The sequence below is a fragment of the Mustela putorius genome, unplaced genomic scaffold (assembly GCF_011764305.1).
Source record: "Mustela putorius furo isolate JIRA1106 unplaced genomic scaffold, ASM1176430v1.1 tig00003858_pilon_pilon_pilon, whole genome shotgun sequence".
Taxonomy (NCBI): Eukaryota; Metazoa; Chordata; class Mammalia; order Carnivora; family Mustelidae; genus Mustela; species Mustela putorius.
Window position 1 is genome coordinate 17,279,271 of NW_025422010.1, and position 288,358 is coordinate 17,567,628.

At 35.9% G+C, this 288,358-nt stretch overlaps 3 protein-coding genes across 7 annotated transcripts in view; 1 reads left to right on the forward strand and 2 right to left on the reverse strand.

Annotated features, from left to right (window-relative positions):
- Positions 1–8,023: 8,023 nt before the first annotated feature.
- THOC1 (THO complex 1) lies at positions 8,024–60,993 on the forward strand. The gene is made up of 21 exons (XM_004742813.3): positions 8,024–8,167; positions 10,332–10,405; positions 10,500–10,560; positions 11,807–11,873; positions 15,229–15,347; positions 15,783–15,831; positions 16,736–16,831; positions 22,434–22,516; positions 25,145–25,218; positions 30,320–30,428; positions 32,276–32,407; positions 48,191–48,291; positions 49,911–49,977; positions 50,176–50,226; positions 50,317–50,387; positions 50,802–50,897; positions 51,460–51,525; positions 56,059–56,142; positions 59,102–59,249; positions 59,999–60,074; positions 60,587–60,993. The coding sequence occupies exons 1-21, from the start codon at positions 8,114–8,116 to the stop codon at positions 60,880–60,882; spliced, it is 1,974 nt and encodes a 657-aa protein (XP_004742870.1). The 5' UTR covers positions 8,024–8,113; the 3' UTR covers positions 60,883–60,993.
- Positions 60,994–62,817: 1,824 nt separating this feature from the next.
- On the reverse strand, positions 62,818–106,991 carry USP14 (ubiquitin specific peptidase 14). Of its 3 annotated transcripts, XM_013051441.2 has the most exons (16): positions 106,855–106,991; positions 103,360–103,505; positions 100,878–100,910; positions 92,035–92,139; positions 91,121–91,224; positions 83,973–84,031; positions 80,304–80,434; positions 79,266–79,346; positions 78,805–78,890; positions 76,536–76,650; positions 74,006–74,071; positions 73,763–73,855; positions 72,089–72,217; positions 65,100–65,160; positions 64,634–64,741; positions 62,818–63,953 (listed from the first exon to the last, which is right to left on the reverse strand). In XM_013051441.2, exons 2-16 carry the CDS (start codon positions 103,441–103,443, stop codon positions 63,802–63,804), a joined length of 1,407 nt encoding a protein of 468 aa, XP_012906895.1. In that variant the 5' UTR covers positions 103,444–103,505; positions 106,855–106,991; the 3' UTR covers positions 62,818–63,801. The 3 variants fall into 3 exon arrangements, with proteins under 3 accessions (XP_012906895.1, XP_004742866.1, XP_004742867.1); XM_004742809.3 differs by lacking the exon at positions 106,855–106,991 and having other exon boundaries at positions 103,360–103,521; XM_004742810.3 differs by lacking the exons at positions 92,035–92,139; positions 106,855–106,991 and having other exon boundaries at positions 103,360–103,521.
- Positions 106,992–139,992: 33,001 nt separating this feature from the next.
- The window catches only part of ROCK1 (Rho associated coiled-coil containing protein kinase 1), a 148,923-nt gene continuing 557 nt past the window's right edge, over positions 139,993–288,358 (reverse strand). Inside the window, exons 2-33 of one of the 3 annotated variants that reach the window (XM_045065422.1) lie at positions 251,492–251,573; positions 229,494–229,594; positions 228,656–228,793; positions 225,665–225,840; positions 224,733–224,817; positions 223,329–223,473; positions 222,866–223,004; positions 220,795–220,886; positions 208,459–208,618; positions 204,871–204,931; positions 201,097–201,182; positions 198,832–198,880; positions 193,491–193,626; positions 191,870–191,961; positions 191,521–191,767; positions 181,701–181,807; positions 180,039–180,189; positions 174,801–174,961; positions 173,563–173,747; positions 171,768–171,837; positions 169,577–169,671; positions 162,517–162,682; positions 161,251–161,344; positions 160,715–160,803; positions 156,568–156,756; positions 155,285–155,444; positions 148,941–149,011; positions 148,646–148,734; positions 144,524–144,602; positions 144,114–144,375; positions 143,225–143,432; positions 139,993–141,558 (exon numbers count right to left, since the gene is read on the reverse strand). In XM_045065422.1, coding sequence (XP_044921357.1) covers positions 141,552–141,558; positions 143,225–143,432; positions 144,114–144,375; positions 144,524–144,602; positions 148,646–148,734; positions 148,941–149,011; positions 155,285–155,444; positions 156,568–156,756; positions 160,715–160,803; positions 161,251–161,344; positions 162,517–162,682; positions 169,577–169,671; positions 171,768–171,837; positions 173,563–173,747; positions 174,801–174,961; positions 180,039–180,189; positions 181,701–181,807; positions 191,521–191,767; positions 191,870–191,961; positions 193,491–193,626; positions 198,832–198,880; positions 201,097–201,182; positions 204,871–204,931; positions 208,459–208,618; positions 220,795–220,886; positions 222,866–223,004; positions 223,329–223,473; positions 224,733–224,817; positions 225,665–225,840; positions 228,656–228,793; positions 229,494–229,594; positions 251,492–251,573 — 3,972 coding nt within the window. In that variant the 3' untranslated portion in view covers positions 139,993–141,551. Of the gene's footprint in view, positions 141,559–143,224; positions 143,433–144,113; positions 144,376–144,523; positions 144,603–148,645; positions 148,735–148,940; positions 149,012–155,284; positions 155,445–156,567; positions 156,757–160,714; positions 160,804–161,250; positions 161,345–162,516; positions 162,683–169,576; positions 169,672–171,767; positions 171,838–173,562; positions 173,748–174,800; positions 174,962–180,038; positions 180,190–181,700; positions 181,808–191,520; positions 191,768–191,869; positions 191,962–193,490; positions 193,627–198,831; positions 198,881–201,096; positions 201,186–204,870; positions 204,932–208,458; positions 208,619–220,794; positions 220,887–222,865; positions 223,005–223,328; positions 223,474–224,732; positions 224,818–225,664; positions 225,841–228,655; positions 228,794–229,493; positions 229,595–251,491; positions 251,574–288,358 lie in introns of all 3 variants that reach the window. The other 2 variants (XM_045065423.1, XM_045065421.1) reach the window with 2 other exon arrangements.

A 288,358-nucleotide genomic window follows, 5' to 3' on the forward strand; every position in this document is an offset into this window, starting at 1 on the left:
CTCAAAAGATTCCAGCACCATGGACCTCCATTCGCCTACAGCAATGACTGATAATACTATAAGGTAGCTTTGTGATGGCCTTTTCCTCCTCTGAGTCTCCCTACTTCAACTGCTTCCGTGGATCATATTTCAAATAATTTATATGGACAGGAGTTGGCTTACTTTGGGGGTTAAGCCAAACCAAAACACTCTTTTTCTATCCCTCTCCCAAACTTCCCAAGCTCTGTTAAAATAAACTGAGGTCTTAGCATCACCAATACCACAGAAAAGGAATCCTATTTATGAGAACACTTACTGCTCACATAATGATAGGCTCCTATTCACGTCTACAGACATTCAGGTCATGCCTTACCTAAGAAGGGGCATGCCTACTACTTGCCTGGGCAACCAGAAAAAAGATCTACTACCGCTCTGAGGTAAAAATCCAAATACAGACTTCACCTGTACCTCATGGGAGGCAAGTAAGGCACACACGTGCTAGACCATAATCTCCAGTGCACTGGATCCTTTAAGAGTCAATCCACCCTATTCACAACATCCGAGGGGTGGCCCTGCCTCCTCTTTGTGGGATTGAGAAATAAAAAGAAAACTAAAAAATAACTGTTGTAGATGAGACCTACCTCAGTTCCTGCATTAATCCAGTCTCTCTGACAGCAAATAAAAGAACTATAACTCCAAACAGCCTTAAACTATTATAAAAGGAAATTATTTGTGTGAAGACGCTACTGAAGCAGTCACCTGACATGAAAAAGAGCAGTGCTCTGACTCTTCTGCAATTGATCTTTTCCCAACACTTTCCCATCCTCTCTTCTCACGGCATCTCTCCTTCCCAACTAACATCTTTTTCCTCCTCTTTCCATTTCCTATAGCCCAGCTTTCAGCACTGTTTCTGTGTGTTGGCCTCATTTGCTCTTTTGGCAGATGGGCTCAGTCCAAGTGATAAGGATGATGGCAACAGTAGCTCAAAATTCACCACAGCCCCTGAGGTGACAGAAATTGTACTGGACAGCCAGAAGGGCCAATGGATATCATCCCACTGGCTGTCTGGCATCCAAAGACCCTTTCTAATTGAAGGGAAATCCCAATTGGGGTTTACTACTGAAGCTGAAAGCAAGGAGGGCCAGGTATCACTTTTCCTCTTCTCTGGAAGCTAGAACTTGAACAGAAGAGCCACTCAGATACTCCCAGCCATGATCTCAGACCTAGAGGAAGAGGTGCAAAGTTTGAGGACTAGAGGTGATGCAGGACAGCTGCAGCACCATGATGTGGTGGTGAGTGCTCTGTGATGTGATGGCAAGTGTCTACCGACCACAGAAACCAGGAACAGAGCCAAACCACTGAAGGTGGCATTAGTAGGGGCATCTTAAGACTGATGGTATATATATTTTTTAAGATTTTATTTCTTTGAGAGAGAGAGAGCAAGCAGTAGCAGAAAGGAAGGGCAGAGGGAGAGGGAGAAGCAGTGCCTCCACCCCGCCCCAGCCAGGGAGCCCAACTTGGGATAGGGCTTAATCCCCGGACCCAAGATCAAAACCAAAGCTGAAGGCAGATGCTTAACCAACTCAGACACCCAGGTGCCTAAGACTGATGGTATGTCTTGCTTCCATTGAGGCCTGCCCAAGCTTCATCTCTAGTCTTTGTTGTATTAACTTCTGGATACCCTTCCAAAAAATTACTTTATGAAGCACTAACCAGAGTATGTTTCCCTGCTGTTTATAAAACTCTTAATGACAGACATATTTTCCAGACACAGAAGAAAAATTGTAAAGAGTTGCTACTAGCTAAGCCATCATACGCCCACCACTGTTTTGTCTGTTAAAAGAATGGGGTGAAGGGGGGGTGGGAATGGCAAGTCAAATGGGAAACGTAGGGGCTGAACAGCCCCTGCAATAGTTCTTAGAACTGAGCCATCTTGACCTTCATTTATAAACATGAATCCATAATGAAAAATCACCAGTAACATGAAGGAAATCAGATGCTCCACAGAGTGAAAGCATTGTGGTCAACGAAAGCAAAGGACTCTTTGAGACAATTAATGCAAATAATAGAGAACTTTCAAAACAAACTTTTGTGTGTTCAGTGAGATTCCAGAAGGCTAGAGTATACCATAGAGGAGAATGAAACTCCAGTGAAATACAAGGTCCTGAACAATCTGGCCCTGACCATGTCTCCAACCTCGTTGTCCACTGCTTTCCATCCTGCTCCCACGATGCTGCTTTTCGATTCTCAAATATGCTAACCTCCTTCCTAACACGAGGCCATTGTGCACACTGCTCCTTCTACCTGGGATGATCTTTCTTACCTTCCCCTTCCAAGTCCCACTCTCAAAAATACAACTAATGCCTTTCCATCCTTTAAGTTTTGGCTTTCATATGACTCCCTCAGAGAAGCCTTTTTTGACAACTCTATTTATATCCTGCTCAAGCACGATCTGCCTGAGTCTCACACTCCTTTGATTCTGAGTGACCATGGGCTAAGTTACTTCAGCGCCGTTCAAGCTCTTCACCTATAGACTGGGAATAATAAAGAGTAAACCTCCTAAGTTTGCTGGGAAAATTACGAGAGTTCACGATGCAAAGCACTTAGAACTGGAGCACACAACCACACTCAGTAGATGCTATAATTCCCTGCATGGCATTTATCACACAATGAAATTGTTACATTTTTATTTACTTTTTAAAAAAATCTGCTCTTCTGCAGCATCACAGCTCCATGAGGGCAATAACTCTGTTTTGTTCACAGTGCCTTGTTCATATTTACTTGTTGAGAATAAACAAATGAAAATATTTTCCAAAAATGAATGAATAAAACATGATTATATGAGTACCCTAGGATACGGTTGTGGCCCTGGAAATGTTCCACTCAGATCTTTTTGCTGTAGGGAGCACACATGACTGACAGCCCTCACTGCTAATATCTGGATCCACCACACTGGCATGGAGGCCAGACTTTCTGAGGGCTGCTTCTAGTCAATGACTGAGCATGGCAGAGGTCCTAGTGCAGGCTCATTCCAGAAAACTGCAACACTCTTCTGACAAGAAGTTTGACGTGAGGACTCCTCATCGGCAAAGTCAGACCTTTCTTGGAGCTGCACTTCACTCAGAAACTTCCTACCTATGCCTCCCTCCTTCCCTCTTTCCTTCCACAGGTATCAGTCCCACATTGTGGTCCAGAGGCTTTTCTTCCTGCCCCTGCTCCCTTCATAACAAATGCTTGCACGTTAATCCTGTGCTGGTGTCTGCTTCTTGGTAGACCCAAACTACCACAGTCAGAACCTTCCGAAGCGCACCCTGAGGTGAGAATTTGTGAGCAAATCATTTAACTGTTGTTGGGAGAAGCCAGTAAGGGAGGGAGAGAAAGAATCAGGACAAGAAAGGGGAACAAGTCAAACAATGGTACTATTTCATGCAAAATCTCTGCCTAACCCTGGAGGGAAGGTAGGCTTACCAGGGCAAGGAAGACATCCAATTCATCCATTTCTGTGAACTCAAATTATGCTCATCTGTGTGTTTCAACCAAGCTTACCACACAGGATTTTATAGTGTACACTAGATAATGACATTTACAGTACTTAAAATGTAATAAAATACTACATATATAATCAATAATATTGTATTTGTGCCTGGTGGATAGTAGGCACACAATAAATATGTATTGAATGACTAGTACAATACAAAATGCTTGAAAACTGCCAACAACCTATTAAAAAATAGAGTAGCCACATATAGTTTCCATATAATTCCTTTTTCCACAAAAATTAAGTCCCAAATATGTACAAAGTTCTATCCCTCTTCCATTTTTATACTTTACAGTTCTACTCCTCTCCAAATGCAGGAATCTCTTTTTGCTCAACTTTTCCTCTCAAACATCAGTTCTGTTTCAATCCACTCAAGTTACAAATAGAAAAGGAAAGATGGCTAGTGTCCAGAACATGAACCAGCAAAAGTGGCAATCCAACATCCACATGTAGCTGGTGAGCATTTCCTTAGGCCCAGACTAGAGGATAAAGAGAACAAAAGACTAAGCTATCTCCTCGGTCCTTTTCTGTCATCATCCCAACAGTAAATTGAATCCCAGTGAAAGTACACCAAAGAAAAGAAGGGGAATCATGATGTGAATGCTTCGAATTTATCTAAGCCACCAAGCCTACAATTCTCATTGGAGGGTATTTGCTAAGGGAGGCAGTCCCTGTTCCACCTTACCTCGCTAAGAGAAACAGGTGCTCATTAACTATAAGTGAGGTTGCTATGTGTCACTGGATGTCTGCCCTTTGAGTGTTATTACATACTTTTGAAAACTCATAATGTTTTGTTATGACTATATGATCCACATCCTTAGTGGACTATAAGGAAATAATTTATGGGACAATAATTAGGCCTGTGGCTTGGTAATGATCCAAGAGTTAAGACTTGAGAAGAATACAGGCTGTGGAAATAAAGCTAGGCCCAATTCCCAAATTAATTTTCTCTAGCCATGTGAGCTACAACAGAGGAACCTCTTTCCTATATATAATTACATGGAATATGGTTATAAAGAGTAGAAATACCACAAGAAATTGTCATAAAACTTGAGCATTATCTGTGATAATATAATATAGTGTAATGAGCATGAAACTTGAAATCAAAACTCCTGGGTAGTCTTATTTTGCTGACTGACTATCAAGAACCCTTAAGTTTGCTTCCTCATGGATGAATTAATTGTAGGATAATTGTATTACCCACCTCAAAATATCATATAGAGGATCAAATGTGGTAATACAGTCAAGTGCATTTGGAATTATAAAACATTTATTTACATGATCTAAATGCTACAATATTTTTACTATAGTGTTTTTTTTATCATAATGGAACTAATGGATTATTTATTTTTAAATTTTTTATTTTTTATAAACATATATTTTTATTCCCAGGGGTACAGGTCTGAATCACCAGGTTTACACACTTCACAGCATACTATAGTGGTTTTTGATGCATACCTTTCAAAAATGCATTCTCTATTTCTTGGCCTTATTGAATATAATCTTATTCTGAATTTTCAAGATCATACCAATGTTTTTGATGTTTCTGCCTTTTTTTAAAGCTATCTAGTGCTATAATGGTACATTTTTATTTATTTTTTTAAAGATCTTATTTATCTATTTGACAGAGATCATAAGCAGGCAGAGAGACAGGCAGAGAGAGGAGGAAGCAGGCTCCCTGCTGAGCAGAGAGCCCGATGTGGGGCTCGATCCCAGGACCCTCAGATCATGACCTGAGCTGAAGGCAGAGGCTTTAACCACTGAGCCACCCAGGTGCCCCAGTGGTACATTTTTGTTTTTTATTTTTATTTTTTTTAAAGATTTTATTTATTTATTTGACAGAGATCACAAGTAGGCAGAGAGGCAGGCAGAGAGAGAGGAGGAAGCAGGCTCCCTGCTGAGCAGAGAGCCCGACGTGGGGCTCGATCCCAGGACCCTCAGATCATGACCTGAGCTGAAGGCAGAGGCTTTAACCCACTGAGCCACCCAGGCGCCCCCAAATGGTACATTTTTAAAAACAGGTTTTCTTTTTAAATTTTCACTATTGTACAATATACATAAAATTTAGTATTTTAATCATTTTTAAGTGTACAATTCAGTGGCATTAAGTAATTCAGATTGTTGTGTAATCATTATGACTATCCATCTTTAGAACTTTGTCATCATCCCAAGCTAAAATCTGCACCCATTAAACAGTAAGTCCCCATTGTCACCTGATTACTTTTTTCCCATACTCTTTCATCTGCTGTTGCTTCACTCATTAGCAGAAAAACATGTTCATTTCTCTCCACTCCAAAATTTACTGCCAGTAATAACTTGCTATAAAAGCTGTTTTTAAAAAAGATTTTTACTTATTTGACAGAGCACAAGCATGGGGAGCAGTAGGGAGAGGGAGAAGTAGGCTCTTTGCAGAATAGGAAGCCCAATGCGGGCTCAATTCCAGGACCCTGGAATCATGACCTGAGCCAAAGGCAGACACTTAACCAAGTGAGCCATCCAGGCACACCCTATAAAAGCCAATTTTTTTAAAAAGATTTTATTTATTAATTTGACAGAGAGATCACAAGTAGGCAGAGAGGCAGGCAGAGAGAGCAGGGGTGGGGTGGTAAGAAGCAGGCTCTCCGTTGAGCAGAGAGCGTGATGTGGGGCTCGGTCCCGGGACCCCCCAGACCATGACCTGAGCTGAAGGCAGAGGCCTTAACCCACTGAGCCACCCAGGTGCCCCATAGAAGCCATTTTCAACCCCATAACATTCTTTGGCCTCAAACATTAATACAATTGAGTTTCAGCTGGACTCTTCAGCCCTCTTTCCGTGCAGAACCCAATATTACAGTCAAAATGAATGGCTGTCTTTCACTGCACCTTCTCTCTTCCACACTTCTACTCATACCATTCCTTCCACTGGGAAGCTTTCTCCTATTTATTCTTTGCTACTCCCACCTACGTCTATTGGAATCCTTCAAGGTCCAATTCATCCAATCTATCTTCTCTGCAAAGCCTCCTTGACCACTACATATGGTATTGATTCTCTCTTTTGATCACTTATAGGAGCTATTATCTAAATTAGTCATGATAATAACCTTAGTTATTTCTTTTGGGTCAACTGGAGTTCCTCAAAAAAGAATTAAGCTATAGTACTCTGTTCATTCCATTATTTGTTCAAATATTTGTTATTCATTCAACAAATAGTATCCACTGTGTACAAAGTGCCTAACAGATGTTTGCTGAATAAGCAAATAGAATTCTAAGTCACTGGGCTTTGATGAATGATTCAAGAAATTCCAGCTCTTCTTCTGTTTGAATTCTTGTTAAAAAAAAAAAAAAAAGAAAGAAAAAGAAAAAGACAAACTTATTTACCTTTCAGGTCTTAGTTGTGATCCAGATAGTTAATAGTCATCTGTAATATAATAATAATCCTATTTCATCATCTACCTATTAAATCAATTAATACCAGGTTTTTCAGCCAATTTGGAATTTAAGTCATACAAACTTGAATGATTCTGTTGATTCTAAAGAAGACTGTAATGCTTCAGGTAGCCACCATCGTTCACAATTCCCACTTAAGGGCAAGACTATGCAAAGTTATCTTTTGGTTAAGCTTCCTGTATTCTTGTTCGACGTCAGCGAAGGGAGAAGGTACACACGGAAGGGAATAAGAGCGTTTAGGTCAGTGTTGCTTTTCCCACAGCATAATTCCCACGGAGAAAATTAACTGCCGCTTGGCTTTTCATCGGTCAAGCCTTTCCAGCGCGGAGACAAGGGAGGAAGTTGCCGAGGAGAAAGGATTTTGGAACCGGTGCCTCTACCCTGGACGCAGTGCCACCCCATTTTTAAAAAAAACACCGAGCACTGCATTCCTCTTCGGTCTTTCGCTTTCAGCCGAGTCCTCTATGTGCAGCAAAGTTACTGCTGGTACCAAGATACTGATACTAATACTCCTATTCTCACTGAAGCCACGTTTGTTCTCAGTGTTTCCTGTGCGCTTTCCGACAGTCCCGAGAAACGGGCATTCGTTCTGTTTCACAGAGGAGGGAACTGCTCCTCAGCTACAGAGCCCAGTGAGCTACACGGTCCATTAACTAACTGCTCGGCAAGGCAGCAGCTAAGACCACTCCGTCGGGGAGAACGACTGCAGTCCGGAGATCACGGGCACTGCCCTCACCTCCCCAGCCTGACGCACTCCCTGATAAACCACCTGCCCCGGATTCCCAGGCGGCGGTTACCTTCCCGAGGGACTCCGTAAGCCTTACTAGCCGTCATTCACCCAGCTTCCCCAATCAGGAAAATCACTGCAGGTGCGCGTCCCGGCCTAGTCCCCCCGGCCTAGTCCCCGCCAGGCAGCACTGAGCTTACAGGGCGAAGACGCCCATATGCCGTCACCCCAAAGGTTCTCCACGAATCCCGACTGACCACATAGTGCTTGACTCAGTCTTCCAACGGCGGCTGAACTCTCCCCATAGTAGCTCCCAGCCCCCACCGACCCACCCCTTGGCTCAAAGGCCGCTCTAGCCGCTCACGGAGACACAATCTCGTTGCTCCCGCTTGACGTCATCCGCGGGCGCCGCAGCGCGGTGGCGGGCACGCGCAGCCGAGAAGATGTCTCCGACGCCGCCGCTTTTTAGTTTGCCCGAAGCGCGGACGCGGTTTACGGTGAGCGCACGGGGGGCGGGTGGGGCTCTAACCCGGCTCTATCTTTTTCCTCCTCTCCCAGAAAAATACCCGAATTTTGCCCTGGGGTAAAACGGGAACTGAGGTGTGTACGGCGCGGTGTAGGCTCCTGGCCCCGTCGGGGGCTGGGAGGTGGGAAAGACGCATTACTTGCCTCTTCCGTGCGTCCTGTGCTGTCTGCCGCCGTCCTTCTGCTCGCAGGTCTCTGAACCCGGCGTTCTGAGCGCCTTTGTGACCCGCGTGGAGGACTCATCCGCAGACTGCCTCCGGTGCGGTCGAGCTCTTCTGCAGTGCTCGCTTAGCCGGACAGGTGTCTCTAGAATTACCTGAGGGTCAGGACGCCAGTGGTTTTAGTCCAGAGAATTGGCTCCTGCTCCGCCTCTTAATCTGCCAGGCGGTGGTCCCGGCCCCTTACTCACCACCCTTTAAACCTCCATAGCTCACTCCCTAAGAGATTAACAAGGAGCTCCTGAGTAGGAAGAGGCAAACAAATCAGCTTGGGAATTGTTGCCGGCTGTCATTTTATTCTTACACAATGAGGAAGAGTAGTTTGAGCGTTTGGGGAAACGCCTTTGCACAGCGTTTTCATGTTAGCTTATTTAACTCAGAATAGCACAGTGAAGTAGGTGAAGTTCTGTTAACCCTGGTGGTTGAGATAGAACTTGAGACCACAGACACACACACCCCAAGAAGTAAGGTGATGAACTTCGCTGGTGTCTCTGACTTCAGGCCCAGTATTCTTGTGTTGCCCATCAGAGCATGAAGAACCCTGTTCTGAGTGGGTTGCCTGTATTTCTTTTCAGAATTTGCGCCAATATTTCGAGTCATGATTCAACTACTCAAATATTTAATTGTGCTTACCTAGTTCTAGTAACACCAGAATAAAAAGTTTTCTTGTGTGCAGGTTATTTTTAAATTCCATACAATGAGGGTTTGTTTGTTTGTTAACCAGGTTATATTTTGTTTATGCCTTCAGAGTCTTTTTTTTTTTTTTTCTGTGTATTTTGCTGTAATCCCTGGTGCTCTGAAATTCTGCTAAGTAACTACTAGAAATATCCAGTATTATATTAGTCCCTGAGGGGATTTGAGATTAGCTGGTGCAGTGGCTCTTAAGGTTCAGTGTGCAATGGAATCACTTGGAGATTCTGGTTCAGTAGGTCTGGAATGGAGCCTGAACCCTGCATTTCTCCTAAGTTTCCAGGTAATGCCACTGCTGCTGTTAGTAATAAGCATCTACCATAGCCCCCTTATTTAAGAGGAAACTGAAGCACAAGGAAGTAAGGAGATATGCCCAAGATGACACAGTCTGCTCTTGGCAGAGTCAGGAATGGACATTTCCAGTGTAAATCAAACTCATGGGAGTAATGAGATGGCTTTCCAAGTGTATGTGAATTTTTGCAGAATGAATTACTTTGCAATATTTTTGTCTTTCATATTTCTTTTTTAAGGTTTTATTTTTAAATAATCCCTATACCTGAAGGGGGGTTTGAACTTAAAACCCCCGTGTCAAGAGTAACATGCTCTACCTAGGAACCAAAACCTCCTTTTTATTGTTTTGGCTTAAGGTTATGACTAAGACAATTAGCAAGTATACCTTGTTGACTATGTGTCAGGGACTGGGTTGTTCAAACTAGAGAAGGAAGGGCTTGCAGTGGGTCTTGAAGAATGGATAGAATTTTCACGAGCATGGGAAGAACAATGAGTGAATACTTGATAATGAAAAAAGTAGGTAGACCTTATTGGAGACTGTGTTAGGTGGTAGTGGGAAATAAGGGTGGATAGACTGAGGGATATAACGTCAAGGACCTTGAGAGGGAGCTATGACATTTTAAAACCAAAGCTTATAAATAAGAGCACTGGGGTGGGGGGGAGGGGGGGAGGTAGAATACGCTCATGAATGTGATATTTAAAGAATTGGTAGGAGGGAAAGCCTGAAATGAGAAAGGCTCGTTGGCAAGCTCTCATCAAGTTTAAAGTGATGAGAGTCTGTATAATTAAGTGGCATTTGAATAAGAACCAATAGAATGATAGGTAGTTTTTTCCCAAGTATAAGTGTTTCCAGTTAGACATACTGTTGATTAGTGATGTTTTTCAGTAAATAATGAGCAAAAATCTTTCCACTGACATGCTATTTTTATTTTTCTAGAAGTCTACCAGAGAGGCTCTAAACAACAAAAATATCAAGCCATTGTTGAGTACCTTCAGCCAATTACCTGGCAGGTAAGGCATTGATATCCATAAAATACACTTGCCGAGATCGTTATACGTTACCTTAAGCTGTTTGAAAAATGCAGGTGTCTTTTGTTTTTAATAGTGAAAATGAAAAAAAATGTACCCTTGACCAAGCTTTCAGAGGTGTTCTAGAAGAAGAAATTGTAAGTATGTTTTTCTTTACTGTTAAAATTTTGTTGCCAAATTAATCAGTGTTATTTTTTAAGTTGCTTTTATCCTCAGAGTGGATATTTATACAAGATTATTTTTTCTACAGTGAGCTTGCTACTTTGTGAAAGCTGATTTGCTCATAGCATAAGAATTATGTAATAGTTAAGATTTTGACAGCACAAGTATAATTTAAGGGTTTGGTTTAATGAATGAGCTCTCTCCAAGTGAATATAAGAAAAGTTGTTATGAGATTTCCTGAGCAAGAACTGTATTTGAAGGTGGGCACTCTCACATTGCTGTATGAACAGTGACACATTTTTTTGGTAGCATCAAAGGTCTAGTCCAAGGATGTTCATCAAGGGAGCTGGGATTCTATGTCCTCATTTTCCTATGGTAGCCTCATCAGTTAGCATACAAAAAAACCAGAGTCTATCCAACTTGAGTAGAAAAATTTAACCTAAACATGAAAATTCTGAATTTATTTACCATTTGAGGGGCACCCAAAGGAAGGGAAAACTTTCAGCAGTTTATTCTTGGTTAAGTGAAAGTTGTGTCCCAAGAAGTTAGATCCTTTTTTAATGGCCAAATACAACGTTCCTTTCTTTTGAACAGTTCTGTATCAAAACTTATTTTTGTCATCCTCTTCAGACCTAGGCACTTACATGTTGTAAGGCCTTAATGTGGGCAAGTTACTTTGCTTTTCTGAGCCTCAGTCTCCTATGTAAGAGGGAATATAACATTCTTTCAAGGTTGTATAAAACAACACATAATGAACACTCAAAAAAATGCTAGTTTCTATAATGTTATAGAATCTAAGTACTACCTCCCGTCTATTAAAATCTTTACTTAGACATATTGATGCACCAGTACAATTAATTCCCCTGCCCCTGCCTTTGCCCTGTGCCATTGATTGATATGGCCTCAGCACTTCTGTACTTGATTAGCTTGTAGCCATCATCATGCTAATGTAACCGTCTTCCTAAGACCAGTGGATTTTAAGTGAATCACCTTTTATTTATAATCACTCTTATTATTTACTGGATCTATTTTAACAATTAATGATTCTATTACTATTAGTCATTTTTTATATTTTCATCTTAGAAAGTAATTTTGTTTTCTATAAGAAATATGTTTATCTTCTATTTCTTATGCTTTAATGTCAGAGGATGTGTTTGTATTGTTACCGAACTAGTCTTGACTCTGGCCCCTAAATCAAATTGTTTTTTCCTCTGTTGGTAGATAAATCACTCATCATGTGAAAACGTTTTAGCTATTATTTCTCTTGCTATTGGGGGAGTAACTGAAGGTAAGTTCAGTGTTGTTTTTCTAAAGTAATCATGGACGTGACATGCTTTATTCAGAACTTACTCTCCCTATACCTCTCCATCTATTTGATTTTGTTCATTTTTCAAGTTCTGCCTACCACCTTTGCCAGGAAGTTGTCCCAATGAAATTAGCTCACACTTCCTCATCTCTAGTATACTGCACACATTTTGGCACTTTATTTGTTCTCCAGTTGTTTCATTCATTCAGTAAATATTTATTGAGCATCTACTATGTGCCTGGTACTGAGGTAGGACTAAAAGATTCAATGGTAAAGAAAACACATCCCTGCCTATAAGGAGCTCAGTGGCTAATGGAGGAAATGGATGTGTAAATTTTTTACTGAGGTATGATTACTGTGAAGTGTGGTTGAAGTTTCTAAACTCTAAAGGAATCAGGAAAGCTGTAACAGGAGCTGGGATGTGAAGATTGATGGGTTTGTCAGGCAGAAAGGGAAGGAAATACATAGCTATGTAAAGGTGAGTTCAGCCTGGCTGAAGAGTGGGATGGAGCAGAAGGGTGAGAGGATGATGACTGTGGTGAGGAAGGAAACAGGGGAGGTAGCTTAGGGTCATTTGCGAAGAGCTTTGTATACCATGCAAATGGCTGGGGTGCACCCAGGTTGTGAAAATGCTGGGGGAATCACACTATGGTCCAGTTCATCCCATGCACACAGGGAGCTGTGGAGGAAGAGTTAGATTGGGAGAGACTGCTGGCAGAAATACTAGTTAGGGGAATGGTTAAAATGGTTGCAGTGGCAGTGGAGGATAATTTCAAGAATAAAAAAAGGCATATAGGAAGTACACAGTGCCTAACACATGGTAGGAGCTCATTAAATATTTGCAGAAAGAAGCAGTGACGTGTAAAGCATTGCTTATGTATTTATTATTTTGATACCTATTCCTACAAAAACTAGACCATTCAAGGTAAAAATGGTTTGCTGGTGTAGCAGCAAGCCATTCTGTGAACTTAAGCATAATTCATAAATTCTAACTTCACACATTAAACTTTTATACAAGATGTTCATTCATTCAGCATACTTGAATGGGTGCTGCAGTGGATGGTTCCTTGCCCAGTTTCTGTCAAACAGCAGTCTGCTTAGTTCATTGATTACTTTGATGTGTTACTCTTGTAGACTTGTAATATTTTTAACTCTTGAATTTGTACAGTCTATTTTTAGAACGTTTACGTTAGTTGAGAAAGATAAGGATTTCTGATTAAAGCTTAGATGCTTTTTTCTTTTAATTGGATGGGAAAAAGTCCTTCTGGAGAGAGATTATTATTGTATTCTTTATGTGACATGTTTTCAAATTATCCATAAATATGTTTTGTTGAATTCAACCCAGCAGATATTTATTGAGCTTCTGTTTAGTGTCAGACACTCTCCTGGTTAAAAAGTATAAAAATGCCTGCCCTCAGAAAGCTCGTTGTCTACCTAAAAATAAACAAGATATGATAAATGCTATAATTTATTTATACTGTGCTTTTCAGAAGTGTAGATGGGCTGGCCTGTTGAAAAGTATCAGGAGTTATTTTTAGATATACTGATACTTACTGTGTGCTTTGAAAGATGGAGCAGGAATTTGCCATGTGATAGGAAGAAGACTGAATAGACAGAAAAAAGCATTGTATACAAAACCATAGAAGTATCAACATAACAGGATACTTAGGAACTGAAGAGAGTATCTGTGGACAAGGTTAAGATGACGCAAAGAGGGCATGCAGAGGCTGGGGTGCATGCAGGTTGTGAAAATGCTGGGGAAATCACACTATAGTCCAGTTCATCAGAGTCATCCGTGAATCTCTGTTTTAAATGAGATTGCAAAGCCTGAGCTTAGTTTTACTGAATCAGAATCTTGGCAGTGGAATCTAGCTAATTTTCTTAATTTATATAATTAAACATGAGTTAATTTATGTCAAACTGTGCTGCAACTACAGGCAGGAGTATACCTCTCAAAGCAGGCATTAGGTCAAACAGGGCATATAGTATCTCAACCTTCAGTGGTGAGGGAGTTCAGCAGATGTCTGCTCTCATCTCTGGTTTTCCTTCTCCCCTCTGTAATGTCCGTGGCAGGTGGTCATCTAGCATCTATGCCAATTGATGGGGCGTACTGTTTTGATTTCTATTAGATAGTCTTGTCAGGTTTCCCTTAAACTAAGTTGCAATCTGCTTCTTTATGCCACCCACTGGTTCTTGGCAATTCCCTCACATCACATTCCAGATGTGATCATACCAGTGCAGAGTGGAGCTGGATATATTACTTCCCTTTTTTGAACATACTATATTAACTGCAGTGTTTGGGGCTTACAGTGCTCCCCAGATATTTTCTTTGCATACCACGCTTAAAAGGCTACTTTTCTTAAACACTAAATGAAGTGTTAGTGTTACCTTTAAATAGAATAAGCAGGGAGATGAAAATATGTTTAGCTAGTCCAGATGACCTTTTCTTTAAAAAAATGTTTAATTTATTGCTTTAATGACTTTGGAAATACAACTTTTTACTATACCATTCTTTCCCCCGAAACAGTGCTTTTATTTTAAAATGTTTATTAGTTGAAATCAGTATCAGACTTTTTTATTATCTTTTTTGAAGGTAAATCACAAAAATATTTAGCAACATTAGGGAACATTTGGAAATGAGCAAAGGAAAAATATGATTCATAATTCCTCTACTTTAAAAAACTACCATTCATTTTGGTATATGTTTTTAGTTTCTCTAGTCTTTTTAAAAATTACTTTTATTATTGTTGTGACCATAATATACGTACAGTTTTGAATCCTGCCTTTTTCACTTAACATTATATCATAAGCATTTTCCAAGTTATTATAGTCATCATAACCATCGTTTTTAATTGGCTGCATTATATTCTTTTGAATAGCTTAGTGGTGAAGAAAACAGACTGTGGAGCCAGACTGCCTGGGTTCGTATCCCAGCTCTACCACTTACTGGCTCTATGGCCTTGGGCAAGTTATTTAACTTCTCTGTGTCTCAGTTTTCCCATTCTGTAAACTAGAGGTGATATTATCTGCCTCATAAGGTTATAAGGATTAAATATGTTAGTATAAGTAAAGCACTTAGTGTGCCTGACATATAGTAAATGCTCTAGAAGTGTTAATCAAGAATTATCATCATCATTATTATTGAGTGCACATACCAAAATTTACCTAAGTATGTCCCATTTGGGGACTTTTAGGTTGCTTCCATTTCTTGTCTCTTAAAAATTTGTTAGGAGTGACTAAGTAAGTGTAGATATTTTTCAGAATTATTTTGCATGGGCTATTTTACTGTACAGTTTTTTTTTTTTAACTGTTAAATTGGCTTGTGCTCCACTTGAAGGTATTTGTACCGCCTCTACACCTTTTGTATTGTTGGGAGATGTTTTGGATTGTCTTCCTTTGGATCAGTGTGACACTATATTCACTTTTGTGGAAAAAAATGTTGCTACTTGGAAATCAGTAAGTGCCTTCGTTTCTTTTTCTGCTAACACCTTTCTGTAGATCCAGAGTTCAGAAGATAGATTTTCTTTTTTTTTTTTTTTGCTTATATTTTAGTATTGCTCACTGCCAAAAATTTGTCCTTCTGAGGGAATTCTATTGCTGTCTTGAGGGGCCAAGTGAAAAGTCATGGTGTAGAAAAAGTTGAAGTGTAAAATTTGAGTAGAACAATTAATTTGAAAATGCACACTTTCATGTGTTTAAAACAGTTATTTAGTATCATGTTTTGTTATATACATGCAAATGTATTTAATAGAAAATGCTATTTGTGGGGAAAATAGTGAAAGTGGGATAGTAGACTCAGTGTATGTCAGTAATTAATATCGTACTTGCTGTGACTTATTGAAGAGTTCAGAACTTCCTGAATGATAATAGTAATCTCTGTCTTAATTTCAGAACACATTCTATTCTGCTGGGAAAAACTATTTACTACGTATGTGCAATGGTAAGTAATTCAGTTGTAAATGATTGTTTTTTAAAACATGTTTTTTTTTTAATTTAATTTTATTTTTGTGTGTGTGTTCCAAAATTCATTGTTTATGTGTTTAAAAAAAAAAAAACAGGTGGTTGAATTAAACACAAGTGATAAAATTTTAAAAACAGATTAGTGTCTTCATTTTTAAATAACGGACTGATTTATTACAACTCATCATTCCCTTTAAGTTGAACTGTTCCTGGGGTGCCTGGGTGGCTCAGTGGGTTGAGCCTCTGCCTTCAGCTCAGTTATGGTTGGGTCAGGTCATGGTCTTAGGGTCCTTGGATCGAGCCCCACGTCGGGCTCTCTGCTCAGCAGGGAGCCTGCTTCCCCCTCTCTGCCTGCTTGTGATCTCTCTCTCTCTGTGTCAAATAAATAAATAAAATCTTTAAAAAAAATTAAACTGTTCCTGTTGTGGGTGTAAACTTAAAACCAAAATAAAATTTAGTAAAGTTTATCTTGCCCATGCTAAATTCATTTTATTCCTGATTTTTTTTTTTTTTTAAGATTTTATTTATTTATTTGTCAGAGAGAGAGGGAAAACATAAGCAGGCAGAGCGGCAGGCAGAGGCAGAGAGAGAAGCAGGCTCCCACTGAGCAAGGAGCCCAATGCGGGACTCGATCCCAGGACCCTGGGATCATGACCTGAGCTGAAGGCAGCGGCTTATTAACCAACTGAGCCACCCAGGCGTCCCCCTGATTTTTTTTTTTTTTTAATTCCTGATTTTTTTTAAAGCTTTTTTGGAACAATAGTTTGTACTACCAATTTTGATGACTGCTTTAAAAGGAAAATACTCTTGACAGACTAACAAATCTGGGTATAGTTATAATCAACAGAATGATTTCCTATAACCTCATTTCCATATATTGTTAGACCTCCTGAGAAGATTATCAAAATCCCAGAATACAGTCTTCTGTGGACGAATTCAGCTCTTTTTGGCCAGGCTTTTCCCTTTATCTGAGAAATCAGGTAAGCTTTTATACATTAACTAATGCTTTGAAGGAAAATCTATTTCAGTTTTTAATGGATTAGAAGCTGCTCTGATGATATAGTGATGTGTGATTATATGTGATGATACAATACAGGTAACCTTTAAAGTCTCTGATTTTTTTTTTTTTTTTGAAGTATAGTTGACATGTATTAGTTTCAAATGTACAACATAGTAATTTAACAGTTGATTCTTTTCAGGTTCCAAGCTTATTAATAATAAAAATGTGTAGTTGAATAACACATATGTAGATATGAACTGTCAGGTCTCTATTTATATTATAATGTATGCTGATTTTTCTGCTTCCATTTTCTCCCTCACAGTCACTATTTAGGCACACTTATTTCATTTCTTTTACCATTTTTTATTGTGAAATACAGCATTCATATAGAAAAATGCATAAAATAAATGTATACTGTAATTATTCTGAATTAGATCCTTCTGTAACCACTGTCAAACTCCAGAAATGGAATATAACCAGTTCTCCAGAGCTCTCCACATTCTGTTCACATATGCCAGATTTAATACCTCTTTCCTTTAGTCTTCCTTTCCTTAATGTCCGGCTAATATACCACCTACTTCATATGTTGTTGTGAGGACTAAATGAATTAAAGTACATGAAAAGCTTACAACAGTGCGTGCATGTAGTGATACCCACAGTATATGCTGGCAGTGGTTTCTGAATGTTTCCTTTTTTGTCACACTAGATCTGTGTTCTTTTTTTCCTTTCCTACTTATTTAATGTGATCAAGATTAATTTAGATTACTAAAATACTTACTGCTTGTATTTCTGATCTTCTAGTTGTGAAAAATCTCCCCCTTGGACTTTTCTTTAGTGAAGGTCTATGTTTTGTCTGAAAATCTTTATTCTTGAAGAGTGATTTCAATACATAGAGTGATTTCAATACAAAAGATTGTAGGTTGGCACTAGATAGAGGATTTCATGGTGTGTGAGATAATCCTGTCTTCTGACTTCTCTTGTTGTAGACAACACAAATATCAGTGTAACCTCTTGGAAGATAATCTAGATTTTTTTTTTCTCTCTTTGATCTTAAGATTTTTTTTCTTGGCTTTGGGTTCTTTGGGGTTTTTTTTCCAGTTGTACTATGAGGTATCTTACTGTGGATTTCTTTATCATGTTTGAGATTTGTGGGAATCTTAAATTGTGGATTAGTGTCTCATCCAGTTTGTAAAATTTTAGCCATTATTTTGTCAAATATTGTGTATGCCTTTTTCTTTTCTTTCTGGAATTCTAGTAAACATTATTACACCTTGTCCATATCCTCTGTCTCTTATTTTTTCTATATTTTCATCTATTTATCTCTAGTTGTCACTTCTGAATAGTTTCTTCAGAATGGTTTTCCAGTTCACTCTTTCTTAAGCTATGGGTGATCAGCTGCTAAATGAATTTTTAATTTTAGTTTTTGTTGTTTTCATTGTATTTTATTTTTATTTTTCACTTGTTGAAGGTCTTTTTAAAGTGTGCTGTGTCAGTTTCTAGTTTCTTATTCCCCACTCGTATTTTCAAACTTATTCTTTAGTTTTTTAACCAGGATAAGCATTGTTATGTATCTGATCATTCTAGTACCTTCAGGCTTTGTGGGTTTGTTTCTGCTGTTCCTCAGGATGTCTTATCTGTTTGAGTATCTGGTGAGTGTTGGATGTTACATTTGAGATAATATTGAGGGATTAGTTTTAAGGTCTCGGATAGATACTTTTCTCCAGATAGAGTTCTCATTGCTTCTGCCAGGCACCTTTAGAAGGAGGCTATCACCAGTCTTTCAAACATTGAGAATACTTGGCACTGAACTATAGTTTGGTTTATTTTAACCCGATACTTAAAACCCTACAGGTTCCTAGCATTGAAGATGGCTGGTGGGATTTATTAGATTCCCTACCTTTTTTGGGCCCAGATTTGTTTTTAAAATTCTAGCTTCGTGAAAGCTACAAAAAGGGTAGCTCAGTTTTACAACTGATTCTTCTCTGCTTGGTAGATGTACTTAAGATAGAAGTGGCTTTAAGTATTGATGATGCATTGCTTATCTTACTTGCCTTCTGGATGTTTGCCACATATTCCTTTCTTGTCAGCTCTTTACTGTTTAAAACAAAACAAAACAGCATTTTTTACTTCATTGCCTTGAATAGGATGTGAACGTGGTTTATACCCTGTGAATTTTCATGGAATTAATGTAATTTATCCAAGTTTTTAGTTGGTTTTGTAGTGTTGATCTGAATTAATTAGCTAATTTGGCCTTTTGTTTCTGGAAACTCACCTTTTTCATTTTTTTAAAAGCTTTCAACATGTGAGTCCACATATCATACAAATCACCATTTAAAGTGTACAATTCATTGTTTTTTTAGCATGTTGACAGGGTTATACAACAATGACTACAGTCTAATTTTTAAACATTTTTCCTACCCTGTACCTAGTAACTGTCACTCCCCCCACTCATCATCATTCTTATCCTCTCCTCAGGCCCTAAAGAACCATGAATTTGCTTGTTCTCTATAGATTCTGGACATTTAAAAAATGGAATAATGAAATATGTGGTCTTTTATTGACTGGGTTTTTTCTTTTAAGATTTTATTTATTTATTTGTCAGAGATCTCAAGTAGGTGGAGAGGCAGGCAGGGAGAGGGAGAAGCAGGCTCCCTGCTGAGCATATAGCCCGATGCAGGGCTCAATCCCAGGACCCTGGGATCATGACCTGAGCCACAGGCAGAGGCTTTAACCCACTGATCCACCCAGGGGCCCCTTGACTGGCTTTTTTAACTTGGCATAACGTTTTCAAGATTTATCTGTTATAGCATGTATCAGGATTTCATTTTTTTCAATATTCTCAATATGGATATGTCACATTTTGTTTTTCCATTCAGTTGATGGACATTTGGGTGGTTTCTGCCCTTTTTGCCTATTATGAGTAATGCTGCTGTGAACTTTTGTTTATAAGATTTTATTTGGACATATATTTTCATTTCTCTTTCGCATATACCTAGAGTGAAATTAGTAAGTCATGTGGTAACTCTGTATTTAAATTTTTGATGAACTACCAAACTGTTTTGCAAAGAAGCTGCACCATTTTACAATCCTGTCATCAATGCATATGGGTTCCAATTTTTCCACATCCTTGTTAACACTTACTGTTATCTTAATTTTTTTTATTATAGCCATCTTAGTTGATATGAAGTGGTATCTTGTGGTTTTGATTGGCATTTTCCTAATGACTAGAGATGTTAAGCATCTTTTCATGTGCTTACTGGTCATTTGTATGTCTTCCTTGAAGAAATGGCTAATTTCCATTTTTAAAACTGGATTGTCTTTTTCTTAATCAGATGTATGAGTTCTCTTTCTATTGTAGGTAGTACACTCTTATCAGATATGTAATTTGCAGATATTTTCTCCCATTCTGTGTATTTCCTTTCACTTTTTGATAGTTATTGTTTGCAGCAGAGAAGTTTTATATTTTGATGAAGTTTGATATATCTATCTCTTCCTTTGTTGCCTGTGCTCTTAGTGTCATGTCTAAGAAATCATTGTCTAACCTAAGGTCTAAAATATTTATTCTTGTGTTTTCTTATAAGAGATTTAGCTCTGTGCTCCATTTTGAGTTAATTTTTGTTTATGGTCTGAGGTGGGAGTCCCGTTTCATTCTTCTGTGTGTTAACACCCAGTTGTCCCAGCATCATTTGTTGCAAAAACCATTCTTTCCCTATTGAATTGGCATCTCACCTTCTTTAGGCCTTCAAAATCCCAGGGTCAGTAGAACCTTAGGGTGTTGACTCTAACTCTTCCCTCTGTAAACCTTTTTGTTCTTTAGTGTCACACTACTGACTTTTTTTTTTTAAGATTTTATTTATTTATTTGACAGAGAGATCACAAGTAGGCAGAGAGAGGAGGAAGCAGGCTTCCTGCTGAGCAGAGAGCCCAATATGGGGCTCAGTCCCAGGACCCTGGGATCGCGACCAGAGCCAAAGGCAGAGGCTCTAACCCACTGAGCCACCCAGGCGCCCCCATTGATGGTCTCAATTTTACTTGCGCAGGAAGCCTCTCTTTCAGCATCTAATCTAAACCTGCCACTGCAGTCACCCATTATCACCACCTGATTTCAGATCTCTTCCATCTGGCATTTTCAGTGTATTTGTGTTTTTTACTTCTGTGATCTCTATGTCTAGAACAGTGCTGGATACCTAGTTGCCATTTAAATCTGTGATAAATGAAGGCTGTGTTTTGTGAAACTAAATGTGCCCCTTCCTAAGTACTAATTTGTAGTTTCTTTTCTGGAAGTTACAGAAGATAGAAGAATAAGAACAAGATTTCAATTCTCAGCTTTTTTTTTTTTTTTTTTAATGCATAATCTAAATTTGGTTGTGTTATGGCCTCATAAAATGTAGCTGGATTTAGAATGTTAATTTTTTTTAGGGATATGTGAATTTAGTTCAGGAAGGAGAGTGGCCTGTAAATTTCCTTTCCTATAATGATCTTGTTAGATTTTTTGTAGCGGATTAAACTACTTTTATAAAATGAATTGAAAGTTTTCACATTTTCTTCTTTTCTGGATGAGTTGGAGTAATTGTGTATTATTTCTTTCGTGAATGTTTGGTAGAATTTATGAGTAGAAAAGCCACAATAAAGTTTTGTGGCTATGGATTTGATTTATGTAACAGATTTGGAACTATTCAGACTTTTCATTTTTTCTTGAGACAATTTTGGTAACTTTCCCTCTGGGAATTTGTGAATATTATCTAAAATTTCAAATGTATATTATTTGTAGCTTTGTTTTTCTTTTCTATTTTTTTAATTGAAGTATAATTAACATACAGTGTTCCGTTAGTTTCAAATGTATGATATAATGATTCAGGAATTCTATTACTCAGTGCTCATCAAGATAAGTGTGCTCTTAATCCCCTTTATTTGTAGACCTCATCATTTTTTAAAAAAACATTTTAAAGATTTTTTTTTTTTAATTTATTTGACAGAGAGAGCTCACAAGTAGCAGAGAGGCAGGCAGAGAGAGAGGAGGAAGCAGGCTCCCTGCTGAGCAGAGAGCCCGGTGCGGGGCTCAATCCCAGGACCCTGAGATCATGACCTGAGCTGAAGGCAGTGGCTTAACCCACTGAGCCACCCAGGCACCCCTTAAAGAACATTTTAGACTTCTCTTTCAATGTACAGCATTACTAATTTGGCAAGACAGAGAGAAACCATTTTTTCTTTCTCTTATTGACTCTTTGAAAAACTAATAATATATTGCTAAGGGTAGCTTTAAACAATATATATCCTTTAATAAATGTTTTTAAATTTAATTTCTAAATTATAAAAATAACAAAACCTATTTCAGGAAATTTGGAAGATGAAGGAAAAAAAGTTGTTTATAATTAATCCTACCACCCTAACACAAGCTAGGTTGGCATTTTGAGATATTTTCTTAGGATTTGGAAATCAAGTATGGTGTTATTTCTGACTTGATCTTTTGTTTCATTATGGATTTATCGTTTTATATGTTTTGGTTATATGACAACAGAGTTACAGTCTTAAGTCTAGTTGTTTGGTGAATTGCTTTGAAAATCTTTTCTTCTCTTTAATAGGTCTTAACTTGCAGAGTCAGTTTAATCTGGAAAATGTTACTGTTTTCAATACCAATGAGCAGGAAAGCACCCTGGGTCAGAAGGTGAGGCTGATAAGAAATCTTACCTTATAAATCAAAACTTATAAAATCTAATCATATTTTAAGTATGTCCTAAGATAACTCCTGTGAATGGGTATTCAAAGTCACCAAAAATTTTGAAACCTTTTTTTCTAATTTATAGAAATAATTTGTATTCTGTGTAGAGAATGCAGACAAAACAGAAATATTTAAAAAAGAAAGTACAACTATCCCATAATCCAAGGCCCCAAAGATAACCACTCTTAGCATGTCTTAGTCTTTATAGGACTTACTGTGTGTATAGTTTTATTCTAAAACTGAGGTCATACAATACATATTATTCTGAAATTCATTTTCTTCTTTTAACAATAAAGTTTTTTTTGTTTTGTTTTTTTAGATTTTATTTATTTATTTGACAGAGATCACAAGTAGGCAGAGAGGCAGGCAGAGAGACAGGAAAGGAAGCAGGCTCCCTGCTGAGCAGAAGGCCAATGTGGGGCTCGATCCCAGGACCCTGGGATCATGACCTGAGCTGAAGGCAGAGGCTTTAACCCACTGAGCCACCCAGGCACCCCTTCTTTTAACATTATAAAATGGATGCATTTCTGTATCAGTACATTTAGATCTTAGTGTTTTAATGGTTCATATTAAGTCTTCTAAGTATATTTATCATAATCCTTTCTATGGGCATTTAGTGAAAAATGGTTAACAGTATTACAGTGAATAATACTGTATATAGCATTGCTAAATTATCAGGTGTTGCCTTAGGATAAAATCCAGTAAATGAAATTGTTGTGTCGAATGTATGCATATATCAGATTTTGATAGCTGTTGACCAGTTACTTCTCAAAAAGTTTATACCTCTTATATCATCACCAGTGGCACTTGGAGAATATCTGTCCATTTTCCCACAGCCTCATCCTGGGAATTACCAATTTTTAAAAATCATTGCTTAATTGATATACACTTGAAAAGTAAATGTTTGTTTTAAACTACGTTTCCTTTGTTATTAGTGAAATTGAGGGACCTACTATATATATATTGGAATTTATTTTTCTTCTGTGCCAATTAGAAACAGTGAGAAAGAGGATAACTTATTCATGCCATGTGCCCATTTTACTTTTGAAATGTCTTTTTCTTACTGATGTATAGAAGCTCATATTGAATATTATTAATTCATTGCCTACCATTTTGTTGATTTTTTTTCTCAGTTTATAGTTTTTCTTATAACTTTATTTATGGTGCCTTTACTGTATAGAACTTTTAAGTTTGGATATAATATTAATGCTTGTTTGTCTTCTGTTTAGTTGTTTCTAGTCTTGTGTCATGCTAAAGGCTTCCACTCCAGAAGAATAAGTTATTGTTTCTTTCTTTTGATGCTTTTGTGATTTATTTTTTAAATAAATCTTTAATCCAGCATGAATGTTGGTATATGAAATAGGTTGTGTTATGATTTTATTTTTTCCAAACAGTGAGCCAGTTAACTCAGAACCATTTGTTAAATAAATAATCCGTATTTGTCCACTGATTTTTAAAAGCTATAATCAACTTTATTTTTAAAGATTATTTATGATATATCCAAAAGACAGTCCATAGTTGGCAAATTTCTGGACATTTAGCACTTGTTCTGCACTTAGGAACAAGTTATGAAGTTTGAAAAATTATTAATTAGATATAGCTAATATCTCATAGTAAATTAGATTTCCTAAGGAACATAATTTGTTCCTTAAAATGTAATGATTATGAATTTGGAAATGATGTTGACTTAAGATTTCTTTAAATTTTAGAGGCAGGGTGGGGGTCTTAGTGGCCAGGGGGGGATGAAAATGAAACAAGGTGGAGAATCAGGAGGGAGACATACCATAAGGGACTCTTAATCTTGGGAAATGAACTGAGGTTTGCTGGGAGGTGGAGGGGTTGGGATAGGGTGGCTGGGTTATGGACATTGTGGGGGTATGTGCTATGGTGAGTGCTGTGAAGTGTGTAAGACTGATGATTCAAAGATCTGTACCCCTGATGGAAATAATACATTATATGTTAATTAAAAAAATTTTTTTTAATTTTGTCTTTCACTTTTATGTATCTTTTGGTGCTTCTTGGACAATTTCATATAAACTTGTTATTTTGAATTTCTCACTGTAGAGCTAGACACTCAGCATATCCTTAAGTGTTCCCCAATAATAAGAGTTCTCTGTGGGGTTGGGGAGAATTTTTATAGTCCAATGAAAATTGGGGACAAAACTACTTAGGTATACTTCAAGTTATTTACTGCAGTTCTTCAGAGTTCTTAATATACTATATGTAAGTATATAATACACTTCTGTCTAAAAGATCATCATATATATTTCTAAAATGTATTTTGCCATAGACCCTTTATTCCCATAGAGAATCTACAGACCATGTTTGAAGAAATACTGATTTAAAACTTTCTGCATATCTTCATGGCTATCTTATATCATCGTTGTACTGCTCTTGAGTTCTCAGATCCTTGTCACATAGAATTGCCATTGCCTTAAAGATTAACTGTCTAGACAGAAGTGCAACTAGATTCTCTTAACAGTGTTTGTCTAGCGATGTGTGAATGATGTTATTCCAGCATGTCTTCTGGCTGACAACTGCTTTGTGACAGACTGTACATTTTTTAAAATTTAGCACACTGAGGATAGAGAAGAAGGAATGGATGTAGAAGAAGGTGAGATGGGAGATGATGAAGCTCCAACAACTTGGTGAGTTTTAGAAGTTCAGATTTTGTGATTTACAAAACTAAAACTTAAAAACTTATCAAGTACTAGTGTCCGGATATACACAAGGAGGAAGAAATCACGCTTCAGATTTATTTGTATTTTTTATGTGTATTACTTAAAATTATAAATCCTAAATCATTAATATGCTCTTTAGTTGGTTTCTAAATTACATGCGGACAGTTCATTGTTTACATGGTCTATTGTTTGCATATTCCTAATATTTGGAAAGCCAACCATAGGCAACCTAGATACTTTTTCCCTTTTTCCTTCCATTTAACTTGATGGACTTCGTGCCTGTGGATAATGAGCTGACTTCTTAATGAAGTGGAAGGAATTAGTAACCTCCTTTCCGTCTTCTCCCCTTCCCACTCTCGTCTCTTGTTTCCTATCTCATCTGCTAACTCTGTGCTTTCTTTCCAAATAATTTTTTTCCTAATGCTGATGAGAAGGAATGAGGAAGAGAAAAAGGGAGACATGAAGGAAAGTTTTTACTTCCAGGTGTCTGAGGTAGCAAAAGTTATCATCAGTTGCAATTGAATTTCTGGAGGATCAAGAAGAGTTTCCAATATCTGCACAGGGAGATGTATTCCTGGCATCCCGGGTTTCAGATTCAAACACATATCTCCAAGAAACTTTGAGAGTAGTGTGCCTCCAGGCTGAATTCCAGTCCTAGTTCGTGTAACCTTAAGCAAATTACCTAACTTCCCTGAAACTCAGTTTCAGGGTCTTTAAAATGTAGTAATGCCACCTACCTGCTTGTTGAGATTATTAGATGAGATGCTGCTTGGACATGGTCTGTTAAGGTACAACATAGTTATCCTTATTATTACCATAGTTGTTGATGTTATATATAATGATATATGGAAAGCACTTAGTGTTTATTCAGTTGCCATTATTACTAGCTGTAGTTCTGTGTTTTGGGTTTGGTGTTTTTTGGGTTTTTTTTTTTGGAAGACCTGTTTGTTCATGTACATTATGGATAGAGTATACTTTTGGGGTCTAACCTGAGCAACATAAAGGACTAAGGTAGTAAGCTCCAACATAACAGGTCACCTGAAATGTTAAAAAGAGCCACCAAAGACAAACTGTCCAATGGGGTTTTGTCTAGTTGGACTCTGCTGAAGCCTTTATAGATATGTCAGCCCCATTGATTGTTTATTAGCTGGTCCCAGTGGCAGAAAAATCACTTAAACAGGATTCAACATTCAGCTGCCTCTCAGTCTGTCACAATCATTATATTTTCTTTTTTTTTTTTTTCCTTTTTTTATTGAAATGAAGTCGACATACAATATTACATTGGTTTCAGGTATACAACACAGTGATTCAACGTTTATACACATTAGAAAGTGATCACCAGGATAAGTCTAGCTACCATCTGTCAACCATACAATTACAATATTGTTGTATTGTTGACTGTATTCCCTATGCTATACTTTACATTCGAGTGAGTTACTTATTTCAAAACTGCAAGTTTTACCTTTAATCTCCTTCACTATTTTTTGAATGGAGGAAGAGATTGGGAAATTACTTTTTGACAAAGCAGTGTGACCAACTGTATCACCAGAGTATTTTAGACACTGTAATTTACAAAGAACATATTACCCATATATCTATGATATGAAGCCCATTTCAGATTTGGCTCAAATATACCAGCAAAAAATTTTGTATTAAAAAAATTCTAATATAATCTAAAATCACTAATTGAACATCTAAAAAAACATGTCAAGTTGCAGAACATCTTGGTTAAAATAGTTATAAAACATTTTATTTTTACATTAACTTTCACCTTAATTTGTTATGGCTTGCATATACAATAAGTAGTCACATTTGCTTTGTGCGGATAAATGCAGAATCCAAATGTATCTGTGGAATGGTGAAGTTAGAAGGCACATTGCAGTAAGTCCAAACATTAAAGGAGGGTAAAGAAGTGTTGACATTGAGTGTAGACAACTCTTTCAAGATGTTTAGATATGAAGGAATAGCCATGGAGGCACAGCATGGATTGGAACTTTCAGAGGAAAAAATGTTAGTGTCTCAACTATAAAAGTTTCCTGGTAGTCATATATATATATATATATATTTTTTTTTTTTTTTTAAGATTTTATTTATTTGTTAGAGAGACAGAGAGAGATACAGAGCGCAAGCACAGGCAGACAGAGTGGCAGGCTAGAGGCAGAGGGAGAAGCAGGCTCCCTGCCGAGTAAGGAGCCCGATGCGGGACTCGATCCCAGGACGTTGAGATCATGACCTGAGCCGAAGGCAGCCGCTCAACCAACTGAGCCATCCAGGTGTCCCCCTGGTAGTCATATATTAATACTACTTTCAAATTTCTTCTATGAGGCATCTCAAATAAATACTAGGCCAACTAAAAATAAAAGGAGAGATAGCAGAAGCTTTTACAAGTAGGAGATGATAATTAACACCTTAGATTATTGTTAGTATCAAACATTAAATTAAAATGTGAGTTTTCTGGCAACCAAAACAGTAGTGGACCATACAATGGTTACATAATTCTCATTCTCTGATTAGAGGTAGTGTCCCATTTCTTAACAGGCCAACTTTCCTTATACTACAATTCAAGAGGTATTTATTATATTCTTATATGTGGTAACTGATTAACATTTTATGTGTGTGCATATAACTATATGTATAAAACTATATAAAATCTTCAAAAGCAGTTTTGTTTCATCCTTTATTAAGTGTATGGAACTACACAAATAATAGTCATAGTACTATTTTATGGGTGTAAATCATTTTTATATGTGGCTTTTTCTTTTTTCCAATTCACTTACACATTTTGGAAAATGTTCCTTTTGTGGCTTTGGTTTTCTGGTGTGTGTGGCTTTTTTTTTTTTAACTTGATCTGTAGAAAACCCAAACTTACAACCTTATTGTTATAAATGAATAAAATCACTTCAGTTATAGAAAATAGTTTATGTCAGTTGATGTTCAGATAATTATTTTCCTGTTTTCAGAGTTGTTACTAGGAAAGAGTGTAGAAAGAGTGAAAGTTAACATACCCATTAGATTCTTTCAAATACTGTTGGTTCTTGATAAAAGTTCTGGCAGGAGCTGGATTTTGGTCAATTAAAAGTTGTCAGTACTCTTCATTATTGATTTGAAGGAAGATCCACATGTTTCAAATACTAGTAATTGGTCTAGCAAAGTTAGTGTTCTTTTATCAAAATTAGCTAGCTTGCTTAATTATTTACCTTTATACATAATTCAGAGCGATCGTAATCTGGGTAAGTACCTAAGCATAACTTCAAGCCTCTTGTGTAAAATAAAATGCATGCAATCTACACTGCTATTTCCTTGCAGACCAAGGACTTTTTCAATTATTGCCAAGTTCACAGCTTAGTTCCAGACAGTTAACAGTTGTCAGAAGTGTGAATGTAAGATAAGTGATCTGTTACTGTGTGTGTAGATGTGTGAGGGTTTTTTAATTGATATGCCAATTAATATAAATTTAATAAAATTCTTTAAGCAGGCATTTTATGATACCAACTAGTAGTTGTAATCTTAACCGTATGTGAATTAGAGTCATGGTGAGAATCTTTGTCAGATGTGCTTCCATATGTTATACTAAACTACTTTTCCCTTTGTCATTCTTAACAAATGCCTTTTAAGACATTTTTGTAGAAAACTGATTTTTTACGTTAGCAAATTATTTTTTACTTTTCTACTCTAACCTTCCTTTACATGTATATATAAAGTAAGGCATTTTTCAGTCTTTTAAACTTTACACTCCCATCCAAGAAAGCTTAAAAAGTACATGACAAAAATTATACTTGTTTAATTTACTATAATCCTTTAAAATGCATTATGATATGGCCCATGATACTCCATAGTCATTAAAGTAATTTTAAATATACCCATCTCAAAGGTGAAGAGTGGAAGATTACTTATTTCCTATTACTGACCAGAAGTTAAGACCCTTAATATTGTAGTACTGTGTGGATCACTAAACCCCCTTCCTGTTTCCCACATAAAATTACAGTCTTCCTTAGAACACTTGTATGGCTGTGATGCTTAGAAAAAATGCTAACTGTAATCCATAGATTCAATTTATTAAGTTTATTTAGAAAGAATAGAAGGTAGTACACAATTGTGTTTACAAGTAAAATTAATTTTACAAAGGTGATGTTGAAAATTTTTGTGGATATTTGAGGATATGAGATAGTCAATACCTAAAGCATTTTTGATAATGGCTTTTTGGAGTGATATAGATTTTATCAAAAACAAAAATCTCTTGGGTAAAAAAGTCTAAAATGTTTTAACTTTTAAAATTAAAACATAGTATAACGATTTTGGTAAATTTAAAAATTAAAAGAATGTATTGATACTGCAGATTTGTAGCAGTGAAATTGCAAATTGAATTAGTAATGCTGTAATAAAGACACTAAACAGGAGGCAATTTATTTATATATGTATATATAAATATAAGTTTATATATATATACAGTTGATATGTATTTTACATATTTGTCTCATGCCATGGCTTTTAGCTTAGGTTCAAGGTGATATTAGCTTAAACAATGTGGAAGTTGATATCTTTCTTATGGAAAAGTCTGGAGACAGGCATTTCAGAGCTGGGAGATCGCCTAGGGACCTATGTTCCTCCTAACTTCTTGTCCCACCTTTTCTTGGTGTGTGTTCTTTTTGTCTGTAGTCCATGTGACTCATCATCATATCTGCATTCTGGCCAGCAGAAAGGGGAAAAGGAAAATGATAAAACATGGCCCAAAATTTGCACATATGACTTTTACTCCCAACTAGCCAGAACTTAACCACAGGGCCATACCTAGTTGCAAGAGAGGTTGAGAAAGATAGTCTTTAGCTCTGAATAAACATGTACTGGGGCACAGTTCAAGGGTTCTACCACTATAGATAAACTGGGTCTGTTAGGGTCTATGAATCCCCTGAAATTGTTTATAAAAGTCTGTTTAAGTGCACTTCTCTGGGGAAAGGAGCTGTAGCTTTCGTCAGCTTCTTCGAGGGGTATATGACCTAAAGTTAGGAGCACTTAGATTATTTCTAAAAGAACTTAAGTGATTTATTTAACATAACATTTATTTTATTAGCTCCATTCCAATTGATTACAACCTGTATCGAAAATTCTGGTCACTTCAGGATTACTTCAGGAACCCTGTGCAATGCTATGAGAAGATTTCATGGAAAACTTTTCTTAAGGTGAGTTCAGTCATAGACTACCCAAAACCCTATATTCTACAGTTAATGGCAGAAGCAAAACTTGTCTCATATCCAGCATACTTTTTATTATATAATTTTATCTCTTACATTTTTATGCCTATTTCATATTGTTAAATCACTGATTTTGTGGAGTAGTTTGTAAATGACTTAGGGATTTAAAAGCTCCTAATTACAGACTTGGGTTTTTTTGTTTGTTTCTACATAGTATTATCAACATGAACTGATGAATTTTTGTCAAATATAGTGTCTTTACTTTGCACAAAATTATTTCAAGTATCCTGTTAGAACAGGGGTTGCAAACTAATGGCTATACTAATGGCTATAGGCCAAATCCAGGCTCCTGCCTGTTTTCCTAGACAGAGATACTGGCACACAGCCATGCTAATATTTACAGCTGTTTGTGTGCTGTAATGGCAGACTTGAGTAGTGTGACTGGGACCATATCAGCCATATAGCCTGTGAAAATTAATAGAAGGAAACCTCATTTAAAATGGAATCAGGTAGCCAGTAGAGGAACTCTCGTATTCTGCACTAGTTGTCATTTGCAGAGCCAACTGTAAGAGATGGACCTTGCCAGTCAAAGTACTTTACTATCCCAACAGAAGGAAGGAAGATTTCTTCCTCTCCCAGCAACAGTCCAGACAATGAGAGGCAGTCACAGCTCAGCCAATGAGAAGCCACTATACTTGGAACTCCCAGTTTAGTCCAATGGACTTGTAGTTTATAATAGCCCCTACTGATTCCTCCTTTCTGCTATAAAAGAGCATTCCTCTTTGTTCTCTCAGACCTGGAGCTTGCTTGTCCCAGATTACAGTTCTTAGCTGTTCCCAAATAAACCCCCCCCCTTTTTTTTTGCTGGTGAAATAATAGTTTAATTTTATTTTGAGGAATTATTTATTTTAGAGAATATGAGCAGGAGAGGCTAAGGGAGAGTGAGAAAGAACCTCAGGCAGACTCCACCCTGAGCACAGAGCCTGATGTGGGGCCTGATATAAGGACCCTGAGATCATGACCTGAACTAAAACAAAGAGCCAGACACTTAACCAGCTGTGGCACCCAGGCCACCTTTGGTGGTTTCATTTTGAAGGTTAACAAGCCTATGGGTTACCTTGCAGTCTCAGTCAGTAGAACATGCTACTCTTGATTTCAGGGTTGTAAATTCAGGTCACACTTGGGGTGTAGAGATTCCTTAAAAATAAAATCTTAAAAAAAAAAAAAAAGGTTAACAAGCCTAACATACTTATTATCAGAAAAAAATGGGTGATTCTTGTTTTGTAGTAATTCTCTTTATTTCTTTTATTTAGCTACTTAAATATCAGTTGTCATTTTTGGTTGTAGTCAAAATCCAAGGTAAATAGGTAGCTCCCTAAAAGTAGCATGGTATGTATTCAGATTAAGTGGTGAGTGAGAAATCATGTGGGATTATTCCCCAGCTGGATAGGATTTGACATCATTGTTTTATGGTCACAGCGTTTAGCCCAAGAAATGCTTGAGCATTTTCCACAACCGGTTAAACATCTAATTTCACTTTTAAATTTCTGTATACTTTCAAAGCATTATTTTCTGTGTTTGCCCCTTAAACAAACTGCATAAGAAATTACGTTTCTTTAGTAGAGAGTTTATTCTTGTTTTGACAATACATGAACTCTTCATACCAAGTAGTTTTAATCCCATTTGCCATCACAGTTTTTCTTATTTAATGTGCTTTACAGTGTGCATACTTGATTAACTATGAGTAAATTTTAAGTATTTTGATATAGAAAAGCACTAAAAAAATTATTGGGCAATAATGCCAAATCAAACTAATTGGTATTTTTACTTTGCAGTATTCTGAAGAAGTTCTAGCTGTCTTTAAGAGTTATAAATTAGATGATACTCAGGCCTCCAGGAAAAAGATGGAAGAATTAAAAACAGGAGGAGAACATGTATATTTTGCAAAATTTTTAACAAGTGAAAAGGTATAAATTTTTCTTTTTTGCTAAGCATAAGTAATGGTCTTTTTTTTTTTCTATTTAGCTGATACTCTTTTTAAGTTAAGTTTCATAGAAATCTGGTAATTATTAGTTTGAGAATTCAAAACTTGTGAATTCCTTGCACAAGTAAGAGTAATTTGATTTCAGAGGTGAAAGAAGTTGTTCTGCATTGTCTGTTTTGTAGGCTTATTTTACAGTTTAATTTTCAGGTGTATATATTTTGAACCTCAAGTTAGGATTTAATTTGCATTTATGAGAACAATATTTTATAATTAGTTTATCATTTAAGAACAAATAAGGGGTGTAAACATTCCCTGCAGTAAATTTTGTTCAGATACAGTGCTAAGGGATTATGTAAATTTTCTAGTCAAGATGACACATTAAGAGTGTGTTTTGACTTAACTTCCTTAGCTCCAAACACATAGAAATGATAGGTAAAATATGAAAGGAGAAAAAAGACAAAGCTGGCCTTCCAGAAACAAGAAAAGTATCTTAATGGACTAGAAACACCAAGTAGTAAGTGAAACTGAAGTCTCAGGCCTGCTGGCCTCATCCCAAGCAGGAGGTGACACCCAGGAGTTTGTCTACAAGTGATAGACACCCGGTGTCTTTCATGTGGGTCCAGCGACCAGAGCCAGATTCACTGCTTGAAGCCAAGATCTTGGGGGGAACTTCACTTACCTTTGAAAAGAAGCTAAGAAAAAATGTTACCAATCTTCTTTCTGCCCAGGGCTGTGGATTCATAGGAAGCTCTGGGTCCAGCTTTGTGTTGGTTTGCTCTGTACGGGATGTATGATATCTGCAATATACTAATGAAATAGTTGGCTCCAGAAATTCATCATAAGGCCTTTCCCAAACTTGACTCCAGAGGTCCTGGTGGAAGCAAATGCAAAACTACTGACAAGAAAGGATGTACACAGGGAGAAAGAAGGAGAAGTGAACAAAACAAAAGCCTCTCATTCAAAACTCTGATACATTGCCATTTCAAAATTCATAAAGAAATTCAATACTAGGAAAGATCACTAACCAAATCAATTATTGGGATATACATGTATTTATTTCAGATACACGGCTTGGCCATGACTTTTAAAAAACTTTAAAATCATATAGCATCCACTGAGAATGAGTAAAAAATTGTGAAACTGAAATAGGCAGAAATGAAATAGAATGACTGACTATGAAAACTAATTGAGAGACTTAGAAATGAAAAATGTGATTATCTAAACCAAAGCAGAACATACAGAATTAAACTATAGATTGGACATAGAGGAAAAGAGAACTAGTGACTGGAAGATGATAATAATAAGTTCACCCAGAACATCCAGATATGGGGTGTGGGGTGGGGAGAGATGGGAGGTGTTTGTTAACTTGGAAGGAGCAGTTAAGAGCAAGGCATGGTCAATTGAGAAATTGCGGCAAATATCCAATAGGATTTTTAAAGAACAAAATAGAGGGAATGGTAGGGAAACTATATTGAAAAGAATTAAAGGTAATAACCAAGTTCTCAGATTAAAAGTATGCTACAGCATACAAGTTGTATGCTACAACTTTATCCAGCAGGATAAAGAAAGTTAAATCCATACTTCAGTACATCATGCTATAATTTCAGGGATAAAGAGAAAAACTTAAAAACCAAAGGAAAACAACTTGTGGTTCCTAAACAGCAAAAAGCTAAAGGGTGCACAGGAAGGAATATAGACAATTTTGTAAACCCAACTCATGGCAGGAAGGGAGAAAAAAATACAAAAAAGTAGGTAGAAGTAAATCCAACTATATCAATAATAGGAAGTATAAACAGATTTAAGACAAATGATTTATCAGAATGGATTTTTTTTTTTTAAACTCTGGCCATATTTGTTAACAGAAATATATAAAAACTCTTTGGTTGAATAAAGAATTCAAAATTTTTACTTTACCTTATTTAGAAGAGGGGAAGAAAATCCCAAAGCTCTTCTAGCTTTAACAAAGGACCTTTCTAAAGACACACTTCAGAAAGCCTAGATGTCTATTTAAATAATAACTAGGGCAAAATACTTCCAAAATAAAACCAGTAAAATTTCTGTATCCTTTTAGGAGTTACAAGTTACATTTTTCAGGACATGACAACTGTTTGAAAACTCTGGATGTTGTTAAAAGTTCTTTGAATAAATAACATTTCTAAGGACATTTTAACAATAGAAAACAATGAGAATATACACCTTTCAGAGAAATGTCTATGGTGGATATTAATTCTATATCTTTGTACTGGTTTCTATGTACCACTTTCTTTGTACTGGTTTCTATGTACCACTTTCTCAGAACTGGCTCTCTCTGTAGTTTCTTTATTGATTCTTTGTGAGCTTTCTTTCACCAGCAGTTAGGAGAGCGTGAGCTTTCCAGGGTTAAGCTCTGGAATTCTATTACTTAATACCATGAGGGGTAAAAACAGCTTTGAGAAGCTTCATACTTTATAATATGGAAAAGAGAAAAGGCACAGAGAATTGTAACAAAGAGAATGTGAAGCATGTAATGTTTTGTATCTTCAGTTTTCTTAAACTTAGATCTGTATAAGAACCCTTCTTATACATTCTTCCTATTTTTACAGTATATTTGTGGTGTTTACTATTCAGTATCAAAATGAAAATATGTGTAGTGCATTACCTATAGCATTAAAAGTATGCACCATATTGTAAGTTTTACTGTTCTCTGAAAGAAGCCTTCCACATCTCTGCAATACTTTACACAATGTTTTAAACCCATTTGATACACTTGCACATCTAATGGGAATGTTATTACCCAGAAACATTGTGTTTTGCTTACATGAATGTGATCATACTTTTCCTTAGGGAAGGAGAATCAATATCAGTGCGCAGAAAGGATGATACAACCTTTATAGTTATAAACAGGCATTTATATGGTAACCACAGGTAGGCGCGGGTTCTACAAATAAAATTAGGTGTTTTTGTAACTTATCATACCTTCTTTCTCAAAATGGGATATTTCTTCTAGAAACAGAGTGGTATTGTAATTTTCAAGGGCCCCTTTTTTATGCTGCTTTGGGTATGATTGTGAACACTAAGTTCTAACTACAGTTTTGTTATTAGCATAGTAAAATAATTCAGTAGCAGTCACTGAATGTAGTGCTGAGGAATTTGGGGCTTTTTGTTTCTTTTTGGGTTTTTTGGTGGAGAAGTACCTGTTCCTTCAGGTTAGTCCAGAGTCATACTCAGAAATTTTTAAGGGAGAATTTCACCTCTAATTATCTAATTTATCAAACCTACGTGAAAGTCACTGGTATTGTAGAGATCCCTCCTTCGGCACTATGTCGCATGTAAATGCAGAACCAACATTTTAAAGTATTTAAGTACCATGATATTAACACGATAGTTAACATAATATTAAAAGGAATGTATTCTGGAATTGAGTTCTCAAAGCAAAGAGTACTACTAATAACTAGGTGTAGACATCAGGATTGCCCAGTTCTTCACAGTACTAACTCTTGTTTCCTGGGGAGTTGAGACTCTGTCCAAATGGAAAAGATGAGGTAGAATACTTGGCAGCCAGCAGTTACCAGAGTAGCCACCAGTCCCACAATATTGATCTTAGTGTGGGCATTAAGGCCTTTCTTGTTCGAGGCGGGGGGGGGGGGGGGGGGGGGGGGGGGGGGGGGGATGGGGGGGGGATAGCAGCCTGCCCAGACTCTGCATTGTGTGCAGAACTCTCAAGTAAAGACTTTTTAGTCATTTAAAAAAAGAGAATTCCTGGTAGAAAGTTGTTCTGCCTTAAATGTTTTATACTTTCTGTATCCATTTGAGAAGTATCTGAGGTTGAAATCTTCGCAGTGAAGGCGAAGATAGGTCCATTCCTTTATGACACATATTACAGCTTAGTTAGGAACAGACAGGCTAATCCGTATCCTATAATTTTGTCTCATTAGTTGTTTCCTGGGAGCCTCCCTTTAAACTGGTCTGGGAGGTTTTTTGGACAGCTCTAGAACATGGTTTGAGTTTTCTTTGTCTGCAGGCCAGAGATAGAGCCAGCCCTCCAGCAAATTCCAGGACTTTATTGTGAGATTCTTGTAGGTCATTATCAAGGTCTGAAATTTAAATAGAAACTAGATTGTTGGTCCCTGTGCCTTGAGACAAAACAGTTAATAGCAAAAGCTGTTAAATAGGCAGGGGCTAACATTTTCTTTTGGTTCCAAGATGGAAGAAGTTCTTATTTTAAGAATCATATAAGGACTCAGCAACTCCTAGCAGAACTGGAGTGATATTTTTTACTAATTGATATTTTCTTCTTTTTTTTTTTTTTTTTTAGATTTTATTTATTTATTTGTCAGAGAGCGAGCAAGCGCGAGCGAGCACAGGCAGACAGAGTGGAAGGCAGAGTCAGAGGGAGTAGCAGGCTCCCTGCGGAGCAAGGAGCCCGATGCGGGACTCGATCCCAGGACGCTGGGATCATGACCTGAGCCGAAGGCAGCTGCTTAACCAACTGAGCCACCCAGGCGTCCCCTAATTGATATTTTCTACCAGTGAACCTTAACGTAAATCAGTCATTGAGCTTTACGTCTTGACACTGCCCATCTGAGTCAGCTGATAGGACTTCTCACAGCTGTGACTGAAATGGTTTGACAGACTTGATTTGGGCTTTGATATAATTGAACGTAAGGCCCATTAATATTGGGCCTTGTGTGGCCACTGAGAAATGCAAAGTAAATGGAAACTTTTTTGGCCTACCATTAATATTTCTTGAGAGAGAGCAGGTTATCGATCTCACTGTTGTATAAGCTATAGATAATGTGTCTAGACTTGTCACTTGAATTATGTACAGACTTTTGGGTTACTTTATTTTTCAGAGTTTATTTGGTTGTTTGCCTATCTCTGCTATGGGCAGTGAAGGCATTGATGAATCTTCAGAGCTTTACAAACTTTGCAGTTTGAAGTGTTTCACCTACACTTAAGTCAGTTTTAGCATGTGGGTATGTACCCATCCATCTGAAAAGATAAATGCATAAGACTAAGAGTTTTGTTTTGTTTTGTTTTAGAAAGGAACACAATAACATTTTTTTAAAGATTTTATTTATTTATTTGACAGAGATCACAAGTAGGCAGAGAGGCAGGCAGAGAGAGGGGGGGGGGAGCAGGCTCCCCGCTGAGCAGAGATCCCGCTGCAGGGCTCCATCCCAGGAGGCTGGGATCATGACCTGAGCTAAACGCAAAGGCTTTAACCCACTGAGCCACCCAAGTGCCCCAAGACTAAGAGTTTTCAATATGATTAACTTTTTTTATGTGAAAAAATCTGTCTGAAGTGGTCCTCAAAGGCATGAGCTGTGCTCTCAATTGTGACACTTTGTACTTTGTGGGCCTGACAAATAGGGCAGCTCTTTAAATATCATTGAGCATATTGGAAAATTTAGAGCATACTCATCACTCTGTTGTTTTTAGAATCCCCTCTGTTTGTGATTCTAGCCATGGTTATGTTATGCAAGCAAGATTAAAAAAAAGTCTAATCTCTGGTGCTGCCAAGCAGCGATCTAGGAAAGACTGCAGAAATGGTATAAAAAGTACCCATAGGCCATGGATTTGGAGCCTGATTCTGAAGAAGGACAAAGTCTAAAAGAGTTGCCCAGGACACTGGTTAATTGATAAGATAAAGATAAGAGCAAAGATAGAATGAAAAATGGCCTAACCTTTCTGGGTCATTATCCAGAGTCATAGAAACTAATAATCATTTCTGTTAATTATTAATAACATTAAAATCTTTGCTCTCATCTCATTTTATGTGGTCAAGATTTACACAAAAGCATAAAATAGTCAGTATATTCATAAATGTAAACAGTTCTTTAAAGAGAAAATGTGCTTTGATGAGGGCAGTGATTATTACCACCTGACAGAATGTATGGAAGGCAAAGAACATTTTCCTACCCTTGAGAACGGACTGAATCCCAGGAACTTAATTTTGTCTTTCTGAGTTAATCAAGTTCCCTCCTCTTAAATGTTTTTAAACTTTAAATATACGTTAATATTTATGTTTTAATATATCAAATAGTATGTTTAATGACAGTATTCATGTTTTAAAACTAGTCTTTAAAATAATTTTATCGGGCGCCTGAGTGGCTCAGGGGGTTAAGCCGCTGCCTTCGGCTCAGGTCATGATCTCAGGGTCCTGGGATCGAGTCCCGCATCGGGCTCTCTGCTCAGCGGGGAGCCTGCTTCCTCCTCTCTCTCTCTCTGCCTGCCTCTCTGCCTACTTGTGATCTCTCTGTCAAATAAATAAAATCTTTAAAAAAATAAAAAAATAAAAATAAATAAAATAATTTTATCAAGTACTTTAAAAGTACACACTGATTTCATCCTAATTTGAGTGTTCTAAAGGATAAATGTGTTTATATATAGTGAGAGAGACTTAGGTTGAAAACACATAGGAATTGGATGGCTCAGTGAGTTAAGCCTCTTCCTTCGGCTCAGGTCAAGCAGATCTCAGGGTCCTTTGATTGAGCCCCGCATCGGGCTCTCTGCTCAGCAGGGAATCTGCTCCCCCACCCTGCCTGCCTCTCTGCCTACTTGTGATCTCTCTCTCTGTTAAATAAATAAATAAATAAAATCTTCAAAACACACACACACACATACATAGGAATGATATAGTGGTTAGGTACTTCTTATTTCTTTCCATATCTGAATTTTAATGTCTTTAGAAGTTTCTTAAGGAAACTACAGATTATTGAAACTTTACCAAATAGCAAAGGAGTATTCAGTAGAGTCACATAATTTGCAGTATTGTCTGAGGTTTAAATATATATAAAGAGAGACATTGGTTATTTAATCACAACTTGATTTAGTTCACCTGTGTTTGTTTAAGTAATCCTAAATCTTTGTAGGGGTAACCACATAACCTGTATTGGTTAGGAAATTCCAGTTAATTTAGGCTTTTGTAGGCCAAAAAGAAGTCTTGCATTTACTAAAATAAATAATTTGTATTTTACATTAATTTGATGTATTAGGGGAAAGAGATTTAAAATGTAAATTTTTGGTATTTATTTTACTGAGGGATATTAAGTCCTCTAAATCTCCTTAAAAGTATGAGTACAGAAGGTTTTCTTAGAATCTTTTAATTTATAACCATAGCTGTAAGCAGCTTTTTTAACTAAAGCAAAAGAGTTGACAGGTAATATCTCTGCTTTGCTGTGGACATACTTTCTTTGTCCTGTAACTCAGCTGGGACACTGAGATCTTTAAAATTAGATTCTTCATTTTTTTTTAACTTTTTTTTCCTCTGAAGGAAAGTTTTTAAAAAATTATTAATAAATAGGAGTACTATGTAAGTCTGTTAGTTTTTATGTAATAGGTTATATATTCTTTTTCTCCAGAAATCAGATGTCTGATAATTTAGTTGAATAAGATATATGAACCTATTCCAGGTAGGAAACTGCTTTACAGTTTAGTCTGCTAAACCCTAATTCAATATCCAACATTTGTGAAAATTAAAAGTTTAAATGATGGCACTTTTTTAAAGTAATAACTCTGGAACCTGTATTTCTCCCGGTTTGGGGAGAAAATGGTTATATTCAAAGCATTTGGAGTTGTGGCTTATTTCTGTCTTAATTGTCCAAAAAGAGTTTTTCACAGCTCTCCCAGAAACATAAGAACTTAGTGATGCTGGGGCACCTGGGTGACTCAGTTGGTTAAACGTCCCAACTCTTTTTTTTTTTTTTTTTAAGATTTTATTTATTTATTTAACAGACAGAGAATACAAGTAGGCAGAGAAGCAGGCAGAGAGAGAGAGGAAAGCAGACTCCCTGCTGAGCAGAGAGCCCAATGGGGGGCTCAATCCCACAACCCTGAAATCATGACCTGAGCCGAAGGCAGAGGCTTAACCCTCTGAGCCACCCAGGTGCCCAAGCATCCCAACTCTTGATTTTGGCTCAGATCATTATCTCAGGGTCCTGAGATTGAGCCCTGGGTCAGACTCCATGCTCAGCTGGGAGTCTGCTTAAGAGTCTCTCTCTCTCCCTCTGTCCCTCCACACTTACCGCCACAACCACCCCCAACACGTGTGTATGTGCTCTCAAAAAAAAAAAAAAGGAATTTAGTGGTGTCTTTTTTTTTTTTTTTTAAGATTTTATTTATTTATTTGACAGAGAGAAATTACAAGTACACTGAGAGGCAGGCAGAGAGAGAGAGAAGGATAGTGGTGTCTTTAAACAATTTAAGAAGGACTCTAATATACTTGAGAGATTTTATACTTTCTTAGAATCTCTCAAGACACGCAGTTGACTTGAATTTTATGCCTCATACTAATACACTCATTACTTTTGGCGAAATCTGCAACTCCTACAGCCGTACTACTTAGGCATCAGAAAGACTGCTGCCTGATTCCTACTCCCTGACCCATAATTCAATGGGCTTTCACAAAAACAAAAAAAAATGAGCCTAATACTCAGTCAACAGAAGAAATTATTAATATTAAAATTGATAGCTTTTTATCAGAAGTTATTAGGCAAACTAGAGATTATACAGGACACTTATTTACCAAGGAAAGGAAACATTCTCACTGCTCAAAAAAGGCATGTAGAAACCCATTTCACTGAGGGCTCAAGAGTAAAACAGACTCATATCTATACAGATGCTTTCAGCTTCCCATGTACTCAGTTGTCATTGGTTTATTTGTCTTCCAGGGAGCAGAAGTTTCCTTTTAAAGAGTTTTGTGTCTTAGAATTGTCCCCTTCCTAGTTCATGTGCAATACATAACTAAGCTTTGTAATTCCAAAGGGTTGCATTAAGAACGAAGAATAATAGAGGTGCCTGAGGCCTCTGCCTTCAGCTCAGGTAGTGATCTCAGGGTCCTGGGATCGAGCCCCACATAGGGCTCTCTGCTCAGTGGGGAGCCTGCTTCCTCCTATCTTTCAAGCCTGCCTCTCTGCCTACTTGTGATCTCTGTCTGTCAAGTGAATGAATAAAATCTTTAGAGGAAAAAAAAAAAAGAATGAAGAAAAATAGACCTAAGTAGCTTATGTGGAAAAGAACACAGGATGAAAAGAGACATATGAAGCTAGAATTAACAACAACAAAACAGCTACATAAATACCAAATAAAATAGAATTTAAGGCACAAAGCTTAAATAGGATAAAGGATACTACATTAACGAGTCACCAAGATGTCATGAACTCCTATGCATTCAAAATCTATTAAGAAAAAAAGCAGTCTCCCACTGTGGTGCTCAGTGAAGACCTGGCCAAAGTACAGCAAGCTGTGTGCATGCTGAGCAACACCGCAGCCATTGCTGAGGCCTGGGCTCACCTGGACTGTAAGGTTGACCTGAGGTTCTTTGAACAAGCGTGCCTTTGTTCACTGGTATGTGTGGGAGGGCATGGAGGAAGGAGAGTTTTCTGAGGCCCGTGAGGACATGACTGCTCTTGAGAGGGATTCTGAGGAGGTTGGAGAGGATAGTGCTGAGGGAGATGAGGGTGAAGAGTATTAGCCTTTCTCTACGATTTTACACTCTCTTGTCTTAGGACTGTCATATTTCTGTTCTGGAGGCTGTCTTTTGTGGCTCTAACTTGTTAATAAAAGTGATGTTTCTATTTAAAAGCTAAAAGAAAAAACTTGTAAAATTGTGAAAGAAAAAACTTGTAAAATTATGAGAAGTTGGCAGATCATAAATTTTAATCAAGTGCCTTAATCAAAACTGATGGGATGATTAGTAAGTATATGGAAGATTTGAACAACAAAAATAATCTTGATTTACTGATGGATAAAGCAGACCAGTATTAAGAAGTATATGATAGATTTGAACAATAAAAGTAATAAGCTTATTATAGTATATATGGAAACTTGTACACAAGAAATAGAGATAATTATTCTGTTTTAATACATATGGAACATTCACAAAATTTGACTGTGTACTAGGCCATACAGGAAATCTTAGCAAATTTGAAAGGTTCTATATCATGCAGAGCACATTCTCTGGCCACAGTGCAGTTAAATTAGAACTATAAAAAGGATGGCTTAAAGGAGGTAACTTACCAAGTTGAAAAGCTTTCCCTAGGAATTAAAGAGGAAATCAAAAATGGAAACTCTAAATTTGCTGTAAAGATATTGTATAGCAGAACTGTATTATAATGTCAGATGTGTGGGTTACAAATAAGTGAGAAGTAAAGAGAAAATTACACCTTTAACTACATTAATGAAAAATTTAAGAATGACGAATTGAGAATACCATTCGAGAAGCTAGGTACAGATCTTAAGAAAGTAGAAGTAAATAATAATTGTACAAATTGATGAAGTAGAGCAAGGAAAATATAGGACTTCAGTAAAACCAAAATCTGTTTCTTTTTAAAGAAAAATTATATAGAAACAATTTATAAAAATATTATAGAGCAGGCCTGAAAGGAAAAAAGGTGAAAAGGTACCAGTAAACAATAAGATGAATAAATAACAAAAATGGGCATAATTGAAAACATAGAAATAGTGAATATATATAAGAGAATGTATTCTGAACAACTTCTGCTGATATCTTTTTAAATCTAAAGAAATAGTAACTCTGTAGAAAAATCTAATCACCAAATAGACTCAGAAAGAAATAGAAAACTTGAATAAGCAAGTAATTATTAGAGAAATTGTAGTCAGAAAATGATACCTTTTGAATGACATCAGGCTGATTTTTTTACTCACATACTATCAGCTCTTCGAGGAATAGATGTAAGTGAAAATTTTGAGAGGTAAGAAGAAGAAGAAAAGCAACCAGGTCCTTAATATGAGATTGATGTAACTTTTAAATAAAACCCCAGTAAGGATAGAACAGGAAAGAAGTATATATATATCAGTCTCACAAATAGAGATGAAAAAAATTTAACTCAATAAATCAAAAGTAATTATTTTATTTAAGTATAGGCTAAATAGGATTTATCCCAGGAATGTAAGTTCAACATCAGAAAGATTAATACCAAATTAACAGCCTTAAGGTTTAAAGGTTTAAATATTTTAAAACTATATGATATCTCATATGACAAGAAATTCTTACAGTAAAATCTAATGTTCAGTACAAAAACAAATCAGAAGTAGAAGGGGATATTCCTAACTTAAGGGGATTAATAAAAACTCTGTGACAAGTATCATACATAATGATCAAACTTTGAGAGATATTCCTAGTAAACTCAAGAACAAGGCATGGATGTCTACTAACAGTATTTCTGTTCAACATAATAGTGGTGGACCTAGTCATTTCAATATAAGCTACAGAGCACTGAGAGTGAATTCACTGGAGCAGAGGTCGGCAAATCTGGTTTCCCACCTGTTTGGGTTTTTGTGTTTATTGGTTTTTTAAAAGATTTTATTTATTTATTTGACAGAGAGAGATCACAGGCAGGCAGTGCTCGAGAGAGAGAGAAGCAGGCTCCCTGCTGAGCAGGGGGCCCAACACGGGGCTTGATCCCAGGACCCTGAGATCATGACCTGAGCCAAAGGCAAGACTCAACCCACCGAGCCACCCAGGCACCCTTCCCGCCTGTTTTTATAAATGAGTTTTAGTGGAGCCCACAGCGGCTTTCTATTTATCCGCATGTTGTCAGTGGCTGCTTCTGCATAGGCACAGCAGAAGGCAGTGGTTGTGATGGAGACTCTGGACCCACAGAGCCTAAAATAATTTGCTAACTGGCCCTTCGCAGGAATTTGCCAACCCCCGCACTAGGGCTACATGTATTAAGTTGTATAAATTTCAAACATAATGTCATGTGAAAATAGCTTATTGCAGAATAATATGTATCAGATAGAGTTTGAACACATGCAAAATATCTCAGTATATTATTTATGGATACTACTTATGTAGTATTAGTATAAATGTTCATGACAATCATAAACACCAAATGCACGGTAGCATTTACCACAGTAGAGGGAAAGATGGGGAGCAGAAAAGGGAGGTTACCGAGGAGGCTTCACCAGTTTCAGTAATAACTCTTTAACAAACATGGAACAGGTGAAAATGTTAGGATTTGATACATTACTGGATAGGGGGACATGAAAATTACATAACTTACCTGTACTATTTTGAAATTTAAAATTTTTCACAATTTGAAAATTAAATAATTTGATACAGCTAATGTGTTAATGACAAGTCAGTAATATTTTAATGAGAATGTGCTTAGTATTTATTCTAGTACAGATTTTACTTTCTGTAAAGTGATAGGAATGAAAAATTTCATATTTTAATTTTACCAGGAATATTATTTACATATACAGTTTATTGACAGAAAGGCACAGAAAGACTAAGAAGAATAGCATGACCCTTATTTAGGTTTAGAGTAATAATCAGGAATGCTGAGGCCTGAGCTGATATGTGCAGTCAGATGTCCTTAGACAATAAAAGGCCCTTTGTTCAAGAAACAAAGACAACAAAGAAATATTTGACCCATGATGTAACTGGTGTAATTTTTTAAATAGCTAAAGAAAAGTAGAAATTAGAAAATACACATTATGGAAGAAAGAGTACAGTTGAGTGTGCCAGTTTGTCTCAGCTCTGTCTCTAACTAGCTGTGTGATCTTGCAGAGGTCCTGGTTTTCAGAAGCATAATGTGAAGCAGTTAGCTTGAATGAGCACACTTGTCCCCTCCCGCCTCGGATTCAGTGTCTTGTTGACTCCGGTTTTCAGTCCTTTGTTCCGATCAAAAAATACCTTCCAACAGAAACAAATGTGTGGGACTTAAAGCCTGAGATAGATGAAGAGTTCATACACAGCACCTAGCCACTCCAGCGCATTTCTTCAAACCAGGCGGCTTGTCTGTCGTTACTCCGTATTGAACTACTTTAGGTCTTCGAACAGGCCAGTCTCTTACTGGGCTCAGAGTCTTGGTACCTCCTGTTTGTTTCTCCTTGCATACTCCAACTAGAGATTTGCCCCTGTGCTTTATAGTTGTGTTTTTACCCGACGGTTTTCCTAGAGTTGCCTAGGCAAATGGATAGTGGAGCCTCTTACTGAATTAGCCAACAATGGAGAAGAGCAGACTTTGTGGGGAAAATTGCTGTGTTTTCCTTTGAACATGAAATCTGATCCAGTGTCAGTTGAATATTCAAATAGAGATAAACAGCAGCTTCTCTAAGTATACAGATGTGGAGATTAGGAACACAGTCTAGGTTGAGAGTGTAGATTTGTTATACAGTATAGTTACCAGTTTATATATGGTAATTCAAGGAAAAATATAGACTGAAAAGAAAAGAAAACATCATACTGAGTCCTGAAGAAAACCAATTAAATTTAAGGGGTGGGATAGTTAGGGAAGAGGAAGAATGTTGAAGAGTAGCCAGTGAGATTGGAGGAAAACTGGGAAAGTATGTCCTCATGGAAGCCAAGCACATAGAGTAGGATGAGGACTTGTGGAGGGAAAAAAAGCGTTCATGGGGCCAGGGTAGGGGGTCAAGCAAGGGGTGTTCACTGAATCTAACAATAAGTCATTGGTGATCTTGGCAAAAACACTGTCAGTGAATTGGTGAACTAGGAAGCCACAGATATGGCAAGTGGAGGGGTGAGTTGAAACAGTGAATGTAGCCATTGAAGAAGTTTGGCTGTTCAATGAGGGTGGGGAGAGGCTGAGGAGCTCTTTGAGAGTCTCATTGAAACTCAGTTAATTTAGGGAGATTGGGATGTCCAGATGTGCGTGAAGCTAAAGCTTCCAGTTTAATATATTTTTTTCATTGAAGGTGTCCGTAGTTAATGTACTGAGAGTGAGAGGGTGGTGAAGTAATGCTTCTGATAAGTCGAAAGGATTTGTTGTGGAGAAGAGGAGAGAATAATAGCCTTGGAGAGTAAAGAAAGATTGCGGATTAGAGACCAGTTTTAAGGTGGAGGCAAGAGCACAGCTGTGCTACCATCTGCAGAGCTGTGTGGTTTGTATTTTCTTTCAGGCAGCTCACCCGCATCCTGCATGGGAAGTCTTAGTGTGGATAGAGGGTGAGTAACTTAGTCTGATCTGGGGTTACCATTTTGCACCGTAGATGTGACAGAAGTGTGGCACAAAGGTGTTGAGGAAGTTGGCAACAAGGTAGTTGAATAGATAAACCAAAAAGGCAGGACCAGGGCTCAGCCACCTGCAGCCACAGGCTAAATCTGACTGCTTGTTTTGTTTTTTCATTTTAAATGTTTATAAAAGTTCCTGTGTAATATCTTATAATATGCCCTCTTGGCTCACCTAGACTAAAATATGTACCAAGAAAAGTTTGCTGATCCCTTATCTCAACCAAAATAGGGTTACAGTAAAAACAGAATGGGACTGACAGGTGGACATAGAGGGTTCAGGGACTGAAGGTCTCAGTCAGTATCTTGGGATAGCTGAGTAGGAGACTGAGAATAGGAGGCTGTAGTGAGAGGATTGTGAGTTCAAGGTTTCAGAGCTGGGGCAGCTAGCTGTGCTTGAGCTTTTGGCCATGGTAGTAGGACCACAGTAGAAGCCATGGCTATCCATGGAACTGTCAAGGAACTTGAGAGCCTGGGTGGGGATGATGAAGTCACCCAGGAATTGTAGGAAAGGAAGTCTGGGAATTGTGCCATTCAGATTGGGATGAGGTAGTTAATCTGATAAATAACAAAATCAAAGAGTCAATCTCTAAAGGGGAGGCACACCAGACTAGAAGGCCAGTGATGTTTAAAAAGGTGAAAGTCAAGCAGAGAGAGTCTATCGTATGGTTTCACTTAACTTGTGGAGTATAAGGAATAACACAGAGGACATTGGGAAATGGAGAGGAGAAGTGAGTTGCGGGAAATTGGAGGGGGAGACAAACCATGAGAGACTGTGGACTCTGAGAAACAAACTGAGGGTTTTGGAGGGGAGGGGGGTCGGGGGGGGTGAACCTGGTGGTGGGTATTATGGAGGGCATGTATTATAGGGAGCACTGGGTGTGGTGCATAAATAATGAATTTTGGAACACTGAAAAAAATAAATAATGAATGAAATGGGGGGGGGGGGAAGGTGGGAGTGGCTAGTGAATGTTAGGTAATGGAAGCATATAGCCAAAGGAACTTAGGACGTTCAACTGGATTCCATTCCTAGGGCTTTCAGGTGTCTTATGGGTTGGTCATTCATTTAAAATAAGGCACCTTTCCATTGTTGCTCTAGCTCAGGAAGGCCAAAGCAGGGCATCTTTGTGGATAATAGACTTCAGCGTTCCTCAGTGCTCTAGGGACATAATCAGCCTGACTGCCTTCATGCTGGAAGCCGTTCTTATTGATCACCTAGGGGCAAGGTTGTTGAACGACTTTCTCATAAGAGACCTTCAAGTCCTTTCTGTTGCTGAGTCTGTGATAATACAAATATGATACAGTTTTCTCTAAAATAGAAGGAAATAGCCCACTTAATTCACAGATGATTTTTCACTTGTAATTCCTTGTTTATTACTAAGCACCAGCTAGCTCTGTTGCAGGCACTTCGTAGGGCTACAAAAATGAGCATCCCTTGGTGTTATCTATGTATGGACCACTCTCTAGCCATCGTTTCTTTATATATGAGCACGTGGCAGCCATGCTTTGACCTATGTCTGTTTCTGCTCTGCTTCATCTTGACTTCGGAACCACAGATGTAATAGTGCTAGGTACCAACATAAATATCTCATGGCATAAAATGCCTAAAAACTCTGAAGCCTTTGTTCCTCTGTCTCAGGGCTTGTGCGGTAATGCCTCATACTCAGTGAGCCCTCAGCAAATGTTTTTTTAATTAAAATCTTTCATTTTTACAATAGCATAACCTATACCTTTATGCAAAACTTGAATTTAATGTGTTTTGTGTTTGTGTGCCTATTTTTCAACTAGTTGATGGATTTACAACTGAGTGACAGTAACTTTCGTCGACACATCCTGTTGCAATATCTCATTTTATTCCAGTATCTCAAGGGGCAGGTCAAATTCAAAAGGTAAGTTCATATGGGTGGGTAGTAAATGATTTCTGAACAGCCCTCTCTGAAAGAGGACTCACATATATATTTTTCTTATGTATCAGACACATTTAATGCGTGAGGGTCACATCCCTGAAATCTCCTTTTGCAGCAACTCTGGATAGTCAGAGGCTTTTCTTAGAGATTCTGGATGTGAGGATCGTTGTTTCAGAGAAAGGTGTTGACTAGATCTGCTGTCAGTGGCAGTCAGACGTGCTGAGCACTGAGGTTGCTGGGGTCCTCCGCTGTATGGGTGCATCTCTGTGCCCGACTTCCACCATTCACCTCTCACCTCACTCAGGCATCTCCAAACCTGATGGGAAGACTAAGCCTGTAATACTTTCATGAGGTGTGAAACGGTCTAAGACATCAGAACTCAAAAAAAGTGAAGTAAATCTTTGAAGAACAGAGGAGTTCCAGTTTCTTTGGGGTTTTAGAAACCCTAATCAGCTCCTCGGCTTCCTAAGTACCTCCACCTGCAGCACAGACCACTGCCTCTTAACCTACCCATAATTGAAGTCGAGTTAATCATTACTTGATGGCATTTTTAAGTTTGCAAAGCAATGTTGCATTTTTAGTTGTGTGAAAAACGTGCCTTTACTACCTGCTAGCTTTGAGTCCTACTTTCATGACACAGTGGGTACAGTTCAGCTTTCAGACTTGTGATTTTAAGATGACACATAGCAAGTACTCAATATGTTATTTCTTATCCTTCTGTTGTTGAGTTTCAATATAGCAGGGCAGGAGGAGGAGGGACTTTGGAGCCAGACCTAGGTTTGAATTCAAGCTTTATCTGTATGGTCTCTGTTTAATAAGCATACATTCTCATTCTGAGAAGTAAATGAATAACTCATCTAAAGTGCTCATCCTGGCACAGTAGTTTGTCACCGTTTACTGCCTGGCTATAAAGCATTCGGTGCTAGTGAAAGCTGGAGTAATTGTCCCCATTAACACTTTGGGTCTGCCTTCAGCTTTCTCTAAGGTTTTCTATTCCTGTCTTTGTTGTTGTTGTTGTTTTAAGATTTTATTTATCCATTTGACAGAGAGAGATCACAAGTAGGCAGACAGGCAGGCGGGGGTTGGGGGAGGGGGCAGGCTCCCTGCTGAGCAGAGCCCGATGTGGGGCTCGATCCCAGGACCCTGAGATCATGACCTGAGCCGAAGGCAGAGGCTTAACCCACTGAGCCACCCAGGCGCCCCTCTGTTCTTGTCTTTTGATTGCCTTTTGGAGCAGTGTATCTGAATGTACAACATGGAGAATAATATGTTGTTATTCTCTCTGAGGTTTTCATTCCATATTAAATTTCTTATTTTAGGAAACACTCATTGCTCTGTTCATAGTTAATCAGACTGATTGTCATCCTCCTTCATATACCTTTGTGTCTTAAATTCTAACCATCTTAAATGAAATGCAAGAATTTTCTCTTACAATCCTCTCATTTGTGATTGTTCTTATCTTGGTAATTTTTGACACTATTTGACACTTTTGGTTAACTTACCTATTATGTGCCTTGGGTTTTTATAAGACCGTATGTAAGCCTTAAAATTGAATATACATTGCTGTAACTCAAGCCCGTTTTTGTTGCTTTGTTCCCTAGTTCAAACTATGTTTTAACTGATGAGCAATCACTCTGGATTGAAGATACTACAAAATCAGTGTATCAAGTAAGTTCAACATGCAACAAACCCATGATTGAACAAAATGGAAATTTAGAATTTTCTTTGTTTCAGCCCCAAATAGGAAAATAAGGATAAAGTTAAGCTCAGGTACAAGACCACAAACACTTCTTGGTCCTCTGCCTACAAACCACTCCTATGATGCAGAAAGTTGTTGAAAGCTTAGTATATTCTTTCTAATCACAGCTACTATCTGAAAACCCCCCCGATGGAGAAAGATTTTCAAAGATGGTAGAGGTATGTGTTTTATATTTACATAGTCTTCTTAGCACCAAATAGAATTTCAAAGGCCTTCATTACACAAATTAATTTCTGTGTTTTTCCCAGCATATATTAAATACTGAAGAAAACTGGAACTCATGGAAAAATGAAGGCTGCCCAAGTTTTGTGAAAGAAAGGTAAATATATACTCATCTCAAGCACTATGAGAAGAAAGACATTTCAAAATACAGTTTGACGTGATTATTTTACATCATGTACAGATGTATATATGTATTTCATAGTAAAAAGCAAATGTTTAACTCTGTAAGAATACAACCGTTTTTACTTCTAGTTGAATCTTTCACCTCAGATTTCTTGTCATTAAGTTTCCAGAACAGATTAATCTATTATTATTGGGAAAAAATGGTATAAACCCACTCCTTGTAATTTGTCCCTGGATGTGGCATTTTTGTCTTCTGATGAGTGTTCTATAATAATAGAAAACATTTATGTTTTTATGGGAAGAAAACAATAATTGAATTTTCTTTTACATTAAACACTTTTTATGTGTGCTATCCATTTGTAATTCCAGTGTGTTTTATTCACCACAGAACGTCAGACACCAAGCCAACAAGAGTAGCTCGCAAGAGAACAGCACCAGAAGACTTCCTAGGGAAAGGACCCAACAAAAAGATTTTGATGGGAAAGTAGGTTTACCTGTCTCCATATGTAGGATGGTATTTTTTTTTTTTTTTAAGATGTTAGTGTAAGACCCTCCCCAGTTTCTGTGTTTTTCACATTTTTTGTGTGTTTGATACATACATAAATGACTGAAACAAACCACACGCTCTCAATCTCAAGGGCCCTTTACATGGATTCACATAGATAGATAAGCTACCATTTTGTCTCCTGCTTCCCAAATCCATGGCTCTAGACTGTTCTGATTTTTCCATGTCACAGACAGTATAATTGCTATTAGATCGATCCAGCTCACTTCCAGTTGCTGCAAGGTAGCATGCTCCTTCAATTTCTGTTACCTTCCAGTTAATTATTCATTGCTTTATATTCTGCTTGAATATTTTTAGAACAAATGATTGTTATCATTAAAGACAAGCATATGTAGAAAGTTTGCCAAATACCAAAAATTAATGAAGAAAGTTAAAGCTCATTCTGTCACCCCTTAAAAATTCACTGTTTAAGTATTTTTGCAACCTTAAGGTATATGAGGATGATGTCCATTAAAAATGTTTTTATGTGTCTGTTTTGCAGTGAGGAGTTAACAAGGCTTTGGAATCTCTGTCCTGATAATATGGAAGCTTGCAAATCAGAGACAAGGCAAGTTTAACATGTTTCACATGAGGTACTGCTTTACTCAAATGTTAAGTGAATGAAATTAATTTGTTATGGTTGATTTTGGCATAGCAGACTATGGCTTCCCACCATGAAACACCTAGAAGTGTGGATAAAATACTTTTAGAAATCACAGGAAAATACAAATTCACAAAAGAAGAAGGTTAGGGAACCAAAAACCAAAGTATGAGCCAATATGGGTGTTTCTAGCTGGAAAGCTTGCAGATGCATCCCACTTTGGGAAGCCAGGGAGCTTGGGTTTTAAGAGCCATGAAAGACAGAAAGTGGGGCCTTCAGCCTGCAGAGTTGTTACTGAGTCTCCTTTGAATAAAACTGAGGCCCTTGAAGCACTGTACTAAACATAAACAAAGAGCATACTGGGGAGGTGGGACTTGTTCACTGGGCCAGGAAATAAGCTTGTCCATTTCTAGCTGAGGTGTGGGTGAAAAGAAAAACAGTCCACCTGGAGAAACAATAACCACAGGTCTGCTGTCATGCAGCCCTCCAGTTTGAATTTATACCACTGGCCTGTAAAGGAACGCCGTAGCTGAGGGGGTGAATTCAGATGTCTCAGTCTGATGTTACAAAGCTTTCTGGAGGTCATACCTTCAACCTAAGCCATACAAGGATCCTACAGATAGAAGTCTGAAGATACTCAAGCATCTGAACTTAAAACATTCAAGAAAACAATATACCATGAGAAAGAATCAGCAGGTGGAACAAACAAACAACAGAAGTTAGACAACCACTTCAGATAATGAAAACATCCAGTAAATACAGCTTAAAATAAGTATGTTTAAGATAGTTAAAGATATATTGGGACGCCTGGGTGGCTCAGTTGGTTAAGCAGCTGCCTTCGGCTCAGGTCATGATCCCAGGGTCCTGGGATCGAGTCTCACATCGGGCTCCTTGCTCCGCAGGGAGCCTGCTTCTCCCTCTGACTCTGCCTTCCACTCTGTCTGCCTGTGCTCGCTCTCACTCTCTCTCTCTTACAAATAAATAAATAAAATCTTTAAAAAAAAAAAAAAAAAGATAGTTAAAGATATAGAAGAAGGAATTGAAACTTAAAAAGGAACAGGACACTCTCAGGAGCAAATAAATTTGAAAAAAAAAATTCTAGCAATAAAAAAAAAGTCATTGAAATTTTAAGATTTAATAGGCATGTTAAATATTAGACTAGAATGTTACATATGAAGATAGAGATAATGAATAACAACTTCTATTAAGCATGCTTGCTAAGTATGTAAAAGAAACAGAATATATAGCTTTTAGATGAGAACAAAAGGAAGTAAGAAAACAAACAATCAAATAAAAATAGGCAAGGAGAAAGACGTACATAACAAACAAGTGATGGAACTTAGGTATAAAACAAATATAGTTAAAAGAAATTCAGGTACAACAATAAAGGGAAATGGACTTTCTAGTTCAAAGATAGAAGTTGGTATTCTATTTTAAAAGCCCATCTATGGAGCACCTGGGTGGTTCAGTGGGTTAAGCCTCTGCCTTCGGCTCAGGTCATGATCCCAGGGTCTTGGGATCAAGCCCCGCATCGGGCTCTCTGCTCAGCGGGGAGCCTGCTTTCCTCTTTTCTCTCTCTGCCTGCCTCTCTGCCTACTTGTGATCTCTGTCTGTCAAGTAGATAAAGTCTTTAAAAATAAATAAATAAATAAAAGCCCATCTATATGTTATTTGTAAGAAACACCTTAAGGATATGGAAAGGCTGAAACTAAAAAAAAAAAAGAAAAGAAAACTGATATAGGAAGGATAGTTATATTGATATCAGACAGAAGAGTCTTAAAAGTGCAGAAAGATACAAGAAAAAAATGCATCAGAAATAGATATTCTAAGCCTTGTTTCTAAAAAATATAGTTTCAAGAAACTGACAGAATTAGAATGAGAAATTAACCAATCCATCATCCTGACACTTCATTTTGACACATCTGCAAAATGTTTTACTAGAATTTTGACACTCAGTACTTTCAGTATTTAGAAAGTTTGCTCAAAAAAACTTAGGATTTAACAAGATGATTAACAGACTTGTCTTACAGAAAACAGAAATGCATTTTTTTTATGACTTTATTTATTTGACAGCAAGAGAGAGAACACAAGCAGGGGGGAGTGGGAGAGGGAGAAGCAAGCTTCCCACTGAGCAGGGAGCCCAATGCAGGGCTCAGTCCAGGACCCTGGGATCATGACCTGAGCCGAAGGCAGACGCTTAACTGAGCCACCTAGGCACTCCCAGAAATGCATTGAAATTCTACGTGAGTAACAAAATATATTTTAAAAGCTTTCAGATACTTCTAAGTAACGCCAGAATCAAAGAAATCCTATGGGGCCCCTAGATGGCTCAGCCTTTGGCTCTGGTCATAATCCTGGAATCCTTGGATGGAGCCCACATCGGGCTTTCTGCTCGGCGGGGAGCCTGCTTCCCCCTCTCTCTCTGCCTGCTTCTTTGCCTACTTGTGATCTCTCTCTGCCAAATAAATAAATTCTTTAAAAAAAAAAAATCATATGCCAGTGATGCTGGTGGGAGCCTAAATTGGTACTGCCACTTTGGAAAACAATTTGGAAGTAACTAGAAATTAAAGATGTGCATACCATACATACTGACAATTCCACTCCTGGGTTGGTTGATCTTAAAGTAGTTCTTTTAAAACTACAAGTTGAGAATTGCTGATTTGTGAGGTCAGTTCATTAGTTGCTACTGGCATTTTTCTTAGTGGAACAAAATACATTTTTGTGAAACATTAGTTTTACTTACATATTATGATACACATACTTGCATTTGTGTTTTGGGTTGTAATATCAAGTTAATTCCTTACTGTGGGTTGTAGGAGAGGTTTGAAGACCATAGTGTCTAAAGAAACTCATTCACCTGCACAAATGAGACTGGTACCAGGATGTTCATTTAGCAATGTCATAGCAAAAATGGGGAACCACCTAAATATCAAAGGGAGAATGGATAATGTGTGATATTTGTGTAGGGGTCGGGCATCAGAATGAGGTTGAGGACTATTGCATCCGATAGACATGCTTCAGAAAAATCAGGGTTAGAAGTTTGAAAAGCTTCAAAACAGTATACACTCAATTTAAAAAAAAAAACAAAAACCTAAGTGATAAATATCAGATTTGAAGTGCGGCCACCTCTGGGGAAAGAGAACGAGATCAGAAAGGGGAGTTGTATTTGTAGTGTCTGTAAAACACTACATAAATACTGGTAGATTTTTTTATTTGTATGTATTTTTATTTGTATATATTTTAATTGCATATATATATATTTGTAGTTATTTTTATATATTTGTATTTGTAAAACACATACATATATATGGCAGTGCCTGGGAGGTTTGTTCTGTTTTTAGTCTTGATTGCTCGTGGTATAGTTGACCCTCGAACAGGGGTTAGGGTGACAACCCCCACACAGTAAAAAATGCATAAGTAACTTTTGATTCCCTCAAAACTTCAGTAGCCTACTGTTGATTGGAAGCCTTACTCATAACATGTATAGGTGATATATTGATATACAAAACATGAATACATTTTGTATGTTATATGTATTATATACTGTATTCTTAAATACTGTATTCTTAAGGTAAGGGAAGCTGGAGAAAAAAATACTAAAATATTAAGGAAGAAAAAACACATTTAGAGTACTGTATTTATTTTTTTAAAATCCACAAATAAGTGGACCCACACAGTTCAAACTCAGTGATGTTCAAGGATCAATTGTATAAGTAATTTTTAAACTAATAAATGGTTCCAAACACTGATCAATGATAGTCTGGTTGGGATTTTAGTGTCCCCTTGCTTTGTCTAGTGTGATAGATAAAAGAGTGGTGGTCAACTCCAAGGAAACCTTCCAGCCCTCTTAATGTTTACTAGTTAGAGAGTGTGTTATTGTAATGAAAGTTCTAAGATTGGGTGCTTGAGCTTTCCTTACAGAGCCCATTTTTCTAGTTTTTAGTCAAAATGTCTTATAATCAGACCCTTGGGTCTTATTTATTTGCTTGTATCAAAATCTTATTTCTAAAACCAAATTCCGGAAAGAGACAATTAAAAACCAACCACACTTTCATGGGAATGACCTAAAATAAGCTCACAGTTAAATAAATCTCAGTGTGGCCTGGGTATTAGTGTAGGTTTTATGAATTCTGGCTTAAAGAAAAAAAGTCCTTGAATACGGACACTGGATGTGACATTTTCCTCCTTGCTGGGGAAATTCAAATGCTGTGAAAGCCCCAGCTGCCCCTGACCAAGTAATCTTACAGGATAGAGCCCAGTGACTGTTAGTGAGACATTACATGGAGTGTAGTATATGACATGATGCAGGAGCGCACTGACTGTTGTCCTCTTTGAGAAGTTCCATTCTGAGTCATTTACCTCCTTAAAAAATCGGGAGTTCCTAAGTAACATAACTCAAGTGTGGGTAATATTAGGATCTTTCATTGCCACTATTTTAGGAGTACTTATTATTAAGAACAAACATATATGATCCTCACTAGTTGTTTTTTTAACACTCAGGGAATACATGCCAACTTTGGAGGAATTTTTTGAAGAAGCCATTGAACAGGCAGACCCTGAGAACATGGTTGAAAATGAATACAAGTAAGTAGTATTTATTATGAGCTAACATTCTACAATATTTTTTTAGGAATTGTATGTACATTAGAACACTAATCAAGGGAGACCATTGATAGGTGAGTACTTTTCCTCCTAGGTGAATTTATGTACCAGGTTCATGTAGGTACACATTCCTGATTTCAGTGGCCATGCCCACTGACCAGCATGACAGAATCACACTTGTTTTGAAAATTAAGAACAATCGCCTTGGGCCTCCACCTTCCCGCGAATAATCCTCTTTTCCCCTTCAAATCAGTGCCTCCTGAGACATGCTGATAGCTGTTGCCTTCATTTCCTCACCCCCCATTCCCTTGTCAGCTCACTGCCACTGGGTAGTCTCCCTGTCCCTCCACTGAGGTAGCGGTTGTCAAGGTCATAGCATCTTTTTTTCAACCTCCCAGCATTTCCCACTTTTCTCTCCTTCCATAATGTATTCTCTTGACACCCACTCAACTACACTCCTGCCTCGCTGCGTAAGAGCTGGCTCCCCATCCACTCTGCCTAACTCCCAGATTTTGGAGTAAACTTAGGGCTCAGTCTCGGGTTTTTCATCTAATCTAGGCAACACCACATAGCCGTTTTTAAAGTTTTTCTTTTTAAGAGTTTATTTATTTACTTACTTTAGAGAGAGTTTACAAGCAAGGTGAGGGGCAAAGGGAGAGACTCTCAAACAGACTCCATGGTGAGGGTGGAGCCCTGCGTGGGACTTGATCTCACAAACCTGAGATCATGACCTGAACAGAAACTAAGAGCTGGGCCCTCAACTAACTGAGCTACCCATGTACCTAGCCGCATGGCTATTTCTTTTCTTTCTTTTTTAAATTTTTTTAAATTTTAATTTTAAGATTTTATTTGAGAGAATGAGCACAAGCAGAGAGAGAGAAGCAGGCTCCCTGCTGAGCTGGGATCATGACCTTAGCCGAAGGTAGATGCTTAACTGACTGAACCACCCAGGTTCCCCAGCCCCATGGTTTTAAATAGGCATTGTGGTATCATATTTTAAGGGCAAGGGCTTTGTCAGATTGCCTGGGTTCCAATCCAAGACACTTTTGTCACTCATTGGCTAGACTGCTAGGGCAACTGTAACCCCTTTCTGCTTGTTCTCTCATTGCTACGTAGTAATAACACCCATTTCAGGGGGTTATTCTGAGGATTAAATAAGATGATTCACTTTGAACCACATAGGACATGTAGTTAGCATGCAGTAAATAGAGCGCTGTTACTAGTGTGACCTTGTGACTAGTTGTGAGTTAGTTACTATGATCTCTTAATGAAGGATGCTCTGGTCAGTTCTCCAGCATGAGAATTGTGATTTTTAAACTCAAAAAGTCTGGTCTCCTGCTTAAAACTGTTTCAGTGACTGCCTGGAATAAACCCAGACTCCTTACTGGAGCCTAAAAGACCTCAGTTTGGCTGCTGCCAACTTTGAACCACATTTCCTTTGTTCATTTTCTCTCTGCTCTTGCTTCACCAGCCAGGTTTCTGTTCTTCGACTCAAAAAGGTCGTTCCACTTCAGGACCTTGGCATTTGCTATTATGTTTACTTGAAACTTCTGCCCAGGCTATTCCTGTGGTATGGGCTCACTTCATCTCTCCTTGGAGATACTGCCTAAGGGCAGTTTTCCCTGGGCCGAAAGCTCCTCACCTGAAATTTTCATTTATGTTCTCATCCTTACCACTGTGTGAAATTCTTATACCTTGTGTTTATCAATAGCAGTGATACTTGCCAGTACATTTACACATTCACTGTCTGTCAGGGACTCCCTGAGCACTTACCGTATTTACCTCTATGGTAGAAACTGCCCCTATCTCCATTTTACAGTTAAACAAAGTGAGGCAGAGAGTGAATCATGTATTGAAGTTCTCATCTAGTAAATGCCAGAGCCAGGAAATCACTCTGGCCTCAAGGCCCTGCTTCTGACTGCAAGATTATAGTGTCTCAAGTGTTCAGGGTACCCATAAGGTCTGAGTGTTGTTGAGTGAATGCAGGTTAGATAGTTCTCCACGAACCTTGGTTTCAGAACCTGAGTGTTATGGATTCCTGGAGAGTAAGAAAGTTTGTATGTATAACTGGTGGGGAATTTTGAAAATGCTTAAAAAGACTGAAACTGCTTAAATGGAAAGTTGTCAGAGAGATAGGCTGGTTAACTGATCAGGCAAAGCCTTATACTATGACATTAAGTTGGCAAGACCACAGTGTAAGAGTAGTTTTGCAAGTTTAGCACTTGTTAAAATTAGAGGCTCATTTGTAAGAGAGGACTAAATAAACCAGTTGCTATCCTTAAGAACTTAGGGGGATCTTCACAATTTGTGCCCTGGATTCTTCTGCAGCATGGCTGGTTCTGGAACATTATTTTTAGCATTTGTGAGGTTTCCATTCTCCCTGTGCGGCACTGCTGTGCTTCATTAGGGAACAGTTTGTGGACTCTGTCATCACTGCTCACTGGGGTGGCTATTCCAGGTTTCCCCCTTTTGGTTTTGGAACCATTTTTATTCATTGAGTTTGGTATTAAGCAAATTAAAATGAGATGTTTATATAAACGGAAAATGACATACTGAATATGGTCAAAACCTTTAGATGGCATTGCCAGTATATCAACTCACTGAATATAGTAAACCTATTTTTTCCAGAGGTAGATGATTACTGTCCTGCACACAGAACCTCATTACTATCACATACCAGCTTTTTAAAGTAAAATGTATATAAACTTTCCAGATGTGTTTGTTGCATAAGAACCTGCCTCATCAGATTCTGATTTCTAATGTTCATTTGTAAGTGTACTGCACCCTTAGAGGTTCTTTAGGAATAAGATCAGAATAAAGAGAATGGTGCCTTCAGCTACTTAACCTAATTTACTGTGGGACATTCTATATTCTAAACTGGAAGGCATATAGAAATTTTTAAAAAAACCCAAAATTACAAGACTGACATTTCTTTTCCTAGGGCTGTGAACAATTCAAATTATGGTTGGAGAGCCCTGAGACTATTAGCACGGAGAAGCCCTCACTTCTTCCAGCCAACCAACCAGCAATTTAAAAGTTTGCCAGAGTATCTCGAAAACATGGTAATAAAGCTAGCAAAGGAATTACCAGTAAGTAATATCCATCAGCGTTTTCATAGTCTTTAGTTGTTATTTTACTTAAAAGTACTATCGCTAAGAAGCTGAATTTATAGTTCATTGTATGGGAAAAAACCACCTACAAACCTTCATATTTAAGAATAAGGAAAAATGCATTTTGGTGTACATTTATAGGAGTACATAAATTGATAAATCTTTTTGTAAGGCATGTAATTTAATTTTAAAGCTCACAGTATTTTGGTTAAATAGTTATCTCACCTGTAAACTCAGACATGAATTTCTCCTGTCTGCCAGTGTGTTGTCTTTTATCAAACAGGATCTCTTACGGGTAGCAGTAGGCACCTTGACCTTTCTACTCTGTTCTCTTTGCCAATACAATTTTCTCATTGTATTACTACAATATGGTAAAACTATCCTGCAGAATTTCTCAATTTTTAAGGACCTGGTTGCTTCCCTAGTTTTCTCTAGTCCATTGTTACTGTACACTAGATGTTTGCAAATCATCTTTCATCTTCCCATACTCCTTAGTGGCTCCCTTTTTCCCAGGTGTGGGGGAAGAGGAGTCTATCCCATCCACTCCTTCTCCAGGTTAACACCATCCCACATTCGTGATCCTTACCAGACATTCACATGTATCGTGCTCAAGGATAAAGTTCTGGGCCCTGTATGTGGAATCTCAGCCACTCATGTCTAAACCAGTAGTATCCCCCAGTTATTTTACAAGCTGGCATTCTTTTAAACTTTCTTCTTCCTCATTTTAGCCTCCTTCTGAAGAAATAAAAACAGGTGAGGATGAAGATGAGGAAGATAATGATGCTTTACTGAAGGAAAATGAAAGTAAGAATTGAATTTTCTTGGCTATTTTACAAAATTGGAAAAGATTGGGGTTCTTTGTTGAGAGGTACGTTATTTGATCTACTTCTCAACTTCTAACATTTATCTCAGCTGTTTCTTATAGTGAGGAATTTTAAACATTGCTTGACAACTTCTAAAATATTACACTTTATGCAATAAAATTTAGAAGTGATGGGAAGGGAAGTATTTACATTTTGAGGGCGACTCACCTGTTAATGGAGGGGGGCAGTTAGCTGCTTTTCAGGGGAGGCCTTCGTTATTAAAATAAAGGCAACAGCTTTCATTTTAAAAGTACTGCTACCTAGTGATCATGTCTGTTAGAACAGTATTTACCCCATGGAAAATACAGAAAGGAATTATTCTACTTCTAAAATAAAGCTTATGAAAGGTGATTAATAGTTCAGTGGCCCTGTATCTTCCCAGTTCTGTTGTATATTTTGAACTGTACATGTCCTCACACTTTGTACATAATTCACATCTCCTGTGTTTCCTAGGCCCTGATGTCCGACGAGACAAACCTGTAACAGGGGAACAAATAGAGGCGTTTGCCAGTAAACTGGGCGAGCAATGGAAGATTCTGGCTCCCTACTTGGAAATGAAAGACTCGGAAATTAGACAAATTGAGTGTGACAGCGAAGACATGAAGATGAGAGCTAAGCAGCTACTGGTCGCCTGGCAAGATCAGGAGGGAGTACATGCAACACCTGAGAATCTGATGAATGCACTGAATAAGTCCGGATTAAGTGACCTTGCAGAAAGTCTAACTAATGACAATGAGACAAATAGTTAGCTTCTTTCTTTTTTTTTTTTTTTTTATTAAAACTGTGATAAGATTTTGTTACCAAGCAGCATTTGATAAGAGGTCCAATGGTTTTGGTAAACAATAAACATTTTTGTAACAGTTGTTGTACAGTTGCCTGGTGCTCCAAGAATAACAGAATGTGTATCTTGATAACTGATCTCAGGGTTTCAGGAGAAGGGAATAGGCTGGGAAAGTGGACTAAATAAAGTGACTTCAAGGTCACATATTTTTGTTAAAATATAATGAAAGTCACTAAGCAATCTTTAGGGAGCATGGTGTTTCCTAAGATACACCATGCCAACTGCGTTTCCTACATGCCATTAGTAGTTACAAAATTTAACTTGCTCTTCTGGAAATCCCAGAATGACTTTCTGAAATCATATGACTGCTCTAGTCTTATTTTTGCTTTAAAGCAGAGGATCAGCAAACGATAGCCCATTTCCCACTTATTTTTACAAGTAAAATTTGAGCAGCACACAACTCTGCTGACTTAAGTACAGCTCCGTTTACGCTACAACAGCTGAAGTTAGTTATGTCAAAGATATGGTCTGCAAAACTGGAAATATTTACTATCCACCCCACCCACTACAGAAAATGTTTGCCAGCCCCCAACTTTAGAGGAAATAGGATGAAGTCTAAAAAATCCTAAGTCCTTAAAATAGGGCTGCATACTCCCAGGACTGATGTGAAGTTTGAGATGTAGGTAAAAGCAATCTATAAACAGCAAAGCACTATGTAATAATGGCTGGAAACAGTACCATCTACTTTTCTTGTTGCCACTTAAGTGTAATTATAGGGGTCTAACATTAGGGCATTATTGTTTTGTATCCTGAAAGCCTACTAAGTGGATATTCTACCATAAATGTTCTCGCTTGGGCGTAACCTCACTGGCTAGTCAACAGTGATACACCACTGCTCTAATAGCAGAAGGGCCTCAGTGCTCATGGCACAGCATAGAAGGCACACTCAGGAATTGACATTTTCTCAACCACTTTCCCCTTCTCAAAGAACTTATATGCAAGGCTGAACTCTAAAACAGCCTTACTTAAGGGTATAAAATTTAAAACACAGTATAGGTCCAATTTCTTTAAAAAAAAAAAAATCTTTGGAATAATGCTTATTTGGATCAAATAAAATGAAATCAATTTTTATAAGGAATTACAGTTTTAAACTTTTAATTCCATTCAAGGCATATACTTTGTTCTAAACCTACCTCATCTATCTACCAACTACAGCATCCTGCAAATCAGAAACTAGAATTCTAATTGCTAAATTTATGTCCTCAGAATTGTTCAGACCAAGTAAGACTGAATAAGAAAGTCAGAGTCACAAGCATCATAACAATATCTAAGAATCATTACACTTCTCAGGGTCTCCTCATCCCCATTCTAATCTGCACTCTCCACCAAGGCAAAGGGAGTACTGATTACCAGTAACTATCATTTAGCTGAAGAAGCTACATACAAATAAGTTTCCCCGAAATCATTTTATCCCCTAGTGTTCTCAGATATTATCACATTGTTCAAAGTTGAGAGGAAAATGGCCACTATTCTCTAGGAATCTAATAGTTACCAGTGCTATGCTCTGCAGAGCATGAAGACAGCATAAGTATAAGCATAAGATTTCATGATAATCCCCAAACTTCATTTTATACACCTCACTCAAAATCAGAGACAAATAGCTAATTTCCTATCCTCTGTCTAGCAATCAGGGCCCTTGAAACAAAGGTGAGGAATTAATTAATTAGAATGTGTTAAAATATAAGAAACCTACCACAATGAAACATCACTTACTCTTGGCACTTTCACCATCACTTTAAAAATCATTGCTGTTATTCAATTCTGAGATAAGACATTAAGATTTTGGGACTAGACGAGAGTAAAGACATCAACTGAGCCAAAGAAAAGAGACCAATAAACATCGTTGCATTCAGCATCCAAAGAACTCCATTAATTTTACAACTTTATATTTCTTTTAAACAGAACATAATGTGAGAAGGCAGAAGAGAACATTTTTAAATGGATGCTTAACAGCAGAGTAAAACTAACCATGTGCAGCAACTGCTTGCTATTAAATACACCTAAACAAGCCAAGCTCCAACACTCAGACAAAAGACTTGAGGTCAGAAGCTGTTAGTCCCTCTTTTTTTTTTTATTAAATATCCTCATTTTCTAAAAATAAGCAACCAGAGCTTGTCAACGTTTTTTAAGGTTGATTACTACAAAACCATTGCCAAGTTAAATATACAAACCATAGTACATCAGAGAGACACAATAATGAATGTATAATCAAATGTACTATTACTGATCACAATTTATTTTAAAGTCATGAAAAGCCAGCAACAGTCAGGCTGGACAAATACTTGATTGTACCCATGTTTCCATGGGTGTGGGCAGCAGCACTGAGTAACACAATGAGAGCAACACTTACTTCCTTTCCACCTTCCTGGCAAAATTTTTGTTAGATAAGGCAAAGGATGGGCAGCTATGAATCACTGGTGGTTTGAACCATGCAAGAACAACAACAACAAAAAGAGTAGTAGGTGTGCAAAAAACATCTGATTGCTGAATCCTGGGCTGAAAAGGCAGGGGGAAAAAATTTATCACAGAAGGTAATGGCTGAAAGGCATTTCAAATCAGAATTTTTAAAGATTAATGCAAGAAATAAGCTTTTTTAAAATGTCTTCCTGCAACCTTTGTACAGGGCAACACAGTCCCAAAGGCAATTTCCTTTTTTCTGTAATTTTTTTAGGTTGATCCAGAGTGGCCTGCTTTACCCTCTTTTGTTCCACATGAGAGGGGAAACACATAACACCACCTAAATATCTTCCTCTACAGCTCTGGATTATAGAAATGATCAACAAATAACATTTATTTCACACCTAAACATAAATAGCTAAAATGAAGATTACTGTTCACTTTCCTCTTCCATTATTTCAACTCTGCGAGGCCCATAGAGTAAAACATATGCTATGTGCCAGTCTCCACCACCAGAAAGCCGTAAGATATCCTCTGGTGTCACGATGCTGACCTTATCATCATCAAACTTAATCCATTCATCTAAAGAGCAAGAGAAGAAAATGAAATTAATATTTTATTACATGGTTTTCTCAGTTCCATTCCAAAAAAGGTACTGAGTAATTTTATTATGTACAGCAGTATTCCACCTGCCATACTAATGGTTTTCAAAGTGTGATCCAGATGCCACTCAGGTTTTCAAAACCATTTCAGGGGTACCATGAAGGTCACAATTTTTTTTATCACCACTAGAGCATTATTTGCCTTTATCCCCTCATTCTTTCAAGTGTGCTTTGGAATTTTCCAGAAGAAACAGGATGTGTGATAAAGCAAGAGACTAAATGCAGAAACAGGAGGATCCAGCTGTCTCCTAATAAGCCAGACAAAGCAGGCCTACAAAAACAAATCAATACTATTTCTTGCTGTTTTTTTGTTTTTGGAAAATACTGTTATCTTTGTTACTTATGTGGTATGTAATGGGTTTATTACTGCCAGTTTCCAATTAGTTAATTTCTGAATTTTAATTTCTATTATAGTAAATATTAAACAGAATCCTCAAACAAAAGCTCTTTGTGGATCTCAACAATTAAGAATGTAAAGAGGTTCTGACACTAAAAAGTTTGAAAACCGCTGTGCTATAAAATTTGTACTAAACTGCTAAAATAATTAAACAATTGGGGAAACAAACAAAACAAACCAGAAACAAAAAGCAGAATCCTTACCTTGTTTCCTTTTCACCCATGATACATAATGGCCAGAAGAGCTAGACCTTCCCTGATGTGTTAACACTGCTTGTAAGTCATAGTATCCACAATTATTGGAGCCAATGTCTAAAGAAAGATGTAAATCCCACAATATTAGACAATGAAGAGATGTGCTTTCTCCAGCTAGGTAGCAAGCAAGAAGTCTGAAGGTTAGCCTATTATTAGAATTCAGTAAGATTCTACAGTTCAAAGTTAAGGATTTATGGAAGGTATTTTAAGAAGTATGGTATTCACAGAACTATAAATAGACTGATTTTTACTGCATGTCTAATTTAAGGTAACGTATTTTAAGAAATCTTTCTTTTTTAAAAAAAAGCATGATATCAAAAAAAATAGGTAAGTTTGTCAAGACAGTAATTTTACCTTAAACACACAAATACACACACAGAGAGAACTCAATTGAAATGATTTTTTTTCCACTTACCATCAGCAAAAGAAAAAGGCTCATATTTAACTTCTTTCTGGGGACTACTCTTTTTGTCACTCTGAAGGGAAAAAATTTAATTTTAAATCATGACGCTGGAAATAAAATTTGTATTCTCAGTAAGTATTCATTTCCACAAATATTTATTGGCTACAATGCAAAACACTACCTTACAAAATTACTAAAATGATATAACTATAGTTAAAACTATAAACCCAAAGAAGCTACACTTAATATACAGTCTTGTATGCACAGTAACAGACCCTCTGATTCTAAGACAAACTATGAGCTGCTAAACCTACAGCATACCAGTGAATATAGCAGTACAGATAAACAGCTCTCTAGGGTAGGAAAGGAAAACCCAACTCTATATTTTTACCAAAATACTATTATAAACCACAAAGGATTTAAAAAAAAAAGTACCACAACGAAACAAAAGTCAAATTACTGCAAAAAACGTTAAACCTACTAAGACATGGCCGCCTGCTCAAATGAAATGAGTACTGAAAGAGACAGGATTTACTATTTTAGACAAAGATTTTTGGTGGGAATTCCCTGCCTCAATCCAGTTCAGTTTAATATAAAAATAGTAAACTTATCTAGGCATATGGACACAAAGTTATTAAAAACTACAATGGCGATGAACACAATGCAAGTAGATTAAAGATAGCTGGAGTGACAAGTTAAAGGCTCCTACAACAAAAAAATGGCAATTAAGTCAACGAAGAAACCTTCCTTTTTGTCTTAAAATTTCACACCTAGGGCAACCATAGAAAAAGATATACAGAGAAAAATATTTTTTTAAAAAATTGAAGATAAGTCAAATTAGTTTTCTATTATATGTTCAAGTAAACCTACAAGGCAATGGGGAGAAGTGAAAAACAGAAGAGAAAGTAAAATATAACAGATTAAACTAACAAATCAAGTTATATTAAATGTAAATGGTCTAAATATACCAATAAAAGATATAACAGTATGTTAAAAAACATGACCAACTCTATGCTGTATATAAGAAACTCTTCAAATATAGTAATATAGGCAAATTTAAAATAAAATACAGAAAGACATCATGCAAACATTAACAGAAACAAAGCAGCACTGACAATATTAATATCAGAAAAGTAAACTTCAGAATAAAGAAAATTACCAAGGACAGAGAGGGACATTGCATAATATAAAAAGGTCACTCCACCAAGAATACTTAGCAATCTTAAAGATGTATACACCAAATAAAAGAATTACAAAACATGCAAAGCAAAAGCTGACAGAACTGAATGGAGAAACACATAAAAGTCACAATTTCAGCTTCCTCACTCATCTCATAAAAACTAATAGAACAACTAGACAGAAAAACAGCATCATTACAGAACATGCAAGACCACCATCAACCAACTGGATCTAATCAACATCTATAGAAAATTCATTCCATTCAACAACAGTAGAATACAATTTCCCCCCCAAGTACCCATGGAACATATACCAAGATAGAGCACATCCTAAACCATAAAGCAAACTTGAACAAATTTAAAGGAATCTAAATCACACAAGTGCTTTCTCTCACAATGAAATCAAACTAGAAGCAGTAACAGCAAGATAATAGATAAATTTCCAAATATTTGGAAACTAAACCAGACACTTATGAATAATCCAAGGTCGAAGAGAAGTCTCAAGGGAGATTTTTTAAAAATACAAGGAGTAGAGAGGTGCCTGGGTGGTTCAGCTGGGTAAGCAGCTCAGGTCCCGATCAATGCCCCACATAGGGCGCCCTGATTCGGGAAGTCTGCTTCTTCCTCCTCTACGTCAGCCCCACCCCAGTCCCTGCAAATGCTCTCTCTCGTTCTTGTGCCCTCTGTAATAAATCAGTAAAACCCTAAAAAAAAAAAAAAAAAAAAAAAAAAAAAAAAAAAAAAAAGGAACAGAATGAAAATGCAAATACAATGTAACAATTTATAGGACACCCTGAAAGCACTGCTGAGACAAACTTTACAGCACTAAATATATACATTAGGGGAAAGTTTGAAGTAAAAAACCTAAGCTCTCACAATTTAAGAACCTAGAAAAAAGAAAACAAAATAAAACCCAAACAAACAAGCAGAAGAAGAGTAGAGATCATTAATATTACAGAAAAACAGAGATAAATCCATTTAGCCAGTTCTTTGAAAAGACCATAAAACTGACAATCCTCTAACAAAACTGACAAAGGAAAAAGAAAAAAAGACAAATTACTAGTATCAGGAATAAAACAGAGGACAGATATATCATTACAGACCCTGTAGACATCAAAATAAATAAACAGGCCGCCTGGGTGGCTCAGTGGGTTAAAGCCTCTGTCTTCGGCTCAGGTCATGATCCCAGGATCCTGGGATTGAGCCTCACATCCGGCTCTCTGCTCAGCAGGGAGCCTGCTTCCTCCTCTCTCTGCCTGCTTCTCTGCCTACTTGTAATCTCTATCTGTCTAATGAATAAATAAAATCTTTCAATAAATAAATAAATAAATAACTACAATTAACAACTACAACACAATATTGACAAGCTATATAAAATGGATCAATTCCAAGAAAACAAAGTGACCAAAACAAACCTAATACAAAACACATCATTTGAATAGCCCATAACTACAAAGGAAGGTAAATATTTAATTTAAAAATGTCTGGGAGGGGCACCTGGCTCAGTGTGTTAAAGTCTCTGCCTTCGGCTCAGGTCATAATCCCAGGGTCCTGGGATCGAGCCCCACATCGGGATCTCTGCTCCGTGACCCGCCTCCCCCAACTGCCTGCCTCTCTAGCTACCTGTGATCTCTGTCAAATAAGTAAATAAATAAATAAAATCTTTTTAAAAAAAAAGTCTGGGGGGAAAAAATCTCCAGGCTTTTTCATGAATGTTCTACCAAATCTTTAAAAAAAGGAATTAACACTAATTCTACACAATCTCTTTCAAAAAATAAAAGAGGTAAAAAAGAAACAATAAACCAATTCAGCAAAGGAGAGGATACAAGATCAATATACAATAATCAATTACAAATAATCCCAAAATGAAATTAAGCAATGCCACTTACTCAAACATCAAAAAAGAATAAAATACTTAAGAATAATGTTAGCCAAAGTACAAGATTTATAGACTATAAACTATAAGACATGTTGAGAAAAATTAATGAACATGCAAATAAATACAAAGACATATCAAATTCATGGACTGCCAAGACTTAATGCTGTTAAAACAGGAATCCTTCCCAAAATGATCTACAGATTCAATGCAATCCCATAAAAATTCCAACTGTTTTTTTTTTTGAAGTAACAGACACGCTGATCCTAAAATTATAGAAATACAAGAGATTCATAAAGCCAAAACAATCTTGAAAAGAAGAAAAGCTGAAAAGTGTCAGATTTTGCTGCATCCTTACTGCAAAATTATAGTAATCAAGACTGTGGTACTGGCATAAGGAAAGACACAAAGAACTGTGAAATAAAACTGAGATTCCAGCAATATATGTATCTATAGTCAACTGATTCTTTTTACAAGGGCCCCAACACCATTCAGTGGGGAAAGAACAGGCTACTCACACGCAATGGAATGAATGTGGATATGTACCTCACCCCACATACAAAAATTAACCCAGAATGGATCAAAAACCTAAATGGGAAGAACTAAAACTACAAAACTCTTAAAAGAAAAACAGATATAGATCTTTGCCTTTTACTAGGCAATGGTTTCTTAGATATGACACCAAAAGCAAGAACCACCAAAGAAAACAATACACTGGATTACCTAAAATGAAAAACTTTTCCTTTGCAAAAGACCCTTAAGAAGATGAAAAGACAAAGACAAGGAGAAAATATATGAAAGCCATGTATCTGACAAAGGATTAGTATTTATAATATAAAGAACTCTCAAAATTTAAGAGTGAAAAATAGAAAATAATAGAATATAAAGAACTATTTCACCAAAGAGGATACACAGATGGCAAATAAACACATGAAGACACACTGAACATCATTAGCCATTAGGAAAAAGCAAATTAAAAACCACAATGATGTATCACTGCAAACCTAACCAAATGGCTAAAATAAAGAATATTGACACCACCAAATTCTAGCAAGAATGCACAATGTGGATCAGTCATATACTGCTAATGAGCATCTAAAATGGTATAGTCCCTATGGAAAATCTTTGACACTTTCTTCAAAAATAAAATGTAGAGGGGCGCCTGGGTGGCTTAGTGGGTTGAGGCCTCTGCCTTCAGCTCAGGTCATGGTCTCAGGGTCCCGGGATCGAGCCCCGCGTCGGGCTCTCTGCTTAGTGGGAAGCCTGCTTCCTCCTCTCTCTGCCTGCCTCTCTGCCTACTTGTGATCTCTGTCAAATGAATAAAATCTTAAAGAAAAAAAAAAAAATTAAATGTACAACTACCATGCTATCTAGCAATTTTACTACTGGGTATCTATTCCCAGAGAAATGAAAGATTATGTTTACACTAAAACTGGTACATGAGGGATGCCTTAGTGGCTATGTCGATTAACTGCCTTCGGCTCAGGTCATGATCCCAGAGTCCTGCTCTCTGCTCAGCCCGGAGTTTGCTTCTCCCTCTCTGCCCCTACCGCTGCTCAGGCTCTCAAATAAATAAATAATCTTTTTTTAAAATGGTACCTGAATACTTACAGTAGCTTTATGGCAAAATAAATGAAACTAGAAAGAATCCAGCTCTCCTTCAACAGCTGAACGATTAAGCAAGATATGGTATATGCATACCATGGAATACTCCTCAGCAACAAAAAAGGACCTGCTGCTATACAAAATGACCTGGGCTAATTTCGTGAGAATTATGTATGCTGAGAAAAAAATCCCAAAAGGTTACATACTATATGATTTCATTTATATAGTGTTATATATATATAATATATATATATATCCATTTTCTATATATATTATATATATAACACTATATATATATATATATATAAAAAATCCCAAAAGGTTACATACTATATGATTTCATTTATATAGTGTTATATATATATATAATATATATATATCCATTTTCTATATATATTATATATATATATAATGGATATATAGATATAGATATACAGATACCCCATTTCATATCTTAAAATGACGAAACTATAGAAATGGAGAACAGATGAGTAGTTGCTAGGAATTGAGGCGGCGGCAGGGGCCAAAGGAAAGTGGGTGTGGCTACTACGGGGCAGTATGTGGAATCTTTGTAGGGATGGGAATGTACTGTATCTAGACTACATCCAAGTTAATGTCCAAATCATGATACTGTATTACTGTTTTGCAAGATACTACCATAGGATAAACTTGGTAAAAGATACCTGGATCTCTACTTTTTTTTTCTTTTTAAATATTCATTTATTTGACAGAGAGAGAGAACATGGGCACAAGAAGGGGGAGTGGCAGGCAGAGGGAGAAGAAGCAGGGAGCTGAGCAGGGAGCCCAATGCAAGGCTCAAAGACAGGACCCTGGGATCATGACCTGAGTAGAGGGCGGTCACTTAACTAACTGAGCCACCCAGGTCCCCCTCTTCATATTATTTCTTATAAATGCATGTGATTCCACAATTATCTCAAAATAAAATTTAATGTTTTTTAAAAAAGCAATTAACACACACATACAGCAACTGCAGAAGAATATAAATATATACAGTATCACACTGGAAATATTTCTAGTTTCCAGAAAGATCTTTTTTACCGTGGGGGGGGTGGAATCCAACACGGTTCAGCTGTACCCTAAAGTAATACAACTTATTAAAGTTTCTTAAGGTTGTGATTTTAGCAGTTACAGGCAGGCATACAATCAGCACTTATTAAAAGATACAATTTATCACACCTGTCAGAATGGCTAAAATTAACAACACAAAACAACAGTTGTTGGTGAGGATGCAGAGAAAAGGGGAACCGGTCTTGCACTGCTGGTGAGAAGCCACTCTGGAACAGTTATCGAAGTTCCTTAAAAAGTTAAAAATAGAAATACCCTACAATCCAGTAATTGCACAATTAAGTATTTACCAAAAGAATACAAAAAGATAGATTCGATTTGAAGGGGCACATACATCCTGATGTTGACAGCAGCATTATCAACAACAGTCAAACTATGGAAAGAGCCCAAATGTCTACTGGATAAAGATACGTGTACATACACACACGCACGCATGCGCACAGGAATATTACTCAACCATCAAAAAGAAGGACATCCTGCCATTTGCAATGACGTGTATGGAGCTAGAGTGTATTACACTAAGTGAAATGAGTCCATCAGAAAAAGACAAACACCATTATGATCTCACTCATGTGGAATTTAAAAAACAAAATGGATAAATAGAGGGGAAGGGAGGGGAAAAAAAAGAGAGAAACAAACCATAAAAGACTCTTAACCATACAGAACAAAGTGAGGGTTGATGGAGGGAGGCAGGTGGGAGATGGACTAGATGATGATGGAAATTAAGAAGAGCACTTGTTATGATGACCACTGGGTGTTATATACAAGTGATGAATCACTGAGTTCTACCCTGAAACCAATATTGCGCTCTGTTAACTAACCTGAATTTAAATAAAAATTAAAAGATACACTTATTTAACTATAGGCATAGATGAGTCAATATTCTACACCACTAATTCCATCTAAAAATAGAGGTAAATCCATGACTTACAAGGAAAACAGTAAAATACACTGAAAATACTAGGCAAGATTTTATGTGAAATGCTCTGAGGAGATACATATAAAAGGAATACAGGTTACAGACTACAGGAGAAAAAATATTAACCTTACTCTACCATAAGGGGCCTATTTACCATAACTAGAGTCCTTTTTCTTATACCAAAATACACCTAAAACTTTGTGTATATGCTAAGTAAACTACAGGTTCATCCATTTTTACTAAGAGATTAACAAATTACGGACATTAACATGGTAACTGCTGAATATTAATTAAAGACTAAACTATTAAGATGAGAAAATCAGCAAAAAGAACCTACTGTCTTTGGCTGCTGATTCACTTTTTTATCTTCTAGATCCTTGAATTTTGATCGAAAAGAGACCATTTTCTCCTGAAGTTCTGGGGTACACAGTTCATACACATCCAACATAAGAGGAAATTTTACATCCTATATACAAAAAGAAAAAATATGTGTCAACACACTTATAAAAGTAGCTATTTAAAATATCTTCATGCTTTTACAGTAGTACTTTCACAATTCAAATGAAGTTGATAATAAAATTTATTAAAAAATCACTTGGAAATCTATGCAGCTGAAAACATCATAGTGCCTATTTTCAAAATCAGTTACCAATTTTTTTAAAAAATAAGCTCCACGCCTAATGTGGGGCTTGAATTTACAACCCTAAGATCAAGAGTCGCACGCTCTACTGAGTGAGCTAACCAGGCACCTCCTGGTCATAACTTTTTAAGATTAAAAAAATCTGTTTAGCTTTTTTTCCAATTAAACCCATGACTCTGACCACAGAAGAGTTACCAAAACATACATGACAAAAGAAGCATTTCAGAAATACAGCACATCAGCCTCAGTGAAAATGGATACCTACAACTAAAAATGGAATCAATTTACAAATGGGGGTCACTTAATGACTTTCTGTAATGTGAATACACCTTTACACAGAAATAAGTGATACAGTTCAATAACTAATATTAATACAGAAAGTTGGGGTGCCTGGGTGGCCCAGTGGGTTAAAGCCTCTGCTTTCGGCTCAGGTCATGATCCTAGGGTTCTGGGATCGAGCCCCACATCGGGCTCTCTGCTCAGCGGGGAGCCTGCTTCCCCCTCTCTCTGTCTCTGCCTGCCTCTCTGCCTACTTGTGATCTCTGTCAAAAAAATAAATAAAATCTTTAAAAAAAAAATACATAAAGTTAACAGTATTAAATATTCTAAATACATTTAACCTTATTGTATAATAGTAAGTATATCTGATATTGTATTATGAATTTTAGCTCAGGAGGTTAGGATTACATTTACCTCCCCCAGGGACCATGGAGTGTGGATATGTAGCAGAGCTACAGCTCTACAAAACAGTTACATCATAAGGTTGGCTCTTACTCAAGAAACTACAATTATTGCACTAGAGAATGCAGCATGCCTTCTTCCCCACACTCCCATCCTCCAAACCTGCTGGGTCAGTATCTGTGGAGTTGAGGATCTGCTCAAGAGCAGTATTTCTGGGGAGTGGAGGGCATCCATGAGAACTAATTGGGAATCTTTTGAACAATTTTTAGGACCTCAGGCCCTACCTAATCAAACACTAGGGGTGGGCTGGTGGTGAAAGTCAGGCATGTATATGTTTAAAAATAAAAAGGATGGGGCGCCTGGGGGGGGTTAGTCAGTTACTCATCTGTCTTCAGCTCAGGTCATGATCCCAGAGTCCTGGGATCAAGTCCAGCATCAGCTCACTGCTCAGTGGGGAGTCTGCTTCTCTCTCTACCTCCTGCTCTCCCTGCCTGTGTGCGCTCACTCTCTAACAAATAAGTAAAATCTTAAAAAAAGAAAAGAAAAGAACCACTTGTCTATTGTTAATAACTTCCATACTTAGAATATTTCAAAGAAAGTTTCTCCCTAAAGGAAGAAAGAAATCTACTGTGAATTAGGGATTGCTGTCAAAGAATTACAATGTTTATTATACTGAAGTTCATTACTAACCTTAAGAACTTTAGCATTCACAGATTCCTTCTCTTTATAAAAAAATCGAACCATCTGAATAGTCAAGTAAGCAGGTAGTCGGCTGATCTTAGACTGAGGGAAAAAAAATGCAAGAAATCCTGTCACATGCAAATACAATACAAGTTTTTAATGTCTTGGTTTGGCAAAAACAAAGACTGGGTAAAATTTTTTAGAAATTTTTCATCAAAATGGATTTAATTTCAAAAGGAATGCACAACTTACAGATTTTATATATAAAGCATTTCTTTGCAATGTTGGAGACTGTTTAGTGATTTCTTCCTGAAGTCGCTAAAAAAAGAACATAACAGGAGACCAAACATTTTTAGTTTTAAAGAATATTTTTCTGCAATATAGAATCACACTTTTTTCCCTAAAGTAAGCTCTAAACCCAAAGTGGGGCTCGAACTGATGACCTCAAGAATCAAGAGTCAATGCCAGCAAGGTACCCTTAGAAGCACACTTTTAGTTCTTTTAAAAATTAGTATTCCTTAATAGACAACATGCATAGATAGATTCATACCACTGAAAAATAATTTCAATGAAGACTATGTAGGAAAGTTTTTAGATATGAGTCAGTTCTTAAAAGGTATCAATTTATACTGGTGTGAACTCCTCAGAATGTAAATAATGTTTGATGTTTTAAATTGTAACACAAATGCTGCTCAGATTCTGAGTTTACAATGTATTTTATATAACATAAAAAAGCCTTTATGGCTTCTGCCTATATACAGATTATCAGAATACTCATACAGAAGGACAATTATGAGAAGGTAGGAAACCCCTGTTCCTTATTCTTTATGTATAAAAGCCTTCTAGAAGCAATTATTCTCAAATGAGAAAAGTTACACAGAAAACCTGTTAATCTAACAAATGTGGAAAAGACTTTAGCCACTATACATATCTTAACCATTGTGTCTGCCTTTCCGTTTTTTACAGTCTGTGTGACACTCAGCAAGACAGTTATCCCCTCTGGGCATCATATGGAAATGATGATAATACCTATATCATAGTGCTGTTGTTAGAACTACATAAGTTAGGTACATGTAAAAAAAACATGGACAACTATTTGGCATATATTCTATATTCAACAGACATAAGCTAGCTACTATTTCTAATTTTTAAAAAAGCACTACTAATGTGCTCTGCTTTGTAAGAACATTAATACACAAGAAATTAGAGTTAAAAATTTACTGTTACTGTTCACTGTAAGCACGTTACTTGTATAAAAAATTAATTTTTAAAAATTACTAATTTCATTACCAAAGGAATCACTGTGTACCTTTTTAACATTTAATCAAGTCTGTTTGGCAACAAAAAGGTAAAGAAATATGGAGTCAAATCACTCTAGAATAATCAGAACCAATGATGATAATCCATCTAAACAGTGGGAAAGATAACATCTCATAAATACATGCTTCTCAAGAACATGTATCTGGTGTGATGTTACTCATCAGGTAAGCTACACATATTATCGATCCAATCCACTACCCAACCACTACCAATCCACTATCATCTAGAAGTTCCAAGTATATCTAGTTTTCTTCTGGGATTTTATAAAATTATGAAGAAAAGTATCATCCTGGAGAGTCCCTGCCAAAACATTCCATTCTATACTCTCCAATTACAGTTATGCTTCTTGTTTTGATGTCCTGAAACTTGCACATTATAACCTGCTATAGTACTCTTAGTGATTAGCTATTATTAAGCTTTTAAAATGAACTTCTCTTAAAAGTATGCCTCACTACAGTCCCCCTCAGTATCACAGGGCAGAGAATATTACTTTCTATTTGCCTCTTATGTCTGCATTTACCAACAACTCCCCTAATTGATCTTAACCTGAACTGTAGATGGGAACTCCCTAATGACAAATTATCGTTTATCAATGCAATCCCTGCCCCAATTCATTGCCTATCCTTCAAAACATGTACATATTTCCCAAACCATATCAAAGTACTAAATTCACAAGCCAAACTTTTATATTTTGTCAATCTGCTCATTAGAGTGCATTCTATAGTATGAAAATGGGGTAAGAGTGCTAACTGGAGAATCAGAGAATCAAATTCTAGACCCAGCTCTACCACAAAGCAATGAAGTCACTTACATTCCAGGGCCTCAACTGCAATACTGGTAAAAGGCAGAGGGCCCACGTGGCCTGATTTACACAGTACGATCCAAGTTTATACCTTGTCATTACTAATAAACCCTCATTAAATACCCTCAGAGGCCTCCTGCAATGCTCTTGTTTGACCTAACAATACACAACCTTGTGTTATGTGTGTTTCTATTTAATGACAATTCATGGTCTTCATAGCCAACTATACTATAACTCATCCCTAAATGAAGCTTATCCAACATTTTCTCCTTAAGGCTTATCTAAATAAACATTCACACAGAGCCTTCTTGGGCTTAGAACACTAGACAGCACTTCAGCGATATGGCTGAAGGCCTATTTTAAATAGCACATCACCAATAAAAAGCAAAAGATTGAAAAAAAAAATGCAGGTACTAAAATTACTATAAAAGGACACTTGTTAACAGTATGAACTGAAACAAGAAAGCAAAGCATCACCTTTTTGGAGCTCAGGTGAGACTGTCTGGCAACCCAAAATTTTTGCCAGTCAGAGCAGGTCTACAAATGACCATGAAAGCACCCAAGTACTGATGTTAAGAGTTACAAATACATTTTAGCAAGTAAGTGCATCTGCAAATGCAGAATCCATTTATAATGAGGATCAACTGTAACTGATCTTACCAATTTAAGTCCTGTAAAAAGATACTTGACTTCTTGATTGATAAAACAGCTAAGCTGAAGCTGATTTTCCTTTCCTTTAGTGACCTCTTCTTCTTCAGATTCTGTACATTTCATGCTTTGAGAAATAAGATAAGGAATATCCCAACAGGTAATCAATCTGCTATAATATAATAAATTATATGTTGAACATAATAAATTATCCCCTTGCTATTAAAATTAATAGCATCAATATTTGCAAATGATATCTGATACAGGGGGAGTATCCAAAATATATAAAGAACTTATACAACCCGAAAATAATAATTCAATTTAAAAATGGGCAGAAGATATAGAGAATTAGACATTTCTCCAAAGACACAGAGAAGGCCAACACATGAAAAGATGCTCAGTGTCAACTCATCATCAGGGAAATGAAAATCAAAACCACAATGTCACCTCACACTTTTATCAGAATAGCTAAAATCAAAAACATGAAAAACAAATGCTGGGGTCACTGTGTGGCTAGCTGTAAACATCCGACTCTTGATTTCATCTTAGGTGGTATCTTGGAGTTGAGAGATTGACCCCCACGTCAGGCTCTGCACTGGACATGGAGCCTACTTAAGATTCTCCCTCCCCCCACCCCACCTCTCTCTCTCCCTCTGAGGGGGGCCGGAAAAATCAAGTGTTGGCGAGGAAAAGGAACTCTCATACACATCTGTGGGTGGGAATGCAAACTGGTGTAGCCACTATGGAAAACAGTATGGAGTTTCCTCAAATAATTAAAAATAGAACCGCCTTGGGGTGCCTGGGTGGCTCAGTGGGTTAAGGCCTCTGTCTTTGACTCAGGTCATGATCCCGGGGTCCTGGGATGGAGCCCTGCATCAGGCTCACTGCTCAGCAGGGAACCTGCTTCCTCCTCTCTCTCCACCTGCCTCTCTGCCTACTTGTGATATTGTCTGTCAAATAAATAAATAAAATCTTAAAAAAAAAAAAAAAACCCTCAAAAAATTAAAAATAGAACTACCATTTAATCTAGTAATTCCACTACTAGGTATCTGCACAAAGAATACAAAAACCTACTTTGAAAAGACATATGTACCCTTATGTTTATTGCAGTATTATTTACCATAGCCAAATTATGGAAGCAACCCAACTATCTATCAATAGATGAATGGATAAAGAGGATGTGGGAAGTATCTACAATGGAATATTATTCAGCCATAAAAAAGAATGGAATCTTGCTATTTACAACAACATAGATGGATCAAAGGTGTATAATAAAAGTGAAGTAATTCAGTCAGAGTAAGAAATACTATTATTTCACTCTCAACAAGAATAAACGAGGTTGGGTGAGGGTCTGGATGAAACAGTTGATAGGGATTAAGACCTATTGTAATGAGCACTGAGTAATGTAGAGAATTGTTGCATCACTATATCATACATCTGAAACCAATGTAACACTGGATGTTAATTATACTGAAATTTTAAAAATAGCATTATCCACTGGTATTTTAAACATTTTGTTTTCCCACATTTGTTTCAACATACTTTAAAGTGCTTCATGCACTTAATAATATGAGTAATGAATAATAAAAGTAATAAAAGGATAAACTAAACAAATGTAAGTTGGTACTTATACAGTCTTAAAATGGTTTTAACACAAAAATATATAAAAAGAAATCTAAGTTTCCACCCATGACCTAGAAAATAGTCCTTCCCTGAATTCATGAATTCATGCTTTATGAATTAGTTCAATTTTATATATATAATCTGGCTGATATACTGTTTCATACAATAAAAAATTAATTTCCTATGAAGTGAATTAATGAGGCTGACTAAAGATATTCTTAGGAAAAAATAATATCCTTAAAGTGTACATTTATCTAGGGACACCTGGGTGGCTCAGTTGGCTAAGCAGCTGCCTTCGGCTCAGGTCATGATCCCGGCACCCTGGGATCTAGTCCCACATTGGGCTCCTTGCTCGGCAGGGAGGATTGCTTCTCCCTCTGACTCTGCCTGCCACTCTGTCTGCCTGTGCTCTCTCTCTGACAAACAGATTAAAAAAAAAAAAAAAAAAGAAGTGTACATTTCTCTAACTTTAGGATTTCTCTGATGGGGGATTTTTCCAAATTCCTAAGTTTCATTATATCTTTTAGGCATAAAAGCCTCTGAGGAATTTATCTATATACCCCACCCACCACTCCAATGAGTCGACAAGGCTACTGGTACCAATTCACTTCTAGTAAGTTATGAGTACATCTCTACAAATCTTGGCTCATAAGGATACGTAGTTTCAAATTCAACTCCGAAGAACTGATCAATTAAGCTTTTCTTTTTAGAAGGTGTCACTGCTGATGCAGATGAAGACTCTGTCTGCAAAAATTAAAATGAAATAAAAATTCTAATTTTTCTTTATATAGGTACTAATGTATATTTTCCCCACACAATCCAGTTTAGTAAATACATATTTAGGCTTTTAAAAATGTAATCCCTTTCTGGGAAATCCTTCTACTGTTCAAAAAACAATACCAAAAGACTATAGATGTTCAGTAATATCAATTAAGTTTAATAAATAATACAATGCATTCAAGTGTCAAATGCAAGCTTTCAAATTCTAACTACAGGCTGAGCATCCAAAGTATTCAAATACATGTCTATTAGGATAAATTTATTTCAAGCTTTTGGCATGGGGGAGAGTATAATTATCAAGGTATAATGAAAATCTATAATCACAAACATGTCAATTACCTCTTTAACAGAATCATCCTCTATGGCTTCCAATTTCTGTTGCAATACTCGCATCATTTGTATCCAACATTCATTAGCATCCTGTAATTTAAAAAATGACAAAGTAAATAATCCTGGCTGTTGATAATGTTTTATCTACAAAATCCTTCCAAAAGAATTACTGGTTCCTTAGGGAAGGGGAAGAAAGCGGTTTTTTATTTAAAAATATTAAGTCAAACTAGATTATTATACGATCTTCAGAACAATGAGGAATTCCAAAATATTCATTTATTCAAGAGATGTTTACTGAGCTCTTCCTTATGCTAACTACTGTTTTAGACACAGGAATAAACAGCAGTAACCAAAACAGAAAACGTTCTCAATGGGAACATAAACAAAATATAACAAATTCACCTAAAGAAAAGAGTTACGAGTTAAAAAAGCAGTATGAAAAAAATAATAAAAATAACAATAAAAAAAGCAATATGGGAACAGAAAATGATGAAGGGAAAGAAGTATGCTATTTCAATAGGCAAGTCAAGGAAATGTCTGTGATGCCTTGACATTTTAGCCATGAGACCTGAGTGAGGTCAGGAAGCAAGCCATGCACTATCTGAGAGCCAAAGAAATAAGAGCAAAGACCCTGCATAAAGATGGTACTGGAGGGTTTAAAAAGGTAAGTAGGAAGCCAGTGTGTTTGAGAGTCAAAAGAAGTAAGCGAGAGAGAGAGTGGCAGACAAGAGCTCAGACAGGGACACAGGACCTCGATTATTCAGGACTAGAACAGAAAATCACTAGGAGGTAACAAACAAGGGACCAAGATAACCCTATTTACATTTTATAGACTCTGGAGACTGTGTGGAGAAGCACTGCAGGGGGACAAAAAACAGAAGCAAGGTAATAGTTAACAGACCACTACAGCCAAGAAATGAGGATGATGTGAACCACAGAGGACTTGAAAATTGGAGCATGTTTGGAAATACAAATAAACACAGTAAGTGTACAACACCTAAGTTTTACATTTACAAAATGAAAACCACAGAACCTTGCCCTGTTTACCTGTTGAAGATATTGGCCTTGTTCACCCTTCTCTGCAAACTGTGGAAAAGCCATGTGCAAAAACTGCAGTAGAATAATAGGTGGAATACTAGAAGAAGTTTTATCCATGGATTCAAACAAATCTCTAAGGGCTTAAAAACAAAGCAAACACTGCTTTAATATGTAATATTTAATACTTAATATGACATATGTAATACATGTTACTGTATATTAATTCTAGATTAATACAAACAAAAACTGCTGAGTAATATTTTTAAGTATATCTACTACTTCTGTAGTTGTCAAATTCACAATAAGAAAAAGATATGTTTGGGGGCACCTGGGTGGCTCAGTAGCTAAACGTCTGCCTTTGGCTCAGGTCATGATCCCAGAGTCCTGGGATCCAGCACCACATTGGGCTCCCTGCTCAGCAGTAAGCCTGCTTCTCCCTCTCCTACTCCCCCTGCTTGTGTTCCCTCTCTTGCTGTTTCTCGCTCTCTGTCAAAAAAATAAATTAAAAAAAAATTTTTTTTTAATTTGTTTTTAAATCTTGAAGAACTGACCAGACTTTATAATGTAATGACTAACTATAAACAACTTCTGAGTCCTACCCCTCAGTCTCTCTCTCCTTGCCAGGCTTTGTCTTCCCAAACAAAGCAGGGCATATTCATTCACTAGAGCAAACACATAACCTCTGTCTAGAGATCAAACAGGCTAATGTTACTGTTCTGGTACTATGCCATTATCAGGTCATCAGGTCACCACTCTCAACCTACCTCCTTTTAAGCCTGTACTTGGTTCCCATCTACTCAACTCCTAAATTTTAAAATCTGTTAAGCATACTTCATGACTCTATTGATAGCTAAAAACCAAAATTAATTTGCCTTCTTCAAAATCTTTCCTCCATCATCTTCTCTCACCTTCATAATTCTCATCGTCAGTCACAGCCCTGCTCTGGGAGTTGAGAATACTTTTCCTCTGCTGACTTCCTAGCTATCACACCTTGCCTTTACTTCAAGTACAGCAAAATTCTAGTCTAGCCTCTCCTGACTTGTTTTATTAACTAATATGTGAAATGTTATCTACCATTATGATATAAATGGAAGACCCACAAATACTATCTCAGCACAAAGCCAGTGTTTAATAAAATGTTCCCAAATAAGACAACTAAACATGGTGTTTAAAATATTCTGGGGGTACTCCTCGGTGGCTCAGTCAGTTAAGCATCTGCCATGGCTCTCGTCATGATCCCAGTTTTCTGGGATCAAGTTCCACATCAGGGTCCCTGCTTAATGGAGAGTCTGCTTCTCCATCTCCCTCTGCTGCTCCCCCTGCTTGTGTGCATGTGTGCTGACAAATAAATAAAATCTTTAAAAAAACTTTTGGGAGAAGGAATAGCTAAAATCCTATATCACTACCAATCTAATGTTTCTTAAAATAGAAAAGCCCAAATTGTAGTAACACTTTAAGGTACACATTACTCAAAATAAAAAATGACTTAAGATTTAATGTATACCATAAACAGCATCTCAAAGTACTTCATTAGTTTGAAATAAAAAAGTCAAAATGCACTCACTGTACATTAAGAGACTAGGTGGACATGACAACTAAATGCAAATCAATATGTGATCCTAAACTGGATCCCGAAGCAAAATAGAAAAACAACTTTATAACGGGCAATATTGGGTCAACTGACAAAATTTACGTCATTTGTATTTTAGAGTACTTTATCCATGTTAAACTCCTACCTAGACTTTGAAAAATGGGGATTGTCTTGTGGTTATGAATGTCCTTTTTCTTGGGAAATACATACTAAAGTATTCAGGAATAAGACAGGATGTCTGTACCTTACTCTCAAATGGCTCAGAAAAAAAGAACACTGTTACAGAGAATGATGAACCAGCGTGAAAAAAAGTTTGTAATTGGTGAATTCCTGGAATTGTTCTTTGTGCTAATTTTAAATTTAGCACAGAATAAAATTTAAAAATGAAGAACAGTATCTTTCATCCCTTCACTACAAGACTCATAGGTTACTGGAGAAGTTGCTGCCATTCTGAGTTACTCTCAGATACACAAGCAATCAAGTGAACTAGGTATAAGTGATCATATTTTTCTCATTAAAAACTTCATTTCAACAAATAAATCTACTTTCGGGAAAAAAAGGTCAAAGGAAAATCTCTAACTCCAAATGACACAAAGAAACCTACTGTTTATAGTATTACAAATGAACAGCTGACCACAATGAGATACTACTTCACACCCCTAGGCTGGCTATAATCAAAGACAGACAATACCAAGTATTATTAAGAAAAATTGGAACCCTCATTCATGGGAGAAATATAAAATGATGCCAACTGCTTTGGAAAACAGGCTGGCAGTTCCTCAAAAAGTTAAATATAGTTATCATATGGCCCAGCAATTCCACTCCCAGATATGCACCCAAGAGAAATAAAAACATTATGTCCACAGGAAAGTTTGTAAAAATTTTCAGCAATACTTGTAATAGTCAAAAAGTAGAAACCACCCACATGTCTATCAGGGATGGAAGGACAAATGGAATGTGATATATCCCTACAATGGAATCTTACTCAGCAATTAAAAGGAAAAAAAGTACTAATACATACTAAAATGTCAATGAACCTTGAAAACATTCTAAGTGAAAGAAGCCAGACAAAAAAGACCACATACTATATAATTCCATTTATGTCAAAAGTTCAGAATAGGTAAATATACTGAGACTGACAGTAGATTAATGGTTGCACACAGCTGGAAGTGGTGAGGAGAAAACAGATTGAGTGTTAAATGTTATAGTTTCTTTTTCAAGACCACAAAAACATTCTAAAATTGTGGTAATGGCTGCACAGCTCCGCATATACTAAAATAACACTGAATTACACACTTAAGTGGGTGAACTTTATGGGATGTGAATTTTATCTCCATAAAGCTGTTACCCTTGGGGCACCTGGGTGGCTCAGTGGGTTAAGTCTCTGCCTTCGGCTCAGGTCATGATCCCAGGGTCTTGGGATCGAGCCCCACATCAGGCTCTCTGCTCAGTGGGGAGCCTGCTTCCTCCTCTCTCTCTGCCTGCCTCTCTGCCTACTTGTGATCTCTGTCAAATAAATAAATTAAATATTTTTTTAAAAAAAGCTGTTACCCTCTACCCCAAGAAAGGCATGGCTATAAAAATACCCTATACCAACCTAACCTAATGATTTGAGAGTATTCATTTTTAAAACCAGCCCAGAACAAATGGGGACAAAATATATGGTCTCATGTAATGAAGAAATAAGTTATTTCTATCCTTTAAGAATTTGTTTTTCCTTATACTTCATACTATTTCCTTACACTAACACCCACTAAGACGCTCTCTTATAATGACTGTATCTACAATAAAACCTCTCTCTGTATATCCAGAGATATATTTTACTAATAGAACCTAAAGCCAAAATTAATTTTAATCCAAAAAATCCAGACTATTTTTCAGAAAAAACAGACATCATTGGTTTATAATTTGAATAATAAAATGGGCCCTTAAGTTGCTTAACACTAAGTATAAGTACTCCAGTTTTCAATGAGATGTTTTACAAAATATCTTTTGTAAACTGAAAGTTACTAAACGAACTGAGTGAAAAGTAACATTTCTTGTTACTACACTGTCCTATCAGAAAGGCATATATTTAAGATACTGACCTGCAGTAATATACTGTGCTGAAGCCATTTCCCCTGAAGCTCTCAAGGCACCTGCATACCTGGGAACATTAAGGCAGAATTAAATAGGATTCAATTCACTCTAAAACTCAAAAGGAAAGAAATTAATTAAAAGAGTTTATAGTGACACCCTCAACTGCAACTTAATCTGAGTTGTTTCCATCTTTTATCTTCTTTCCTTCTGGTTTTATTCCTATAACCCTTATATGGGCAAAAAAGGAACACTAGGAAAAAAGGGAATTTAGATGAATGAAGCCTACTTGAAATTCTTTATCCTAACTTATTTAAAAAAAAATTTTTTTTCCTGAAAACAATGTGAAACAAAACGTACATTCTTAATGTCCATTATTACAAAGAAAATAAAATACACTTTCAGAAATAAGAAAAAAACCTTAGGTCAAAAACATTAAATCAAAATTAATACACCTACATTCAGCATTCACTTGTTATATAACCTTAAATAAGTCACTTAATTTTCAAGTCCATCAGCTACCTATATACTGCAGTGTTTCTATGAAATGACTTCTAAATTCACTTTCAATTTATAATCCTCATTTAATTTAGAACAGCACAAAGGACTGGCCATCCAAAGGAAATAAACAATAGTATTCACTCATACAATGTCTTATGACACAGGATCAGAAATTATCATTCAGATAATATCAAACACTTGAGAGGTAGGGGAATGACTGCCTATTCACTATGATTAAAACAGCCAGTGGAGGGGCACCTGGGTGGCTCAGTCAGTTAAGCATCTGCCTTTGGCTCAGGTCATGATCCCATGGTCCTGGTATCGAGCCCCTCACTGAGCTCCCTGTAGCAGGAAGCTTGCTTCTCCCTCTCCCCTGGCTTTTGTTCCCTTTCTTGCTGCCTCTCTGTCAAATAAATAAATAGAGCCTTAAAAAACAAAACAAAAGAAAACACCCACTGGAGGGACTAAAATGAGAAAGACTGAAATCAACCAAGAGTGGCAATAACGTGGACCAACCAAACTATCCATACCATCAATAACATGGATAAACTTCAAAGACTATGATGGTGAACTAAGCCAAATCTCTGTACATTTAACTTCCAGAATGCACAAAACTAGTAAGAGGTCAGTAGCTGCTTGTAGAGCTGGGTGGTAGAGGGGATGAGGACTGGGAAAAGATACAAGTACAAAAACATCCTGAGATGAGGGAAATGTTCTACAGTTTGTAAAATGGGTTACAGAGAATTTGCACTTATCAAAACTGATCACACCAAACACAAGATATTTCATATTTACTATATGTAAATATTTCCATTTAAAAACAAAAAACCTCTGTGCTACATAAGTAGAATGAAAGAGGTCACAGAAAATATGCTAAATTATATCCAATTAAGAAGTTCTGTTTTTCTCTTTTGTTTATTTAGATCTTTCAGAAATTGCTGTGACTTTTTTTTAATTTTTAATATACAATTCATGTCTAAATTACATATGTTCTTTTTAAAAAGGGAAAATCATTAATAGTTTCCCACTCAGTTTACAACTACCTAAAAGGCATTTTTGAAGTTGAAGTACCAATAAAGCAAGTGTATCCCAAAACATCGGTGAAGTACGTAATGACACAACTGCTGCTGTTACTGATTTTACTTCTAGTTACAGGGTGACACTGCTAAGTAACTATTCCTACATTTATTGCAAAGGCTACACTAATAATTTTTTCTTAATAACTGAGAATGGAAAATCATGAGTGATTTAATAGCATTCCCCCACAAAAAACTCTCATTACACCAACATTTATTTTCTAAGTAATAAAACCATCCAATAAACCAAATAATATTAACAATTAAACTTTACAAAGAATAACTGTTAGAAAGTAAAAGAACTGACATGAGTACTGAGAGATGTAACAGAAATACATAAAAAAAGGTACCTTTTCTACTCTTTATCAAGTCAACAATATATAAAAATTAAGTAATGACATAGAAAATCTGAATATAATTCATCAACTTAATGTCTACTAATACTTTATCACCTACAAAAAGAGTATGCCTTGACTCCTCTACCACCTGTGAAATATTCACATCAATCATACATCAGCTCAACCCAAACATTCATCAACAGAAAAATGGATAATTATTTGGTAGTATGTGCATACAATGGTATACTATACAGCATATATATGAATGAACTACAAATACACAGTTACCCAAAAATAATGAGCTAGACCCAAATGAACACAATCTATGTTTCTGTTCACAAAGCGTTCCAAACAGGCAAAATTAATCCATGAGGTTAAAAGCCACACTAGTATTAACAATTTTGAACAGAAAGGTGGAGTAGCAATCAGGAAGGGAGAGTCGTGAGGGGATTTTTAGAAGCCCATAGGGTTCTGTTTGTATTGGTTACACAGATGTGTTCACTCTAGGATAGTTCGTTTGTATTCTTTTTTGTATGTTAATGTCTGTTAAATTAGAAAATTGGGGGTCAAAAGGAAGAGCTTTTACAGTCTTTAAAAAAAAACATATCTGAACAGCCTCATCTAATGAATAGGGAATAGAGGCCAACACTCAAAACTAAATACTTTCATTAGTACAAAAGAACAAATAAATGATCTAAGCATACAACTTAAAATAAAACAGCCTAAGGAAAACAAATAAATCAAAACAAACAAAAAAAGGATAGTCAGACAATGAAAAGAACTGACTGAATAAACCTACTAACTGATTTCTGTGAAAAATAAAATATACAAACCTCTGGCAATGGTAAATTTGTATGTATAAATTTCTATATATCTAGCAAATAAGAAGTGAAAATAGGGGAAAATACAGGTCCAAAATAGAGAACTCTTATGCTAAAATATCTTAAAGACATTAAGGACAAATTCATAGGAAAACAAATTTAAAAAACTGACCCTAAAAGACACAGAAAATGTACATTTAAAACGCAAAAAAAAAAAAAAAAAAAAAAGGTTGGGTCCAACCAATTTTATAGTTAAGTTCTATCAAGAACAGATCATTCCTATACAAATCTGAAAATGCAAGTAAAATAACAACCTAGTAATTGCTAATGAAAAAACTATGTGGTACTTCCCAAAAGGTGCCTTGCCAATCTCCAGTAAGATAAAAAAATGTCCACGAGATACTGTTTTTCGTAACTCACAGAATTTAAGGGTAATTTTTATTATATACACTTTTCACTTTAAGTTCTAAATTCAGAACTCCTACATTATCATGAGGTTCCACTATTGGGCAGCATCAACCAAATCAGATTTTACCTGCAGCTCTGGTTCCTGGCCATCATTGCCTCTTCAGCTAACCCAGTCTATTTCCTTTCTAGCCTTTATAACATATATCCTACTCTCCAGAACCTGCCAAATAAAAATCCTTAAGTATTTAAGCATAAGCTTCAGCACCACCAGTTGTAAAACATCTTCCATGGAAATTTTCCTCTCTTCTTCATTCCTATTTTATCAGTTAGTGCCATTTCTCCAAAGACATACAACCCCATCCATGTCCTCTTGTATTAAGTTAGTTAAGTACAATGGTTTCCAACCTCTTGTAAAATCTAAGCATTCAAAAAATACTTCATCTGGTTTCAAGAACACTGAATCAACAGGATGAAATTTCCCCTGCTTATTATACAAAACTCAGAGAAATAACTCCAAAACATGGAAGAGTTCTCTTTCGAATAGAAGCTAGAAGGTATCCCAGGTGAAAAAAGTACAGAGGAAGTCTTGGAAAAAGGGCTAGTCTCTCCCAAGTAGCCACCTTCTAGGGCAGGGAGGGGCCCAACAAGCTGCTCATTAGATCATTTGCAATTGGGACATGGTTGCCTAAGTACACAATCTTCAAACAAATACGAGATCAATCCTTAACATCTCAAGAGAACAGCTGAAATCGAAAGGACCAAATTGGCTGGGTAGGAGGGAGGTAAGAAGAGTACTACAGAGCCTCAGAGAAATAAAAGCAGGAATCATCCAAAATTAAGAACAGGAGATTAAAGAAAAGAAGGTTGTGATAAATAAGAAGCTGTGAAACAAAGCTAATGCACAAATCAGTGAAATGTACAATCGAACTGACACACTCTTCTGGAACACAGCACATAAAAATAAAAAAATAAAAGTGCAAAGGAAAAAAAAGAAATGTGAAAAATAGATCCAGAAATTCTACTATTCAGAATATCAGGGAAGCTATATAAAATAGAGAAGCTTTCTCTCAACAAGAATCAAGAATGTCCAAAATTTAAGACAAGAGTCCTCAGAATGAAAGGGCTTACTCAGGGAACCTAGGTAGCTCAGCCGGTTAAGTGTCAGGGTCAAATCACAATCCCAGGGTCCTGGGACAGAGTCCCACATTGGCCTCCCTGCTCCGTGAAGAGTCTGCTTCTCTCTCTGCCCCCCTTTCCTGCCCATCCATTCGCACTCTCTCTCTCTTTCCCTCTCTAAAATAAATAAATAAAATCTTTTAAAAAAAAAGAAAAAGAAAAAGTGCTCACTCAGCACTAAATAAGATAAAAAAGAAAATCCCACACCTACCCTATTGGAAAACCATGAAAAACAAAAATAAAGGAAAAACCCTAAAAGTTATTAACAGAAAAGAATAAGAAATAAAACTGATACTAGATCTTTTATCAGTAACTAGCCGCATAGGAAAATAGTGGAGAAATAACTACAAACCCCTGAGGAAAAATAACTTTGGCTTTAACATTTCCCTACAAAGTAGTTCTGAAACAGTACCAAACTTGAAGGCCTTTCTCAATTAAGACCGTTAAGTGCCTGGAAGACAGGTCCTGTGTCTTGTACACTAATAAGTACATCAGCTACAATCTAGGCAATTTCCTAAGTACTTGACAACTATCCACTTTAGAGAAATTCAGAAAACCTTCAGTTACTCTCAGGTTTCTATATAATCCTTCTCTCTCCTCTCTACTGCTCAGTTCTATCAAAGCATTTCCCAAGCCACTAAGAAAAAAAAAAAAAAAAAAAAAAAAAAATCAACATTCACAAAGCTGGCTAAGAATCCAAACTGCAGTTTACAACTCTAACTTACACTAAGAAGTGACAGTGCATATATCAAGACAGTTGCAATAAATTTAGTCAGAATTCAGTTCTATATTTTTAAGTTACATATTTAGACTCACCGAGAAGTGATTCTCATTTATAGACTTTCACAGGCTTTCAAAACATGGATAATTGTTTATTCTTTTTACTTTTATATATGGTATAAAACAAAGTTTTACTTCTTTGTAAAATCATTACTCACTAGCATTAGGACAAATCAATACAAATCAATGTATTTATTTCTAAACTAGAACTGAGAGTCCAGAAATAAATCTTATCACATACATCTTATGATGTATAAAAATTATCAAATGATTTTTAAAAGGTGCTAACGCAATTCCACAGGGAAAAGAGTAGTCTTCAACAAGTGGTGCTTGAAAAACTAGATATCAGTTTGCAAAAGAATGGGATGGAATATCAACTACCAACCCCCGACTATACATAAAAATTAACTGAAAATGGATCAGAATAAAAATGGGTCAGAGACCTAAATTTAAGAGCTTAAAACTCTTAACAAAATAGAAGTAAATATTTGTGACCTAGGATTAGTCAATAGTTTCACCCGTAAGATATACACACACAAAACACAAATATTAAATTAATCAAAAATAAAAACTTTTGTGTTACAAAACAGCATCAAGAAAGTGAAGACAAGGGGCGCCTGGGTGGCTCAGTGGGTTAAAGCCTCTGCCTTCGGCTCAGGTCATGATCCCAGGGTCTTGGGATCAAGCCCTGCATCGGGTTCTCTGCTCAGCAGCGAGCCTGCTTCCCTTCCTCTCTCTCTCTACCTGCCTCTCTGCCTACTTGTGATCTCTGTCTGTCAAATAAATAATAAATAAAGTCTTTAAAAAAAAAAAAGTGAAGACAACTCACAAAATGAAAAATTTATAAATTATCTATGTGAAAAAGGACTTATATCCAGAATATATAAAGAACACTTAGAACTGAATAACAAAAAGATGAACCATTTAAAACACAGGCAAAGGATTTAAACAGACATCTCTCCAAAGATATACATGCCAGTAAGCACATGAAAGGATGCTCAACATCACTAGTCATGATGTAAATGCAAAAGACAACTACAAATGAGAGACGATTTTACCCTTAGGATGACTATAATCAAAGACATACAATAACAATATTGGCATGGAGGTGGAGAAATTGGAACTCCCTTACATTGGTGATAAAATGGTGCCTAGCAGGTTTGATAGTTCCTCAAAATGTTGTTTAACATAGTTACTACGTGGTCAAGCAAGCCACTCATAGCCAAAAGAAATGAAAAAAAACTGGTCTGCACAAAAACTTGTCCTTGAATGTTCATGGTAGCATTACTCAAAGGAGCTACAAACTAGAAACAAATCAAATGTTAACAGATGAACTGATCAATAAAATGCAGTATGTTCATTAATAATGGGCTATTAATTCAGACATAAAAAAGAATAAGGTACTGATACATACTACAATATGAATAAACCCAGAAAATATTATGCTAAGTAAAAGAATCCAGTCACAAAAAGTTACCCATTGTATGATTCCATTTATATGAAATGCCCAGAATAGGAAAATCTGTAAGATAGAAAGTAGGGAAATGGTTGCCTAAAGCTGGAGGTAAGAATGGTAAAATGAGTGACTGCCTGTGAATATAAGGTTTCTTTGTGGGTGGGGGGAAGAAAAGATCCTAAAATTAGACTGTTGTGATGGTTGTACAACCTGCTGAATAAAGACCATTGAACTGAATATTTTAAAGGGATGAACTATATTGGGGCGCCTGGGTGGCTCAGTGGTTAAGCCGCTGCCTTCGGCTCAGGTCATGATCTCAGGGTCCTGGGATCAAGTCCCACATCGGGCTCTCTGCTCAGCAGGGAGCCTGCTTCCTCCTCTCTCTCTCTGCCTGCCTCTCTGCCTACTTGTGATTTCTGTCAAATAAATAAATAAAATCTTAAAAAAATAAAATAAAATAAAGGGATGAACTATACAATAAAGGAGTATCTCAGTCAAGTTGCTAAAAAATTATACCCACATTTATACACAAAACACTACTCATCAAAATGTGAGTGTCCCTTACCCCCCACCAAAAGGACTCCCATTTATCTTCTGTCTTACCTTTTAAGGGCATCTTTGAGTTCAGGCACAGAACGAATACATTGAACTGTAGCATTCATGTAGCAAGTGTTACCAAGGTTTGTCAATCCACATGGTAATTCCATCTGAAAAGGACATGGATTAAAACATTTTTATAAAATGACAGAGCATATATAAAATCACTAAAGTTCACACTTCGAAGTGTAATTTGCCAACTCATACCAATTTATATTCCAACTTTACCCATAAGTAAAAGTTTTATACTCCTAACAGAAATGTTCACTTGCATTATGTTGACATGGTTTTAATTCCCTTCTTAAAAATATTGAAAGCCTTTTTTCCCATAAAATAATAGTACTGTTAGCACTGCCCAACACTTATTTATTAAAGACACTAATTGACTTTGCACTGAATTATCCAATTATATCAGGACTCCTCAAGCCAATTTCAAAAATAAAACCTTTTAGTTTTAAAAACATACATCTTGGGGAGCCCCAGGAGCTCCACGTTCATTGTGGAAACTGCTGGAGATTTTCTCTCCCTCTCCCCTGCCCCACACAACTCACCCATGTGCTCTAATAAGATCTTCAAAATAAACAAGAACATATATCTTGATATTACCAATTAAATCTTCAAAACACTTATTTTTTTAAAAGATTTATTTATTTTAGAGAGACAGTGTGGCACTTGAGCAGGGGAAGGGACAAAGGAAGAGGGAGAGAATCTCAAGCAGACTCTTCTTAGAGGTGGAGCCCATCATAGGGCTTGATTCCACAACCCTGATATCATGACCTGAGCTGAAATCAAGAGTCAGACGCTTAACCGACTGAGCTACCCAGGCGTCCCAAACCTTTAAAACGTATAGATGCTACTTTGTGAAAGGCATCTTAGTACCTGTAGCAATCATTTTTATACAAAACGTGGTTATATCTTACCGCAGATGCTAACTGTTCTTCTGTCATGTCTTCTACAAAGACAGTTTTAGCTGAGGGTTCCTCAGGAAGAGCATCTGCTGACCCCATCATTAGTAGAGTCATACCCTGTTTTAAAAAAAATTTCATTTCATAAAAATGCTCAGACATTGATAATGCTTATGTCCAATGAAAGAAGCCAGACACAGAAAAATAAAACATATTGTATGCTTGTATTTGCCAGAAAAGGTAAATCTACAGACACAAGGCAGACTAGCAATTACTAAGGCTAAAGGTGGGAAGAGGGAGTGACTTTAAACAGACACCTATTTCTTTCTGGGGTGATGGAAATGTTCTAAAATTAGATTGTGGTGAAGGCACACAACTCTTGTCAATACTAAAAATCAGCAACAGTTTAAAAAAAAAAAGTACTGAGGTGGCTGCTTCAAGCCAAAGGTCCCCTGCTTATATCCAAAGGGGCACAAGGAAACTTTTCAGAATGATAAAACTTCTCTATCTTGATTGTTGTGGTAGTTACATGACTGTATAGAACTACCCAAATTCAAGAATGAAAGGTTGGTTTACTATTTAAGAGTCGATGTATTTATTTCACCACATTAACAGATTAAAGGGAAAAAAATGATACTTGCAATAGATATGGAAAAAGTATTTGAAAAATTCAACTCCCATTCATGAACAAAAATTCTCAGCGAATTACAAATAGAGAACTTCCTCAAACTAATGATGAACATCTATAAAACAACTCCAACAAAAACTGGAGATTTTTCTCCCAGGATCAGGAAAAAAAACAATGATGTGTACAATGTCAACCACTTCTACTCAACATTGTGCTGAACATCCTAACCGGTGTAAAGCAAGGGGAAAAAAAAAGAAATAAAAGGCATGCAGATTAAAAAGGAAAAAATAAAACCATTCTTATTTCAAGATGATTGTATCCTACCTACATAATCCTAAACACTAATATGTAAAAATCAACAAAATCACAGGATACAAGATCAATATACAATAATTAATTCTATTTGTATATGTTAGCAATAAATAACTGGAAAATGAGATTTGAAAAATGCCATTTATGATAGCATCAAATACCATGAAATACTTTATGACATTTAAAAAAAGTACGATCCTGTACTGAAAATAAAATGGTGCCTGAGTGGCTCAGCTAATTAAGCATCCAACTCTTAGTTTCAGCTCAGGTCATTAGCTCATGGGTTTTGAGATCAAGCCCCTTGTTGGGCTCCATGCTCAGCAAGGAGTCTGCTTGAAGATTTTCTCCCTTTGCCCCTCCCCTGATGCACATGCATGTGTATACATATTCTCTCTCTCAAATAAAAAGATCTTTAAAAAAAGAAAAAAAAAAACAGGGCCCCTGGGTGGTTCAGTACGTGAAATGTCTGCCTTTGGCTCAGGTCATGATCCCAGGGTCCTGGGATCAAGCCCTGCATCGGGCAGGGAGTCTGCTTGGCAGGGAGTCTGCTTCTCTCTCCTCTGCCCCCCACTCAAGCACATACTTCTGTTCTCAATACATAAAATCTTTAAAACAAAAGAAAAAATATATATAAAACATTGTTGTGGGAAATTTTTTTCAGGAGATTCAAGATGTCCTAATTTGGGGGTCCCTAGCTGGCTCTCCGTCAGTTAAGCATCCGACTCTTGATTTGGGCTCAGGTCACTATCTCAGGGTTGTGAGATCAAGCCCGACATGGGGCTCCATGCTGGGCATGAAGCCTGCTTAAGATTCTCTTCCCCTCTCCCAATGCCACTGCTCCTCCCCCGCCACTCATGCATACAAGTTCTCTCTCAAAATAGAAAAATGTTTAAAAAAATTTTTTTAAAGGGGCACCTTGGTGGCTCAGTGGGTTAAAGCCTCTGCCTTCGGCTCAGGTCATGATCCCAGGGTCCTGGGATCGAGCCCCATATTGGGCTCTCTGCTCAGCGGGGAGCCTGCTTCCCTTCCTCTCTCTCTCTGCCTGCCTCTGTGCCTACCTGTGATCTCTGTCAAATAAATAAATTAAAAAAAAAAATTTTTTTAAAGACATCCCAGTTTGATATATAGTATCAATGTAATTCCAATCAAAATCCCAGAAGACTCTTGTAGAAAATGAACTGAATCTCAAATGTCCAAAGGACATGCAAAGACTTTAGAATAGCCAGTAAGTGTTGGAAAAGAACAACAATCTGGACTTCTACTGCTTGATTTCAAGTCTTGAATAATCAAGACGGTGGGGAGTGGGTACTGGTGTAAAGGTACATATACAAATCAACAGAACAAAATCCAGAAACAGACTTAGATGTGCTCATACAACTGAACACTCATATGAAAACAATAAACCTTAACCACTGCTTAACAACAAACACAAGAGTCTGCTCAAAACAGATGATATACCTAAGTATAAAAGATAAAACTTGTAAAAGTTTCAGAAAACCGAAGTCTCTTGTGACCTTGACACAGGCAAAGATTTCTTAGATGGGATACAAACAGTCAAAACCATAAAAGAAAGAAACCTGATAAGTGATACTTGAACAAAATTTAAAATTTCTACTCAAAAAAACATTTTTAAAAAGACAAAAAAATCAAAAACTGAAAGAAAGTATCACAGCAGATATATCTCACAAAAGACTTGATCCCAGTAGGTATTCTTTATATGCAAGTAAGAAAATAACCCATTTAAAAATACATAAAGATCTGAACAGACGTTTCACAAAAAGATATAAAAGGTGCCAATAAGGTTAAAGCATTCAATACCATCAGTCATCATATAAATGTAAACTAAAACCATAAGGAAGTATCACTACACACCCACCAGAATGACTAAAACAAAAATGACTGACAACAGTCAAATGCTGTGATGGCAGAACAACTGGATCTATCATATACCATTCATAAGAATGTAGAATGGTATAACCATCACTTTAGAAAGTATTTGGCAGTTTCTTACAAAGTTAAACACATTCTTAACCATAAGACACAGCAATTTCACTCACAGGTTATTTATTCAAGGAAAAGGAAAATGTGCATCTACAAAAATGAAGGTTCCCAGCAGTTCTGTTCATAACAGTCAAAAAGTAGAAACAAAAATATCCATTAACAGATGAACATGCGTGCACACACACACACATAAAAGGGACCAAAATTTTACAATGACAAAACTACCCAATATATGGAATTGTAGTCTCAAAAAAGAGGAGAGAGAAGGGCACATAGAAAACAACCTTAAATAGATAAAATTTTCCAAATTTAATAAAAACTATAAACTCACAAATCCAAGAAACTCAAACAGAATAAATATAAGCAAACCTCTCCAAGACATGTAATTAAATCATTAAAAAGCAATCTAAAAAGCATCAGGAGGAACAAGACATACTATATGTAAAGGAATTAAGAATGAAAACTATGCAGATCAGAAGACATTTTTCATGTATTCAAAGAAAAAGTGTTAATCTTGAAATCTATACCTATCAAATATGTCTTTCAAAAATAAAGGTGAAATAAAGAGCTTTTCAGAAAAACAAAAGTAGAGAAAATTCATAGACATGCTCTGTAAGAAACGTGTAAGTTCTTGAAGCAGAAGAAAATGGTATCTGATGGAAATCTATATTTGCATCCAAAGGAAGAATGCCAAAAATGGTAAATGAGTTTTAAACATTTTTACTCTCTTTAAATAATAAATGACTATTTAAGGCAAAAATAGGAATGAAGTATAAGATTTCTAACATGTGGAAGTAAACTGTATGACAACAATAGCACCAAGGACCAGGGAAATGGAAACATACTATTTTAAGAATCTTATACTATACCTGAAGTCATTTGTTATTTAAGGCAGAGGATGATTAAAGATATGTAATATAAATCCTAGAGGAGTGGCTCAAAGTCATCATCTTAGTACCCTTATACCAAGAGTCAGCAAACTTTTCCTATTAAGGACCACATAATAAACATTTTAGGCTTTCTGGGCTATATACAGTCCATTAAAAATGAGCAATAAACTCAGATGACCAAAATAACATTGGTATGTTCTGGGACTACACAGAACCAAATGAGAAATATGTAACAGAAATGTATTAGAAAAAGGCCCAAATAATTGGAGATGAAACAACATAATTCTAAATAATGTATAGGTAAAAGAGCAAAAAACTAAATCAAAAAAACACCCACAACATAAGAAAATATTTAACTGCATAATAAAAACAGAGCACATCTAAAGTTGTGGCTACAACTACAAGTGATTAAACAGAAAATAATAATTTTAAGTGTCTACATAAGGAAAGAAGGTATTAAAAAAAATCAATGATTTAAGCACACACTTTAAAAAGAAAATGAAGCAATTTAAACCAAATGTAGAAAAGAAAATAACATAGAGTAAATATCAATAAAGTGGAAAATGGATAATATATGAAGTAAACAAAGTAAACAACTGAAAAGAGTAATTGATAAATCCTTAGCAACACTGACCAAAAACAAAACACCAAAGACTTATCAGGTATGGGAAGGTATGGGAAATAAAGATAACAGATATAAAAGAATAATTAATGAACAGTCTGGATATTATGAACAACTTCATGCCAATAAATTCAATATATTTAAACAAATTTTCTCAAAGAGAAAATTCACCAAAACTGGCATAAAAAACAGAAAATCTAAATACCCTTTATCTATTAAAGAAGTTAAATATCAATCAAATTCTTAAAGAAAATCCAGGTCCAGATAAAATTCACTAGTAAATTATTTCAAGTATTTACAGAAATGCCAATCTTACACAAACTCATTTAGAAAAGAAAGGGCAATACATTCCCAAATAAAAATATTAATACCTCTCATGAACATATATACAAATATCTTTATTTTTTAAATGAGAAAATTAAATCCAGCAATGTATAAAGGAGATAAATAAATCATGACTCAGTGGGTTTGTCCCAGTTCTCAAAGTGTTTGTGAACCCCTACTGGTCTCTGAGATTCTTTTACAGAGCCAGCAAGGTCAAACCTATTTTCATAATACTACGACGTTACTGTCCCTTTTTCAGTGCTGACATCTGCACTACTGGTGGTAAATCACTTGAGGCTAAAAATTTTTAACAGTTTAGCACATATCAAAGTAATGATATAAAATAAATTGGTAAAAATGATTATTGATTTTATTAAATCTTGACCTTTGAATACATTTCTTTGTGATATTCTGTGTTATGAAATGGGAATTTCCCATTCAAAAAAGACTTATTTTCCTGGCAACCAAGATCTCCTTCAGCAGGTGAATAAAACTCTGGTACATCCATAAAATGGACTATATTCAGCACTAAAAAGAACTATACTATATAAGCCATGAAGAGACATGGAGGAAATTTAAATACATATTACTAAGTGAAAGAAAGGTCACATCTTGTAGGATTCCCAATACATGACACTCTGGAAAAAGGCAAAACAATGGAGACAGTAAAAATATCAATCGTTGTCAGGGGGTTGAAGGGATGAAAAGGCAGAGCACACAGAATTTGGGGGACAATAAAACTACTCTGTATGACACTATAATGGTGAATACATGTCATTATACATTTGTCCAAACTCACAGAATGTATAACACCAACAGTAAATCCTCACGTAAAGCCTGGACTTTGGGCAACAATGAGGTGTCAATATAAGTTCATCAATTGTAACAAATGTGGGATGCCTGGGGGGGCTCAGTTGGTTAAGTTGCCTTTAGGTCAGGTCATGAAGCAGGAACCCAGGATCAAGTCCCACATGGGGCTCCTTGCTCAGCAGGGAGCCTGCTTCTCCCTCTGCCTGCTGTGCCCCCTGCTTGTGTGCTCACACACGTGCCTGCACTCTCTCTCTCTCTGACAAATAAAATCTTAAAAAAAAAAAAAAAATTATAACAAATGCGCCATCCTGATAGGAGATGTTGGTAATGGAGGAGGCTTCTGCCTGTGTGGGGAAGAGGATATATGGGAAAGCTCTGTTTTTTCCACTCAGTCTTTGCTGTGAACCTAAAACTGTTCTGCAAAATAAATCTATTAAAAATATATCAGAGGAGGGGCACCTGAGTGGCTTAGTTGGTTAAGCATCTGTCTTCTGCTCAGGTCATGATCCCAGGGTCCTGGGATTGAGCCCCGCATTAGGCTCCCTGCTCAGTCACAGAAACCTGCTTTTCCCTCTCCCTCTGCCTGCTGCTCTGCCTACTTATGCTCTCTCTGTCAAATAAATAAAATCTTAAAAATAAAAGATATATGGGGCACCTGGGTAGCTCTGTTGGTTAAGCATCCAATGTTTGATGTCCAACTCAATTTTGGCTAAGGTCACAATGTCAAAGTTGTGAGATGGAGACCTGTCAGGCTCTTGCTAGGCATAGAGCCTGCTTAAGATTCTCTTTCTCTTTTTCGGCCCCTACCCACTCCTTCTCTAAATAAATTACATACATACACACATATGAAAATAATCAATAGAAATAAGACATCTGATATCAAAAACATGATCATTTTCTTCAGGATAGCTTATGTTAAATGTATGAGTTGCAAATAGACTTGTTACTTTTTCAGTATCATTTTACTTAAAACTACAAATTATGGGTTTTTATACTCAAGTATTTAGCCAATATTTCTCAAATAAATGAAGTGAGCTTGCTGCTTTAGGAAAAATAAATGACTACATAAAGTTGCCAATGACAAAATCAGAGCTTTCGAGTGAAAATTTGAATTTTATATCTATCACTATATACTTGGCACCTTTTGAATTATAGCCAAGTAGATTTCTATGCACAAAAAGTCACTGATGTGGTTTCTACCACAAACTAACCAATAATTAGCTATTACATGTTGAGTCTGGGTATACTATGAAAGATGAATGTTCACTATTTTATCAGAAAAGATACCTCCTTTTTGAAACTATGTGAGGCCAGATTTATTACACATACCTCAACTAAAACAACTTATCTCAGCAGACTGAATGTAAAAGCAATTATGAGAATTCGATTATCTTCTATTAAGACAGATTTTCAAGAGATTTGCGAAAATATAGAGCACTGCCAGTCCTTTCCCAATATTTCTAGGGAAACATTTAAAAATACAAAATTAACATATAATGGGTTTGTAATAAATAAACTTTTTAGGGCGCCTGGGTGGCTCAGTGGGTTAAGCCACTGCCTTCGGCTCCGTTCATGATCTCAGGGTCCTGGGATCGAGTCCCACATCGGGCTCTCTGCTCAGCAGGGAGCCTGCTTCCTCCTCTCTCTCTCTCTCTCTGACTGCCTCTCTGCCTACTTGTGATCTCTCTCTCTGTCAAATAAATAAATTTTTTAAAAAAGTTGTTTAAATAAACTTTTAAAATTTGTTTTAATTTCTAATATGATAAATGCCAATAGATATAAACTAATATATATGAAACTCTTTGGGGTTTAAAAATAATAATTTTTAAGAGGACAATTAGGGCTGCAAAAAAAAAATTTGAGGGTTGCACATCCCAGGAATGCAATATTTAACAATTAAAAATCAATGAGGGGTGCCTGAGTAGCTCAGTCAGTTAAGCGTCTGCCTTCCGCTCAGGCCATGATCTCAGGTCCTGGGATAGAGCCCTACATCTGGCTCCCCGCTAGGTAGGGAGTCTGCTTCTCCCTCTCGTTCATGCACTCTCTCGCTGTCTCTCAAATACATAAATAAATAAACACACTTAAAAAAATTAAAAATGGGGGTACCCAAGTGGCTCAGTGGGTTAAAGTCTCTGCCTTCGGCTGAGGTCATGATCCCAGAGTCCTGGGATGGAGCCCCGCATCCGGCTCTCTGCTCAGCAGAGAGCCTGTTTCCCTTCCTCTCTCTCTGCCTGCCTCTCTGCCTGTTAAATAAATAACTACAATCTTTAAAAAAGAAAAAAAAAGAAGAATAAAAAATCAATGAGATTAACCAGACTATCAGAATAAAGTAGGAAAATCGTATGATCTTTTTTAAAACTTAACAAAATTCGACAGCCATTCGTAATTTTAAAAGTCCTAGTGAACAAGTTAGGATAAGACAAAGATGACCATTCTCACCACTTTCTATTCAACATTGTATTATAAGAAGTCCTAGCCTAGGAAATAAGGCAATAATAAGAAATGAAAGTCATAAAGATTGGAAAGGAAGAAGTAAAAATACCTCTATCTGCAGATAACATGCTCCTGTACATAAAAAAAAAAACCCCAGTGGAATCCAGAAAATAACTAATGAAACTATTAAGTGAATTTAGCAAGGTCACAGGATGAAAATAAACTACATTTTTATAACCTACCCATGAACACTGGAAAACAAAATTTTTTTTTAAATATCATTTAACAGCCACGAAACCTTAAGTCCAAAGAATCTAACAAAAACCATGAAGATCCTACACTAAGAAGCTACAAACTCAGTTTAGGAGAATATAAAGACCTAAACAGAGTACATCATTTTAAGGATTCTATACTAAATACTGTTAAGATGGCCATTTTCCCCAAACTGAACAAAGAACCAATACGATCTTAAAATTCCAAGAGTCCATTTGTAAAAACTGACACTTATTCTAAAATCAAAAGGAAATGCAAAGCTAAAATATTCTTGCAGAAGTTGGAGAACTTATGCTATCTCATTTCAAGACTTATTAAAAGCTTTAATCACTAAGACATATGTGTACTAGCATGAAAGAGGATATATCAATATCAATGAAAGAGGAATCCAAAAGTAAATCTGCCATGGATTCTCCCAAGACAAGTCAATCGGAAAAAGAGTATTTTCAATAAATAGTGCTGGTGTTCCACTGGATACATCTATGGAAAAAAAGCATCTGCAACACATTTGTATATAATAATTAAGAAACTGAATTATAGTAAATGCTCTTAGGATAATACTTACATTTTTTATTTTGAGGTTTCCCCAATCATCATCCTGTTTTAAAAACAAATGAAAAACATTTAACCACCCCTGTATAATCTGAACATATTCTAATAATCAATGAATTTTAAGCTACTCCAAAATAGAATGTTTTTGCAGATTTTTACTTATTTAAAAAATAATTTTATTTAAAAAATTACTTATTAAAAAAAGTAATTTTTACTTAAAATTACTATAATCAAAAGTATTTTGTTTTAAATGCAGTGTTACAGTCAGTAAGTCTTATAATTGCTTTAACTACACTGGGGGCTTGTGGGGGGGGGGAGAAAAAATGAAAATAAAAGGGGACCAAGAGGGAGACAAACCTTAGGAGACTCAATCTCAGGAAACAAACTGAGGGTTGCTGGGGGGTGGCAAAGTGGGGAAGATAGAGTGGCTGGGTTATGAACACTGGGGAGGGTATATGCTATGGTGAGTGCTGTGAATTGTGTTAAGACTGAAGAGTCACAGACCTGTACCCCTGAAACAAATAATACATTATCTGTTAATAATTTCAAAAAAACAATTGCTTAAACTACCAAAGACACAATCTAAACAATAAACCTGACTATACTAAACCTTGATGATAGATACTAATTTTTCTCCATGTTTGTTATATGTATGCACCCAGCAAAACTAGTAATTAGCTTATGTGACAGGAATTAAGAGTAACTTATGAAATAAGGTCTAAATATAATTACAATGATTATATAATTTACTGTCTAAAGCAGGAGATTCTTTTTTTTTCTTTTTTTTTTCAAAGCAGATTCTTAAGAATTAAAGTGCTATTAAAAATTATACCAGGAATACCAGAAGCAAACTACCCTTCATGACATCTGCTGTGTCCACAAATGTTTTTTTCAAGTCCCAAATTTCACATCTATGAAGTAATTAAATATTTTCACTTCAATATACTCAATTAAAACAATTTTTTTAATGCCATGATTTGCCCCCAGACATCTTGGCCTACCGCATACTGCAGCTAAACTCTTTACCTTCACAGAATAACGTCATTTCCACATAACTTCTTTTTCAGACAAAATGCCAGGCACCCAATATACTTCCCTTTAGTAGTGCCAATTTTTTCTTTCATGCTTCAAAGTGCAACAGTAACTTCCTAAATATCCTTCTCAGTTTAAGGTCCATTTCTATTAATCAAAAGGAATGATAACTATATACATGCTCCCTCAGTTCCCTTATCTGAGGTCACACAAAGCTGAAAAAATGAACCGATATTTGCTTGGCTTGTAAATCACATGCTCTTCTGGTAACCTGCTATACGTTACTTAAATCTGTCTGATGCTAAGTTTTCTCATTTATTAAATTATAAAATACATTTATTCTCATTTTTCCAATATACAGAGTTGAGAATTAAAGAAAATAAAAGCCTGGCACAAAATAATTATTCTGTAAGTGATTACTATTAGTAGTCAATTTCATTTAATTACTATTTCTCTGTAATTCTCCATAGCACACCACCAGTATACAGCTCATCACAAATTCAGTTATCGAGCCACTAATGACTAAAAAGCTCATAATGCAACTTGGAGGGGAAACAATGTTTTCTTCACCAACATCAATTTCACTGCCCACCTGACAGGGGCAATCAAGCCACATCTCTAAAGTTAACTATAGCTCTTGGCATTTCACACCTAACTCTTGAGGGTATTGTCTTTTTAAAACTATACTTCCATAGTTTTACAAATAGTAATACTTGCATGTTTTTGTGGCCCATCACCAATGACACCAGGAAGCTTAGATTCCTAACTGTAGTCAATATGACCATCCCAAGGAAACTAAAGGAAAAATTATGTTTGCTCTCTCTTTTAACAGAAATATTTTCTCCTACCTCCAAACAGGTTTTACATAGCAATTACTCCCTAAGTGATAAGAGCCCTTTTTCAATGAGTAGAATATGAAACAGGCCAAAAAAATTAAGTTTTACAGTATTCCAGAAACGAGGCTTTGGTAAAGATGTTGAACTATTCTGAATTTCAACATTTGAATGCATGTACAAAAATACCTTCTGTAGTCTTTTTTTTTTAATCTACCATATTGTCCCATATTTTTAAGAGATAAAATTTTCTCCACCCCATAACAGAAAACTACTAAAGGTGTATACATTTTTATATTAATCTAAACAAAATATTTTTAACACACCCTCACCAGGAAAAAAATCCAAACAACAGAGATAAATGGAAATTCCCAACTCCCCTGACTCCTATGAGTATTCAGTGATACAATGCATTTTAAAATAAAAACTTTAATGATGCTTCTATAATATAGTTCTTTGAAATGGCTACAGTGTTCCTTTCTACACAAACATGAATAAGAAAGTTTTAAATTCACAGACTATACACTCTCAACAAATTAAAAAATATATATACCTCAAATGCTACATTTTCTGGTATTTGTTTCCACTAATTATATATTGTATATAATGAAAATTTGGACTAAATTTTACCTTCAATGTTCCTCCTTTCACCATAACTTTCTGTCTGGCCGGCTGGACACCAGTGAGTGCAAAAAGCTGAGCCTTGAACACCATTGGAGGTTCATCAGTGTTCAATTCTACACCTTCAAATTTCTCCTTTCCCCATTTCACAGTAACTGCAAACAAAACCATAATTTATTTTTTTCATTTATAAAAATAAGGCATATTTTAAAAAATAAAATAAAATAAAGCATATTTAAAACAGGTGTAGGAATGCAGACTCTGAATTTAAAGAAGAAAGGTTCCATGGGAGAATTGAAAGGTATGGTTCCTATGCAAGAGGTGGTCAAATATTAGGGGCACCTGGGTGGCTCAGTGGGTTAAAGCCTCTGCCTTCGGCTCAGGTCATGATCCCAGGGTCCTGGGATGGAGCCCCACATCGGGCTCTCTGCTCAGTGGGGAGCCTGCTTCCTCCTCTCTCTCTCTGCCTGCCTCTCCACCTACTTGAGATCTCTGTCTGTCAAATAAATAAATAAAATCTTTAAAAAAAAAAAAATCCAAAAATCAAAAGATGCAGAAATTTCAAAATTAAAAAAATACAGAAATCTTTCTTCAGTCATTTAGATGGCTATTAAAAAAAAGAAGCCAACAAAGAAGAAAACATCATGTGCTGGTGACAATGTAGAAAAACTAGAACCCTTGAACATTCCTGATGGGAATATAAAACAGTACAGCCACTGCAGAAAAAAGTATGGTCGTTCCTCAAAAAATTAAACTTACCATATGATCCAGGAATTCCATTTCTAAGTATATACTCAAAAGTATGAAGCAGGGACTCAAACTGCTATCTGTATACCCCTGTTCATAGTGCATTATTCCCAAAAGACTCAAAGATGTGAGTGAACCAAGTGTCCATTAACAGATAAACAAAATGTGGTACAGACCTACAATGGATATTATTCAGCCTTAAAAAGTAATGAAATTCTTATACATACTATACATCACATGGATGAACCTTGGAGACATTATGCTAAACAAAGTAAGCCAGATGCCAAAAGTCAAACATTATGATTTCCCTTATGTGAGGTACCTACAGTGGTCAAATTCATAGACAGAAAGTAGGATAGTGGTTGCCAGGAGGCTGGAAGGAAGAGGAAATGGAGAGTTATTGTTCAATGGGTACAGAATTTCAGTGTAGGTACATGAAAAAGCTCTGAAGGTGGATGGTGAGGACAGTTACACAACAATATGAATGTACTTAATGCCAAAAATGTACACTTAAAAATGGTTTAAGCAGTACATTTTTGGTTACATATATTTTACCATATAATAAAAAAAGTCTATTGGCCTCATGAAATACCTAACTTTTGAAATAACATAAAAGTAAGTAAACACAATATACATAGCTTGCCACTGAAAACTTCATACCTACTCAAATAAGAATCTCACAAGAGTTGTCTGTTTTTCCAATAAAACCAAAATATGAAAAACTAATCCTTACTCCAAATCCCAACTCCTTCACTAGTTCAATTAATGTGTTTAACATTCATTCAATAAGCCCCAGAACAAGCTCTAGGAAGATTCTATGAACTTAGAATCTAATAAAAGAGAGAAAAGGGGGAGAAAAGGTAAAAATAATTAATAATATAATATAAATATAAATATAAATATTATAAATGTTAGAGGATCACAAAGGAATGCTTCATGAGTGAAAGACTGCCTGGAGGAAGTTGTAACTTCTCTCTGAGTTGAGTCTCAAAGAAAAAATTAAGTGTTAGCCTAAAGATAAGCATTCCTGGAAAAGATAAGAAAAACATCAAAAGCATAAAACTGCATTTTGTGCTCTGAGATTTAAGTAATTCCCTGAGAGAGGGGGGAGGAAACTGAAACTGGAAGCTGACCAAGGAGAAAGTCACAAAAGATAACATGTCATGCTAAAACATACAGGCTTTGGGTTTTATGTTAGAGAAATGCAGTATCTGTGAAAGGTTTTCATAAACGCCACTTTAGTCTGGTTTGAACATCAGAATGTTCTAGCAGCAGCTGGCAAAAATGGGTTTGAAGAGGACACAACTGTAATTTTGAAATAAACTAGGAACAGAGAACAATGTACAAGCAAAAGATTAAACTAAAACAGTACTAGAAATAATGAGGAGGAACCTATCTGAAATTAATTTAGCTGTGTCACCATGAGCAAGTTACTTAAACTTTTTGTTTATCCATCAAAGAGAATTATACTGGTGTCACAGGTTATGCTGAAGGTTAAAACAAAGCAACATGTATAAAAATACTAGCTTTGTGCCAGGTATACAGGTGTCCATTAATTTTAACAGCACTTATCCTTAACCATATATGAATCTATTTAATTTTCTACTAACACTTATGAAATAGTACTTAAAATATTATTTTAATATAGGGTTTTTTGGCAGAACCTGAAAAATATAAATTCTCAATATGGAGAGGTCAAAGAAGAAACCTTAGAAACCTACTTCAATTCTCTCATTTTGGAAATAAGGGAAGGATATGGTTAAAATGTATAAGACAGAACTTAATGTTAAGATACAGGGTTTGGTGAATACAAGTATTTCTTGAGGGGAACAAAGAGAGGCTGCTGGTGTTGTATGAGTCTACCAGTGTGTTTAAGTATTAGCATACACTGGTATTTATCGCCATCACTTAATTAATAACCCCTCAATTCTACATTGCATAAATAGAATATTTCAAGTACCATTCTGCTGTTAATCTTGGCTTTAGAAAGAGGTTGAGCAATCATTAAAGCGCTCCGTTTAAGATTCTAGAACACCAAGAATCCACATCGAAATTAAACACTGTTCCTTTGATTCATATCATTCTTTGGAAATGCTGAATCTTCAATAAAGAAATTATGATGGAGTTAGGAATGGCCAATGAATCACACATTGACTGCGAACCGAAGTCACCACATACGTTTTAGGTGCCATTTTGAAAAAGACTAAGAACAGCAAGGTCCATTAACTAACTGAAAATGTGATCCCTGGCTAATACCTTGGCCTGCCTCAAGCAAAATTAAAAAAAAAAAAAGCCAAATGCCGCTTAAAAGGAAATGACGCCTGCGGGTATTTGTGTTCATCTAAGTCTCAAAGCTTAACATCATTCTTCAGACGTAGAAACCCAATAGAACGTTTGATGAAAACAGTAAGTTCACAATCTACCTCGGGATAAAACTGAAATTGGTACAAAAGGGGTGTTTGAGCCAAAAGCAGCAAAGGGGAAGCTATCGGAAGCTGTTAAGGGAAACCCGAAGCACCCTGAAAGCTAACCGTCCATCCGAAGTCCCTTTCCCCAGGCTTCCCCCTCCCGACCCTCTCCTTCCGCAGCTACCACTGACGAGTCCAAGCAAATCCCACTACACCTCTAGCCTGGTCCCGGGGGCCTCGGGACACACCCTCCCCTCTCCTGGCTCCCTAGGACATGACAGAAAAACTATTCTGCAGAGTCACCACTCCCAGAAGCTGACTCGCGCTCCCCATCCCCACTCCCACCCACTCGGGCCGGAGGGGACAGCGATCCCTCAGGTTGCAGAGCTCGGCAACAGCAGATGGAGAGGAAGGGGCCACGGTCGTCGCCCGCCGCAGTAGCCCCAGCCAATGCCTGACCGTCCCCTCCCCAGCCCCATGCTCAGCCGGGTGCTGGCCCCGCAGGCCCGGCCTACTCAGAGGCCTAGCGCAGGACGGAAGTGCAGGGCGAGGAAGGAGCTCACCGGAATAAAGCGGCATGGCGGCGGAAGAGGCGGCGGCGGTGCAGGAAGGCTGGGCCTGGCAAGGGCAACGAAGGGAGAGGAACGCGATGTAGCTGTGGCGGCGGCCAAGGCAGAGGCGCGGTAGTGGCGGCAGCACGGGTGCGACGAGAGTCTCATTCAAACCGGCCACTGGCGATGACGCAGCAACACGCAGTTTGCCCGCCGCGGAACCACAGGGCGACTGCAGGAGAAGCCCCGGCGCGTAGAGCCAGCGAGGCGGGGCCTGCAAGGTGGAGAGCTGAGGGAGGTGGGAGCGGAGCCGCGCGCGGCGGCGGGCAGGCGCGGGCACGCGGCCCCGGCGCCAGTACAGGTGCACGCCTGCGCATTGCCCTGTGCTGCCCGCGCCCGCCACAAAGTGGGCTGGCCCTGTCCTCCTGGCCCCCGCTGGATGCCAGCCATGTGCCCCGCAGCTGTCCTTTTAAGAAAGTCTTTCTCCCCTTTTTCGAAAGAGGGCTTCGATTGGAGCTGGGCGTTTCTTTCCCCTTGTTCATATACCCGGTAAAAAAAATACCTCAGGCCTTGCTCCAACCCCCCCACCCCCCCCCACCCCCGTCACCTGGGTCTACTTAATAAAAAATACCCCGCTCTCCCTTTTAGGATTTTGTGACAAAATGCGTGTCAGAAGACTTTGAATGCTGCAGAGATAGGTCTGCCTGGATTGTAATGTGTTACTGTTGTTCCTCAAAACCGGTTTGGACTCCAGGTTGAATCCAGTGAGAAGAAAAAATTAAAATAATTAAAAAGAAAATAATTAAATAAAATGCCCTACGATGGTGAGAGTTGCCCATAGCCTTTCACTTACTTGTCTTGGACCGGTTTCCCCAATCTGGAAAAAGGGAATTCAACTGGATTGTTTCTGAGGCCTCTTCAAACTCAAAATTGTCATGGGAAAGGTAATTTCAAGCATTCTAGTTGAGAAGTAGAGCTTATAAGTTAAAGGAGAAATTTCAAAGAAATTCACGTCAAATTTGGGGTACTTTCTTGCCTCATACAGGCTTTATTACTATTCTAAATGCTGCAAAAGTGTTGAAACTGTCCATAATTTAAGACGTAAATTGTCCACATTTCAAAACGCTACAACCCATTCAGAGACCAATTTTATGAATATACATCAGGAGTCTTATTCACCCTTCACTACATCAAGACATATGAGCATAGGATCCAAAATGTGATGGAAACAACACAACGATGCTATAGAATTTTTTTAAAAGATTTTATTTATTTATTTGACAGACAGAGATCACAAGTAGGCAGAGAGGCAGGCAGAGAGAGAGGAGGAAGCAGGCTCCCTGATGCACACAGAGCCGGATGCAGGGCTCGATCCCGAACCCTGGGATCATGACCTGAGCTGAAGGCAGAGGCTTTAACCCACTGAGCCACCCAGGCACCCCTAGAGTATCTTCTAAAGTGATGTAATATTCAGGGGAAACAGTTTATCAAACTTACTGAGCATTATGATTGCAAGTACCTAAATTTAAAATTAACAGTCATAAAGACTCGCCTGCATCCAGTTATTACTAGCTGTGTGACCTCTCAACTCCAGTTTCCGTCTTTGAAATCAAGAATAATAGCTGTATTATAGGATTCTTCTGAAGATTAAGTAAGATACATATAGAAGATGCTTAGCACAGTGCATTGCACCTAGTATAGCAATTACAGATTACACAATAAAAACTCCAGAGGGATTTTGTAGGGTATGGTTAGAGCACCAGACCATGGGTAGCTTTATTCTCTATTTCCCAAATGTTCAGTCATATACTTCTATAAAATATATCTTTTTATTTAATTTTAATTCCAGTGTAGTTACCATACAGTGCTCTATTAGTTTGGGATATAAAATACAGCGAGTCAACAATTCCATACAACAAACACACAGTGCTTATCACACATGGACTTCTTGACCCCATCACCTGTTTCTCCCACTCCTGACCCTCATCCCCTCTAGTAACCATCCCATTGTTCTCTCTATAATTAAGAGTCTTGTTCTTGGCTTGTTTCTTTTTCCTAAAATATATATTTAAAAATATATTGGAGGGGTGCCTGGGTGGCTTAGTCGGTTGAGCCACTGCCTTCGGCTCAGGTCATGATCCCAGGGTCCTGGGATGGAGCCCTGCATTGGAATCCTTGCTCAGCAGGAAGCCTGCTTCTCCCTCTCCCTCTGACCCTGCTTGTATTCCCTCTCTTGCCATATTTCTGTCAAATAAATAAATAAAATCTTTTTTTAAAATATATATATATAAGAAAGATCCCTTATGGGAAAAATCTTTGTTGCTCTGTATGTTGTTCACATTAAGGGAGGTCCTAAAGATGGAAAGATGACTCTGCAAATCCTCCCTATACTGTGCTCTCATTGTACCCTGTTTTCCCTCCAGTAACTTTCATCAAACCTATGTTTCTTTAATGTCCGTATTCCCCCACCAACCTATGAACAGAAATCATGGCTGTTCTGTAGGCAATCTGGAATTATTTGATGCTATGAGAACTGGATGTGAGAGCAACCAGTTTTAAACTTAACTCATTCTATACACACCCAGAGAGTCTTCCAGAACAAGTCCATTTTCACTCACATTGACCAATGCTTCAGTAAAACTAACTTCTTTCCTGGTTGTAGGATCAAGAACCTGAGTTTAAGACAAATGGAACAGAGTAAAGATGTGGACCAGTGCTAGCAACTAAAAGGAAGTATGAGGGGTGCCTGGGTGGCTCAGTGGGTAAAACCTCTGCCTTCAGCTCAGGTCAAGATCCCAGGACCTGGGATTGAGCCCCACATTGGGCGCTCTGCTCAACAGGGAGCCTGCCTCTCTGCCTCTCTGATCTTGATCTGTCAAATAAATAAATAAGATGTTTCTAAATAAATAAATAAATAAAAGGAAGCATGAAAGGAAATTTGCATAGCTAGCCTTCCCGGATGTCAGCAGGAACAGTAGATGATAGTAAATTTACCCTATATACTGTCTGTTACTAAGCCCTGGTCTCTATATGTCTAATGGATGGAATCTTCTGCTTAAGATTGACCTCTTTAAATAATGAATATATTAGTAATATCTTAACCTGCATGCTTGTAAATAAATAAATAATGTTGGTGAAATATAGACAAGTATCAGTATAGTTTTTCTTAAAATATTTTATTTTTTTATTTGACAGAGAGAGAGTAGGCAGGGGTGGGGGAAGCAGGCTCCCTGCTGAGCAGATAGTCCAGCAGAATAGTTTTTATTGGTGAACTACCTATGGTAGCTTGCATAAAATGCCCCCTCCTTATCCAGCTAATAGAAATCCTACCCAACTTTAAGGTCTCTGTTTAATGGTAATTCTTTCATCTGTACTTAAAGCGTCCTCCTACAATTACCCCTTTCCATCAAGTGGTATTACATTGTAACTGTTTGATCCTCTTATTCAACAAGTACATATTATGTGCAGAACACTCAACACAGAATCTGTAAATACACAGATGAAATCAAACAAAGATCTTGCCCTCATAAGACTGAGAATCTAATAGGTATATTGAAATATGCACAGGTTGGGGGGGCACTTGGCTGGCTCAATCAGTAGAGTATGGGACTCTTGATCTTGGGTCATGAGTTCAAACCCCATGTTGGGTGTAAAGACTACTAAAAAATAAAGCCTTTTAAAATGAAATAAATGTGCACAAATTAACTCCATGGCTCTCTGAATTAGAGCTCTTGGCTGTAAACAGTGGGAGGAATTGATTGGTAGAATATAGGGTAAGCTAACAGAATCAGTAGGAACACCTGTGAACTAATCACAGATAATGAATAGGAACCAAGGAGTAGCAGCGAACACAGGCAAGGTCATGTCACAAAAACACTCTGGCCACTTCTGCCAACACCTCCATGAGTAATTTCTAATTCCTTTTCCACCTCAATCCCTCAAGATTCTGTGTCCTGATTAAGAATATATAATTAGGGTGCCTGAGTGGCTCAGTCGGTTACACATCAGTTTTCGGCTCAGGTCATGATCCCAGGATTCTGGGATTGAGTCCCTCATTGGGCTCCCTGGTTGGTGGGGAGTCTACTTTTCCCTCTGACCCTCCTCACACTCTTTCTCTCAATCTCCCTCTCTCCCTCAAATAAATAAATAAAATCTTAAAAAAAAAACCCAATATATAATTAGCTAATGATGAGGAAAGGATTGTCTGGCTCTGCCTCCCATGTAGACGTATTGGGATACAGGATGTGGGCTGCCCAAAATGCAATAACCGTGTATTTGTCTTCTATTGCTACTGTAACAGATTATCACAAACTAAGTGGCCTGGACAAAACAAATGTATCATCTCACTGCTCCAGCCAACAGAGTTCAACAGTGGTCTCAATCTTTAGGTATTGGTAAGATTGTACTCTTTCCAGCTGTAGGGGAGAATGCAGTTCTTACCTTTTCCAGATACTAGAGGATGCCCACATTCCATGTCTCCCTGTCCCCTTCCAGCAATGCCATCCCTTCGAGCCCTGCTTCCATCCTCATAGCTCTGCCTCTCACTCTGATCCTCTGCCTTCCTCTTTATAAGGATGCTATATTCCATTGGTTCCACCTGGATAACTCAGGGTAATCTTCTCATTTTAAAATCCTTAATTTAATCACACTCTGCAGACTTCCTTTTGACATACAAGGTAACATATTCATGGGTTCAGGAGATTAAGACATTAAGATATCTTTAGGGGAGCATTATTTTGTCCTATGAAAACAAAACTAAACAAACAAAAAACAACACCCAAACTAGCAATATCCAATACACTTTCTGGTAGTTTCTGTAATTTTTATATTCTTATGTCTTTTTTCCTCTACTAAATTATAAACTCGAGGGGAGAAGCCCAGCTTTAAATAATTTGGAAATAAATATACATTATCCAAATGACTTATTTTTCTATGAGAACATATTTATATGCATAAAATCTAAATTATTTACATACCAAATATATATACATATATAATATTGTTTATTTTATATATATTTATACATATAAATCTATCTTGGAACAGTATTTGCCTATAAAATATGTTCATAAGTATTTCCTAATGAATTCCTAAATGAATGCATGCCCTACTTTTAGCTCAACAGATGAAGCAAATTATGTTAGGCTGAATCTTATGCTACTATAACAAAAAGACCCTAAAATTCAATAGCTCAAAGAAGATAACAGGTTGTGGAGGAGTGGTAGGGAAAGCAATGGCTATACTTCACGAGGTTATTCAAAAACCAACATTCCACCATATAGTTCTTCTGCTATCTCCAAAAGCAGCACTTCTCTAAGTTTAATGTGAATGGGAATCACCTGAGAGCTTGTTAAAATGAAGATTCTGATTCAGTAGTTCCTTGTTCCTCGATGAAATTTAAGATACTGGGGCGCCTGGGTGGCTCAGTGGGTTAAGCCGCTGCCTTCTGCTCAGGTCATGATCTCAGGGTCCTGGGATCGAGTCCCGCATCGGGCTCTCTGCTCAGCAGGGAGCCTGCTTCCTCCTCTCTCTCTCTGCCTGCCTCTCTGCCTACTTGTGATCTCTCTCTGTCAAATAAATAAATAAAATCTTTTAAAAAAAAGTGTTGTTTTTTTTTAAAGAAATTTAAGATACTAACACACTATTTTGAGCAGTAAGGCATTGAGGGACTTGTCTTTTCCTAATTGTTTGAGGATGGACTGCAGGTACATCTGAGATTCAGCTCCCAGGAAGAAGAAATGGAAGGGGAAAAAAAAGCGCAGGGTAGCAATCTCTTTTTAAGCGAAAGTAATGGGAGGGATGTGCATAAATCACTTCCAATTCACATTCCATTGGTGCAAACAGTTTTATGGCCTAACTGTATGGAGTTCTGGGAAATGTAGTCTCTGACAGGGCAGGGGTATTACTCAAGCTTACACTCTACCATTATGCAAGAAGGAGAAAATGGACTTAGGTGGAAAAATGTTGAATTCCTTTGTAAGTAATCTTCAAGCTTATGAAGTTTTCTTAAGACATGTGACAAAATTCCTAGGTGTTTAATTTTCTCACCTGTAAAATGAAAATTATATTATTTGTCTCCGGATGCTCATTGTCATAAGATTTATTTTTTAATTTTTTTAATTAAATTATTTATTTTCAGAAAAGCAATATTCATTATTTTTTCACCACACCCAGTGCTCCATGCAATCTGTGCCCTCTCTAATACCCACCACCTTGTACCCCAACCTCCCACTCCCCTGCCACTTCAAACCCCTCAGATTGTTTTTCAGAGTCCATAGTCTCTCATGATTCACCTCCCCTTCCAATTTACCCCAACTCCCTTCTCCTCTCTAACACCCCTTGTCCTCCATGATATTTGTTATGCTCCACAAATAAGTGGAACCATATGATAATTGACTCTCTCAGCTTGACTTATTTCACTCAGCATAATCTCTTCCAGTCCCATCCATGTTGCTACAAAAGTTGGGTATTCATCGTTTCTTTTTTTCTTAATATTTTATTTATTTATTTGACAGAGAGAGATCACAAGTCGGCGGAGAGTCAGGCAGAGAGAGAGAGAGAAGCAGGCTCCCGCCGAGCAAAGAGCCCGATGCGGGGCTCGATCCCAGAACACTGAGATCATGACCTGAGCCGAAGGCAGCGGCCCAATCCACTGAGCCACCCAGGCGCCCCGGGTATTCATCCTTTCTGATGGACGCATAATACTCCATAGTGTATATGGACCACATCTTCTTTTTCCATTCGTCCGTTGAAGGGCATCTTGTTTCTTTCCATAGTTTGGCGACCGTGGCCATTGCTGCTATAAACATTGGGGTACAGATGACCCTTCTTTTCATGTCATTGTCATAAGACTTAAACCATTAGTTGAGTACATATACGTTGGGAATAATGACCAAATAGAGCTGAACAAATACCAGGTGCACTGATATGTTTATACATCTACTTCTAGGCTAAGTTCAGCTCCAGAAGCTTTACTTAGTGAACCTAAAACAGGCGAAGCAAATGATTCGTAATCCTCATCTTCAAAAAGTTTCTTTCAGGGTGCCTGGGCGACTCAGTCGGTTAAGCGTCTACCTTTGACTCAGGTCATGGTCTCAAGGTCCTGGGATCTAGCCCCGTATCAGGCTCCTGCTCAGCAGGGAGTCTGCTTCTCCCTCTCCCTCTACCTCTCCTCTGGTGCTCTCCCTCTCAAATAAATAAATAAAATCTTTTTTAAAAAGGTTTCTTTCAAAAACAAAATTCTGCACAACCAGATGCAAACAGTTCTGGCTCAACATTTCCCTACCCATACATTCTGCCACCATTAAATTCAATCATGCTTTCTTGTCTTCCATTTTTTGTCCCCAAAAGTCAACTAATCATTTAAATTTAATGATTTAAATATTGGAATCAAGTTCTCCCCACTTCCTCTCCACTTACTCACATCTCACCTCCATAATACAAACTGCAAAGTCTCTGAGCAATTGCTTTTTGCATAATTCATTTAACATTTAATAGTTACTGTGTTTTCTATGTATGCATATAACAGATATATTTCATCCTTCCATCTAGGCTGTGAATACTTCTTTGTTCTTCCTTCAGAAATATTTCATAGTTAATTCAGTTAGAGAATTCAGGATCATAGTGTACTCTGAAGTAATTAGATCACTAACTATCTGTGTATTATCTACCCCCCTCTTTTCCATTTCTGTATGCTCAAGGTCTGCCACAGACCTAGGAAGGAGTAGGCATCTTACATATTTGCTCAACAGTGGATTACATGTGTTGGTGATAGGCTTTCCGAGCAGAAAGAAACTGAAGCAAGTGGGAGGCAGTCGGGGACAGAAGGATTCTAGAGAAACAGAAAAAGCAAAACCTCAAAGCAATCAAATTCATTCATTTAATAATTTCTTGTTGATTGTCTACTCATGGGCCTTGCATTGCAGGAGTTCATGGTCTACCAGAAAATGTAGAAAAAATATTAAAGTAGGTAATAACTGTATGTGGAGGGTAGGAAGGAAACCGACTAGAATAGAGCAGAAGACACACACGGGGCTGTGGCAGTAGATAACGTGGGGTGGGTAAAATGGGATGTGATTATAGAGCCTGAGTGCTGGGATAAAACATTTCATCGCAGTTACGTGGGATTTTCTAGCTCCTTAAAGCCACATGCCACCACAAACAAGAAAAGTTATATTGAAATTTCCATATGTTAGATTTTCCCAGATTATCTCTCATTCCAGAGCAATCATTTGACCTGTCAATGATTCTTACATAGGGATCCCTGTTCATCAAAGCAGAAAAGCCACTTCACTGTTTTCTACTTTTACAATTAGTAAAGTAATACACGTACAAGGTTTAACATTCCAACATGACAGGAAAATATTTAAAGATAAATGAAACTCTCTCTCTCCCCATCCCATCCTCAAACCTACTTCTCACAGGCAACTGACTTTAACCTTTTATGATTTTAGAACTTCTTTGTGGTCACCTTCATAATTCTAAATAATGTGTTTAAAACTCTATTTGTTTACTTATCAAGTTTAAGCAATATCAATTAATACCCCTTATAAAATATGAGGATATGGCTTTTTCTGAGCTATCCACCTCCTCTTCCCGTTTGCCCACCTTCTTCCAATTTTTATAGTTATAATTCCTTTATTGGTTACTTTAAAATCGGTCACCTACTTAAACCTCCATTTCCCGTTCTTCGAACCTTAGGAGTTTCTTGACTGCAACTGCATCAGATAAGGATACAGCTTTCCCCACCCCTTTGTATCTCCCCTTCCACATTCCAGTATCTTCCAGCCATTCAACACTCTTACGAACTAAATGATTATCAACAACAGAAACTAAGAATATTATGATATCAACAAGAAATGGACAAAAACCAGAGTAGCTCCAGGGGGCCAGGAAGCAAGAAGGAGGTGATGACAATGACAGTCTGCTTGGGATGATGCTGATTAGATAAGGGAATTCTTCCATCCTACGATTAATATCATCTCACTTAAGAATCCTTTCAGTCTCCACTAAACTATATCACCTAAACCACCCTACATAGGTGATGAGCTCTCTTCCTTAAGTACTGTACAACTTTAATATTTTTTCTAGTGAGTTTCTGAAAATGGTGAATCCTTTTATTCTATATTTAACTGCAAATATCTTTATTTTAATCTTATTCTTGATGCTATCTTAACCAATGGGGATTAGCAAATTGATGTAATTTTCCCTTGGCACTTTGAAGATATTATTTCATTGTCTTTTATCATCTTGCTGATGAGACTTTATTTTTTTTAAAGATTTTTCTTTATTTATTTGACAGACAGAGATCACAAGTAGGCAGAGAGGCAGGCAGAGAGAGAGGGGGAAGCAGGCTCCCCCCTGTGCAGAGAGCCTGATGCGGGACTTGATTCTAGGACTCTGAGATCATGACCTGAGCTGAAGGCAGAGGCTTTAACCCACTGAGCCACCCAGATGCCCTGAAACTTTTTTTTTTTTTAAGATTTTATTTATTTGACAGACAGAGACCACAAGTAGACAGAGAGCTAGGCAGAGAGAGACAGAGAAGCAGGCTCCCCGCTGAGCAGACTCAATCCAGGACCCTGGGATCATGACCTGAGCCAAAGGCAGAGGCTTTAACCCACTGAGCCACCCAGACTCCCAGTGACTTTATTTTTTAGTTTGTTATTTTGTAGGTATTGTCTTTTCTTTCTGGTAACTCTTAGAATATGTCTGGGTGTGTATTTCTTTTAATTTATCCTTCTCAATACAAGGGATAAACTCTTGAACTAAGGACTTACATTTTTTAATATTACTTATTCTCTCTTTGGGAATTATAATAGCAGTTTTGTTGAAAATTTCCTATCCTTCATTTCTCTTTTCTGGTCTTTCATATTTTTAATCTTTTTATCTCCCTGTGGTAAACTCTATCTGAATGCTCAGTACTATCTTCTGTATCATTTATTCTTTCTTTGATTATGCCTAGTCTACAGTTTTTCCCATCTATTCTTTTGTATTTTAACAATGATATTTTACATTTTCAGGATTAATTATTGGCTTTTTAAAATAATTTTTTATCTTGATTTGTGTAATATTTGCCTATATTATATTCATAATTTTTTGGCCTTTTTAAAGAAATTAGAATTTTTTAAAGTTTTATTTTAAAGATTTTATTTATTTACTTATTTTAGAGAAAGAGAACACGAGAAGAGAGGGAGGGGCAGAGGGAGAAGCAGACTCTGCACTGAGCGCAGAGCCCAACACAGGGCTCACTCAATCTCACGACCCTGAGGTCATGACCTGAGCAGAGATCAAGACTCAGACGCTTAACTGACTCAGCTACCCAGGTACCCTAAAAAACAGATTTTTTCCTTCATACTAATTCTTTTGTTGTCATGACTGTTTTAATGACAACTTATTGTTTTGAAATAATTTCAAATTTACAGTAAATTTGCAAGAATAATACAAAGAACTATTTACCCTTCACTCAGATTCATCAGTTGTTAACATTTTGCCATATGGCCTTTTCTACCCATCAATCATCTAAATACACTCTCATGCTTTTTCTGAATCACTTGAGAGTAAGTTGTACATACAATGTCCCTTTAGGCCTAAAGACTTCGGTGTATGTTCCCTAGGAACAGGGACACTCACTTAAATAACCATAGCACAATTACCAAAATCAAGATATTCAACATTAATACAATAACACTATTACCTAATATGTAGGCATTCCTCGAATTGTGCAATTTATTGCAATTCTTTTCTAGTCCCGGATCCACTCCAGGATCATGCATTGATTGCATTTAGTTTTTTGCTCTTTGATCCCAAACAAGTACCCAGCCTAACTGCAAAGTCTTTAAAGGCTTCTTTATAAAATTAAATTAATGTAGAATAAAATCATAATGTAGAATAAAATCATAATGCCAGTTAGTACAATGAACGTCTATATTACCAGTATCCAGACTTAACCAAAATTCAACATTTGCTTAATTGCTTCATCTACCTTTTTCCCTCTTTATTTTCTTAGTTAAGTAAATAAATAAATATTTCCTCAGGTAAGCATCTTTAAAAATATATGGATTTTTCTTATATAGCCACAATGTCACTTAACAAAATAATAATTTCTTGGAAATATCTACAATTGACTTCAAATGTTTGTTTGTTTGGTTGGTTCTTTCTAGAATCAGGATTTAATGAAATCCATGTATTACATTATGTTATTTCTCCCAGTTTTCTTTTAAAATAAAGCAGCTCCCGCTTTTCCCTCCCTCACTTTATTTTTAATTTTTTATTGACTTTTTAAAAAGCCAGGTAAATTGTTCCATACTATAAAATGTCCCACATTCTAGAGTTGTTGGTTTGCTTCTTAGTGGCATCATTTGTTTTCCTTTATACCTAATATTTTTTTAAAAGATTTTATTTATTGGGGTGCCTGGGTGGCTCAGTGGATTAAAGCCTCTGCCTTCAGCTCAGGCCGTGATCCCAGGGTCCTGGGATCGAGACCCACATCGGGCTCTCTGCTCGGCAGGGAGCCTGCCTCTCCTCTCTCTGTTCCTGCCTCTCTGCCTCCTTGTGATCTCTGTCTGTCAAATAAATAAATAAAAATCTTTAAAAAAAAAAGATTTTATTTATTTATTTGACAGACAGAGATCACAAGGAGGCAGAGAGGCAGGCAGAGAGAGAGAGAGGAGGAAGCAGGCTCCCTGCCGAGCAGAGAGCCGGATGTGAGGCTCAATCTCAGGACCCTGGGATCATGACCTGAACAGAAGGCAGAGGCTTTAACCCACTGAGCCACCCAGGTGCCCCCATACCTAATATTTTTTGTAAAAATAAATGAATTCTGGAGTCTGAATGAAGTTCTGGTTGAGCAGTACTCGGAGTGAAATAGTCCATACACATATATGCAATTGTATATTCTTTCTTTCTTTCTCCATCAATAAATTTACATTGATGCTAACTTCTATTCCAGATTGCTTATGCATTTCCAAAACTCCAGCTTAATCTTGTCCCATTTCTCATTGTTTTAAGGTCCATTGCCTAGATTTGTGGGATTCTTTGTGGGGTGGTGTAGGGTGGCATCTAACACATGATCCTTATAGTGAGTCTTTGGCCTTGATCAAAAGAGACAAAAATAACTAAATATAACTTACAGTATAAGTAAAATAATGCCAAAGCTTCACCAACAATTTTTTTCCCCACAAAAGCATGTAAAATTGGTCAAAAGCATGTTGTATTCAAGGATATTGATATTAGACAAGTCTAGCAATACCATTACTTATGAAATGAGTAAAATATCCTTCAATCACTTCTTACTACAACCCCAGCTCCTGTTCCTTCATTACTCATCTTTAATTATGTAAACAATTTTTAAGTATGATATATCTGGTATTATACTCATAAGCAAAACTATTTTTGATAAGGTTTTAATCAAGTATAATTATTTAGGTATCCCTTTAAATTATTTAAAACTGGTGCCCATGCATATTTACTTATTTAACATATTAAAGTTTCAAACTATCTAGTATAGCTTGATTTTTTAAAAAATATTTTATTTATTCATTTGACAGACAGAGATCACAAGTAGGCAGAGAGGCCGGAGGGGGTTGGGGGAAGCAGGCTTACTGCCGAGCAGGGAGCCCAATGCAGGGCTCGATCCCAGGACCCTGAGATCATGACCTGAGCTTAAGGCAGAGGCTTAATCTTCTGACCACCCAGGAACCCCTATAACTTGATTTTTAAATGTGAAAAGGCATCTACAAAATTTCTGAAATGGACCTTTGCTTTCACAGCTCTTACAGTGAGGTGGGGTATGTCTATTCTGGAAAATAAATCAGGTGACTATGAAAGAAATATTTCATTATCCAGTACAGAAATGTCTATCCTCTCTCTAAACTAATTTGAAATCAAAGTCTGAGATTCTTGTAAACTTCTAAGTTGCCAGTATCCTCAATAAACAATTCCCCTCTCTGAGGCACCTGAGTGGCTCAGTTGGTTGAGCATCTGATTCTTGATCTCGACTGAGGTCTTGATCTGAAGATTGTGAATTCAATCCCATCATTGGGCTTCACGCTGGGCATGCCTCCCACTAAGAAAGGAAATAAAAGAAGAAAGAGAGAGAGAGAGAAAGAAAGAAAGGAAGGAAGGAAGGAAGATAGATATAAGGTACTTTTATTTCAGTCACTTTTTTTTCTGTTTTAAATATCAACATACATCTTGAAGTTCATTTTATTGATTGAATAGTGCACTTGAAGGTATAAGTTTTTACTGTATTCTCTCTGACAAATCAACAATAAGGTAAATAATGATTTGACTATCACGTAATTTGGAGGAAAATTTCTGGAACACTGAAGCAGAAAATCAAAATGGAAAACTGGTTGTAATGACAAAAGCAGTAGTTTAAAATTGTTCATTTGCTCTCAAGTGTTTTCTTGGTTATGACAGGATGTACTGTCAAAAAATCACAGTGGTGTTCTTGTTTTCCTGCTAGCGACTCACCTGGGAACCATAGCAACAAAACTAAAATATTTCTTCTCTAAGAAACCTACGCATATGTTAACAAAGATTGGTGGTGGGTGGTGTGGTTGGGAGGGAAACAGGAGAAAAATATGTAGACACTTCCCAAAGAAAAACAGACTCTTTTAATCATGTATTTTCATTCCCAATTTATTTTTCATCCTCACATTCAGAGTTCTTTGATTCCACGGAAGAGTTCATCATGTTTACGCTAAAATTTCTTGTAGTAATCATTCCTGTATGTTATTTTCCACCATACACCTATTTACCAAATCCATTTTATGGTTTTTACTCTTTTTTTAAAAATAAAAATTTTGTGAAATTTCCTGGTCTTCCCCATGGAGAACTAGAGCAACCGGTAGCTCTGAGGAACAGTAATGCTTTTTCCTCTTGCCTTGATGGAAAGATTTTTCTTTCTTGGTTGGAAAGATTTTTTTCTTGATTTTTCCCTTACCCTTTGTCCCCTCTCTGTGCAGGTAGTGGATGTGGATCTGACCTCACGTGAACCTGGCATAACCAATCAGAACTCTGCTTCCCTCTGCCATAGTGATAGGCTCAAGGATGAACATATGACTCAAGCAGTGAGAGGATTTCCCCAGGTCCCTGGATTGATTAGGCTTTTGGCTGAGATACTACACTTCTAGAATGGAAGCCTGGTGCTTTAGTGACTGTGTTAGTAGAAGGTTGACCCAGAGGAGAAAATAGCCAAAGACATAAGGATTCTGATAATATCATTTAAGCCCCTGGATTCATGGTCAAAGTCAACTTTTCCACTAAACGTTTTAATTATGTGAGTCAATATATTTACTCTTCTTTAACCAGTTTGGGTTGGGTTCTCTATTTGCAGCCAAAGGATTCCTTATACAAAAGCATATGTTGTAAAAATGATATCCTAACACAAGTTCCGTCTTTACATTTTTTTTCCCCACACATGGTTAAATGTTTCCTGTAAGGGTGCTTGGGAGGCTCAGTCAGTTAAGCATCTGCCTTCACCTCAGGTCATGATCCCAGGGTCCTGGAATCAGGTCCTGCATTGGGCTCTCTGCTCTGTGGGGAGCCTGCTTCTCCGTCTACCTGTTGTTATCCCCCCTGCTTATGCATGCTCTCTCGCTCTCTCTGGTAAAGGAAATAAAATCTTTAAAAAACAAGTGTTTTCCATAATTTTTTTATATACTGAATGATACCATGTGCTCTAAATTACTAAAAATCACACCATCTTAATAACTCAATTTTGGAAACAAAGCACTATCTGTGGTAGAAGAAGCATTCAATTATGAGCTGGGAGACTTGGGTTCTATCCTACTTTGTATCTAACTGCAGTTTAGGACATGGATATGTTGCAGTGTCTTCCCTGGATATTGATACTGTAAGTAGCTTGAGTTGGACTGTCCTTACGGCACTTCTAACATTAAATTTTTGTCACTCTTAGAAATACAGCCCAGAGCGGGAAAATGGAAGAGACTCTATTAAATAGGAAGTAATAGATAAGCAAAAACATTTTTCTTTCAGTAAAACAATATTAATTTCAGGTGCTCATGTATAAAATCTTTTATATTTTAGGTCAAAGGAAAAAACTGTAGTAAGATCATTATTGTTCTCTGGTATTTCTTGCACTTCCCTATTGGACTATGATGTATCCTCACCCCCTTAATGGCAGGTTTGGCCTTGTGACTTGCTTTGGCTGTGTGATATGAATGGAAGTGACACGTGTGATGTCTGGGCAGAAGAGTTCACTCGTGGGTCACGTGTTCTCTTTTCCTTTGCGGTGATAATCCTCGATGTGCCAGATGGACTGTGCTCCATCACCCAGGGTTCCAGACTGAATAGGATGTGGAACAAAGCTGCTGCTTTGTGTCCATAAGGGACACGCACTGTGAGAGAAAAATAAACCTTTGTGTTTGTAAGCCACTGAGATCTGGGGAATTGTTTGATACCGCAGCATAATCCCGCCTCCCCTGACTGACGTTGCAGTGGTGACTAGGCAAAGCTGCACTAGGATCATCATGCAGGCTAAGACTAAGGCTAGCACTGTATTAACACAGAAAACCTGTACCATCATTTTTTTCTCCAAATTTTTTTCTAAACTTAGTTGATTAGATGTCAATTGTATTACTTAATAGTAAAAACATAGGGCCTGCAATAGTGCCAGAATTATAAAGGAGCCTCATGTATAGAAGTTTAGTAACAGGAAGCTTCTTCAAGCCTGAACTGATTTTATGTGAAAAGAAATTGCAATCGAAATAAGAAATAATGAAAAAAAAAAAAAAAGAAAGAAGAAAGAACGATTTTAAAAGTGAGGCTGAAAAATTTTTTTTAAATGAAAGTGAGACTTATAGGTGGAAGCTGTGAAATCCTGAGACTTAAATCCTAAGTGATTATATAAATTCCCTCAGGAGTTGGAAAAGAGGTTAAAAATGCCATCTAGACAGAAGTACAGCAACACTTGAAGCAATTATAATAAATTGTGTTCTAACTATGTATAAAACTTAATTGTAATCTCCTTTTGGATTCTAAAAGAATATATTGAACACTAATAATTAATATACATGAAGCCTATAGAAATAGAGATTACTAGTTCATGAGGCATTATTAACAGATGAATTACTGATTGTGAACAATTTTATGTGCCATGCTCTGAGGTAGGGAGTAGACTCTACTGAAGAAAAAAAAAAAAAAGGACTCTGAGGGAGCTTGCAAAGAAAAATGCTTTGAATACAATAACAGAAACTATCCCATAATGAAGGAAGTTTTTTTTTTTTTACACCATTTATGAATGGTGATTTTGAAAATATTTTCCTTGAAAAAAATAACATGAACATTGAAATATAATTAATGATTGGCTAGGATTTCTAAATTAGAGCCCTAAAATTAGAAACAATGAGATAAGACTCCTTATCTAACTATGAGGACCTTCAGTGAGTAATATCTGATGCATTACTTCCATATCCTAACTAACTCTGAAATACATTTCTCTTTTGGCCAACTCAAATCTATTATCATAAGGATGTAAAATTATGGAAACCATAGTTCTAGTATAAAACCAAGTTGACACAACACAAAACCACAGGGAATTTTTCAGACTTTTCTTACATCGTACTTACCTTTCCATGTCTGTACATACAAATCTAATTTCAGTTTATATCATGTGCATACAGAATTTTATAATTCAGATGTTCATAAACTCAGATATTTTTACTTTAATTCTTTATTATGACAAAGACAATGATATAAATGGTCACATGACACTCTTATAAGAAATATAGCCTTTGTTTTGCTATATAAAATAACATCTACATGCAGGTATACCTCAGAGACAGAATGCTGCAAAAAAACCTATATTGCCATAGAGTAAGTCAAATGAATTTTTTGGTAACTCATGCATATAAAACTTGTGTTTACACTAGACTATAGTCTATTAAATGCACAACATTATTCTGAAAGAAAAAATAATGTACATACCTTAATTTCAAATGTTGTTGTTGCTAAAAAATACTAAACATCATCTGAGCTTCAGGAAGTCAATCTTTTTGCTGGGGGAGGATTTTGCCTCCATGTTTTGGCTGCTGATCATGGTGGTGGTTGCGCAGGTTTGGGGTGGCTGGGCCAATTTCTTAAAATAAGACAACCATGAAGTTTGCCATATCGATTGACTCTTCCTTTCACAAATGACTTCTCTGTAGCATGAATGCTGTTGGACAGCATTTTACCCATAGAACTTCTTTCCAAACTGGAGTCAATCCTCTCAAAGCCAACCACTGCTTTTGTTTAGGAAAGATTCTAAACCCATTATCGTCATCTCAACAATCTTCACAGCATTTTCACCACGCGTAGATCCCCTCTCAAGAAACCACTCTTTGCTCATCCATTAGAAGCAACTCTTCACCCATTCAAATTTGATCATGAGTTTGCACACCCTCAGGCTCCACTTCTAATGCTGCTTCTCTTGCTGTTTCCACCACATCTGCAGTGACTTCCTCCACTGAAGTCTAGAACCCCTCAAAGTCACCCGTGAGTGTTGGAATCAATTTCTGAAATTCTGGTAATGTTAATATTTTGACTTCTTACCATGAATCATGAATGTTCCTAATGCCATCTAGAATGGTGAATCACTTCTAGAAGTTTCCAATCAACTTTCCTCTGATCCATCAGAACAATTCTCTCTATGGCAGCTGTGGCTTTATGAAACAGTTCTTAAATCACAAGACTTGAAAGACAAAATTACCTTTTCATCCACGAGCTACAGAATGTAGAAGGAATGTTAAGTTAACAGGCATGAAAGCCACATTGATCTCTTTGTACATCTCCATCAGAGCTCTTGGGTGACCAGGTGTATTGGCAATGAGCAGTAATATTTTGAAAGAAATCTTTTTTCTGAGCAGTGGTTTCAGAGTGGGATTAAAATATTCAGTCAATCACTTGTAAACAAACGTGGTGTCATCTAGGCTTTGTTGTTCCATTTCTAGAGCACAGGCAGATTAGATTTAGCATAATTCTTCAGGGCCCTAGGATTTTCAGAATGCTCAACTTCAGAATGGCTTCAACTTAAAGTTACCAGCTGCATTAGTCCCTACGAGGAGAGCTAGGCTGTCCTCTGAAGCTTTGAAGCCAGGCACTGACTTCTCCCCTATAATTGTGAAAGGCCAAGACGGCATCTTCTTCCGATAGAAGAAGGCGATTTCATCCACATTGAAAATCTGTTGTTCAGTGTAGCCACCTTCAGTAATGATCTTAGCTAGATCTTCTGAACCACTTGTGGTTTGTTTCACTTTGCACTTTGATGTTTAAGGAAACCTCTGCCAGGTTCAAACTTTTCTCCTGCAGTTTCCTCACCTCTCTCAGCCCTCAAAGATTTGGAGAGAAAGTTAGGCCTGGCTCTGGATTGAGTTTTGGCTTAAAGGAATGTTGTGGCTCCTTTCGTCTTCTATCCAGACAACTCAAACTTTCTATCAGCACTAAGACTGTTTTGCTTTCTTATCATTCATGTGTTCACTGAAGTAGCACTTTTAATTTCCTTCAAGAACTTTTCCTTTGCATTCACAACCTGGCTTACTGTTTGACACAAAGGCCTAGCTTTCAGTCTATTGTGGCTTGCAACATGCCTTCCTCACTGAACTTAATCATTTCTAGCTTTTAATTTGAAGTGTGAGACATGTGGCTCTTTTCACTTAAACACATAGAGGCCATTGAGGGTTACGAATTGATCTAATTTCAATATTGTTCTGTCTTAGGGATAAGGGAGGTCTGAGAAGAGGGAGGAAGATAAAGGGAAGGCCAGTGAGTGAAGCAGTCAGAGCACACACATTTATTTTATCTATTTATTGCTTTAAACAACTCTACCCCCAGCGTGGCCTTGAACTCACGACCCTGAGATCAAGAGTCACAAGCTCTAATGACTGAGCCAGATGGGTGACCCAACCACAATTATTGATTAAGTTGGCCATACTACAGTGGTGGATCATGGTGACCCCAAACAATTACAATAGTAACATAAAAAAATCACTTTTCACAGATTACCATGACAAATATAATAATAATAATGAAAAAAGTTTGAAGTATCGTGAAAATTACCAAAATGTGACACAGAGAAAGGAAGAGAACAAATGCTGTTGGAAAAATGACACTGATAGAATTGGTTGATGCAGGGTTGCCACAAACCTTCAAATTGTAGAAAATGCAGTGTTTGTAGAAAGTGCAATAACATGACGGAAGCCTGTATATTTTCTCCTGTTTTCCAAAGAAGATAAGACATTTACTATTAATACAGTGACCATTTCTCCCAGATTACACTGGTTGTCTTGGTATAACTAAACCCCTTACTCTTTCAAAACATCCCAGCTTGACAATATATGGAGTCACTCTACTACCAGTCATTCATATTTGGGGTCTTTGCCCTTATCCACTAGATGGCACTGGAACCCAGGATCTTATCTTGATCCAGGAAGATGGGAGGCATCTGGAATTTAATCCACAGAGGTTGCCCCTAATACTGCTAATCCTTCTGTTACCTACTTTAGATGCTACCATTGAAACTGTCCGCAGAGCCTGGGCTCTTCATGATTAGTCTTCCTTGGTACTCACACAGCCAGCCCTGTATAATCCCCATATAAAATCCACCTGGGGTCCGGGACCCTCCATAGGCTCCTTCTCACCCTCCCCACCCACCTTCCTTCCACATCCTGGATTAGTTTGGACCATCTTCCAATGTCCCTTAATTTATAGCACCAACATTCTTTGCTTCTCCTTTAAACCATTCAACTGAATTCTCCTTTAGGGATGCAGACCAATCAAGATAAACCCTGGGTTGGAGTTATGTTCCAGGGGGCCCTGAAGCACAAATGTGATGATGAGGGGACACTAATATCTTGGTAATATACTGCATTAAGTTTAATGTACTGCATTAAATTTCCTTATGTATGCATATCTTGGTGCATATGTGCAAGCATTTCAATGGGACCAATTTATAGATATTTTATCAAAAGGCATATACATATTTTAAGCCACTTTATTGAGGTATGATTGACATGGATAAAGTTCTACATATTTAATGTATACAACTTGATTAATTTGAAGATGAGTACACATACATGAAACCATTACCACAATTATGACATAAACATATCCCTCACTTTCAGAAGTCTTCCCACCCGCTTTATTTACTTATTGTATGTGTCATAAGAACATCGTAAGATCTGCCATCTTAGCAAGTTTTTTTTTTAATTTTATTTATTTATCAGAGAGAGAGAGGGGAAGAGAGAGAGCACAGGCAGACAGAATGGCAGGCAGAGGCAGAGAGAGAAGCAGGCTCCCTGCTGAGCAAAGAGCCCGATGTGGGACTCGATCCCAGGACGCTGGGATCATGACCTGAGCTGAAGGCAGCTGCTTTACCAACTGAGCCACCCAGGTGTCCCTTAGCAAGTTTTTAAGTATACAATTCAGTGTTATTAAACATAAGTACTATGCTTAACAGTAGATATCTAGGACATATTCATCCTGCAAAACTGCAACTTTGTACACTTCAACTAACACCTCTCCATTTCTTCTTCTCAGATTCTCTGCTTCTATGAGTTTAACTATTTTTTAGATTCCTCATATAAATAGGATCATGTAGTATTTGTTCTCTGGTGTCTGGCTTATTTCATCTACCAGACTCATTCTGTTATCACAAGTGGCAGGATTTTCTTCTCTTTCATGGCTGAATAATATTCCATTGTGAGTATATACTATATTTTCTTTATCCATTCATCCACTGATGGACATTTAGGTTGTTTCCATGTCGCCAGTATTATAAACAGTGCTACAGAGACCATGGGAATGCAGATATTTCTTAAAGGTACTAATTTCAATCCCTTTGGATAGCTATCCTGAAGCAGAATTAATAGATCATATGATGTTTCTATTTTTATTTTTCTTAGAAACCTCCATATCATTTTTATAGTGACTTCACTAATTTACACTCTGACCAACAGTGTACAAAGGTTCCCTTTTCTTCATGTCCTCACTACATGAAAATATCATATTTTTAAAAAAGATTTTATTTATTTATTGTATATAGAGAGAGTGAGAGGAGGGGGAGGGGTAAATGAAGAGGGAGAGAGAGAATCTCAAGCGACTTTGCACTGAGCAGTGAGCCCGACATGGGGCTCAATCTCACAGCCTCACTGATATGCACGACATGAGCTGAAATCAAAAGTCTGATACTTAACCAGCTGAGACACCCAGGTACCCCCCACCTTTTTCTTTTTTAATAATAGCATCCTAACAGATGTGAGGTGATATCTCATTGTGGTTTTAATTTGTTTTTCCCTGATAATTAGTAATACTGAATACCTTTTCAAATACCTGTTGGCCATTTATATATCTTCTTCAGCGAAACAGCTGTTCAGGTCCCTTGCCCATTTTTAAAATCAAGTTATTTGGTTGTTTTCACTATTGTTTGAGTTCCTAATATTTCTTGAATATTATCCATTCATCAGATACATGGCTTGCAAATATTTTCTTCTGTTCCATAGGTTGTCTTTCAGTTTGTTAATTTTCTCCTTTCCTGTGCAGAAGTTCAGTTTGATGTAACTACATTTGTCTATTTTGCTTTTGTTGCCTGTTGCAATGCCTACATTGCATATGTACATTGCTTTGGTTTGTATGTACATTTTAATAATAAAAATTCTTCCAATCCATGAACATAGAATGTACTTCCATTTATTTGTATCTTTAAAAAATTTTCTTTTGTCAGTGTTTTATAATTTTCAGTGTACCAATCTTCCACCTCAAGTTTATTCCTAAATATTTTCTTCTTATACTTTTTAAAGATTTTATTTATTTCTCAGAGAGAGAGCACAAGCAGGGGGAGTAGCAGGCAGAAGGGGAAGCAGAGTCCCCACTGAGCAAGGAGCCACATGTGGGACTTGATCCTGGCTCCCTGGAATCATGACCTGAGCTGAGGTCATGTGGGTTAAGGCAGACCTTAACCAACTGAGCCACCCAGGGATCCCCTAAATATTTTATTCTTTTTTATATGTTTGCATATGGGATTGTTTTGATTTAGGTATCTTGTCTTTTTCTTGATTAACTTCTCTGGTTAAAACTTCTAGTACTATGTTGAATAGAAGTATCAAGAGGGAGCATCTTTGTCTTATCTTGATCTTAAAGGAAAAGCTTTCAGTTTTTTACCATTGAGTATGATGTTAATGGTAGGTTTTTTATATATGACCTTTTATATCTTCTATATCCTATTCAGTGACAGTTTTTATCATAAAAGAATATTTAGTTTGGTCAAATACTTTGTCGACATTGATCAAATGTAGATGTTGAGATGATCATGTGATTTTTATCTTTCATTCTTTTAATTAATGGATCACACTGATTGATTTGCATATGTTGAACTATCCTTGCATTTCCAAGGATAAGTTATGTATATCTTTTTAATGTTCAATTGAATTCAATTTTCTAATATTTTGTTAAGAATTTTTGAATCTATATTCATCAGGGATATTGGCTTTTTTCTTCCATTGTGATGTCTTTAACTGGTTTTGGTATCAGGGTGATGCTGGCTTTGTAAGTTTGGAAGCCTTCCCCCTCTTTCAATGTTTAGGAACCAACAGTTTAAGATGGATTAGTATTAATTCTTCCTTAAATATTTGGTAGAATTCAACAGTGAAGCCATCTGGTACTGGGATTTCCTTTTTTGGGAATTTTTTTTTTTTTTTAAATTGAGTCCATCTTCTTTGTTATTGGTCTCTTCCAGCTTACTATTTCTTCTTGATTCAGCCTTGGAACTTTGTTTGTCTCTAAGAACTTATTGATTTCTTCTAGATCATCCAATTTTTTGCAAATAATTGTTCAGAACTGTCCCTGATTATTTTTTAATTTGAGGCATTAGTTGTAATATATCCTCTTTCATTTCTAATTTTATTTATTTGAGTATTCTTTTTTCTTAGTTTAGCTAAGGGTTTATTTGTTTTTAAGATTTAATTTTTAAGTAATCTTTACACCCAACATGCAGCTCAAACTCACAACCCCAAGATCAAGAGTCACATGCTCTACTGACAGATACAGTCAGGTGTCCCATGAAGGGCTTATATTTACGAACCTTTTCAGAAAATCAACCCTTAGTTTTGTAAAATTTTCTATTGTTTTTCTAGTTTCTATTTCATTTATTTCTGCTCATCTTTATTTCTTTTCGTCTGCTAATTAGGCTTAGTTTCTTCCTTTTTTATAAGTTTAATAACTAACTATAAAGTTAGTTATTTCAGATCTTTCTTTCTTTTTAATGTGGGCGTTTGTCACCATAAAACTCCCTTACTACTGCTTTCATTGCATCCCATAATTTTTCATGTGTTGTGTTTTCTCATGATATTTTCTAATTTCCCTTTGATTTCTTCTTTGATCCAATGGTTATTTGAGTGTATTATTTAATTTCCATATATTTATGAATTTTCCCATCTTCTTGCATTATTAATTTCTAGTTTCATTCCACTGTGTTTGGAAAAAATATTTGGGATGATTTCAATCTTGCTAAATTTGTTAAGCTTTGTCTTTCAACATAGGATCTATCCTAGAGAATGTTGGGTGTGTACTTGAGAAGAATGTGTATTGTGCTGCTCTTGGATGAAGTGTTCTGCATATATCTATCAGGCCCATTTGGTTTTTAATGTTATTCAATTCCGCTTATTCATTCACCCTGTCTAGATGTTATACCCTTAAATGAAAATGGGGTATTGAAGTCTCCTTCTATTACTGTATTGCTATCTATTTCTCCCTTCATATCTGTTAATGTTTGCTTTATAAATTTAGAAGCTCTGATGTTGGGTGCCTACATATTCATAACTGTTCTATCTTCCTGTTGAATTGGCCCTTTTATCATTATATAATGTATATCATTATATCATTCTATATGTACATATAATGTATATATATGTATGTATTGTTGTATCATTATATAATTATATCTATAATTGACCCTTTTATCATTATATGTGTATAGAAATATATACACATATATATTCTAAATATATATAGAACACATATATCTTTGTCTCTTTTTAGTTTTTTTTTTTTTTAAAGATTTTATTACCCATTTGACAGAGAAAGATCACAAGTAAGGCAGAGAAACAGGCAGAGAGAGGAAGGGAAGCAGGCTCTCCACTGAGCAGGGAACCTGATATGGGGCTTGATCCCAGAACCCTGGGATCATGACCTGAACCAAAGGCAGAGGCTTTAAACAACCGAGCCACCCAGGTGCCCCAAGTCTCTTGTTAGTTTTTGACTTAAAGTCTATTTGTCTGCTATAAATATAGCCACCTCTGTTCTCTTTTGGTTACTATTTGCATGGAATATAATTTTTCATCCCTTAATTTTTAGCCTATGTATGCCTTTTTAAAAAAGATTTATTTATTTTGAGAGAGAGAGAGCAGGAATGTGGGGAGGGGTAGAGGGAGAGAGAGAATCTCAGGCTGACTCCTTGCTGAGTGTGGAGCCCCACACTGGGTTTGATTCTGGGACTGGGAGATCATGACCTGAGCTGAAATTAAGAGTCAGCCACTCGGGGCGCCTGGGAGGCTCAGTGGGTTAAAGCCTCTGCCTTCGGCACAGGTCATGATCCCAGGATCCTGGGATTGAGCCCCACATCGGGCTCTCTGCTCAGTGAGGAGCCTGCTCCCCCCCCCCCACCCCCGCTCTGCCTGCCTCTTTGCCTACTTGTGATCTCTGTCAATAAATAAATAAAAATCTAAAAAAAAAAAAAAAGTCAGTCACTCAACCAATTGAGTCACCCAGGTGCCCCTAGCCTATGTGTGTCTTATATGTGAATCTAAAGTGAGTTCCTTTTATTTTTTTTAATTTTTAAAAAAGATTTACTTATTTACTTGAGAGGGACAGAGAGATAGAGGGGAGGCAGTAGCAGAGGGAGAGAGAGAATCTCGAGCAGACTTCAAAGTGAGCACAGACCCCAGCTGGGGGCTCAATCCCTGACCCTGAGACCATGACCAGAGCTGGAATCAAGACTCCCACGATCAGCTGACTCAGCCACCCAGACACCCCTAAAATGAGTTCCTTTTAGACAGATGCAGCTCCATCTAATTTTTTTTCTCCATTCAGCCATTCTATGTCTTTTAAATGGGGAGTTTAATTCCTTTGCATCTAAAGTAATGATGGTCAGGTAAGGACACCATACTGCCATTTCATTAATCATTCTCAGTCTGTTTTGTAGTTCATTTTCCCCTTTCTAACTCTCTTGCTATCTTCTGTTGTGATTTGATGAGTTTTCATATTGTTATGTTTTGATTCCTTTTTCTTTTGTACATTTTCTTTAGGTATTTTCTTTGTAACTGCTCTGATGCTTACATAAAACATAACAGTCCATTTTAAAGCTTCAATTGCATAAAAATACTTTTACCTCATACACATACACTTCATTATTGATGTTATTGGCATTATATTATCGATGTCATAATTTGTATCTTTTATATTACATATGTATTAACAGATTTTTTTCAGTTGTAGTTATTCTTAAAACTTTTATCTATTAACTTATTCTAGGGTTAAATTTGCACCACCGTTACAGTATAACATTTATTCTGTGTTTATCTATATATTTACCTTTACCTGTGAGATTTATTTATTTTTTAAGATTTAATTTATTTATTTATTTATTTATTTGAGAGAGAGAGAGAGAACATGAGAAGGGGGGGGGCAGCGGAGATGGAGAAGCAGGCTCCCTGCAAGCAGATCCCAGGACCCTGTGATCAGGACCTGAGCTGAAGGCAGATGCTTAACTGACTGAGACACTGGGATGTCCCTACCAGTGAGATTTATACATTCATATGCTTTTGTGTTGCTGTTTAGCATTCTTTCATTTCAACCTGAGGAACTTTCTTTAGCACTTCTTGTGAGGCATGTCTTGTGGTGACAAACTTCCTTAGTGTTACTTGTCTGGAGTCTAACTCTCCTCCTTTTTTAAATAACAGTTTTGCCAGGTATAGTGTTCTTGGTTGGCAGTTTGCTGTTACTTTTGTTGTTTGTGTACCTTGAATAAATCATCCTACTCTCTTGTGACCTGCTAGGTTTATGCTGAAAAATCTGTTCATAATCTTTTGGGCATTCCTTGTAGGCAATGAGCTCCTTTTCTCTTGCTGCTTTTAAAATTTGTTTTTTGTGTTTCACTTTTGACAATTTAATTATAAGTGTTTCAGTGTAGACCTCTTTAGGTTTGCCAGTCTTGGGGGTTTTGAGCTTCATGCATCTGGATGTCCATTCCCTCCCCATATTTGAAGAGTTTTCAACATTATTTCTTTAAATAAGCTTTCTCTTCCTTTCTCTTTCTCTGATTCTTCTGGGATTCCAATATGCATATATTGCTTTTCTTGATAGTATGCCTTAAGTCCTATAGCCTTTCTTCATTTATTTTTTCATTCTTTCCTCTTTTTGCCCCTCTGACTGGATAATTTAAGTTGATGTCTTTAAAATATAAATCAACCAATCAGTCTTGAGTTCATTGAATCTTTTGCTTGAGTCTGCTTTTAGAGCTCTCTGTTACATTTTTTCATTTCATTTATTGTATTTGTCAGCCCTAGAATTTCAGTTCAGTTCTTATTTTATGGTTTCCCTTGGTGTCTATGTTCTTTTGCTGTTCATTGAGTTTCTCTAAGATTATTATTTTGGGGGGGCCTGGGTGGCTCAGTGGGTTAGGCCACTGCCTTTGGTTCAGGTCCTGATCTCAGGGTCCTAGGATCAAGCCCCGCATCGGGCTCCTTGCTCAGTGGGGAGCCTGCTCTCTGCCTCTGCCTGCCTCTCTGCCTGCTTGTGATCTCTGTCTCTGTCTCTCTCTCTCTCTCTCTGTCAAATAAATAAATAAATAAAATCTTTAAAAATAAAGATTATTATTTTGAATTCTTTGTCAGGCAATTCATAGATCAAGCCCCGCATCGGGCTCCTTGCTCAGTGGGGAGCCTGCTCTCTGCCTCTGCCTGCCTCTCTGCCTGCTTGTGATCTCTGTCTCTCTCTGTCTCTCTCTCTCTGTCAAATAAATAAATAAATAAAATCTTAAAAAAAAAAGATTATTATTTTGAATTCTTTTTTTTTTAAAAAGATTTTATTTATTTATTTGACAGAGAGAAATCACAAGTAGATGGAGAGGCAGGCAGAGAGAGAGAGAGGGAAGCAGGCTCCCTGCTGAGCAGAGAGCCCGATGCGGGACTCGATCCCAGGACCCTGAGATCATGACCTGAGCCGAAGGCAGCAGCTTAACCCACTGAGCCACCCAGGCGCCCCTATTTTGAATTCTTTGTCAGGGAATTCATAGATCTCCATTTCCTTGGGATTGGTTTTTGGAAATTTATTTTCTGCCTTTAGTTGTGTTGTTTCCCTAACCTTCATGTCCCTTATAGCCTTGTATTAATATCTGTGCATTTGAAGAAGTAGTCATCTCTTCTAGGCTTTATTGACTTGCTTTCAGAATAAACGAGAGATTCTGCAGTTTCTCAGAAGGTATGAACACATTTGCTGGTGTGGAAGTTTTAGGATTGTGTGCTTTCTCCCTACACTGCAGTGTTGTGCCACGTGCTTAAGAGTCAACCACTCCTTTTACTAATGGCTGTGCTCTGAGATGCTGTGATGATGACCACAAGCGTCACGCCTCTCCCTCCCTCCTGAAGGAGCAATCTTAAGGTTGTGCACTTCTCCCAGTCTTGCAGAGTCAAGCCAACTTCTGAGATCCTTGATGGCTATGAGATCCATGAGCCATCTGTGAGAGCATGTGGAGCTGCCATCTGCAGGGGCAGTGGGCACCAGGCACGGGGGTCTGTGGGCTGCCAAAGGTCTCATTGACCAAAGTCTTTGAGCCTTCACCCCTTCTTTGTTCTTAGCTGCCCCATGTTATTTAGCTATATCTATTCCCTCAGCATTCTTAGTGAGGTGAAACACCCTCTTGAGGAGTGCCCCAGAAGGCTGGGGAAGCTGGATGCTCACATCATTCTCTGTTTCCCCTGTGAGAGAAATCAGGCACCAAAAGCAGCTCTCTCAGTGCTAAGCTGTGCCAGTTGGAGGAGGGGTGACAACAGTTAAATTGAAAGTGTTCGTACCTGGGCTACCTGGGTGGCTCAGTGGGTTAAGCCTCTGCCTTTGGCTCAGGTCCTCATCTCAGGGTCCTGAGCTTGACATTGGGCTCTCTGCTCAGCGGGGAGTCTGTTGCCCCCCCCCCACCGCCTGCTGCTCTGCCTACTTGTGATCTGTCAAATAAATAAAAAAATTAAAAAAAAAAAAAGAAGAAAGTATTCTTACTCTTTTCAATGCAGCCACTCTTGGATTTTGTGCTCCATTGGGAGGCTGGATATTCTCAACTAGACTCCAGAGGTCTCATAAAGGTGATTTTATCCATGTGTATTTGTTAAATTGGTGTTTGTCAGGGTATGAAGGCTGGGTCCTCCTATTGTGCCATCTTGATGATGACATATACATATATATTTTTAAAGTATTTATAAATACTACCAAAATAAATTTCACCTGATTAACAACTATTTTCCCATTTCTTGAAGACACTAATTAAAATGATTAAAAAACATAAACTTAATGGGCAAAAAATGGGCTATTTGGTTTTAATCTATAGTTTATCAGCCATTTATATATTTAAATAAATTTTTATTCATTACCTTTAGCTTATTTTTCTATAGGATTTTCTCCGCCACCCCACCATACTGTCTGTCCTTCCTTCTTTCCTTCATTTTTTTAAACTGTGGACTGGCAGGATTTTTAGAATTTTAATCTTCTGAGGAGCCTGGGTGCCTCAGTTGGTTAAACGTCTGCCTTTGGTTCAGGTCATGATCTCAGGGTCCTGGGATTTAGCCCCGCATCTGGCTCCCTGCTCACAGGGGAGCCCCTTCTCTTATCCCTCTGCCTGCCACTCCTCCTGCTTGTGCTCTCATTCTGTGTCAAATAAATCTTCACAAAAATTTAATCTATTTTTTCAAATATTTTTGCAGTCATTTATAGTTTAATTTTGCCTCAGGAGTCTTTGATGGCATAGACCTTTACATTTTTACATATGAAGTATGCTAAATGTTACATTTTTGACAGCACTGAAAATTCAGATGGTTTTAAATACTAGACATAATACAACTAGGTGAAATGGCCCAGGTAGGACTGGAGGAACTGGGAAGTATATGCCCTATCAAAAATGGGTCAGGTGGGGCATCTGGGTGGCTCAGAAGATTAAAATGTCTGCCTTCCACCCAGGTCATGATCCTGGTGTCCTGGGATCAAGCCCCATGTTGGGCTCTTGGCTCAGTGAGAAGCCTGCTTCTCCCTCTCCCTTTCCCTCTGCTCATTCTCTCTCTCTCAAAATGAGTAAGTAAAATTTTTAAAAAACAAATGGCTTAGGCAACTGCTTCTGTGCATGATTCAAGTCCAGTGGTACCCAAACTTACTCTTGACAAAGAATTACTGGAAATTGGGTTTTAACTTAAATATTCCAATTTAAAAACTAGCAACTAAACAGTTTAAAAATGCTGTATGAGTCTAACAAAACAATTATGAAGGCTGAATATTACTAAGATCTCTTGTTCTTTTCCAGTTGATTTTTATGAACATTTTTGGTAAACAATCACATAACTAGCAAATAAAGACAGATTTACTTCTTCCTTTCAGTATTTGTAATACTTCTTTCTTTTTCTTATCTGTTATTTGTTAGGATTCTTAGAATTTGGTTCAATAGTAAGAATCCTAGTCTTGTTCTGGAGTTTGATGGTTTCTTGTTAATTGTGTTTTTTCTAAGTTGACGGACCACTTTTATAGTTAAATAGGAATTACTATGTAAATAATTTGTAAAAATTATGTGGTTAAGATAATAATTACTGCTGATATGCTAGTATGTGGTTTTAACTTTTTGAGCATTTGTGGTGCAAGTGTGGATTAACTAATTTAAAAAAATGTGAATCAATGAGAAATATAATTTTAAGTGTATGATTATGAAGATGTTCCAACTTTTCTATTACATCAAATCACTTTCTTGAAAGCCTGGCTGGGATGTTTATGCCACTAAAATAGAAAAGATTTTAATTATAGTTTAACAATGTTATTTTTGCATAAATATTTTTTCTGCTTAGAAAATAAAAAATAGTGAAGCTGACTTAAAACTAATTACCAGGGGTTTCTACATGAAGATTTACATAAATAAAATGTTTAAATTTGGGAGGCAACTGTTACTATACTAAGTTTTTTTTTTTTTTTTAAGATTTTATTTATTTATTTGACAGAGAGAAATCACAAGTAGATGGAGAGGCAGGCAGAGAGAGAGGAGGAAGCAGGCTCTCTGCTGAGCAGAGAGCCCGATGTGGGACTCGATCCCAGGACTCTGAGATCATGACCTGAGCCGAAGGCAGCGGCTTAACCCACTGAGCCACCCAGGCGCCCCTACTATACTAAGTTCTAATGCTTTTATTTCTTATAATGAAATAGATTATAAGCACCATAAATAGCAATAATGAATGAAATAAACAAGTTATAGAATATTACAAATGAAAAATATAGTCATTTATATAAATGTAAAGCCACATACAACTTTATATGCAGATATATACATATTCAGTAAAGGGCTGAGATATGAATAATAATACGTATCAAAAATTTTTTTAAAGATTTTATTTATTTATTTGACAGAGATCACAAGTAGGCAGAGAGAGAGAGAGGAAGCCGGCTTTCTGCTGAGCAGAGAGCCCGATTTGAGGCTCGATCCCAGGACCCTGGGATCATGACCTTAGCCAAAGGCAGAGGTTTTAACCCACTGAGCCACCCAGGCACCCCTAATACAAATCAAATTAATGGCAGTTACTGCTTTGTGGAGGAAGGGAAGAGAATAGGAATGGGGAGGAGGAACTAAAAGATCTTTGATTAAATGTTTTTCTGTTAAGAGCAATTTGAAGCAAATCGCTGATTCTGGATGGTAGATATAAAAATACATTACATATATATATATATATATATATATTAAAGATTTTATTTATTTGAGAGAGTGAGAGAGAGCATGAGAGGGGAGAAGGTTGGAGGGAGAAGCAGACTCTCCATGGAGCCAGGAGCCCGACACGGGACTAGATCCTGGGACTCTGGGATCACGACCCTAGTCGAAGGCAGTCACCCAACCGAGACCCGCCCAGGCGCCCCACATTTTACATTCTTTTGCAGACTTAAAAATACCAATATTGTGAGTATAGTTAGTAAAATAAATGGGCCTTCCCCCCAACCCCCAGTATTTATTTGTCAGATTAACAGAGAGAGGCCACGAGTGGGAATGGAGGACAGAGAGAGAAGTTTCCTAAGGAGGGAGTAAAACATGGGGCTCAATCCAAGGACCCTGGAATCATGACCTGAGCCAAAGGCAGACACTTAACTGTCTGAGTCACCCAGGCGCCCTTGTTATTATAAAATATCTAATGATATGAAAATGAGGACATATTTTACCAAGCAGAATTTGATTGCCATTTTTTTTTTTTTTTTTTTTTTTTAAGTTAGGTTATTTTAAGCTGTAACTTCAAATAATGACAAAGTGACTCACACTTAACAGCCTGTAAATAAGGACAGTGGCTGTTCTCTTTCTAGCCCAGAGCCCCTGGTCTCAGCACAAATTTGCAGGTGTGGTAAATGTGCACACTTGATGCTGAACCTCTTAGTATGTCTTCCTGTAGTAAAGTGGACAGGGAAGTGAGAGTACATTTCCCCAAATTCCTTGCAGCTGGAGTTCTGAATGTGATTGTTTTGGACAAGAAAATGTACCCACAGAAGACAAGTGAGATGATGACAATGATTTTTCCGGCAGTGCTGAGATTCCAGTGTCCAGACACAAGGTTCGTAAGTGGGAAGAATAGTGGAAATCATCTAACTTGGTGTAGATTGCAGCAGGCATAGCAAAAATACTGTCAAGAACTAGAAGTAGAGTGCCTTCCTGATCAAGGCACTCTCCTGGTCCTTGCCATGTTGATATACTTTGGGATTAAGTGGTTTTCTTTCCTATTTTTAAAAATTTTATTTATTTAACAGAGAGAGAATAAAAGATCATAAGCAGGGGAGTGGCAGAGGGAAAGGGAGAAGCAGGTTCCCTACAGAGCAGGGAGCCCAATGTGGGGCTAGATCCCAGGGTCCTGAGGTCATGACCTGAGCCCAAGGCAGACACTTGACTGAGAAACCCAGGCACCCCTAAGTGGTTTTCTGAACTTAGAAGAGAAGCAGCCTTCTTGGCTGACCTGGTTCTACAATGTGGCATTTAGAATCATGCCTCAAATATCTGTTAGTTCTCAAAAGAGTTTCATGCTCAGGTTAATTTTTCTTTTTAATGTCCTCTCCTTAAACTAATTAGAATTAACTGTTCTCTGTACTTTACTGGACCTTGTACAGAACCAAACACTGTATACTAACAATATAGCAAGCAGCATGAGGTTCACACTCCTGTCAGTTCTCCTTGCCCTCCAAGGAGATGCAGATGCACAGTGGCCCAAGGGGTTGCTGAGCATGCAGTGGGTTTGCATTACAGATGAGGAACCTTAAGTTTAGAGTACCTGAATCTTTTATAAGGAACATAAGCAAATCTGCCAGCTTTTGCTCTAGGGGGAGATACTATCTTTTATTATACTGGATAGTAAACAACTTGCCTTTCTTTGAGGCAGACATATTGTCCAAGGCTGTTGATTATACAAATCTCTTTGGTAAAGATAGACCAGAACTAAAGCTGCCAGAGCCACTGCTCACAGGACATGGAAAAATGCAAGAGACCCACAGAGAACTGTTTTCCAACAGACATTACTCAACTCTTCAACTGTAGCCACTAGTTTTAGAGCCAAACCACATTTTCTTTTAAAAATCCACTTTAATCTAATCATGGACTTTAACGAACATTTATTTACAGTCAGGGACTAATTTATAACATGGTTTCTATTCATTTCAGCCACGAGAAAACACCAGTCATATTAAAGGTATCCATCCATAAATTACTTTTATTTCTCATTAAATGAGCAGAGTCATTAGCATATTAATAACAGATATGTTTATTATTACATATCCATCAGTGCGGCTTTCAATACCACTTTAAACATGCATATCATCCTAGAGACGAATCAGTTTTCCAGTGCTTCTTATTTGATACACATTACTGCAAAGCCATTATAAATTACTGAGGAGGTATTTGGTTAAAAAAATAAACAATAAATCATACTGCCCATATGTATGAATCAACTCTTGTTATTGGACAAGAGTTTAACAGTATTTATCTGGTAATTCCTATGTTAACTGGAAAACATCACAGATGTATTGCCATAATTTTCTTTTATATTGACATAAACCTACATATCTTGCAGAATTTTATAAAGTCATTCATTATTGTAGCAGGTAGTTTAATGCAAAGATTGTACTCAATTTGTGAAAGTCCAACAAAACTCTAAATATTTTAAATTAAACCAATTATCAATGAAGAACCCACTGACACAAAATTTCTTGAAAATACGTTCTTTTGAAATTTCTACATTTAGTCATGGCAGTAAAATAATTCTTTCAAATTAAGGCACTAAAAGGGCAATGCAACTCCCATTGAAAGTGTTCTAAGAATAATTTACATTTCAAACAGTGCATACATTTCTTATATGTTTGTTAACTTAATGTCTTTGTCATTTAAAACCACAAAGAAATACATTATACAATTACAGAAATGATGTACCCCACAAAAACGCTTTTAAAACTTGGTTCTTTTGTACAGTTAGTTCCTAACGTCTCTAGTAGTAAAATAACTCAATATGGCTTGGCAAAAATGCATAGATTAAATGTAAATTTTTATTTTTTTGCCTTCTCCCATTTCCCCAATCTACAAACGTGCTGAAACACATACAGTATTTTGTAAAGCATAATGTAAAATAATTATTCTCCATAAGTCTGCCACGGGCAATCAAAAGTGAGGCTTTTAAATTCTACAGTGAGGGCACTGAAGTCAAGTGATGTCACTGCTTTCTTGAAATAGTTTTGTATAGTCTTGCAAGAGCACAAAGACTGAAGTCATTTAAAAGAATTTCAGTTGTCTCATTTTGAGATATTTTCTTTACTCCTTCCATGAGCTGATCTTCATAGTGATGGCCATTCCACTTGAAAGTGAAAGTCCCTTCCTCTCACTCCTATGAGGAAAACTGTGTTCTATCATGATTGACAGGCGTTTTTTTAGAAATTCAAAAAGGCAGCACCTTTTTAAAAAAATATACCTACCTAAGCTTTCCCCCAATTGTACTTGCATTACACAGTAATAATTAATCTAATCTACCTGTAGGCAAACCCGCAATTAAAAACAGAACAAAACAAAACAACAACAACAACAAAAACCCTCAGTGTGCTTTTGTGCCAAAGCAAGAACAGAATAACAGCAATCTTAACCCTGAAGCCTGTGATATTTGTGTCAAAGGAACAGCCTGTCTGCTCTGCATGGTTAAAGAAGCCTGGTTTATCAGGTAGCATTCCACATGATTCCACAAGGCGTTAGGCCACATGGTTAACTGCTGGAGAGGGAAGGGGGGCAGAAAAAGAAAAAAAATGTAATTAAGGAAATATACTCAGTTTAAAAATACAAGAAACAAAATTGTAGGGAGAGGTAAATATAAATTATCTTTATATGTGATTAAGAAATACACAAAATTTGGAAAATAGGAAAAGGAAAAATATAATTAGCATCATTTTCTTCTTACTTATACTCTATTTCAAACACATGGTCCTTTTTTGTTTTGTTTTTTACAAAGCTATAATTCAATTTTAAGTAATTTTGGGTGCAGCTTTATCTTATACAGGAGAGAGGTGATAACAGGATTTTACAGAAGTCAGTCAGGAGTGAGGTGATAATACCCTGGAGTAGTAAAGGTGGCTGAAGAATACAGATGGTGTAATACCTACCACTCATTTCAAAGGATCAGACTCAGTTATTGGTAATAAGGAGTAAAGGAATGGGATGAACTTGACATTAACAGAGAGGCAAATCTATGTCAGGCCTCAGCTTCCTCAAATCAATATTCCTCTTATATAGGGATTAAACTCTAGGTAAGTTGGTATTTGGTAAAGAAGAAAAAATTTAGGCTTTAGAATTGGCTAAAAATAGGTTTCAACCCTGACTATGCCACTAGCTTGATGTGGGATCTTGTCCAAGTGGCTTAATTCCTATGGGCCTCATTTATTTATGTATGAGAACTGAATGAGATATCTATCATAACCTCTCTTGAGGAAGGGACTTAATTATGTCCTATAATTGTTTATTATAACATATAAATATTTTTGAAAAAATTCTATCAAAACCAGTTAAAAAAAAGAGGTGTATACTTAACTGGGAAGTTTATTTGCAACACCATCATCAGTGATACCAAAATAATAATTTTTTTTTTTAAAGATTTTATTTATTTATTTGTCAGAGAGAGAGCGAGCGGGAGCGAGCACAGGCAGACAGAGTGGAAGGCAGAGTCAGAGGGAGAAGCAGGCTCCCTGCGGAGCAAGGAGCCCGATGTGGGACTCGATCCCAGGACGCTGGGATCATGACCTGAGCCGAAGGCAGCTGCTTAACCAACTGAGCCACCCAGGCGTCCCCCAAAATAATAATTTTGATTAAAAAAAAAATCTATGCCAGGGGCTCCTGGTGGCTCAGTGGGTTAAAGCTTCTGCCTTCAGCTCAGGTCATGATCTCAGGGTCCTGGGATCAAGCCTCGCATTGGGCTCTCTGCTCAGCAGGAAGCCTGCTTCCTCCTCTCTCTCTGCCTGCCTCTCTGCCTACTTGTGATCTCTGTCTGTCAAATAAAGAAATAAAAAAAATCTTAAAAAAAAAAAAATCTATGCCAACATAGTTAAACTTAAAGAAGAGAAGAGCAAAGTTTTATATGAATCTATTTACATTTAAAAAGGGTGACAATCCGCAAGTTGTTTAAAAAATTAAGGTCTAAGTATGGGCCATATATACCAACCAATGATAGCAAAATCTGACATAGATGTGGAATTAAATATGACATTTATAAATATTATCAACTTCAAACAGGAATCAAAGTAGTTTGTAAAGTTATTTTAAGTCATATATTATAAATACTTAGCTACAAATGATGCCCTCTATAAGGAAAAGAACAATTAGATTTTAGATTTAATAGATACAAATCACTTTCACACTGTCCCAGAGGTTAACACTACAATCCTTACCTAGTTTTTCCGGATGTATTTTTGACCGCTTTTCGGAAAGACTGATTTGCAGTAGATCTTGTAGAAAGTGTTCGAGGGGATGCACGAACAAAACCAGATGGTGGATTCTTAGGGATTTTCTTTACCAAATGTGTCACCCATTTTTTTTGTTCATCCTGAGAACATGCTAACAGCAGCATATCTCTTGCTGATGTTACATCATAACTTACTATGTTAAAAAAAAAAAAAAGACAAAGTCATACAATACCTAAAATGGCTCTACTGAAGCATAATTTTGTAAGTTCTTAAAATTTTAAGATTTACTATGCTTAATTGAGCTTGGAAAATATCTCTTTTTCCTTAATTAAGGCCTAACATTTAAAAAGAAAACATTGGTCACAAACTATTAAGAAAAATAAAAACAGAAATAAAAAAAATGCAGAAGTGAAACAAATTAATGTATTTTTAGAACATAAGTTTCTTATCTTAAAATAGCTGTTGCCTGTATTCTTTCCGTCAGGCTACCTCTGCTAATCTAGAGGCCATTTTGTCTATGATCCAGCATGTTGGTCTAGGCAGTGAAAACCAGACAAAAAGAAAACAAGTATGAAGAAAAAACTCATGGAGGAATAATACAGTGGAACTCACCTATAGTCCTTCTCTCCAATTTAGAGTAATTTCTTAGAGGTACATTTTTTATAAAGGGGGTAATGCTCTTTAAAAACATGTGTTCAAAGCTAAATCTGTAACTGTGAAGTGACAGCCACATGTTGCTTCACCATGTCAAAATATTACTTCTTACAACCTCTTTTCAAATTGGTGTAGAAAATGCTACACTTGAAGAAACTATTTAAATGGGACTTAATTTTCCAATTTTTTATAAACTGTGAAAATAATTTTTATGCCTTACCTTTACAGGGAGAAATTAAGTCCTCTTTCTTATCTAAGTGATCTCTGTGGCACTTAACATGGCATCTTCGACATTCTAGGGCAGGAGGTGGCTTAAAAACATGCCAGAGAGGTTTGGCACAGGCCTCACAGTTGGCAGGAAAGTGGTAGAGTGTAGGAATGAACTCATGGCCTTTGTGGTTTTGAAAATTAGTCTTTTCAGCTTGCTGTACTGGTTCCATCTCTACATCTTTTCTACATTCACCTTCATTTGCATATAGGATCTACATTCAGGAATGGTAAAACAAAAGATTTTAAAAAGTCTTAATTTGTACATAAAAGTTTCACATGTATAAAAAGCATTGGTAATATTTGCATTTACTTCACAAAATGCACTTAGTACTTAAGTAAAAGATCTATTATGGTTTTTACCTGGAATATTTTAGGAATTTCTTCAGTTTCAGCCCTGTAAACATCTCCTTGGGTTACAGGTCGAACGTGAAACAATTTACTAAAATAAAAATAAGTATGATTTAAGCTATTACAAAAACTCACCTACAGTAAAAGACAGACATTTCATTAAAGAAGACATAGAGATAGCAAATAAGAACATTACAAGATGTTCAACATCATTAGTCATCAGAGAAATGCAAATTAAAATTACAGTATCACTATATACCTGATAAATTTAAAAAGTAAAAATAGTAATAATGCCAAATGCTGATGAAGATGCAGAGAAACTACACTATTCACACAATTATTGCAAAAATGTAAAAGCTGCAGAGCCACTTAGAAAAACAGGATGGCACTTTCTTACAAAACTAAACAAACATATGCTTAACATATGACCCAGCATTTGCACTCCTGGGCCTTCATTCCAGAGGAAAAATAATTTATATTTATAAAAAAACTTGTGCATAAATGTTCACAGCAGCTTGATTTATAATAGCCAATTGCTGAAAATAACCCAAATGAATGGTTAAACAAACTGTGGTACATTCACACCATGGAATATTACTCAACAATAAAGAGAAATAAACAACTTGGATGAATCTCAAGAGCATTATGTTGAGTGAAAAGAGCCAATCTCAAAGTTTACATACTATCTGATTCCATTTATATAACATTCTTGAAATTACAAAACTACAGAGATGGAGAACAGAGAACAGGTAGCCTGGGATTAGAGTGGGAAGGAGAAAGGGCCCTTGTTATGGCTACAAAAGGGTAGCAAGATGGGTCCCTGTAATGGAACTGTTCTGTAACTGGTAGTGTTCATATGAATCCATATATGTGATAAAGGCTTATAGATTAGAAAGAAGCACACGATTATATTTGTAGAAAAGTCCTGTGGAATCCACCAAACACCCCAACAAAACTAGTAAGTAAACAGCAAGATTAAAGAATTCAAGATCAATATATAAAAATGAGTAGTACTGGAACAACTAGATATCTACATGGAAAAACACACACCTACACATTCAAAACTAACCTCAACTGCATCCTCTTATCAAACACAAAAGTAAATTTTGAGATTAATTATAACTTAAATATAAAGCCTAGAACAATAAAATTCCTCAAAGAGAACACAGAATACCATCACAACCTTTGGGTAGGCAAAATTTCTTAGACTACAAAAGGCTGTAATTCTTAAAACTGGTTTCCATTAAAAGATACCATAAAGAAAATGGTATAAATTTCTTTACGGTATCTTTTAAACTTCATATAAATTTACATGAAGTTCTAGAATGGGCAAAACTTGATAATAAAATTCAGATGATCTTTTTCTTCCTCCTGAAAAAAGTGGGCTTTCTAAGGGTTGGAAATTCTCTTTATCTTGTTTTACATGGGTGTTTGTAATTGTCAAAAATCAGTGAACACAATACTTAAGATGTATGCATTTTTATCACACAAAAATTCTGCCTCAATAAAAAAGTAAAATAACCAACTTTCATCAATCTGAAAGTACTTAACTTTTGAAGTTGAAAGACGGTATCTTTAATATTAGTGTTTATGTATTATTCCACCTAAGTTGATCATTTAAATTTTCAAAACTAATGCATCTTTTAGACATTAGGAAAAAAAAAAATATGGTACTGGCACAAGAACAGATACACAGATCAACTGAAAAGCATAGTGAGCCCAGAAATAAACACATGCCTTTTAAGATGAATTAAACTACAACGAAGGAGGCAAGAAAACAAAATGGGAAAAAGTCTCTTCAACAAATGGTGCTGGGAAAACTGGACAGCTACATGCAAAAGAATGAAACCGGACCACTTTCTTTTACCAAACACACAAATAAACTCAGAATGGAGGAAAGACCTAAATATGAGACCTGAAACCATAAAACTCCTAGAAGAAAACATAGGTAGTAATCTCTTTGCCATAAGTCACAGAAACATTTCTCTAGATAGGTCTCCTTTGGCAGGGAAAGTAAAGCAAAATTAAACTCTTTGGACTACATAAAAAAGGCTTTTTACATAGCAAAAAAAATAAAAAAAAATCAATAAAACAAGAAGATAACTTACTGAATGGGAGAAGATACTTGTAAATGATCTATGGATTAAGGGGTTAATATAAAAAATATATACAGAACGTACACAATTCAACACCCCCCCCCAATAACCCAATTAAAAATGGGCAGAGGAGGGGCACCTGGGTGGCTCAGTTGGTTAAGCATCTGCCTTTGGCTCTGTTCATGATCCTGGGGTCTTTGGATCGAGCCCCACCTCAGGCTCCCTCCTCAGCAGGCAGTCTGCTGTTTCTCTCTTTCTTCCTCTGCCCTCCCCCTCCCCCAGCTTATGTTCGCTCCTCTCTTTCACTTGTTCTCTCAAATAAATAAAATCTTAAAAAAACGGGCAGAGGGCATACATTTTTCTAAAGAAGACATACAGATAGCCAAAAAACACATGAGAAAATGCTCAATATCCGTAATCGTCAGGGAAATGCAAATAGAAACAACAATGAGGTATCACCCTATACCTGTCAGAATGACTAGGTTTAAAAATACAAGAAATAACAAGTATTGACAAGGATGTAGAGAAAAAGGAACCCTCATGCACTGCTGGTGGGAATGTAAGCTGGAGCAGACACTGTGGAAGATAGTATGAAGGTGTTTTAAAATATTAAAAATAGAATAACCATATGCTCCAATAATTCCATTACTGCGTTTTTACCCAAAGAATATGAAAATACTAATTCAAAAATAGTAATACAATATATGAACCCCTATGTTTATTGCAGCATTATTTTTAACAGCCAAGATATGGAAGCAACACAAGTGTACAACCATAGGTGAAAAGGTTATTCAGCCATAACAAAATAAAACAAAACAAGAAATCTTGCCATTTGCAGCAATATATGTGGAGTCAAGAAAGTATAAAACTAAATCAAATAAGTCAGAGAAAGACAAATACCATATGACTTCACTTATATGTGGACTTTAAAAAACAAAACAAATGAACAAAGAAAAAAAAACAACTAAAAAACCAGACTTAAATATAGAAAACATTTAAACTGATGGTTACCAGAGGGGAGGTGGGTGGGACAGTGGGGCAAATACTAAATGAAGAGGATTAGGATTATACTTATTGTGGTAAGTAATGAGGAATGCTCAGAATTGTTCACTCACTTTGCTATATGCCTGAAACTAATATAACACTATATATTAATTATACTTGAAAAAGAGAGAAAAATTGAGAAATAAAATTTCAGTACTCTTTGGTAGTTGCTTAATTCTTTTTATATTCTAGCTATAACTGACTTCACAAATGTTCAATTCTAAAGGAATGGCAATACTTCATTTTAAGTTTATATTTTTCATGAATAGCACCCACATTTCACTTTGAATTTATATTTTGTTGTATATTTTATCTTTTCTACTACTTCTTTTACCTACTACTTCTTACTATCTGTAAGCTCCTTAAAAATGGAACCATCTCACTCATCTTTGTACAATCTATAAGACCCATAATGATACAGGCAGCAGTGCTTAAGAAAAGGTTTTAGAATGAATACAAAGGAAAAAGCCTGTTTATTAAAGGCCTCTATTAAAAACAAAAGATATATTTACATTTCCTTAACAATGACTACATAATTATATATAGTACTTGTGGAGATGCTCTTAGAACCTAAAACCAATCAACCCTTGAAATAAAAAATGTGTCTTTAGAATACACGAATCAGCTATGCAAAATTTTCCCTCTCACATTTTGCTAAAGATGTAATGCAAAGTTTTAAAGTTTGTTAACAGAAGTATGCAACATTATTTAACAAAATATAAACTAAATTCTAAGTCTAGGGGTGCCTGGTGGCTCAGCTGGTTAAGCAGCTGACTTCAACTCAGGTCATAACCTTAGGCTTCTGGGATGGAGCCCCATGTTGGGCTCCCTGCTCAGTGGGGAGTCTGCTTCTCCCTTTGCCCCTCCCCCTACTGGAGCTCTCTCTCTCTCAAATAAATAAAATCTGAAAAAAGAAAACCTAAATTATAAGTATAAAAATAATTATCATAAGTTAATATTTAACGGATTTAAAATTCAACCAAAGGCAACTTACTCTATATCCAATACCATGGATGGACTGGATTGTTCCTTATCTTGTTCATCATTATAGAACAAAATTTTTTTGCTGCTCACCACAACATACTGAAATGAGAAAAAAAATGGGAATATATATACAAGCACCATTAACTTGGTTTAAAATAATAAGCACAATACTTGACATTTGTGTCCAAAATGTACTGTACTAATCTGAGATCAATGCTAAAAATAGATCAGTTAATACAAGTTCTATGCTTTAAAAGCAAAATACATAACAGAATATCAATTAGAAAAAGTGAAGAATATAATACCTGCTTCTTCCAGCCATATCGTTTGATATTTCCTCGATTTGGTATTGAAAGCCAACCTTCAATTCTTGACTCTAGGAGAAAAAGAATATATTGTCTTCAGTCTTAAGTTGTAACAAGAGGAAAAGCTATTACATGTTGTCTGACAGCATGCAGCAACAGACATTTGAACACAGCTAAATGAATAAGTGCTATAATTTGCTCTTCCATGCTTCAATAACACAAATCAACTTTAATGGCCATACAAATATTGCAGAAAAAAATCCCAAGCCACTTTTCCCATATAATTAACATTTAGTACTCAATTATAAAAGTATGAGGTAAAACAATACCCTTAAGAGCCAGGCAAGACTGGAATGGATTGCAGCTTAAATGGGATATGATACAGAAGACTTTAAATATCATTTAACACTCATAAAAATACTAAGCAAAAAAAAAAAATGCAGCAAGTGGAACAAATCAGAGCGATGATTTACACAAGAAAGAGCAAGCAAAAGTACAGAGAAGTATCCTATTACTCACAGAAGATAAGAATAGAAGATAAATAAATAAGGAATGCAGGCAGAATCAACTAGATATAAAGAATAAGAGACAAGCATTTTATTTGTTTTCTCAGCACAATATTCTGATAAACTTTTTGTAAAGCACCTATAAAATTTCAATAAAACTTTCCAAATCTGGTTGGGGACTACTTAATTCTAGAGTTAAGTCCAAATGCAATTCTTACCAAACTAAAGAGATATAAACGAAGTCTTTTAAGTATGTTATACCAGAATTTGATCAACAGCAAAAGAACATAGAATTGAGTTGGTTAGCTGCTAATATATTAACCAGTTTGTGCATATTAGAAATTCCTTGACAAATTCAATCAAGGCATTTAAAAATAAACATTATTACTATTTAAATACAATTAATGCTTATTAGAAATATCTGGAGGAAAAGAAGACTGTTAGAAATGATTATTTTATATTAGGTTAGAAATAAGAGCATTTAATTGTTTTCTGTACCTATCTTTAATATTTAAGACACAAAAGAACAGAAAAGTAGTCGATTTTCAAGTATAATGCTCAAATCATGACCCTAATGGGAATATATAATGTCTTTCTCCACATAAACCACTGTAAAACATCTAAGTCTTAGAGTAATTAAAATAGGTAACATTTACTGAACATTTATGGTTTGACATATGCTTTCCAAGTAATATTCTACATTTCAAACCTATTATCCCATGAATATATATTACATTCCTACGAATACAGGATAGGATAGCTTCTACTATCATTCTCCATTTACAAAAGAAGACACTAAGGTTTAGAAAGGAAACAGACTTGCTCAAGAGTATCCTCTATTAGTAACTGTCAAAACAGTAGGTTTACCCTAATTTCTGAGCTTGTGTTCCTAGAATATAATGCTACTCTGTCCTTTAGCTAAAAAGCTTTGCAGTTAATTGAATCAGAAATAATATTCTTCTTGTTCTAACTTCTTCCACGCACCTAATGTCCTTTAGTTTTGTTATTCCCCTTAATCTAAACTGTAGTTGTAAAGGTGGAGAAGATAATGAGAAACCTGAGCTCAAAATGATCCTCCTCTTCTCCCAACATTTTTCTCAGTTGTTGTTAATTTAGTTCAGCAATAATTATTTCGTCTTCTTAGGTAGTTCCTTGATAAGTTTTGTAAGATCAGGGACCATATCATAACACTATTTTTATACACCTCAAGATATCTGAGACACAAGAGTAGATAGGTACTTGACAGATATTTGTTGATTATTTTGCAATTTTTTTTCTGAATTAGCCAGTCACTCTCATAAATAATTGTTATAATTTAAAAACCAAAGGGCAGCTTAATATTAAATAATATGCAGAAGGTTGCTAGTCACTCACAAATATTCTATCTTACAAAAGCAACAAGTTATCGATAGGAAAATTTCCCTGTAGTGTGTCCCAAACTGCAGCTCTTACTCCTCCTAAGTCTATTTAATCAAGTAATTCCTCACAAAAAAGATGTGAAAGTCACTGAAATCTTGACATTTATATAAAACTGTGTATGCCAAAATACCCCATCCTCCAGTTATTTCTCTATGAGAATAAATGCCAAAATTATTTATAACTTTTGGTTGTAGGTTCTTTAGAAACAGAGCTAAGGAACCATCCCAAAATATTTTAATTGTATTCATAAGTGATATAAAAAAGGAAATTAATCAATGCTCAAGACTTCAGATGCATTATCTCCAAACCACTGATTCGATCTGGGCACATCAGAAGCTGTTATATACTCAAATACTTGAAACACACTAAGAAATCCACTATTTACAGGTTTAAATTACATAGACTGAGATAAAGCTAGATGGAGAGAGAATGATGCAGATAATCCATAAGAGACAATGAGTATTAATAGAATGTTGAATATCAAGTGTTTTCTCTAGTGCTTCATCTGCTTTTACATTCTTTTCAGATTATTAGCTCAGTGGTTCCAAAAGAAGAGAAAGAGAAAGAACAAGGGAGGAGAGGCAGTTATCATGTTAATCTTTTTATCATCGAGGCAATGGGAAAATCTTAACCCAAGTGTAACTTTTATATTTATACTGTACTAAGATACAACCTGCTACAGAACCAAAAAGAGGGTGAAGACATAAAGGAATCAGGCGAATAACAGTGATTTTAAGAACTTCACAGGATTGTACGACAGATCATTTTTTCCTAAGTTTTTTTTAGAATTAGGAAACTTAAGAGGAATCATCTAGTTAAGGACAAGATGCCCACTAAGGTTATAGAGGCTTAACCCTAGGTATACATGGTAATTAAATGAGAATCTTTATATTGAATGATGAAATCTATTACTAAGTCATATTATCAGTTCATCCACTCAACATCTTTTTTTTTTGAAGATTTTCTTTATTTGACAGAGAGAGAGCGAGCGAGCAAGTGAGCGAGCAAGCTCAAACAGGGGAGCAGCAGGCTGAGCAGGAAGGAGAAGCAAGCTCCCTGCTAAGCAGAGAGCATGACATGGGGCTAGATTCCAGGACTCTGGGATCATGACCTGAGGCAAAGGTGCCCTGATCCACCCAACTTCTTGGGGGAAAAAAAACCCAAAACAACAACAAAAAACATCTCAGGGTATTTGCATGGCTTAGCTGGTTAAAACATCCAACTCTTGGTTTCAGCTCAGGTCATGATCACAAGGCCCCGGCACTGAGCCCCACCTCAATCTCCTTCTCTCTCTCTGACCTTCTTCCTCCTTTCCACCTGCATGCACAACATGCATGTGTGTTCTCTCTTTCTCTCTCTAAATAATCTTAAAAAAAAATCTTGTGGGGTGCCTGGGTGGCTCAGTCGTTAAGTGTCTGCCTTCAGCTCAGGTCATGATCCCGGGGTCCTGGGATTGAGCCCCACATCGGGCTCCCTGCTCAGTGGGAAGCCTGCTTCTCCCTCTCCCACTCCTCTGCTGTATTCCCTCTCTTGCTGTATCTCTCTGTCAAATAAATAAAATCTTTAAAAGAAAAAAAAAAAATCTTGCTGCGCTAAAAAAATGATCCATATTTCAAAAAGCCTTTGTTTTAACTGTTAAGTAAATGTATGCCCTACAAAGTTCTCCCTTTTCAGCCTGTAGTTCAATTAACTAATTTTCTAAACTAAGTAAAATTAATCATTAGTCATTATCTTCAAAAATTTTAGATACTTGAATCATATGTAACTCTCTTAAATTAAGAGCGACTATCAGAATTCTTTAACAGTTCTTCCTAGATATGACAGCAAAACCTTAACTTTATTTGCCAATGCCCATTTTTAAGTTCTAGTAAATTGGTTTTTTTAATGGTAACTTTTTTTTTTTTTAAAGATTTTATTTATTTATTTGACAGAGAGAGATCACAAGTAAGCAGAGAGGCAGGCAGAGAGAGAGAGAGAGAGGGAAGCAGGCTCCCTGCTGAGCAGAGAGCCCGATGCAGGACTCGATCCCAGGACCCTGAGATCATGACCTGAGCCGAAGGCAGCGGCTTAACCCACTGAGCCACCCAGGCGCCCCTCTTTTTTTTTTTTTTTTAAAGATTTTATTTATTTGACAGAGAGACACACAGCAAGAGAGGGAACACAAGCAGAGGGAATAGGAGAATGAGAAGCAGTTTCCCACTGAGCAGGGAACCTGATGCAGGGCTCGATCCCAGAACCCTAGGATCATGACCTGAGCCGAAGGCAGACACGTAATGGCTGAGCCATCCAAGCACCCCAAGTTCTAGTAAATAGATTTAGAACAGATTTTTAATTTACTAAGCAAAACATCTGATGCAAAAATGGGTTAAAAAAATAAAGATTTTCCATTACTGTCTACGTACAGTGTGAAAGTTAGCACAACAGAGATCTTTGTAAAGTTTCAAGACTAAAAGTGCACTAATAAGAGACAGGGATAACTGACTTTCTCATTTTATAGCAATGAAGAATGCCCACCAGTATTATTTTTTCCTTCACTTGGTTTGAATTTTGAAAACCTTACAACAGAATCTCTGAAAATACACAGCTATTCTAAGTGATATAACTCAGAATGGAGTCAGTAGCAACATTTTACAGTTTCTTTGCCGACTTATTCCTAAATGGATTAGGTCAGGATTCAGAAATTTAAATGGAGCCCTAATTTAAGTCTGCCAATCAAACCATCTGATCATCCTGAGTTTAACTTTCTTGAATAAGCCAGAATGGAAGACAAAAACTCGTCACCTGCCTCCTCTTTAGATGTCTCCCAAACGAATCATTCAATTTAAATTATTCTAAGTAATATTCATCAATAAAGTCTCTGCAATGTTTAACCTAATATAAAGAAAACCAAGGCAAACATAATAAGACATTATAATCAAAGTTAAACGTAAATGGGTGGAATAAAGACAAAAACCTGGTCAGGCTATTTAACTTCCACTAAATTGAGTAAGAATTCCTTTACTGAATAACTCAAGACACAGCTTGGGATTAATGAAGAGGGACTCTGAGCTACAATTTCAAGAATGTAGCAAAACATCCCTAAAAGTCATACTCTGATGATTGAAACTAACTTTTGAAAGATTTTCAAACAACAGCTGAAGCAAGAGGTTCTTATTAAATCCAAACTGATCCTCTGATAAAGGACATGCACCTACAAGATTTTCAAGACGCAGGAGGTTTCAGAGAACTAATAATGGGAAAACAGAAGGAACTCCTTGACCGTTTTAATAAGAAATTTCACTCTCTGTCCTTTCTCAGATATCTAATTTGGGGCTAGCAAAGACACAAAAGGAAGAGGGCAGGGATGACATGGTATACAAGAGTTAAATCTAACACATTATTCAGGAAACACATAAATTAAAATCGATGTTCATATTTATGACCATGTGAACAAAGCTTCTAAAACCTTGACCAAAGGATATGTAGATGTCAAATGTATGTGTGTGTATATTTATACCCTATTTATTCCTAAATTGAACTTATGTGTATTGCCTACCTCTGTTAAAAAAATATAAATGTACGGGGGTGCCTGGGTGGCTCAGTGGGTTAAAGCTCTGCCTTCAGCTCAGGTCACGATCCCGGGTCCCAAGATCGAGGCCCGCAAGGGGTTCTCTGCTCAGCAGAGAGCCTGCTTACCACCCGCGCTCTGCCCTCTGCCTGCTGCTCCTCTGTCTACTTGTGATCTCTCTGTCATATAAATAAATAAAATCTTGAAAAAATATATAAATGTACTATAACTTACACTATAATAAACCCAAGAATGGATGTTTATTTTTAAATTTACTCTTTACTGGGGAAAAAAAAAGACAAAGGAAAAAAGTCTGAAATGCTACATACTCACTTTTGTCTTCAATTGACTACCCCCTCACTGCATCTCTCAATCCTTTTTAATCTATTTCTCTAAATTTGAAACTTAAAGTCTGACCAAAGTTTATCAAAACTACATTAGAAAGGTCTCTCTCTATAGGCTGCTGTGGTTTTGATTATTAAGCCCAGTTCTTAGTTTTTGTACAACAATACAAAAAAACAAAAACATAAACATTAAAGAGCTGTTACTCATGAAAACATAATTTTCTTTAAATAGTGAAAGGTAAAAGCAGCAGCTTCAACTTTCACCATGGAGTTAAGTGTTCATAGGTTCATAAGGTTCTTCAAGATTTTTATTCAGATACAGCCTCTTAGATTCACTTTAATAGCCTAAGATTTCTTTCGACTGCTCTTATTCTATAAAATGCAGACATAATCAGACTTTGGCTATCAGAAACAGAAACATCTTAAGGTCCATGGAAAAAAATGACAAAGGGTAGAAAGTTAAATGAAAGAAACATACATTAATTTCCATGTCTTTAATCAAACCTGAATGAACAGGAATATTCTTACCTGGAAGGTTTCCATCAGTTTCATCAGCACTAGGAAAACTAGCAACACTTGTAGAATCCGAAAGGTCCAAAAGTTTAGCACGCAATTGCTCTATATCACTCTCTTTGCTAGCCAATTGCATCTGAAGCTCATTCTTATGTGCACATTCTTCTACCAATTGCTATTTTGAAAAATACAAAAAATGACTATCAAATTCCCAGCATTAAGAAATTAAGAATTAATGGAACTGTAAATGTTAAAGAATCTAAAGTTACTCTTCCTAAAAAATTAATGTAAGCTTCATGAATGCTAAATACTACAGATTATGATATAATTGTAAAAATGTAAGTTCTCTTCCTCAGTAATACATTGCTTGGGTAACCTCCTTTTCTTCTTGCTTTAAACAAATCTTTTGTTTTAATTTTTAAATACAAAGCAGCTGGGACCTGAGTAGCTCAGCTGGTTAAGCACCCAACTCTTGATTTTGGCTTAGGTCATGATTGAAGGCTTTTGAGACTGAGCCTCACACATCAGGCTCTGTGCTGGGCGGGGAGCCTGCTTAAGATTCTCTCTTGCCCTCTTTGTCTGCTGGGCTCCCCTCCCTCTCTCAAAATAAATAAATACATAAATACATACATACATACATACAAAGCATCAAAAACCAAACACCAAACACCTGTTAAAAACAACAGGAAATGCTTTTACGGCTCCAAATGAAGTAGTTTAAAAGGTACAGAAAGCTGCTCAGGACGGTAAAACCACAAATGATAGCCAGTGCTTGTATCTAAATCAGTCTAGGTCCAGAGACCATGTTCTTAATTTTGTACTATTAACAAACCAGGAAATATAAAAAAATTAAGTTTGAAATTTTGATTTCCGAAAAGTGAGTCCTGATTAGAGAAAACAAAAAATCTATAATACTTCAAATCCTCTATCTCAACTATACTTAGTATTTTCCTAGTCCTATCTTCTATTTCAGTCTAACGTCAAAGAGGCAAACCTTTGGTAGATTCTCTCGAAGCAGCATCTTTAATCAAGCACATGCTAATGGGTAAAAATTACTCAAATTATCATGGTTAATAGATAAGAGTATCTTTCTAGTTTTTCAAGATCACAGTTCATATCAGAGTCATAAAAATCAATCTGTGGACTCTACAATCCTGAATATGCATTTTTATACTAAAAAATCTAGATAAAGATCAACATATGACAGGTATAAATAGCAATGACAAATTAAGCAAATAATCCTGCAAACACACACACACATACACACACACACACACACACACACACACAAACCTTACCGCCTGCATGTCATTCAGTTCCTTCTGATGTTTCACTACCATCTGGTTGAATTTCTCTCTTTCTTGGTTGAGTTCCAGTTGTAGCTTTCGATTTTCCTTCTCCTTCTTTCTCAAATCCTGTGTATTAGCTTTCTTTCTATCAATTTTAAAATCTTTCCGATTCATTATTTCTGCCAACTTGTTAACAGCCTATTAAAATATTAATAAAGGTCTATATCATCTAATTATATACTATAATCTAATTATACCTAATTTAAATCTCCACTAAAATATATTTTTCTTTCCTTCAAAATCAGAAAGCAGGACTCTGTGTGTAAGGATAAGAACCTAATGAAGGCTGGGACATGATAACTGGTAGCATGAGTAACTATTACTGTTTTATCTCACTCAAATGTAAGAACCAAATAGGCTTGCAAAAATCCATTTATCATTCAACAATTATCCAGCACTTGTTATAATGTAGGCACTCTGACTGGTACTAGATATAAAAATATACAAGGGCGCCTGGGTGGCACAGTTGGTTGGGCCTCTGACTCTTGGTTTCTGCTCAGGTTGTGATCTCAGTGTAGTGGATAGAGCCCAGGATCAGGTTCTGCGTTCAGTGCGGAGTCTGCTAGGAATTCTCTCTCTCTCTAATAAATAAATATATCTTAAAAAAAAAAAATAGAATACACAGTTATGCCCCGAGGTTACATCCATCATCCCTAATCTGGTGGAGGAGCCAGACAAGCAAGCATTATAATAGAGAATGGTGAGTAAAAAGAAAAGAGGCAAAAGGATGCTATGAGAGCAGTACCTAACTGAAACTTGGGAGGTCAGGGATGGCTTCCTGGTGTACCTGCTATGTGTCCACATATGTTTCTTAAAAAGACAAACAGGAGTTGAATAAGCAAAATGAAACCATATTAAAGAGGGGAGTCAGGGACAGCCAAGAATGGCATTACTATCAGATGAAAGATAATAATTTTTTTCTTCTGGACAAGGAGAAAAGTAAGCAGACAGGGAAGCAGACTAGGCCATACTGAGGCCCCTTTGCATGTAAGAGGGAATATAAATGTTAGCTGAGGCTAACCCCCTCTGCCAGAGGAAAGAATATATTCAAAATGAGACAGAAGTCTTAAAAACATTAAGCTACATAAACTAAAACGTAAGTCATGGTATTTTCAGCAATGATGTTAAAAAAAAAAAAAAAAAAGATTTTTTCCATTAAAATAGAAAAAAGGGGACGCCTGGGTAGCTCAGTCTGTTAAGCTGTTCAGCTCAGTTCATGATCCCAGGTTTCTGGGATCAAGTCCCACATCAGGCTCCTTGCTTGGCAGGCAGCCTGCTTTTCTCTCCGCCTCTGCCTGCCACTCTGCCTGCTTGTGCATGCGCTTACTCTCCCTCGCTCTCTGACAAATAAATAAATGAATAAAATCTTAAGAAAACATGCCTTTAAAAGAAAAATAGAAAATAACCTGAGCCACTATCATTTCCATGTAGATTTGGTCCTATCTAGGATGGGGAGTCCATAAATTTTTCAATGCAGTAAAAACTTACTTCACTGAACTCATAATGAGTATTTTCTTTTTACAATAGTAAATCTAACATATTACAAGAAAAAATCAAACACAAAAATGTATTATGAAGAAAGTGAAAAGCCCTTGTGGTATGTATCATCCATCAAAGAGCACCTCTGCTTAAGTCTCTTCTTTCAATCTGCTGGGTGTGTATTTAAATTTTCCCTATGCATATATAAACTGATTACAAATCTAATTAAATTTAAAAACAGAATCATGCTGTACATTCTGTGCTGCGACTTGCTTTTTAAACTTGATTTTAGGGGCGCCTGGGTGGCTCAGTGGGTTCAAGCCTCTGCCTTCAGCTCCGGTTGTAATCCCAGGGTCCTGGGATTGAGCCCCGCATCGGGCTCTCTGCTCAGCAGGGAGCCTGCTTCCTTCTCTCTCTGTCTGCCTCTCTGCCTACTTGTGATCTCTGTCTGTCAAATAAATAAATAAAATCTTTTAAAAAATTTTTGATTTTATATCATACATCATAGGAAATATTTTCCTATGTCATTATGTATTATTTAATTTACTTTTTTTAAAAAAAATGTATTTGACAGAGCGAAAGAGAAGCAGGGGGAGATGCAGAGGGAGAGGGAGAAGCAGACTCTCCACTGAACACGGAGCCTGACATGGTACTTGATCCCAGGAATCTGGGATCATGACCCAAGACGAAGGCAGATGCTTAAGCGACTCAGCCACCCAAGTGCCCCTATTTCATTTATTTTTAATGGCTTCTTTGCATTGCATGGATGTATTATGATTTGTCAATACTATGCTGATGGGTGGTTGGGTTAATTTTACTTTTCACCATTAAAAATGTCATTGCATAATTACATCTGTATATACTTCTTTTGAGCATTTGTGGAGTTTTTAATATAGGATAAATTCCTAATGTGCAATTACTAGGTCAAAGAATATGCACATTAAAACGTGTTAGTCTGTGTTAATCATTCTCATAGTTTACTCCCTCAAAAACTATACAAATAAACTTTCCCCATGTTCTTGCCAAATAGGATTGTATCTAATTTAAATGTGCCCATTTGTCAAAAACATACCTCATTATTACTTTAATTTCTATTTCTTGGCTTACTGTTATGGTTGAGCTTCTTAAAATTCTTTACTGTTTCTTTTTCTTTCAAATGCCCTCCTTTTTTCCACATTAAATTGCCTTTTTAAAATTTGGAGATATTCTTTATATTTATCTGTATTTTCTATAAATATTCTACTTAGTTTTTTTTCTTTCAGCTTATGTTGTTTTGGATTCCAGAGACTTGAATTTTTGTGTAATAAACGTCAAATGTCAATCTTTTTTCTTCATGGTCTCTGTATATAAAGGTACACAGAACTTCCACTGAAGGATTATCAACAGATATTAAGTGCATTTTTGAAAGATTAATCTGGTTGCAACATAAAAAACTGCTGAGATGGAGACCAGGTAAGTGGTAAAGGGGTATTACAAATGTTTAATAAAAAAGTAAAAAAATACTGGGACGCCTGGGTGGCTCAGTCTGTTAAGCATCTGCCTTTGGCTCAGGTCATGATACCAGGGTCTTAGGATTGAGTCCTGCATCAGGGTCCTTGCTCAGTGGGAAGCCTGTTTCTCTTTCTCCCTGATGCTCCCCCTGCTTATACATACTCTCTCTCTCTCTGGTGAATAAATAAATAAAATCTTAAAAAAAAAAAAAGGTAAAAACATTTATTTTATCATAAAATCAACTGAGATACACAATATGTTATGAAGAATTTAAACTACTAGATAACTCAATAAAATGTAAGATATCAAGTTAAATCTGATCTAGCTGCTTCACTAAATACACAGTAAAATGATACAGCCACCCCTATAGTTTATTTATTCCTAGTTCTTCTCTTTTGGCTTCAGTCAAGTGTTTTCACTAAGCTTTCCTACCGTCAATTATAGGTCTTCTGTACAATCTAAAATATGTTTTTACTAGTCAAATGATCAGGAAAGCTACTTTCTTTCTCCTTTATTAAAATTCTAGTTAGTTAACATATAGTGTAGTATTAGTTTCTGGACAGAAATTGATGATTCATCACTTATATTAACTAACCCAGTGCTCATCACAAGTGTCCTCCTTAATGCCTGTCACCCATTTAGCCTACCCCCCCACCTCCTCTCTAGCAACCCTAAGATTGTTCTCTATAGTTAAGAGTCTCTCTTATGGTTTGTGTCCCTCTCTTTTTTTTTTTCATTCCCCTATATTCATTTGTTTTCTTAAATTATACTCATCAGTGAAATCATGTGGTATTTTGTCTTTCTCTGACTAATTCTGCTTAGCATAATACAGTACAGTTCTCTCCCTGTGGCTGCAAATGGTAAGATTTCATTCTTTCTTTTTTTAAGACTGACTACTATTCCACCTATCTATCTATCTCACATCTTCTTTCTTAACTCAATTGAAATCCAATTTTCTGAAAAGTCTTCTATATTGAATGAAGAAAGAATATTACATTATTTGTTCCAGTGAAAAGTCTGAACATTATAACCTAAGTTTTAAGAAAAAGTACACAAAAAAATATTAATTTCTGAATATATGATATTCAAATAAAACATTTGGAAAAGGCTAAGAGAGCATGTATACCTGCGTTTTAAGGGTTCTTTCTGTATTGATAATCTTTTCAAAGGCAGCCTTAAGATTACTGATCTCCTCCTCCTTCTTCAATTTATATTCTGTTAATAAATTATATAAAGTGTTATTATATGACATTAAATTGTGTTCCAAATTAACAATGTTCTTTACTTAAATTAGTATATACTACATAACTTTTAGTAACTTCGTAAAGATAATTCTTTTTTGTTCAGCTTTACTGAGCTATAACTGACAGATCTGTAAGATACTTAAGCTGTACAACATGATTTGATACAAGTATACATCATGAAAGGATTCTACCATCAAGTTACTGAACACATCCATCACCTCACATACCATTTTTGGGGCTGAGAACATTTAAGTTCTAAATTATCTTAAGATAATTCTTAAGGCTACAAGAGTTATTTAACATTTGAAAACAAATTTCAAAAACCTAACACACAATATGAATAGCTCAAGATTTACCACTGAACTTGATGAAACATTATGATTAAAAAAGAAAAACAGAAACAAAAAACCTTACGTACCCTCCTCTGCCCTCCTCATTTTATCGGTTATCTCTTCATTTTCTTTTCTTAATACTTCAATATCTTTGGTTAACATGCTGGTTGTTTCTTCAAGCTTAACAAAATACACAAAGGTTTAAGTTACATTCACTTTGCTAGTCTTGTATTTAAAATAATGACCTTAAAAAAACCCAAAAACTGCATTCTCCTTAAATGTGGAGTCAGATACTGCTTTGTTATAAAAATGCCTGGGTTCTGGTTTAACGTAAGTGGATATACTTAAATTCAAATATACTTCATTTAACCTTCATAAGAATCTTGTAGAATAGGTATTATTTCCCTCTTTCTTTCTTTCTTTCTTTTTTTTTTTTAATAAAAGTAGACTCTACACCCAACATGGGACTCAAATTCACAACTCCAAGATCAAGAGTCACATGATATACTGACTGAGGCAGCCAGGCACCCTGGTATTATTTCTATTTTATAGACAAAGAATCTGAGGATTAAGGTAGTAACGTAAATTGCCAAGACCATGTAACTTCTCAGAGGCAGAGCTAAGCTTTGAACCCAGGACTTCTAATACCAGAGCACTTCATGGTAACTTCAAAAGAAAAATCTAACTCCCCTTTCAATCTCCATGATCTATATAGAAAATAGTGTAAATTTCAGGAATAGTAATTGTAGTACTGGTTTTCTGAGATTAATTTGTAGATATCCATAAAGAATTTCTCATCCCAAAACAGTTTCTGAGTTTTATAAAATTGTGGTCACAAAGTCTGTTGCAATGTATTAAGATAATACAACAAATAAATTTAACCCAAGGATTTCTTTACATAAAATATATTAAGATCTATAGCTAGAGGGGCGCCTGGGTGGCTGAGTGGGTTAAAGCCTCTGCTTTTGGCTCAGGTCATAATCCCAGGGTCCTGGGATCGAGCCCCGCACTGGGCTCTCTGCTCAGCAGGATAACTGCTTTCCTTCCTCTCTCTCTCTGACTGCCTCTCTGCCTATTTGTGATCTCTGTCTGTCAAAATAAATTAAAAAAAAAAAAGATCTATAGCTAGAAAGAGAAAAACCACATTACACTGAATAAGAATTTCAGTCATTAAAAAATCATTAACAATGGTTTTGGATTATATAAACTATTTTATACATAAGTATAGATTGACCACTCTGTATAAGTCAAAGTAAATACATATGCACACATATTCACCCTAACACTAAGATGTGACCTATTTTGATTTAGATAAATTTCAGTCATAAAACTTACCTGACAATCACACTTACCCGACTAACAGTATGATCTTTATCTGTAATCTCTTGTCTATTTCTGGAAGCAGCTTTCTTGCTTTCTTGGGTTAATTCAAAATACTGTTCTTCTAGAAGCCCTCGAGCCAACTGCTCAGACTCAGCTTTTGTTTCTGCTAGATCCAGCTGAGTAGCAAGAGTTTCCCTGCAATAGATTTATAAGAGAAATGGTTATAAAAAAATTCAGTTATTTTTCCAACTTAATGATATGCTTAAAGAAGACAACTATATTTAAACAATAAGAATTAAGTATTTTATTGCTTAAAATAAAATTCATTATTGAATCCAATGCAAAAATTCTATAAAAGTAATAAATTTAACTTCTAACATTTTGAAAAACTGTACAAGTAAAGAACTCTTTAATCCTGTACCTGCTGTTGTGCTTAACTAAGAAAAGGTAGTAAAGCAATGGCAAGCAGTCTACTTTTGAAAACGAACTTGTTGTGGATTTAGAATGGAAGGTAGCATAGGAGAGAGGAAAAGTAATAGGCTTGTAAACCAGGTGGCCAGACCTTAACCCTTATCATCCCTGTTCTTCACTAATTGGGTAAGGACACGGGGCAAATTTCTTACATTTCCTGGAGCTCAATTTAATCAAACCTGTAAAATGAGAGGGTTAAATGATTTTTGAGATCCTTTCAGTTCTGAAATGTAATGAGATTATGATGACTTATAAATAGATTTGTAAACCACTATAAACTATTCTAGGAATGCTCCTTGGGAATTATACTTTAAAGCTTTTTGGAACTGACATTCAGACCAGGACCAGATCATTCCAGTTTGCTTGCTCTTCCTAAAGAACTTCTGTTCAATAAACTCTCTGAGTCATGACTGTATCTTCCCTATATACAGTAGATACTCAATAAATGTTTGCTAAGTGAATGAATGACTTCCAACTATTTTTACTAAGGGAATGATAAGAATGAAATTTTCTTTTTTTTTTTTTTTTAAAGATTTTATTTATTTATTTGACAGAGATCACAAGTAGGCAGAGAGGCAGGCAGAGAGAGAGGAAGGGAAGCAGGCTCCCTACTGAGCAGAGAGCCCAATGTGGGGCTTGATCCCAGGACCTGAGCTGAAGGCAGAGGCTTTAACCCACTGAGCCACCCAGGCGCCTCAAATGAAATTTTCTTTCTCAAGGTTAAGGAGGGAGACATATACTAACTACAAAAAAAAAAAAAAAAAAAAAAAAGAAGAAAATTATTCATTTGTCCGCATTTACCTAAATGTTTACTATGTGTCAAACACCCCTGTCTGAATTAAGACATATAGTAGTAACAAAGTCTCTGCCCTGAGAAAGCATATATTAATGGGATGAAAGAAGCAATTTAAAAAAGATGAACAGTACATAGCATGCCACAGAGAACAAAATAAAACAAAAAAGGTGGAAGAGGCTATGAATGTGCATTTTATACAGGGTGATCAAGGAGGCCTCTTTGCTAAGAAGACATGTGAGAAGAGATATGAAGGAAGTAAGGGAGTGAGCTATGCAGGTATCTGAAAATACAGGGCTAATGTGGAAGAAATCTCTAATAACAAATGCCCTAAGTTTGGTCTGAAAGAAGCTTATGTGAGTGAGGTGAGAGATGAAGGAAAGTTGTGAGAAATGAATTGAGAGAAGTGGGGAGAGAGAACAGACCTTGTAAGGCTTTCTATGACAGTATAGGGAACTTTGGCTTTTACTTTGAGTATTTGGTTTTAAAAAGATCATTCTGGCTGCAGTTTTAAGATAAGACTGTTGGGGGACAATGGCAGAAGCAAGGATCTCAGCTAGGAGGCTAATGAAAGTACCAAAACTGGAGACGGTGGCAATATGGATCAGGCTGAAAAATGGTACAAGTGAGAACTGATTAGATTCTGGATATACTTTTTTTTTTTTTTAAAGATTTTATTTATTTATTTGACACACAGAGATCACAAGTAGGCAGAGAGGCAGGCAGAGAGAGAGAGGAAGAAGCAGACCCCCCGTCAAGCAGAGAGCTCGATGCGGGGCTCGATCCCAGGATCCTGGGATCATGACCTGAGCTGAAGGCAGAGGCTTTAACCCACTGGGCCACTCAGGCACCGCTGGATATACTTTTAAATTACAGGTAAATAGGCTTTTTAAATGGACTGCACATAGAGTATAAGAAAAAAAAAAAGAAGTTTAGGATAATTTCAAGTTTTTTTTTATTTAAACAACTGGAAATAATGGAATTGCTAAAATGAAATGGGGGAAAACAGGGAGGAGCAGGTCGGCAAGGTATGGGAATCAGGAGTTTTTTCTGGACATGTTACAAATGAGATGCTTATTAAACATTCAAGTGGAGTCAAACAGACGGCTGGACATACAAGTCTGGAATTTGGGGAGAATGTGCTTGTACACTGATGCTATTTAAAGCCATGAAGCTGGATGAGAACAAGGAAAGAGTGATCCCTTGGGCCCTCCAAACTTTAAAGGTCTCAGAGAGGGGAAGGGACAAAGGAGCAAAGGAGGTTAAAAGTAGCCAGTTCAGTAAGAAAAAATGCCATGTGATGTCACAGAAGCCAACTGAAGAAATTTTGTCAAGAGAGAGTAATCAACTATGTCAACAGCTACTGTTAAATAAGATAAGGACTGAGAATTGACTATTGTCTTTAACTATTAGGAAGTCATCAGTAACCATGGGAAGGGTTATTTTGGTAGCATCTTGAGTGCAGAAGTCTGGAATGAGCTAGAGAGAGAAAGGGAGAAGAGGAACTGAATATAAATGGTATGTCACCTTTCAAAGAAGTCTGCTACAAAAGGAGGCAGAAAAATAGGATGGCAGCTGGAAGTAAAATGCACTTAGAAGATGGCTATTTTTTACAAAGATGTTTAATGTATGTTTACATAACAATGAAAATTACTGTATGAAGGAAAAAAATGAACCCAGGAAAGGTGAGGATTCCTGAAGTCATATTTTTATGTAGGCAGAAAATGGGATCGAGGTGGTTAAAAGCACATTTTGTTTATTTACATCAGTCAAGGAAGGCAGGGTTTATAGCTACAGAGGAAGACAGGTTAGTAGCTATGAGGGTGGGACAGAGCAGAAGTTCTCAACTTCTAGGAAGCAAGGCCGTTTGTTGAGTGTGAGGATGAGGACAGGTTGCTGAAGATCTGAGGAGAAAGCAGAAGATATGAAATAGCTATCTCAAAGTGCAGAGAAGTTAGTATGTTAGGAAAAGATAGGAAGTACTGCCAATGTTAATTAAGTCTATGATCCTAGCGGTAGTTCTGGGCTATTATAACACAAGGTTTGAGATTGACAAATGTACTCCTACCTGGGCTTACTGCTTTGTAGCAAATTCAGGTAAATGTATCTAAGTTATATATAAAATGCCAGAAAACCTATTTATCCCAAATTACAGTTCTATCCCTGGCTATGCATATGTGCAAGAGAAAAAAAAGAAACAATAAGATGGTTCAGGGTAAAACTGTCTGCAGCTATAGCCATTCAACTTCCTTCACAACTCCCCATAAATAAAAGACTTGTCTTTACCAATGCCTAAGGCCAATCTGTCACCTTTATTCTCCTGCCTCCTTAATGAAATCAATTTATTAATGACTCCTTTTTCTTCTAGGTTATAAGATTATAAGCAGGAGCTTTGTTCTTGTTCACTGCAGTACTGAAGTCTCCAGCCCACAGAAAGTGCTCAGAAATTTTGTTTCAGTCAATGAATAGATGTGTAACTTTCCCCACTCTGGTATCTTTCCCATATCTCATTTAAATATGCTCAAATCTCTGCTATCTTTAAAAAGAAATGGCTCTTTTTCAACTTCTCCTCTAGCTATTGTTCTATCTCCTTGCCTCAACAACCATATTTCTTGAATTTTTTAATTTAAGAAATATTTACTGACCATCTACTATGTTCTAGGTACAATTCCAGGTGCTCTATATTTAACAGTGAAACAGAGTTAAGGACAAAACATTTAAAAATTCCTTTCTTTGCTGAGCTTAAGTTATAGCAGAGAGAAAAACAGTAAGTAAAGTAAGTCACCAAATGCTATAATATACTGGGAAGGGAAAAGTGCTACAGAGAAAAACAAAACATGTAAGGAAGTACTAAACTGGGCAGCAAGGTGGGGTGGGGAAGTTTGCACAATTTTAGGAAGGATATTCAGGGAAGGCCCCTCTGAGATGACATTTAGACCTAGGCCTGAAGAGGGTGAAGGAGCATGCCATGTGGATACTCAGAGGAAAAATGTTCTAGGAAGAGGGGAGAGCAAGTCCATAAGCCCTGAGGCAGAAGAGTAACTGATTAGTTTGCTGAACGGTAGGAGGTAAATAGGGCTACTGTCTACGCTTGGTCTCCACTTCTACCCTTACCCTTATATTCATTCTTATTACCATTTAGGAACTGTTCTCAACAAAATAACTAATAACCTTAAATATAATGGACAATTTATTTTTTACCTGACCTTTTTGAGTATTTGGCACTTTAAATCACTTTGTCTTCTTTGAAGTATTCTATTTTCCTAGACTTTGTGATCCTATTCTGTTTTCCCCTTGTATTACTGGTTACTTCTTACATTCCCTTCCTCTGCCCTTTCTTTGGAAGTAAAGGTGCTAGAAGTCTATCATCAGCCTTTACATCTTCTCATCCTACAGTAGGGATTATAGCTTGTTACCTGAGAGGGTAAAATGAGTCCACATAAGTGTTCCTCCAGACATACAATTAAAATAAATTTGGGCCAACATTTTACATAAAATTCAGATTTCTGGCTCCTTTTGAAAAATCAGATCTTGTAATACTGAATCAATGTTACCATGTGGCAGCAAGTGGTTAAAACTGAGATGAATTCCTCAGTTTGTTATAATACAACTTACACATTGAACATACCCAACTAGCTTCAAATTAGGTAAATGGGTGGTACTGTAAGTTCATGAGTTAATAAACTTTGATGTACATAATCACCTTAACAAATCTCATCTATCTCTGTTTCAGTATATGACAATGACTGTCAAATCAGCTTCAAGTCCTTCCTTATCTTTTCTCTGAGCTCTGAAGCAATTTCAGAACCATTTCTCTTGGGACAACCCACAGGCACTGCCTATAACAGGTCTGAAATGGAAAAAATCGTGTCTCCCCTTGTTTCACAAATTTGGCATTCCTTAACTCAGGGGCCAGTGCTACCATCACCCCAACTTCCCTGGTCAAAAACTTGAGAACCCACCTGAAATCTTCCCCAACTTTTGTCCCTACACTCCTAAATCTACAAGTCCTATTGCCTCTACTTCCTATTTTCCCCATGTACTTGCCTCTCCTTTTACTGTCAACTTCCACTATAATTTTACATTTAGATTTTCCAATGGTTACATAATTCAACTTCCTGTATCCGCCAGTTCTGCCTCTAATCCATTCTCCACTTCAAAGAATGAAGCTTTCTAAGACACTACCTTGTCAGTTCCTAGCACTTTGTTATAGACACTTACCTTAATTACATTTGTTTCCTGACTAGATTCTGAAGTACTTGAGGGTAAGAACCATAACTTACTAATGATCATATCACTGGCATGAAGCATAGTACTTACCACACTAGTGGTGATCAGTATATCTCTTTTAAATAGATCAAACAAGGGCAAACTTATCAACCCTATAGAACAATATGGCATGTGGAAGATTGGGTGCTCTCTTTACAGTGAATGCACACAACATGGGACTGCATACTACACTGCAGACACCATACAAATGATAGGCAATAGACTATAACAGGGGTCTATCACTGTCACAGAGACTAACCAGAAAATGTACCTTTGCTCCTACCTTAGATACCACTAAATATATTAAAGATCTAAGCACTAAGTGCCTATGGTTGTTAACAACACAAAGAAACAATCAGACGGTACAATTATGTATGAGGCAGTCTTCACCCCTGTATAAATCAGACCTGAATATGACTAAGACTCCCAGTTAGGGATGTCCAATTAAGTTTTCTATGAGGATAGAAATGTTCTGTACACCTGTGCTGTCAAATATGGTTGACACTAGCTAAATGTGACTGCTGGCCACCTGAAATGGGGCTAGTACACCTGAAAAACTAAATTTTAAACTTCATTTAAATAAATTTAAATTTTTAAAAATAAGTTTAAATTTAAATGGCTACATAAAATACATAAAATTACATATTATACATACATACATAATACATAAAATTAAATAATAAGTTCAATTTAAATGGCTACATAAAACCAGGGGCTATCATATTGGATAGCACAGTTCTAGATTTAACCATAGATTTGCAGGAAACACAGAACAAGAATGTTCAACTGTGGAAATGGAATCAATAAAATCAGTGCAACTGAGGAAAATTACACAGGAAAAATGACCCAGTTCCATCAACAAATAAGTGTTACGATAGTGATTATTTAGTGGTGGGGGAAGAAGAGGCAATACAGTGGGCTTTTAAAGTGGATAGCAAGGTTCTCTTTCATGGGTGGTAATTATAATAACATTTGTCATATAATTCATAGATCTGTGCATGTTACAATATTTAATGTATTTTTGGTTTCAGCAATAAAATGATTAAATTTTTAAAATTTCTACATGAAAAGAGAATATAAAAATGTCAGAAAACTAGTTTTAATATCTGTTCCACCTAGCTATAAGAAGTTGTTATACTTAAATAGCTTTAGGTCTTCTTCTAAGGCCCTAAGCAGATATGCAATGGAACTTAACCTGCCTAATAACTAAAAGGGAGACCCTAAATACCTTTACATAGCATAAAAGAAGGACTTACAAGTACAGCATGAACTATTTAAATACAAATAGATGTTTAAAGATTGAGAGACCCTTGAAAACAATTTAATGTTTAGAGTTTACCAAATCTCTGTACAATTACCATAGCGTTAATGTAGGACTTCTTCACCATAAAGAGAAAAATCAGTCTAAATTTAGTTTGATTTGTTCAGAATTAGCCTAATGAGATTTGCTGTATCATTCCCATCAGAATAATGGCAAATCTACTCTCTATTTTTAAACTTAAAGAATGCTATGATGTAATAGTGATTCTTGTTCTAAAGAAAAATGGATGACATACTTTTCACTTTGTAGTTCTTGTATTTTCTTTAAACTTTCTCTGTTTTTTTCTTCAATTTCTTCTTTAAGTTCCTTTACCTGGGTTTTATAAAGTGTCTGCAAAATAAGTGATTGGGAGAAAGAAATGTTTATGAGGAGTTTAAAAAGTTTGGTAGTTTCTTATAAAGTTAAACAACATACAATCCAACAATTCTATTCCCAAGTAATTACCCAAGACAAATGCAAGCATATATCCACACAAAATCTTGTACATGAATTTTCACTGCAGCCTTATCACAAATTGTAAACAATCAGGTTCATCAACAGATGAATTTTAAAAATTGTGGAGTATCCATACTGAATGATAAAAAGGAATGACCTGCTGATACAAATTACATAATACACCTAAAAAATATTTTGCTGAGTGAAAAAAAAAAAAACAGGTGCTAAAGACTATATACTGCATGATTCCATGTATGTGGAATCTGGAGCAGGTAAAAATAGTCAATTGTGACAGAAAGCAAAATCAGTGGTTACCTGGAAATAGAGGTAAGTGGGGAAGAGGGACTGCAAAGGGCCACTGGGAATTTGTGGTGAAAGAAGGTTTTACATGTTCATTTTGGTGGTTGTCACATAGTATACACATTTGTCAAAACATACACTTTAAATTGCTACGAGTAACTGTATAGAAATTATATCTCAAGGACATTAAATATTATATTGATTTGGGAAAACATTATAAAGAAACTTAGCAAGCACTATTCATTTAAAAGTTATATCAATTCTTAAAGTGAATAATGTTAGAAAAACCACTTCTCTTTTTGGGTAGGTGGGATTGAGTGGGCGGTTGAGAGACATGAACAAAATACCAAAACAAGATTCATCAAACATTCCGCTAACAAGTAATACATACTTATTATAGAACAATGGTCCTTATAAAATTCATTCAGCTTTTGCCAACTCCAACAACAAATATTTAACAGATATGAGGGAGCATTAGACCCATGTTCTGTTAAGGTGCTGTGATTATAAAGGGAACTTCCAGTTCTGCAGTCTTTTTTTGTAAACTATCCTTTTTCATATATAAGATAAGGAAAAAAAATAGTAAGGACCAGCAAATAGCTATGGAGAATTACTTTTAAACTGTGAACTTACTTATCCCTCTAAGAAATAGCACTTCTCTAGGAGAAAAGTACAAATTTTTCAATGGGAATGTAAATAAAAGAGGTATTAGATTATTCTGTGAAAGTATATGGACAAGAAAGTGTGCATGGTATTACACACCACTGCAGAAGTGGTCTTTGAACAAGTAAGATTAATCTCTACCCAAGGAAAAATTTTTCAGTAATACCAAATTTTTTTATAATTTAAAAACATATTTCAGTGATAGTCTAACAAGTCAAGAAACAGGCAAAAAACAGAAAGTCAGTCACCATGTTTTTATTTAGGACAGGAGCAGAGTACACCATGAAGCTCTGATCATGTGAAAAGTTCTGTAGAGCTCTACTAGTGTTCAGTTTCTTTGTTAAGGAAATAATTATTTCCAATATTGTTCAGTTGGTTTCTAGGACATGTTCACCAATACAACTCAAACTCTCTCACTTAACTGCACTTAAGACTTGTAGAAAAGGCAGCTGCCAGGGTTAATAGTAATGGAGAAGCTAGGTAAATGTTAAGTTGAAATGGTGGAGTATAAATTTGGCAACCAAAAGAAATAAAAAATGCAGCAGCTTTAATAAAATCTCAAAGCACTGGCTATAAATGTTAAAGTAGTAGTGAAAATAAGCTGCAGCCAATAAGAGTTAGAACGACTTCTACAGAGGAAAAAGCAAAACAGATACATGAAGTGCATACAGGGAGCTAAAACAAGACCACAGCTGTTGAGCATTAACTCTACCTATAACTGTATGCAGTTATACCTACAAATGTAACATGCATACATGAACCATGCATGAAAATACTGACACTCCAACCACCCCTTAATGAAGTCTTATATATAGCTTTAGTTTGAAGCAATTCTAGAAATATTTCACAAAAATGGTAATTTCTTTACAACTTACACAGACCATGAACTCAGATTCAGAAATGAAATGTAGAGATGGGGAGATTAAAAGGGGGAGAAAACCAGTTCATGGTCATTTGAAAAAATGTCACAATTCACATTAAAAATCTTAATATCTTGTTCCAAGCGAAGTGTTAAAAATGATTCTTACCGAGAAATATTGCTCAGCTTCAAGCTGATCTTGTAGCTCCCGCATCTGTCCTTCATTTCCTCTATACTGTCTTCAGGTAAAAGAGAAAACAGTAAATGAGTGCTATTTACATTGGGCTTTATATTATTCTCTATTAATTAAAGTTGCTAAAAATAAAAATGTTTACTAAAATGACCTTTGCTTTTTAAAAACTGTATTTTCTTACAAAGTATTACTTTTATGATTCTATTTGTCAGATCATGCTGTCTGGTTCCATTTTGTTCCTTATAAAGTGATACCATGCAAAGTAGAGGAAACTGTTTTCTACTGAAGGTGACTTTTAGGAGAATGTTAATTGTGGATTAATCCAAGTTGCAACAATAAAAATGATACTTCTATAAAAATGATAAATTTTTATAGAGAAAAGCATTCTTAGAATATATTTTATTTTAATTTTAGAAGATTTTATTTATTTATTTGTCAAAAAGAGAGACAGAGCACAAGCAGGGGGAGATGCAGGCAGAGGGAGAAGCAGGCTCCGTATTGTGTAAGGAGCTCAACCCGGGACTCGATCCCAGAACCCTGGGATCATGACCGGAGCTGAAGGCAGAAGTTTAATTGACTGAGTCACCCAGGTGTCCTTTAGGGATACATTTTAAGTGTCTTATGTAGTGAAGTAAGCAAATAAAAAGAGGGGACATGAAAATATTTAATAAATATTAATAATATTACATATGCTATGCATTACATATACATATAGTACTATACATGATATCCAAAAAAGCACGGGGATGGGGCTGGAAATGAAAAACCAGGTAAGGAATAAGAAAGGAGGCAAGAACAATAACTGATAAAGGAGAAGGAACACAGACACATCTACATATATATAATACACACGTGAACATGATTCACTCAGAAACAGATAAGACAGTTATCTGTTACCTGACAATGCAACCCACAGATATACACTGCCAAGGATAAACAATTGTGTCTGTATCTGCTAGGTTTTCATATTAGACAGCAATAGCTTTGTATCTACCAAGGCATATGGTTGATAAAAGGACATAATAAATGTTCACTGAATGGTGAGTGAAAGTTATTTTGGGAGAACTATAAAACACATTACACAAAAATGATGGCTCTAAAAGGCAGAAAAGAATTTCGCCAAAATAAATGCAACAAAACAAAACACGACAATTTTATTCAAGCATTACTATGTTGTAAATGAAGGTGTCAAAGGAAGATATTTTAATAGAAACCCAAAGGAAATAAAAACACATGACTTGGCATAAGATACACACATCTTTGACATTAAATTTCTGAAGGATGTCTTTATACAAATTCTGCAAGCAATAATGACACCTTGCTTTGTCTCCACTTCAAGTAAGCGAACGAACACATCATATCGCAGAGTGGAAGAAAAAAAGGTACTTTGCATTCGGAGATGAACCGAAGGAACAAAAAGAGACAGATACAGGGTCATCATGTCTAACTCTAGCTTCTAGAATAAAGAAACACTGAACATTTCCCATAAGGTACTGAACCCTGTCCCTGATTTTTGTAATTCAAGTGTCAACAAACATGTCTAGTAGGTATGAAAATCATATGCCAAATCTGTAGCTTTTGGTTTTATGGTAAAGTCATTAAGTAGTCTTGATAATCTCCTTTTTTCTCCTTTTAACGATCTCTACTCTAAATGAATTTTTCTGAAGTTTTCCTTTCACAAACTCCAAATACAATATTTCTATACACAGAAAATGTCAAACATAAGCAAATACATAACACAAATAAGAAAAATGTTATTTTTGAGACTTACTTTGTAAGCTGAGCTAATTCAAATTCTAATAATCTCTTTGCTTCCAATAAAGTATTTATTTCCTGTTTCATTTGCTTTTCTTGACCTTTTAAATTGTCTGCTTCAAATGCTTGAGTCTTCAATTCATTCTGTAATAACAACCGCTTGTTTGATTCCTGCTCCAGTTGAAGGGACAGATTCTTAACCTGTGAATGAGAAAAATAATTGGGATCTTAAATTTCACTATTTATTTATTTATTTAGACTTATTCATTTGAGAGAGAGAGAATGGGGGGCAAGGAGGGGAGAGTGCAAAGGGAGAGAGGTACTTTTATTTTCTAAAAGTATTTTCACCTATAGCCTCCCATTTTAAGTTTAAAGACTATCAATACCTCGGTCCCCAAGTTTCCCATTACTACTCAATAAGTCTTTTCTTCTCTGGATACATCAAGTCCTTTTTTGTCCTTCACTTTAGGTAAGGACACTTCACTTCGCTCATTAATCACTCTTTTATTATCATCACCACTGATAATGTTCCCTTTACCAACTCTGGCTTCTGACTCTCAGACAATTAACCTTTGAGGTCTTACTCAATAATTAAATAATGGTAATATCTCATCCCTCCTATAATAAACCACAAGGATATAATATCATTTTATCTTTTTATTTACCGCTTTCTAAAAGTGTACCCTGTGCTTTCTATCAATATAAACTGGTCAAAACTCTGTGGTTTAACACTTTTGTTGAAATCTAAGAGCAACTGTGCCTCTTTGGGATTACGAGGTAACTTTACAGTAAAGGTTGTTTTTGTTTTTTAAAAGCAGAATGGTGATGGTCCCAGGGTTGGAACTGAGACCTGCCTGGGGCTTCCTATTCAGCGGAGAGTCTACTTCTTTCTCTCCCTCTGCTCCTGTGGGTTCTCTCTCTCTCTCACAGTAAATAAAATCTTAAAAAAAAAAAAAAAAAAGCAGATGGTCAGATTCTTCAGGGGAGGAGCTAAAACACTTCTACAGAGTTGTACTGTCATAGTGCAAAATGACATAGACCTTATGGTGTGAATGTTCACTAAACTATTTGTAGAGGAAAATCCTAGGAGGTAAGGGTGTAGTGGTGACCTCAGAGCAGTGAATACATATACATTCAGGTTATTTCACTCAAATCTTCTCGACGGTGTTTAAATTACAGAAAATAACTTTTCAGTCATAATTTATGATTGCTTCTCTTTTTTAAGATGAATAAAACCAGTACTATTCTTCTTACTTCATCCTCCATCCTTTCTTTATTTTCAGTCAAATGCTCAAGCTTCTGCTGAGATTGTTTCAGATCAACATCTAGCATTGAACACTGTTTCTCAATCTGAACAACTCTATTTTCAGCCTTCTCTCGAGCTTCTCTCTCTTCCTTCAGCTTTTTTTCCATTTCTGTGGAAAAAAAAAAAGTTATACATATTTTCATTTTCATGGGCTGTATAAAACAAATTGGTGCCAAAAATCCCTACTGTTTTTGTCCTGGGATTCTAATAGAGCTATTCACTATAGAAGTCCTAATGTTATTTGAATTGTTTGTATAGTAGGATCTTTAAAGGAAGGGAGTTATAAATTGTAATAAAGTAATAAAACTCCTAAATCCAGCCCATGCCAATGATATGAGAAATTATTCAGAGCCATTTTCAGACCAGAAGGTGAAAATATAGCTGGGAAAAAAGTGAACTAATAAGAAAAATGGGGGTAGTGCGGATAAAAGCAGAAAAGTAAGGCAGTGGTTATTCATCTCTACCTTGCATTGTTCCAGAACAGTGGACTTAAGGCCGATAGGAATTCTAATTTATGCATCTCTGATAAACAAGATTCCATGGTAGTATAATAATACCTACTTTCATCATTAGCAGAAGATATTAGCCTACAGTGAGGCTCCTTTTTTGAGATTTGGTAACTAAAGTTCTGAGAGGTTAAATTTCCAAGGTTTTAAACCTATTAAGTTGCATTTAAACCTACTAAGTTGCACCAAATGACTCAAACTTAATGAGTCTGCTTTTCTACTCTCAGAGCGTGACCTCAAGGTGATAAAACAGAAACCATTAGAATAGAACTTCCTCATCTTTCCCCCCAAACCTACCAACAACTTAGCCACACCAATAATCATCACCTCTTAATTCCCACCTCTAATCAAACATAAATCTATCCACTTCTGTTCTGGACTCTGTTTCTTCAATTATTTCATCTCTTCTCTGCCTCAACAATTACCTGCTTCCAAATGAATCACTGCCATCAACAGAATAATCTTATTATCTCCCCTCCTAAAATATCCTCTACTGATCTCATATCCCTTCTCAGCTCCCATCCATCTCTGTTCATGAACCTCTGAAAGAGTTATCTACATTTATTGTCTCCAATGCCTCATCTACTACCCATTTATTACTTTCCATTTGGCTTTTATCTCCTGCATTCCACTGAAACTGCTCTGTATGATAACCAACGACGTCCACCTTGTAAAACGCAGAGGACACACAATGTTCATGTCTTCATCTTTACCGACCTTAACAGAATTCAATATACTGAACAACTTCCTCACTTTTCTAATACTCTTCAAGTTCTAATACCATACTCTTTTGGCATTCCTGTGACCCCTTTGGCTGTTCTTTCTTGGCTTCCTTTGCTGGGTTTTCCTCTTTTATCTGACCTCCAAATGTTAGGCTACCTTAAGGGCTCCTTATGATTCCTTTTCTATTCTGCCTTTTTTCTTCCCTTAGCTGATCTCATCAAGTTCTCCATATAGCTCTATATGTATGGCTCCTGAACTGTACCTCACCTCTGAGATCCAGACATAGACTATTTGATGTCTCCACCTATATATCTAATACGCTTTTCAAAGTTCACATATCTAAACAAACAACTTTATTTCCCTCCCCTCCTAAACCCCTCCAATCTCAAGTCATCTCAAAGTCAGAATGTATTAACATCTGTCCGGCTGTTAAAATTAAAAAGCTTGAGTCTTGATTCCTTCTTTTTCCTCTTTCCATCCAATTCTTTACCAACTCTTACCTTCTGTATGTCCATTTCTTTCTAGCTCTACTACCACAAATGCCTACAGACTAGAGCCTTCTAGTTGATCTCCTTTTTAAACTGTTTTCTCTCTCAAAAGCATTTTCCACACAGTAGTAGGAGTGGTCTTTTAAAGACATAAATTACACATTCCAGCACAGCTCAAAACACTACAATGGCTATCCACTATTCTTAGAATAAGAGTATTAAACTTATCACCTCTTCTACCTGGAACATACTTCCTCCTGCTCTTTCAATAGATGGATCATTTTGACTCATATATTTAGTTCAGAGAGGCCTTTCCTCAAAATCACATCTAACATAGCAATTCCTGGAAACTATCACATGGCATTTTCTTCATATTAATGATTACAATCTGTACCTATTTTCATTTATTTGCTTTTTTGCTTATCTCCACCATTAGAATATAATCTCTAAGAGACAGGGTTCTTATCAGTCTTATTCTGTGGTATATACTCCCAGGTATGCCTGGTCTATAGTAGACAGCCAATAATTAACAAATGTGAAAGAAAAAAAAGTAGTTTAATATGGCTGAAACACGAAATACACGTAAGAAAGTGCAGAGCAGCAAGGCTATAAAGAAAGATTAAGTGCTAACCCAAAGATTCTTTATGTCATGAGAAGTCTGACATGTATCTTGCAAACACTGAAAAGACAAAAGGATTTTAAGAATGACTAGCACAGTTAAGATTTTAATTTCAAAAAGATTTTTTTTTCAGTTAAGATTTTAATTTCAAAAGTGATCACTCCTAAGTGGGAATGATAGACTGACAAACAGAACAATTCCTGGCATAGAAATAATTAAAAGTTTGCTGCAACAGATCAAGCAAAGGGTAGACATCCCCATGAACTAAAAGAGAAAAGGAAAAGAATATATTGTTTATATTACTTGGAAGCAGAAATGCTAAATGATTCTAAGACTTCTGGCTTGGGTTCTTGGATGTTGCATATCACCATCTTTAACCATAATAATAATATTTCCTGGTTACTGAAAACTTTCTTTTTTCTTTCTATTTATTTACTTTAGAGAGAGAGTGTGCAAGTGGGGGGAGGGAGAAGAGAGGGGGGACAGGGAGATAAAACCTTAAGCAGGCTCCCCGCTAAGTGCAGAGCTTGATGCTGGGCTCGATCCCAGGATCCTAAGATCATGACCTAAGCTGAAATCAAGAGTCAGTCAGATGTTTAACCAACTGAGTAACCCGGGATCCCTCCATTTATTGAAAGCTTTCTATGTACAGGCACTTTACATGCATTTGTTCACTTAATATTTTTTTTTTTAAAGATTTTATTTATTTATTTGACAGACAGAGATCACAAGTAGGCAGAGAGGCAGGCAGAGAGAGAGGAGGAAGCAGGCTCCCTGCTGAGCAGAGAGCCCGACGTGGGACTCGATCCCAGGACCCTGAGATCATGACCTGAGCCGAAGGCAGCGGCTTAATCCACTGAGCCACCCAGGCGCCCCCACTTAATATTTTTTTTAATAGTCACAGAGTAGCTTTGTTTGATTGATTCGAAGCCTAGACTGCTAAAAACTATACAGCCATCAACTAGCATCATGAGAATAAGAGATAAGAGTAGGTTTGACAGATAAAATCTTATGTTTTTCCCTTGAATGAACTGAATTTAATATATTTTTAAAAGATTTTATTTATTTTGAGAGAGAGTATGCAAGTGGGGGGGAAGCAGAGGGACAGAATCTCAAGCATATTCTCACTGAATGCAGAGCCGACATGGGGCCATTGGAGCTCAATCTTGTGACCCTGAGGATCATGACCTGAGCCAAAATCAAGAGTCAGACATTTAACTGAATGACCTACCCAGGCGTCCCTTGAAAAAACTGAATTTAAAGTGTCAAGTGACACTTGCAGATTGTAGCTGGTTATGAAGAAGTGCAAGGTGAAAAAAAGGAAAATGCCTCTTTCTAAAAGTCTGGCTCTAAAGGGAGGGAATAAAACAATGGCAGTTAGTAAGGATCATGTATTATTACAGGAGTTTTACTTTATCTTTTTTTTTAAGATGTTCTTTATATGATAGAGGAGAGAGAGAGAGAGCACTCAAGTGGGAGAGGGGCAGAAGGAAAGAAGCAGCAAACTACCAGCTGCGCAGGGAGCCTGATGTAGGGCTCAATCCCTACCTGAACCTAAGGCAGGCATTTAACCAACTGAGCCCCCAGGTGCCCACCCTTTTTATCTTTTTTAAATGGAAGGGACTTGCACATGTTCATAAGAAAGGCTTCAGGGGCATCTGCATGGCTCAGTTGGTTAAGTAGTCTGCCTTTGGCTCAGGTCATGATCCCAGGGCCCTCAGATCCAGCCCCATGGCAGGCTCCCTGCTCAGTGGAGAGCCTGCTTCTCTCTCTCTCTGCCCCTCCCCACTGCTCATGCGCTTTTGCTCTATCTCAAATAAATGAATAAGATCTTAAAAAACAAACAAGAAAGGATTCAGTAGAGGAAAAGGGTTAAGGATAAAGAAGAGGAAAGACAGAAGATGAGATAGGAAGAGACTAACTCTGAGTACAGCTAGCATGGATTAGCCAGAACAAGAGGAGGATCAGTATCTTCTAAGATGAAAGACAAGGAAGATGAGTAAAGAAGTAGACAGGCTAATTAAGTAAGAGAACAGGACTTTGGGAGTTCAACCTATGCTTTCACTATTTCTTTTTGAGATAAAAGTTCAACTAAAAGTGGAGTGATAAAGAAATGGCATATACATCTGAGAACAGAAATAAAAGTCTGAGAGAAGGACAATGAATGATGTACTAAAAACTGACAGCTCAAATGAAGTTGAAGATAATGCATTGGGCTAAGCCCCATCTAAAGAATTACTTGAAGTGAAGAAAGTTTGTTGGTTGTTCTGCTCTAAGGTTGTGTTTAGAGGCATACCCAGAGTACAGTGGAAATACAAAGAAATTAGAAAGTTGAGGGTACAAAGCAAGAAAGCAAAGGAACAAAAAGATAATGAGTTCCAGAATGGATCAGGAAGGAAATGAAGGAAAGGGCTAAAATATACTAGGACCTAAGAGAGATTCCAATAACATTTATAGGAAATGGAGGGTAACAGAATGAGGGGAAATAGAACGAGAAATTTAATAAAATGGAAGGTATTGCAGCGCCTGGGTGGCTCAGGCTGGGTGTCCCAGGTCTTGATTTCAGCATGATCTCAGGAGTGTGAAATAAGGCCCCATACTCAGCAGGATGTCTGTTCCAGACACTCTCTACCTCTACAACCCCTGCAACTAAAATAAATAAATAAATAATCTTTTAAAAGGAAAAAATAAGGGATCAAAAGAGAAAAAAAGAGAAGTATCTTTTTACTAGATCACAATTTATAATTTCTAAGTGTTTATACTATTATAAAATGAAATCTTAAATGCATTCTTTTGGTAGGCATTACTAAAAAAATTAATCATGTAGAAAATATTAAAACTGACACTTACCACACATTGCAACAGACTTTGCCTCTTCAATAGATTGATGTTTGTCAGTTAAACGAGCTTTAGTTACTTTATGTTCATTTACCTCTTGTTCTAAACGTTGTTGTAATGATTTAAGCTTATAGTTTAAATCTATCTCTAAATTATTTTTTTCCTGTAAAATGAAAATGAGTTATGTAATACACTATGCAAAAGACATATTATTAAATATTACATTATTTAATATTCTGTAAGAGATAATATATGAATCACATGGGCCTGAAATGTGATATCATATTTACTTAAATATTTTTATTTAGGACATAATTTTATTTTTCATACTTTCTTGTATATTTCATATTATTTCTAATGTCTTACTTTAAAAAACAAGATAAGCACATACAAGTAAAAGCAAAATATCACCCCCACCACTCCTGGAAGAGTTGTGGTGGTGGTTATATTCAAGAGGGCTCAATGTTAGGATCAGAAATAAACAGGACAATTCTTTGGTTCACTAAAAAAAATATGTGCTGCTACTTTAAAAAAATTTAAATTCAGATTAAAATCTACACTAATTTACATTAAATTAAGATTAAATTAAATCTACACCTAGATTTACATTGCCTTGACAAAAGGACAGGTCAAAAAGTATTCCATTTGTTTGGGTGCATCTTCTACTCTTCCATCTTTCATCCTACATCCGCATTTACATCAGGCTTAGATGTACTACTCTGATTATCACAAAACATGTCCAAAGGACAAAATAAGTGGTGCATTTTCTGACCATTTATCTGAGGATCTAGTAAACCTATATTTCAGGGAGGAATTGAAAAATGTGAGAGCCAGATCTGCATATTATCTATTTAATCCTTTTCTTAGCAAGGTAAGGACAGAGGACCAATGATATTTCTGATTAGTGAGAAAACTATAGATAAAGGGCAAACATATATGCTCTTTACTACTTTGCTAACTTTTACCATTAGAATGGAAAAAGTACACGTGGTCTACCATACAGCTATCCTTTGTTTTCTTTTTTCATAAGGCTAGTAAGGTTCAGCACCTTCATCTTACCCAAGTACAAAAGCATGGGAGGAAAATTTCTACATGAAAAGATATTTCCAGGGACACCTGGGTGGCTCAGTGGGTTAAAGCCTCTGCCTTAGGCTCAGGTCATGATCCCAGGGTCCTGGGATCAAGCCCTGCATCAGGCTCTCTGCTCAGCAGGGAGCCTGCTTCCCTTTCTCTCTCTCTGCCTGCCTCTCTGCCTACTTGTGATCTCTGTCAAATTAAAAAAAAAAAAAAAATTAAAAAAAAAGAAAAGATATTTCCGAACAAAATTAATTTGTGATGATCAGATAATATCAAATATCTAGTACTCTTCAAGGTTAAAAACAAACAAAAATAGCACAATAAAAAGCACTAAACACACATACACCCCCATAAAACCACCATCAACTATAAAAAGTTTTAGAAAGTTTATAAATATTAGGAATTAAGAATGAAAAAAAATGAAATCTATTTTATAAAAATACATTGTAATACCATTGAAATCTATTTTATAAAAATACATTGTAAAAATACATTGTAATACCTGTAATATCTAATACACTGTAAAATCTATTTTATAAAAATACATTGTAATACAGTACACAGTATCTCATAATTGGCACATGTTAAATCATTTACCTTTTCTGAGTGATTAAGCATGTCTTGAGCTTCTTTTCTTTCTCCTTCCACTCTTTCAAGATTATGTTTGAGATGCTTCACCTCCTCTTGTAAAGATGTAATTCGAGCTATTAAGTGAGAAGAAAGTTCAAGTCGTCACAAAGTCATCAAAAAAAAGAGTTTGTTTTTCTTTTTCAGAATGACCATTAAGACAAAAAAGTTTTAGGGGCACTTGGATGACTCAGTTGTTAAGCACTGGACTCTTGGCTTTGGCTCAGGTCATGATCTCAGGGTCAAGCCCAAACATGGGCTCCACACTCGGCATGGAGCCTGCTTGAGATCCCCCCGACCTTCCCCTAGAGCTCACGCATGCTCTCTCTCTAAAATAATAAAGAAAATCTTTTAAAAAAGGACAAAGTTTTAAAATTTCCTGATTAGGTAGAATTTATTAAATTATAAATTACTATTAAATTTTTATTATCAAAATATATTTTTATTTATAATTAATTTATTTGATGTTTTCTTGGGAATATATACAATAACTACAATGTGCAGTAATAAAAATGTTAAGGCTCATTGAAAATCATCCAGTATATATTCCTCATTTCACAAATGATCAAAGAGATGGAGCCTGAGCTTGGTCCAGAAATCAGACAGGAGTCCTTATTAAGTGTTCTTTTCCATCATATTAAGAGTAAGACCCTTTAGTTAATTAAGGCAAGTATTCAGTAGTCTTTATGTGCCAGACATTCTGAAAAGCCTTAATTACTTTTAAGCTCAGTGAAGCCATACTCTGTTTTTTATAGGAAACTGAGATTTAAGGAATTCAAGTGCTCTAAATGACACTTGGTTTTAACCTACCACCTGGGGCTCATGCCATGCAATGATGGCAACTTAAATATTCAGTAACTCTCTTCATTAGAACATGCTTGAGGCCTTACATGTTTTTAATGCATAAGTATTTAATAAATGCACAAGTTTAACTAGATTTAACACAGAATCTAGTATTAATGAATATAAGAACCTATTTTCTTATTCTGTGATTCAAAGCAACCTAGGATTCAACAGGAAATGGATAAAGCACCCCCAAAAAGCCAGGAAAAATCCTATACTGCTCTAAGTTCAGTGTTTAACTTGCTGGACCTGCCAAGATTTCAATGTATTCTACCTGTCTCTATATTTTAGTGTTTCTGAACTAGTTCTTTAATGAACAAATGACTATCACATCTTTGGCACCTGAATGCTTTGCTGGGCTAGTTCTAGGATTGAGAGAGCAATGAAATAAATTTATTTAAACACAAATATACAGATAATACTGGCATTATGTTCATGTACAAAAAAGAAACACCCGCCAGTTTCTTTCAAATGACTGAGCAAAAAATAAAAATTATTTATGTGTTTGTATGGACAGAGAAAAAGCTAGGGTGGCAGTATGTTTAAATGTTGAAGTACTAGCAAAAAAATGCTTCCTTCAGTATTTAAAATAAATAATAGGCTTTAAGTATCTGTACAAAGATGGTAATTTCAGGTTAAACAGAATTTTTCAAGTAGAATAAGATTAATATAAACCAACTCCTAAGAAGAAAAAGGAAAATACAGATGAAGAATCCTATATAGAATCCTAATAAGCTTATGAAAGACATATTAAATAAAAGTTTTTTCATTTATTCTATTTTTAAAAACATGCCAAGAAAATATAACTTGTGTCATAAAAACAAAAAGGCTTCATATATAAAAGTTATAAAAATATTGTGAAAGGAGGAAGAACCAAAATTTCAGGTATCATAACACAAACTGACTGAAACATTTAAGCTTCTAGAAGAGAAGAGGGAGTACCTTCACGATTTAATCAGACAATTTAACAGGTCACAATAAAGGTAAAAGTACAAACTGGACTACATTGAAAAGAACAAAAAGTAAGACCTCCTGTTCGTAAGCAGACAGCATTTAAAAGTGAAAAGGCAAAACAAAGAGAGGGAGAAAACAACTATGATACATGTATTTGATAGAGGACTAATACCTAGTGCTCATAAAAAACAATAATAGCAAACAATCCAATTAAAAAAGAGGCCAAAGACATGAACAGCACATCACAAACTATCAATAAACATGTAGAGCTGCTCAATTTTAGACACCAGGAAAATGCAAATTAACCCATAAGGAAATACCATCACACCCCATTAGAATGGCTAAAACATCAATGCTGACATATTCAGTGGGGAATGAATATTGTCCTTAATGAGGAAGTGGAGCAACTGGAACTGTCATACACCCCTGGTGAATGTAAACTTGGGTAGCTACTTTGATATATACAGGCATACTCAGAAATACTGTGGGTTGAGTTTCAGACCACAGCAATAAAGTGAATATCTCGATGAAGTCAACTGAATTAATTTTTTGGTTTCCTGGTACATATAAAAGTTACACTTACACAACACTCTAGAGCCTATTAATTGCACAATAGCATTTTGCCTTAAAAATGTACATACCTTAATTTAAAAATACTTTTTGCTAAAAAATACTGACCATTATCTGAGCTTCCAGGAGTCAATCGTTTTGCTGGGGGAGGGTTTTGCCTCCATGTTTTGGCTGCTGATCATGGTGGTGGTTACTAAGGTTTGGGGTGCCTGAGACAATTTCTTAAAATAAGACAACCATGAAGTTTGCCGTATCGATTGACTCTTCCTTTCACAAGACTTCTCTGTAGCATGAATGCTGTTGGACAGCATTTTACCCATAGAACTTCTTTCCAAACTGGAGTCAATCCTCTCAAAGCCAACCCCTGCTTTTGTTTAGGAAAGATTCTAAACCCATTATCATCATCTCAACAATCTTCACAGCATTTTCACCACGCGTAGATCCCCTCTCAAGAAACCACTCTTTGCTCATCCATTAGAAGCAACTCTTCACCCATTCAAATTTGATCATGAGTTTGCACACATTCAGGCTCCACTTCTAATGCTGCTTCTCTTGCTGTTTCTACCACATCTGCAGTGACTTCCTCCACTGAAGTCTAGAACCCCTCAAAGTCACCCGTGAGTGTTGGAATCAATTTCTGAAATTCTGGTAATGTTAATATTTTGACTTCTTACCATGAATCATGAATGTTCCTAATGCCATCTAGAATGGTGAATCACTTCTAGAAGTTTCCAATCAACTTTCCTCTGATCCATCAGAACAATTCTCTCTATGGCAGCTGTGGCTTTATGAAACATAGTTCTTAAATCACAAGACTCGAAAGACAAAATTACCCTTTCATCCACGAGCTACAGAAGGAATGTTAAGTTAACAGGCATGAAAGCCACATTGATCTCTTTGTACATCTCCATCAGAGCTCTTGGGTGACCAGGTGTATTGGCAATGAGCAGTAATATTTTGAAAGAAATCTTTTTTCTGAGCAGTGGTTTCAGAGTGGGATTAAAATATTCAGTCAATCACTTGTAAACAAACGTGGTGTCATCTAGGCTTTGTTGTTCCATTTCTAGAGCACAGGCAGATTAGATTTAGCATAATTCTTCAGGGCCCTGGGATTTTCAGAATGCTCAACTTCAGAATGGCTTCAACTTAAAGTTACCAGCTGCATTAGTCCCTACGAGGAGAGCTAGGCTGTCCTCTGAAGCTTTGAAGCCAAGCACTGACTTCTCCCCTAAAATTGTGAAAGGCCAAAACGGCATCTTCTTCCGATAGAAGAAGGCGATTTCATCTACATTGAAAATCTGTTGTTCAGTGTAGCCACCTTCAGTAATGATCTTAGCTAGATCTTCTGAACCACTTGTGGTTTGTTTCACTTTGCACTTTGATGTTTAAGGAAACCTCTGCCAGGTTCAAACTTTTCTCCTGCAGTTTCCTCACCTCTCTCAGCCCTCAAAGATTTGGAGAGAAAGTTAGGCCTAGCTCTGGATTGAGCTTTGGCTTAAGGGAATGTTGTGGTTCCTTTGATCTTCTATCCAGACAACTCAAACCTTCTATCAGCACTAAGACTGTTTTGCTTTCTTATCATTCATGTGTTCACTGAAGTAGCACTTTTAATTTCCTTCAAGAACTTTTCCTTTGCATTCACAACCTGGCTTACTATTTGACACAAAGGCCTAGCTTTCAGCCTATTGTGGCTTTCAACATGCCTTCCTCACTGAGCTTACTCATTTCTAGTTCTTGAGTTAAATAGACACGCAACTCTTTCCTTCCCTTGAATACTTAAGCAGTTATTGTTGGTAACTGTGAACTGGCCTCATTTCAGTATTGTTGTGCCTCAATGAACAAAGGCCCAAGAAGAGAGAGAGAGAGGCAGGAGAAAGGCTGGCAGGTAGAGCAGTCAGCACACACACAACATTTATCAATTAAATCTGTGATCTTTTATGGATGTGGTTCATGGCACCCCAAAACAATCACAATAGTAACACCAAAGATCACTGATCAGAGTTCATTTTAATATATGTAATTATAATGAAAAAGTTGGAAATATTTAAAGAATTACCAAAATGTGACCCACAGACATGAACAAATGATGTTGGAAAATAGTGCTAAAAGACTTCCTCAATGCAGGGTTGCTGTAAATTGCTCAATTTATTAAAAAAGGCAGTTATATCAAAGTGTTATAAAGCAAAGAGCAATAAACACAGCAGGTCTATACTTGGGATATTTTTACTAAAACTAAACACATTCTATGACTCTGCCACTCCTAATTGTATACCAACAAAACGCACAGGTATGATAACCAAAAAACATGTACAAGAAAATTCCTATAAGTGCTATTCATAATAGCCCCCAAATGGAAATAACTGCAGTATACATGTTTTTACCATAGAATAAATGATAAACTGCAGTGGTCATAACTAATAAATGGAATACCACACAGCAAGAAGAACAAACCATTGCCTATACAACAATACAGACAAATCTCATAAACATAGGAGTAATCAAAGAAACCAGACACAAAAGAGTGTTTACTGTATGATTCTATTCATAAAAAGCTCAAAAACAAGCAATCACTAGTCTCAAGTGAGCATCAATAAAAATACTTCAATGGACTAACACATTTCAAATATATTAAAATCCAGGAGTTCATAAATATATTTAAAAATGTCACTGGGCATCTTTGGAGGATAGAGAATCCTTTATTAAAAGGAATGAATCATGTATTTCATCTTTCTTTTATAAGCTGTACCTGTATGTACTACATGAATGATGAGAAATGCTTATCTTTTTAGCAGTATTCCAGGTAACAAATGAATGAGGAATGATAAAATTTGGTCATCACAGCTGAAAACTCTTAAATAGACACAGGATCTAGGCAACAATCATTAATGGCTACTGATATCACAAAATAATACAGCCAGATTTTATCTGCCTCCTGGTGCTTAAATAATATTGCTTACAAGTATTCTTGCCAAAGCCCTACCTAAAATAGATCAAGTCTCCAGAAGTTCCAGCTTAGAGTACCAGAAGAGACAGAGCAACATGTTAACTGACAGCAGTAGACAGAATCAGCAAAATTCAGAAGGAGATGTTCAATAAAATAAATTTTAACTTAATTTCTTCACATAACAGCAACAACAAACTAAAAAGAATAAAAAAGGGAGGGGGAATCTATAGATAAAAGAAGCCTAAGGAACACATTAATGAAATGCAATGTGTAGACCTTGATAGGATCCAAATTCAAACAAAATAAATACAAGAACAGCAACAGATTATGGGACTGCCGGAGGAATGTGAGCACTGACGACCAGGTATGTTACAATATTGTCACCTTTTTTCCAGGTTTCATGATATTGTGGTTATTTTTTTCTTTAAGAATCTTCAAGACATACTGAAATATTTATAAACTAAACAAAGTAATGTCTGAGATTTGCTTCAAAATAATTTAGTGTCAGAGGTTTTGGGTATAAAAAAAACAAGACCGGCTGCTAGATGATTACTGAAGCTGGATGTTGAGTTCACTGAGTCATTATAATATTCTACTATGGTATATGTCTGAAATATTCCAAATTACAAAGTTAAGAAGCTGACTAAACAATAGTTTTTTAAAAATCTTTTTCAAATGGTTAATTTAAAAAATTCATTTTTTTTGCATTTCAATCTAAGAATCAATAACTTAACTACTAGATGAAGAGCTTATAATTTCATTTAAAATTTTGATTCCTTCATGACATTTCAATCTTTGTCCACTTGCTTTGTTTAAGCCTTGAAATCCTAAACTTTTGGAATCCAGTGTTTGTCTGCTACAGCAGCCTTTCTGAAATATGAGTCCAGGTGTTGGCAAACTTCAGGCCCTCAAGCTGTTTTTCTATAGACATGAAGCTAAGAATGCTTTTTCATTTTTAAAGGGTTGTAAAAGGTAAAAAAGAATATATAACAGAGATACATATGTGGCCTACAGAACCTAAAACAGTTATTAACCAATTGTGTTTTAGGAGTCATTTCCCATACATACATTGAAGCTTCTGCCTACTATGTATACATGGAAGACATTCAACTAAGAAATAATCATGACCTTGTCAGAAGCCCAACATCAAACTATGAGAAATTAAAAAAACAAAACAAAACAAAAGCTATGAGAAATTTATACCTGAGGGACCTGAAATTCCTTAGGAACTATAAAGAATTAATATAGAAACTAAGTTCTTTTTTTACCATGATATATCTTTGTATATATGTTGAATCTCATGTAAATTGTGTGCACTTTTAAATGCATAGGAGTTCTGAGTCACATTTAAATTAAAAACTAAACTGAAGTTTAGGGAGCACTGAAATAGGATAAACATCAACAATAAAGCATGTTATAAACTTTCCTTAACTTCACCAACATCTAAAAATTAAAAATTAGATTCAGTTAAAACCACTGTTGATAAACGTATGGATCATGGTCTCTTCCTTGAAAGCAAAGGCACTTCAAAGTTCAATCATACCCAAAAGATCACAGACTTAAAGAATTTAAAAACTGGAATGATATCTGAGTCACCTATTCTAATTTCTCTGGTTTGTAGATACAGAAGGCAGGTGAAGTGACTTTTACACAGGTAGTAAGTTGTATATAAAAAAGCTGGGAGGGCCGCCTGGGTGGTGCAGTCAGTTGAAAGTCCGATTCTTGGTTTCCACTGGGGTTGTGATCTTAGGGTCTCAGGATCCAGCCCTGCCTCAAGCTTCGTAGTCAGTGTGGAGTCTGTATGAGTCTGTTTGGGAAACTCTCTCCCACTGATGCACCCTCCCTGTCCCTGCACCCTCTTTCTCAAATTAATCAATCTTAAAAAGAAAAGCCTAGAGAAGCAATTTAGGAAAGTGAAGTATGAAGTTTTTAAAATACATATATAAGGTTACTTTCTCAGTTTTATATTCAGATCTATTTTAAGCCTAGTCCCTGAGAAATAAGATTGCACAACACTCAGCTAAAAACCAAAGGGAGATCCTAATTTCCGTTTCCATAGTCACAAAAACTGACCCTAACCTCTCTCCACAGAATTATAGCTAATATCAAGCCCCAAGAGACCCTGAACTACATTCCCATCCTGTGACTAAGGTTAAAAGGACTACCCCTCCCCCAAATTTCCCCTGAGCCATCTGGCAACTTCCCTGCATATCTGTTTTGATTAGGTAGTATGGATGCTGTTGCTAATAGGAATAGAAAAATATGTGAGAAGTTGGGAGAGGCAGGGATCTTTTTGAAAATGAATTCATTATATTACCATTACCAAAACTGTTCCTTTACTATTAGTTACATTCAATCTTTTTCCTTTTAGATTAAAAAAGACTGCTGATATTTGTAGTCGTAAACTTCCCAAGAACCTAATCCTTTATTCTTAGTGGGATTGTTTCTGTAAATGAGTTTCTATTTCTGCCAACAATGCACAAGGAATTCCCAGGTTTTAATAGTGATAATCTTCTCTCTGGATTAGTCCCACTTTGAGTAAGGCTTTTGTAAATTAGGTACATTTTAAAATTAAGTTCGTGGTAATCCAGCTGTAAAATTGGAAATACCACATTACTGACCTCACAGGGGTGCCTGTCACGGTGAACAAATTATAGTATGACAGAAAAGTAAGCATTATCCTGAAAGAGAGAGAAACCACTTCAAGATCGCTTTTTTTTTTTTTTTTTGGAGAGAGAGTGCATGTGAATCTCAGGCAGGCTCTAGGCCCAGCGCAGAGCCCAACACAGGGATGGATCTCATGTCCCTGAGATCATGACGTGTGCCAAAATCGAGTCAGATGCTTAACCAGCTGAGCCACCCAGGTGCCCAAGATCATTTTCTTAGAGAATAATATGATCAAAACTATGTTACTTTATACTTAAAAATGATTAATATGGTAAATGCTTTAGCCACAATTAAAAATAAACATTTAAAAACTATCTTCTGTTGATAAAATGTGGCATTCACAAAGTGGAATATTATTCATCCTTAAAATGGAAGAAAAATTCTCTTTTAAATTTGAATTTTTTAAACTGAAGTATAATTACAGTATTATAGTAGTTCCTGGTATACAATACAATGATTCTACAATTCAATACATTACTCAGTGCTCATTGGTTAAGTGTGCTCTTAATCCCCTTCACCACCTATGTCACCCACATCCCTCTAGCAACCACCAGTTTGTTCTCCGTATCTAAGTGCCTATTTTTTGTCTTTTGTTTCTTAAATTCCACTTATGAGGGGCGCCTAGTGGCTCAGTGGGTTAAAACCTCTGCCTGCGGCTCAGGCCATGATCCCAGGGTCCTAGGATCGAGCCCCACATTGGGCTTTCTGCTCAGCAGGGAGCCTGCTTTCACCTCTCTCTCTCTGCCTGCCTCTCTGCCCACTTGTGATTTCTGTCTGTCAAATAAATAAATTAAAATCTTTAAAAAAAAAATTCACTTATGAGTGAAATCAAATGGTATTTGTCTTTCTCTGACTTACTTCAATCAGCATTATACCCTCCTTCTTTTTTATGGCTGAGTAATTATTCCATTGTGCATATATATACATATATATACATACACACACACACCACATGTTCTATATCCATTCATCTATGGAGGGACACTTAGGTTACTTCCATATCTTGGCTACTGTAAATGTGGCAATAAACATAGGGGCACATGTATCTTTTTCAAATTAGTGTTTTTGTATTCTATGGGTAAATAACCAGTAGTGGAATTACTGGATCATGTAATAATTCTGTATTTTTTCTTTTTTAAAAAGACTTATTTATTTTAGAAAAAGAGAGTAAGCACAGGAGGTGGAGGGGTAGAGGGAGCCAGAGAGAAAATATCCCCAGCAGACTCTCCACTGAGTGCGGAGCCTGACCCTGGCTCAATCCCCAGGACCCTGAGATCGTGACCTAAGTCAAATCAAGAGCTGGATGCTTAACTGACTGAGCCACCCAGGTGCCCCTAGTAATTCTATTTTTAATTATTGAGAAACCTCCACAGTTTTCCACAGTGGCTGCACCAATGTGCATTCCCACCAAAGGTGGGAGAGGCACAGGAGGGATCCTTTTTCTCCATATCTAAAAAAGAAGAAAATTCTGATACATGTCATAACACAGATAAATCTTAAGAATATTACACTAAGATGAAAAACACAGATACAAAAGGATAAATATTGTATGACTCCCCTTTTATGAGACAGTCAAATTAATAGAGTAGAATGGTGGTTACCAGGGGCTGGAAGGAGGGAGAATGGGAAGTTATGATTTAATTGGCATAGAATTTTAGTTTGGGATGAAAAAAAGGTTCTGGAGATGTAGAGTAGTGATGGTTGCACAAAAATGTGACTGGACTTTATGCCACTGAACTGTACACTTAAAAATGGTTAAAACAGTAAATTTTATGTTATGTATATTTTACCATAATAAGAAAAAAATATTACCTTGAAGGTCTCCAATCATCTCAGAATCATGACCTCTGTCTCTTCGTTCAGCTTCTAATACAGCTTGCAGCTGGTAATAGTCCTTGTCCGTCTGTGTCTTGGAATTCTCTAAAATTCTATTTCTCTCCTGCAATTCTCTGTTTAGGGACTCTAGCTGACTAACTGACTTACTCATCTCTGTGTGACTCTTCCTTAACCTGACAGCTGTGTCTGATTCTGTTCTAAGTAAGTCATTGGCTTCTTCTAGCTATTGGGGGGAAAAAAAAGAGCAAGAGAATAGGTTTTTGACCAAAATACCAACTTATTTTAATTAATCATAATTTAAAAAAATCTTATTCCAAAAGCTCACCTGCTTTTGTAATTGTGCCAGCTTCTCATTAGCAAGCTGTGAATTTTGACTGACTTTCTTTAAGTCTTCCAACTGATCCTTTAATGTAGAAACTAGAAAATGAAGGAAAAAATTTAGAAATTAGAAAGTTGTCATAGAGGAAACATATAAATCCTTTAGAAAAATGAAACTGAGGGGGCGCCTGGGTGGCTCAGTGGGTTAAAGCCTCTGCCTTCAGCTCAGGTCATGATCTCAGGGTCCTGGGATCAAGCCCCACATCCGGCTCTCTGCTCAGCAGGGAGCTGTTTCCTCCTCTCTCTCTGCCTGCCTCTCTGTCTACTTGTGATCTCTGTCGGTCAAACAAATAAATAAAATCTTTAAAAAAAAAAAAAAATGAAACCGAGTCTTAGGCCACAGTCAGTTACATTAGGTTCACTCCCAAAGCCAACTTTCATCATGGAAGTATTTATACTTAAATTCAACAATAGAGAATGTAGCAGATTTGTTTCCATTGTTGTAATACTTCAAATTTTTTAAATACCTTAATAAAGTCAATCTCTTAGTGAAATGTTATAAACCTAGCTCTATTATTTATTTTTGAATAGCACAAATCTTTGAATAGTTCAATATCTGAAAAATGGGTCAAAATTCAAAAGGTACCAAATGGTCTGGGGTGTAGAATAAGCCTTCCCCCCTCCATGGTCTCAGTCCCTCTACCTGTCCTCCTACACAATTATTACTTAATTCTTACATACTCTTTCTAAGACAGTGTCTATAGCCTAAAACATAAAAACACAAACATTAATATGTTTTCGCATGCATTTCTATACACCCATTCAAGCATATCTAAATAAGCTTTTTTTAAAAAAAAGATTTTATTTATTTACTTGACAGAAAGAGAGAGGTCACAAGTAGGCAGAGAAAGAGAGGGGAAGCAGGCTCCCTGCTCAGCAGAGAGCCCAATGCGGGGCTGGATCCCAGGACCCGGAGATCATGACCTGAGCCGAAGGCAGAGGCTTAAACCACTATGCCACCCAGGCAACCCTCTAAATAAGCACTCATGTTTTAAACAATCTTTACTATTTTTTTCGATTAAAGATACATCTTAGACATAATGCTATAAATATCTTGTTTATATGTCAGCATATGTATGCACAAATGCATACATAAAATAAACTAGAAATGAAATCACTGGATCAAAGGGTGTAGAAGCAAAAGCTATTTTAAATGTTTTTCTAATACTAATATGAAAACACATGAAATCTTAGTTAATGGTTCTCAAATGGCTGCTTGTTAGATAGAAGTACCTGGAGAGCTTATACAAGAAACCAAGGCCCAGGCCACATTATCTAGATCAACTAAATTAGAATTTCCGGAGCTTAGGCATCAGTAGTCTTTAAAGCTTCCCAAGAGATTCCAATATGCACACAAGGATGAAAATCACTCTTTTAGCTAAAACATTATTACTGACTTTGATATGTTATACATTTATCTTGGGACATGGGTAATTAGTTCATCAGGTGTCTTAGGATTGTGGCTTCAAGAATATATCATAGGCCCTAAATTTAAGACAACCTCATGACAAAGACTTCAAGAACAGTGTTAGAAATTCCAGGGCTTTTCAAAAGTAGTAATAATTTACCTTCATTTTCTACATTCCTCCTTTTCTCATTTTCCTGTTCCGCTTTTCTCTGGTACTCATTAATTCTATGCTGTAGCAACATTTTCTCCTTCTCAATCTGAGAAACTGTAGATTCTAGGTTTCTTCTTTGATTCCCCTGAAAACATAAGGATACAAGTCACCATTGCAAATTAAACTATTTATTTAGAGGAATACTGTGTTTTTTAAAAATAAAACACACAAAGACTTAAGACGGATATTTTGTTTCAAAATCAGAAAATACCGCTAATGACAACTTTCTAAGAACAGAATTAGCTAGCCTTATAAGAGATAGAACCCCCTTTTCAAACCAGATATGGAAATTTTTCAGATTTTTAAATCCATAATATAAAAATGAATCTTATCAGAGAGCTGCTTTATTAGTTTAAGATGACCAGAGAGCATTGTATTACCAATATTTTGGTTGATTTACAATTCTAAATTAAAGACATTAGGTATGAAAGATAATAATTACACATTTGATAATTAAATGGTGTAGAACTCAAATGGTACCAGATGCTAGTGTGTCTCCCTTAATCCTCTTCCTGTCTCAACAATTTACCTTTTCTAAGATGTTCTATGTATCTATATACTAATGGATATTAAAAAACAATGAAGGAAATACTTATTTTAGAAAATGAAACCACACAAGAAGGTAGGGTTAAAGAAAAAAAAAAAATACCCAAACCACCACCATATTGTTTCTGAGTTACCATTTCCAGCATTTCTTGCTTTTGATGCTTCATTTTTATCTTTAAGACTCCACACTGGGGTAACTTCCTTTCTTGTGTTTTTTTCTGGGCTTCCCCATCACCAATCAAAACTCATATTTTAAGTAAATGCTGTTAGATTTAGTAAAATTTGAGGAGATCATCCAAGGTCTTTCCAATTCGAAGATTAACTTAATTTTTTTCATTTTTAAAGTTTGAAATAATTATACATTTCAGAAGGTTGCAAAAATAGTACTGAGAGGTTTCATGAACACTTCATGAAACTCATGAAATTCTAGTTTCATTCCCCTAACATAGATTTTATGTAACAACAGTACAGTAACAGATCAGGAAATTGATACTCAGTTAAAGTGTGTGTAGTCCTACGTTATTCTAGCTCATGTGTAGATTCGCGTAACCACCACACCAGTCAAGATAGAGAACTGTTCCATCAGCAAAACCAACTCCTTCTAGCCAGCCACTACTTATAGCTGCACACATCACCCTTCTCCCACCACCCATATCCCTGGCAACCAATAATAGGTCCTCCATCTGTATTAATTTTGTCATTTTTTGAGAATGTTATATTAACGGAATCATACAGTATGGACTTTTTGGGACTCGCTTTTTACAGTGAATATAATGCCCATGAGATCCATCTGGGTTGTATGTTATCAATAGTTCATGCCTTTTTGTTGCTGAGTAGTACACCATGATACAGATATATCAAAGTTGGTTCGACCATTCACCTATGGTAAGGACATTGTGATTATTTCTAGTTTTTGGCTATTAACAAATAAGGCTATTATGAACAAGAGTACACAGGTTTTTTGAGGATCTGTTTTCAGCTTTTCTGGGATAAATGCCCAAAAGTGCAATTGCTGGGTCACCTGGTAGTTGCATGTTTAGTATTTTAGGAAACTGCCAAAGTATTTTCCAGATTGACTGTACAACTTTACATTCCCATCTATAATGTATGAATGAACCAGTTTTCCTGTATTCTTGCCAGTTTTAGTACTGATACTATTTTTTATTCTACTTGTTCTAATGATTATAAAATGATATCTCATGGTAGTTTTATTTGCATTTCCCTCATGGTTAATGATGTTAAACATCTTTTCATGTGTTTGTTATCTACTCTGAGAAAAGATACATGTATTCTGCCAATTTTCAAATGGGATATTTGTTTATTTACTGTTAAGCTTTAGAGTTCTTTAAATATTCTACAGATTCCTTTTTGAGATACATAGTTTCCAGTCTATATCTTGTCACTTCATCTTCTTATCATGGTCTTTCACAGAACAAATCCTGATGAAGTCCAATTTGTTGAATTACTATTCTTATGTGAATCATGTTTGTGGTGTCATGTCTAAGAACTTTTCACCAAGCTGTAAGTCCCAAGAATTTTCACTTTTTTTTCCTAAAAGTTTTATGTTCACCTTTAAATGTATGACCCATTTTGAGTTAATTTTTACATAAAATATGAGACTTAAGTTGAGGTTCATATCTTGGTCTATGGATATCCAAATTGCTTTTGAACCTTTGTAAAAAGTCAGTAGGCTGTAAACAAGAGATAACAATGTGTGGTTATCTCTGTAGTACTCTCTTGGTTAGATTTAGTTATCTGGGTAATTCTAGTTTCATAAAACTCATTGGGGAGTGTTCCCTTCTTTTATATATTTGGGAAGAGATAGTGTAGAACTGGTACTAATTCTCCTTAAAACATTTGGTAGATCTCTCTAGTAAAACCACCTGGTCCTGGAGATTACTTTTTGGACAACTTTTATTTTTATGTTTTTTAAAGACTTATTTGAGAAAGAGAGAGAGCATGCGTATGTGACCTAGTTGGGGGAGAGGCAGAGGAGAGAGCATCTTCAAGCAGACTCTCCACTGAATATGGAGCCTCATGGGGAGCTCAATCCCACAACCCATAAGATGGTCATGACGTAAGCCAAAACCAAGAGTCAGATGCTTAACCAAATGACCCACCCAGGAATCCCTAACTTTTGGGAAACTTTTAAATTATGAATTCATGATCGTTATATAGGGCTATTCAAATACTCTATTTCACATTGTGTGAGCTGTGGTAGTTTATACTTTTGCAGTCACATGCTCTACCACTGAGCTATACCCTCTAGTTTGTACTTTTGGAGGAACTAGTCCAGTTTACCTAAATTTCACACTTATATGTTTAGGATTGTTTGTAGCATTCCTTTATAATCCTTTTGATTATCTATAGGGAGTCTAGTAATATGCCTGCCCTGTTTTATTCCTGATACTGATCATTTGTGTCCTCTTTTTCCTCTATCAATCTTGCTAGAGGTGTGTCAATTTTCCAAACAGCTGGCTTTCTGTTTTCATTGATTTTCCCTACTGTTTTTATTTTCAATTCCTTTGGTCACTGCTCTTATCTTTATTTCCCCTTCTGTCTAGCTTTGGGTTTATTTTGCACTTCTACATTCTTGAGGTAGAAGCTCTGATGACTGATTTGAGATTTTTTTCATCTTTTTAAATGTGTGCCTTTAGTGTATAAATCTCCCTTAGGCACTATGTCAGCTGCATCCCACAACTTTTGATATTTTATTTTCATTGTTCAAGTATTTTTTTAAAGATGAAGAACAATAACTTATTTTATTATTGAGGTATAGTTAACACACAATGTTGTGTTAGTTTCAGGAGTACAACACAACAATTTGACAGTTCTCAATGTACGTGTAGTCACCATATAACATTATTACAATATACCTAGCTATATTCCCTATGTCATACATTTTATCTTCATGACTTATTTATTTTATAACTGGAAGTTTGTACCTCTTAATCCTCTTCACCTACTACATCACCCATATCCCAACAACCTTCAGTTTGTTCTCTGTATTTAAGAGTCTGTTTTTTTGTTTTGTTTTCTAGTTTCTACATATAAATGAAATTATATAGTCTCTTTCTCTGTCTGTCTTATTTCACTAAGCATAAAACCCTCTTGGACCATCTATCTTGTTGCAAATGACAAGATTTCGTTTTTTCTTATAAGCTATAACTCTTCAATATAACTTTATGAGGGGGCACCTGGGTGGCTCAGTGCTTCTGAAGGTGCTCTCTCCCTTTCCCTCAGCCCTTCCTCCTGCTTGTGCTTTCTCTCTCAAATAAACAAACAAATCTTAAAAACAAAACAAAACAAATAAACATCAACTTTATGGGACATAATTAACATTCCAACATATTCTTCCATTCCCATTAAGACTTACTCTTTGATCTATGGATTATTTAGAACTGTGTTGTTTAGTTTCCATATGTTTGCAGATTTGCCCAATATCTGTTAGTCATTCTAGTTTGATTACATTTTGGTCAGAGAACACACTCTATGATTTTAATTTTTTTAATTTGTCGAAGTTTGTTCGGGATATGGTCTATGTTGGTATGTATTGAGTGTTTGAAAAGAATGTGTATTTTGCTGTTGTTGGGTACAAGATTCTAGAACTGTTAAAAAGATCTTGTTGGCTGATGGTGTGGTTGAGTTCTCCTGTACATGGATTTTTGGTCTATACAGTGATACTGGAGTCTCCAACATAATTGTGGATTTGTCTATCTTTTCAGTTTTATCAGCTTTTATTTCACATATTTTATAGCTCTGTTATTTGGTGGATACAAATTTATGAATGCTATGCCTTCTTAGTGGATTGAATTTTATCTGTTTTTTAGAAATGAAATATCCAAAGCTGAGGATTTGCAAAATGGATTTCTTACATACTTAGAGCTTAATAAATTGTGCTACATACACACTGACCAATGTAAGTTGGTGAAATATTGTACCTATTTGTATTACATGTGTATGTATGTATGTATATATATATATATATATATGTATTAAATGTATATGCATATCCAAAGCTACAAATGAAAAAAACAAAAAACAAGCCACTGACAAATACTATTCCTTAAGAAAAGAGAAAATGAAGACAGCACAAAACCATTAAAAGATTAAATCTGAAAAAAAAAAAAAGGAAGAAATCAACAAGGCTATAAAAAGTATACTTCTTTTTAGGGTACTCTCTATACACATAATGAAAAGACATTATAAGGTGATCAAAAGGAAGACAATGTATTATATATTTGCAAACAAACAACTGATTCATGAAATGTTTCCCTACTAAAGACTTATTAGGTGATCATGGAAAACATGAGTAATTCTAAAATCAATACATTCCCCATTTGATCACATAAAATTATGTTAAAGTCCTTTTAAAAAGGACTTTTTAAAAATTGTACTCTTTCCTCTTTTCTATTTGTCTCTTTCTGCTGTAGCTCCAGATCCCATTTGATTCTCTTGCTCCTTTCTCACTTTTCAAATGTTAAGAACCACTGAAATGAAATTTATGTACTAAAATTTTAACATGGTTCTAAAATAAAAGTACACACACAAAGGAAACAGAAGTATAATCTAATCTATATCAGTTGAAGCTGCAGCTCCTAAGTAATGCTTCATCAGAGTTCTTTGACTCTCTTCTATACATCAACGTATAAAGTTCAAATGCAATTTTCTTAGAAAACAAAACAATCTGAAAAAGGAAAAAACTCTCAAAAAGGAAAACTTCTGATTAGAAAACAAAAAGTACCTCTTCATCCAATTCTTTCATTATCTTGTCTAGCTTTATCTTTGAAGTTCTGTAAAAACAAGAGCAGTAAAGATTAGAAATATGTTTTTTATTGCCCAGTGGTGGAATACCACATTCATTACTTTCCCACTTAACAAAGATGTCTTAACATCTTTGGTGCTGTGGATTCCTTTGGCAGTCTAGGGAAGCCTGTGGCCTTTTCTCAAAATAATGTATTTTAAAATATAAAATAAAATCTAGGATTTAAAAAAACCAAAAATACATTAAAATTCAGTCTTAAGTTTAAAAAAATACATGAGGGTGACCAGGTGGCTCAGTCAGTTAAGGTTTCAACTTTTGAATTTTGGCTCAGGTCATGATCTCAGGGTCATGAGAGGTCGAGCCCTGTTTAAGACCACCCCCTCTCCATGCTCGCCGGCATATGGGCGCCCTCTCTCTCTGTCTCTCCTTTAAATAAATAAATAAAATGTATGTTTCAGTAGTATGTGTGCTTCTTTATTAATACATTAAACCACAAGATCTAGTGGTAGTAATTTCAAAGTAGTGATAAGCGCAAATGATATTTAGGAATAACAACTATAATATATGAAAATATTTATGGTATCTATTAGTAATAAAAAATTCACAACTATTGCTAATAAATGTAGACTACTGCTTTTGTTTATAGTAGAAAGAAATGCTGAATTTTCCTTATAAGTTATGGAAAACACTTTTTCTCATCCAAGTTTAAGAACTTGAATTCTATCCATGCACCCTCTGGGGGAGGTCTACGGATTCCAAGTTAAGGATCCTTGAACTCCCTCACACAGTACTTGCTAATAAATAAAAATTAGCTACTTAAGCTTTATACAAGATTAAATAATGAAGGGCAACGTGGCATATATAACCGAGTAAATGTACCATGGAACAACCCAGTCAAAAAATTGAGATAAACTGAAAGTGTATTATCTCCACAATTTGTTTTCTTTGGCTCTGAACACAATCCTTGGCTTCAAATCTGCATGTACAATGTTTCACATGGATGCTTCATCAAATACCTCACTCAGCATGCCCAAAATGTTATTCCCTCTGCTCCACACCCTTACCCCATATCATTTTGTTTTTTTCTAGGTATCCCTAAGACATAACCTAAGATTCATCCTTGACTCATCTTCCTCTCTCATTCCCATTTAGTTGAATAAATGTCAAGTGCTGCCAACTAACCAGAGTTCTTCTTAAAAAGTAAAATTTTATCAGTTTTTTACTTAGTTGAATGACTTTCAATATTTTTCCATCATCTTCAGGATATATTCCAAGTTCCTTAGCTTGTCAAAAACAAAGTCCTCTAAGACCTAGATTCTGTCAACCTTCCTACCCCCATCTCAGGCTTCCCCCTTTCCCCCAACATTTTCCTATCATTGCAGGCCACTCTGACCATTCCTACTTCTTCCTCAAATTGATACCCTACACTACCACAATCACTAGTTTAATTTTGGGTAAAGAAACTTCTTGTCATATTTATTTCCATTTCCTTCCCTTATTTCCATATTTCATAATTGGGAATTTTTTCCAAATCCTGGGATCAGTTAATTATTTACTTATATTGTGTTTTTTTCTGAAAAAAGTTTGTATTATATACTTATGTTTTTAATCTATCCGGAACAGTTTGCAATGAGAATATTACTTGTTTCCTCTTTGGCTCAATCACAAAATTGCAAGTTCCCCAATTCCATTTGTTGAATACTTATTAATCTCTATGTTACTGCTGTATTTCATTTGTTCAATACCATCCACAAAAAATATAAAGTTATTGTTTGTAGTTAATCAACATTTTGCTAGGTTATTTCAAATAGTTTTGATTATATATTTCATAAATATACAGATTCTTATTAGATTTAATGAATCTTACATTTAATAACATTTATATTTTAGGAAGCACCTTATTTAATGTCAACTAATTTGCCCTTTCAGTCAGATAATTAAAATGGCAGAAAAAAGTAACAAGTCAGGCACTAAGTGAATCAGCATTATAGTTTTTTAATCAAAACTGCCAGGAACAAATGCACTTTAAATATTATGAGGACAATATATCTGTAACTAATGCCAACTTAAATATTACTTTCCAATTCTAGCCAAGACATTCTTCATTGAATGAATATAACCAGCAACTTTTAAACCTCCACTTCATTTCCAATTACTTTTCAAGTGTTTTACAGAGGGCAAGTTTTAAAATAAGTATGTGCTATACAATTTTTAGTATTAAAAATATAAAAAGTACTTTCTCACCTGCACTTCTGCTCCATTTCATCTTTTAATTGCATTTCATTATGCAGCTGTTCTTCCAGCTTATAAATTGTTTTTTGCAAATTTTCCTGCTTTAATTAAAAACAAAATAAAACAAAACTCATCCTACTAAGAATATTCATAGAGAACTTAAAAATAACAAATATGTTACCATTCCTTTTTCCTTTCTATCTGAAATTGCTATTAACTTAATAAGCATTTTTTCAACACCTAGAAATATGTCAGGCACTGTGGTAGGCATTAGTAATATAAAAAATTAAGATTTGGTCCCTGTGCTCAAGAGGCTAAGAATTAAACAGAGGGGCATAAAGGAATAGGAGGGTGAAAAGAACCTACAATAATCCAAAGACACAAACAAATATTACAATATAATGTGGTGATGACAGGGTTATATATAAGATGTTCTGAAGGAGGGAAGGGGTCACATCTAATTCTGCCAGGAAAATGTAATGTTTGAGATCAGACCTATAAGATAAAGATATTTACTAAGTGGAGAAGGCAGTAGAAAAAAAGGCATTTTAGACAGAATGAATGAGTCTAAAAGTATAGAAGAAGAAAATATGATATATTTTGTATACAGAAATTAATAAAGTATATGCAGAGCACAGAACATAATACAGAGAATGAGTCTCATAAAATCTGAAAAGGTGAGCGAGACTATGATTATTGTAGGCAAAAACAGTAGTTAGGGACTTTAACCTTTAAGAATTTTAAAATGGCAAACAACATAGTACTGGCATTTTAGAACCATCACTTCAGTAACAATAAGGTGAAGAGAGTAGAGGGCAGACAAATTCTAATCAAAGTAACCAGTTAACAGGATTTTGAGATGGTTCAGGCAAGAGTATATACGATTGACATGAGGCAGAGGCTACAGGAAAGAAGAGGAGGAAATGAATAACTGTGTTAGTCAGAAGGTAGAATTTATAACCTAACAACTGATTAGAAATAAGAAAAGAGATGAATAACTGCAGCATACGGAATATAGTCAGTTACATTATAATAAAAATGTATGGTGACAGTTGGCAACTACACTTAGTTACAGTGAGCATTGTGTAATGTATAGAATTGTCAAGTCACTATGTTGTATACCTGGAACTACTGTATCACTGTATGTCAACTATACTTCAATAATAAAAAATTTTTAAAGATCAAAGTAGGATTATTTTCTAAAAAGTGTCAACATAAGAAAGAAAGGCGAAAGAAAGGCAGGAAGGAAGGAAGGAAAAAGAAAGAAGAGAAGAGGAACAGAGTACCATACAAAAGATAGGCAACACAGTAAGAACTGCTGAGGAAGGGTTAGAGAGAGAACTATTGAATTTAGCTCTGGCCTAGACTGAGGTACCTGAAAGAAGCACAAAAAGAGAAATCCAGTCAAAGAGAGAGAGGAGAGATACAGGTCTGGAGTTTAGAAGAGCAAGCTGTACATACACAAGATTACTTATAGAAAATGATCAGAAAGCAAAGATCAGAATCACCTTGAGAAACATTTAACAACTAAAGGCGGCGCGGAGGAGCGGGGAGGTGGAAGAGGAGGAAGGAAGAGAGCCTGCAAAAAGGACTGAAAATATAATCTAAAGCGGTGGGAAGGAAATAATGGGAACATCAAAGAGTTATGGAAGTTCCAAGGAGGAGGGATTATCAGTGTCATTTGCAGTAAAAAAGAAAATTTAAGACAGGAATGAAAATTATTCATTCTATTTGTCAACTGCAACGCTGTTCATTAGCATCTCTGCTGGAAGGCTTTAAAGGAAGAGTTGAAAATTAAATTAGTTGACTTTTCTATTTATCTCCATGTTAACAGAAACAGTAAGAGACACCAAAGTTTTCTACTTCCCCTGTGATCTTACCAGAGCAAGATAAAAGATAGCAGCAGCCAGTGACAGGAACTCCTGGCAATTACCACTGAACAAGATCAGCCCAAAGAAACACGATTCCACTAAATATTTTTTAAAGTTCTATGTACTACTAATCCTACAGATAAGTAATACAGTGAGAGCTGGGTTATAGCAGCTCCTTACCATCACCCTCCTTAGGTCAAGTTTCTTTCAAGATTTCTGAGCTTGGGAAATAGCTCTGGTGTGATAAGAATTTAAAAGAGAGATCGTCAAAAGAGCTAACAAGTCCTCATACAGTCCATTCTCCTTTTCTTCCACTCTCCCTTCACCTTGCATGTTCTCTTAATTAAAGAATAAATGTATCAAGGAGAAAGAATTACATCAGCTTTTAAAAACCGACTGCTACCTCTTCCCCTCCCCCCAATACGTAGGCTACAGTACAAGAGTTTAAAGAATGGTCCAACAGTGGCCAAATAATTACTTCTAGTATTTTTTTAAGTAAGCTCTATACCCAACATGGGGCTTGAACTCACAACCCCGAGATCGAGTCAAACTCTACCAAATGAGCCAGCCAAGCACCACAATTAATGTCTAATATTTTAAAGAAGAGTCCTGGTCAACCCAAAAGGACTTTGTCTCAAATCTAAGTAAGATTTTTTTTTAAATGTCTCATGAACATAAGCTATATTGACAATAAAAAGGACTCCTGTCTCTAGTATTTACTTTCAACAGTAATCTTCAGTGGACAAATCAGATGCTTGACTGGAATATACATTTGCTCCCTCTCCTTTCTAGCCATGAAATCCATCCTCTGCCCTACTTTTGCCTTGTAATCTACAGATTTCATTACCTGGATTTTACTGCCCTGTGACTTTAGGGTTCATTTGAACATATGAGAGACACCAGCAGCAAATCAGAAGGTGGGAGGAAGAAAATAATCATTCTCCCCACCCTTTGTCATATTGTGGTGCTGGCAGTATTCCATATTCTATGTTCCTTTTTGATGATGGTAGACTTTTCTGAGCTGTGGTAACAATACTTGTATCTCTTTGTCCCTTTAGACTGGGGACAATAACTTCCCCTTGCTGATAATCAATGGGTATTTTTGTATCCTTTATTCACTGCTCCCCTTGATCCTGCTCATAGCACTGTAAATAGCCCTTTCGTTAAACTCTCTTAATAAATAAACAAAATGTGATATATTCAGACACTAGAATATATTCAGTCTTAAAAAGGAATCAATTCCGATACATGTTACAATATGGAGAAATCCTGAGGATATTATGGCTAAGTCAAATAAGCCAATCACCAAAAGTCCAAATTGTATGATTCCACTTACATGAGGTACCTACTAGCATAATCAAATTCATAGAGACAGAGAAAGTAGGATAGTGGTTACTCAGGGCTGCAGGGAGTAGAATAAAGAGTTTAATGTGTATGAAGTTTTACTCTGGAATGAAGAAAAAGTTCTGGAGACAGATGGTGGTAGTTATATAATAATGTAAAGGTGATTAATGACAATGAATTGTACTCTTAAAAACTAAATTTTATGTTATGTATATTTTATCATATACACAAAACTTGCTTTAGTTAAGGCTTCTGAATGTGTAATCTTTTGATGTCAAGATCCTTACTGATAAACTGATTTATTATAAATTCCTAATTCCAAAGATTAGAAAGACTTTCACTGTCAATATGTGTAGCAATTTATAGTTTACTAATGACCTCCACATAAAATATTCCCCTTGATATTCAGGCAAGAAATCAAGTTGGAAGGAGACAATAAGTAAAAAGTGCTATCAAAATTTAAGTTCACTAACTACACATTCAGAAGCAATACATACTTACTTAAATATCATGTACACAAAATATACCATCCACAAAACAATTTTTTATAAAGTAATAAGAAAATACCTACCAAGCTTTTATCCACATTGGGGCTACTTCGGTTATCATTAGGATTTGCTGAAGATAAGTATCTGAGAGGAAAAGAGTTTTTAAAAGTAAAAAAAAAAACAACCAAAAAACTCTTCAATATTCAATAACAACCAGTAATATATGCTATGTGCCTATTTTTTTGTGCAGTATTGTACTTGCTATGCTTTTTCAAAGTTGAGTACAAATTCATAATTCTTTACTTAGGAAGTAAAAAGTGATACATATGTTAAATAAAATCCCCAGTTAGGTCAGAAGCAGCACTCTGTAATTATACACTTTATTATTCCTGCAGCAAAACATATGACTATTCATACCAAGTAGGATAAATTAAAAACCAAGAATCTCCAGTTAGTTCAAATTAGGTTTTTGGCCATGAGAGCAGCTTATGGAAGCTTTTGCCACCAAACAAATCACTAAGATGTTTTCAGTTTTTAGAGCTTTGTGGTTTTATTTGTTTTTATTTTTTTAAGTAGGCTCCATGCCCAGGACTTGGACTCACAACCCTGACATCATGACCTGAGGCAAATCAAGAGTCAGGACACTTAACTGACTGAGCCACCCAGGTCCCCCAGTTTTTAGAGATTTTTGGATTAGGGATTGGGGATAAGGAATTGCTGACTTGTAAAGACATGAACAGAACTTCTCTCCCTGCCTCAATTATTCTTCAGCCAAGGATGATACTGCCTTTCTGGACAAAAAAGAGTTTTGCCTTAAGTGGTTAACATAACCTAAAGTTCAGGTGATGTCCTGCTAATCTTTTGAGACTCTAAGGCTTACAGGGTTCTTTCTTTAAATCCACTAAAGTCAGAATTACATCTAAGATAGTAGTGACCTTTAGAAGTCTTTATACATGAGATTAACACATTTAAACAGGTCATATAAAAAAAATTTTCTAAGCTCCCAAATGTTATATATAGGTGAGTTACTACGGCTGCTTCTGCTACTGCCTCTAACATGCTACAACTACCACTATTAATTCTTCTATCATAACCACCACTACAGTCACCACATTGGTTCATTAGGAGAAAACCCTCAAAAAGAAATCAAATAGCTACTATATACTTCTTAGTTGTTATAGGGCAGCTATTATCAGCTACATATTCATTATATATGAATTCAATGCATTCATTAATAATTAAAAAAAGAAGAAGAAAAGTTCCTTTAAGTACCATTAAACACATATTACAGTGCTCTAAAACAAAACAAAACAGGAAAATATATCACTTTTATGTTTTCTTTGGAAAATTACTTAGATCAACTACAGAATCAAATAATGAGAAGGCAGTAATAGGCACTAAGTAGCAGATTTGTAGAGAAATGGTCCCATTTAAAAAATGACAAATTCTAGGTTTAGCAGAACTTCACTCCATTAACTACCAAATGTCTCAGAAATTCAGTGTGGGATTCCACAACATGTAATGTAAATAAAAGCATATAGCAGCACCAGTGAAACCTGAATTAGATATGAAAACAGACCATTTGATCCCTAAGATCTTCTAAATTATGATATACTATACAAACTAAAGTTAATATTTGGCCTCTACAAAGTTAATAATATAACTTTGAATACAGCACTGGAAATGTTAAGGACACTACCATTCATTCTTCAATGTACACATCCATTCATTCTTCTACTTTTTGTCTTATTTTTTCTTTCAAAGTTATTTTATATATTATATTGCTGCTTTCATACAGAATTTGGTCATTTAGGTAACTTATGAAAAGTTTTAGATTATTACAAATATAGCTAAAAGTTTAACCTTTAAACTATTAAAAATCATTCTTCACTTATGGAAGAATGGAAGATCTTTATTTCAACAATAAAGATCTCTAACTTTTGGTAATTGGAATTATGTTTGGATTTCAGAAGCAAGAATTTCAGAAGTTTCCTATTTCAGCCAGTAACTCATATTTATATATTATCATAAGGCTAATCAGTATTTTGCTGATTCTTAAAGATTAACCACACCTTTAACCATTCATGTAATAGGCAATTACTAAACAACATTATGTTATTCAATAAGACAATGGTACTGAAGAATAGAATGCAATGTCTGCTTCTGAGAAACTTAGAAATTAGTTTGGGATATGCATCATATAGATACAAGGAAAAACCAGAGAACATAATCAAGTACATGACAATGTACTGTTACAAACAGTATATATAATGTTTATTTAACTCAAGATTACTTTTGTATAGATAAACCCAAATAAAGTCATTAACTGCTATGAACTACAGAAAATCCAAAAACATTGAGAGTTACTTATATCAACATTTCAAGTGCTTCAGAAATCAAGCCAGAGAAAAACTGATAAAAATAGGAAGGAAGGATGAATTTTTTTTGTAAAAATTCACCCTGAAACTTGTCACTGCATTTCAATATAAAATAGCTACAATATTATATTCCTGGGTGCTGGTGGGTAAGGATTAAAATACTGGACTTTACTAGGAGTCAAAAGTCAAGTACTACCTGTAATACTTGATGCAACAAAAAGTATTCAGTACTGTCTTATAGCTGGATTATAGGAGAAATATCCTAAGGTAGGATTAAATTGCATTCCTGTTTTCTAAACTTGAATCGGCTCTTACAAAAAAGTTTTGACTAAAATGACAAAATGCTTCACTTTAAAATATTATCCATTTCCTCACTAGGATATGAGCATCTTAAGAGAAGGTACTAACCATATTTTATTCATCTTTCTCCCTGCACCTTGGTGCTTAATAAATACTTGACAAAAAATAAGTTGGCAAACATGTTTTTTGTTTTTTTTTAAGCCCATCCTTTTTTTTTTAATAAACATATAATATATTTTTAGTTGGCAAACATGTTTGTTGAATGAATGAATGAATGCTCTTGAATGAGATAATGTCAAATGTTTAATTTATATCTCACGTCCATTTGAAGACTAAACCTATCATTAGCTCATACTATTAACAGCTAACATTAACTGAGTGCTAATGTTCCAAATGTCCTACTGTTTTAATTAAACTTACAGTAATGCTGTGAGACAAGTATTATCATCATCATCATCCCTATTTTTGAGGAAATGGAGGCATAAAAGGTTGAAATTATTTGCCCAAGGTCACAAGGTCTCACATGAAAGACATGGTAAATTCATTTAGTGATTTTTGGTGAGGAATCACTTAATTTTTGCATTACTAAAAATTATAGGCCTTTGTTAACATCAATATAGTAATGGTAACCCTGGAAAACTATTTGTTGTTCCGAAATGTATTATAAAACCAGAGCTCTCTGGATGATGAGATTAACCAAAATATTAGTATTGATATAATCTTTTAATATATTAATTGCTGTTAACTTGAACACATATATAATGCATTATTCAGCAACAATTTCTGAAACACAATATCCTGATAATGGAGAAGTCTAAAAGGAATGAACTATGAAATAATACAATTATCATGCATCACTGAAAAACAGCATATTATGGTATCTCTTAATATACCATTAAATGTTCTTGAAGTGATTTTTAGATATCCCTAAGAAAATAATAGACCACAACAAAATTATTACCTACCCCTGAAATCAATGCTTAGCATACTCACCTACGATTGCTATAATATGTAAATCCTACAAAAGGTAATTGATTGCCAACAAAAGCTTTAGGTATGGGGAATGTTTCTTCATCTCCTTTATCTTCTTCCAAGTCATCAAAATTACTTGTATCAATGTCACTACTTAAATCAGGTACAACTGGTGCTACAGCTAAAAATGGAAAGAAAATTAGTAGTTCCTTCAAACTTAATATTAAAATAAAGGAAAGCAAAGATTCCATACCAACTACTAAGTGTCTTACATACAAATTAAGTTGCAAACTACAAATTCCAAATGGGTTGAACCTTATTTTAGTTGATTATATTAGATTATTAATCAACTGATACTGATCATTCTAATTCTATGAAACAATTACCTTCAAAATCACCTATAATTATTATCTGTATTTCAAGTTTAAATTGAATATTACAAGTATTGGGGTTTTAAAATACATCAAAATATAAAATATGCAAAAGCAGTTAGGACTACAGAAAAGATTTTCAGAAACCATAGCATACTAAATTGTACTCAAAGATTCAAAGTTGATTGGTTTCAAATATAATATTTTTTTTGTTAATCTGCTGTATAGCAAGTCAGAAATTAAGGTTATGTCTTCATAGCCCTGGATAGACCTATTTGGTATTGAAATATATTTGTTCATCTAAAATCCAGATGGTCTGTTATCACTTCCCCAACTGATTATCTCTATAATATTAAGTCACAAGGAGCAATGTATTTTGAATTGCATTTTCAGGCTAGCCACCTTCCCTGAATTAAGTCATTAAGCGATAACTCAATGAGTTATTTATGAAATGGCTATTTAGGAAAAAAGGGCAGAGATACAAAACGGATACAATTTTCAAGAGTTATAAACCTGATGGAAAGTAAGGCTCATATATACTTAAACAAAACCAAATATGGCAATGCTTCAGTTTTCATAATATGGGAGAAAATACCATTTGAAAGCAACACTACTACTATCTTAATTTGGAGCTTGAATATGCTACAGAGAGCCATCTAAAAATACATTTTAGAACAAAATGTGTTTCAGTTAAAGATATAATAGTATTAAGAAAACATGGGTGGCACTGTTGATTAAACATCGGCCTTCGGCTTAGGTCATGATGCTGGGGGTCCTGGGATCAAGCCCCACATTGGGCTCCCTCCTCAGTGGGGAGTCTGATTCTCCCTCTGCCTCTACCTGCCACTCCCCCTTGCTTGTGTTCTCTCTCTCTCTCTGCCAAAAGCATTACAGAAATATCAACAAAATGGTAAATAATTTAGACACAATCAAATCATATTGCCCCCAAGAAAAAGATGGAAGATGAGCAACAAAAAATAACTGACCTGGTTTCATGGTATTAATCTCTTATATAAAGGAGTAATTTTTCTGGGTTTTCCAGATAAGAAATAACTACTGTTGTGGATCTCAGATATGGTGAATTATTTGATGAATTCAGGAATGAAACAACACATTTAATTAACCCAAAGAAGCTATAATACTAACAATGAATAGGGAAAGATCTTTTGCACCATTCTCTTTTCTTAATGACCAGGAAAACAGCCTGACAAGACAGTTCTAGCTTCCAAATAGTACTAACTGCCTAATTTGTAAAATGGGCAGGTAGGGAGGGGAAGCTAGTTGTCACTCCTTGTGAAGTAAATAAATCAGTAATAGTCTTGGCATAAATTCTACTTTAAAACAGTGGTTCTCAATTCTGAAACGATCTTGCTCCCCTTGGGGACATGTGGCAATGACTGAATACATTTTTGGCTGTCATAACTGGGGGAGATGTGCTGCTGGCATCTAGCGGTTTGTAAAGATCAGGGATACTGCTAAAGATCCAAGAAAGTTCAGGACAGCCCACACAAAAAAGATTTATCTGGTCTAGTGTTCATGGTAAAAAGCCCTACTTTAAAATTATCATATAGGATTGATTTAAAAGGAAACAGAGGAAGGCTGGTGAATTTTCTTTTGCTGTTTCAGATGAATCTAGTCTTTTTATAGACTGTATACCATTTCAGAGTAGTTTTAAAATGAGACAAATTCTGTTTAAATTCTGAGATACAAGTAAGGGAATTTCTGGGAGAATTACAAAAATAATACTTCATCTACATTTAAAGCATAACATTTAGGTTTTATAGAACACCCTATAATCATGCCAGAACTAACATATAAGAATAAGGATAAAGATAGCTTTACAGAATTATTATTGATACACAGAGTAACCTATTTATAAAAATTTACCTTTCCATAAATAACTGGTAATACAGGAATCATGTTCCATAAAAAGAATCTAGCTGATGTTTAAAAAAAAAAAATGGCAGAGTAGGAAGCTCTAAGAAACCACCTTTTCATTGAAGTAGACATTATGCTGGCAAAAACTATCATAAGCAACTTTTTCAGAACTCTGAAATCTAAGAAAAAACTTACAAGAAGCAAAGGAATGTTTAATAAAGAAAGAAGCTACTAAATTTTGGCATTTCAGGAATTGTCATTGGCTGACCAGTGACATAACAATGGAAAACAGTCTTCAGTGATCATACAAGACAAGGAATACAGACTTTGTAAAAGTAGTTTGAAAAACTTATTAACAAATGCATGACTGAAGTCCATAATAAGAAACAACAGCAAATCTGGGGAGGGGGAAATCTGATTTCCAGAGTTATATTATGCTGTTCAACATGTCTAGTTTTCAAAAAAAAAAATTACAAAGGATGTAAAGAAACAGAAAAAGCATGGAGTATTCACAGAGAATAAAGAATGTCAGAAAACATCACTGAGGAAACCCAATATTAGATTTATTACACAGACTTTAAACAGTCTTAAATATTCTCAAAGAGCTAAAGGAAACTATGGACAAAGAACTAAAGGAAACCAGGAGTATGATATCTTAATAACTACAAAAGTACAACAGCTGAAACTACAAATACACTAGAAGGGTTCAACAGCAAATCTGAGCAGGCAGAGGAACCAGGGAACTTAAGTAAGACCACTAATATTATCAAGTGTAGGGAAAAAAAGAAAACAACGAAAAAGTGAACTCTTGGGATACCATAAAGCATACGAACATACACATTATGAAATTCTCAAGAAAGGAGAGTAAGAGGCAGAAAGAATATTTAAAGAAATAATGGCTCCAGGGGTGCCTGGGTGGCTCAGTCATTAAGCATCTGCCTTCAGCTCAGACTGTGATCCCTGGATCGAGTCCCACATCAGGCTCCCTGCTTGGAAGGAGGCCTGCGTCTCCCTCTCCCACTACTCCAGCTTGTGTTCCCTCTCTGGCTGTCTCTCTCTATGTCAATTAAATAAATAAAATCTTAAAAAAGAAAAGAAATAATGGTTCCAAACTAACCAATCTGATGAAACATGAATCCACACAACCAACAAGCTCAATGAACTCCAAGTAAGAAAAATTCAGATCCACATCACGACACATTATAATAAATTTTGAAAAGACAAAGATAGAATCTTGAAAGCAAGAGAAAAGTGACTTGTCATACATACACAAGGAATCCTCGATTAGATTAAGAGCCCATTTCTTTCTTTCTTTCTTTCTTTCTTCTTTCTTTCTGTTATTTATTTATTTATTTATTTTTTAACAGGACCACAACTCAGGGCCTGAACTCACAGCCCTGAGATCAAGACCTACACTGAGATCAAGAGCCAGACACTTAACCAACTGAGCCATGCAGGCTCTCCTTAAGAGCCTATGTCTAAGCAGAAACTTGAAGGCCAGAAGGCAGTGGAACAACATATTTAAAGTGCTGAAACAATGGTTCAGCAAGAATTCTACATCTGGCAAAATTATTCTTTAAAAATGAAGGACAAATTAAAGAGATTACCCCAGGTAAGGGAAAGATCAGAGACTGCTGCTAGTAAACCTATCCTATAAGAATTGTTGAGTTTTTTAAGGTTGAAATGAAAAGACAGTAGACATTAACTCAAAGCTTTGTGAAGAAATAAAGGTAACCACACAGGTAAATGCAAGAGCCAGCATTACGTATTTTTCTTTATAAATCCACTTTTCCTCCTATAGGGCTTAAAAGAAATATGCCTGAAACAATTATAAATTTATGTTAATGAGCACAGACTATATAAAGATGTAATCTTTATATTTATGTTATTGTGACAATAACAACACAAAGGGAGAAAAAGGATTTGTAGAGAAATGGGTTTTTTTTCCCCTTAAGATTTTATTTGTCAGAATAAAAAATTAAAAATTAAAAAAAATAACAAGGAATTTAGTAATAATCAATAAAATAAATAATTGAAAAAAAAAAAGATTTTATTTGTCAGAGAGAAAGCAAGCATAAGCAGGAGGACTGGCAGGCAGAGGGAGAAGCAGGCTTCCCACTGAGCAAGGAGCCTGATACAGAACTCGATCCTAGGACCCTGAAAGGACCTGAGCTGAAGGCAGATGCTTAACTGACTGAGCCACCCAGGCATACCTAGAAGCAGTTTTTTTATGTTTCTGACAGTAAATTGTATCAATTCAACCTACACTGTTATCATTTTAGGATACTAAATGTAATCTCCAGGATAATCACCATAAGAAAATGACTAAATAATATACAGAAAATGAATTGAAGAGGGAATCAAAACAGCACACTATGAAATAATCCAGTAGACAAAATAGGTGTCAGTAATGCAGGGGCCGAGGAATAGAAAGAAAAAATACAGAAAAAAGAACAATGGCAAAAGTCTTTACATATAATATTTACTTTAAATGAATTAAAGTCACTAATTAAAAGGTAGAGACTGGACGAATGGATTAATAAAACTGATCCATTTACACGCAGTATATGGAGACTCACTTTAGATTGAATGACATAAATACATTAGAAGAATGAAAGAAAATATTCCATGGGAAAAAAAGCTGGGGTGCCTACACTAATATCAGACAAAAAAGACATATAAGACTGTTAAAATAGTGAAAACTAGGGCATACTGATGATACTAATAAAAGGGTTAATTAATCAAAAGATAAAACAATTATAAACATGTATGCATGAACAACATAGCTCCAAAATGTATGTAATAAAAAATGACATAAATGGAGAAACAGTTCTAAAATAATGCTTGGAGTAATCAATAACCCACTTTCCATAAATGAACAGAACATTTAAACAAAAGATGAATAAGAAAATGCAGGACATGAACAATATCATAAACCAACAAGATATAACAGACATATAAAGCTCAATCCACCATCAACAGCAGAATACATTGCACATGAGAAATTCTCCAGGACAAACTATATGTTAGGCCAAAAAACAACCTAATAAATTTAAAGAGACTGAAATCATACAAGTATCTTCACCAAGCCACGATGGAATAAAACAAGATATCAACAAGAGAAGACTACAAGTTTCACAAATACCTGGAAAACAGCAAACTCTTTTGTTGCAAGTTTTTATTTAAATTCTAGTTAATATATATTGTAATATTAGTTGTAGAAGTAGAATTTAGTGATTCATCACTTACATATAACACCCAGTGCTCATCACAACAAGTGCCCATCACCCATTTAACCCACCTCTTCTCCAGTAAGCATCAGTTTGTTCTCTATAGTTAAGAGTCTGTTTCTTGGTTTATCTCTTTTTTCTTCATTTGTTTGTTTGGTTTCTTAAATTCCACGAGTTAAATCATATGGTATTTGTCTTTCCCACTCTGACTCCACCCATATCATTGCAAATGGCAAGATTTTGTTCTTTTTTATGGCTAAGTAATATTCCACTGCATGCACATGTGCACGTGTGTGCACACACACATATACATGTATATATACACCTCGCATCTTCTTTATCCATTCATCAGCTGATGGACATTGGGCTGTTTCCATAATTTGGATATTGTTGATAATGCTGCTATCAACATCGGGATGCATGTGTCCCTCTGAATAAGTATTTTTCTATCCTTTGGGTAAATATCTAGTGGTGCCATTGTTGGATCATAGGGTAGTTCTTTTTTAACTTTCTGCAGAACCTCCATACTGTTTTCCAGAGTGGCTCCCCCAGTATGCATTATTCCTACCAATAGTGTAAGAGGGTTTCCCTTTCTCCACACTCTCACCAATATTTGTTATTTCCTTGTGTTGTTAATTTTTGCCATTCTGACAGGTGTCAAATGGTATCTTGTTGTAGTTTGATTTGTATTTCCCTGATAATGAGTGATATTGAGCATCTTTTTACGTAGCCATTAAACATTGGATGTCTTCTATGGATAAATGCCTATTCAGGTCTTCTGCCCATTTCTTAACTGGATCATTTATTTTTGGGGTGTTCAGTTTGATAAGTTCTTTATAGATTTTGGATACTAACACTTCATCAGATATGTCATTTGCAAACATCTCCCATTCTGAAAGTTGCCTTTTAGTTTTGTTGACTGTTTCCTATGCTGTACAGAAGGTTTTTATCTTGATTAAAGTTCATTTTTGTTTTTATACCCCTTGCCTCTGGGGATGTATCTAGAAAGAAGTTGCTGCCGATGTCAAAGTGGTGAAAACAACATACTCTTAAAAAAAAACCAATGAGTCAAAGAAGGAATCATAAGGGAGATTAGAGAAAATGCTTTGAGAACAAATGAAAATGAGAACCACACCAAACTTATGGGATTCAGTGAAATCAGTACTCACAAAAATTTTAGTTGTAAATGCCTACATGAAAAAAAAGGGAGAGAAAGATCTCAAATCAATAACCCAGCTGACACACTAAGGAACCAGAAAAAGAAGAGCAAACTAAGCCCAGGGCTATAGTAAGGAAGAGCAATACAGAATAGATTGTGGATAAAATATAGAATACAAAATTGATAGTGAAAGCGACAAAGATCAACAAAATTGACAAATCTTTTACTAGACTAAGGTGCAAAAAAGAGAAGACAAATTAGAAATGAAAGTGGGGATATAACTACCGACTTTCTACAAATAACAATAAAAGGAAAATCTACAAGGGCTTCTGGATGGCTCAGTCAGTTGAGTGTCTGACTCCTGATTTTGTCGGGGGGTCATGATAGCAAGATTGTGAGAACAATCCCGCATCAGGCTCCACACTAAAGCAAGGGGAGAGGGGTCTGCTGGAGATTCTCTCTCCCTCTCTCTCTCCCTCTGCCTCTAACCCTGCTTGCGTTCTCTCTCTCTAAAAAAACCAAACAAAATTAAAAAAAAAAAAACTTTAAAAGAAAAAAACTACAATTGTACATCAACATGTTAGATAACCTAGATTAAATGATAAGTTCCTAGAAACACATGAACTACCAAAACTTATTTGAAAAAGAGAATCTGAACAAACCTGTAAGAGATTTAATAAATAACAAAAAATGTCCCAACAAAGAAAAAAAATCCAAGACAAGACTGTTTCACAGCCGAATTCTACCAAACATATAGTTTGGGAGTTTAATGCCAATCCTTCTCTAACTCTTCCAAAAAATAGAAGGAACACAAATTCATTCCATGAGGCCAGAATTATTCTGACTCCATAGCCAGATCAAGACCACACACACACACACACACACACACACACGTGCGCCCACGTGTGCGCACACACACACACAGAGCCAATGTCATACTCACTAGTGAAAGACTGAAAGCTTTTCTGCTGTGATCAAGAGCAAGACAAGGACTCTGTCTCACAACTTCTATTCAACACAGTATTACAAATTCCAATCAGAGCAATTAGGCAAATACATGAAACAAAAGGCATCCTCATTGGAAACACAATCAATGCAACCATTACCCAAAACTCCAATGTCCTTTATCACACACCTGGAAAAACCCACTTTAAAACTCATGCGGAAACCTCAAGTGATCCCAAATAGGCAAAACAATCCTGGAAAAGCAGAGAGCTTTTCCACGCCCTGATTTCAAAGGCTACTAGAAATCTATTGCAATCAAAACAGTATAGTACTGGCATGAAGACAGTTCAATGGTGTATCATAGAAAGACTAGAAATAAAGCCTCACATACGTGGTCAAATGATTTGAGAAGGGTGCAAGACCACTTAATAAAAAAGGAGTTTTTTCAACAAATGATAGTGTAGGAAAACTGGATATTGACATGCAAAACAATGAAGATAGACTCTACCTAACAACATATACAAAAATTCACTCAAAACAATGGAAGGCAATGACTCCAACATTTATTTGTATACCAGTGACCAGAAAAGCATTATTCACAATAGCTAAAAGGTACAAGCATTTCAAGCGTCTGTCAATATGTGAATAGATTTTTTTTACAATGTGGTATACATGCACAGTAAAATATTATTCAGCCTTAAAACAGAACAAAATTCTGGCATGTCCTGTAACATGGATGAACCTTGAAGACAAGCTAAGTGAAATACATCAACCACAAAAAAATAAATATTATAGGATTCTACTTATTTGAGGTAACCAGAATAAACTCATAAGCTCAGAAAGTAGAATAGTGGCTACTGGGGGCTGGGGTTAAAGGAGAATGGAGAACTACTGTTTAATGTGTGACGAAATCTAGCTTGGGATGATAAGAAAGTTCCAGAGATGGATGGTAGAAATGGCTGCACAATAAGGTGAAGGTGCTTAATGCCACAAACTATACTGTTAAAAATGGCTAAAATGGTAAATTTTGTTATATATACTTTACCACAATAAAAAGATAATTTTTCTTAAAGTTTATGCTTTGAAAACATGACCCCAACGTAATACTGAGAAAGTCTAAACTCCTATGACCCTGAAACTTGCTAGATCCTAGATTCTTTACCTATGAAGCCTACAGTGATAATTTCTCCCATAAAAATGTACAACTCTAAAAGAGAGGACACTAAACTTAATTAATCCACAGAACCTGGAATGGCATATATGTGGTTACAAACAACAAATTTTATTTGTTTTTAAATAAATGGAAAATTTACCACATGAGCTGACAGTCACTCCTGTTACCATCTTGTGTCATTTCCCACCAGCTATAGGTGGATTAGGTAAAATATCTGATCTCAAATGATACCATGAATGGTAAAATGTTTTTGCAAATTACCATATTATTATATTTAACACAGTATTACTAATAATGTATCTGTTATATGTAATAAATGTTACCATATTATTTTCCCCAAAATTTAACTGCCAAGAATGTTGATTCCCTACATTTCTACTTTGTATAATACTGAATGGTATTACTTAAATGGCACATGGTATTCCAGAAGAGCTAAGGCTTTTGGATTCACATAGATTTGAATCCTGACACTGTCGTCTACTAGCAGTGTGACCTGCAGCAGGTTATTTAGGTCCTCTCATTTCTTCTGTTTTCTTTCTTCAATCTCACTCCTTCAATTCTATTTTAAATGAGTAAAAAAGTAATTTTACAATCTTAATACTCTGTGCCGCTAAATTAAGAGTGAATAAGATCAGGAAGCTCATGGAAATTCTGCCAAAAAACCAATCTATTTTGTACCCTGCTCCCACACCACCAAGGAACAGATGGTGAAGATTAATTGCCATTGTAGCTTATAGACATGTAAGTGGTAAAATATCAAAAAAACTATTATTTGGAAAAGTTAAGCAATTCTGCCAAAGAAAATTGGAGAGTCAAAATTAAAAAGAATTATAAATGTTATATAATTTTTAAAAGCTTAGCAGGTCAGAGAGGTCAGTTCACAGTAAAAGTATTCTTGGTATTTTAGGGGTGGGAAGTGAACAAAGGGTAGGAAGAGGGAAGGGGAAGAAGAGAACAGTAAGTTCTACTGACTTCAATTTTTTTCTTTCTTTCTTCTTCTTTTTTTTTTTAACAATAACCACAAAATAGAAGGTATTAGGATTAGGAAAAGATATCAAAATATTTATGTCTGTTAAATCTAAGTACACTACAGTAAAATCATAGATAATACAGATTTTTCTAAAAAGATTTTATTTATTTATTTGACAGACAGAGATCACAAGCAGGCAGAGAGGCAGGCAGAGAGAGAGGAGGAAGCAGGCTCCCTGCTGAGCAGAGAGCCCAATGTGGGGCTAGATCCCAGGATACTGAGCCGAAGGCAGAGGCTTTAACCCACTGAGCCACCCAGGTGCCCCAGATAATATAGATTAAAAAACAAAACAAAACAAAAACTTAAGTATCAGTAATACTAATAAAATTACCTCATTATAGAAACTTTTTTTTTTTTTAGATTATATTTATTTATTTCTCAGAGAGAATGAGAACACAAGCAAGGGGAGCTGCAGGAAGAGGGAGAGGCAGGCTCCCTGAAGAGCAAGGAGCCTGACACGGGACTCAATCCTAGGACTCTGGGAACATGACCTGAGCCAAAGGCAGATGCTTAACCAACTGAGCCACCCAGGTGTCCCTAGAAATTCTTTAAATAGAAAGTTTGTTTGATTTAAATCAATAAAGTAATACACTGTAACTGTTTTTAAATTAACATGAAATTACATTAAAGAGGTAATAACAATATCATAAAATGCCACTGATTTGGACTCCCCAGTTCCAGGATACTATGACCTCCACAAGGTAAAAAAATCTTTGATCACTGGAGTTTTTTCCTAGTGCTTGAAATAGAACAGCGCTCAGCATATACAGCAGGTGTTCAATGTTTGTTGACTAGGTTACCTCCTCTCCTAATTAATACCAGCTTTTCAATACACAAAAGGAAGTATGTCCTCCCTACTTTTTTGAGCAATTTTCTCTGATTATTCTATAGTTATTTATACATTGTTTCACTTTGAGAAAGAATTTAAACCAATACAAAAGATACTTTGTATTTTCTTCAGTAGCCTTTCAAATTTTCTTCAGATTATAATCATATTTGTCTGTTTTCAGCTTTCTTCAACTTCTAAGAGCACAGCTTGGAAAAAAAAAACCCAACCCCACAAAGTTTTTCAATGCAACCATTCATCATCTCACCATACTCATCTCTGTCTTTGCCAACAGTTTCTCATGGAGCAGGAAGACAACAATCATGTCACATTTACTGACATGGAAATTATCTATTTCCCAGTGTATAACTACTAACAAATTCTCTCAACGTCAAGCTGCTCCTATAGCTTTCCCAGAGAGCAGGTCATTCAATGTCATTCTTAATAGTGTAATTTCCTAATTTCCCAATAATTTATTTCCCCTTTTCCCTTCTCAGTCAATTGTATAGCTTGTATATAGTGTATGTGCTATACCCGAAGGTAGTATAACTATTTCTTTAAAAATATTTGATAACTAGGATACTTCCCTAAAATTGGCAAAAACTATGATCTGTTTCTTTAAAATTAACAAGATTCTTTCCCCCATGAACTTTTCCCTCACAGTCTCAACTAGATAGGCAGACCTTAAGACAAATAATAACTACTTAATTTGTAACTGTTTCTAAACCACACAGCTTAGTTAATTACCATTATTAAGGTTTACTGCTGTTGTACAGCAGGAATTTAGGAGCTGGTGGTATACATTATCCTTTCTGTGAAAAAAGGAAAAAAAATCTTGAGACTTCAACAGGAGGAAGATGAATTATTGGCCGTCCAAATCCATGAAGATGTTGGGCACATTGGGTACCACTATAATTTTAATTCAGCCATGATGAACAAGGTTTTCTATGAATCATCTCATTATTTTAACTGCTTTTTGAAATAGGGAAATGTTCTCAACTGACTGAAAAAAAATTCTTGCATACTACATGCTTTCATGTCTGAACTGCAAACTGCAAGTCTGATGGACTAATTAAATTCTGGTATTTATCAATAATAGGACCACATATTTTGTATTTTAAGTCTAGTAAAAAAAAGATAATAACTTATCTCTTCACAGGAAATATATTTTATTTTTATTTTTTTTAAGATTTTATTTATTTATTTGACAGACAGAGATCACAAGTAGGCAGAGAGGCAGGCAGAGAGAGAGACAGAGAGGGAAGCAGGCTCCCTGCTGAGCAGAGAGCCCAATGTGGTGCTCGATCCCAGGACCCTGAGATCATGACCCGAGCTGAAGGCAGCGGCTTAACCCACTGAGCCACCCAGGTGCCCCAGGAAATATATTTTAATTACCCTGTATTTACTTACTTTCTTCACATTGAGATATCAAAATATAAGACACAATGCAATTTAACAAAGATCAAATATCAAATTATAACTGCCAAGACCAATTCCATCTCATGTATATGGTCGTTCATCTTGGGTCTCTCAAATGAAATATCAGAGAAGTAGCAGTACAATTTTCCCAATATTATCAAATATTCTCTCTTTAATTAGAGTAGGATAATGTCCATAACCGCTTCTGTGTACTTTAGATTTTCATCAAATATACACATATATTAGCAAGGCAGTATTTACAAGACTGTATTTACTACAACTACTTTCAAATATCCACTGTAATGTGTGAGAAAAAATAACTTACTGTCTCTGAGTGTCTCCCAAGCCCATTGATCATTTTTGAAGAAGAGATGTCGTTTGATTTCTTCAACACCATTTCGCCCTAATCTCACCTCTCTGAATAGAGAGGGGGGAAAAAGTTATTAACCATTTAAGATATTATTATTATAACCTGTCCAGATATACTTATGGGCACAATGTTAAATCTGTGCATAATGATAAAAATAGTTCTACATCACCTTGAAATTATATTGGTTTTCAGTAAGCTATGGATAATACTGAAGAGTTTTTTTAAAAAACATGAAAAACAGACTTGTTGATACTCCATGACTTTTCTATTGACAAAGAAAATCCTAATAATCATTCACTTTGCTTCATTAGCATAATGAATAAAACACAATGAATTTTCTTGACAGCTCTTAACCATTGTGGTAGTTAGACATTTTTTGCAACCAACAACTTTACATCACATCAAAAGCTAACAAAAACTCAGAAAGACATCTTAAATTTAAAATCTCCTGTTCATAAGCTATTATAAATATTTCTGACCTATCAGAAACCAATGATTAACTAATTCTTGACATTACTACAAAACAGAGTTTTAACGGGATTCCTGGCCTCTTAGGTAAACATATAAATAAAATGTTTAAAAATATGCCTTTAGTAGATTTGGAAAGGGAACTTAGGAACTTCTGTTTTCTACTTCAGTGCCTATTAACAAGAATAGCCCGAATTCCAAATCTTTTCATGAGTTAAAAGATAAACTGCTTTTGATATAATGTGACACCTTCTGAACAAACATTCACTGACTCTCCCAGACTGGATCAGGGAACCTCTCCATGGTTCTATGATAGACAGGCAGTACTTAACTCAGAGTACTTAACTTTCTGTACAATAAACATCTCATTCACTTGTCTGTTTCCCTCAAAGGAGTATGAGGCAGTGAAGAGTGGCTGTGTATCTTTTTCATTTCTATATTCCTAGCACCTAATACACAGCACAGTACTTATATTTATAAAGCACATGTACTAAAATGTAAAAATATGAAAGACTATACATTTCAGGCTCTAAAGGACCATATGTAGGGGAGTACATTTAATATTAAAGTGAATCTGAAATTGAAATATATGTAAAAGCACTAGGCCCTTTTAAATTAACAATATACAATATACAAACATAAATATTAATAATTTTAATAACATGATTTTAGTAAGTCATGTGGTTCATGTTTAAATTTAAAAAGTAAACCATAAGGGTACACATAACATACTATTTTTGTTTCTAAAACACATACATGAATATACATTTATAAAAATCCTTACTGAATCTGAAAGACATCATACCAATGACCATCTCTAGAGGTAAGGAGGTCGGAAATACATACATCTTTATAGGTTTGCACTATTTACTTAATTTCAACAAACATAAAATCGTATATAATTAAATCTTTTTTCCAGCTCTACTGAGGTATAACTGACAAAAATCTTAAGATATGTAAAGTGTAAAAAGTGTTTTGACATATGTGCACATTGTGAAAGGATTCTCCCACTGAGAATTAACACATCTATCACATCATCTATTTACCTTTCTTTTTGGTAAGAACATTTAAATTCTACTCTCTTAGCAAATTTCAACTATACAATACTGAATTATCTTAAATGGCATCAATTAGAAAATGCGTAATTTTTCCATCACTAGGAAAAAAATGTTACTAATTAAGACATGGTAGTATAAGATGTACTCTAATTTCAGAGATGTTACATGTCAAAAAACCCTCAGACTCAAGAAAATATAATTTTTATACTTGACCAAATTAAAAATTCAACAATGAACCTTAAAAAAAAAAAATCATCTGATCTAGCCATCAAAAAAGAGTATTATCCCAATTTCCTAGGTAACGCAAGTGATTAGAGATCCAGAAAGCCATCCAGAATATCACAAAACACTGTATTTCACTATCATTAATGATTTGGGGAATGGTATTATTTTTATTCCACCAGTTCAACTACAGGAGCTGAGATACACACCTCAAATACTGAGCAGCAAAATGAGAATTTCCTTAGAATAAATTAAAGTTCAATGTTAAGATTGTTTACCTGTCAGTAAGGAAGGCACAAATAAGATTTTTTGCTTCTTTTGATATATCATTATCATCAGGAAAGGTAAGTGAATTTTTATGATTCATAATCTTACTGTAAGTTCCAACCAGAGAATCTGCATAAAAAGGTGTATCACCTGAAAAAATTGATAGGGAAAACAAAATAAGATACACTAAAAAAAACAGTTTCAAAGGAAAAGAGTCAATGTTACATGTTTAAAGATTACTATATATGCATTAAAGACATACACTTAATATATAAAAAAGAAATAACATCACAAAGTTGCTTAAATCTTCTAAATAGCTTTTAAAAACACACAAGGCAGGTTTCAATTAGTTTGTTTTCTACAAACAAAATTAACTTTGCTTAATGCAATAAATGCCTTATTAGAAGAAGCCAAATGGCTAACTTCTGGGATGAACAACTATCTTAGAGGTATACAAAATTCTCCTTTACTTACCTACAAGCATTTCATATAAAAATACCCCAACTGACCACCAGTCACATTCTCGTCCATAATAGCCATCACCACCTTGAGATTTTAATACTTCAGGGGAAATGTAATCAGGTGTTCCAACTGCTGTATCACATCGTACCATACCTTCCTAAAAAAAAGAAGCAGGTTAACTTCTGAACTAGAATACATATATAAATTCTGAATTATTTAAAATGACTTTCCTAATAAAACCTATAGAACTCTGCATCTTTGGGCTATAAAATATATCAAAACCTAATGCAAACTTGACAAAAATGAACACATAGGCTAATCACATATACATATTATATACACAATGTATTCAAAATATGTGTGTGCTTGCGTTTCTAGATACATTAGTGATTTTTACATCGTAATATTACTCTAGAAAGACACACTGCCACCCAGTTGTGCCAATATAATGACCTCATCATAACTGCAGAGACCAAGTATATAAGCCAATGCAAGCAGATTAAGGGACTGATAGGAAGAATCACTTGATAACATTAATATATAATACTGATTAAACTTTTTCTAACTAAAATAGTCATTCAATCTAACCATGCTTGAAACTGTAAAAAAAACATATGAGTCAACTGTACAAATATAAAAATGCAGAAGTATGTGTAATGGAAAAGGGTGTAATAATACTGAGCACATTGAATATCTACTTAATATGCAATTTAACTCTCCAAAAAAAAAAAAAAAAAAGCCCAAAACTAAGTGTAAAGACTATATATACCTATTACTTATTTTCGCTGATATTAATGCAACAGAATTATAATTAGATGTTCACACAGAAGTTCTCATGTAGTGTTTCCTTCTAAGCAATAATTTTCCTTTTAAAATAATAAATACAACTTTTTGGCTATTGTTCTGTGGTAAGTTTCCAAGAATATTAACTATTTCAACTGAAACAAGTAGCATATTTGCCACTTCAGCTAGAAGTATGTTATTTATTTTGTAAATAATGAGGATAGATGGTATCTTTTAAAATTAACTCCCAAAATAAGCAATAAGATCTTCTACATGTTAACAGGCTAAGTAAAACACTAAAAAATACACATATCACTGAAATCCAGTTTTTATGAAAGTCTAATTTTAATACTGGTCTTAGTATTTAATGATGAGTTTCACTCCTAGTTACCAGCAATACTATGTATTAGAGTTGTTATAAAAGGTTTAATAAATATGGCAATCAACACTTAAGTGTTGAGAGGAAAATATAAATCACTTACAATCAAGTTACTAATTAAACACTGAAATCCTGGCATCTATTTTAACAAATAAGACAGGTCGTATCAATTCTGTACAAGTCTAGCTATGGTTAGTACATTCTTACAGCATTTTCTAAAAAGCAGTTATCTTGAATTAGCAAAATTATTTAACCTTATTCATCTTCATACAAGTACCAAAATCTGCTAACTTCAAATGTCCAGATTTATCCAGCAGCATGTTATCAGGTTTCACATCTCTGAGGGAGGAAAAAAACAGTGTTTCTAAAACCAGACACTGATAAAAATTCTATGAGGCAGTTATTTTAGGCCCTATATCCCCAGTCATTGTGGATAAGGCCATTTTTGATTTGTATGTGCTCACTCTGTCCATATCTATAAATTGAATTTCAGCAGGGAAATTCCTTTATATGTCAATGCCTTAGAGAAAGGCATTTAATATCCCCCTTTCTTTTAAAAAGAGTTTGATTCTTCCAAGGAGGAAAGCAAACCATCTGAGAGAGAATAACCATAAAAAAACACAATATTCAGACATTAAAAAAATAACTGAAACACACTTTTTAACTTAAGTACATAAATAACCCCAGGACAGGATCTAAATCACTTTCATTTTTGTATCCCTGGCACTTAGCACAGCAACTGCATTGGATTCAAGTGATGTTTGTAAAACAAATGAAACTGTTCTTTTATCAAATAAATATGATCTATTCACTAATTAAAAGCAACTTATTTGTATATTAAAAATTTTGAATATAAAAAACGAATCAAAAGCAAATTAATTTGCATATAAAAAATTAAAAGTATTTAACTGGCACATACCTCAGAAAACCAGCCTATAATTTTTATTTTTCAGAACCAAATAAAAGTATATAATCAGATTAAGGGAAATTAAAGAATACATTTATATCAACATTAAACTGAAATAATAAAACTCTGAATTTCGATTTAAATTCTGAAATACCACTTATCTCACATGGAGAATAGGTGGGTTTTGAGTAGGAAATGTCAACCTAATAAAGTTTAAGTACTTTTCAGCTTCCCCTGCCCTCCAACAAATGAAAAAACTTAAAGCGTTTTTATCTTTACCTATGAATGAAACCCATGGAATGGATTGCATCCAATGCAAGAACTACTTCTGCAGTATAGAATCGTGCCCATTTTTCAGGCACATCATAGTTGCTCATTAAGTTTACAAGATCTCCACCAGGCATGTACTCCATCACCATGTAGAGATAACGATCATCTTGGAATGCATAAAAAAGCTATACAAATACAAGAAAATCATTAAGATTAAGCAAAACTTTCATTTAAAAAATGACAAAAATACTAATGTTAAAATTTAATTAAAATAGTCAAATTGCAGTAACTAAGGTACTCTTAAAAAAACAAAACACACAAACATAAACATCACAAAGTCCCCTGCATATGCAAAGGAACTGTGGTTATTTCTGAGGAGTCAGATCAAAACTGTTTTCTCTACACATTGCTACACTAATTCAATTTTTTACAGTGAGAATTTTTAAAAATTATAGTAGCTTCAACAAAGAATATACAAGTGACCTAAGCAAAGAGATTATAATTCTGATATAACGTATGCTCCTATGAGGTCTACTGTTAAATTTATATCTACACAATAATTCTCAAGAAGTCTGAAAAACTGGACTACATGCTCAGCTGTCCATTAGCTATGTGACTGGGCAATTTATTTAACCTCCCTAAGTCCCTGTCACTATAATCCCTTCCAGAAAAATGTAAGGGACTATACCCTGTTTGACTTTTATATGGGCTACTTCGTCAGAGTCTGGACCTAGTAATGGCAGTTTGCAAACACAAAATGTCTAATCAGGAGAAACATAAATTAATCTGTAAATGGAGATATACCAAGGATTAACTGCCTTTCAGAGTTGTTAAAAAGATCAGTGAATGTAGAAAGCACCTGGTATAACAGACGCTCAGTACGTAATAGTCAATGGGAGGAGGAGCAGTAAAATAAGTAACAGGAAGAGGGCAGCAGCTAGAGTCAAGCAGGAAGAGTGAAATCCATTGACAGGAAATTGGCAAGAATACCAGGTATAAATGTATTTATGTGACCTAGCTTGAGTTAAAAAAAAAAAAAAAAAAAGCAAATTTACAAAAGAACATTTTAAGTAAACATGAGATCAGAATCAAACTAAAATAAAATAGAGCCCTAGAGAAAATGATACTTTATTTACACAGACATGTGTCTTAAAATCTTCTTGTTTCACTTTTAAATAGTGTTTAATGGTTTTAGTTACAGACTTGGTTATTTTAAAAAGATATTTTAGGGATGGATGAGAAACTAAGCGGCATCCCAAGGTCAGCCCAGATTAAAGTATTTAATTTACCATTTGGGTACCACAATTAAAGAAACAATGTTGCTTTGGTGGTAGTTTTCTTGACAATGTGTCAAGAAAAACAAAGCTTCAAATAGCAAGTTGTAAATGTTAAAATTATGTCCTATGTCTTTTAACCACCTACAGAACACTTAAGATTTTCTGTATTACTGGGTTTTTTTTTAAAGATTTTATTTATTTTTTTGACAGACAGAAATCACAAGTAGGCAGAGAGGCAGGCAGAGAGAGGGGGGGGAAGCAGGCTCCCCGCTGAGCAGAGAGCCCGATGCGGGGCTCGATCCCAGGACCCAGGCGCCCCATATATCACTGGTTCTTAACCAGAGGAAAATAACTGTCACCTAACCACCCATCCCCATCCCAACATCACCAGGTAAATGTTCAACTATGTCTAAATACAGTTTTGGTTGTTATGAATGATAGGCAGCCTGTGGAGAGGTGCTACTGGCATCACCCCCGTAGAAGTCAGGGACGCTGCTGAAAATTTGATAATGCATAGGACAGCCCACAAAACAAAGTGATAGCCCAAAATGTCAGTGATACCAAGCCTGAAAAATCTCTGCTCCACACAGCTGATAAAAACAGAGCAGATGGGCTCTTGGGTGGCTCAGTCCTAAAGCGTCTGCCTTCAGCTTGGGTCATGATCCCAGGTCCTAGGATTGAGTGCTACATCAGGCTCCCTACTCAATGGAAAGCCTGCTTCTCCCTCTCCCACTTCCCCTGCTTGTGTTCCCTCTCTCGCTGTGTCTCTGTCAAATAAATAAAATCTTAAAACAAACAAACAAAAAAACCAGAGCTGACATTTCAAGTATAAAAAGTCATACATAACTCTTAAATATTTTCCATATCCTTTTTATTTCAATTACTGCTGTTTTTATTTAGGACACTGTTCATTATATCCTGTAAATTCATGTTAAAAATTTAGAAATGATCTAGTCCACCCAACAGCTGTTTTTTTTTAAACCAGAAGATTTACTTCCCCCCATATGCATCCTTACATAACCCCAATACATAAGACATAAAATATGGAGCTGCTCTAGTTGAGGCAGAAAAGGAAAACCCATATTATAACCTCCTCAAATTCCTGCTTGTCCCAATGATTCCACCTAAGGTATTCTCCACAGGTGAAAATAACCAATCTAAGCCAACTTCCACATTTTTGAGCAAGGGAGATGTTTTTGACAGTTAAGACTAGAACTTAAAACTACTGACTTCTACTGTATTCTCCTTCCCACTGAAAAACCTACAGCCAACACATTATTTGAAGGATTACCTTAACTCCCCTCTTCCTTCATTTTCCCATTCCTTCCTCTCCACAAATGAGACAAATAGATGAATAGATGGTTAAATAAACAGAATATAAGAGGATATCATATCTGGGGAAAAAACTTAAATTTCAACATTAAATAAAGTATCTATCAGAAGATGATAATATATGACTTTCCTCAATCAAAGCAGATTATTTAAATTTTCTAATATTTAAAGTCTACAGGCACATGAATTATTTTGCTTTGGCCTTACTTTCTCCTCCTAGAGACAATTCAATAAAATTAAATTTTATGACTTAAAAAAAGTAACAATATGTTAGACAATTCTGTAATTGCCAAATAAACTCTCTATTACGTTCTAGAAAACAAATTAAGCTTCTCCAATATTTTTAGTTACAAATTATTACAGAAATAATGAAACAGCAGCAAAATCATACCTGGACGACCCAAGGGCTGTTAGCAAAAGCCATGATGTCCCTTTCTTCCCAGAAAAAAGCAGAATCGGATCTCTTAATCATTTCAAATTTACTGAGAAGCTTCATAGCATATACCTTCCTGGTGGATTTATGTCTTACCTTTAAAATTGCAAACAGAAAGTAATGAACTTTTTGCCCAGTGTTTACCAGAACAATTTACCAAATGATTTTAACACCTTGTTAAATATAACATTACTGTTCTAGTTTTTTGGTTTTTTTTTTAATCTCTTCCCAATTAGATGTCAAGGCTTCAATGACCAGAAAGCAAGTAATGTTAGAAAAAAGTCTTTATTTCCTATATGATAGCACACTCCCCTTTCTCCACCCTGTTATGCACGGTGCTTTCTATTTATAAAGCTTAGGATTCCATAACATTTTAGAAGTCTAATATTACAAGTAAAGATTTTTCTTCTGACACTTGAAACCTCTTCTCTCCCATGGATGCTTGGGGAAAATATTTCATACTACTGCTGAATTTGGCTCTGAATTTGGCTGAATTTTATTTATTGTGTCTTTATCTGTATGAAAAGAAAAGTGTGACTTTAAATCATTGAAGCATTACAACAGTTTATTTTACATTAAAGTTCTTGAAAAACAAAAAATATTAAGAATTACTTTATAATAAACAGTTACAAAAGAAACGTTCAACGCATTAACTAGACTTTCACATCCTTTGGCAAGACTGCCTAGAGCAATTTAAAGCAATAATTTTATAAAAACCAATATCATCTCACATTATGTTAGACACACAAATGGATTTTTAATTTTATTGCTTTTTAATCTCATTATAATAACCTACCAATTGTACTTCTCCAAATGCACCTCTACCAATCACCTTCACTACTTCATAGTCTTCAGCTTTCATTCGTAAATCTCTAATTTTATTTATTGTGTCTTTATCTGTATGAAAAGAAAAGTGTGACTTTAAATCATTGAAGCATTACAACAGTTTATTTTACATTAAAGTTCTTGAAAAACAAAAAATATTAAGAATTACTTTATAATAAACAGTTACAAAAGAAACGTTCAACGCATTAAGCATGAGCACAGGGTGTGGTGTATAAACAATGAATGCTGGAATACTGAAGAAATAAAATACAAAATAGAAAAAAGGAATTGTTCTAGATAAATTCTGGGATGACTTCACTCTAGCTAATAAAATATTTTCATTAAAATCTAACTTGGTAGATATTTCAGAAAATAAATACACTACTAACACACATGGAGGACAACAGTTAAGTAAAGAGCAAATCTGCACTGAAGAATCATGGGTACATATTTTGGATTAGTGAAATAAAATTTTCTTTTTATCAAGGCAGTTTTGATAATCTCTTCAAGAAAATATACATAATTGAAGCTATCCAATGTTGAAAAAAATACTTGCATCAATACGTTTCTATTTGAACCTAGATTTTAACTTAAAACACACAGTGCAAATCACTGCAATTATTTATATAAACCTGTCACGCTACAAACTACAATAATTTACAAATCCCCACTGGAAAGATATTCTAATTCCTAATTTGGTCATAGATTAAAATAGGGCTATTTTAATCCACATGGGTCAACACTGGCATGAGATTACATGGAAAAGCTTCACATTTCAGAATGTACAAAATACAGAACAGCTATTAAACTGAAGTTCTAGCTGTTAATAAAAACTCTATATTATATTTGTGTCTTTCTTTTTAAAAGTACATTTAAACTCAAGTGTTTGTGTGCCTTATGACCAATAAACACATGCAAATGCAAATTTTTACACAAAGGTAACATAAGTACACTTTAGGTTACATATCAACTGCAAGATGCATCAGAAAGATACAGAAATAATATACTGCACAATTATTTGTGTCTACCATATAGGCTCTATAGAATCACTGTAGATTATATATAAAGATAACTTTAAAACATAGTTTCTCCTCTTAAGGAGTTTAAACTCTAGCAAATGGAACAGAAACAAACAATGAAAAAGAAAGTATTAAAAAAAAAAAAGGCTCTAAGGAAGATAAGCACAGAGTTGTAGAAAACTAAGACACTTAACCCAAACCTGCCTGAGAAGGAGGTGGCTAGAAAAGGCTTTCTGAAAATGGTAACACCCAAAACAAGCTAAAATGAAGCACAGCAGTTAGCCAGGTGGGGGGAAGACAACAAAATACTACAAGGCAGATGGGCCATACAAGCAAAGGCACAGAGGAACCACATACAAGAAGCTCTGTGCTGCGGAAGTATCAAGTTTGTGATAAGTGTTCAAAGGAGACGCTGGAGAGCCCCAAACTGGTTAAGAAGCTTGAATTTTACCTGTAGGCCAGCAGTTACAGAACTAGTATTTAGTCAGAAAAAAATATTTTCTCACAATACAATTTAAAGCAATTCAATTTTATAGAAAAGAAAGTGCTCTGCTTCAGGAAGGTAGTGGTGCAGTAGTCAGGATATCAGAGAGGGTCTGGAGTTTCATCTACTTTATACTGTTCCATAAAGCAACCCCTTCGAGTCCTGTGGGATCTACTGGGAACTGAGAAGCACCATGAAGAGAAATAAGGCAGAAAAACGACAGTCAAATTTACATTTCAGCTAAACCACTCTGGGAAATATTTAAAAAGATGAACTCAATAAGAACGAGACTGGGGGTGGGGAGAATTTTAGGAGTACTGTAAATTTTCAGATGATAGTTTATAAAGTCCTGAACCAGGATGTGTTACATAATAGCCTGTGAGGTTGAGAAAGTATCCCTAGCTCTAGTTATGGGAGGTTTAGAGCCATAAATAGGCTGAAAAGTCTGTTTGAGCTCAGAAAATATATCTGCTGCAAATTTATGTGGGAATGATGATCTTGCTTCCTGTTTTAATTTCTAACAGCACAGGAAGTATATAAAGCAGCTTGATACATGATTCAAACAACATTAGTTGTCAAAATGGCTTTATTACATTTAAGTATGGCATCAAAGTGTTGTTTTGCCTTTTAGTTTTAGGCTGTATTCATTAAGAAACATTAACAAGAAATAACTTCCAAAGTCTATTAGTATTTAATGAAAACTCAGTTAACAATTGGGAGTGGCTCTAAAAGCCTTCAACTTGGTCTCTATCTTAGCTCGTGCTGCCATAAAAAATACCACAGACTGAGTGGTTTAAACAATATTCATTCATTTTTTTCACAGTTCTAGAGCCTGAAGTCCAAGAGCAGGGGACCAGCATGTTTGATTTTGTTATGCCTCTTTTCTTGGCTTCTTGGCAGCTGCCATCTGTGTGTTCACTTGACCTCCTCTAGTGTGGATGTGGGACAAGGTAAGGATCAGTGTCCTACCCTTATGAGCCCCACCCTTATGACCTCATTTAACCTTAACTGCCTCCTTACTGACCCTATCTTCAAAAACAGTCATTAGGGTGTTAAGGCTTCAACATATGAATGGTAGGTGCAGGGGACAACACACAATTCAGTCCCCATAACAGTCCTTAAAAAAATAAAGAGCAAAACACACACACACAATTAAACAGCACCACCACTAAGACATCGACTTAGTTTATACTGAGATAAACTGGATGTTTAGCTACAATTTCTGATAAAAATTCACAGAACTGATGATGTAAGGCCATAAGAGTAAATGTGTGTACCACCCACACTGTGGTTCAATAACACATGATAGATTCAAATATTTTCCACAAAGTACCTGCTAATATACAATACAAAATAACTGTAGGCTTTAAAGGCCTTGTTTTCATAAGCTTTGTCAGTTTGTCCAACTAAGCCTTTTTCTGTACTATCCATAATTTTAACTACTATCACTTGTAACACACCTCAGCAGACTCCTCTTTAAGCTGCAATTAGTATTTTCTCAACTTCTTTAAAAATATTCTTGCCATGAAGACTACATAGGATAATTCTTCCCCTTCAAACTTAGCACTGATTCCTCAAATAAACAAGAGTCAAGGAAAATCACTCAAAGTTGTTTATCTTATTTTTTAATTGACTTGATGTTGCTCTCAATGACCTCAGTTCTTTGAGCAATGGTTCTTGCCAAAAAGCTAACAGTCTTAAGGAAATTTTTCTCTCTACAGTTTTTTTGTTTGTTTTTGTTTTTACTGCAGCAAACACTCACCATTAGTGAATGGCTTTCCCTGTTTGGCTAATAATCACTCACGAACTAATAATGTAAGGTCACAGCCCCATTCCTTTTTTATTTTTATGAAGAAAATTCTCTGATGAGGGGCGCCTGGGTGGCTCAGTGGGTTAAGCCACTGCCTTCAGCTCAGGTCATGATCTCAGGGACCTGGGATCAAGCCCCGCCTCCGGCTCTCTGCTCTCTCTCTCTCTCTCTCTTTCTGCCTGCCTCTCTGCCTACTTGTGATCTCTCTCTCTCTCTCTCTGTCAAATAAATAAATAAATAAATCTTTTAAAAAAAAATTCTCTGATGAGATATTCCATTTCAACTTTTCCATTTTTTCTGACTGTTGCTTTCCTGTGAGTTGGGAATATTATAAGGACTCACTCTGGTAACATCAATATATATTTTTCTAGCACAGGTACAGTGTCACTGCAAAATAAACACAATGCTTTGCCTTTTAACTTCACAAAAACAATCCACAGTCCACTGTGCCTCAAAATGACAACATTCAAAGTTCAGTTTTCTTTTTTTGTTTTTGACACAAGTGGTATGCACTTGCAATAAAAAATAAAATGCTGTGGTATGGTGACAATACATGAAAACTGTTCCATTTAACTGTACCACTTTGTAGCAGTGTGAACCAGTAACAATGTCTTGTATGATTTCTGTTACAACTACTCAATTCAGCCACTGGAGCACAAAACCAGTCACAGACAATACATGAGAATGAATGTGGCAATGTCCCAATAAAACTTTATTTATGGACACTGAAATCTGAATTTTATATAACTTTCACATGTCAAGACATATATTTCTTCTTTTGACCCTTCATCAATCATTTTAAAAATATAAAAAACGTTCTTTGTTCATAAGACATACAAAAACAGGTGGTGGGCCAGATTTAGCCTTTGGGCTATATCAATCCCTGCTCTAATTTGAAACCCAGCTCCCCACAAAGGACACTGATTTCCTTGCAGCTCTCAAGTGGTGACCTTTACATTTACTCGCAAGCCTTATACCATTGGCCCTGAAAGTGGGATAGGTGAACTCCACTACTATCTCTATACCCCCATCTGCCAGCTTTGATTTTCATGTTACTAGGTTGCATTTCCCACTACCTCTCATTATTGCTGTAACCTGCTGACTCTCAGGTCATAACATTTCATTGTCAGACAATTTTAATTTTAGTTCCTGGTTTACTAACCTCTCCAGGATTCACCTGTTTTTATTATACTTTATTAAATTCTTAGAGCTTTTATTATATCCATGGGTGACACTTCTAATAACCTGGTCTCTCAATACCTTTAATTTCTCTTCTTGTACATTATGATCTCATCCTGTACCTTATCTTAGACACTCATTTCCATGGTCACATACTAGTTCTTACATTATCAGTAATTATAATCCTCCCATAATTTCAATTTCAAATCTTACACTCTTGGAGTACTCCTTAGCAGTTTTCCTGTTCAACTCCCAATCCCCAGCCCCACCAAGACCTCCAATCCACTCACCCTATCCCATCTTACTACACCTCACTGCACTGACTGCTTCTCTTTTGTCTCTCTCCAGATTAAATTACAGTCATTACAATCACTCTCTTGCATACACCTTGGTTCTCTTCTGCTTCACTACACTTAGTTTGGCAAAATCATGATTCTAGTTAAATCCAAGTCTTCAACTAACTTTGTCAGTACCTATGCAGTTAAATAAATCTGCAAAAATACATAAAATCATGCTGACTGATCCACTTTAAATTCCCAATCACAAATCTAAAGCTGGCTCCTAATTCTGCTTGGCATATTTCACGGTCTGTTCACTCTCCACTCTGCTAGAAACCGTATTTTACATTTTCTTCCATCTTCCCAAACCTTGCGCAGCACTCCCACTGATCCTCATTTGTAGCTAAGATGTTTTGGCTACTACCCTGAATCAAATAAAACAATCAGAAGAAAACTGCCACAGATTTACCACCATACACGCATATATATTTAACTGCCAGCATGTGCAGGTATATATTTGGTCACCCTTTGCTATAGGAGAATACTGTTATTTTTATAACAATCTTTCCATCAGTGGTATCACATCCTTTCTCACTAGTTCAAGGTTTTGGCTCCAGCAATACTACCCTCTTTCTCTTCTATCATTAATTTTACCCTTTTCTAACCAGAATCTATCATACTTATTTTCTTTTTTTTATTTTTATTTTTATTTAAAGATTTTATTTATTTATTTGACAGAGAAAGACCACAAGTAGGCAGAGAGGCACAGAGAGAGAGGAGGAAGCAGGCTCCGCGCTGAGCAGAGAGCCCGACGCGGGACTCGATCCCAGGACCCCAAGACCATGACCCGAGCCGAAGGCAGCGGCTTAACCCACTGAGCCACCCAGGTGCCCCTATCATGCTTATTTTCATTCTCACCTTAAATCTCCTCACCCTACTTCTCTCACAAGCTTCTTCTGCCCCATTACTCAACTTCACTACAGCAAAAGCCCTTAAATGTCCTCTCAGTTTCTAAGTCTTTCTACATGTCTGCTTTTTAAATCCAGTTAGGAGGGATCTGGCCACTACCTTTCTATCAAAGCTGCTTGTCAAAGTCACAAGCTACCTACCACCATGTTGCTAAATCCAATGACAAATTCTCAGTTCTCATATTGAGATATCAGCAGCTTTTGACAGTTTGGTCTCTGCTGGTATACTTTCTTTACTTGACTTCCACATTCTTCCAACCATGCTAAGGATAATTTTTCCAACCTCATTAGCATTTCTCAGTTGCCTTTGCTGGCTCCTCCTCCTCTCCCAGAGTTAACACTAAGCATCTCAAGTCTTAATCTTTCACAGTGTTTTCTTCTCTGTTTACTTTTATTTCTTTGGTAGCCTTTAAAAGCCATCTACATGTCAAGCAATTTTATGGATAGTCCAGATCTCTCTCTAAAGCTTTGGGCTTATATATTCAATTGCTTATAAAATATATCTGCTTGGGTAACAGACCTCTCAAATTTAATGTGTATGAAACTGAAGAGATGGTTTCACCCAAAACCTCTACCTGTATTTCTGTTAACAGTTCAATTTTGCTGAAATTTAGGAAGCATTCTTGACTCCATTTTTTCCCTTGCACACCACATCCTATCATTCAGGAAAACATGTTAGCTCTACTTCTGAAATATTATATTATCTCCAATCTGATGACTTTCCACTCTCAACACTGCTAATATGCTGGACCAAGCCACTATCACCTCTTCCTAGAATTACTACAATCACTTCTTAACAGATTTCACTGTGTCTATCCTTTACTCTCCATACTCCATACTTTATTCTTAACCCTAGGTGATAATCTTAAAAACACAAGTCAGAGCATGTCACTCCTCTGCACAAAACTCTCTAATGCCTTGCCATCTCAGCCAGAGTAAAAGTCAAAGACCTTACAATGGCCAACAAGACTCTACATGACCTAGTCTATTTCCTTACTTCTCTGACATCATCCTACTATTCTTGCTCAATCCTCCCCAGCCACAATGGCTTCTCCCTCTGCCTCTCGAACATGCCAGACATATTCTACCCAAAGCCTTCACACTGGCTGTTCCTCTGTATGCCATTCCCTTCCCTCAAACATCTGCTTGGCTAATTCTCTCAAGTACTTCAACAGTGTTCTCAAATGTCATGTTTCAGTGAATCCCAAGCTAGTCACTTATTTAAAACTGTAAAATTCTCAGAAGTTCCAATCCTTCTTATAATGTTCTATGTTCTTCCCATAATAAGTAACAACTTGTTATTTACAGAATTTGTCTCATGCAAAATTATAAATTTGGCAAGCCCTCATTAATTCCAAGACAAATAAATAGGATTATACAACCATTAGACCCTTTTACCAATGTCTGATTGTCTACTTTGTTGAGCTAGGTGATGCTGGCTGAAAGCTAAGATTCAGAGATGTGAGATATTACTCCACAGCACAGTAAGCAAAGCATGAAATGGGTAAACTGAGTCACAAATAGACAACATAAGTCTTGAAAGGCTACTAGCTAGCTAATCAGTCCCTAAATAATCCCCAGTTAGCAAAAGAGGCAGAAAGATTGAGAATTTATAGTTTCAGGGTTACCAGCAATTCAAAATGATTTCAATCAGACTCTTCAATCTCACTTTCTAGAAATCAAATGGATGATTTTTCTTAAAAATCTCTAAAAAAAAGTCACAATTCATATCAAATAAATTCTACTTCTAGAAATTTATCCTAAGGAAGTTAGATATAATGTGGAACCAAGATTTTTACAATAAAGTTTTTTAAAATGTAAAGATTAAATAATTTTCTATACATATAATGAAGTATTAGGCAACATTTAAAACTGTGTTAAAAAAATAAAACAAGACGGAATCAGAAAGGGAGACAAACTGTAAGAGACTTTTAATCTTAGGAAACAAACTGAGGGTTACTGGAAGAGAGAGGGGTGGGAGGATGGGGTAACTGGGTGATGGACATTAAGGAGGGCACGTGATGTAATGAGCATTGGGTATTATATAAGGCTGATGAATCACTGACCTCTGCCTCTGAAACCAATAATACATTATATGTTAATTGAATTTAAATAAAAAAGAATAATCACATAGAATGATACTCAACATATAATGTTGAGGAAATAAACAGAATAAACTGCACAAATATATAAACAAGTATATACTGGCATGTGTGAACAGAAAAAAACCAGAAGGAAATATAGCAAAATATCTGTAATCACTTCTAAGTGCAGTGGGGTTTCAGTTATTTTATTCCTCACACTTTCTATGTATTTCAAATTTTCTATAATGACTATTGCTTTCTAATGAGAAAAAGACATATCCACCTAGTCTAAGATCTGAGAATATAAAGTGCACCATAATTTTATGTACCACTACAGACTGTGAGAAACATCCTAATTGTTAAGTAAGTTTTTTTAAATGTCAGGATGAAATACAGTAATAAAAGCTATGAATAAACTGACCAAAATACTGCTATTCTTTGCCTAAAGCAACCTAGTGTACCTTGTGTACTTTTAGAGTGGTCAAAGCATCCCTAAAAAGCACGAAAATTACATAAAACTTACCTAGAAAATGTACAATGTAATATTCAATTCCATAAAAATCTGACTGTTTTAATGCAAAAATTATTTTATGCCCAAATCTTCAAATAAAATTCAAACTCCAGGAAGATGAGCCATGTTTTGCCAGTGTACACACACACAGACACACATACACACAGTAATCCAGTTTAAGACACTGATTGGGGAGGGGGAGGAATCCAAATTCTTATAGCATAAAACGGGCTTTTAGACCTTGTTACTATCTGGTTCTCCAGTCTTTTATTTCTAGATACTCCCCCCAACAGGCTACCAATGCCCACTTATTTGCAATTGTTCACCTTACCATACTGCTTCATATCTCCATACCTTACCATACCTTCATATCTCCATACCATATTGATCATCAGTCTAAAATGACTTGCCCCACGTTATTTGACCAACTTACTATCAAACAAGATCTACTCCTCTATCTCCTCTTCAGCCATTGTTGATCTCAAGTAGACATGCTAACTCCCTCTTCCTTTGAAATACCACAATGTCTCTATTACTTCATCTATCAGTCTGGACTGAAATTGTTTATACAGCTATGTTTCTTTATTATACAGTACATTCCCATTTCCTTAAGGATAGAGACCACACTTCATTCATGGGTATGTCCTTGATGTACCTACATGCTCAATGCTATTTACTGAAACATTAAAAACATTTAATGGTATTAAATGCTACTTCCTGAAACATTAAAAACATTTAATGATATTACTTATAAATGGAGACAAATCAACTGCATGCAGCTCTTACCTATTCAGGAACAACAGAAAAGCTAGTCATTTTTATTTACTCCAAAACAATGAAAGTATATATCTAAAAACCAATCTTGGATTTTTCAAAACACTAAACATAGAATTACCATATGACTCAGCAATTCCACTTCTAGCTATTTACCCAAGAGAAATGAAAACACATGTCCACAGAAAAACTTGCACACAAATGTTCATAGCAGCAGTATGCATGACAGCCAGAAAGTAGAAAAAATATGAATGTTTATCAAGAGATGAACAATATGTGGTAAGTATATCTACACAATGGAATATTGCTTGGCAATTAAAAAGTATATGTGCTACAACATAGATAAATCTTGAATAATATACCATACTAAGTTCAAAAAGTCAGTCACAAAAGACTACATGCATAATTCCATCTATAGGTAATGTTCATTATGTATGGCAAATCTATACTGACATAAAACAGATTAATCATTGGCTAGGACTTGGGGAGCTTAGGGATAAAATGGGAGTGACTGCTAATGCAAATGGGGTTTTTTTAAGAGGTAATGAAATGTTCTAAAAGTGACTGGTAATGGCTGCACAACTCTAAAAATATATACACACACACACACAAAACAATGAATTGTATACTTTAAATGGATGAATTCTATATTACATAAATTCTATCTCAACAAAGCTATTTAACAAATCAGTCTTGGGTTTGCAATGATCTTTACATTAACACCAAAAGCATAATCCGTAACAGAAATAACTGATAAATTAGGCTATCAAAATAAAAAAATTCTGCTGTGTGAAAGACAGTATATACAACCTTTTGGGTCTGGAGGTGGAGCTTATTGATCCCCCTGCCCTTTAACAAAGGCTGAGCTAGTGATCAGATTCCAAACGATAGGGTATGGAAAGGAAAAATAATAACTTTCTAGGAGAGAAGCCTGGCAGACTACTATTTTAAACCAAGTGATAAAAGTTAACATTACCACTGATAATCATGGTATCATAAACCTATAAACCCAGTTTAACATCAGACATAAACTGTGGGACATTCTACAAAATACCTGATCAGTAATATTCAAAACTGTCAAGGTCATTAAAAAAAATATGCAAAGACTGAGAAACTATCATAGACTAGATGAGAAGGAGAAATGACAGCTGAATACAAGGCAGTATTCTATACTGGATTCTGGAACCAAAACCACAAGAGATTAATGGAAAAACTAAGGTATGTAATTAGTTATCAGTAGTATGCCAATTTTAATTTGTTAGTTCTGTCAATGTGCTATGTTACATAAAATGTTAACATTCGGTAAACCTGTGTACAGGGCATACAGGAATCTTTATGCTTGCAACTTCCCTATAAGTTTATAATATGATTTATCTTAAAAATAAATAAAGGCGGCGGGGGGAGGGGATGCCTGGGTGGCTCAGTTGGTTAAGCGACTGTCTTCAGCCTAGGCCATGATCCTGGAGTCCCGGGATCCAGTCCCACATCAGGCTCCCTGCTCCTCCTCCCCCTCTGCCTGCCTCTCTGCCTACTTGTGATCTCTGCCTTTCAAATACATAAATAAGTAAATCTTTTTAAAATAGATCGATAAAATAAATAGGATACTTAATATTTCTTTTTTAAAAAATCTAATTTAGTAGTAATAACTTCAAACTAGCTTTTGTAATATCCTAGGTCATACTACATAATTCATTCAATTTTATGGCTTCATTTTAAAATCCCAACTTTTATACTACCTTTTGGTATAAACTGCATTTGGCACTATATACCAAATGTAAATTGGATACAACTTTTGACTCAGCAATTCCTGGATTCACTCCAAAGAAAGAAGCAGCAAGTATACACCAAACTGTATACACAAAAATGTTCATGACAGCCTTATTTATACTAGTGAAAAACTGGAAGGAATTTAAGTGTCCACCATTACAGAAAATTTTTTAAATTAAGGTACACTAAATGGAATATATTCATTTCTTAAACTATGTTATCTATACTTATTCACATATAAAGATATTTTGCAACTCACTTTTTACAGAACACATTGTGGGATAGCTGACAAATCTCTCCTACTGATTCATATTTGTGTTCTAACTTTTTGATCTAATCATTTATATTTACTATGATGAACATTCCTGTGTATTTGCAGAGCTGTTTTGCAGGATACATTTAAGTAAATAAAAGATTAGGTTACGCTCATGAACTCTTTCAGTTTTAAAATATACTGCCCAACTGCCCTTCAAATTAATGCACTAATTTTCATTTCTCACTCACTCATTCAGATGGGGGGTGTCTTTTTCTTATTTTAACTCATATTTGTTGAGATAGTAATATATTTATTCAACTGTTAACTGTTCAATGGTCATTTATAACCTTTCTCCTTCATACTACATATTCAGCTACTTTGTCCATTTAAAAAAATTGTTTCTCTTATTGATTCTTCTTATATTGGTAATATACTATAATTTTTTTCAATTTGTCTACATTATTTATTTTTTAAGAGATTTTATTTATTTATTTGACAGAGAGAGATCACAGGTAGGCAGAAAGGCACGCAGACAGAGAGAGAGAGAGGAGGAAGCAGGCTCCCCGCTGAGGAGAGAGCCAGATGCGGGACTCAATCCCAGGACCCCGAGATCATGACCCGAGCCGAAGGCAGAGGCCCAACCCACTGAGCCACCCAGGCGCCCATCTACGTTCTTTATATATCTGTCTTTCCTTATATATAGTTTTGGAAAGGCAAAAATCTGTCAGTGTTTCCTTTATAGTTATATGCTAGTCATAGAGCCCTTCTTTTAAAAAAAAAAACAATGCCTACTTGAAGACTATCTAATTTCATTTAGTACCTTAATCTTTACATTTCTAATAAAGAATGAAACTCATTTTCTCTTCATATGGATATCCAATACGAATTACTGAATAAGCTACCTTTTCCCCAATGACATGTTAAGCTTATATCAAATTTTCATATAATAAAAAAGTATGCTTCTTCACCCTCTATGATAATCTATTGATCTTCATGTCCTTCAAGAAAGTACTATTTTTCTTACACTTCACTAGAGAATTCAAGAATTAATCCCAATATATTATGACTATAAACCTGTCCCCAACTCCCAGAAACAGTAATACATTTGCCATTCAAGTGCTAGAGTTACCAAACTATGCAAGCCATTCATGACCTAATATGCAAAAAAAAATTAAGTCTGCCGAAACCTTACTACATTTCAACACTTTCTGGCTGGAATATGTCCCACATTATGCAGACTCCTATATGTACCTTAATATTAAGCTGCGGAGGAGTCTTGTTGTTGTTGTTTTAAGATTTATTTATTTATTTGAGAGAGAGAGAGAGAGAACGAGTGAGCATACAGGCAAGAGTGCAGGAGGGGCAGAGGGAGAGAATCTTTAAGCTGACTTCCTGTTGAGAGTGGCCTGACACAGGTCAGATGCTTAACTGACTGAGCCACCCACACACCCCGAAATTTGTCCTTTTTAAATGTAGAACAGTATATATAGGTAGTACATAAATTCTTTTACAATTGTTGCTCCTTAGAATTCCTGAATAAGTATAGACTTCTAGCTATATCAAACTTTATATTCCAAGCAGGTGAAAACCATCTTTAGTTTTACTAGAGATAATGTAATATACATCTTCAATATTATAGTATGTAATGAGACAATCTTAGGAGAAACTAGTCACAAACATTAAAATGAGGGCTCTTCTATTAAGTCATAAAGTCTTGTGATGTTTCGTTTGAATTATTATCATGATCTTAAAGTGAGAAAAAGTCTTCCCTTTACTATTGAGCAATATGTACCTTTTGTGTAATTCTACAAGGAGCTAAGGCAAACACAGTCAAGTTGTTTTTGCTTCCCTGGATAAACAATGGATTCTTTGATGAATCAGCAGAATATGCTGAACTGAAAATAATGTATTTCTCCTTTACATTTTTAATACAAAATAACTGCTTACTAATTTTATTTATTTATTTATTTATTTATTTTAATTTTTGACTGAAAGACAGAAATTACAAGTAAGCAGAGGCAGGCAGAGAGAGAGGGGGAAGCAGGTTCCCCGCCAAGCAGAAAGCCCGATGTAGGCTCCATCCCAGGACCCTGGGATCATGACCTGAGCCGAAGGCAGAGGCTTTAACCCACTGAGGCACCCAGGCGCCCCCTGCTTACTAATTTTAATCACCAACCAATGAACAGCTAATTTAAAGCTAATAGTAACATTCAACTATCATAATCGTTTAATAAGTAAAAAGGCTTCATGATTTTACAAATTTTAAAAGTACGGAGAAGAAACATTTTATGTTTTGAAATCTGCCAAAGTGACATATTAAAACTTGGAAGGAGGAATAAACTTTCTAAACTTTCTAATGGCCATTACTGCCTGTTTACATAAAAACAAATACCTAATTATCTGTAATCCATGAAATCTCATTTTTGGAAGGAGATTAAGAAAGCAGCCACTACAGAAAAGGTTAAATTCCATTTTACAAAACATTAAATTATTATATGATTGGTTACCAAATATAATTACTTGGAAAAATAAAAACTTTAGCTACAACCCTTTTACAATGATAAATGTAATCCTTTAATATAATAATTTAATATGATGATACAATGATTTACCCTTTAAAATGATAAAAGAAACTTTAGAAAAAAAACTTATTTTCCACATCTCAACTGAAATTATATTGTTCTTGCCAACTGTGGCTTATTCGTCAATTTACCTATATGCTTGTTCTTGATTTGATAATTTTACATGGGTGGCTTTTTTAGAAATCACTATTCTGAGACAGTTTAACAATGACTAAATATGTATATCATCAACTCTAAGCTACTGATTACATCTGGAAGAGGAAGACATGAGGCCCAAGGCCTAGGTTGTAACTTAACATCTTATTTTGAACAAAAGACCAGAAGCAAATAGAGCAAAATATTAACTACTAATTTAACAGTGATCATGTATACACAGATATATATCAATTCATCTGAAATATGTGGTAATAAAAAACAATTTAAAAAGACAATGATCATATCCCAACTATATTAACAATAGAATACTTTCTAGATCATCTCTAACAAGTCAACATTTAACCTCTAATACATTCAACAAATATTTAATGTGTACCTAATATTTAGCCAGGTTTTGCAACACAAGTACAACTGCCCCTGGTCTCATGACACTTCCAGTTTAGTGATGAGGAAAGAAGAGCAATGGATATCAATCAGATAATCACACAAATAAATATAACTTAACTGTGATAAGTGCCTAAGAGACCATGAAAGTACATTTCTAGCAACAGTACATCTGACCTAGCTCCAGGGGCTAGGAAATGAAAGCGAATGCTTATTTGAAACTTAAACTCTTTTAAGTTGGATGGGGTTAGAAGGAATTTTAGAAAGAGGAAAACAACATCTAAAAGTATTGTGGAGAAGGTATAAGAGTGTTTTATAGAAACGAACTATAAGCAGTGTGGTGAAGGCAGAAGAAAACAAAGGAGTAGCTGTACAGGTAAGAATGTAACTTGAAAAGTCATACAGAAGGTTGTACGAAAGGCTGGGAGTGATATTTGACTTAAGCAATTTGCAGTTGAAAAAGAATTCTCTGGCAGCAACGCAGAAAACCAACAGTAAATGGGGAAAACAGAGAAACTGAGAACAGAGAGATTTAACTGAGATCAATCAATGGAGATGATGAAGTCTGAACAAGAACAGCAGTAACAGAAAATAAAGTTCAAGCCTCTGTGTGAAGACTGCTATTGACCAAAATCCACATTCATGGGTGTTTTCTTCAGTTTATAAATAAGACCATTTGTTTATGTTTAATCTTCCGGCAGCTCCACTATTCTGCAAAGGTTTTCTAAAGATCCTCAACACATCAGCACATTCATTCGCTATTCTAGGGTGTAATCTGCCTAGATCTGGGGCTGTAACCTACCATTTCAGTCTTTTCTGCTGTCCTCCTTAACCCTTCCCACTTATCATCAACCAAGTTCAATTTATACCAAATTCCTGCTTCCTCAAAGATAACATGTTTTTAGATGGCTCTCTGACTTAACAAATGCTATTCCCTCTCTGCCTGAATTGTTCTTCCTCAATTAAGAAATCTAGCCAATGGGCACCTCGGTCACTCAGACGATTGGGCAGCAGGTTCTTGGTTTGGCTCAGGTCTTAGTATCTCAAATAAATCTTTAAAAGAAATCTAGTCTGGTCTTTTAAGACTCCATTCAAATACTACTTAAGTAGTATTTGTTAAGTAGTATTAAGTACTTTTGTTTGTTAAGTAGTATGAAGGCTTTCTTTACTATCTCAAGATCTGTGTATCATTACATTCTCTACAAAATTCAATTATAAAAGTACACATTTATAAAAAGTATATATATAAAAGTTACTATTTGTTCCTGTATTTCCCTTCACAAGATAGTAAGATCTACAGTTTTAAAGAAAAACACTGTCTCATTCTTCATGTCTGTAGTGACTGGACATGAAAAAAAATTTTCAAGAATAAATGGTGTCACAGGGGTGCTGGGGTGACTCAATCTGCCAAGTGTCCAACACTTGGTTTCCACTCTGGTGGTGATCTCAGAGTCGTGGGATGGAGCCCTGCTTTGGGATCCACACTGGGTGTGGAGCCTGCTGGAAATTCTCTCTCTCCCCCTCTCCCTCCGCCCCTTCCCACCACCCCCAGCTCTCTTGAAAGGGAAGGAAGGAAGGAAAGATGGATGGGAGAAATGAAGGAAGAGAGAGTGGGAGGAAGGGAGAGAGAGAAAGGTGGTGGTGTGTAGTAAATTTATCACTCTCTCATACATCTTCAACCCATTACTCTAAATGGAGAAGGATGAGCAGGGGAAGTTACTTTTGTTGTCTGAAGAATTTCTCACAAGTGTTGGCTCATCACAGGCTTTTGGTCTAACCCATTTTTTACAGATTTATGCTACTCTTTCACATTTATCTCTGGATATGTATTCATACTTGATATGGTTGTTTCCAATCAATCTGAGCTAAGAACTTCTGTAGAGGGGCACTGGGTGGCTCAGGGGGTTAAGTCTCTGCCTTTGGTTCAGGTCATGATCTCAGGGTCCTGGGATCAAGCCCTACATCGGGTTCTCTGCTCAACGGGGAGCCTGCTTCCCCCTCTCTGTCTGCCTGCTTCTCTGCCTACTTATGATCTCTCTCTCTCCCTCTGTCAAGTAAATAAATAAAAATCTAGGGGCACCTGGGTGGCTCAGTGGGTTGAGCCGCTGCCTTCAGCTCAGGTCATGATCTCAGGGTCTTGGGATCAAGTCCCGCATTGGGCTCTCTGCTCAGCGGAGAGCCTGCTTCCCCCCTCTCTCTCTCTGTCTACTTGTGATCTCTCTCTCTCTGTGTCAAATAAATAAATAAATAAATAAATCTTAAATAAAAATCTAAAAAACAAACGAACAACTAACAACAACAACAACAAAACCCAGAAACTTCTGTAGGATAACCCTGATTTCTTGAGCTAAAACTCTCTTATATTTACTCCTTTTTGAAATGCATCCCTCACCTGGAATCACTATTAATAGGATATATCTTTTAAGTAAGTTTGATTAAATCTCTAAGCTTGGAGGGGCGCCTGGGTGGCTCAGTGGGTTAAAGCCTCTGCCTTCAGCTCAGGTCATGATCCCAGGGTTCTGGGATCGAGCCCCGCATCAGGCTCTCTGCTCCTCAGGGAGCCTGCTTCCTCCTCTTTCTCTGCCTGCCTCTCTGTCTCCTTGTGATCTCTGTCAATAAATAAAATCTTTAAGGGAAAAAAAAAAAATCTCTAAGCTTGGAGCACGTGCCTAACCATGTCCAGCATTTTCTCCTTCATTAATATAAAGTCTTGGACAGTAGTTCTCAACTGAGAGCAATTTTGATGCCCAGGGGACATTTGGCAGTCTTGAGACATTTTTGGTTATCACAACCGAAGGAAGGAGATGAGTATGCTCATCTGGCATCTAGAAGGCAGAGGCCAGGGATGCTACTAAATACCCTACAATGTAAAGGACCAGCCCCCTCCTCACAATAGAGTTATCTGACCCAAAATGTCAACAGTGCCATTTCTCAGGAAATCTGGTCTAAAATGAACTGAATGCTTTGTCTCAAAGTCTCTGTCAAATCCCAAATGCTACCATTTCAGACTTTTTGGAACAACTCTGAATAGCTAATTATTGTCATATTTTCTCAATAAATAAATAATTGATAAAGAAAATAAAAAGTCTATCTACTGTTAATATGCTTTTATAAGTAGACAGCTGCTACACCATCACTACCAGAGCTAATATGCTACTTCTGTAATCTGTGAGGAATGCTATAGTACGCAACCATAAAAAAACATATCCAGGTTATTTTTTTTATACAAACAAATGCTCTCTACCACATTTTTACTCTCAGGTTCATGGAATTTCTCATACAATGCTCTTCCCTCTCTATTATCTTCTTTTAGACTGGTTAGATTTGTTTAATAAGTTTGCCTTTCTACTAACATAATTATAAATCCTATGCCTCAAATCTCAGTGTAATGGTTTACAAACATATAAAGTCATAATCAGTTTCCAAATACTCCCTTTCTCTTTCTTCTGATGCACTCCCCAAACACGTTTCTTCTAAAATGTAACTAATTCCCACCATTTTATCTGGATCTCTCTCTAGTGCCTACTTAAAATTCACCTTAAAATCTTTATTAGTTATGTGAGGATGATAAACATTTTCTCTGTATTCCTTATTATTCGGGTATCATACACCAGAGTCCAGAAAAGCAAATCTTTATATTTAACTATTTATTCAGTAAATGGTCACAGTTTCCCATTTCCCTTACAGTCTGTAAACATTCTTCAACACAAAGAGATGAAAATTAACAACCTGTAATATAGTTAGGCCTGAAGTTTAAAATATTTCAAACTGCTATACTTTAAAGCTGTTATACCCTAGTGCGACTTCAGTTGGATTACTAAAGAGAAAGATTTTATCCCATATTCCAGGTGTATCCTTATATCACTATATCTGATATCTGTCAACAAAAAGCAATTCAAAGCAAACATTCACCCTCAGTAAAAAAAACTCTGATGTACTTACTAATGAAAGCAATAAATACCCAAATAATTGAATTTCAGAATATAAAATCCTATCATTCTATGAAGATCTATTACTCTGTGTTAAGTATTACATAAATACAACTTGAGCTGAAGGGGAATGTTATGTCATATAAACAGAATCATATAGTATATACTCTTTTATGCCTGGCTTTTTCCACTTATCACCCTGCTTCTGAAATTTATTGATGTTTTGTACATATCAGTTAATTTATTCCTTTTAACTGTTAAATATTCCATTATATGAATGTACCAAAATTTGTTTATCCACTACCAACTGATGGGCATTTAAGTAGCTTCCAGTCTATAGCAATTTTGAATAAAGCCGCCTTTAACATTCTCATAGAGCAATTTGTGTAGACACATACTTCCGTTTCTCTTGGATAAAAACCCAAAAGTGGGATTCCTGGATCATAAGGTAAATGTATGTATAACTCTATCGGAAAAACGCCAAATTGTTTGCCAGAGTGCCTTACCATTTTACAAACCACCCAGCAATGTCCTAGAGTTCAGCTGCTCCACATTTTCACATATACTTGATACTGTCAGTTTTTAAAAAATTTTTGTTATTTTAATAGATATGTAACAGTATCTCATTGTGGCCATAATTTGAAATTATCCAATGACTAAACATGTTGTATATTGGCCAACTGTGCATCTTCTTTGGAGAAATGTCTACTCAAAAATGTTCATTTTTAAATTGGGTTACCTTTCTAATGTTGACTTGTAAGACTTACTTACATATTCTATATACACTCCTTTATCAGGTATACAATATGTCAACATTTTCTCCCATTGTGGGTTGTCTTTTCATTCCCTTGACAGTGTCCTTTGAAGTACAAAAGTTTTTAATTTTATGATGTCCATTTTATTTGCTTTTCTTTTGTTGCTTGTACCTTCAGTATTATATCTAAGAAACTGAATAATTCAAGGGCATGAAGATTTATGCCAACATTTTCTTCTAAAGGTTTTATAGCTTGGTTCTAACATTCTGAATTTTGCATATGGTGTAAGATAGGAATCCAACTTCATTCTTTTACATATAGATACCCAGTTGTCTGAGCACCATTTGTTGAAAGACTATTCTTTCTCCTTTCATGTGTTTTGCAACTATTTTCTCCCAATCTATGGCTCATATTTTCATTTTCCTAGCAGTATCTTCTAAAAAAATTTTTTTTTTAATTTTGAAGCCTAATCTATCTTCTTTTAAAAGTGGTTTGTGTTATTTGTGTCCCATCTAAGAAAGTCTTGCCTAAATGGTCACAAATATTTTCTGTGTTTTTTTCTAGAAGTCCTACTTTTGCTCTTAAGTCTAGCCTATGAAAAATTTTGAGGTGCTTTTTGTATGGCATGAAGTAAGGTCCAAATTCTGAATTACCTTGTCACCTCTGCTGAAAATAAGTTGACTATATGTATGGGTCTATTTCTGGATTCTCTATTTTGTTCCATTTATTTATGTTTATTCTTTCATTAATATTATATTGTCTTCATCTTGAAAATGCTATAGTGTTAGTTCTCCAGCTTTGCTCTTACTTTCCAAAATTGCTTTGGCTAGTATTCTAGATCCTTCACATTCTCATATGAATTTTAGAATTCCCAGTCACTTTATACAAAAAAACAAAACAAAACAAAAAAACCTGCTTACGTTATGAGAATACATGGATTCTATTTATAAGTTAATATGGGGACTCTCAATATTTTTTTACTGAACTGCCCAATCCATGAACATTGAATATCCACTTTTCCTTTCAGGTCTTCTGTAATTTCTCAGTAATATTATGTAGTTTTCAGCCTGTAAGTGTTACACATATTTTTGTCAAATTTATCCCTAAATTTGTCATGTTTTTGCTTCTCTTGTAAATGGTACTACATTTGTTACATCAACTTCAAACTGGTTGTCGCTAATATATAGAAAGACAATTGCTTTCTGCATATTAATCTTCTAATTTGCAGTCTTACTAAAACTTTTTGGGTAGAATCTTAAGATTTTTGTATATACAAAACATGGTGTCTGAAAACAAATTTTTTTACTTCATGATTTTTCTTTATTTTACCTTATTGCACTAGCTAGAACCTCCACAACAATGTTGAATGAATGTGGTAATAAGAGAAGATAGATTTGCCTCTTCCTGATCTTAGGGGCAAAGAATTTAGTCATACACAATTAAATACAATCTAACTGCTTGTTTTTTGTAGATTCTCTTAATCACTACAAGGAAGTTTCCTTCAATTCCTAGTTTGCAGAGATGTATTTTTTAATCAAAAATGGATACTGAATTTTATCAAATGTTTTTTATTTCCTGCAGTGATATTATGGATTTTCTTTTTTATTATGTTAATGTGGTAAATTACACTAATTGATTTTTGAAACTTGAACTAATTTTACAATGCAATCCTAGTATAGCCCTCTTTCGTCACAATTTTTACATAATGGTTAGATATAATTTGCTAAAATTTTGTCACGTTACTCTCTTTACTTTTCTCCAATTTAAAAACTAGATAGGTTTATCAGTTAAAAGTTTACTTTAGGCTTTATACTTCCATTTTATTTTACTTATTTCTACTGTGGCTATTGATATTTCTATTTTAAAATGTAATAATATAAAGGCATATTATGAAAGCAGAAATGGTGCACAGTAAAATGAGTAATAAATTAAGAAAACGTGTTCCAATCCTTGTTGCCTACTTTACAAAATCACACAGCCCCTCCTTTGTACCAATGAACATTTATTCCTTGCCTCTCATCAAATAAGAAATGGTCAAGAAGACGTCTCCACCTTTTTAATTCCTTTGCTCTATATTTAAGTAGAAGGTAAACAAATGTAAACAGTAATAAAATTCTCCTGTAATTTCAGTAAGATGTGAGAAATTAAGAAATTTATAGTTAAAAAGTTCCCAATTCAGGTTCCGGCACCAATTCCAAATCAAAATTCAGCTGAATAATTATTTTTATAAAAAACAGATACTTTAAAAAATTAAATTGATAGGTAAAATTCTGAGGCAATATTTCAAAATATAAAAATGATAAACATAACAAAGTAAAAAGATCTGACTAGAAAAAGAAATTTTTCTAACAAAACATATGCGACCAAAATTGAATGATAACACTAAAACCAGCCCAACCCAAATATATCACTATGTACAGTTTAGGAACAAAAATAAAGAAATAGAATGGAAAGATTTTATGATTTAAATTTTATTATTTTTTAAGATAAAAAGTTTGAAACTATCTTAATAAATTCTCTAATCAAATTTTAAGTGATAAAATCTAAATATCAAAATCTAAAAAGGTTTTTAGAAAAGAAACTGTAAAGCCTAAATATATACCAGCTTTCATGGAGAAACAATGGTATCTCTCAGTGGCAGGAGAGTTTTTCATGTGCAATCTGTTCTTAACTGCCGGTATTAAAACATAATGGCTAATAATTTACAAAAGAAAAATAGAGGATAAATATAACACTATTGAAATTCAATGTGCATGTATGTATATTATTATTTGAACATACTTACTTTAGCTATTACTTTTCATTCCCTTTTCTGCAAAATATTTTATAAAATATTCTCCTGCTAGGAACTCAAATTAATAAACTAATTAATAACGTTTCTTTCCTATTTCCTGCTCACTTTACATAGGAATTTTAGATGAAATAACGAGAGTAGACAGAAGAAAAAAATTTTAAAAAGATGGGCTTGAATTATTTAAGTGAAGATTTTGTTATATACAGTCTGTCATTAACCTCCACAAAAATATTACTTACATCTGCTTAAAAAGTTGTCAATATTTTTGTTTTTTCTTAAGGCAGGAAAATCCAAATCATATACCAAAGCATCCAATCCATCCTAAACAAATAAACAAACAAACAGTTAGTTTTTTGGATCACACTATGAACACTTCCCTTTTTTATGAGTAAAGAGTAGAACATATGCTTTAACATTTAATTGCATGAGTTGGAAACTGAACATGGAAAAATAGGTAATAATACTAATGCTGTTGACTGCCTGAAGAGACCAACTCACCCAATAACTGGTTTTTCAAAATTCAGTTTGCACAGATCTAAAGAAAAAGCTCCTCGGTTACTACAAATTTATCTTTCTTTAAGATGCATTTCCTAGGGGCGCCTGGGTGGCTCAGCGAGTTAAAGTTTCTGCCTTTGGCTCAGGTCATGATCCCAAGATCCTGGGATGGAGCCCCACATTGGGCTCTCTGCTCAGCAGGGAGCCTGTTTCCCCCTCTTTCTCTCTGCCTGCCTCTCTGCCTACTTATGATCTCTGTCAAATAAATAAATAAAATCTTTAAAAAAAAAAAGAAGATAGATTTCCTAGAGTCATCGAAGCAATTTGAGTATTTCTGGTAATACTTTTTACGGGAAAAAAGATAAAACCTTTTTACAAAAACACTATTTTTAGAAAGACCAGCTGATACTTGCTCTATTCAAAAGGGAAAACCAAACCCAGGGTGCCTGGTTGGCTCAGTTGGTTAAGCGACTGCCTGCAGCTCAGGTCATGATCCTGGAGTCCCAAGATCAAATCCCAAATCAGGCTCCCTGCTCAATGGAGAGGGTGTTTCCCCCTTCACCCTCCCATCTCTTGTGCTCTCTTTCACTCTCTCTCAAATAAACTAAAAAAAAAAAAGGAAAATCAAACCAATAAACATGTGAACTATTTTCTAGTAAAAGACAAATTAAATATGATTTTTTAAAAAAGAACTTTAAATTCTTTAAGGCAGAAACCACAGTTAAAATCTCAATTTTTCCTACAGCACCTTGCAGAAGGACTGACAAGAAGGTATAACATTTACATTAAGCCAGTGATTTTTATGCTCAATAGCAATGGCATTACATTATCTAAGAAATCTTTTTCTTAAAGCTTCAGTGCATCAGGTCCCTCCCCAAAATTAGACTATAGAGTAGTCCAAGTACTACTGACGACACAAGAAAAATTTTAGGTAAAATTTTGGTACTATAAAGTTGTCTGGAAGCTGGTGCAGCCACTCTGGAAAACAGCATGGAGGTTCCTCAAAATGTTGAAAATAGAACTGCCCTATGACCCAGCAATTGCACTATTGGGTATTTACCCTAAAGATACAAATGTAGTGATCCAAAGGGACACATGCACCCGAATGTTTATAGCAGCAATGTCCACAATAGCCAAACAATAATCTCAATGTTATTACATTTTATAACAACTGTTATTTTAAGAGTTCCTAGGAAACATCTACTTCCAAAGACACACGCAAATTTTAAAAGATTCAGAATTAAATTATAATAGCTTAAACTGTTTTCTAATATCAAATGAAACATTAAAAGCAAGAGAAACACATATTAAATTTTACTTACATGCTCTCTTTGGTAAACATATCGGGAACAACTGCTTCCAATCTTATCCCATGTAAGTTTCTTTTTAATTATAAATGTTAAGCACAAAAGAACCTCAAAAAATTACCTTGTTAAACAACTTTACCAAATAGCAATTAGAAATATTAACTGACTTGTCCCAATACTAGCTAGCAAGTTGTATCAAAATCAAAATGCTAACTCTTACTTCAGTAGTTAAAGATATAATATGACCATGATGAAAAGATGACTGAAAAAATCCTGAACCTCTTAAAAATGAAGTTAGGAATTGAAAATAAGTATGTCTATTCAAAAAACAAAACAATACACAAGTCATTCTTCTAATTATAACTAGAAAGGACACTGGCTAGGACCCAAACCTGTTTGCTTTATTACACCACTACTCACTCCTGTGAATGACCTTCCTTAAATTACCCTATAAAAACTAACAGTTCCCCTGTCTTACAGTTACTTTTTACTTCAATCTTCAAGCTAGATTTTAAATGCCTTGAGTAAGGTAAGCCCCAGAACTGAGCATCACATTTTACTTGTAATATAGTAGTAAGACTGCTGGCTCTCCTATACTTCGACAATTATTCCCCCTTCCACCTTCCTAATTTAACTGTGATTTTGTTCAAGCCACCCAACTTCCTCCATGAGTTTCCAACAAGTGGGAAGACCTTCCTCGGCTTCAAGAGCTGGTTCTTAATAGTCTAATCTAAACCCAACATCATGGCCCATTACTCTTGCCAGTGTTTACTTTAAATACAGGAACATGGTAATAATCCGTCACAGAAGACATGAGGGAAAACCTACAGAAGGATTGTAGGGGAAAGTTTCTTCTCTCTTAAAAAGTAATACATGTAAGAAATATCTTCCTTTCAAGAGAAATTGTCATGTCTGTATGTGACACCTAAAACAACAGCTGCCATCTTGCAGCCTCAAAGAAGTTGGTAGAAGACAAAGCCAAGCACAAGGAGGGCAATAGAGCCAAGGATGGAGGGAACCTGGGTCCCTGATGATGTTCATTCAATAACTGAATTAATTCCACCCATTCCTGAGATAATGAATTGTCTGATTCGATTGCACTGGATTTTTTTTCTAAAGATTTTATTTATCTATTTATTTGACACAGAGAAAGACAGTGAGAGGGGGAATATAGACAGGGGGAGTGGGAGAGGGAGAAGCAGGCTTCCCACTGAGCAGGAAGCCTAATGTGGGGCTCGATCCCAGGACCCTGGGATCATGACCTGAGCTGAAAGCAGACAGTTAATGAGTGAGCCACCCAGGTGCCCCTGCATTGGTTTTTCTGTTTCTTATAACTTAAAGCATCCTAACTAAAATACATAAATGTCACTGAACTGAAACAGCATTAACCAATGCATAAGTTATAGCGATTTGTCGCACTGAAAGAAAAGGTGAGAGAATTGCCCATTCAATAGTAATTACAGGGGCAAGATGGGGCTAAAAAGAGTGTCACTCTTTGGTAAATGTTGTTTGTATAACTGGACATAAGTATGGAGATGAATGATTTTTGAGTCATGCTTAATAATAAAATGAATTCCAGATGGGTTGAAAGAATTCAACCATGAAGATATAAAGGAAAAACATTTTAAAGAAAAAAACAGAGTATACCTGCATGCTACTTTTGGGAGGACAAGTCAAATAACCTTTCTGAGGTTTTCTCTTTTGTAAAATAAGGATAATAACTACCTACAATTCATAATGGATTAGTGAGAATTAAATGAGTGAAGTAAGTAAAGTGACCCTTAATGGTCCCATTTCCCTTTATTTCTCTGACATCTGCAGGTTTTAAAAATTAGTCTCACTATGGCTAGAAATGACATAAAGAGAAAAATAGACATCTTAGTCATGCAGTCATAAAACTCTAAGAGTAAATCTCAGGTCGCTATGCTATATAAACCCTTCTCCAACACAGTAATCCCCATCTATGATTTTTTTTTTTTTTTAAACATCAGGTATCTGACTTTTGCTTGGCTACAGAATTTAATCACACATTTGTTAATGGAAAACCAGATGTCTCCACTAATTGTATATGGTGAGTAGGTGTCTGGACCTATAACCACACACTTTAAATTTATAGTAGTATGACATAGTATATGGCTTTCAGGATCATCCATAAGCAAAATTTATGTCTTTTATCAGAGAAATAAGGACAAAAAGGTATCCAGTGTAATCTAAAGCATGTACAAAACAGAGGCTATGGGGAGTCAAGAAACTGTGATGGAGGAGGAGGACACAGGTTTCCACTATCAAGTAGTGGATAAATTATACAAGGTATGTCTACTTCCAACCATAAATTGGGGCAAGGAATTCTGACTTTATTCAACACTCTAAAGTTCCTTTAGTAATGAGTAAGACTTCCCCACTTCCTAAAGTCCATATTCTAGTACCAGAACTCAGGATCTTAACAGAAATTAACATTCCTCCAGGTGGCAAAAACAATTTACAAAGCATGTAGTCCTACTGCTCCTTCACTTAACTGTATTATTTAGGCTGAAGGAAAGCTACCCTCTACTTTCACAACATGCCTGTTTTATAGTTTTATCATCGATTTAAGAACTGAAGAAGAAGGATACATAGAGAGGAACCAAAGTCAAAGAATTACAATAATTAAATTCTTTACTACTCATAGTTGAACAATGAGAATAGACCAGTTATAGCTGGTCTACCATCATTTTGAATGAGACTAGTCACATTGGAGAAGTACTTTCACATAAACACATAAAGGAAAGCATAATTAATTACAGATTTAACAAATTTGTAATTACAAATTACAAATTTAATATCTAAGGACCAAACATTTCACATTTCCTAAGAAGCACTGATATTAAGAGGAAAAGATCTCACAACAACTTAAGCAAAAGAACCAGTAGGAGAAAATTACTCAACTAAACACTGTTACAAACTTTAGTTCTCTGGATAATTTTGAATTACAAAATTCTATGTAAATAAAATATTATTTCTTCTATGTAAAGTATCATTTAGGATCAAGTCCATTAGTATTATTCATTTGTTATAAGCTAGGAGAATATAATGGCAGGAGGAAAGCAAGATATACTACATGTAAAAACACTCATTTTTATGTTAAATTTCAAAATCTAACTGGTTACTGTTCTAAATCTACTTCTTTGTTTTGTTTTTTTTTGTTTTTTAAGAAACTACCAAAAACACCATGAAAACGATTGCAGTAAAACCAGGGGTCTCTGAAAACCAAACTACTTCTAAAACAGGCTATCCTGGTACTAAAAGACTGACGTCAAACCCTTTTTTAAAAAAATTTCCTATGCTGGGGAACCTGGGTGGATCAGTGGGTTAAAGCCTCTGCCTTCGGCTCGGGTCATGATCCTGGGATCCTGAGATAGAGCCCCACATCGGGCTCTCTGCTTGGCAGGGAGCCTGCTTCCCCCCATTTCTCTGTCTGCCTCTCTGTCTACTTGTGATCGCTGTCTGTCAAATAAATAAATAAAATCTTTTAAAAAAAAATTCTTATGCTATACTTTTTATCACTGTGACTTATTTATAACTGGAAATCTTTGCCTCTTAATCCCCTTCATCTGTCTCACCCACTGCCCCACACGCATTCCCTCTGACACGCAGTAGTTTGTCCTGTATATTTGAGTTTGTTTTTTCACTTACTTTATTTTTCAGATTCCACATAGAAGTGAAATCATGAGGTATTTGTCTTTGACCTATTTTGCTTAGCATAATATCCTCCAAGTCCATCCATGTTGTCACACATGGCTACATCTCATTCTTTTTCATGGTTGAGTAATGTGCTAGTGTGTGTCTGTCTGCATGTGTGCCTGTGTGTGTATGATCATATCTTCTTTACCCATTCATCTACCAATGGAAACATATCACGCCTACTACAAATAATGATGCAATAAACACAGGAGTACATTTATCTTTTCAAAACAATGTCTTCATTTTCTTTTTTCTTTTTTAAGTAGGCTCCATGCCCAGCATAGAGCCCAACATGGGATTTGAACTCATGACCCTGAGATCAAGACCTGAGCTGAGATCAAGAGTCAGATGCTCAACTGACGGAGCCATCCAGGTGACCCTCATTTTCTTTAGGTAAATATCCAGTAGTAGAAATACTGGACCATATGTAATTCTATTTTTAATTTTTTGAGGAATTTCCACACTATTTTCCACAGTGGCTACACCAATTTACATTCCCACCAACAGTACAGGTTGGAACACTTTTCTCCACATCCTTGCCAACACTTACTTTTCCTCTTTTATTTGATACTAGCTCTTCTGACTAGTGTGAGGTGGTATCTCATTGTGGTTTTGGTTTGCACTTCCCTGATGATTAGTGACTGTTGGTTATCTGGATGGGTTCTTTGAAAGAATGTTTATTCATATCCTATGCCCCTTTTTATTTTCTTTTAAAGCTTTTATTTATTTATTTGACAGACAAAGATCACAAGTGGCAGAGAGGCAGGCAGAGAGAGAGGAGGAAGCAGGCTCCCTGCTGAGCAGAGAGCCTGATGCGGGGCTCAATCCCAGGACCTTGAGATCACGACCTGAGCCTAAGGCAGAGGCTTTAACACACTGAGCCACCCAGGCACCTCCCTATGCCCCCTTTTAAATCAAATTGGGTTTTATGTTCTTTGATATTAACTCCTTATTGAATATATCATTTGCGAATGTCTTCTCCCATTCACTAGCTTGCTTTTTTGTTTTGCTGATGGTTTCCTTTCCTTTTTATTTTGGTGTAGTCCCAATAGTTTATTTTTACTTTTATTTCCCTCGCCTGAGGAGACATATCCATAAATGTACTCTAAGGCTAATGTCCAAGAGATTACTGCCTATATTTTCTTCTAGGAGTTTTATAGTTTCATGTCTCACATTTAGGTCTTTAATGCATTTTGAATTTATTTTTGTGTATAGTGTGAGGGAAAAGTACAGTTTCATTCTTTTGCCTTAGCTGTCCAGTTTCCCCAGCACCATTTATTAAAAAGAATTTCTTTTCCCCCAGTGTATATTCTTGCCTCCTCAGTTGTTGATTAACTGACCACACAGGCATGGCCTTACTTCTGAGTTCTCTATCTGTTCCACTGATCTTTCTATTTTTGTTCCAGTACCATACTGTTTTGATCACTACAGCTTTGTAGTATCTTGCAATTTAGGATTATACTACCTCCAGCTTTGTTTTTCTTCCTCAAGACTGCTTTGGCAATTTGAGGTCTTTTGTGGTTCCATACAAATTTTTGGATTGTTTATACCAATTCTGGAAAAAAAAAATTGCTATTGCTATTTTTTTTAAAAAAAGATTATTTATTTATTTATTTGACAGAGATCACAAGTAGGCGAAGAGGCAGGCAGAGAGGGAAGGGGGAAGCAGGCTCCCCGCTGAGCAGAGAGCCCGATGTGGGGCTCGATCCCAGGACCCTGAGATCATGACCTGAGCCGAAGGCAGAGACTTTAACCCACTGAGCCACCCAGGCGCCCCATGCTATTGCTATTTTGAAAGGGATTGCACTGAATCTATAGATCACTTCAGGTAGTGTGAATACTTTAACAATACTAATTCTTCCATTCCATGAACATGGTATATCTTTCCATTTGTTTGATGGAAAGCTGTTTTGATAATAGACAATATACCATTTAAAGAAAATGAGCATATTTTGATGTCTTCAACTAGGTAAAGAGGGAAGGAATTTCTCAAAAATTAAGCACTGATACGAAAATGAAAACAGAATTTCCTCAGAAAATTTTAACAACTTCTGATATTAAATGTGATTAAAATCTTTTTTTTTAAAGATTTTATTATTTATTTGACAGAGAGAAATCACAAGTAGGCAGGAGGAAGCAGGCTCCCTGCCGAGCAGAGAGCCCAATGCAGGACTCGATCCCAGGACCCCGAGATCATGACCTGAACCAAAGGCAGCGGCTTAACCCACTGAACCACCCAGGCGCCCCAATTAAAATCTTTTTAACTTGTCTGACATGACTACATCCATGCCAGTATTTTCTAGAACATTTACAGTGCAAAAAAAGTATGTATTCTAAATACTCAGTAAAACATACAATGGTTCTTTCCAATCAGTCTTCAGGTATACCTTTCCAGCCTCATTTTCTCTGTATGCAAGCATCTAGGTTTGGCCCAGTGTGCTCCAGCTATTTCCCAAATAGGTCACGCTCCTTCTACCCCACTGCTTTTATGGTTACTCTTTTCTCCAGCTGGAATGTGAACAGTACTTATATTCAAACTGTCTCAAATGTTGCTTACCTTGTGCTCTTTCCCCAACATGCTAAGAAAATATTAATAATCACCTCTTATGTGCTTCCTATTATAGGAATTGTTGTATTTGTTATAATTATGTATAGGCCTCCCTTCTATTCTATAGGAAAACAGACGTAATAGTGATAACAGCAATAATAATAAATACTTCCTGTATCCGGGAGTTCACTGGTTAGGTAGAAAAAGTAAGTATTACAGGATCCTCAGTGTCATAACTAGGTACTACATGAACTGAGAAAGGACAGTTTAACCAAACTGGACTTCAAGGCAGAGATGAAATTTGAGCTGATCCTTAAAAACAGAATTAAGGAAGAATCAGACAGAGGTAAGCAAGGCAATCTAGGAGAGAGGAAAGGCAAGGAGAATTTAGAAAATGAGAACAGAATACTCTGGACCCAAAAGGGTGAAAAGAAGGAAATGCAGGACACAAAGCTGTGAAGATGGGTTACAGAATGTACATTAAAGGTATAACATACCAGGCTAAGAATCTGAGTATTTATCTTCTGATATCCATTTGGAACCACAGGAATTTTGAGGGTAAAGAGAGTGAGTGACATGACTGGTTTTTATTTTACTAAAGCCTGGCAAGGATAAAGATGATAAATTTGAACAGGAAGAGACAGGTATAGAAATGAGGAATAAGGAGGATACTATGGTAACAAAAGCACAAGAAAATGAAAGTCTGAACTTAACTTGAGCAACAAGGGGGAGCCTGGGTGGCTCAGTTGTCGCAAAGTTCTGGGATCTAACCCCACACTGGGCTCCCAGCTCAGGGGGGAGCCTACTTTTCTCTTTCCCACTGCCTTCACCCCACTCTTGCTCTCACTCTCTCATAAATAAATAAAATCTTTTAAAAAAGATTTACAAAGGAGTGCCTGGGTGGTTCAGTCAGTTGACCATCTGGCTCTTGGATGTGGCTCATGTCAGGACCTCAGGGTCATGGGATCTTCAGTGCAAAGTCTGCTTCAGGTTCTCTCTCCCTCTGCCCCTTCCTACACATATGCACTCTTTCTCGCACTCTCTCTAAAATGAAAAAATAAAATCTTAAAAAAAATTTTTTAAATCATAAAAAAATAAGTTGGAGCAAAAAGTATGGAGCATTAAAACAAAAGAACCTGGTGAGTGACCAAAAGAGAAAAAGGAAGGGTTAAGAGTGATTATGTGATTAGAAAAACAACTATTTACATCTTCTATTTTAGGTGAGTAGTGACTTTATTAACCGAGGCAGATAATATATTTTGGAAAGATAAATATTTTAGATATACAAATTTGAGGTTCCTGTAGAATATCATTTTATGGAAAATGATATGGAAGTTGAAAATGAGTAGGAGTTCAACAGAGTGATTGGACTGATACAAATTTGTGTGTAATGAGAACACACTTAAATCCATGAAAACAGATGCAATTACCCAGTGAGTATAAACAATGGGAGAATGGAAAAAGAGTAAAGAATAGCACCCTGGGGAACATTAGCTTCTGAGAGGTAAGCAGGCAAATATGGTTAACAAGCAGTCAGAAAGGTGAAAGGAACATAATAGCATCACGAAACCTGAGATAATTCTATAACTTAAAAGCAGACTGAAATGCCAAAAAGAAGTCAAACAGAATGAAATAAGCAATAGAAGCCAAGTAATTTGTAATTAAATATGATTTAAGATGGTTACATGGTTGCATAGTAATGTGAATATACTTAATGTCACTGAAGTATAAACTCACAAATAATTTAAATGCTAAGTTTCATGTTATATATATTTTACTACAATTTTTTTAAAAGTCCTATTGAACATCAACAAAATGGTGGACTAGTAAGCTCCAAGCTGTCATTCCCCACTGAAACAAAATAGAATGAAAAAAACACCCAGACGCTCTCTGAACTAACTTTTCTGCGACTTAGAAAAACAATCAAAGGTTTAGAGCAGTCAAGCAAATGCCCAATTAAGTATAAAAGCAATCTTCAAATGGTAGAAAGTTTTGTGACATTTTTAGTCACTCTTGTCCCACTTCCGCCGAATGGGAGCGAGCTTAGTCTTGAGCAGGCTGCAGATTGGTTCCCACTTCCCTTATCTTCAATCAAAGGAAGCAGAGTAAAACCATATTGGTAAGTTACCATATATATCTGTTCTGAACTGTCTGGAGAATGCCTGAAAGACTAAGGCAAGAACATCATCTGTTTTGCATAACTTGGAACACAGGCCAAAAAAAAAAAAAAAAAAAAGTGGGCACTCTCATAAAATCATAAAAGCTGTACAACTACAATAAACCACAGATACCTGTGACAAGAGATTATAGTAGAAATGCACAACAGACTGTCTAGACCCGGAAGAGAAACTGGGATGAAACTCCTTGGAAATTTAAAAAGAAAAGGTCACTATCAGTCTTAAATAGAATGGCATAAACCAGCTTCTAGTGGGCAGAAAAATTAATGGAGGGGTGGCCTGGGTGACTCAGTCAGATTTTGGCTCAGGTGATGATCTCAGGGTTCTGAGACTGGGCCTCCACCCTGGCCATGGAGCCTGTTCAACCCCCTGCACTCTCCCTAAGTGTACACACTCTCTCCCTAAATAAATACATACATACATACATACATACATACATACATACATAAAGGAAAATGAACAAATAATGGCCAAAAGAAAGGAGAAAGATTAGAAGCTTGCATGATTAGAACCTAAACTTGATGGAATACTGGTACGTAGAAGAGATAAAGATTGATAGAAGATAAATGACTGAGGATCCAAGAAATATTAAGGAGTATAGAATGATGAAACAAAGATGTGACATTAACCTTGTAAAAAAGAAAAATAGAAAAATATTTCTATGTAAATATTATCCTCTCAAAAGGAAAAGGAGTCATATTCTAATCTAGAACACTTAATAGCAAGTTATTAGCCCCACACAGCCTCAATGCTCTCATTTGTAAAGCAAAGATAACTACAGTAACTATTATACAGGGCTGTTACAAAAATCTGATATATCCTTAGTAAATCACAGAAACATACTCACAGGTAATTTGATTTTCCTCCCTATAACTTTATAGGTGTATAGACACAGATGAACATAAGCTAGACTTTCTCTTGGTATGAATAAATGAAAAAGTTCTTATGATTTGATCTTACTCTGGGAAAGAGTGTTTGTTGTTTTTCAAAGTACTCTTTCAAATGACTGGGTATTTTTTTCTTTAGGGAATAATAAATGGATGTCATATGTTCTTTAGTTAGCAGCAGTACAACAATATTTTTAAAAAAGCAAATGTTATCTTCTTAAAGTTCCTATGAAAATTTTCATAAAATCAGAATTTTTTTCCTTTAAGAAGGCTCCATGCTCAGCATGGAGCCCAAAACAGGGCTTGAATTCACAATTCTGAGATTAAGACCTGAGCTGAGATCAAGAGTTGGAGACTTAAGCATATGAGCCACCCAGGCACCCCATCCAGATCTTGATAATTTGGGGATAAATGGGGACACCTGGGTGGCTCAGTCAGTTAAGCAGCCGACTCTTGGATTCAGCTCAGATCATGATCTTAGGGTCCTGAGATCAAGCTCCACGTCGGGCTCCACACTTAGCAGGGAGTCTGCTTGTAGATTCTCTCTCTCTCTCTCTTTCCCTCTGTCCCTACCCATGCTTGTGCACTTGCTCTTTCTGTCTCTCTTTCTAAAATAGATAAATGAATAAATCTTAAAAAAATAATAATAAGAGGAAAAAAAGAACTGAGACTCAGACCTGTGGAATCGTAACAAAAGATTTAACATTTGTATCACAGAAAAGAAAGAGAATATAAAAAGGATTAAAATAAATGAAGGCTAAAAATTTCCTACATTTGGCAAAAGACATAAACCTACATACTGAAGAAACTAACAAGACTGATCCAAATAAATCCAAACAAATAAAAAACTGTCAGACTAGAATTCTGTACCCAGCAAAAAGAGAAATCAAAGAAGGGGAGCAGGAGGCACGGGCTTTCAGTAATAGGATGAATAAGTCATGGGGATAAAAGGTAAAGCATAAGGAATATAGTCAAATGGTATTGTAATAGTATTGCATGGTAAAAAAAAAAGTAATGTATGGTAATAAATGTCTAACCACTTGGGCTGTACACCTGAAACTAATTTAACATTGCAAGACAACTATACTTCAATTAATAAAATGTATAAAAAATGAGATAACGTTGGGCTGACTGGATGGCTCTGACGGTTAAGCATCTAACTCTTGATTTCGATTCAGGTCATGATCTCAGGATCATGAAATTGAACCCCACATGGGGCTCTACCTTAGTGGAGAGTCTGCTTCTCTCCCTCTGCCCCTCCCCCAGCTTGCACACACTTGCGTTACTCTCTCTCTAAAAAATAAAAAAAATCTTGAAGGAAAAAAAAAGAGGGGTGCCCAGGAGGCTCAGAGGATTAAATATCTGTCTTTGGCTCAGGTCATGATCCCAGTGTTCTGAGATGGAGCCCAAGATGGGATCCCTGCTCAGCAGGTAGCCTGCTTCTCCCTCTCCCTCTGCCCCCTCCTCTGTTCTTGTGCACATGTGCTCTCTCACAAATAAATAAAATCTTAAAAAAAAAAAATATATATATATATATATATATAGTCAGATGACAGAAAACTAAGAAATTTGTTATGAGCAGACCTAAAATAACGGTTAAAGGAAATTCTCTAAATAAAAAGAAAATGATGAATGAAAGAATCTTAAGATACAAGAAAGAACAAATGAAAAGAGTAAAAATATGAGAAAATACAATACACTGTCATTTTCTTAAAAGCTGAAGCAAAAATGATAATGTTCTCTAGTTGTTTCTCAATGTATATAAGGTGATATTAAAGAGGACTATGAACAGGAGGATAAATTAACATAAACTAGGTAAGATTTCTACCCTTCACTCAAACTAGTAAAATGTCAACACCAATCAAATGTGATGTTACAAATGTCTAATTTAATACCCAGAGTAACCAATGAGAAAGCTATACAAAGAAGTATATACACACAAAAGCACTGTAGATAAATCAAAACAGAATAATAATAAATGTTCAAGTAGGTGAATAGGGAGCCAGAAAAACAAAAAATGGGAAGTTTAAACAAAAAACAGAACAGCATGTTTAAGCCCTAAAATTACAATTACATTAAATGTAAATAGTCTGAAGCAAAATTCAAGTTAAAAGACAGATTATCAGAGCTGATAAATAAAACATGACCAATCTACAGAAAGGAAACTTACCTCAAATGTAACAATATAGGTAGATTAAAAATAAAGGGGTAAGAAGCAATATACCATGCAAACAATAATCAAAAATAAGCTGGAGTTGATATATTATTCTGAAACAAAACAGACTTCAGAGCAAAGAAAATTACCGGGAACAGAATGGGAAATCATGGGCGCCTGGGTGGCTCAGTGGGTTAAGCCGCTGCCTTCGGCTCAGGTCATGATCTCAGGGTCCTGGGATCGAGTCCCGTATCGGGCTCTCTGCTCAGCAGGGAGCCTGCTTCCTTCTCTCTCTCTCTGCCTGCCTCTCAGTGTACTTGTAATTTCTCTCTGTCAAATAAATAAATAAAATCTTAAAAAAAAAAAAAAAAAAGAATGGGAAATCATGTGATGATAAAAGAGTGACTCCATTAAGAAGGCACAGGAAACTTAAATGAGCATGTTCTAGACAAGAGAAGTACAAAATATGTGAAGCAAAAATGGATAGAAATGAAAAGAAATATATAAATCCACAATTTTAATTGGAGAACACCACACTCCTCTCTCAGCAATTGTTAGAACTAGACAGAAAATCAGCAAGAACTCAACAACGCCAATGAACTAACAGGGTCTAATTAACGTTTACAGAATATTCCATCCAACAATGGCAAAATACACATTCCTTATAAGTGGTCACAGAACCTACCAAGTTAGGCCAAATCCTGTACCATACCTCAATCCTCAACAAATTTTTTTTAAAGATTTTATTTATTTGACAGACAGAGATCACAAGTAGGCAGAGAGGCAGGCAGAGAGAGGGGGAAGAAGGCTCCCCACTGAGCAAAGAGCCCAGGACCCTGGGATCATAACCTGAGCTGAAGGCAGAGGCTTTAAACCATTGAGCCACCCAGGCACCCCTCCTCAACAAATTTTTAAGAATTAAAATCATATAGTGTGTTCTCTGACCAAAATGTAATCAAACTAGAGCAAACAATAGAAAGATAGTAGGGAAAGTCCAAAGCACTTGCAAACTAAGTAACATGTTTCTAAATAATCCATGGTCAAAAGAAAGTCTCAAGGGAAATAACAATATACACTGAACTGAATGAAAATAAAAGTACAACATACCAAAATTTGTGGAACACAGCTAAAGGAGTGCTGAAAAAAAAAAAATGTCTGTCACTAAATACTCATTCATTAGAAAAGCATGAATTTGAATCACCTGAGCTCCTTTCTCAAAAAACTGGAAGAGCACAAAAAAATTAAAGCAAATATAAAAAAGGAAGCAATAAAGATAAAAACAAAAACCAATTAAACCGAACATAGAAAAACAAAAGTGAAAATTCAATAAAACAAAAAGCCAGTTCTTTGACAAGATCAATTAACTGACAACCCTCTAGCAAGAATGACAAGACACAAAGTACCAATAGGCACTATCATACAGATCCTGCAGCTATACAAAGAGTAATAAGGAAATATTATGAACAACTCCACATACAAATCTGACTTCAATAAAATAGACAATTCCTTAAACAACACAAACTACCCCAACTAACCCAATATCAATAAGATAATTTAAATAGTACCATTAGTTTCAATAATGTAACAGCAACCAAAGAAGAAATCTCCAGAGCCAGGTGGTTTCACTGGAGAGGTCTACCAAATGTTTAGAGAATTACCACCAATTCTATGCAGTCTCCTTCAGAAAAAAGAAAAGGAGAAAACACTTTCAAACTTATTTTATGCAGCTAATAGTACCCTGCTCCCAAATGAGACAAAGTATGAAGAACAAAAAATACAGACCAATTATCTTTTATGAATATGAATATATTCAGTAATATATAAAATCATACACCATAACCAACAAAAGCTTATCCCAAAGAAACAAGAATTATTCAGTATTCAAAAATCAATCAGCATTATTTACAATAGCCAAGACATGGAAGCAACCTAAGTGTCCATCAATGAATGAGTGGACGAGGAAAATGTGGTATATGTATACACAAACACAGAGGAATATAATTCAGCCATAAAAAAGGACAGAATCTTACCATTTGTGACAACATAGATGGACCTTGAGGGCATTATGTTAAGTCAAATAAGTTCAGAGAAAGAGAAATACCATATGATCTCACATATGTGTGGAATCTAAAAAAACAAGACCCCACAGATAAGAAAACAGTGGTTGCCACAGGCAAGAGATAGGGGGTGGACAAAATGGGTGAAGGCAGCAAAAATAATAATAATAATAATACAAATTCCAGTTATGAAATAAGTCATGGGGATATAATATATATAGCATGGTAACCACAATTAATAATACTGTATTGTATATTTGAAAGTTGTTCAGAGAGTAAATCTTAATTAAATATTCTAATCATAAGAAAAAAAATTCTGCATGTGGTAATGTATGTTGACTAGACTTACTGTGATCATTTCACAATGGAGGCAAATATTGAATTATTATGTTATGCACTTCAAACTAACAATGATGTATGTCAATTACAAACTTAAAAAAACTTTTAAAATCAATATAATTCACATGAAAAACTAAAGAAAAATATGTATCAACAAATGCAGAAAATGTACTGGAGAAAATCCAATACTTGCTGATGAGAAAAACTCTCAGAAAACTAGGAATACCTCAAGTTATATATATATATATATTTTTTTAAAGATTTTATTTATTTATTTGACAGAGAGAAATCACAAGTAGACGGAGAGGCAGCCATAGAGAGAGAGAGATAGGGAAGTAGGCTCCCTGCTGAGCAGAGAGCCCAACGCGGGACCCGATCCCAGGACCCTGAGATCATGGCCTGAGCCGAAGGCAGCGGCTTAACCCACTGAGCCACCCAGGCGCCCCTCAAGTTATATTTTTTTAAAAATCTACAAAAAAACCCTTAAAACTAATATCAAACCTAATAGTGAAAGACTATGTTTCCCCTCAAAAATCAAGAACAAGGCAAGGATGTCCTATCTTACCACTCTTATTCAATAGAGCACTCAAACTCATAGCCAGTTCAATAAAGCAAATAAGGGAAATAAAAGGCATACAAATGAGAAAGGAAAAAAATAAGTGTCCATATTTACAGATAATATGATTACCTATGCATTAAAGTCTCAAGATACAACAAAACAAAAACAAAAAAAAAACGCCTAGAACTAATAAGTGAGTTCTACAAGGTCATAACATCAACATGCAAAAATTAACGTTTCTATCTATTAACAATGAACATGAAACCAAAACTAAAATATAACTCCATTTACATTTAGTTAAATTAAAAAAGGGAATATTTAAGTATAAATCTAACAAAACATGTATAGGACTTAACTGAAAACCAAGAAACACTGATGAAAGAAATAAAAAAAGATCTAAATAAATGAAGAGACATGGGTTGGGAAATTCAGTATCCTACGACATCTAACTTCCTCAAGCTGACACATAGGTTTAACACAATTCCTATCAAATCCCAGCAAGTTTTGTAGATATAAGCAAAATTTTTCTATGATTTTTCTTTTTATTAGAAAAGCTAAAACAAATTTTTAGGAAGAATAATGTGGAAGAACAACTACATCCAAGTTTAAGACTTATACAGCTATAATAAAAACAATGTGCTATTCACAGAAGGACAGACCTGTAGATCAATGGAACAGAACAGAAAGACCAGAAATAGATTCACACAAGTATAGCCAAAAGCAATTCAGTGGAAGAAAGTACTTTTTTTTTTTTTTGAAAAGGAGCCTTTTCGGGGCGCCTGGGTGGCTCAGTGGGTTAAAGCCTCTGCCTTCAGCTCAGGTCATGATCCCAGGGTACTGGGATCAAGCCCCGTATCAGGCTCTCTGCTCAGCGGGGAGCCTGCTTCCTCCTCTCTCTCTGCCTGCCTCTCTGCCTACTTGTGATCTGTCAAATAAATAAATCTTTAAAAAAAAGAAAAGAAAAGAAAAAAGAAAAGGAGCCTTTTCAACAAATCTTGCTGAAGAACTGGATATCCATAAAAATGAACCTCCATCTAAATTTCATTACCTCATACAAAAACTAACTCAAACTGGATCACTGATTTTAAACAATAAAGAGTAAGGTTTTTTCCAATTTATTTTATTTCCATTCCAGTATACTAATATACAATGTTATATTAATCTCAGGTGAACGATACAGTGATTCAACGATTCTATGCATTATTCAGTGCTCATCATGATAAGCATACTCTTAATCCCCTTCACCTATTCCACTATCCCCCCACCCACCTACTCCCTGGTAACCCTCAGTTTGTTCTTTATAGATAAAATCTATTTTTCGGTTTGTCTCTTGTTTTTTTGTTGTTGCTCATTTGTTCTGTTCCTTAAACTCCACATATAAGTGAAATCATATGGCATTTGTCTTTCCACGACTAACTTATTTCACTCAGCATTATCCCCTCTACATCCATATTGTTGCAAAAAAGCAAAATTTCATTCTTCTTAAGGCTGAATAGCATTCCACTGTGTGTATACGTATGGTATATATGGTAAATACATGTGTATATATATATGCGTTGTGTGCATGTATATATATGTATGTGTCCATCTGGTATGTATGTATATAGACATAAATGGATACATGTTATACATACCTTACACATAATACACACACACACACACACACACACACACAAACATGCATCTTCTTCATCCATCCACTGATGGATACTGAGTTGCTTCAATATTCTGACTACTGTAAATAATGCTGCAATGAACATAGGAGTGCATGTATCTTTTTGATTTATAAGGTAACATTTAGGGAAAAAAACAAAACACGGTGAAATAGTGGGAGACCCACAGATTACTGAAGACTTCTGAGACGGGACAGAAAAAGCATGATCCATTAAAAAAAATTGATAAATTGGACTTAACCAAATTTAACAGCTTTTGCTCTGCAAAAGGTCCAGGTAAGAGGATAAAAAGACAAGTCAAATACTGGGAAAAAATATTTGAAAACCACATATACTAGAACACTTAAAGAACTCTTGAAGCTCATCAATAAAAACAGTCTGATCAGAAATGGGCAGAAGTGGGGTGCTGGTGGCTCAGTAGGTTAGGCCTCTGCCTTCAGCTCAGGTCATGGTCTCAGGGTCCTGGGATTGAGCCTCTATGCACAGGGCTCTCTGCTCAGCAGGGAGTCTGCATCCCCCACCCCTTCTCTCTGCCTGCCTCTATGCCTACTTGTGATCTCTTTCAAATAGACAAATAAAATATTTTTAAAAAAAGAAAGAAAGAAAGGCAAAAAAGGGTCCCTGGGTGGCTCAGTCAGTTAAGCATCTGCCTTCAGCCCGGGTCATGATCCCGGGTCCTGGGACTGAGTCCCATGGCAGGCTCCCCTGCTCAGCAGGGAGTCTGCTTCTCCCTCTCCCTCTGTTCCCCCCACCTGCTCATGCTCTCTTTCCCATACTCCCTCTCTCTTTCAAATAAATACATAAAATCTTAAAAAAAAAAAAAGAAATGAGCAAAATATATGAACAGACATTTCACCACAGAGATGAAATGCCAAATAAATAAAATCTTTTAAAAAATTAAAATAAAATAAATTTTAAAAATTTAAAAAAAGGAAAAAGAATTACAATTCCAATGTTGATGAAGATGCATCTGGAACTCTCATACACTGCAAGTGGCTATTTAAAATAGCAGGGCCACTCTGAAAAACTGTTTCATAGGAAGTATTATATGACCTGGCATTTGCACTCATGGGCATTTATCCTAGAAAAATGAAAACACTGTCCATGCAAAAACCTGTACATAAATGCTCATAACAGTGTTATCTCTAATAGCAAATGAAGAGGAATGACAAAAGTGTTTTCAATAGGTGAATAAGAAAACAAGCCATAGTTATCCATACCATGGAATAATACTATTATTAAAAATAATGAACTGAAGGATGCAACAACTTGAATGTATGACAGGGGCATTATGATGAGTGAAAAATACTCGTCTCCGAAGGTCACATACCTTATGATTTCATTCTAATAACATTTGTCAAAGAATAAAATTAGGGATCCCCATCTCTAAAACAAGAGATTAACAGTTGCCAGGGTTTAGGGATGTGTTTGTGGCTGGGGGGGGGGGGTGGGTAATACTGAGGGTGTAAAGGAGATCTTTGCAGTAATGGAATAGTTCTGTACCTTGATTGTGGCCATGGCTATAGAAATCTACACATGTGAAAAATGACACAGAACCATACACTGCACACTGAATCAGTTGCAATTTCCTGGTTTTGATACTGTACTACAGATATGTAAAATGTAGCCACTGTGGGAAACTAGGTGAAGAGTATGCTGGACCCCACTGCAACTTCCTATGAATCTGTAATTATTTCAAGACAAAAGTTAAAAAAAAAAAAAATACAAACAACAGTTGCCAATGCCAAAATAACACACAGGTTAAAATGATCTCACAATGATTTTCAGAGCAGCTATTATTAAAACGCTTCAAAAAATAAGGGCAAACACTATTAGAATTAATGAAGATAGTATAGTCAATAAATAACTAAATGGAGGATACCTGGGTGGCTCAGTTGGTTAAGTAGCCTCCTCTGGCTTAGGTCATAATCCCAGATTCCCCGGACTGAGCCCCACATCAGGCTCCCTGTTCAACTGGGAGTCTGTTTCTCCCTCTCACCCTCCCTGCGCTTGTGTGCACATGTTCTCTCTCTTTCAAATAAATGAATAAAATCTTTAAAAAAAAAAAAACAAAAAGAACTAAATGGAAACTTTGGATTGGAAAAATATAATAACCAAAATAAAAAACACACCTGAAAACTTGATAGCAACATGGAGATGACTCCCTATACCTGAAGACTGATTAACCACGACAACGAGAAAAAGAAATTTTTTAAATGAACAGAGCCTTTAGAACCTGGGTGATGACACCAAAACAGGGAACATTTATGTAATCAGAGTCCTAAAAGAACAGAAGAAAGCATGGTGCAGGAAAAATATTTGAGGAAACAAATGTTGAAAACTTCCCATATTGTCAGAAAGGCATAAACCTACAAATTCAAGAAGGTCAACAAACCACAACAGTATAAATACAAATGAATCCACTTCCAGACACATTATAATCAAACTGCTGAAAACTAAAGACAAAGAAAACACCTTGAGAGCAGTCAGAGGAAAATGGCTCATTACTTACAGAAGAAGAATGAGCTGGATGACTAGATTTAACACCAGAAACTATGTGAAACATAGTAACAACAAAAAAAGTGGAACACCATTTTTAAAGTGTTGAAAGAACTGTCAACCCAGAATTCTACAGCCACTGAAAAACTCCTGTTAAGAATGAAATAAAATTTTGACAGGAAGAAAAATAGAATTCATAGTCAGCTGACCTGCCTGCTGTAAAAAAAGCTACACATGGAGGAAAACAAAGTCCTAAAGGAAATTATTTAGGCAGAAAGAAAAGGATAGAAGGAAACTCGGAACATGAGCAAAGAAAGAAGAGCAACAGAAATGATAGGTATCTGTTTTTCTTCTATTGAACTATTTAAACTGTTTTTTGAAAGCAAAAATTATAACATTTTCTGTTGGAGTTTTCAATGTTTAAAGCTGCAATAGCATAAGACAACTGCAATAAAGGATAAAGGGTAAGATTTTTATATTAACATGAAGTGGTTGGATACTGATTCCACGTAGACGGTGAAAAGTTAAGTACATATATTCAAATCCCCAGAACAGCAGCCACTAAAAAAACTACACAAAAGATATCAAAAACACAAAAGATAAAATGGAATACTAAAAAGTGTATAAATAACCCGAAAGAAAGCAAGAAGAAAACAAGAACAGACACAAACGGAAGAAGCACAAAACAAATTATAAAACGAATGACTTAAGTCCCAATGCATTAATAATTACATTAAATATCAATATTCTTAACACACTTAACATGCATTAAAAGATCATCAGAATGGATTTTTTAAAATAAATCCACTACATGTTAGTATAAATATTTTTGTGAAAACTTTTAATTGATAAGAAAAATAGCATTGTTTTATATTGTTTACAAATCCCTTTTGTCTGGCTTACAAGAAGACAGCTCTCATCTACTTCTGCATTTAATCTGTTGCAATACATTATTTTGGTTAGGGTTCATGTAGCTATTAAGCTGGAAAAGAGTATTTTTTTTTTTTAAAGAGTTTATTTTTAAGTAATCTCCACACCCAGGGATGCCTGGGTGGCTCAGTAGTTTGGGCATCTGCTTTCGGCTCAGGTCATGATCCCAGAATCCTGGGATCGAGTCCGGCATCGGGCTCCCTGCTCAGTGGGGAAACTGCATCTCCCTCTGCCTGCTGTCCCCCTGCTTGCATGCTCTCTCATTCTCTCTCTCTCTGACAAATAAATAAATAAATATCTTTAAAGAAAAAAAAAAAAATCTCCATACCCAACATGGGACTCAAACTCACAATCTTGACATCAAGAGTCACGCTCTACCAACTGAGCCAGCCAGACTCCCTAAGAGTACTTTAATAGCATTTTCAGATAATTGTGAAAATTCTTCACTATAACACAAAATTTGACAAGTGGTATTTCTTTTTCCCTGCATTTTAAAAAATTATTTTTATTAACACATAATGTATTATTTGCCCCAGGGGTACAGGTGTGTGAATCATCAGGCTTATACATTTCACAGCACTCACCATAGCACACACCCTCCCCAATGACCATAACCCAGCCGCTACCCTGCCTCAGTTTGTTTTGTGAGATTAAGAGTCTCTTATGGTTTGTCTCCCACCCAATCCCATCCTGTTTCATTTTTTCCGACAAGTAGTATTTCTTAAAGGTTAGTTTCAATACGGGATCTTTTGGACTCTCTTTGCAATATTAAAATGTACTGGTCTATCTTGCACTTTGAGTAGATCTTTTCTCATGAATGATTTTACAACATCACATATCAGTCATTTAGAATATACTGGCTCATTGAATTATGAGCTCTTCCAAATACTGACATATTTCATCATACAATATTGAAAAATCACATTTGTTAATGTCATCACCAACCTCACAAAGAAGTCTTTAGGCCCTGGGAAGCTGTCGAGGTCAGGGTGGCAGATACAACTTTTCCAAAATTCTAATTTTCACCTAAAAGCTCTAATTTTATCACTGGCCACAAATATTATTAGTTGTTTTCTAGCCATCATACTTCAAAATCCAGTTAGCAGAGGTTCTTCCCCAGTAACACATACATACACGTAAGTAAAGCCACACAAAGACACATCCGTCATATTCAAAGACCATATTACTGAAAGTGCCAAGTATATGTTCGGTTCTGACATGGGTTAATCCCTTTACCAATTAAGTTTTTTTTTCCTTTTTTAAAAGTCAGTTTTATTGAGGTATAATGTATGTAAAGTAAAATTCATCCTTTTCAGGTTTACAGTTCTATGAATCTTGACAAACACAGTTCTATAACTGCCATGACCATCATCACAATCAAGATAGCGAACACTTGCATCACCCTAAATATTCTCTCATACCTCCCCTATTTTATCCCTAGCCCCTGAACAATGTTCAGTTCTTCTACAGGACAGTAATCCAAATACAAGGATATTAACCTTTTTAACATTTTCCCAAAGTCATCCCAAATGTTATTTCATACCAATACAGGAAAATATTACTATTGTCTACGGCTAATCATGTGCACAATGTTGTTTTGTTACTACACATTTAATTCTACTTCAGCTCACCAATATTTCGTAGCTCAGACTGCCTACCAACATTCACTTTCCAAACATGTCAAATTCCACAAAGATATATTTTAGCAGGCAACTATTTGAATCTTGCAATCCACTGCAGCTTCTATCAAAGAAATGGCTCCTACCCCTCATTCTGTCAAGTTCCAGATCACTGCTTCTCAGATAAAATATTATAGGACTTACTTTACCATTCAACCCACTTAACACATTAAGATATTTCCCCTCCTATTTCATGTCTCATTTTCCCCACTTCATTATTTACCAATCCCCATACTTTTCGGTCAGTTTAAATATTTTTCATTTAGTGTATTTTGTGTACAAAGCACCCTCTTAAGACTATGGAAACACTTCTCTCTGCAGCACATCTACAATCCTGGTGTTTCCACTATACTATAGACTAAGTATCAGAAAGTCTGCCACTTAGTGGCTATATGCTGTTAAGCAAATTCATTTACCTTTTCTAAGGTTTAATTTCATTTACACAGTGACAATAATATATGCCTCACCCAGCACATGAGATTGCTGTAAACATTAAATTATGAATTTGTAAAGTCTTATAAAAATAGTTATTACAGGCTTTTGGTCCCTCGTCCAAAATTCATATATCAAGGGGAAAAACACACCTATATCTTATACAGACCACTTGTAGTTTTTAAAATGTTATGCCCCGAGAACAGACACAGCTTAGATTTAAATAAATTACCAATTATACCGTATCTCTTAACATCATGTCAGTCATTCTTGACTTTTGTCACAGAAACATTTTCTAGTAATTCAACAATAAACAAATATTTATTGAAAACTTAAAATATGCCAGGTACTCTTCCAAGAACTAGTGACACATCAATGAACAAGACAATCAGGTACCAGGTCTCACAGAGCTAACATGTTGAGCATCCATGTCTCAAAGTATAATAGCTCTGAAGCCCAAGAGCTATTTAAGTAATCAAATAGTAATCAAATCAAATCAAAAGTAATCAAGTCAAATTTGTTTTCACAAATCAAAATGTGTTTTCATTTAGGAAAAAAAAATTTTAATCTCATAAGAACAGTAAATTTACAATCTCTTCTGAATTTGTAAAAAAGAAAAATTCTGTATTTTATATGGTAAATGATTCTTTTATAGCCTCTGCACATCTAAACAATTTCTTCATAAGTTCCTAAGAAAACAGCAGGACCTTTCCTTTTGGCAGGCAAAGGAACAAGGTACTGGGAGTACAACGATGATTTGATTCTTTATCAAATTTGACTCTCCTCCCCACCCCCCAAAAATCAGCTCAAACAAAATAAAACAAAACCAGCTTTCTCAGAAAATGCTATCATATGACCTGTTTTTCCTTAAACTTTACTTTAAAAAAGAGAAAACAGGGGCACCTGGGTGGCTCAGTCAGTTAAGTGTCTGCCTTCAGCCCAGGTCATGATCTCAGGATCCTGGATTGAGCCCAGGGTTGGGCTCTGTGAATGGTGGGGAGTCTGCTTCTCCCTCTGGTCACGCTTTCTCTTTCTCTCAAATAAAATCTTTAAGAAATAGAAGAAAGGAAGGAAGGAAGGAAGAGAGAGAGAGAGAGAAAGGAAGGAAGAAAGAGAGAAAGAAAGAAAGAAAGGAAGGAAAGGAGAGGAGAGAAGAAAGGAAGGGAAGGAGGGATGGAGAGAGGAAGAAACGAAGAGAGGGAGGGAGAAAGAAAGAAAGAAAAGAAAAGAATTTCTTAAATTGGAGGTTGTTTTTCCACCTAATCCTACTTGATTTTGTTTTCCTCACAGCAGATTCCAAAATGAGATATATGGAGGAGGCATAATATCTAGCTACTTGGCAATTATTCGGTCCTTCCCAAACCTGGCTATGCAATCACCTAAGCCCTGTTGAAAATACATATTTCAGCATACTTGTATCTCTTAACTCCAATTCTCATATAGTAGGGCTGTGGTTAAGCCTACAAGAATCTGTATTTGGTTTTGATGTATCTGATTCATGAATAGGCACTTGGAAAATTTTCAGTGTGTCACCCGAAGATTTATCATTACAGGAAAAGCACCAGGATGCTGGGATGGCTCAGTTGGTTAAGTGTCTGCCTTTGGCTCAGATCATGATCCCAGGGTGCTGGGATGGAGTCTTACAAGATCCGACAGCAGGCACCTTGCTCAGGAAGGAGCCTACTTCTGCGTCTGCCTGCTGTTCTCCCTGCTTGTGCTCACTCTCTTGCTCGCTCTCTCTCTCTCTGACAAATAAATAAAATCTTTAAGGAAAAAAAGAAAAAAAAAAGGCAAAGCACCACACAGACATCCCTCCATTAAAGGATCAGATGTTATCCCAGCTATAGTCTTGAGTTGGCAGTCTTTGGAAACTAGCTGACAATACTTACTCTAATTCTAGTGTCAGGTAACTTAATTTCGGTAAAAAAAAAGTTCATTTCCAAAAAAAAAAAAAAAAGAATAAACTACCATTACCTGGGATCCTCCTGATGAGGAGTCTCTACCTAATGTGGTAGATACTTGTTGTTTGGAACTGTCAGCATGTCATTTCCCTTTCTTGTGGTAACTGAACTCCAATTTCTACCCCTGCATTACACAACTCTAATATATCTTGGCACAAGGTGTCTCACCCTCAGTATTGAGAGTGGAGTACATGATGAAGGCAAAACCTTATTAGTAAAGCATATTCTAACTACCGTGATTGGTTCAAGTATGGGCACATGACTTGAGCTGGCCAAATCGGTTAGAGACTTCATTTGAAGGTTAGAAGAAAAGGCTTTTTCTTTCCATTGTACCTGAACAAGTCAAGTTGGAAGCTAAACTGGCAATCATCCTACAATCAGAGTAAGTTATTTGAGATGAAAGACAATACTAAAGAAGCAGATCTGGAAAACCAGCAACGAACCACATCATTTAAAGCCCTGAAAAAAAAAAAAAAAAAGACATTCCCAAAGCTAGAATCTACCTATATATAAAGTATTCAGATACAATAAATGTTCTTTATTGCTTAAGCTAATTTGGTTTGGGTTTTTAGTCCTTTACAACCTAAAGACTCCTAGTTAATACAGGTAAAAAGGAATACAAATCTTTTTTTTTTTAAAGATTTTATTTATTTATTTGATAGACAGAGATTACAAGTAGACAGGGAGGCAAGCGGGGGGTGGGGGGGTGGGGGCGGGGGAAACAGACTCCCGGCTGAGCAGAGAGCCCGATTTGAGGCTCCATCCCAGGACGCTGAGATAGTGACCTGAGCCAAAGGCAGAGGCTTAACCCACTGAGCCACCTCAGGTGCCCCAAAGGAATACAAACCTTTACAGGCATTAGCCTTCACGTCACTAAATCTAATGGCTATTCCCCAACTATTATAAGGAAGAAAGAGGCAGGGACTGAGCTTGAATGCTACAATTACAAAATAAGCTGCTTTTACTTAGATTATAATTATAATTCATTTAGTTATAATAAATAATTTATTCTAAAACTATCCAAGAAAACCCACATGAGGTTATTAACTTCTTCCTCCTTCTACTAGGAAGATAGTAGAAGCTTTGTGGGATGCACCTAAATATGGGTATACCAAAAGAGCCAATTAGCAACCCGGAGTGGCAAGACACCCACCTACAGACAAAAAAGCTTTGGGGCCAGGCCAGATGAGCACAGGGCATGAGATCAAAAGGAACCAAGGGGAAGCCATTTATCATCAGCTTACAGTATTGTTTTTGTGAGATTTCAACCTCTGTTTTACAGATCATCACATTTAATGTTCATCACTACCTTATTAATTATTTTGAACTCCATTTTATAGTTTGAAGAAAGAGTTGTTGTAAAAGTTTAAGTGATTTATCCAAGGTCAAAGAAAAGAAGAAAGGAAGAAGGAAGAAAGGAAGAAGGGGTGGAATAATGAACATGTCTTAACTGCTTGCCGTGTCCCACTGCCCTTGTTTTCCCAGAAACTGCCTCCCCATTCTCATAGTTCTCAAGGGATCCTGCCCTCCTGATTACAAGTGATTAAGGACGGGCCCCTGACCCAAGCCAAACCAATGACTCTTTTGCACCAGAGCTCCCTGAATTTGAGACTCAAAGACTTGAAAATCAGTGGCTGAAGCTGAAGCTATTAGATACAAAAGCTCTACTGCTCTGAGCAGCCATATTTTCCACAAGTGACTAAAACCAGTCTACAATGAGAGAGAGTAACACAAATATATCAAAAACTAATGATGTACTGTATGGTGACTAACATAAGATAATAAAAGAAAGAAAAGAAAGAATAAGAAAATAAAGGGAGAGAGCTTTGTTTGCACTGGAGGCCCAAGCTCTAGTTCTTACTGAAGTTCAACTGAATCTGAGATCAGGTTTCCCTGAATCGATAAATTCTTTTTGCCTAGGAAAATTCAAGTTGAGTTCTATCATCTGTAACTGTCAAGAATCCGAACTAATTTGGAGGAAAAGAACGGGGGTATAGGATGAGGTGATAATCATTCACAACAACTGACAAGTATTTTTGAACAATAAAGTCCAAAACTGTAATAAGCCCTCAAGGAATTCTCATTAGAGAGGTAAGAACAACACTCAAGACAGACTCATACAAGATAGCGGTGGTAAGTTCTGAACTACAGAAGACAATTACAAATATTATAGGAGTTCAAAAAAGTAAATAAAAGTATAACACAGTTGTGACTTAAGAATATACAGATGAGGGATGCCTGGGTGGCTCAGTTGGTTGGATGACTGCTTTTGGCTCAGGTCATGATCCCGGAGTCCCAGGATCGAGACCCGCATCGGGCTCCCAGCTCCACAGGGAGTCTGCTTCTCCCTCTGACCTTCTCCTCGCTCATGCTCTCTCTCTCACTGCCTGTCTCTCAAATAAACAAATAAAATCTGAAAAAAAAAAAAAAAAAAGAATATACAGATGAAAAAGGAAATTGGTGAGGCGAATACAGAAGAAAACTCAGAAAGAGAGAGAGGAAAAAAAAATAAGGCCTGGAACTGTGAGAGCAAAGGAGCAAAGGTAAGGAAAAGCAGGCAACATGAAGTAGAAACTGAAAAAACCACCTGGACCACTCTACCTTGGAGAGCAACAGGAAGTAAGGCTAAGTAAATAGGGAAGGTAAGACCACCTGACAAAAAGCACTAAAGTTAAGAAAAAGAAACACACAGTATGGATTATATTGGCAAACTGCTAGGATGTCCCACTAATTCAAGAATGTTGGGTTAAAAATTTGGACTTGGGCAGAGCAGCAATAACAGAAAACAAAGAAAAGAGTTTAAAAACATATTTCAAAAGAAGAATCCCATTCTACTCTTTTCCGAAGTTTTTTTTTTTTTTTTTTTTTTTTTTTTTTTTAAAGATTTTATTTATTTATTTGTCAGAGAGAGAGCGAGCGAGAGCGAGCATAGGCAGACAGAGTGGAAGGCAGAGTCAGAGGGAGAAGCAGGCTCCCTGCGGAGCAAGGAGCCCGATGTGGGACTCGATCCCAGGACGCTGGGATCATGACCTGAGCCGAAGGCAGCTGCTTAACCAACTGAGCCACCCAGGCGTCCCTTTTCCGAAGTTTTTAAGCAGTATTGCTAAATACAGAGGAACCTTCATCAAATCTGTAATATAAAGGTAAAGAAAATAGTAACTATCACTATCTGGATGAAACTACAGCACCTGCATATAAATTATTTCATTTATCCTCATAATTAAAACCTATGAAGTAAATATTATAATGATTCTCATTTGGCAGATTAAATATATTCAGGGTCAAAGAAGTTAGATAACTTGCCCAAGATCACGCAACTAAATAAAAAGCTGGCCTATGGTGTGGGGAGGTGGATAATAACACACTTGGTCAGCACAAAAGTCCTTTTTCCCAGGACAAATTACGAAGATATATAATGATGACAATGAGGATGATAATGATAGCTAACATCCACTAAATGCTGGGAACTATGCAAAGCACGTTACATGCATTATCGCAGTTAATACTCCTAACAGCCCTGTAAAAGTCTATGATTAATCTTATTTGAGGATGATGTGTTGAGTCTTAAAAAAACAAAACAAAACAAAACTAAGAACTTTACCCAATAATCACTAAGTTGTACACCTGAAACTAATGTAACATTATGCGTCAGCTGTGCTCAAATTAAAAAAAAAAAGAAAAAAAAAAAGCCACCAGGCTTATAAACAGCTGACCTGGGTAAGGTTCAAAATCAGACAGTCATACTCCACAGCATGTTCGTAACCACTATACTATACTGCCTCTATGATTACAGATTACTAGAAATAAGCAAAGGAAATAAAATTAGGCTGATACGAGTAAACACTTTTAGAGTAGATGATAAAAATCAGAGAAACATTTTCTTTGTACTCCTGCTGAAGTAGTAAAATTTAAGCAATTAATGACAGAACAGGTGATGTATAATTAAGACAGAATTTCTTGGTAAGGTTGGAAACGTAAATTTGTATCCAAAGACAAATTAATCTAAAGATGGTTAATTAGTGAACTTTGTATTATATTTCTAAAGAAAACCAAAGTTCAGAAAGTGGATATTATCTGTAAAAGGCCATATAATTTTTCAATTTACAATTTACAGAGTCAATCAGATGAGTATATTCAAGGCCTCAGATCCCCCAACCCCATTCCAATCAGCTCAGTTTTTCTTTAACTATATCATACCCACGTTCTTAGAAATCAAAAGTGTAATCTCTGAGTGTTGTTAGAACTAAGATTTTTCATGTAAAAGAAATATAAACTCAAAGTGATGATAAACTGAAATTGGAATTATCAATGTATTTTTTCTTCTTCCCAAAAATAAAAACTCATTGTTCTATTCATTAAACAAGAACAAGAAGCAATTTCATCTCAGCAACGATGAATATCCCTAGAATTCATATTGTGGTCTCAGACAATCATTCCCCACTAAAAGGAAAGGAATGGCTGGCTTCCAATGGGGCAAGAAATGTACAAGATGAGCCTGGGCATCTTTTATTTAAAAAAAAAACAAAAAACAAACCCAAAACAAACAAACAAAAAAACAAACAAGGAAGCTCTATCAAAGATTATTACAGTCATATACAAATTAGATGGGAATGTACTGATTTCCTTGATTATTGTCTATATCTTTGTAAATAGTCCCTTCCTTAAAGTTCTCTCAAATACCCGTTTGTGCCACATCTATCACACTAAGGCTCCAAATTACCTTACTTGGAGAAGTGGCAGTAAAGGAGAAAAACTAAAACATCCATCCTGTATTTTATAAATTGTATTTCATGGTAAGCAAACAGCCCTACAGACTGAGTGAAAGTTCTTAAATTCTTAAGTTCTCTTAATAGAAGAATTATAGTTAATAAATGTAAAAGGAATAATAGAATTAGAAAGTCATTATTTTGCTATCCCTAATGAAATGATTGATTCAATGAAGATTATAAGTGGATGGATGAAAGGATGAAGAAGGATTTTACAAAGCAAATGATTACAGGCAATTACCACCCAAAGGCACTGATCAACCTTAACATCACTGAGGGTGGGCTAGCCAGGTATTATAGGCTTCCTGACATGAAGTAAGAAAACACAATCTATGACTAAAAATGTGAAGCAATTAAATCAAGCTTTTAGATCTTACTACCAATTATAAGAAATATGGAAGATACAGGAGTAAATTAAATGACTTCACCAGGAAATAACAACAAAAATCCAGGATGTGACACACTATATAGTACCAACAACCTAGTTTTTTCAACAAGAAAATGTAAGGGCAGATAAGATACAGGGAGAAGACTGCACTATACTAAAAAGAGACCTCACAAACAAAAGGAAGATGTAGACTTTGGATCCAGATTTTTAAAAAGCAACTTTAATTTTGTTAGACGTGATAACGGCTATGGTGAGAATGAAGAAAATGTTTTCTGTTCTTTTTTAGAGATACTTACTGATGTATGTAGGGATGAAATGATAATATCTGGAATTTACTTTAAAATATTTTGGTAAGAAAAATGGTGATAAATAAAGCAAGTTTAATAAAATTTTGAAAATTTCAGAATCTAGGTAATGGGAGTTCATAATACTATTTTCCCTACTTCTATGTATGTTTGAAATTTTTCATTACAAAATTATCAAACTAAACAAAAATATTCTTTCCTATAGTTTTCAAACTTGAGTATGTCTAAGAATCCACAACTCATCCCAAAGAATCCTAGGACTCATCCCAAAAAATTCTGATTTTGTTTGTCTGGGCATGGGTCCAGATTCCATTTTTAACAAGTCCTCAAGTGAATCTGATACAGAGAATCTACAGACACATAGCTGAAAATTATACACTTAGACTACTTTACCACAAGTCTTTAAATATATCCCAAACCTTAAAGGAAAGGCATGATCATATCTTACCTCCCCTGTAAGCCTTACCCCACTCCTGTCTGCTCAAAATTTACCCTTTTCCTGAGACTACCAATTCTACAAACCAAGACCCATGTTTGTTTGTACTCACACAGTGTCCCCAGGGCCTATCAGAGTGCCCAGTACCCAATACACACCAGATAAACATTTGTTGAATGAATGAATGAATTAATGAATAACAGCAAAGAGAAAAAGGAAGAGTTAAATGAGGTCCACTATTTCAAAATTAGTTCCTCTGAGATAAACTTTCAATTTCTTTCCGAAAGTCAATACAGGAGTATGGAATAAAGTCTATAAAGTATGGGAATAAAACAGTACAATAAAAATAAACGAGGAATAAAGAGGCAGCACAGGTTAGTATACCTTTTAAAAGAAGACACAAGTTTAAGACAACCTCTCACCCTCTGAGATATCAACTTTGGATTTTCAAATTTGAACATCTATGTCTCACTGTTTAGAAACTGCAATGAAAATGTACTCCTAAATTTCACAATCTCCAACAGGCAGGCCAGGTGTATTAGAGAAGTAAACTACGTGTATACACTGTAATGGATATGCAAATAAGTAACTCAATTACTACCTTCTCTGTTGAAAAAGTGTTATGGACACAAGTCACAAATGCAAAAATAAAAAAGTGCCAAATATAACAATTAACAATTAGTTTAAGATGATCTTGCAAGGCTATACAGAACTAGTTCTAAAAATAGTGATTACCAAAGATCATTCCTATTTTTATATTTCTACCCCAACACCATTTAACTTTTAAATTCTATTAAGTAATGAATCAATGACACAACTTTTTAAGTTTTTAAAGAAGTATAATAAACAAAGACTCACAGAATTTTTAGAGACACAATGGACATCAGCAACTATATGGCCCAACCCTTCATTCTACAAAGGGGGAAACTGAAGCCCTCTCTTGGTCACAGAAAGAAATTAACAGCAAAACAAGTTTATGCCAATGCTCTCAATTTTCAATCCAGAAGTTTTTTTGTTGTCTTTTTTTTTAGTATACCATGCAAATGGCATATTTCAAAAAATATTTTCCATTGTGAAATGCACCATTTACCTTGTACACACAAGTGTGGCACCCATCAGCTATGCTCTGTACTTAAACTAAATGGATGTACCTCTTTTTTAGTGAGGATGGGAATGGGGAAGTAGAGCCAACTGACTACTTCAGCAACAGAACTCCATATGTACATCTTCTGACATGTGGAGTTTTCAGCCATATATGAAAACAGAATCTCATTTTTACCGTATGTACACATAGCAAAACTTACAATTATAAAACTAAACTGTAAAGTTGTGCAAAAACTAATCTAAAATTGAGAATTTACTCTTTGTTCATTACAAATTTTTTTATGTGGTTCCTTCTTCTGAATTAAAAACATTTCTGACTCAAGAGATTAATGAATGGTCCAATTCATGTCTCAGCTGTTACTCTGAGCCACCTCTCTATACACCCACAGGATACTTGTAGTGCAAGAGGGCCTATTTACAGAATGCATACTGAAAAGTACAAAAGATACACAAAGAAAGAGGACAAGATAACAACTAAATATCTGCAAACCAGCTCCCAACTGCCTTTCTTATAAACCCCTGGCACAAAGTATGTATGTTATAAATCATGACTTAATAGTCTCCAAAAGTCCCTCCCCATTCTACTCAGTCCCAACTAAATGTCTCCGTTTTTAGTTACAACTGGTTTGGACAGTTCAGTAAAATACAGCTGGATTATTAATTTATGGGCATGGCTTGAGGTGCCAGTATTATTCTGCACTCACAGAAGAAAATAAATATCAACTTCCAACCTAAACAGTCACTAGCATAAATAGGAATACTATAAATATGACAAAGATAGTAATTACCAATTAACAAATGCTTACTAAATGCCATATGCTGTGATAACTGCTTTGTCTATAATATTTTGTCCTTACAACAATCTAGTAGTATTATTCCCTCACTTTCCTTAAGAGGAAATAAACTCTTGACAGGTTAAAGTAACTCATCTAAAATTATCTAGCAAGTACATGGCAGAGACTACATTTGAATCCAAGTTTAAAGCCTACATAAAGATTCATTGAATGAATGAATGGAATAATTTGTTTAAAAAAATTACATACTGATACCCAAATTAACCAGGTATGCAATTGGTACTGGTTAACACCCATTAACTCATAAATTATGAACACTGGCAGGCATACAGCTTTAGGTTCAAAGATTTAATGACCTCGGGTCTTTTCATTTCACTAATATAACCCCAAATGTGATCAATTTAACTAGTACAATACACAGAGGGATTAAACAGCAATAATCTAGTATCAGGAATGCTAGCCAAAATCAGTTGAAATAATCTAACATGTAGCAAAGACTTGTTAAAGTTCACAACAAAAATTCCAGGTGAGTGACAGGTAGAGTAGCGGTATCAATGATAAGTATATGGAAGAAAGCTCTTTTAGTATATGAGAAATTTAAGTGGTAACATGATATCCGAGGACAGATGCCTGATGGGCAGTCAGATATTAGGATTTTTTTAATCAGATATTTAGGATTTTTTTGTTTAAATATTTTATTTGTCAGAGGCACAGAGAAAGAAAATAAGCAGGGTGAGAGGCAGGCAGGCATATAAATTATATGAGAAAAGATTGGTCAGCCACTTACCAGGGCTTCTTCCAGCTATATTACTTTATAACTACTAATACTCAACATTAGGATCTCAACCGCTCACCAAGGAGCCCACTTGAGATTCTCTTTCTCCTTCTGCCCCTCCCCCTGCTCACACACTCTCCTCTCTCTCTCAAAAAATAAGGAAATAAAAACTTTTAAAAAGGGAGAGAGATCCGCCAGCAGACTCTTCTGAAACCAAGTTTTGGGAACTTTCATTTGAAGAGTGGATGTACTCAAGTGAAGAACAAACAATTTCTTGATATCACACACACACACGACCCTAGAAATTGAATGCTGCACATAGCCCGTTAATACATACTCAATAAGTATCAATTAAATAAATCAACAATGGCCAAAATAATAAAGAAAGGCAACCAACTTAAAAGTGGTATCATCCCTACAAAAGATGTCCAAAGTCCAGATAGGAAAGAGTAAAAACAGACTCACTAAAAAAAGGAAAAGGTATCTGATAGGTCATTCTGAATGGTAGAATGAATGAATACTTAATGACAAACAAAATACCATGCAAAGAAAAATCAGGCTAGACACTATAAAACTGAAAAAAGGATTTGTCTCCAAAGAAAAAATTCAATCTTTATCAAGTCCAGATTAATAGAGTAACAAAATTTCAACACGTATCAATAAACAGTTATGGAACCAAACAGAAAAGAGAATCAAGACTGTAAGACTACAAGGGGCTTGGGGGGGAGGGGTCTGTCTTTTGACTATTCTTCCAAATGTTCTTTCACAAGTCTTAGGTTCCAAGATACCTGGCTGTCCTAACTCTGAAAAGGCCCTGACTGCTGACTTTCTTGACTCTTCCTCTTTGTTCAACTTTCATCTTTAACCATTTATCATCATATTAACTTCAACTTGCAACTCTGTGCAAATGATTTCTAAATTGTTATCTTTAATTATGAGCTCAGTTTCCTATCTCCAATAGCCTCCAGGTCATTTCCCTGTGGCTGTCCCACCACTATCCTTTGAAACACAACCTGAAATCAAACTGTTGCCTTTTCTTCCCAAGAGATTTCCAAACCTGACACTTCTTGTTTTCAACAGTCTCCCTATAACCTAGCCTCAAAGTTTTTTTAGCATCATCTAACTGTTTTCTCTCACTTTGGTTCCCTCTTCTCCCCAACCCGGAAAATCAAGTTCTACCAATTCTTCTTTTCCTATTTTAATGCCCCAATTTGGGACTTCAATAATTTCTGTGCTATTAATTTGTTAAAAAGTCCCCAATCTTAACTCTCTGATCTCTTTTTACACACTCCATCCTGCATACAACTACCAGATTCATCTTCATTCATCCTGGCACAGTATTGTTTACAAATATTTAATAGCCACAACATAATGAAGAAAACCTAAACTCCTATAGCCCAGCAATCAAATCCTCCACATTCTAGCCCTAGTCTATGTTTCCAAGCTCATTCCCTAACCATGTCACAGCCAATCACATCCTCTATTCATGCTATCCTCTACTCACCCTCTGAATGCCCTCTATATAGATCCTATCCACTGACATAAAGCACACTCTGGCCCTCACAACACACTCTTCCTTTCAATAACCAAGAGCATGTATCATCTACACCAATTATTTGAATTCTGTCACACATTTTTTTTTCAGTCTGCAAGGTGTTCTGCTCTATTTCTGTGTATAAATGCAAGATTAAGTCTAGTTTTCCTAGATAGACTGGACTTTCAAGAATCCATGCCTTATAGGGACACCTGGGTGGCTCAGTTGGTTAAGCGGCTGCCTTCGGCTCAGGTCATGATCCCAGCGTCCTGGGATCGAGTCCCACATCGGGCTCCTTGCTTGGCCGGGAGCCTGCTTCTCCCTCTGCCTCTGCCTGCCACTCTGTCTGCCTGTGCTTGCTCTCGCTTCTCTCTCTATGACAAATAAATAAAATAAAATCTTTAAAAAAAAAAAAGAAAAAAGAATCCATGCCTTATATTTCTTCGTATCTTCCACATTTCAACAAATCTCTGAGGTTCCCACCAATGAAACTAAGGCAGAGGCTATCCAACAACTTAAAAAGAAAAACCAAAAAACCCCTCCCTATACCACTATTTCATGGAATGAGATCAAAAAGCAAAACAGAATCAAAGATACATGGAAACTGGGTAAACATTAAAAGAATTGGGCGTCTTGAAACAAATTCTTAGTAGAAAGATGTGTTCTAATTCCTTCCACTTCTCTCATTCAATAAGATATTGTATTAAGCATCCACCATCCTGTTTCTCAGTATGAAAAGCATGCATAACGCAGGTGAGACATTTCAAATACATAACCCACAAGACTCTCCTTTCACCATCAAGGATGCTAAAAGTAATTCTGAAAGCGTTGGAAAGAAATTTTCTGGTAAAAGAGTACACATTTAAAAATATACACAGATATTTACAGTAACTAAAAGGCATGTTAACTTTAAATGATTAATATTCCTGATTCAAGATGAGATTTTTAAATATGATTTCTCTTAATGGCATTGTTTTGTTCACTTAATCCCATATATTGTATACATCTAACATTAATTTTCTGAGGAGGCTGTAAATAATTATTCGTATACATACCCCCGTAACCTTAGAGATTATGTGGTTTCGTTTGGACAAAACAGAATTATTATACAACTTTTAGTTGTTCAGTAAAGTAAAAGGAGAAACTCGCTTACAGAGTTTGCAACTATTAGTATCAGGGAAAGTCGATAAAACCTAAAAACTGTAATTATTAACAGAAGTGTAATCAATTAAAGATCTTTAAGAATTTGGCCTTTCATTTCATAAAAACCTCCTCAGAATGTTTTAAAAATGATAATGGTAAGCCCACCAGCACCAAAAAGGGCAGTTACGATAAAATATCTGTGCGCTACTCTTGTAATCAACTATACTGTAAAAGAGTTAATAATGTGGTGACCTACGAGTTATCTTAGGTCTTAACACTTAACAGTCCAGCAAAAAGTTCCTCCACTACTCAAATCACCTATGACATTTTGGCTTAAAAATCACTTCCTCAATATCGATTCTCCATTATCACTGCCAAGTCTAAAAACTAAACCCTCGGGAGCTAAATCGCTCTAGGTGGAAAGTAGTCTTTCCAGTATTACT

Coding starts and splice junctions, on each gene's coding strand:
- THOC1 (XM_004742813.3), top strand. CDS start 8,114: ATGTCTCCGACGCCGCCGCTTTTTAGTTTGCCCGAAGCGCGGACGCGG. Junction 50,227..50,316: donor GATTTTCAAAGATGGTAGAG/GTATGTGTTTTA, acceptor TGTTTTTCCCAG/CATATATTAAATACTGAAGA. Junction 59,250..59,998: donor AGCTAGCAAAGGAATTACCA/GTAAGTAATATC, acceptor TCCTCATTTTAG/CCTCCTTCTGAAGAAATAAA.
- USP14 (XM_004742809.3), bottom strand. CDS start 103,521: ATGGTTTTGTTTGCAGTTACTGTGAAATGGGGAAAGGAGAAATTTGAA. Junction 79,347..80,303: donor AAGGCCAATATCTTCAACAG/GTAAACAGGGCA, acceptor TTTAAATTACAG/GATGCTAATGAATGTTGGAT. Junction 65,161..72,088: donor TGAATCAGCAGCCAAAGACA/GTAGGTTCTTTT, acceptor TTTTCCCTTCAG/AGTGACAAAAAGAGTAGTCC.